Here is a 203,825-nt window from a genome sequence, read left to right on the forward strand (position 1 = left end):
TTATCTAGATTGCTACCCAATTTTTACTTCAAAGTGTCAGAGTGCTTCCAGCTTTAAGAAACATAAAAACAAGAAGCATAAAAACCCAACTCAATATGGTTTAAGAAATAAAGATTTATTACTTCACGTGTGAGACCCTCACAAAGCAAGACACTGTTGAGTGACGCTAGAGTTGATCACTCAGCAGCTCAACCAGGTCCTATCTTTCTGCTCTGCAATTCTCAGTCAGATTTGCCCTCAGGGCCCCAGCTCACCTCACAATCACAACATGGCTGCTGCAGTTCCAGACCTCACAGCCGGATTTGGTAGCATCCAGTGGGTAAAAAGGAAAGTCTCTTCTGTGATCTCTACCACTGAGGAAACCTAAACTAATCATTTAGCAAGGGCCATGGGGGTGCTATGATTATCTGAAGCATATAGCTGTGTGGAGATGGGTGGTTGGCCTGAACAAAGCTGGGGTTTTGGCAGCAAGAAAGAAAGGAGAGATGACAGGCTGACCACCCACAGTATCTGCCTCATCTGCGACACAGGTTTTGCTTTATTTTCTTAAGAGAAGAAAGGAGGTTAGTCTCTTTAAATAAATGAAAGGATTTTTAAGTTACTTCAGGTCAATTTAGAGAATTCTCAAGTGGTGCATATGAGAGAGGTTCTAAACGATACACTTATGTAGAGTGTATAAGGCAGTGTTAAATATTTAGATTATTTCTTAACAGCCATGTGCTATAGCTGCTGCTATTGTTCCATTTTACAGAAGGGAAAACTGAGGCATAGAGATGTTAAGTAACTTGCGGTTAATAGTCATGGAAGTGGTAGAGGCAGAGTATGAAGCCGGATGGCTGGGCCCCAGGCTGTTCTCTTAACCACAACTGTGGGATCTCCTCTCTCCTCCTGCCCTTCACATGTTAAGACCATCAGTGAATAACCGGAGCCTTCCTTTTCCTCGATCATTTGCTTAGCCGGCCAATCAGCCGGTCTCCCCGACCGTGGTCCCTCCTTGGGCCAATCCATGGGATACACAGACCAGCTTCCCATGCTTTTATTCTCATTGCTTTCTGCCCTGGTCCAGAGCTCCAACACCTCTCTGCCTGGATTTCCGCCATAGCCTCTCTGTCCCATCTTATGTTTCACTCCTCACTTCCACCACGTGGATCTTCCTCAGTGACGAGACTTCCCTGTTCTTGCCCGAGGATGGTGGCACCGGGAGGGCCAGGTGGTGGGAAGGATCTGGGCTCTACGGTGAGACTGATTTTTTGGTTTGTATTTTTATTTTTATTTTTTCCTATTTTGCCCATAGCCTACACTCTCCCTTCTGACAACCACCAGTTTGTTCTCTGTATTGATGTGTCTGTTTCTATTTTGTTTGTTTTGTGTCGATGTGTGTTGTGTGTGTGTGTGTTTTGTTTTTTAGATTTCACACAAAAGTGAAATCATATGGTATTTGTCTTTCTCTGACTTATTTCACTTAGCATCATACCTTCTAGGTCCATCCATGTTGTCACAAATGGCAGGATTTCATTCTTTTTAATGGCTGATCAGTATTCCATTGTGTATAAATACCACGTCTTCTTTATCCATTCATCCATACATCAATGAGCATTTTGGTTGTTTCCATATCTCGGCTATCGTAGATAACGCTGGAGTGAACATAGGGGTGCATACGTCTTTGGAATGAGCGTTTGGTTTTCTTTGGATAAATACTCAGAAGTGGGATTGCTGGGCCATTTGGTAGTTCGAGTTCTAATTGTTTGAGGAATCTCTATACTATTTTCCATAATGGCTGCACCAATTGACAACTCCCACAGTGCATGAGGGATTCCTTTTCCCCACATCCTTGCCAACATTTGTTTTTTCTTGTCTGTCTGACTTTAGCCATCCTGACAAGTGTGAGGTGGTATCTCATTGTGGTTTTGGTTTGCATTTCCCTGATGCTTAGTGATCTTGGGTACCTTTTCAGGTGTCGATTGGCTATCTGTATGTCTTCTTTGGAAAAATGTCTGTTCAGGTTCTCTGCCCATTTTTAATGGATGGTTTGCTTTTGAGTCAGCCTGGTGTTAGTTAGCTTTGGCACTGTGTGACTTTGGGCTCTAGGTTGCACTCTGGCAAATGTGGATAAAACCCGCTGCCCAGGGTTGCTTGGGGATTGAAAAGATTGCATGATGCATGCTACCCCTCCCTCCTCCTTCCTCCAGTGCAGACACTGGCACCTGCCTATCTTTCGAAATGCCAGGCTCGCTCCCCCCTTGGGACCTGTGGGTGTCTTCCTCCCAGATAGCTGCAGGACTTTCTCCCTCCTTCAGCTCTTCACTGAAATAAGGGCTTCCTTGGCCACCCACTTAAATTGCAATTAGAATCCCCAAACTATTTTACCTTCCTTTCTTTGTCTGCATACCATGTGTCACCCCTAACTCGCTATGTAATTTAGTATCTATCATGCTTGTCTATTGTCTTCTCCCTGTAGACTGTCAGCTCCAGGTGGGCATGTATTTGTGGCCTGTTTCCTTCACTGATGGATCTTTAACAGCTGGCTCATAGTAAACATTCAATAAATTGAACGAAGGAATGGGAGAGAATGGCTAAGAGAACTTTGATCATCATCTTAGGTTGAAAAAACCAGCTCTGCCGCGTCCTGTGTGACCTGACTTCCTTGTGCCTCAGTTTCCTTATGTGTAAAATTGCGTTAACAATGATACCTGAAAAAAAACGAAACAAAACAAAAGTTTGCTTTTGACCCATGGCACAAGCTCACTAACTGTGGCCCTGTTGCTTCGGAATGCCATTTTCCGGGCATAGCCAAAGACTGCCTCCTTCCAAGAAGTCCCCAACGAAGAGACCGTGTCCCAGGAAGCTGGCCTGATTCTTCAGGACCTGCCCTCGCCATTCCCCCACATAGTCTGCACCATGTGGACACCGACAGGCCACACCAGGGTATGCAATGCGTGTCCTCGACTGTTCAATGAGTGAAACATCTAGCTGGCTTCTCATGTACATGACAGACTTTGGGGGACCAGCAAGTGTATCCTAGCAGGTGCATACGAAGGAGTCTCCAAATATCTGATGTGAGAACAACTAAGCCAGCATTCGTTTACTTGAGAAATCAGGTTCTGAGGGACTCTCCAAGATGGCAGAGAAGTAGGGGGACCGGGACTTCCCTCGTCCCTCAAGCACAGCTGTATCGAGGTCAGAACACTTAGAACACCCAGAAACACGGTCTGTGGAGTGACAGAAAAATCACGGATTTAGGAGACAGCTTGGCGAGGCAGAGGTGAGTGTGAATTGGGAGAGAGAAAGCAGCCGGCAGCATAGGCACGGAGGGGAGGGGACCCCTTCTGTGGAGAGACAAAAGGAAGAGAGCGAGAGATCGGGAAGTGTGGGATTGTATGTGGGCAAGAGAGAAACCTCTCCGGACCGTGGGGAACCTTTCGACCACAGGAGAAAGAAAAGTACAGACAGAGACAGTTTCTACTTTGAGAACAGCCTTAAGAGCTGAAGATCAGAGTTATCAGGGATGCAGGACTTTCTCCAGACCGAAGCTGCTGCTCACCTAGCGGAGAGGGCAGCCAGCCCCAGGGCACAGCAGTGATCTCCGGGGGCACTCTGGGAGAGAGCAGTCCCCTCCCTTGAGTACTGTGGGGACAGGGTATATTGCTTCCCCCCAAGGAGAAAAGAGCCTGCAAGCGCCAGCCAGAGGCCTTTAACAGCTAGGCAGAGTGGCGCTACCCCAGAACTGGGTTCACATGGTGCGGGATCAGGGTTTGAATCCCAGCTGAGCATCTGGGACACACAGGAGACGGTGGAGCAGGGCAAGCCGCCCACCGATGCCGGCACTGCTCTGCCGGGGCAGCCTGAACAGCGTGGTTTGGGACACCTGATCCAGGGAGAAGAGATCGAAGTTTCACCATTTTTCTCCCCATCACCAACATGATGGGGCGTCAAGGAACAGGACAGAGGCCCCCCGGTGGAGGCAGGACTGCTTACACCAAACCCTGCCCCTCCATGCCTAGTAGCTGCTTATCTACCAGAGTGGGACTGACACAGACCAAACCAGGCAGCTTCTCCCCCAGGCACCAACAGACAGCTGTCCTGTGGTTTAGTATGTCAGTCTGTTTTTTTTCTCTTTTCTTTCCTTCTCTTTTCCCTTCTTTTTTCTTCCTTTCTATGCTCTGTTTGTTTGTTTAATCAGGCATTTTTACTGCACATATAACAAAGAATTAAAACATGTAAAAGACAGAAACCTAGCCAAAATGATGAAATGGAAGAATTCCCCTCAAAAGAAATTCCAGGAAGAAATGACAGCCAGAGAATTGCTCAAAACAGATATAAACAATATATCTGAACAAGAATTTAGAATTACAGTCATAAGACTATAATTATTAGTCATAATACTAATTAGTCATAAGACTAATAGCCAGACTTGAAAAAAGCATAGAAGACAACAGAAGAGGGGCGCCTGGGTGGCGCAGTCGGTTAAGCGTCCAACTTCAGCCAGGTCACGATCTCGCGGTCCGTGAGTTCGAGCCCCACGTCAGGCTCTGGGCTGATGGCTCAGAGCCTGGAGCCTGTTTCTGATTCTGTGTCTCCCTCTCTCTCTGCCCCTCCCCCGTTCATGCTCTGTCTCTCTCTGTCCCAAAAATAAAATTAAAAAAAAAAAAAAAAAAAAAGAAGACAACAGAAGATATTGCTGTAGAGATCAAAGACCTAAGAAATAGTCACCATGAATTAAGAAATGTTGTCAATGAGATGCAAAATAAACTAGATACAGTGACAGTAAGGATGGGAGAAGCAGAGGAGAGAATAGGTGAAATAGAAGATAGAATTATGGAAAATGGTGAAGCTGATAAAAAGAGGGACAGGAAATTACTAGACCATGAGGGGCAAATTAGAGACCTAAGTGATTCAATGAAATGAAATAATATCCATATCATAGGAGTTCCAGAAGAAGAAGAAGAGAGACATAAAGGGGCATAAGGTTTATTTGAACAAATTAGAGCTGAGAACTTCCCAAATCTGGGGAAGGAAACAAACATCCAAGTCCAGGAGGCACAGAGAACTCCCTTCAGCATCAACAAAAACAGGTCAACATCACAACATATCATAGTAAAGCTGGCAAAATACAAAGATAAAGAGAGAACTCTTTATCTGGGGATAAATGGATCTTAACCTACCAGGTAGACACATAAGGGTAGTAGCAGACCAATCCACTGAAACTTGGCAAGCCAGAGGGGAGTGGCAGGAAATCTTCAGTGTGCTGACTAGGAGAAATATGTAGCCAAGAATCCTTTATCTGGCAAGACTGTCATTCAGAATAGAAGGATAGAAAGGCTTTCCCAAACAAAAACTAAAGGAGTTCATGACCACTAAACCAGCCATGCAGGAGATCCTAAGGGGGACTCTGTGAGTGGAAAGCGGCAAAGACTACAAAGCACCAGAGACATCACCACAAGCACTAAACCTACAGGTAACACAATGACACTAAATCCCTATCTTTCAATAATCACTCTGAATGTAAATGGACTAAATGGCCCAATCAAAAGACATAGCGTATCAGAATGGATTAAAAAAACACAATCCATCTATATGCTGCCTACAAAAGACTCATTTTAGACCTGAGGACACCTTCACATTGAAAGTGAGGGGATGGAGAACCATCTATCATGCACCTGGATGTCAGAAGAAAGCTGGAGTAGCCATACTTTTATCAGACAAACTAGGTTTTAAAACAAAGACTGTAATAAGAGGTGAAGAAGGGGATTATATCATAATTACACGTGCTAACCATCGAGAAGAGCTAACAATTGTAAATGTTTATGCCCCCACTGTGGAAGCATGCAATATATAAATCAATTAATCACAAACATAAGCAAACTTATTGAGAATAATACTGTAATTATAGGTGACTTTAATGCTCCACTTACAACAATGAACAGACCATCTAGGCAGAAAATCAATAAGGAAACAATGGCTCTGAATGACACATTGGACCAGAGGGACTTAACAGGTATATTCAGAACTTTTCATCCAAAAGCAGCAGAATACACATTCTTCTCAAGTGCACATGGAACATTCTCCAAAATAGATCACATACTGGGTCACAAAACAGCCCTCAACAAGTACAAAAAGATAGAGATCATACCATGCATATTTTCAGATCACACCGCTCTGAAACATGAAGTCAACCACAAGAAAAAATTTGGAAAGCCCCCAAATACATGGGGGTTAAAGAACATCCTACTAAAGAATGAATGGGTCAACCAGGAAATTAAAGGATTAATTAAAAAATATATGGGAGCAAATGAAAATGAAAACATGACAGTCCAAAACCCTTTGGGATGCACCAAAGTTAGACCTAAGAGAAAATACATTGCAATCCAGGTCTATCTCAAGAAGCAAGAAAGGTCCCAAATACAGAACCTAACCTCACACCTACAGGAACTAGAAATACAGCAGCAAAGAAAGCCCAATGCCAGAAAAGAAGAGAAATAATAGAGATTAGAGCAGAAATAAACAATATCGAATCAAAAAAACCAACAGAACAGATCAATGAATCTAAGAGCTGTTTTTTTGGAAGAATAAACAAAATTGAAAAACCCCTACCCAGACTTCTCAAAAAGAAAACAGAGAGGACCCAAATAGATTAAATCATGAGTGAAAGGAGTGGGTAGCTCAGTTGTTTAATCGTCTGACTTCAGCACACGTCACGATCTCAGGTTCCTGAGTTTAAGCCCTGTGTGGGGCCCTTTGCTGGGACCTCGGAACCTAGAGCCTGCTTGGGATTCTGTGTCTCCCTCTCTCTCTCTGTCCTTCCCCCACTTGTGCTCTGTCTCTCTCTCTCTCAAAAATATATAAACATTAAAAAATTTTTTAAGATAAAATTACTAATGAAAGAGGAGAGATCACAACCAATACCACAAAAATACAAACAATTATTAGATAATACTATGAAAAATTATGTGCCAACAAACTGGACAACCTGGAAGAAATGGACAAATTCCTAGACACTCACACACTACCAAAAATCAAAAGGGAAGAAATAGAAAATTTGAACGGACCCATAACCAGCAAAGAAATTAAATCAGTTACCAAAAATCTCCCAACAAATAAGAGTCCTGGGCCAGACGGCTTCCCAGTGGAATTCTACCAGACATTTAAAGCAGAGTTAATACCTATTCTTCTCAAGCTGTTCCAAAAAAAATAGAGATTGAAGGAAAGCTTCCAGACTCATTCTATAAAACCAGCATTACCTTGATTCCCAAACCAGACAAAGACCCTACTAAAAAGGAGAATTACAGGCCAATATCCCTGATGAACATAGATGCAAAAATTCTCAACAAGATACTAGCAAATAAAATTCAACAGTATATTAAAAGAATTATTCACCATGATCAAGTGGGATTCATTCCTGGGCTGCAGTCCTGGTTCAATATTTGCAGATCAACGTGGCACATCACATTAATAGAAGAAAGGATAAGAACCATATGATCCTGTCAATAGATGCAGAAAAAGCATTTGACAGAATATAGCATCGTTTCTTAATAAAAACTCTCAAGAAAGTCAGGATAGAAGGAACATATGTGAACATCATAAAAGCCATATATGAAAGACCCACTGCTAATATCATCCTCAGTGGGGAAAAACTGAGAGCTTTCCCCCTGAGATCAGGAACACAACAGGGATGTCCACACTCACCGCTGTTGTTCGACATAGTGTTGGAAGTCCTAGCATCAGCAATCAGACAACAAAAGGAAATAAAAGGTATCCAAACTGGCAAAGAAGAAGTCAAACTCTCACTTTTCACAGATGATATGATACTCTACATGGAAAACCTGAAAGACTCCACCAAAAAACTGTTAGAAATGGTAGATAAATTCAACAAAGTCACAGGATATAAAATCAATGCACAGAAATCAGTTGCATTTCTATACACCAATAATGAAGCAACAGAAAGAGATATCAAGGAATCGATCTCATTTACAATTGCACCAAGAACCATAAAATACCTAGGAATAAACCTAACCAAAGAGGTGAAAGATCTATATGCTGAAAACTATAGAAAGCTCATGAAAGAAATTGAAGATGTGAAACAATTAAAAAACATTCCAAGCTCATGGATTGTCAAAACAATATTGTTAAAGTGTCGATTCTACCCAAAGCAATCTACACATTCAATGCAATCCCAGTTAAAATTGCACCAGCATTCTTCTCAGAGCTAGAACAAACAATCCTAAAATTTGTATGGAACCACAAAAGACCCTGAATCGCCAAAATAATGTTGAAAAAGAAAACCAAGCTGGAGACATCACAATCCCAGACTTTAGCCTGTCTTACAAAGCTGTAATCATCAAGACAGTATGATATTGGCACAAAAACACATAGACCAGTGGAATAGAACAGAGAGCCCAGAAATGGACCCACAAATATATGGCCAACTAATCTTCGACAAAGCAGGAAAGAGTATCCAATGAAAAAAGACAATCTCTTTAGCAAATGGTGCTGGGAGAACTGGACAGCAACATGCAGAAGAATGGAACTGGACCACTTTCTTACACCATACACAAAAATAAATTCCAAAGGGATGAAAGACCTAAATATGAGACAGGAAACCATCAAAATCCTACAGGAGAAAGCAGGCAGCATTCTCTTTGACCTCGGCCACAGCAACTTCTTACTTGACATGTCTCCGAAGGCAAGGGAAATAAAAGCAGACATGAACTATTGGGACCTCATCAAGATAAAAAGCTTCTGCACAGCAAAGGAAACAGTCAACAAAACTAAAAGGCAACCAATGGAATGGGAGAAGCTATTTGCAAATGACATATTGGATAAAGGATTGTATCAAAAATCTATAAAGAACTTACCAAACTCGACACCTGAAAAAAAAAATCCAGTGAAGAAATGGGCAGAAGACACAAATAGGCACTTTTCCAAAGAAGATATCCAGATGGCTAACTGACACATCAAAAGATGCTCAACATCACTCATCATCAAGGAAATACAAATTAAAACTACAATCACCTCACACTGGTCCGAGTGGCTAAAATTAACAACCCAGGAAACAACACATGTTGGCAATCATATGAAGAAAGGGGAACCCTCTTGCACTGTTGGTGGGAACGCAAACTGAACCAGCCACTCTGGAAAACAATGTGGAGGTTCCTCAAAAAATTAAAAATAGAACTACCCTACGACCCAGCAATAGCACTACTGGGAATTTATCCAAAGGATACAGGAGGGTTGATTCACAGGGACACATGTAACCAGATGTTTATAGCAGCACTTTCAACAATAGCCAAATTATGGAAAGAGCCCAAATGTCCATCAACTGATGAATGGATAAAGAAGATGTGGTATACCTGTATACGATGGAATACCACTCAGCGATGAAAAAGAATGAAATCTTGCCATTTGCAACAACGTGGATGGAACTGGAGGGTATTATGCTAAGTGAAATAAGGCAGTCAGAGAAAGAAGGACATCATATGATTTCACTCATATGTGGAATTTGAGAACTTAACAGAAGACCATAGGGCAAGGGAAGGAAAAATAAGTTGCAAACAGAAAGGGAGGCAAATCATAAGAGACTCTTAAAATACGGAGGACAAACTGAGGGTTGATGGGGGTGGGGGGTTGAGGGCATTGAGGAGGGCACTTGTTGGGATAGGCACTGGGTGCTGTGTGTAAGTGATGAATCACTGGACTCTACTCCTGAAGCCAAGACTAACTACACTGTATGTTAGCTAGCTCAACAATAAATTTTTAAAAAATCATGTTTTCAGTTTGCTCATTCACTCAACATATATTTCTTAAGCTTTACTATCTAACAGCCAACTATTCTAGGACATTAACAACTCAGCACTGAACAACAAAGTCCCTGCCCTGTGGAGCTTACACATTCATGGGGCCACTAGTCACAAATCAGCCAAAGAATGGCTGTAGGTGCCAGGAAAGTGCTGTGGGACCGGGAAGGGGGAAGGAGTGTGGGAAGAGGCGTGCAGGGGCAAGATCGGGAGCCCTCACTGAGGAAGGGAGAGCACAAACCAGGGGGCCTGGGGAGTTTCCAGGTGCAGGAAGGGCTGCAATGAGCCAAGCCCTGAGGTGGGAACTTGCGTGGAGTGTCCGGGCCAGGGTGGCTGGGAAGGAGAGGATTGGGTGATGTGCCCAAGTGCTCAGAGGAAGAGCAGAAATCCAGATCTCTGGGGGCCTTCAATGCCGTTTTAAAGACTTTGTTTATTAACTCAGAGTGTAATGGGAAATCAACCCATGATATAAACTCCTTTTGTCTGTTTCTAAAAACAAATCAGCGTTGTCTAACTTAGTTTACTGTAGGTTCCAAAAACACTTTGTTTTAATGTTTATTTATTTTCAGAGAGGGAGAGGGAGAACGTAAGCAAGGGAGGGACAGAGAGAGAGGAAGATAGAGAGAATCCCAACAGGCTCCGTGCTGTCAGTGCAGAGCCCCACGTGGGACTTGAACTCACGAACTATGAGATAATGCCCTGAGCCAAAATCAAGAATCAGATGCTTAACCGACTGAGCCACCCAGGTGCCCCCGAAAACACTTTTAAAATTTTAATTGCTATTAGCCCATCGATTGGAGTGTTCTGAATGGCAGGGTGGTAAGAGCTGCTTTCCAGCTGTTGCACGATCACTCTATCAGTCTGGCGGTTAACAGGTGAACAGACTAGAGTGAGCATGGGGCCAGGTAACTGCAGGAAGAACAAGATGATGGTGGAGGGGAGCAAAGGGACAAGGATAAGGGGTCGGACCTCAGACATACAGTAAAGGCAGAGACAATAGGATTTGCAGAGACAAGATATGGGGTTAGTTATTTTCAAAGATATATTTTATTATTAGGTATGGTGAGGCCAACACACCAGGAGACAAGTGCCAGTGAAAGACAGTTGGCTATTCACAGTTCCCAAAAGTAGAGCGCACACCAGGACGGAGCCCCGGCCAGGGGCAAGCCACAGGGAAGCATCAATGCCAGTGAGAAGAGAGCAGGGGAAAAGGTGGGCAAGGACCTCCATTATAATTTGGGAAAAAGGAACAGGTGAGGCAGGGTAAGCAGGTTTAGATTGACTACTTTGAATAATTTCAACAGCTGTCTGGAGTCTGGCCCTGGGGTGATAGCGGCCCAGCGTGCGAGAGCCTGTAAGAGCCGAGTATAAAGAAGTTGGTTGCGGTGTGGGCCCTGCAGTGGTGTCTGGGCATGTGAAAAGCATGACTTGTTTGCCGTCTCTTGGACTTGGTAGCCCAGGGTCAGCAAGGCCCCAGATGTCAAAGTAACAGAATAAAAGGATATGCTTAATACCTTGGGAAGTTAGAAGTCAAGGCTAACTCTGAATTTTGATATAAGCAACTGCAAGAATGGGGTAATTACTCGTGGAATGACTTCTGCCTCCATTACTCATACTGGTCTCACCCCAAATCACATGCGCTCTCCGTTTTTAAGTTCCAAAGCAACCCATTAATTCTTCATGGTCCAGCTCCCTCTTGTGGTAAGAATTTGATACTGTTTCTGACATGAAGATGGAAAGCAAAAAGAACTTCAGCAAAAGGATGATTTAACACGTTTCAAAGACAAACCTTGTGCTGATGTACATTCCCATCATCAGGTTGAACTTAGACTCACCAAATGAAGACACCACTTCCAGAGCTTTTTTTCTTTTTAAATCAGCCCAAATTTCAAAAGAGCTCAGAACACATTTGAAACCTGCAGTAAACTAAGTTGAACAGAACGTGTTTATTTTTTAAAACAAACAAAAGTGTTTTATGGCATATAGCTCTTTAAAATCTCTATCTGGGTAGAACACAGTTTTCTGCAAAACATGGGTTATAAGGGGCGCCTGGGTGGCTCAGTCGGTTAAGCGGCCAACTTCGGCTCAGGTCATGACCTCGCGGTCTGTGAGTTCGAGCCCCGAGTCAGACTCTGTGCTGACAGCTCAGAGCCTGGAGCCTGTTTCAGATTCTGTGTCTCCCTCTCTCTGACCCTCCCCCGTTCATGCTCTCTCTCTGTCTCAAAAATAGATAAACGTTAAAAAAAATTTTTTTTTAAATTGCTGCAGCCTTTGGATTAGGAAGGGCAGCCTTTAAAAAAAAAATGGGTTATAAATTCATTAGGCCTGAATTAATCGAATCTTGTACTTCCCTAACCTATCATATTTCTTTTCTTTTTTTTTTTTTTTTTTTAATGAGTTAGCCATGAGTTGTGAGAGTCATGGATCACCAGGGGACATTGCCTTCTGGTTAACCATATGCAGAAACTATGCAGAACTGAATGAAAGTGCTTAAGATACCTTCACCAATGAGCAGCTTCCTGAGTTTCTTCTAGACTCTAAAATCTAGCTCTTAGCTGAGGCAGAGGAATATAGTTTCCCCAAAACAAGAGAATCTTAAGTAGCTTAAATAAAAAACTGAGTCATATTCAAGCTTGCTATGAGAGCGGGATATGCACTGGGGGTAATTGTGTTCATCCCATACCTACTAAAATTGATCCCCAAAAGGAAAATAATTTATCCCAATAGAATGGGGATATTAGAGAAATTTCTCAAAATTTCTTTACACAGTGGAGCTATTCAAAATTTAGCAATTGGTGTGGGTGTGGGTGTATACTGGAATGCCACTTATGTAGGTAAGACTTACAGCCCCATGGCCATGTGGAACACAGCCAGAAACCTGAAAGCAAGTGACTTCTGAGCAGCCAATAGCTATTTCAAAGTTCATGCCCTTTGTTCTGTAGAACTTCCCTGACACAGACACTGAGGAACGTCACCATTACAGCCCAGAGCCTCTGACCAGTGAGATGTGGGAGGCAGCAAGAGAGAGGGGAGAGAGAAGCATTAGAAAGTGTGGCTGGTTTTCTAAAAGTCTCTTTTACAGTTTTTCAGCACCTTGGCTTAAAAAAACCACGTACTGGGGCACCTGGGTGGCTCACTCGGTTAAGCGTCAGACTCTTGGTTTCAGCTCAGGTCAAGATCTCATGGTTCATGAGTTCAAGCCCTGCTTCCGGCTCTGTGCTGACAGCGTGGAGCCTGCTTGGGATTCTCTCTCTCTCCCTGTCTCTCTGCCCCTCCCCATCTCATGCTGTCTCTGTCTCTCTCAAAATAAATAAATGAACTAAAAAACAAAAACCAAAAAACCCTGTGTACTTTAACAACCTGTCACAAAATACTCAACCACTGCTTTTCCAACTCAGCGAGCAGGGTCACCTGGGAATTTGTTAATTGTGTAGACTCTTGGGCCCCAATCCCAGAGATCCTGTATGTGGGTCAGGTCCCCGGGCAGTACACAGAAAGCCTGGCATTTCTGCTTCACAGTGTAGTCTTGTCAGGGATCTGAGAATGAGGCTCCTGCGTGATTAAGGAAAGATAAAAGTAAGTGGAATGTACTCTGCCTAATGATGATGGTAATTGTTGTCAAAACATAGGCTTCCTCCAAGAACTCAAAAACGGCTCTTTGGGAGCCATTTTAAGATCAGAGCATAGATATCTAAAGTCACCAGAGAAAGAAAAAAAAATGGCTGCCAAACCAGCAGGACTTGATTTGATAAAATATCTTAAGAAACGATCCGGATTTGGGAATTTACTTCAAATTCCAGTACAAGAGGTGAAGAAAGTAGACGGGGTTGTAAATAAAGCCAGACTGACCTTGTGTGAATAATGACTAAAGTGGGTGATGGGTACATGGTGGGGAGGGAGGTCATTCTCTAATACTGTGCATTTTTATGTGTTTCCAAATCTCCACAATAAAAAGTGAAAGGAAAAAATAAAATTTCAAAAGGGAAAGTTGACTATAAACATATCAAAAAACAAGTGTCCCGAAGGCAACCATTACTCATCCTAATTCTGTCCAAGTAATTGCCTTCCTTGAATTTCCTGGTCCCACTGGCAAAATAATCCCTGTTGTGAGTGGGTCTATCAGATAGCATTAAGCGTTACATGTATATAAGTGAAAACTCCCTTTGTTCTCATTCCTTGCTCACCAAAGCAATCTTCTGATTGTCAATCTGCCTTCAGGGAGAAAATGCTCTGATCATGCTGGAATGGATGTGACAGTCATATTCTTCATTACTTGTGACTAAGATTCTGGTTATCCATTAGTTGTCTAATTAGTTATCCATTAGTTATGTCACTTAGTTTTCACAATAGAAAACATGGGGCTCCGTTATTACTTGGGAAAGATTACCATCCTAACCGGTTAAAAGGGAAACAAAATACAAAAGAATGCACGAAAAAGACTGTTCATTAACCTGGAAAAACGCACCTATGTTAGATATTCATTTCATATCATCCATAATGCCTTGTGAAGATATATATCTATATATATGATTAATAGCCATTGTTTTCCTAAGTAGAATTTCATTGACAGTCCCAATCTCATCACAAAGAATTGTAGTTTACCATTTAAGATAATATTGCTAGTAAATCCCCTTAAGCAGGCACTTGTAAACACATATTGCCACAATCCACTGAAAGGGAATGGATTCTGAGGGTGCTTCTGTGCCTGTCTGACATCCAGTGTCAATTCATGTATTAAATACTAGCAATGCTAAACCTCTAAGTCTATATCATCTATTGCCATGCAAACACAAGGTTTCAATGTCCTTCTCCCACTCCAATGGATTGTCTTCCGCACCCCCCAGGATGTTTCTACCTCATCCTTCTGTTTGGTGGAACAGCATTTCCTGCTATAACCAAAGATACTATTTTTTATTTTATGTGTTTTCTTTCCATTTTTAAAAGCTTCTTTCCATTCCAAAGTCTGATCTGATAACCTGGCATCCCCCCATTGCTGTCCATTCAGCCGTGAGAATTGCTCAGGTACACTGGCCGTTGAACAGAGTTGGAAGAATGGTTCATCCATAGACACAGCAGGACATGTATGACCAGGGTCAGCCTTTTGCAGAGCCCAGAAAGAGGAAAGGTAGTGAGAAAAGCACATTGAATTTGATGTCAAAAGAGCAGGACTCAAGCCCTATGAGCTTTGTATGCTTTAACACTGTTTCCCCTTTATAAATGAGCCCAGTGCCCCACTACTTCACAGGTTTAAGTATAATGCAGATGACCCCAGTGACAGACACTGGATTGGCTACCCAAGAGCCATTCACAAACCATTTTTCCCTTTGCCTTCCTGTGCCTAAAATATTCACCTTTCAAGGATCTCTTGCAGACTGACCACCTGACCCGGTTCTGGCCAATGAGATGTTAGAGGAGTGTGGGGGCTCACTGAGGGGAGCCTCCAGGAAAGCCATGTAAAAGAGAGACACTCCACAGGCATGTTGCCTTCATCTCTTATTCCCCCACCCGCCTTTCACCCAGCGACCAGAGTGCTATTTTAAAATAGTAAAGCTGGGGCGCCTGGGTGGCGCAGTCGGTTAAGCGTCCGACTTCAGCCAGGTCACGATCTCGCGGTCCGTGAGTTCGAGCCCCGCATCAGGCTCTGGGCTGATGGCTCAGAGCCTGGAGCCTGTTTCCGATTCTGTGTCTCCCTCTCTCTCTGCCCCTCCCCCGTTCATGCTCTGTCTCTCTCTGTCCCAAAAATAAATAAACGTTGAAAAAAAAAAATTAAAATAGTAAAGCAGATCATGTCATTGCCCTGCTGAAACCCCTCAATGACTTTACACTGTACTTAGAATAAACACAAACTATTTGCAATGGCCTGGCCCACCTCCCTCTCAGTGTCACTTAGTCCATTCTCCCTTTCACTGTACTCCAGCCAGACCTTCTGTTTCTCAAACTTGCCAAGCATTTTCCTGGCACCAGGGCTTTCCACCTGCTGATTTCTTCTGCCCAGTGTCCTCCTCCCACTCTTTGTATGACTTGCTCTCTCTTTCAACAGTCAGCTCTTAAGCCATACAGTTCATGTTAAAGGTGCCTTCCCTGACCATTCCGTCTTGGTAATCCTGCCCATTTATCCTCTAATTCATTGCCCAATTTTTTTCATTGTTATCCCTTAGCCCAATTCACAGTTATGTTGTGTATTTGTTTGCTTTTTCATTGTTTGTATTCCATCACTAAACCATGAGCCTCACTGGGGTGCAGCCTCTGTCATTCTTGTTTATGGCTATACCCTTAGCCTCTTGCATGGTTCCTGAGACATAGAAGGCCCTCAATCAACATTTGCTACACAAATGAATGAGTCTTCCCTGTGGATCTCCATTTCCTATATTTTGCTTCTTCATCAAAGGAAATGCGAGGCTAAACAAGAGTTTGCAGCAGGAGTGACAAGGGCTTAACACAGGACATGTATGACGGTGAGATATGGCTTCCAGGAAGGGGTGATCGGGGGGCCAACTTGGTAGCAAAAACAAAACAGAAGTAAGGGAGCAATTGTGATTGGTTTGAGAGCAGCCCCCATTACCCCATAATTATCTGGATTGCCATGGCTGTAGGCATTTGAGTGAATCTTGAGAGAAGATGTTTGGGTGTGAGGGCGACCCAGCCAATCAAGGGGAAATGCCTGCTTTCCGCAAATCCGGCATCTCACGCCAGGTGAGGCGGCTCTCACTGTCCATTTAAATTCCCATTTCTCTTTACTTCCTCTCCTCACAGGCCTCCTCTGTTCAAATCAGCTGCTCTGATTCATCTCCACAGTGTTCCCTATACTGGATGGGTTTCAACCCGAGGATTAGACGGCAAAGATTTCTGGGGAAAGCAGAACCCGCAAAGTTAGACTATCCTTGGGGTGCCTGGGTGGCTCAGTCGGTTGAGCGTCCGACTTCGGCTCAGGTCATGATCTCGTCGTTTGTGAGTTCAAGCCCCGTGTCGGGCTCTGCGCTGACAGCTCAGAGATTGGAACCTGCTTCAGATTCTGTGTCTCCTCTCTCTGTCCCTCCCCTACTCGTGTTCTGTCTCTCTCTCTCTCTCTCTCTCTCTCTCTCTCTCAAAAATAAATAAAACAGCTCCATCTCTTTCTAGCAGTATTACTTTAGAAAAGTGTCTTAACTTCTCTGGGAGAATCAATAATACCTACTTCATAAGGGATATTGTGAAGAGTAAATGAGATCATATGTAAGGCAACCGGCCCAGTACAGAAGAGATTAATAAAGTTATAACTTTAAAACAAGGAGGGTGAACTTGGAGGGAATTTAATGAGGAAAGGGTGTGTGTGTGTGTGTGATATTGTGGTTTATAATAAGAAATATATATCTGGTCTTCAGCCACAGTTCTGGCTCAAGCTCCCCAAACTCTTGGAATTTCCAAAGTAATAGGAACAAAAGGAGCATCTTGTGTAATAATACCTGATCTTTTGCCCTTAGCTCAGAGCAGTAAAGGTGAAGTGGGGGTCTTGTTATTAATAACAGCCTCTTTCAACCACCCCTCCTGAGGCTAATGAGGCTACTTTTGGAAAATGCCTAGGAAACCCAAGGATGGAAGCTTGTCACCCACAGAACCAACCAGGTGATTAGACGGTTGAAACTTTCCATCCCATTGCCCGATGTCTAGGGAGGACAGAGGGGCTGGAGATTGCATTCCAGCACCAAAGGTCAATGACTTAATCAATTGTGTGATAATTTAATAAAGCCTCCATAAAAATCCCTGACCTATGCGGTATTCTCATTCAAGGTTGGTGACTGAGAATGTGAGTGTGACTCACTCACATGTGACTGAGAATGTGAAAATATCCACGTGCCCAGAGGGTGGCCCACCCCAAACTCCACAGGGACAGAAGCCCCTGTGTTCAGGACCCTTCCGGACCTCATTCTGTGTATACCTCTTTATCCAGCTGTTCAGTCTATCCTTTAATATGCTATGTAATAAACTTGTATCTTTTAATATCCTACGTAATCAGGTGAGTAAACTGGTTTTCCCGAGTTCTGTGAGCTGCTCTAGCAAATTAATTAAACCCAAGGGAGATGTGGTGGGAACTCCAAGTTATAGTCAGTGACAACACGGACTTGTGCTCAGCATCTGAAGTGGGAGCAGTCTGACAGGACTGAGCCCCAAACCTGTGGCATCTGATGCTATCTCTAGATAGGTGGTGTCAGCATTGAGTTCGATTTGTGGGACACCTTGGCGACTGGCTGGCTCAGCTGGTGGAGCATGTTGACTCTTGATCTCAGGGTTGTGGGCTCAAGCCCCACGTTGGGTGTAGAGATGACTTAAAAAAAAATAAAAGAAAATCTTAAAAAAAAAATTTCTGGGACACTCTGCCAGCATCTGCTGAGAATTAGAGAACTGCTTGCTGGTGTTAGAAAACACATGTCAGAGGGGCGCCTGGGTGGCTCAGTTGGTTAAGCATCCGACTTTGGCTCAGGTCATGATCTCGCGGTCTGTGAGTTCGAGCCCCGTGTTGGGCTCTGTGCTGACGGCTCAGAGCCTGGAGCCTGTTTCGGGTTCTGTGTCTCCCTCTCTCTGATCCTCCCCCATTCATGCTCTGTCTCTCTCTGTCTCAAAAATAAATAAAAACGTTAAAAAAAATTAAAAAAAAAAAAGAAAATACATGTCAGAAAAGATATCTGTGAAAAAATCTACAGCAGACCTCATATTTACCAGTATGAGTAAACATTTTAGCAGTAAAATGTCAAAAGCATTCTTTAAGACCAGGAACAAGATATGTACGTCAGCTTCACCTCCCTTATTTAATGTTGTGTTGAACATCTTGACCCGGGCAATAAAACAAGATAAAGGTAAAAAACTATATAGGAATTAGAAGTAATTTTTTTAAAAAGTGTTCTTATTTGCAGGTGATCGATTACTTATGTAGAACACCAAAAAGAATCTACAAATAAATAATTAGAATTAATAAAGATTTCACTTGGTTCCTAGGTAAAACCAACATGCAAAAAATCAGTTGTATTTCTATACATTAGCAACAAGAAATTAAAAAGTGAAGATTTAAAGATATCTTTAAAAAGCAACAAAAGGAAATTCCTAGAAATAAATCAAGTCCTTTAAGAAGATAATTGTAAAACTTTATTCAAAGACATAAAAGAATACCTAAACAAACAGAAAGATTTACCATATTCTTGGACATGAAGAGTCAACATTGTTAATATGGCAATTCCCCTACATTGATTGATAACTTCAAAGCATCTCAGTTAAGATTCCAACAGGATTTTTCATAGAATTTGACAAGTTAAATCTAAAGCTTAGGTAGAAAAACAAAGGCCCAGGAATAAATGAGGCTCTGGCTAAAGAGTAAGGTGAAAGACTGAGCCTATTAAATATCAAGACATAAAACCTCTAGAAACTAAGGATGTGTAGCATCAGCCCAGGAACAGACACATAAATGGTGTCTTTATTGATAAAGAGTCATCACCACAGGTCAGAAGGAAAAGGGTGGGCTACTTAACTAAATGGTGCCCAAACAATAAGATATTCATACAGAAAGAAAAAAAATGCAAAATTGGATCCTTAGCTCATACTATATAAAACTCAATTCTAGGTGGATTAAAAACTTCAACATGCAAAACACAACCATAAAACATCTAGAATAACATAAATGGAGCATCTCTTTTTTTGCTTCAGGATAAGAAAAAATATTTTTACCCAAGACACCAAAACACACTGTAAATAAAATGACTGATAAACCAGCTATATTAAAACTAAGAACACCTGTTCTTTGAAAGACACATAAAAAGACTGAAAAGAGAATCCATAAATACAGAGAACATATTTGATTCACATATAATGGGCAAAGGAGTCATATTCAGAATGTATTAATAATTCCTACAAATCAATACGAAAAAGACAAAGAACCCAAGAGAAAACTAGGCAAAAGGCTTGACAAGACTTTCACAGAAAATGAAGTACACATAGAAAATAAATACATGAGAGCGCCGAATCCTAACCACTAGACCACCAGGGAGCGGCAGAAAATAAATACATGAAAAGTTGCTTCTTATGAGCGGATTAATACAAATCATGAGGGCCTATTTCATTCTCACCAGATTAACAATAACAAAAATTTAGCTGGACGGGATCCAGTGCTATTAAGTCCTGCCTCAGGGCCTTTGTGTATATGGCTTTCCCCCTGTGCCTGGAATACTTTTCCTTCAAATCTTCATAAGGTTCCTCCTCCTTTCCCCCATATAGTTGTCACTATCTTGCAGAACATTTTGAAAGCAAGTTGCTGACATCAGGACACTTCATCCCTAAATATTTCCATAAGTGTCTCCTAAGATTCTCCCACTAAACCTTAATACCATTCACATAACTAAGGAAATGAACAACCTTTGCCTAATACCACCTAGCACATAGTCTGTATTCTAATTTCCAAGCATTCAGTCTTTTGAAGGTCTCATTACACATCATATCAAAAATGTGAAAATGTACACCTAGTACTGCTTTTCTAAAAACTTTTAAAAATGATTTAGCTCCGAGTAAACAATTTAATGTGTCATCAGTTTCTCAGCAAACATGGTACATGGGCCTTTTAAAGGGAAATAATCTAATGTCCTAATTGTTTTCAAATATAATTTTACTATTTTATGAATATTAACATTTATCAATTAATAATATAAGTATAATTTTTAGTTTGTAGACATTTAATTAAATGTTTCTTAATTTTATTTTTATGTTTTGAGGTCAATCCTCTTTTTTTTTTTTTTTTTTAAGGTCTCAGTAATGTTTGTAGGTTTTGGGGAAGTTCCTTAGTCCTCGGCATGGTGGGAATGCTGCCCAATGGATAAAGAGAGCTTGCTGGGGGCAGGATAGGAGAGGGTGACTCAGCAGGCAGCCTCCAAGATAGAAACAGACTTAAGCCCAGAACCTCCTCCTCCCTGAGGCAGCTACTGTTGTCCAAGTTCCAAAAACTGGACTGACGTGAGAAGTCCTGAGGCTCAGAGAGGAAGCAAGGGTGGGAAAGAAAAGCTGCTTCTAAGAGACATCGGTTTCCTGCCTATGGAGCCCGGCGTTAATGGGTCTCCTCGGAGGGAAAAAATCTTTAAGAAATAACAAGAGGTAGTCTGAGCAAGCTTCTTCTTTTTTTAATGTTTATTTTATTTTTGAGGGACAGAGAGAGAGAAAAAAAACACAAGAGGGGGAGGGGCAGCGAAAGGGGTATAGAGGATCCGAAGCGGACGTCACACTGAGAGCCCGATGTGGGGCTTGAACTCACAAACCACGAGATCATGATCTGAGCCAAAATCTGATGCTCCACAGACTGACCCACCCACGCGCCCCAGAGGTAGTCTGCGCAAGCTTCTGCACTCTGTTCAGAGACTCCAGATGGGGGCCCATGGTTTAGAAGAGTTCAGCGGTTTTTTGAGTGTTTTGTTTCTTGGAGGATATCTGAAATCAAGGGTATCTAATTTGAATTCAGTTCATAAGGCCAAAAAAAGATTCTGGGTGTAGGAAATTTGGATATGAAGGGAGACATGAGGCAAGATAGAAGTTTGGATTAGAAACTGCTTTGTCAGATGCAGAATGAAGTCCCACTGATGCTAAGTAGATTTCATTAGTATAAGTCAATCTAATAATAACTGTTTTAAGGCATAAAGGGGGCAGGTTTTACTGATCCTGTTTTGCAGATTGGGAAACTGAATCCGAGCAGTGTAACATGGCTTGTAGGAGTCTTGCCAAGATTCAGCTGGAACTGGAACTTCCTTGCCATCAGGATACAAGAGAGGAAAATGAGGACTTCTACTTTGAGTTCATTATCATCTTTAAATTAAGAAATGCTGCTTTGTTTTGTTAAGCTTAGCAAAGGAGTTAAAAGCAGAGTGACTTCATTTTTACTTCCATGTAACAAAACTCCCAGAAGACACATGTCCTCCGCAAAGTCTTAATGTAATGTTACTACAGCGCGTGCTGGGAATGAATTGCTCATTTTCACCAAGCATGACTCAACCATCACATCAGGAAATTTTTTCCTCTTGAAAGCCCTTGGAGCCAAATTATTATAGAATCAAGAGGAATCACTTAAGAATATGAGTGATTTCTAAATGGCGAACACTTTGGGAACGAGGGTGATTGTGGAGGAAACAAATGACAGTCAAATACTAGATACTGTGAAGATGTGGAGACAATACGTAATCAAGGCTGCTATAAGCAGAATTAATGAAAAACTTGTTCCTCCTCCTTCCAGGAGGGAGGGACGGAACAGAGCACGCTCACCAGGGACCCTGAAGCAGGGCCTCCTGACTCCGCCCCTTTCCACGCAGTAAAGGCTCGTAGCCACAAAGCCGAGAAGCTGGAGACACCGTGCGGCGCCGTCTGGGCAGGTCGTTTTCCAACCCGCTGGCAGAGTGTTCACGTCAGTGGTTTTCCAACTCTGGAGACCCTACAGCCTTATCAGGAAAAGCATGTGAGCCAGCGCTTCCAATGCACGTTTACTGGTTCACCTAAAATTATAATCACAGACTGTACTGATAGCAAGAAACGTACACAAAACAGAAACTTAAGGGATGAAGTGAAACAAAGAATGTTTTTAAAGAATTATTTTACAGGTGCCTGGATGGCTCAGTGGGTTGAGCCGCCAACTTCGGCTCAGGTCATGATCTCCCAGTTTGTGAGCTGGAGCCCCACATCTGGCTCTCTGCTGTCAGCCCAGATCCTGCTCTGAATCCTCTGTCCACCTCCCCCCACTTGCACTCTCTCTCTCTCAAAAATAAACATTTAAAAAAATCTTTAAAAAAAAAAGAAGTATTTGATTTCACTTAACCACACAAAACCTTTTTATTCTCTGTCACCCACATACAAAGGCCTATTTTGCTAATAATAAATATGCTTTATTATTTTGAAGATCTTTGTCTAATACTTCCTGATTAAGCAAGGCAAAGATCTATTTCTAAATCCAGTTTATGTTGATACTTGCAATGACTATCGGAGACAAAAAGAAAAAAGGGAAAAAAAAAACAACCTCACAAAGATTCTTGGGTCCAAATAGAAGGACATCATGACCAGGCTTATTAAACCCTGCTGCCGAGTTTTCAATTCCATCTGTCAACTATGCAAAGGTTTTTACCGAAATTCATTTGCTAGATTTCCATCTCCCCATTTTGTTCTTGCAAACTAACTGGATGTTGCATTTATATTTTTAACGAATGGATCCATAGCCCAGGGTAAGTCCTAGTTTGGAGGATTCGTAAACAGAATGCGAAATTCTAGCTTTTAAAATTGTTACTGGGCAGGGCACCTGGGTAGCTCAGTCGTGAAGCATCTGACTTTGGCTCAGGTCCTGATCTAATGGTTTGTTAGTTTGGGTCCCACATTGGGTGAAATCAAACCCCACTTGGGGTGAGCTTTTGCCCCACTTGGGGTGAGCTGGAGCCTCTCTTGAGGTGAGCATGAGCCCTGCATCCGGTGAGCACAAGTCCTGCTTCCGAAACAATAGCCCTGCTTCCGGTGAGCTCTTCTCTCTCTCTCTCTCTCTCTCTCTCTCTCTCTCTCCCCCCCTCTGCCCCCCTCCCCATTCTCTCTCTGCTCCTCTCTCACTTGTGCCCCCTCTCTCTCCCTCTTAAAATAGAATAGAATAAATAAAGTTACTGGACAGAGGACCAGGTCCAAATTTAGTGACTGCTGGCCACTTGAAAGCCAATACTAAAGAAGATGACAGACTAACATCCCAAAGACCATCTTCTCAGTCCAGGTGAAGCAGAGGGCTTTTAATTTTTTTTTTATACGTTTATTTATTTTTGAGAGAGAGAGAGAGAGAGAGAGAGAGAGAGAGAGAGAGAAAGAAGGGGAGGGGCAGAGAGGGAGGGAGACACAGAATCCAAAGCAGGTTCTGGGCTCTGAACCGTCAGCACAGAAACCAATGTGGGGCTCAAACTCTTGAACTGAACCTGAAGTCAGACGCTCAACCAACTGAGCCACCCAGGCACCCCAAGCAGGGGGCTTTTAAGGGGAAAGTAACAGGAAATGGTGAGGGGGCTACTTGCAAGAGAAACTAGTGCTCCACAGTTAATCATTTGTACTTGACAAGGCTTCCAGATTACTCTGCTCTGCCAGTAATCAAGGCTCCCAGGTGTTTCAGTAAAGGATACTTCTGCAGCCCAATAAACAGCCTCCTGGTGAGGCAGTCCAGACTCCCCACCCTCTCCACTTCCATGCAAGAATCAAGGCTCCCAGGTGTCTTTTATTGAGGATACCATGGCCAGTGGCAGCTGTTTTAAAGTGCGTCAGACCTTAACTTCCAGAAAGTCTGGCTCTTTGTTCCTCAAGGCCAGCGTCTGTGGGATCTCAAGGGAAGTAGATTACTTCTGCTACAAACTACCGGGTTTAGGTCAGCAAGCAAGGAATGTGTAAGCTTAACCCTCCAGACCAGTTGGAACAAAATGTTGAGATAGCATTTTTACAGGTGACAAAGACTTTAGAAACAAAAGCACACCAGATGGAAACATTTCCAAACAGCAATTAGGAAGAGAGATTAAGGGTGTTGGTGTTCCTAAAAATAACTATTAAGTAGGAAATGTATTTCTTGGTATGAAATACATTCAGACGCTTGTACTATAGAAGTGATCAACAATTTGATCACGTCTCTTTGTGAAAGAAAAATGTGTGGTGCGTCTTTCACTTTGATAAGTCTTTTAATTACTGTGTCGTGAGATAACCACTGAATCATCCAAATAGCATAAAACATTTTTATGGTCACTCACTGTGATTTTTTTTTTTTTTTTTAAAGTCCACAAGCTTAACAGGCCTCCATGCACACTCAGAGTTTATATCTCCTCCCCTTAAGCCCAGGCAGGTTTTTGTGACTAGGGCAGGACTTCTGAGCTAAGTTAGAAACCCCCTAGGGCTTCTGCAGGTTTGTCTTGGGCCACTTAGTCTGGGTGTCCTTGGCCACCGTATAAGAAGCCTGGCTCCCTTGAGGCCACCATGCAGAGATTCCAGAGAGAGAGAGAGTGATGCCAGATGAGCACCAGCTGTGCCAGCCCAAGTGTGGGCCTAGGGTCCCCCCTGCTCTGCCTTGAGAAAGACCCAAGCCAGAACTGCCTGGCTGGACCACTGTCTATTCCTGACCCACCACAACAGTGAGAGACAACAAGTGATTGTGGTTTTATCTACTAAGTCTTGGACAACATTGTTTTGTAACAATAGATATCACACAGTAGTAACCCATTTCATTCACACAGTGGCCATCTTGTTATTGTCAGCCCCCTTTTGAAAAACGTTTTTTAATGTTTATTTATTTTTGAGAGGGGTGGGGAGGGGCAGAGACAGAGAATCCCAAGCAGGCTTTTCACTGTCAGAACAAGACTAGATGCACTCAAACCAACGAATGTGAGATCATCACCTGAGCCGAAGTTGGATGCTGAACTGACTGAACCACCCAGGGGCCCCTGTCAGCCCCTTTTAAAGATGAGGGGACATGGAGGCAGTGACAGATTTCACCATTAGAATATCTGGGGTTCAATCCCCATGTGGTGGGACCGCGGGGTCTACCTGCGATGTGTCTCGGAAAGAAGAGAAAAAACACAAGGGTAAAAGGCAGTGCAAACAACAGATCTGGGTGGGAGACTAGATGTGGGAGATGAAGGAAAGGGGAGCCTCAGGTAGAACCTGGAGGTTTGGAGGAAACAAAGGAGAAAATATAAGTTTGTGGGAGGAGGTTTATGCATTTGGATTTGGCCATGTTTATTGGGTGTGTCACTGGTACCTCTAAAAGAATTCAGGGGCAGTCAAGGCCCTGCAAAGCAGGTTTGGGTAATCAAGTGCCTTCTGAAGAGGAGATCATAAAGGGAAAGACTGTTCAGCCAGGAAAAACAAAAACAGAGGAATAAGGGCAAAGGCTTAAAGAGTGCCTCTTGTCTGGTTTATGACACTACAAAGACAGGAAAAACAGCAGCCAAGAGAAATGCCCAGGTGTTGTGGCAGAGACTCTTAAATACGGGGAACGGAGGGTTGCTGGAGGGGTTGTGGGAGGGGAATGGGCTAAATGGGTAAGGGGCTTAAGGAATCTACTCCTGAAATTATTATTGCCCCATGTGCTAACTTGGATGTAAATTATAAAAAATAAATAAATTATAGAAAGTAAAAAATAACTAAATAAATAAATAAATTTTAAAGATTAAAAAAAAATAAACCTCTCAAGAGATGAGGAATAGCAGTATGAAAAAAATCCCTAATTGCTCCAGAGGGATACAAAACAACAGTGGAACAAATGGGAAGACCCAACATGACCTTGAACAGGAAGGCTCAAAGCATAAAGATAGCAATTCTCTTTAACCTCAAAGTTGAACATAGATTTAATAAAAAACACTAGCAGGATTTTCTTGTTGTTTTGGCTTTCAATCTTAAACTAATTCTGAGTTGGAAAAATAAGCAACAACCATGAAAACTTTGGAAAAAGATAATAAAAGCAGAACTAATCCTACCAGATTTTAAAATAATATCCTATAATTATTAAAACAAATGGCACATGAATAAGTAGATGAATGGAACAACAGGGAAGATCCAGCAATAAGCCCAAATACATACAGAATTTAGGAAATAACCAAGTTGGCACCTCAAGTTCAAGGGGAAAGGATAGATTATTCAAAACACAGTGTTAGACCGAGTAGGTGTCATCTAAAAAGAAAAAGTTGGATTCACATCTCGTATGTTTCACTGAAATAAATTTCAAATGGATCAAACATTTATACGTGGAAAAAAAAAAAAACTATAAAAGTACTACAAGAAACCATGTGAAAGAAGACCAAAGCAGGAGGCATCACAATCCCAGACTTTAGCCTCTACTACAAAGCTGTCATCATCAAGACAGCATGGTATTGGCACAAAAACAGACACATAGACCAATGGAATAGAATAGAAACCCCAGAACTAGACCCACAAACGTATGGCCAACTCATCTTTGACAAAGCAGGAAAGAACATCCAATGGAAAAAAGACAGTCTCTTTAACAAATGGTGCTGGGAGAACTGGACAGCAACATGCAGAAGGTTGAAACTAGACCACTTTCTCACACCATTCACAAAAATAAACTCAAAATGGATAAAGGACCTGAATGTGAGACAGGAAACCATCAAAACCTTAGAGGAGAAAGCAGGAAAAGAACTCTCTGACCTCAGCCGTAGCAATCTCTTACTCGACACATCCCCAAAGGCAAGGGAATTAAAAGCAAAAGTGAATTACTGGGACCTTATGAAGATAAAAAACTTCTGCACAGCAAAGGAAACAACCAACAAAACTAAAAGGCAACCAACGGAATGGGAAAAGATATTTGCAAATGACATATCGGACAAAGGGCTAGTATCCAAAATCTATAAAGAGCTCACCAAACTCCACACCCGAAAAACAAATAACCCAGTGAAGAAATGGGCAGAAAACATGAATAGACACTTCTCTAAAGAAGACATCCAGATGGCCAACAGGCACATGAAAAGATGTTCAACGTCGCTCCTTATCAGGGAAATACAAATCAAAACCACACTCAGATATCACCTCACGCCAGTCAGAGTGGCCAAAATGAACAAATCAGGAGACTATAGATGCTGGAGAGGATGTGGAGAAACGGGAACCCTCTTGCACTGTTGGTGGGAATGCAAATTGGTGCAGCCGCTCTGGAAAGCAGTGTGGAGGTTCCTCAGAAAATTAAAAATAGACCTACCCTATGACCCAGCAATAGCACTGCTAGGAATTTATCCAAGGGATACAGGAGTACTGATGCATAGGGGCACTTGTACCCCAATGTTTATAGCAGCACTCTCAACAATAGCCAAATTATGGAAAGAACCTAAATGTCCATCAACTGATGAATGGATAAAGAAAATGTGGTTTATATACACAATGGAATACTACGTGGCAATGAGAAAAAATGAAATATGGCCTTTTGTAGCAACGTGGATGGAACTGGAGAGTGTGATGCTAAGTGAAATAAGCCATACAGAGAAAGACAGATACCATATGGTTTCACTCTTATGTGGATCCTGAGAAACTTAACAGGAACCCATGGGGGAGGGGAAGGAAAAAAAAAAAAAAAGAGGTTAGAGTGGGAGAGAGCCAAAGCATATAAGACTGTTAAAAACTGAGAACAAACTGAGGATTGATGGGGGGTGGGAGGGAGGGGAGGGTGGGTGATGGGTATTGAGGAGGGCACCTTTTGGGATGAGCACTAGGTGTTGTATGGAAACCAATTTGACAATAAATTTCATATATTAAAAAAAAAAAAAGAAAAGAAACCATGTGAGAATTCTTATCCCGAAACACAGGTTTTTCTAATTGGGACACAAAACTAAAATCATAAAAAAGACTGTTAGGTTTGACAAATTAAAATTATTATATTCATGCCAAAACCATTATAAACATTCAATTGGCAAAGAGCACACTAGAAAAAAAGATTTAAAACACCTATCACAAAAAAGTTAATTTCCCCAATATATAAAGTATTCCTACAAATCAGTAAAAAGAAAAAAAAAAAAGGACAAAGGATATGAACAGACAATTCAACAGAAAAGGAAATATAAATGACTATTAAAAAGATGTTCAACCCTATTCACAATAAGAGAAATGCAAATTTTCACTATCGATCTGCAAAGATCAAAAACTTTGAGAACAGACTGCGTTGGTGAGAGTGTAAGGAAACAATGACTCTTCTCATTGCCAGTGCAACCTCTGAGGAGGGTAATTAGAAATTCCACCGGCGGGGTGTCTGGGTAGGTCAGTCGATCAAGCGTCTGACTTCAGCTCAGGTCATGATCTCACGGTTCGTGAGTTGGAGCCCCACATCAAGCTCACTGCTGTCAGCATGGAGCCTGCTTTGGATCCTCTGCCTCCTCTCTCTGCCCATCCCCCACTCAGGCTCGCTCTCTCCCTCTCTCTCTCAAAAATGAATAAATATTAAAAAATTCAAAAAAAGGAAATCCCACCCACAAATGCATAGACCTTTCATCTAGCAATGCCACTTCTAGGAATTTGCCCTTCAGATATATTCACACTTATACAAAGTGATTTATGTAAAAGATTACTCATCTCAATGTTGTCTGTAATAGCAAAAGACTGGAAACAACCTAAATGTCCACCAATAGAGAGGGCTGTCTAAATAAATTGTGGCTAAAAGAATTCCATGAGGCCTAAGTGAGAATGATGCCTATATATTTTAATATGAACTCATCTTCAGGATATTTTGTTGTTATGTAAACCAACAACAAATTTATGATCCTGGTTATTTGTGATGGAAGAACCAGGGGGCTGAGAGGAGTGGGAAGGAGACTTCACTGTTTACTTGTTTGTACATGGTCCAAATCCTGAACCATGTGAATGTACTGTCTGTGGAAAATCTAATCAAAAAGAAGCCCTTGCCATATTTTATAGATAAATAAAACTCTCAAAGGATTGAGGAGCCAAGAGAAGTAATGAAATGCTTTTGTATATTCTGTTAATTCTATGGAATAAGTACCAAAATGAAAATTCAATGTTTGTTTTAGTACTTAAAGAATGCTCCAGGACTCCAAGAAAAATACACAAAATCTGCTGTAATTAATTAAAATTAAATTATTTCAAAGTGCCGGGGTGGTTGGGGTGACTCTGTCAGTTGAGTGTCCGACTCTTGGTTTCAGCTCAGGTCATGATCTCGCCGTTCATGAGTTTGAGCCTGGAGTAGGGCTCCACATTGACAGTGCAAAGCCTGCTTGGGATTCTCTCTCTCCCTCCCGCTCCCTCTCTCTCTCTCAAAATAAATAAGTAAACTTAAAAAAAATAAATACTTTTTAAAAAACTATAAACAACTAATAGCATCAGGGTATTAAGTTAATAATTTTAAATGAGAAGTTTCATCTGACTCAAAATTTTGAAAAATACATACAGAAATGACAGATCACAGGAATCAAACTTTTGATATAGGCAAAGTAAAGCAATACAATAATCCAAAAAATAAGGCTAAAAACATTCATTTTAAAAACATCTAGCTACATACATGAATGCAGTGTGTAGCTCTGGAGAAGAACCATACTAACAGCTTTGTGAAATTAAATTTATTACCTTAGCCTTAACAACTTATATTTAGTCTTCAACTCCTGGGGATTTTAACCCTGAAGCGTCTCCAATCTATATTCTTTTGCCAATGTCCCAGTGAAACCTCTTTTTTAGGTTCTTATGGTAAACTACCTGGCCACCATGGCTCCATTCCCACATACCCTTCCCATTGCTACTGGAATTTCTAGCATAAATCTGATGGTCCCACTCACCACTTTGCTTTAACACTTTAGTTATCCATTGCCTTTATAGTAAGGCTCAAATGTTTTCATGTGGCTATCCTTTTTTCCTTTCCTTCTCCAAATCCCCCCCCCGCCCCCGCCCCGCCAAATATCCAAATATGGAAATGATCTAGTTGATTTTTTTTTTTTTTTCTTTTAGGCTATTGGTCCTGGGCTGGGTATCTAACACTAGCCAGGCCAAAAACAGTCCATTCCAGAAATATCGACTCAGGACTGATAATCAGTTCATCTCTCTTTGAATGCCTGCAGCATACAAAAGTTCAGAAGCAATCAGTGTCCACATTTTCTGCCAACTGAACCAGGAAAGGGGAGAAATCCAGTTATAAAAGAGAGAGAATGAGGATGTGCAGAGAAGCTTGAGCCCAGAGTTAGGAAACTGAGTGCTCAATCCCAGCTTTTCTCTGAGTCCAGCTGCATCCCTGTCCTGGAGTCCAGTGGGACAAGTCAAACCCTTCTCAATAAATCCCCGCTACGAGGCTAGTTCAGAGTTTCTGATACCTGCACCAAAGTCAGTCCTCATCTACCCCCCTACCCAGTACATGAAAACATGGCGGCTCAACCACAACCTGTCTTGACAGCCTCGTTTCCCACTGTTCTCACCAGCCCTTCATTTAACTGCACTCACTCCCCTGCATCAAAGTCAAAACATGGCTCCATTCTCTGTGCTCATTGTCCTAAGTAGTTGTCTCCTTGATTACATTTACCATATTATCGTATAGAATTCCCGCTCATTTATATATTATTTTATAAGTTCAAGGACATAGTCTTACTCGTTTACATAGCTCAATGCCCAACACAACTGAAAAACATATGGCAAGTACTTAACAAATGTTTGATAAATCAGATTATTCAAATCAATTAGTTCTTGCTACATAGGCTCTGCAAATTTGCCCCCGAAAGACTTGACCAACTTACTGTTTTAATATCTGATTAAGAAAGCAGTCTTTCATGAAGAATGTAATTTTCTGTTTCAACAGAAGAATAACTTATGTGTGAAATAAACTGACCAGGTAAAGTAGTATCAACTTCAGAGACCCCAAGTCCCCATCTACACTCTCCTAAAGGGCCTGAATCAGTGACTTGAATGTAGAAATTGCAATCTTATACCTACAATGCACTTCCTTCTCTTTTTTCTCATATATTTTATAATTATTCATTCTGTTAAATTGTTCTGCCTCAAGATCTAGAGATGTTGATCACTCTTACAGTATCTGCTGTTTGCCCTGAAGTGTTCTTAAAATAAGTTGATTACTCAGCCATACAAAGTAGAAACCTACCCTATCAACCAATTTTAATATTTAGGGTTTTTACTGAAAAGTCTTTTATTTGTTTATTAATGTTTATTTATTTTTGAGAGAGTCAGACAGAGCTCAAGTGGGGGAGGGGCAGAGAGAGAGGGAGACATAGAATCCAAAGCAGACTCCAGGCTCTGAGCCATCAGCACAGAGCCCGACGTGGGGCTTGAACTCGTGCGTCATGAGATCATCACCTGAGCCGAAGTCGGATGTTTAACTGACTGAGCCACCCTAGTGCCCCTTTTTGAAAAGTTCTTTAACCCCAAATGTAGTTCCAAGTAGATTTCCAATAGGTTAGTTTTTGTTTCTAATGTATTATACTAACGTATAATTACCTGGAGGCCAGGGGGAAAAAACAAATTTTTTTGTTTTATTCTGCAATCATCCTAACAACCAAACAAAGGGAATAAAACACAATTTCTTTATGGCAAACCTGGTTTATTGAACTTCGTAAGGGAAACATTACAGTGACACTATTCCACAATGAAATTATTTAACTTTAGATTTCGTGAGGAAACATATTAGCAATATACTGTCAATAAAGCATCATCATTAATAGCTAACTACATTAGATTCTGGATTAGCTTCCTTCAGTGTTCTCAAATTAAGACTTTTCCAAAACATATCTGATGTTTTCAATTAAAGGTCACAGTTAAAATAAATTCACATAGGAGGTACAAAATGTGTGACTTGTGCTTTAAAAATTTGTAATTATTTGTTTGATAGCCACCATTCTGGAAGTGATTTCTCAACAATGAAATGTTTTATAAATATTTTGGAAAATAGCTAAAAGCTTTATCCCCCAACTGATAAGTATGCTCTTTTAAAAAATAAAAACACATGTAGAAAAAATTAAAACAGTAAATCATTACAAATGAGATACAAATATTTCAAAATTAATAAATATTAAAGTGAAAAACTAAGTCCTTTCACAGAACTGTAAAGGATACCTGTTACTAAGTTCTTAAAAAAAGAAATAAAGTTAAATAATTTTTTTTAACCATTATTAACAGCACTTAAAAACAGAAATGTGTGTGGAAAGTTTGTAAACTTTCTTCCCACACTTCAGAAAATGTTTTAAAAGCAATAAACAGATTCCCTTCTTTAAAAAACTGCTACACCCACCACAATTAGCACAGTTGTCATTGTTTTACTATAAAAATAGTTACAAAGCAACATTAAATTCAAACCATTTTTAATTCTAGCAAGATAAGAAAGTGGATTAATCTCCCTAGACACAGATAAAGCCAACCTGTTTTTCCTTAAGCTCTAATATTTAAAATTGAGTAATTATTTTCTAAAATTATTACTTTCAGTTATTTCATTTAATAGAATTATCTTGTTTTTCTAATTAGATTATCCAGTTAGGATCACCATAATGATTAAACAAAAATCCTAAACTACACTAGATAACATAGTTCATTGATTTACCACGTTCTGAAAATATTCTAAGTACAATCATCTTTTGGCTTAATTACCTCTAGAATTATCAAGGACGGCAATCTATCAGAATCAGTGAATGTACACCCTTCAAAGTTCATGGCTTACATTCCATTCATTTAATAGCTTTATATGCAAGCTTACTATTTTCAATGTGCAAAGTCTCAAACTCAAAATAAAAGTATTTAGGGTAAAAAAAAAACTTCTTGAACTATTCTTTCCACAACTGAGGGAGAGAGACAAGGTATTTTTCAATATTTAATTTATTTTTCATACTGAGGAGGAATAGTTTGTTGTGACCATAAAATTTAAAGATTTAAAAAACTGATATACTGTAACACAATACTATTACAGAAATATATGTAGACTCATAGCAATTAGAGGTATGCCTTCAGAGCTACACTCCAAATAGAAGTTGAGTTGTTAATTCAACCTTTGGTTATTAAATTAACTGACTGTGGAAGAGAACAAGAGATACTATGCCAGATATAGAGCCTGAAATTACGAAGAGCTAAGAATAGGTCTCCTGTGGTAGCCAGGAACCACGTTTAACTATTTTCCTCCCAAGTTACAACTCCTCAAATGTTTTCAATTGGTTTTTCACTAAAGATATCAAAATAAAATATAAAGCACCTTATTTTGTCACTTCATTTTCTTTTTTTTTTTTTATGTTTATTTTTGAGACAGAGAGAGACAGAGCATGAATGGGGGAGGGTCAGAGAGAGAGGGAGACACAGAATCTGAAACAGGCTCCAGGCTCTGAGCGGTCAGCACAGAGCCCGACATGGGGCTCGAACTCACGGACCGCAAGATCATGACCTGAGCTGAAGTCGGATGCTTAACCGACTGAGCCACCCAGGCGCCCCTCACTTCATTTTCATTAAAGTCAGACTTATTTTTGTGTATTTTAACAGAAATTAGTAAGAAAACAAATTATTCTTTTAAAAGTAACAATGACTTCTGTAGATATGATTGATACTGATTAGAAATATCAAGCATCTGGAATCATTGGAAAAGTCACTCTTTATGCACTGAGAACCAGAAAACATTCCATGCCTTCTCCTCCCACTGGAACGACATAAAGTCTTGGCTCTAAAATGTACCAATAATAATGCAATTAAATACATCAATAATACAAAGAAAGAACTATAGGCAGAGGCAAATACCAGGTTTATCCTATTGAGAACACTTCCTATTCAAAGGACACACCTAGGAAGTATGTCCTAAACCTTTAATTTTTTTTTCAATCCCATGAATACAGGATTGAACAATCACTTACTCCTAAAATACTATCATGCTCTCATCTGAAGCCTCCTTCTTTGGGTTCTCAATGGAAAAATGTTCTGATTCATTCTACATTTGCTTCATTTTCAACCTCACATGAAAACCAACTTTTTCCCTGTGTTGTCACAGTGACAAACTTAATTAAGTAGATACAAAATACAAAAATCAGCATGACAATGATAAATAGTAAAGTGTCAGGATGATCCATTATACTTGAGATTAAATCTTATGACTTATCACTGTCATACTTCAAAAGTATTTCTTTTGTCAAAATTAGATAGTATAATAAAGACTGTTACTTAGCACCAGCATGTCATTGCAGGCTTTGGTTCAGGCTTCAGAGTAATTCCGTTATCGGGGGGTTGACTAAGCATTAATGGTTTGTGGCTCTTAAGTTTATGAGCCAAGGTCATAAATATAGCTTCCACATGGTCATTATCATTGGGGTTTTTCGCAGAGGTTTCAAACAAAGGCATACTATGTGTGTCAGCAAATTTCTGTGCCAAGTCTGTAGGTACTTGAATGGCACTTCTCAAGTCACATTTATTTCCAACGAGAATCCGTGGTATGTCACTGGCTAGCAAATGTTGTTTGCATTCTTCTATCCAAGATGGTAGGCTATGAAAACTAGCCATGTTGGTCATATCATACACGAAGACAACAGCATGTACATTTCTGTAGTAGTGCTGTACCATGCTCTTTCTAAATCGTTCTTGTCCTGCTGTGTCCCATAACTGGATCTGAAAGTGAAAAAGGAGAGAAAACTGAACATTTCATCCCAATTATACATATTGAAAATTTTAATCAACTCTGCATGGTCTTTAGTACGTCTTCACTTACATTACTTTGTTCCCTTCCATAATGCCTTTTCAGTGTAACTTATGGGATCCAGATTTCATGTCACTAATTACCTCATAATTAATGCAAGTATCAGAACAAATATTTCAATTTAGCATTTAAATTTCAGTAAGTTAAATTTGTCTGGAGGAAATTTACCTCAAAAACTGATTCTAAAATATTAAATAAAAATATACCAGGTTTTAACAAACACGTTAACTGTCTAATCCCTGTAAATTTGGTTACCATATGCCCTTCTCTACCTTTCACCAGACTAACTTTAAAATAGACTTAGGGGGCGCCTGGGTGGCTCAGTCGGTTAAGCGTCCGACTTCAGCCAGGTCACGATCTCGCGGTCCGTGAGTTCGAGCCCCGCGTCAGGCTCTGGGCGGATGGCTCGGAGCCTGGAGCCTGTTTCCGATTCTGTGTCTCCCTCTCTCTCTGCCCCTCCCCCGTTCATGCTCTGTCTCTCTCTCTGTCCCAAAAATAAAAGTAAAAACGTTGAAAAAAAAAAAAAAAAAAAAAAAAAAAAGTGGAAGAGTTAAGGGGCGCCTAGGTGGCTCAGTCGGTTGAGCGGCCGACTTCAGCTCAGGTCATGATCTCGCGGTCCGTGAGTTCGAGCCCCGCGTCGGGCTCTGTGCTGACAGCTCAGAGCCTGGAGCCTGTTTCAGATTCTGTGTCTCCCTCTCTCTCTGACCCTCCCCCGTTCATGCTCTGTCTCTCTCTGTCTCAAAAATAAATAAACGTTAAAAAAAAAAAAATTAAAAAAAAAAAAATAGACTTAGGACAGATACTAAGAGTCATTAGGTCTAGTCCCCACACTATATATATGTGTGTGTGTGTGTGTGTATATATATATATATATATATACATGTATATATTATATATACAATTTATACATAATATAGATTGTATATATATATGTAATATAAATACAAAATCCTCCTTGAAAATTATAAAAGGCTAGAAAATCACTTATTTAACCTAAACATCTCAACCAACAAGACTATTCCAATATCTCCCAGTCCAAATATGGGGGAGTTGAGGAAAATAATATCTAAAGCTAAATATAAGTCATGTGTTATAATTATCTTAAAATACTGAATTACCTTACCTTTGTTTACTGCCTAAAGAAGTTAAATGATGAGGATACTGATCTCAGTGGAAAAGACTAGAGGTCAATTTGCTTAGATAACTTTCTTTTTAAATTTTTTAATGTTTGTTTTTTTATTTTTGAGAGTGAGAGAGGGACAGAGCATGAGTGGGGAAGGGGCAGAGAGAGAGGGAGACACAGAATGCAAAGCAGGCTCCAGGCTCTGAGCTGTAGGCACAGTCTGACACGGGGCCCAAACTTACGAACCGAGAGATCATGACCTGAGCCAACATCGACACTTAACCAACTGAGCCACCCAAGCACCCCTTTGCTTATTAGATGACTTTTGATCGACAGACTTGTACTATTTATAAATGTTCACGGTATGGACTGGAAGCCTAAACTGGTGATTTCTCACAAAGCAACACCAAAGTAGAGGAAAATGAGGAGATTCTGCAGATGGCCCAAAAAGTAAGTAGAATACAAGATACAAATTGCTCAGGATATGGCGACATATAGTAAGTGCTCAATTAAGATGTAATGAATGAATAAATACACCTTAAAAGTGTGATTAGGGATGAAAATATTGGTCACCAATCTCTTCCATGGTATCTTAATTTTCTTAAGTTGTTTTTTTTTTTTTTTAATCTCTGCACCCAATGTGGGGCTTGAACTCACAACCCTGAGATCAAGAGTCGTGTGCTCTTCTGGGTCAGCCATGCACTCCCATGCTACCCTAATTTTTATCAGGTTTTTTTTTTTTTTTTTTGGTAGTTAATTTTTCTTTTAAGTATTTGTTTATTTTGGGGAGAGTGCAAGCAGGGGAGAGGCAGAGAAAGGAGGACAGAGGATACAAAGCGGGCTCTGTGCTGACAGACTGACCGCAGCAGTCTGATGTGGGGCTCGAACTCACGAATTGAGAAATCATGACCTGAGCCAAAGTCAGACGCTCAACAGACTGAGCTCCCCAGGTGCCCCTAGCAGTTCTTTTTGAGACCAAATTTCTCCATTTCCTTAATATTCTCCCTTTCTAATTAACATAAACCAAATTTTGCTCTAGGCAGAAATATAAAGTACTCTACAAACTTGATTTCTCAGGCTCTTCTAGAACTAAGGGAGGCCAAATCACATAGTTCTAGCCAATAATTTGTAGACAGTCTTTCATTGGGATTTTCCAGGAAAACTACAGATGTGTGATTAAAAAAAAAAAAAAGATTGGGGCACCTGGGTGGCTCAGTCGGTTGAGCGTCCGACTTCGGCTCAGGTCACGATTTCACGGTCCGTGAGTTCGAGCCCCGCGTTGGGCTCTGGGCTGATGGCTCAGAGCCTGGAGCCTGCTTCTGATTCTGTGTCTCCCTCTCTCTCTGCCCCTCCCCTATTCATGCTCTGTCTCTCTCTGTCTCAAAAATAAATAAACGTTAAAAAAAAAAATTTAAAAAAAAAAAAGATAGGAGCACTGGGCACGTGCCTTTTGCACCTCTCTCACCATACCCTTTCTGCCTGGAATGGGATATAATGACTGGAGGTTCAGCAACTATTGTATGAGCCTCCGTGGAGAAGAAAGCCACACACAAGAATGGCGGAAGTCTACACAGACCTGGAATCACACAGTACCATCATACAGACTGCTGCCTCTGGTCTCCTTATTCCATGAGAAAAATAAAACCTTACACGGTTAAATCATTATAGCTGAACTTCTCTTATATGTAGCTAAATGGCATCGTAAAATTACTTACCATGTACACTCTTTAAAACCTTTACCCCTTACACTCAACGGGTAATTTACTCATCAAATCACAAGGTTTTGCCTCAATACATTCCTAGAGATGTCACAAAATAAATTATTATAAAATACCCCCTTCGTGATGTAAGCAACGTAACTGGCAGATAGGCCATGAAGACTTAGTGTCATATAAGTCAGAGATAGAAGCAAACAGTTGTCAGCAAAGCAAATTAATAACTACTAACAACTAAACTGTTTAAATCAACGATTATTTATTCAATGCCAACTATGTGCCAGTAGGTGACTATTTTACCTCTAGACCTTGGCTTCTTCAACGGTGAAAGCAAAGTTTAGTTTCAGACCTAAAAAAATAAGTATTAATAGACTAGCTACACTGTGTATGCAAAGAGCTAATAAAGTAAATGTATAATTCTTTAAAAATACAACTTTTCTTTTAAAAAAATACAACTTTTTTATCTCAACTAACAGGTTAAGAATAAAAACACTCAACAAACAATTAAAAATGCTTCAAACGATAGCTGTCAAAACTTATTAAACAAAGCTACAATAATAAAGACTTTGTGCTACTAGAGTAAGACTAGGCATATAGATCAACAGAACAAAACTGAGAGTCCAGAAATAAATCCATGTATCTGCGGTCAATTGATTTTCAACAAAAGTGCCAAGACAATTCAACAGGGGAAAGAATAGTTGTTTTAACAAATAGTGCTGGGACAACATACAAAAAATGAGGTTGGACCCCCAACCTCACACCATATATAAAAACTTATTCAAAATGGATAAAAAACCTAAATGTAAGAGCTGAAACTATAAAATTCTTAGAAGAAAACACAGGGATAAATATTTGTGACCACCAGGTTAGACAATGATATTTAAAGCACAAGCAATCAAAGAAAAAATAAATTGGACTTCATCAAAATTAAAAACGTTTGTGTTTCAAATTATATTATCAAGAAAGTGAAAAGACAACTTACAAAATGGGAGAAAATACCTGCAAATAATATGTGTGACAGGGGTCTACTATTCAGAATACTTAATATCTTTCACAACTCAATAATAAAAGGACAGGTAACCCAATTAAAAAATTAACAAAGAATCTGCACAGACATTTCTCCAAAGAAAATATACAAATGGCCAATAAGCACATAAAAAGATGTTCAACATCATTAGCAATCAAGGAAATGCAAATCAAAAACAAATGAAACACCATTTTACATTCACATTAAGATGGCCATTAAAAAACAACAACAACAAAAAATGGCCAATAACAAGTGTTGGAAGATGTAGAAAAATTGGAACCTTCATACATTGCTGGCGGGGATATAAAATAGAACAGCCACTTTAGAAAACAGTTTGGCCGTTCCTCAAAAAGTTGGACTATTACTTACCCATAAAAAGGAATAAAGTACTGATATTTGCTACAACAAAGGTGAACCTCCAGAATACACTAAGTGAAAGAGGCCAGACATATATTCTGTGGTTCCATTTATACAAAATTTCCCAAATAGAAAAATCCATAGAGATGGAACACAGACTTGGTGGTTGCCAGGGCTGGGAAATGGGGAGAAACTGTTCAGGGTGAGGGGTTTTACTTCAGAGTGATTGAAATATTTTGAAACTAGACAGAGGTGTGGTTATGCAACATTACCAATCTACTAAATGTCAATGAACTGTTTACTTTAAAATGGTTAATTTTTTATTTGAATTTCACTTTAATAAATTATTTTATTTTTTTATTTTTTTATTTTTTTTAATTTTTTTTTTCAACGTTTATTTATTTTTGGGACAGAGAGAGACAGAGCATGAACGGGGGAGGGGCAGAGAGAGAGGGAGACACAGAATCGGAAACAGGCTCCAGGCTCTGAGCCATCAGCCCAGAGCCCGACGCGGGGCTCGAACCCACAGACCGCGAGATCGTGACCTGGCTGAAGTCGGACGCTTAACCGACTGCGCCACCCAGGCGCCCCAAATAAATTATTTTAAAAAAGAGAGAGTTGCCATGTGACCCAGCACTTCCACTCCCATGTGTATATGAGAGAACTGAAAAGATATGCTCACATAAAAACTTGTACACAAATGTTCATAGCAGCAGTATTTGTAATAGCTAAAAGGTAGAACCAACCCAAATATCCATCAACTGATGAAAGAATAAACAAAATGTCCATATGATAGAATATTACTCAGCCATAAAAAGGAATAAAGTACTGAGACACCTGGGTGGCTCAGGCAGGTAAACATCCAACTTCGGCTCAGGTCATGATCTCATGGCTCGTTGGGTTCGAGCCCCGCGTTGGGCTCTGTGCTGACAGCTCAGAGCCTGCAGCCTGCTTTGGATTCTCTGTCTCCCTTTTTCTCTGCTCCTCCCCTACTCATGCTCTGTCTCTCTCTCAAAAATAAATACACATTAAAAAATTAAAATAAAGGAATGAAGTATTGATACATGCTACAACACGGATGAACCTTGAAAACACTATCCTAAGTGAAAGAAGCCAGACACCACAGGCCACATGTTATAAGATTCTCTTTATATGAAATGTCCAGTAGAGGCAAATCCACAGAGACAGAAAGTAGACTGGTGGTGAGGGTAGGGTAAGAATGGGGAATGACTGTTAAAATGAGTACAGGGTTTCTTTTTGGAGTTCTGGAAGCAGATAGTGATAATGGTTGCACAACCTTGTGAATATATTAAAAGCCAATAAACTGTATATTTTAACAGGGTAAATCTTATGGTACCTAAATTATATTTCAGTTTTTTAGAGTCATCAAAAAAAAACCCACACCAAACTGTATCTTTAACATTTAGAAAGGTATTTGGGGAATAATTTGGATGACCTATATAAAAGCTGTCCAAGGAAACTGCAGCTGACCTTTTCTCTTTTAACATTTCCTGTAGCTCAGGTATTCAAAAACCATTTCATCAATGAAGAATGACTTATAATGTTTTAAGCAGAGAATATTTATAAGTTTAAAGTAAATAAACGAAAAGCACACAAGGAAATATACCAACACATTAACCATAGCTGTCTTTAAGGCAACTTCCCCCTTTATTTCTACTTTTGTTTTTCATAACAAGCAACCACTTCTATAAAAACAAACTAAACACAAAAAATTAATGCTTACACAGAATTTAGACCTGCCTCAAAGAACTGCAAAAGCCCTCAATAAACGTGATGATGAGGATGTTTATTCCTAAGAAAACCGTTTGTTTGTTTTAGGATGGGCCTGCCTCAACAGTACTCTGCTTCCCATCAATCTTGTTCAAAAGCATGCATTCTACCATATCAAGACTTCCAGGAAACAAGGGGTCTGAAATAATAACTCTTCACACTTTACTGGAAAGCCATAAAAGTAATTTCTAAGTTAATGAGGCACTTACAAAGGATTATTTAAAAAGAAGCTTCAGAATTTCCTAACAGAATTGCTGACACAAGAGCTCAGGCAAAGGCACACTGCCACACGGTCTGCAGCCTGCAAGCCTGCATGGAACATGAGGCGAGGGCAAAGGGTCTGCGGGAAGAGCAGTCAGAGACTCAGAAAGGAAAGGACAGGACAGATGACAAACACTGTCAGCCATGAAGGGCAAAACAAAGTTTGACCTAAAGAGAGAGAAACCAACGGGGAGAGACTTGGTAGAGAACAAACCCCATGATAGCTTAGAAAAGTCTTGAGGTTAAGCTTTGAGTAGAGTGGTTCACAGTGTTTAACAAAGGAGAATAACACTTAGGAAACTAAAGAAGTGACACACTTTTGTCTGGTTTAATTAGGAAGTATTTTCAGAGCAATTTTTCCCAATTTAATAGTTAATATTTTAGGGGCATGTGGGTGGCTCAGTCGGTTAAGTATCCGGTTTTGGCTCAGGTCATGATCTTGCAGTTTGTGGGTTCGAGCCCCATGTCACACTCTGTGCTGACAGCTCAGATCCTGGGGCCTACTTTGGATTCTGTGTCTCCTTCACTCACTCACTCTCTCTCTCTCTCTCTCTGTCTCTCTCGGCCCTTCCCCCACTCATGCTGTCTCTCTCTCTCAAAAATAAACATTAAAAAAATAGTTAATGTTTTATGGAAAATGGCTAATGCATGCTCCCATAGATATTACTCCCATTTTAAACATTATATGAACATGAAACATATTTCAATAATATTTCAAAAATCTCTACTTTAAATTCCAATAGAAGTTCCAACAAAAATTTCAACCTTATTATTTGCAAAAAACTAACAGTAGATTCTTATTGTTGATGAAAGTTTTTTTAGTAGTATTATCACCAAAATGAAAGATGATCTGTCTAAACTGATTTAATACTGTTTTTGCCTGACTGAAAATGATAAAAGTATTAATCCAAATGATCTTCCTTCTTTGATCAGCTACCAAATTTCTATTAGTTTCCCTTATCACCTCAATTCTAGAGTTCCAGAGTAGCTTACCATCTGATCTCCTTGTTTCCATACATTCAACATGTATTCCCTGAGTATGCCATAGTTTAGAAACGGGGCTAGACATTCGAAAAAGTCTACGGCATTTCCAGACATGGATCCTGCTCTAAGACTGAGTAAGACTTAATAAAAGAGGAAGAAACACCTACATAATACAATGAGGAAAGAGATAATTTAAAGTCTCAGGTAAATTGCTAAAGGGAATTCATAGAAGGAAGAAATAGAATGGAGAAGGAGGGGTGTGATATTTTTGACAGACACACTGAGTTGAATAGGGAAGAATTACATGTGGTGAAATATGGGCAGAGGGAATGTTGCAGGCAAGCAGTGGGGCATGCAAGGGGAAAACATAGGGATCAGCAAACAAGTGGCTGGAATTTAGGGTACTTGAAGGAAATTAATGGGAAAAAAAGTCTGAAAGGCAGTCTGGAGCAAAAGGAAGGAAGTCCTACGTTAATTTTAAAAGTTGGAATTTTACAATATAGTGGAGAACTACCCAGGGCATCTGAGGCAGAGAACATTAATCTCCCTAGAGTGCAACGCTAATCTGGCATTTTGGCAACAATGTATAAAACAGGTTCACTGAAGACTGGCCATGGGAGATGAGTTGAGCTGCTGCAACAGACCAGAGGGATTTTTAAAACTAGGATTTTGAAGAAAGGATGGATTACAGAATCATGCATGTAGAGACCCAGCTGGATTTAGAGAGCAAAAGAAAGGGGACAAGGCTGCGAAGATGAGGAGGGACGCCATCATGACAACCTAGGTGATGTGGGGAGAAACAGGATAAACAGATTTGCCAGGGAAGATGAACTCACTTCAGACATTCTAGGCGAAGGAGAGATGATCCAAATAGCCATGTCTAGAAGACAGTAGGAAATGCACAGTAAGACAGGGAGAGAGGTGGGCTAGACAAAGATTTGGAAGTTATCTCCACGGATGTGACAGCTGACACTGAGAGACTACCAAGGGAGAGAATGTAGATAGAAAACCAGGTCAGGGGGCAAACTGTATCTTATTCTAGATTCACTCTCAATTGCTGCCACATTTATCTTCCTAAAACACCTGGACTTTTTGCTATGCATACAAAATAAAGTCTAGACTCTTTTTTTAAATAATTTTTTTAATGTTTATTAATTTTTGAGTCTGTGTGCACGCGTGAGTTTGGGTTAGGGGCAGTGGGGGGGGGGAGGGCGGTGGGGAGACAGAGGATCTGCAGGCTCTATGCTGACAGCAGAGAGCCCGATGCGGGGCTCAAACTCATAAACTTTGAAATCATGACCTGAGCCAAAGTTGGATGCTTACCCGATTGAGCCACCCAGGAGCACCTGAAGTTGACTCTTCAGCTTTCTTTTTCAAACTCTTCACAAACGTTGCTACCAATACCTGCATATTCTTCTCACTTGCCACCTTTCCACAAGAACCTCTGATCCCACGGGAGCATCCTGCTAATGGTCCTTATCAGAAAACCCACCCCCCCCCCCAGTGGGACTGCACCTAGCACCCCAAGCACAAAGGATTCCTCCACCCACACCCAAACAATAACTCGGCACTCATTCTTCACCTGGTTTTGCTGGTCACCTTTTTAGGTATATAAATCTTATCCTAATCTAGGACAGTAATTCATTTATGCACTATATCAGGGTTAGCAAACTCTTTCCGTAAAAGGTCAAAACAGTGAGTATCTTAGGTTGTGTGGGGCTAACATCTCTGTCACAACCACTCCTCTCTGCCACTAGAGCACAAAAGCAAGCCCAAAATGCAGACACGAGCATAGCTGTGTTGCAATACTTTGTTTACAAACTCTAAAATCAGAGTTTCACATAATTTTCACCTGTCATAAAACCATATTCTTATGATTTTTCCCCCCAACCATTTAAAAAAGTAAAAATCGGGGTTAAGCGTCCGACTCTTGATTTCAGCTCAGGTCATGATCTCATGGTTCATGGGTTCATGCTGCTGGGTTCTGGGCCAACAATGCAGAGTCTGCTTGGGATTCTCTCTCTCCTCTCTGCCCCTCCCCCGCTCTCAACATAAATTTAAAAACTTAAAAAATAATAAAATAAAAAAATAAAAAAAGTAAAAATCATTCTTAGCTTGCAGGCCACGTAAAAATAGGCAGCAGACCATATCTAGCCCTCAAGCATAATTTGCCAACCCCTACAGTGTATCATAATTCTTGTGACTAACAAAAATGTCATCTTTCATGCAATCACTCATTAAATGTTTGTTGTACCAATGGGGGAGAGGTACTGATTATTTTCCTTTAGTTAATATTAACATCTTGTATTTAACATGGCAAAATGTCATACCTCTGTAAAGGAAGCCATCCCAATGTTCAAATAGAAACTGCTGCCCCCTAGTGAGAAGATGGACCAAATGCAACATGAGGCTTTAATGATTCCGCTGGTGTCTCGCTGTAAAATGCTTGTATGAAAGGAACACAGCTAGGTATGATGGGGATACACATTACAAGGATGGAGCATAAGGATTAGGGTTGAGTCTTAATTTAAAAATCAAATGTATTTTTATTTAAGGAATTCGGTTTATAATTTTATTCAACTTCAAAAATTCTGCAAACAAGATTCTGCTCTTCCAACCATACATATATAGTACTTAGAAACAGATTAACAAATATAGACTTTGTTACATTTCACAAAACATTTTAACTGAAAGGGCACTGCCATAAGACACACTCTCTGAAAAACTTCTAGTCCGGAATTAGAAACATTCAACACAATACCTCACTTTTACCAAATAAAAATGTCTAGAATATCATTTTATCAGTAAAGTAACATAAAGCTTTCCAGCTTTCGATTGAAGATGAAAAATGAAAAGACATGTCATTTCAGATCAGGCTAAAAATTTTCCAAAGAGAAAATACGTATGAACATTTCAGCAGCACTTAAGATGTATTGCAGATTAACAAAGAAAAAGCAGGAGCAGCACATGACATAATTCTACATTCACTTCAGTTTTTTTTAAGACACTAAAAGTGTTTTTTAAAAAATGTCCAATATATAACATATGGCTGCGTTGCAATGTCTGTGTTTCTTAAAGCTTTGGGGAAAAAAATGTCCAATATAGTCCTATCCTTTTCTACTACAGAAATCTCAGAATATTTCTGTAAGGGGGGCACCTGGGTAGCTCAGTTGGTTGGGCGTCCGATTTCAGCTCAGATCATGATCTCAAGGTCTGTGAGTTCAAGCCCCACATTGGGCTCTGTGCTGACAGCTCAGAGCCTGGAGCCTGCTTCAGATTCTGTGTCTTCCTCCCTCTGCACTTCCCCTGCTCATGTTCTGTCTCTGTCTCTCTCTCTCTCAAAAATAAATAAACATTTCAAAAGCATTTTTAAAAAGAGTATTTCTGTAAGTGTCTTTTTCGACCACAAAAGAAATCTTTCAAGTCTTAAAAGTTGGAGGTACAAGTCAATGGCTAAGGCCTTAGAAAGAAGAAAAAGGAACTGTTTCCAGGCCTCTACCAACCAAACAGGTTAAGCTGAAGCTCAGGAGGAATAATCCCAGAAAAAAAAATGTTTTCTCCTTATTCCTCTTTTTTTTTCCTTTAATATCTTTTTTTTTTTTTAATATGCTTATTTACCCTTGAAAGAGAGAGCATGAGCAGGGAAGGGGCAGAGACAGAGGGGGACAGAGGATCCAAAGCTGGCTCTGTGCTGACAGCAGTGAGCCCCACGTGGGGCTTGAACTCACAAACCATGAGATCAAGAACTGTGAGAACCGTGAGCTGAAGTTGGACACTCAACCAACTGAGCCACCCAGGCACCCTATCATACTTCTCTTAACCAGAAGAATAAACTCTGGCTCTCAGATTCATCCATTTATGGTTCTGGTTCACTTATGACTGCCATCACTTACCCCAGTAGTTAAGTATTCAACTTAGACACTAGACATGTTTTGTATTTTTTCAATATAAATACCACTTAAATTTGCACCTGATTCATCTGAGATGTTAAAGTACAAATGGCAACCCAAAAGTAGGTAAGGAAGGAAATTCCCAACTCCTCTCCTGCCTCCATTCCCTCTACTTATTTCTTTAAAATCATGCTTTTGGGGGAATTTCTCTCACCTTTTGCATATGCCCTACTTTATCTGTGCTTCACACTCTGGATGCACAGCCACAAAAATGACTGTGCCAAAGAGGAACAATGATGTAAAGCCACCAGAGAAGAATCATCTTAAGATTATCAGCTGTAAATCAGGTGCTTCCTATATGTTCTCATCTAATCTCTTATGGCATTATCCCAATTTTTCAGAAGAGAAAATGGTCTCTGAAAGATTAAGCAACCTAAGGACTACAGTAACCAACCACCCCAGTTCGCCTGAGACTGAGGGGGTTCCTGGGATGTGAGACTTCATTTTAAAACTGGGACAGTCTTGAGCAAACACGGTCACCCTTCTGAGGACACATAGCCCATCCTTACCCTTTCATAGGTTCAGATCTGAGCCGAGCCAGTTGGGCTCCAAAGCCCATGCACTCTCTCCCAGGACTTCTGTTTTTCCCCAGCTAACCTCTCTCTAACTTCAGAAGCCCCAATATCTTCCACACCCCCAGGCTTCTGGGCCCAACCTAATTCTGATGAAAAATATTCAGTCTCTTCTTACCAGGTCTTTTCCTCTGTAATGCATACAGGTCTTTCTTAACTCCCTATTACAGTATACCCAAAGGACCACCACTGGCAACCTGAATGGGATGATAAAAAATTAAAGTAAAAACTAAAAGGCAAAAGGACCTATAGAAGGCTGATTTCTTTTCAATCCAATTTCTCCTTTACATCATTAGCATTTAAACCCCTTTGAGGATGGTGGGGAAGGGCAGTGGTTAGAGAACAAATAAATTGTTCTCGCCTCAAGGATGTGAGGGAAAGAATGAAGACATGAATCTATCCCCTCCCCCCCAGGGGGACCGAGGTAAAGATGAACATCTTAATTTAAAGCAAATAAGTAAATGCAATATACGGAAGGCAGAGCTTTTCCTGGGGTCTGAATTAAGAACTGGGAGAGGGTGGCACCAAGAATGCGTTTTTGGCAAACCAAGTAGGAACTGTCATGTATAGAATGTTTCTGCAGGAAAACAGATTCTTCTAAACAAGTCAATGTCATACAGAAACTTCTGTGGCAAAACTGCATGCAAGAGAATACCTAACTACTTCCTCAAGGGCAACAAGGTTTTACTTCCACAATGTCTAGGGCAGTGCTCAGATGCCTGTTTAATAAGTAATATTTATTAAACGACTTTTCCATGCTTGAGAAATTTCATTTTTTCCTTCGGTCTTACTTCACTGACTCCCAACACAGGAGACACTGCCAATGGATACCTTCTACACTCTTGCTTCTCAAGGTATGGTTCATGGACTAGTTGTATCTGCATCACTTGATTCCGTACCAAATTAGAATCTGCATTTTTAAAAAAAACACAAGTTGCCCAGGTAAATCGCGGGGCATTAAAGTTTGCGGAGCACTGCCTTATAAGTTTGTTATAGATAAATCCTTCCAATCCCCAACTCCAATCTCTACATCGGCTTGAGAAAAAACGGAGCGCACACCTCGCACACGGCCAGCGATTAACCCACAGTGGGGTTGGGAACTGTCACCCCAGGGCGTCCTTCCTCCCTGACAGTCCCCCATCCGCTCACCTTGATGCGCTCCCCATCAATCTCCACCGCTCGTTCTCGGAAATCCACCCCGATAGTAGCCTCGGTGCGGTCCGGGAAGCGGCCGGCGCAGAAGCGGTAGGTCAGGCACGTCTTGCCCACATTGGAGTCACCGATCACGATTATCTTGAAGATACGGGAGCGAGCCGGAGGCAGAAATACTGAAGCCCCTGACACCGCACCGCTGGACGTGAAGCTTGCCTCGAGAGACGACTCCATCTCCGAAGCCATTCTCCGGACCCGCCCCAAAGTGAGGCGGAGGAAAGGAGACGCAGAAAGGCTGAGAGATTACGCCACCGCGAGCGAGCGCGCCCAGCCGGCCGGCTCGGCTGCGCAGCGTCGCAGGAGCCACCGCCCTCCAGCCCGGCAACGCGCGTGCGCACCTTCCCGCCCCGGCCCCGCGCAGGTGTGGCGCCCACCAGCCCGGGCTCACTGCTCCTCCCACCTGGCCCGCGGCTCCACCCCGCCGTTACTCGGGCCGTCTACCTGGAAAGGCAGGGGACCGGCCGGGGGCTGGACGGCGGGTGCGGAGGGCCAGCCAAGCGGCCAAGTGAGCCGAGCGGCCAAGCAGAGCGCCCCAGGCCCGGCAGCCAGGCTGGCCCGGCCCCGCCACGTCTAAGGCTCCCGCCCTCCGGAGGAAGCCGCGCAATCACTCTGGGGGCGGGGAGAGAAAGACAGCTGAGGAAGGAGGTACCACCAGGCACTCTCTCGCGAGAGGGCCGAAGAGCCGCCTTCAACGGGTGCCTGGTGAGGGGCTGTGAAGTCTTCGGAAGGCTGGGATGGCGAGTTCGGCGTTGTAGTCGACGTCGTTGGGGATTCCCCGGACTTGGAGGTGGAAGCGAGTTCCCTTGGCTTGCAGCTGGGAGGTTGTGGTGTCAGCTGTACCCCCTGCCTCCTCCGGACTCTCTGGACCCCGCGAGTTGGGACAGCGATAAGGACTGGAGGGGGTGGGGCGTGAGGCGCCGCCAAGAGGCCGCCCGTCGCGAGATGCGCTTGGGGACGAGCTCCCGGTCGCTTGGGGTATTGCCGCCTTCCGTCGTGGCTGGCGCGTGTTTGCAGTGAGCAGGTGGGAGTTCGAAGCCGCCTGCCGCCTTGGCACAGAGGACACCCCTTAGGCCAAGTGAGGGTATCCACGGGACTCTGGTGCCCTGGGCTCGTTTGGCTAATGCCCCAGGTCCAGAAAGTAGAGCAGATCCCATGCGGGCCACTCGGGGGTATTGAACGGGGAGTCTTCACCAGACGCCCTCTCTAGCGAGAATAAAACCCATTGTGCCCTAGTTATGTCTTAGTGCCTGCATGTCGGTAAATATTACTGAGTGCACGTAGTTGTCTTCGGCACACTATTTAAGGAAAACATTATTAGACGGGACCACTCAACCTTAAAGAATCTTCTCTGGATTACTGTGAATTCTTCAGAGGAAACCTATCATACATTAACAAGCACAAAAGGCCCAAATGTGCGAACTCTACTTTTTGTGAAAAGTTGTGTTGTTTTGCAAAAACAAGACTGTATTTTTTTCTGTTTGAGGAAATGGTTATGTTGTTCTTGTAAAGTCAGGGGCTATGGAGAGGAGGACACAGCAGGATTTAAATAGAGTGAGAGGAATGGTAGAGCACTCCAGAGTTCTAGGAAAGGGGATAAACTGCTTATTCCATTAGATTACATGAAAATGTAGTCAGAAGAAATTAGAGGTAGAACCCGAGTGTGCCCAGAATTAACAGGAATTTGCAAAAGCCTTAATATATAGTAATTTCTGTTGCAGTAGAAAAACTATCCAGTCACTAATATGCCAAGCTATGTTAGCCAGGGAAAAAAGTTTACCCGTCTGCTTGAATGTGTATGCCAATTACATTTATTCACTTTCCTGCTAGAGAAACTTTCAGATTCGAATTGTTTATTTGTGAGGTTGTTATCACGAAAATTAATCATTTCCCAAACTATTAGAGGGCCTTGGAATATATTCCTCTCATTTACTCTACCTGTCCCATTCAAAGGAGAGAAGCTGAAGATGTAAGACAAAAAGCAGTTGAAGAATTCAAAGCTGTGGATAATCAGGTAATTTCAAAGGATGAGTAAAAAAAAAAAAAAAGTATCTTTGCACCCTAAGACCCTTGCTCTTTTATATTCAGACCTTTTCAGTTTAGCTCTCGCTAAACTATCAGAAATCCCTTTTCTTGTTTGTTTTTCCAAATCCTATTTCAAAAGTTTTATCTCTGTGAAGGTTTTCCTGATTCCTTTGGCTTAGAATGTTCTTTACTTTATTCTAAAACTAGTACACTTTGGGGGGTATTGCTCATTTGGTCTTTGAAACTTATTTTCACTGTTTAAGTTTTGTAATTATGTGTTGTGTCCTACCAGCCAGATTGTCAGCTCTTGACTACTGACGGAAAGCTCATTGTTATTCAGCAAATGATGAATAAGTTAGTGAAGTGAGAAATTTCTTGCGTGAAGTTTGTCAATTTGAGCCCTTTACCAATTATACACACTTCAATACTACTTAAACAGAAAAAAATACTATAGACACTTGACATTGTTATCAGGAGTTTTGCATTTTCAGCCTGCAGTTTGAGAGACTCTGTGTGACTGAGGTATATACCACTCTTAATTGAATAATCCCAGACCTTCCAGGTTTGATACTTGGAGATTCTACTATTGGGAAGAGTGGATGGATTTGCAGCCGTATTTTCTGAGAATTCATTTTGTCCTTGGAATTCTTCACTCCTTGCTGTCACGACCACCTGACCTCAAAGTAGAAGGATGTAACTTTTTCTTAATACTTTGCTACATAGCTGAGAAGAGACTAAACTTGAATCTTTAGCAGTCCAACTTCATCTTGAACATTATAAATGGTTTAGGGTATTTATTTTGATTTATAGATTTATAATTTATTTAGGGTATTTGTTTAGATATATATTTAAAAATACTTTTCGGGGCGCCTGGGTGGCGCAGTCGGTTAAGCGTCCGACTTCAGCCAGGTCACGATCTCGTGGTCTGTGAGTTCGAGCCCCGCGTCAGGCTCTGGGCTGATGGCTCGGAGCCTGGAGCCTGTTTCCGATGCTGTGTCTCCCTCTCTCTCTGCCCCTCCCCCGTTCATGCTCTGTTTCTCTCTGTCCCAAAAAAAATAAATAAAAAACGTTGAAAAAAAAATTTTTTTTAAATAAATAAATAAATAAAAATACTTTTCTAATAGAAAAAACTGAATGAGTATTAGAAACATAAAATAAGGGGAACCTGAGTGGCTCAGTGGGTTAAGCGTCCAACTCTTGATCTGAGCTCAGGTCTTGATCTCAAGATTGTGAGTTCAAGTCCCATGTTGGGCTCCATCCTGGGCGTGAAGACCTACTTAAAAAAAAAAAAAAAAAAAAAAAAGGACGACGAAGAAAAAGAAGAAACATAAAATAAGGGTAGTCTTCAGCATTGTTTTGTTTTGCTACAGAGATGTCACCTCCCTGTGGCAGAGGCCACTCTTAAACTGATCTTAACCAAGGAATAGCTCCTAGACAGTTCACTCTTCAGTTCAGGCCTGAGCACAGAGGACAAAGGATAGTTTTCTTGCTTGCCTAGTTAAGGGCATTCAGTCTTGGCACTGTTGACATTTTGAGCCAGGTAATTCTTTGTTATGGGAAGTTGACCTGTGCATTGTGGGATGTTTAGCAGCATCTCTGGCTAGTACCAACTACATGCCAGTGGTATTCCATTCCTAGTTGTAACAACCTAAATCTCTAGACATTACCAAAAGCCCTTGGGGGGCAAAATTGTGCCCCCTTCCCACTAATGGAAAAGCATGGCCTATATAAGGGCCCTTCTCACAATTCTGATTACCTGTACATCCTGACTGATAGTATGAGTCATCACTCTCTTAAAGACAGAACTCTAATTCCCCAGAGAAGCACAGCATTGGTCTTATTGGCCTCCACCAGATTACCATGATATTTATGTAATATCATAAAAAAGATATTACAGTATAAGTAGCAGAATTTAACTTTAGTACCTAAATAGTAAATTGCCATTATAATTTTATAGGTTAGCTTACTGAGTTTTAGAATTAAATCCAGAAACACAAAACAGATCAAAAAAGGAAAGGGCTGGTTCTTCGCAATGATCAATAAAATAAATACGGCAAAATAAAAATAGCAAAGATTTTTAAACCAGAGAGAAGATGTTAGGGAGGAAAAAGGAATTAAACTCAGATTCAAAGGGAATTTTATTTTAAGTAAGCTCTACTCCCAATGTCGGGCTTGAACTCACAACCCAGAGATCAAGAGTCACATGCTCTGCTGACTGAGCCAGCCAGATGTCCCCAAAGGGAATTTTAAATATAAAAGAATACAATGTATAACTCCCATGTTCTCATAAAAATATTTTATTGAGCACCTACCACATGAGAGAAAGGTACTATATGAGTTGCAAAAGATACTATGGTTAACAAAAAGACCCAATTTGTGGAAATTATTTAACAGAGTACCAGAGAAGAAGGGGGTTGTCACCTCTAACCCTGCATTGTTCAACGTTCCACTGTATATCTTACATTATGTGTGTTGTAGTATGATAGTACTTGGAGGTAGATTGTGATAAATTAAAGATTCATATGGTAAAACTTAGAACAAAAGCTAAAATAATAAAACAAATAAGCATAGCTAAGTAGCCAGCAGAGAAATTAAAATGGAATACCACAGGGGCGCCTGGGTGGCTCAGTTGGTTGAGCGTCCAACTTCAGCTCAGATCATGATCTCATGGTTCATGAGTTTGAGCCCCATGTCAGGTTCTGTGCTGACAGCTAGGCGCCTGGAGCCTGCTTCAGGTTCTGTGTCTCCCTCTCTCTGCCCCTTCCCCACTCATGCTCTGTCTTTCTTTGTCTCTCAAAAATGAATAAACGTTAAAAAAAATTTTTTTTTAATTTTTTAAAAAATGGAATACCACAAATTAGTCCAAAAGAAGACAAAAGGAAAAATAAACAAAATGTAGATTGGACAAATAGAAAACAATATATCAAAAATTAAATTAATTGTAAATGGTCTAAACACTATGATTAAAAATAAATACAAAAGCAAGGCCTAATTATGTACTACTGACTACAGAAGAAAAAAGGCATCATCAACATAAAGACACAGATAAGTTCAAAGTAAAATGATGGAAAAAGATATACAAACAATAAAGCTGGAATATCTACACTAATACCAGATAAAGTTGAGTTCAGGAAAAGGAATTTGGCCCATCTTCAGGACGAGATAAAGAGGGACACTTCATAATATAAATCAATTCATCAAGAAGATACAGCAACAAAGCTTAAAATTACATGAACTAAAAACTGACAAGACGGAAAAGAGAAATAGACAAATCCACAATCATAGCTGGATTTCAACATTTCCTTCTCAGTATTTGATAAATGGGTAGATTTTAAAAATCAGTAATGATAAAGAGGACTTGAACAATATTATCAACCAATCTGACCTAACTGGTATTTAGAATTACATCAAACCATGGCAGAGTACACATTTATTTCAAAATGCACATGGAACATTCACCAAGGTAGGCCACAAACTGGGAGATTTTTTTTCTTTTAATTCACAATAAATTTTAAAAAAGATGAAAATTGTATTAGGGTTCAGTCAGGAAATAGAAACTACATAGTAATTTGGCCATGTGATGTTCAATAATTATTAACTGTGATGGGTTTGAGATAAGGGATTTAACTAGTAGAAGATAAAGAGAACTCTTAAATATTGTAGGGATATCAGATATAAGAAGTAGTTAACTACCCCTAGGGCTAAGATAGACTCCCCAAAGAACACATACACACCTGCTGATCCCAGCTCCAGGCTGAGATCTAGACCTTGTTACAGCGGAAAAGACCCTGGCTTAATGACCGTTAGAGAATTTGCTATGGTACTGTGCCAGTGAAACATGCTGGTAATCCACCCTTTGGAACTTGCTGAAAGTCCACCTGCTAGGGTGCCAGAGAAAGCTGTTCATGGGTAGGTATCTTGCAGAAGCCACTCTGCTACAAAACAGTCTGAAGGTGGGCCTGGGGAAGCTGCTGGGTACTGGACAAATTGCCCATACTGCAGGAGCCAGGCAAAGGATAGGGGGTGCCAGAGAAGCTATGTGTATTGCAAGTGCCAGCCAAGCAAGCAAGCAAGAACAAGGAAGGAAAATTCTTACCAGCACCCTCTACTGACATAGCTTAACACCGTGCCAGCTGGCAAAGGAAAAATGTTTAAAGAGCTTAGTTCCAGTTTTAGAGCAAGCAATGAATCTAGGAGATAGAACAATGCTTAATAAACAGCTTAGAGAAGAAAAATCTGTCATTGTCTTTACAGATGCCAAAAAGATATCTGATCTAAAGTTTAACATCCATATCCAATTTAAAAATCTTTGGTCAATTAAGAATTGAAGGATACTAGTAAAGAATATCAGACATTTTCTAGAAGTATGGCTAGTAAGGTTCTTTGAGGGACCCTCCTGCCAAACAGCTATAATCTGCATGAGAATGCTCTATGAGGCATTACTGGTCCCCAAGAGATTGAGAATATACTAAGGAATTCCCACTCTTATCACATACACACAAACCCTTAGCCCAGGCTGATCAGCAAGCAGATAGGAGAACATGTGTCTATAACAACTGGAATCCAGATACAGAGTCCTAAACTAGCTACCAAGTGGAAAAGCCATACATAGGAGGTGCTCATTTTGAATTAATTTGAAGTCTGGCTTCAAATTTTCTGGCTATGGGCAGAAAAAGAAACAAAACCTCTCTGGAAGAAAACATCCCAACTTAGGTCAAGAAGACTTTCAAAATTAAGGTGAAGCAATAAGCTCACAATCAAAGAACTCCAAGCACCAAGAAGCCAAACTATTATGAGTATCTGCAGGAATAACATTCAGTAGATATGTAACTCCAAGGCCATAGATGGTGGAATTGACAGAGTACAGAATATCTATGTTCCAAATGTTTCAAAAAGTATAAGATGTAATCACAAAGATGAGCAAGAGACTACCAAGAATGAACAGGTATGCTGGGAGGCAGGTAGGAGAGGAGAGACTTTCTAGACATTAAAAATACAGTTGTCAAAATGACAAAACTCAATAGAAAGATTAGAGAGCAAATTAGATACAGATAAAGAGAGAATTAATAAATGAGAAGATATACCCGAAGAAATAATCCAGAATATACTATAGAGAGACAAGGAACTAAAAATACGGAAGAGATATTTAAAAAAACGGAAACTTGGATGAGAGAGTCTATGACATAACTAATTGGAATCTAAGGAGGATAGAATAAAAGACAAACAATATTTTCCCCCCAAATTCTGTAAAACTTCAAACATACAGAAAAGTGGAGAAATTGTACAGCAAATATTTATATCCAGCATCTACATTCTAGAATTAACATTTTGTCTCATAAACGACATCATTTACCCATTCTCCTACCCATCCATCAATGCATTATATATATATGTTTATTTTTGAGAGAAAGAGAGTGCAAGCAGGGGAGAGGCAGAGTGAGAGGGAGACACAGAATCTGAAGCAGGCTCCAGGCTCTGAGCTCCTGATGCAGGACTTGAACCCAGGAACCGTGAGATCATGACCTGAGCTAAAGTCCGGGGCTAAACTGACTGAGCCACCCAGGCCCCCCCATGCATTATATTTTTTTATCCATTTTAGGTAAGTTGGCAGATGTCATACTTAAAGATTTCACTATGTTTACCATTAACTAGTGTTCAAATTGCTTTATAGGTTTTTTCCCCTAGGTAAAATTTATTTATTTGTTTGTTTATTTTTAATTTGAGAGAGGGGAAGAAGGGCAGAGGGAGAGAGAGAAAGAATCTCAAACAGGCTCTGCACTCAGTGCAGAGCTGGATGCAAGGCTTGATCTCACAACCTTAGGATCATGACCTGAGCCAAAATCAAGGTTCAGATGCTCAGCCAAGTAAGCCACCCAGACGCCCCTCCCCAGGTACAATTTATGTACAATAAAATGTACAAACCTTAAATGCACCATTCACTGAGTTTTTACAAGTGCATATGCTGGTGTAACACAAACTCCTATCAAAAAATACAATATATCCATCACCCCAGAAAGTTCTCTCCTGTTCCTTGTCAGTCAAGCCCTGTCCCCTACCTCCCACTGGTAACCACTGTTATATGAGGCAATATTTAAAGAAATAGTACCATGACTTTTGCAGTAATGATGAAAAACATGTACCTAGGGGTTCAAGAATCACAACATAACCAAAACAGGATAAATAAAAAGAAATACATAACACACTGTAAAGAAATTGAAAAACTCACACACACACAAAAAATATCTTAAAAGCAGCCAGAGAGAAAGCCACATGCCAAAAAAACCCAGCAATTAAAATCACAGGGGCGCCTGGATGGCTTAGTCAGTTAAGCATCTGACTCTTGGTTTTCAACTCAGGTTATGATCTCATGGTTTGTGAGTTCAAGCCCCACATCAGGCTCTACACTGACATTGCAGAGTCTCTCTCTTCGTCTCTCTCTCTCTGCCTCTCCTGCTCTTGCATGCTGTCTCTCTTACTGTCTCTCTGTCTCTCTCAAAATAAATAAACTAAAAAAGAAAAAAGAACAATGAGGGGCGCCTGGGTGGCTCAGTTGGTTAAGTGACTGACTTTGCTCAGGTCATGATCTCATGGTTCTTGGGTTCGAGACCTGCATGAGGCTCCTCCACACTGACAGTGCAGAGCCTGCTTGGGATTCTCTCTCTCCCTCTCTGTCCCTCCTCACTCCCTACCCTTCTCTCTCAAAATAATACATAGACTTTAAAAAAAGAAAAAAGAAAAATATTTTTTTTAAAAAGAAATGGAAAGGATCATTAATTTTTTTTAAAAAAAAGGTTTCATTCACCAGGAAGATAAAATAATTCCTTATTTTTTTATTTTTTCATTTTGTTAAAAAAAATTTTTTTAACGTTTTTTGAGAGACAGAGAGAGAGCACGAGCAAGGGAGGGCAGAGAGAGAGGGAGTCACAAAATCCAAAGCAGGCTCCAGGCTCTGAACTGTAAACACAGAGCCCAACATAGGGCTCGAACCCATGAACATGAGCTCATGACCTGAGCTGAAATCAAACACTCAACTGACTGAGCCACCTAGGCACCCCTATTTTTTTATTTTAGAGAGAGAGAGAGTACGCTGAAACTGGGAGAGGGGCAGAGAGAGAGAGAGAGAGAGAGGGAATCTCAACCAACTCAAGCAGGATCCACACTCAGCATGGAGCCCGATGCAAGGCTTGATCCCATGACCCCAGGATCATGACCCAAGCTGAAATCAAGAGTCAGACACTTAACCAACTGAGTCACCCATGCACCCTAAGATAAAATAATTCTAAACCTGTTCGTAACTAATAAAAATGGGCTTGGAATACGTACAGAAAAAAAAACAAAAAAAACAAAAAAAACAAACCTACAGAGGGTGGCGAATTTCCATGCAACCTTCTCAGTTTTGGTAGGTTAAGCAAATGAAAAACCAGTACACTGGCCTAGGCACTGAGTATACTGAAGACAGTGAGGCAAACCATTGCCTTCATGGAAAACCTGTATGCTAGAGGAAGAGAGAAACATTTTAACAAGAATATAGTACAATTTTGGTTAATGATAAATGAAAGACGAAAAATAAAGCAAGATAAGAAGTGACAAGCATGCCTGGAAGAGGTAGTTATCTTATATGGGTGGTAAGGGAAGACTTCTTTGAGAAACTGGTATCTAAGCAGAGACACAAATGAGGTGAGGTAGCAAGTGATGTGTATATATGGGGTAATGGTTTTGCAGGCAAAGGGAACCACAAAGACCCTGAGGCAAAAACAAAGTTCGAGGAATGCAAATACATGTATTTAAAATTTTAAAACCTACTTAGAATCAATACATATATTTTTACATTTCAAGTGAAATGTAGAATTTTTACATTTCAAGAGGCCCACACACCCTCTCCTCTTTATGTTAGAGTTGTCATCAATTACACGGACATGTGTGGAAAACTCCCTGAAACACTGTTGTAGCTTTCGCTTTCAATGTCAAACATATTTTCAAGAACTCAGGAGGAGAATTCTCTACTGTACTTCTACAGGCAATTTACCATTTCTGGTGCTCTTCCTTCATTGCTGGTGTTTCAAGTTTCCTTCCAGGATACTTATCTTCTGTCTGAAGAATTTCCCGTAGCAATTTTTTTAGAACAGGTCTACTGGCAATGAATTCTTTTAGTTTTCTGCATCTAAGAATGCTATTATTTCCCCTGAATTTCTGGAAGATATTTTCACTGGATTATGCTGTTACGTGTTGACCATTATTTTCTTTCAGCACTTTAAAAATGTTGTGCCACTTTCTGCTGGATTGCATGGTTCCTGATAAGCAATCTGTAGTCAAATTGTTACCCTGCAGATAATACATTGTTCTTCTCTGGCTGCTTTCAAGACCTTGTCTTTATTTTTCAGCATTTCAATTACCATATATTTGGGCAGAGATTTCTTTGTGATCATCGTGTTTGGGCTTTGTTGAACTTCTTGAATCTATATTTATGTCTTTTGTCAAATCTGAATATTTATTCAAAAATTTTCAGCACCTTTTATTATTGTCCCACAAGTCCCTCAGATTCTATTCACTGTTTAGCCAATATTTTTTTCTCTCTGTTGTTCAGATTGGATAATTTCTATTGCTTTATTTGCAAGTTCACTGATGCTTTTCTCTGTCATCTCCACTGTGCTAATGAGAGTATCCATTGAATTCTTAAATTTTTGGCTACTATAGTTTTCAATTCTAAAATAACCACTTGGCTTTTCATTGTATTTTCCATTTCTTTGCTGATACTTTCTATTTTTCCACTGGTTTCAAAAGTGCATTTGATTGCTTATAAGAGAATTTTTTATAATAGTCAAGAACTTTGAAGGTCTGAGGTTTTACCTTAATTCGCAAATTAATAAGTTAAGCCACGATAGTTTCATGGATAACGGCAGAAGACATGAGTCTCCTGGGTCAGAAACAAAGAAGAATCTATTAGCCACAGTAGTAGCAGGAAGCAGAATTTCAACATTTATGCTAGATTCCTAAGTCCCAGTTCCCACAGAGGACAAGGTGATCCTGTACATGAAGTGAGTTGTGTTATAAGAAAGGAACTCTATGGGAAACTCCAGCCTGTAATAAGAGGCTAGCAAACCTATCCGACTGTGCCATGAAAAGAGATGATCTTTTTTATCCTGGACAGCAAACAAATTCACCCTTGTCCTCACAGGAAGATATTATCTCTGTCTTCCAAGGATGTTTAAAGTACAAGCATCCCTGAAAAGATAATCCAGGAAAAAACCTGTTCATGCCTTTGCCCAAAAGACATGTGGAAATACAAGAGATGAATGGAAAATCATCTCCCAACAAATAACTGCTTTAAGGCCTTTTCTCACATAATTCTATCATCTCTCAATCCTCTCAATGTTGGCGTCTTTTTTCCCCATGTAAATTGTGATTTTTCTGGTTCTTAGTATGCATAATAATTGTGGATTGTATCCTGGACATTTTGAATATGCTGTTTTGAGACTCAAGGTCTTGTTTAAATTCTGTCAAGAATATTGATGTTTTTGTATTAGCAGACAATCAACCTGGGTAGGTTTAGAGTAGCAGTCTGTGGGTAGGAAAGGGCATACTAATATAAATACCTACCAAAAAGAAACAAAAAAACAAAACACCCCACAGTGTTTATTACATTCCAGAATAATAAATCTAGAAATGCCTTTCTCTTCTCCTCTAGAGGGAATTTGCTTACATTTCAAGATAGTGAGTAATCTCTCCTGAGGGAGGAATGATCCAGTAACCAGCAGCCTTGAGAAAAGCTTAAAGACTCCCAAATTCAGAATTATTCTCCTGTAATGCAACTCACTGCATGTACGTCTGGCCCTCATCCTATCACCTGCGGGAATTGGGGCATGAAGAATTGACACAAGATATTGCTATAAATGCTGTTTGCTGTGAATAACTAATCTTCTATGCCCCTAGCCCAGGAGTTTGGTGACTTCTGTCAGTAAATATGTATGAAACTATGGCAGGCTAACCTGCTAGCTCGCTAGAAGAATACACTCTCAGACACTCCCGTTTCTGTCTTAAGAGTGGTAGAATCAAGTTAAAGTAGGCAGAGGCCAGATCATGTAGGGCCATAGATCAGGTACTGGATGGACTGTTGATGTCAAGAATAATGACAGGAGGAGCAGTGAAGAGAAGGACAGGACATCACATGTTGAACTCTTTTGTGATAAGAGGGAAGGACTACCAGGGCAGTAGATGACTGAAGAAGGGAGAATGAATGATGTAGAATAATGGTACATGCCTAAGGGTACAGGATTTTAGAAAGGAAGAGAGAAGGTGTGGAATTGCCAATAGGGAGAAAGCAAGACACCTCGCTCATCTGTAGGCTCTTTGTTTAGGGGAGTGAGGGACTAAAACCCACACACAACTTGAAAGTATTGCAGAGGAAGCCATGTTTTCAGGAAATGGCTGAGTTTTTGGTTAGAGTAAGAGGATAAAGGGAATGTTTTAAAAAATGTTAAAGATATAGGGAATTTGATCTCAGCACAATGGAAGAATCAAATAGATTAAAAGAAATGGGAAGTTAGGCTAGATTAGAGCAAAGCATTGTGGGATTGAGAATCTGTATGTGGGGACCCCTGGGTGGGTCAGTTGCTTAGGACACTGACTTTTGATTTCAGCTCAGGTCATGATCTCGCAATTCGGGGGTTCGGGCCCCACATTGGGCTCTGTGCTGAGAGTACAGAGCCTGCTTGGGGTTCTCTCTCTCTCTACCCCTCCCCTGCTCTCTCTCTCTCTCTCAAAAAAAAAAAAAAAAACTTAAAAAGAAAAAAGAATCTGTATATGAACTTGACCTGTTAAAAGAGGCAAATAGGGGGTGCCTGGGTGCTCAGTCGGTTAAGCGTCTGACTCTTGATTTCGGCTCCAGTCATGATCTCAACGTTTGGTGGGATTGAGCCCCATGTTGGGCTCTGTGCTGTGACAATGCAGATCCTGCTTGGGATTCTCTCTCTCCTCTCCCTTCCCCCACCTCAAAATAAAGAAATAAAACTTTAAAAAAGAGGTAAATAGACATATGAGATATGATGGGGCTATATCTCATTTTTTTAAGGGAGGTATAATTACAGCTTGTTGAGATTGTTCTTTAAGCAGTTTGTAGATGTAATTTAGTCCCTTGGGATTGTTCTCTTAGGCAGTTTATACTGATAAAGTAGGAAGACGTGATGGGGTGGCGGGAGTGTGGAGGGAGCAGACTTACCAGGAGCACACTGAAGTCTGTGCCTCTAAAATCCAGTTGGGATTTTGGCTGAAAGGATCTGTGGAGCCATTATTTAAATCCAGGAACTTTGGGAACCTTGGAGGCTCCCTTTCTAGACTAAATCTTTGGTCTTGCTGCTGGACAATCCTCCAGGGACATGGAAATCCTACTGTAGATGAGAAAGAGCATGATGATATAAAATATCTACCTGCAAAACCCAAGAAAAGCAACATCATTTTAGGTCTTTCCTCAGACTTGAACTTCTCAGAGGGTGCTTATTTGAACACATTATCTGAAATAGTATTTTTCACGGTCACTTTCTATCCCTTATTAAGCTTCCCCCAACTTCTTAGCACTTATCACCCTGTCATATGTTTATTTGTTTAGTATTTCCTCTCGGGAAATACTTTTTTCTTTTTTAACTTTTTTAATGTTTTATTTATTTTTGACAGAGATAGAGCATGACATGGGGAGGTGCAGAGAGAGAGGGGGACAGAATCCAGGCCCTGAGCCCACACAGAGCCCGACATGGGGCTCGAACCCATGAACCACGAGATCATGACCTGAGCCGAAGTCAGATGCTCAACCGACTGAGCCACCCAGGCGCCCCTATAAAGATCTTAAGAACAGATTTTTTTACTTATTTCCAGGACCCAGAATAGTGCCTGGCACACTGTAAGTACCCAATAAATATTTATAGAATGAGTGAATGGATACATTGAAGAATATTAGGACAATCAAATGAGTTCAGTAATGAGACCAATTATAAAACCACAATAGTATTTCTACAGATAGCAAAAGCCATTTGAAAAATACAGAAAAAGATCATAATTATAAATAACAAAAAAATATAAGATATCCAAAACTAAATAACATTCAAATTTTACTGACAAAAGAACTGAATAAATAAAGAAGTATACCATGTTGTTGAATGGAAAAACATATTGTAAGAATTCCCCCTAAGTTAATCTATGAAGTTAACACAGTATCAATCAAAACCCTAAAGTTTTAGGGGAAAGGGGGAAGAAGACTTGACAAAAAGATTTTAAATGTCATCAGGAAGAATAAATGCTGTAGAACAGTGAATTAAATTCTGAAGAAAGGTACTGATAAGGGACCTTGCTCTACCAGACACAAAAACGTAGGAAAAGACAAATTGGTGGTATATATCCAAAGCTTTAAAAAAAAAAAAAAAAAGGATATACCCTTTAGCCCAGATGTACCATTGCTAGAATTTTTTCCTGAGAAATAGACAATACGGCAAAACTGTTTATTAAAGCAGTGTCTGTAATGCCAAAACAACAGGAACAATCGGTGTTTCACAAGTAGAGAATGGTTCAAACCAATCATGGCTTAAACAAATACCTGTGGAATACCATGGAAGCTTTGAGAATTATGTAGAACTACATTAATTGCTATGGGAGGTATTCACCATATATTTCTATGTTTGTTTTTTTTTAAAGCTGATTATAAAACAGTGTATCTAGCAGTGTCCTCATTTATGTAAAATTTTTAAATAATAATTTACATATATAGGTGGAGAAATAACCTGGATGGAAGGTTATACATCAAAATATTAACAGTAGCTCCCTTGAAATAAGAATTAAGGATTATTAAACAGGTTTTTGTTTGTTTTTTTGAGTTGTATACTGAAAAACTAGTTTAATTTTCCCCCAAAATGGGATGACAGTTAAATTCTTCACTGTTGCCACCTGGTGGCTACCACAGAGAAGTTTCTTATTTCTTTGCTATCACCTTAAGAAATAATACATGCAACATCATAATTCTAAAATTGTAAAGAAATCTATAGTATCATCTAGTTCTATTCATCATTTTATAGCTAAGGAAATAAAAGCAAAAAATTTAAGCCACTTGACTGAAGTCACACTGTTGGTAAAACTTATTAATAGTAACAAACATTTGTTGAGCCCTTTTTTCTAAGTACTTTATATGGATTATCTCATCTTATTCTCATAGGAACCTATGAGGTAGATCCTGTTTTTACTCTCTTTTATCCCCATCTAACATATGAGGATCCTGAAGCTCAGAGAAGGTAAGTGACTTACCCAAGTTTGCACAGGCAGGGCAGAGCCAGGCATTGCGAGGTCCACCTCCCTCTCCTGAACCTTCTCTGTTGTGCCATCGTACTATATGCCAACCCCTCTTCCTTCACTGCTTTTGGTGACAATTCTTGGCATATCCCCAATGTCATGTTCCTCATGGTTGGGAAAAAAGTATAAACATTTACTGAAAGGGAAGCGAAATAACTTTACCCCCCATGTCTTGTAAGAATCCTGTCCAGGTAAAAACAGACTTACTTTGAGTTGTTCCAGGGTCCAGATAGTAGAGACTCTTCTGTCAGAGACTTGGGACTAGGGATAGGTTTACTTGGGTTCCCCTGCTCCAGTTTTATGCTATGCTCCCTGCTTAAGTTTTTTGATCCCAGAGCTTAGAGTTAACATCACTACATGCGCTTATTCATGAACTACCCCCACCCCCCTCTCTCTCTTAGCTCTTGCCCAAATTCTCGGGACAATAGTCTCTGACTTTGCATCTCTATCCTTGTGCCTCAAAACCAAATGGTGTAAGTGCTAATAAATGTAAATCCTGTGCTAGGGGTAAATCTATTGGAAGTGAAATTAGAAATCTGAAACAACTAGTGGCTTTACCCTCTGAAACCCTTTGGAAACCCAGGAAGTCTTTCAGAATTGCTCCCAAGATGAGGGCGTATCTTTGAATTATCATCTAATTAAAGCTTTTTCTCAGGTACCATCTTGCTTGAAAATAAATTTTAAAATGTATACAAAGGGGCAGCTGGGTGACTCAGTCGTTTAAGCATCCTGCTTCAGCTCAGGTCTCATGATCTCACGGTCTGTGAGTTCGAGCCCCATGTCGGGCTGACAGCTCAGAACCTGGAGCCTGCTTCAGATTCTGTGTCTCCCTCTCTCTCTGCCCCTCCCCTGCTCATGCTCTGTCTCTCTCTGTTTCAAAAATAAATAAAAACATTTTTTTAAATGTATACAAATACTGTAAAAGTATTATTTTCTTTATTTTCCAGCTTTATATTTTTAGAGGACAGTGCAAGCATGAAAATACCTTAGGTGCTAGACAGTCTTGAGTTAAAATTCACATATTAGCTATCACACATTAGGTATGACTTGAGTAAATTATTAAATTACATTTTCATTTAAACTTTTTCTTATCTCTAAAATTAAGGATCATAACATCTGCTTCTAGAGTCTTCCTTTCCCCTCTTCCTCCCTTTAAGAAGAAGAGATGATGATTTTTCCTGTCTGAGATTGTCTCCCATATGTCCTGCCTCCTTAAAGGTCTTGACTTAGCCTTTACATAAGTCTCTCCCATTTTAAATAAAACTGAAAAGAAGAAAAAAATTCCTCTGTCTGCATCTCGAGTCAGCTGCCCATCTCTCCTGCTTTTTAAAGTCAAACTTTCTGAAATACAGTAAAACCTTGGTTTGCAAATATAATTTGTTCCGGAAACATGCTTGTAATCCAAAGGACTCCTATATCAAAGCGAATTTCAAGAACCATTGGCTCAGTTGTGATCATGTGACATTCGGTGTCATGTACTACTTGTATTGCAAGACATTGCTCATTTATCAAGTTAAAATTTATTAGAAATGTTTGCTCGTTTTGTGGAACACTCACAGAACAAGTTACTCGTGATCCAAGGTTTTACTGTACTTCTTTACCATCTTTGCATTGCATCACCTCTCATTCATTCTAGTTTCTCCAAAAGTCCTTAGAAACACCTTACTCCTGCTTTGGTAATTTTCTTCCCTAAATTTTTCCAAGACGTACTTCTTTTATTGTTTTTCTCCTACTTCCCTGATTGCTACCCTTCTTGTCCCTTCCCTTAAAGTTTGTGTAACTCACTTTCTGATCTGGGTTCTTCTTATTCTACAAAATCTCCCTTGGCGATCTTTCCCATGTCCATAGCTTCAATTACCACCCAAATCCGTGCGCCCAGCCCACATCCCCTCTGCTGGACTCACAGATTACATGACCTCGTGCTTGCTTGATTCCCACTTGGATTTCTATAAGTGCCCCAAAATAAAGATGTCATCTTCCTTCTCCAAACTTATTTCTCCTCCAGTGTTACTTATTTTTTAGTGAATGGTGCCATCACTTAACCAGGTGTTCATGGGTTTTTTTCTTGGTTTCTCCTCCTTCAGCTCCTCCCACTCCCAGTCCAGCTAATCATCACGTCCCATTAATTCTACTATATTGGATTAAATTGTGTCCCTCCCTCAAAAAATATATCTAAGTCCTAACCCCCTGGTAACTATGACCTTATTTGCAAATAGGATCTTTGCAATGTGATTAAGTTAAGGATCTCAGACAAGATCATATGACTGGTATCCTTATACGAGAAAGAAGAGGTGGAAGGAAAGGGAGAATTGAGACCCAGACAGAGGGGGAAAGGCCTTGTGCAGGGCCCTGTGATGGTGCAGGGAGCTCCTGGAGTGATGCTGCTCCAGTCCAAGGAACACCAAGGACTGCCAGCCCTATCAACACCTTGACTGCAGCCTCTGGCCCCTGAAACTTTGAAAGAACAAATTTCTGTTGTTTTGAACGTATAAGAGTGTGGTAATTTGTTATGTAGTCCTGGGAAAACTAACATAGCTACCTTCTAAATATCTCTTGAGATCCATCCATGTTTCTCCATCTTCACTGCCCCTATCTTATTCAGGCCACAATTAAATCAATCTTCTGCCTTGTCTCCCTGCTGCTAGTCTCAGCCCATCATTTGCAAAGGCATGAAATCTCCCTTACTATTGACAATCTGTGAGTGGTTTGCCAATGACTCCTGGATTGAGTCTAAATGCCTGGTGTCATAGCTTACAGGACTTCCACTTTGGTTTCTGCTTACTTGTGTAGCCTTATTTCTCACCCACCCTCAATTCTATGCTCTAGACACGGTAATAATTTCTGATATTTATGGGACACTTATTCTGTGCCAGACACAGCTAAATCTCACAACCACTCCACAAGACAGGAACAAGCTTCTTTCAGTGTCTCAGCCTTTTTTTCTCTTGTCTCTGGGACTTTGCACATGCTGTTCTCTGCCTAAAATAATCTTACTTCCTCTTCCCTTGTTCTTTGTCCCCCTCCTCATCTAGCTAATTCACACTTACACCTTAGGTCTCAGCTTATCCAGCACCCCCTCCATGAGGGATTCCCAGACCTTCCTAAATCTGGGTTATATGTCCCACCCCAATTGCCCATATTTGCATTACACCCTGCACTTCTCCTATCATCATATACAATATAATTGTCTTATATTTCTTTTTTTTCTTAGTCCATTTGGGCTACCATAAAACATCGCAGACTGGGCGGGGGGAGAGGGACCAGTGGGTATAAACAACAGACATTGATTCCTAACAGTTCTGGAGCCTGGAAGTCTGATGTCAGACTTCCAGTGCCGGGGGTGGGTGATGGCCCTCTTTGGGGTTGCAGCCTTCTCTTTGGAACCCCACATGGTGAAAAGGGTAAGCAAGTTCTCTCTTCAGCCTCTCTTGTAAAAGCACTAATCCCATTCATGAGGCCTCTACTCTCATGAGCTAATAACCTCTCAAAGGTTTCTCTTCGTAATCTATCAGCCTTGAGGGTTAGGATTTCAACATATGAATTCACATAGAACACATTCAGACCACAGCAACGGGCCTATATCTCACATTGTGTTTTATGCTTCCTGTGGACTGAGGCCATACCCATGTCTTGTAACACCATCCCTGGAGTCTAGCACAGTGGCTGGCACATAAGAGATGCTCAATCAATACATGTTGAGTAAATGAAAGAAACTTGAATAAAGATTGCTAATAGCATTATGTCTCTAACACCAGCTAGGGTGGAAAGGAATGTACCTCCAGACCAAGTTGCCAACCGTTTCCTTCCTCAAAATCCTGATGCCTCCTAGGCCTTTGCTTGGGCCAGTTCTCAAACCTCATTGCAAAGGATTTCCCTGAGACCTGTAGGGCCAGTGAATCCTCACTTCCCTATCATGCTCAGCCCCTCTTCAATACAAGACTCTCCAGGTGGTCGTCCTCTCCCATTCTGCTCTGCAATCCTACCAGACCCTTCTTGCTCTTTTTCCCTGGGCCCTCTGGCACTCCAGCCTATTTGAAACAAACTCACCTATATTCTCATCCTTGTAACAAAATACTCCTTCTACCTCCTGGCTTTAAACAGAAAGCCTTCTGCTTTCCCTTGAGAAGACTACCTTTTCTACCACCACCTGGGGTGGTTATGTTAACCATACTGGATTGATTATTCTTTTGGAACGCTAGGCTGTAATTCATCGGGTTCCTGAGATTTGAATTTAGTTTCGACCGTTTCCAAGTATTGGCTATTACATAATAGAAGAATTAGAGTTTCTAAAAGGATTTGAAAACAGCAGTAAAGATGTTTATTTTGGAAAGATCCTATAACCATGAATTGCTTTAAAAATGTCACTGAACTTAACCATAGACTCTGAATTTGTCTCACAACTCCCAAATTCAAAATGAAAGTACAAAACAAGTGGCACCTGTACCTTGGAGACCTCAGAAACACTACATACGCTACCGATACGGCTTCTTAGCAAACACCGGGTTTCCTCTAGGCTGTAAGATCCATTGCCCATGAGATACAGCTGCTGCAGGTAGGGGTGGGGTCTTATCAATTAAATGTCTGACCTAGAGCAGTACTCATATCTTGATTTAATTTCTAATGGCTCAGGACTTTGTGGCAAATGATAAAAATCATTAGCTTTTTCTTTTATAATTTATCTAAGTTCTAACCTGATGCAAACTGTTAGACTTTCCAGCTGTTAGGCTCCAGCAGTAAGGCTCCTATAGTCCAAAATGCAAATTGAAATACCTGGTGATTTTTATTGAGCACTTTCTGGTCTCTTACTCTGGCTCACTGAGACATCTTCTGACCTAAGACTTGTTTAAAGAGGATTAGTCACTCTGTATGATGACCTTTCTTGTGGTAAGTTAATACATTTAAGCCGGCAGTCTAATTTATTCAGACATTTGTGTGAACTAATCTCCCCTAGCTTTATTACCAGTGGATAAACTTCTAAAACAGAGTTCCTGAACCTGCATTTTAGCCACATTGTTCCTGTTGTCTAACATAATATACTATTACTTGAAGCAATCCATTAGCTGGTCATATGTAAAAATCATGTCAAGTCATAAGGAAATACAAATTCTTTGTTACCTTACAGGCTGATTTTGATTATGGAAATTATCCACCTTGTGCTAATCAAATTAAGGGCATATATAAAGTGTTCATAACATATTTCTAGTTGAGATAAAACTCATTCATTTAATAAATATTCAGTGAGGGTCACCTGGTTGGTTCAGTCAGTTAAGCATTCCACCTTCGGCTCAGGCCATGATCTCAGGTTCATGAGTTTCACACATGAGGGGTGTGAGGTGTTCACGAGCCCCACATTGAGCTCTCTGCTGTCTGCGCAGAGCCCACTTCAGATCCTCTTTCTCCCTCTCTCTCTGCCCCTCTCCTGCTTGCACTCTGTCTCAAAAATAAATAAACATCAAAAATAAATGAATAAATAGATAAATATTCAGTGAGCTTTCCTTTGTGCAAGGCTTTATGGTCAGGGTAGTGAAAGATATAAGAAAAATACATGGTCCCAGGTCCCGACCCAGTTTGGGAGCAAAGATCTCTATAAAGAAAAATGCCAAGTAAATCAAGAATTAAAAACAAATTTGAGTTGTCACAAACATCAGATGTTCTCATGTGAATAGTAAGATAGGAGTTGAACTTCTAGGAAGGGGGCATCAATCACTGTGGCAAGGGGTGCTTCACAAAGAAAGTGAAAAATATGTTGGGCTATGGAAAGGAATGGGAATTATAGGGTGAATTCCATGCTACATTAATGAAATGAGCAAAAGCTTAGATTTTACAGGTTGGTCTATGAGTCAGTTTGGCTGGAAGAGAGTTTTGTCTAGAGGAATTGTGGGAAATCGGATTGCAGAGGTAAGACGAGGCTAGACTGTGCCACTAATGTCAGATGTGTGTGCCAAGCATGAAGATCCATTTCATGTTGGATGAGTTTCTTTTATCCTACATGCCCCTCACATATCAAAAGCGCCCATTCTCATGTTTAGACTACAAGCCTAGAACATGGTAGAGCACAGAATCATGGTAACAATCCTGATTTCTAATTTTGGTGGGGCCATGTGTAAAGCTCGCATGGCTCCAAACGTATTTAAGTGTTCGATGAATGCTCCCTTTGAAATCTTAACACTATTCTCAAGTAGTCAAATCATGGAACTACTTACAATTTTCCTGCTTCTTACCGGTAGATTCATTCACTCATGCAACAAATATTTCTTAAGTACCGACTATGTACAAGGCATTTAGTATGCACCATGGCGGGTGTATTTAAAGACGAATAAACTTGACTTCTAACCTTAAAAAGCTTCTCACCTTGAACAACATGGAGGTTAGGAGTGCCAGCCCCCACACAGTCGAAACTCCAGATGTAACTTTTGACTCCCCCAAAACATAACTACTAATAGCCTACAATGTTGACAGGAAGCCTTAATGAGAACATAGTTTGTTAACATATATTTTGTATGTCATGGATTATATGCTGTATTCTAACAGTAAAGTAAGCTAGAGAAAAGAAGAAAATCAGGAGGAAGAGAAAATACGTTTACACTCCTGTACTATAAAAAATCTGTAGGGGTGACTGGGTGGCTCAATCAGTTAAACGTCTGACTCATGATTTTGGCTCAGGTCATGCCCTCACTGTTCGTGGGTTTGAGCCAAGTGCTCACATCTGTGCTGACATCTCAGAGCCTGGAACCTGCCTCGGATTCTGTGTCTCCCTCTCTCTCTGCTCCTCCCCCACTTGTGCTCTGTCTCTCTCTCTCTCAAAAATAAAATAAACATTTAAAAAAATTTTTTAAATTTTGCATATAAGTGGACATGCACAGTTCAAACCTGTGTTTGTTCAAGGCTCAACTGTAACAGTAAAAACAATAAGGTAAATATTCAAAGTTTAAGATAACACACATATAAAAATGGCTACAAGAAAGATGGAATGTGCTATGAAAGATCAGAGAAAAAAGAAATTCTACTTAGGTGAGAAAAATCTTAAAAAATGGGCAGAACTGGCTTAGTCGGTAATAGAGGAAAGAATATTTCAGAAGAATAGGAAGTATGAGAAAAGGCTTGACATGGGAAAGCATAGGAATGTTTATAGAATGGTGAAAATCTTTTATTTGTTTGTGCATAGATAAATGTAAAAGTTTTCCAGCTTTTTTTTAATGCATCATTTCATTTTATTATTTGCCTTTTCAAAATTTTTTTCTAAGTAGGTTTCACGCCCAGCATGGAGTCCCTCTGGTAATAATCAGTTTGTTCTCTATAGTTAAGAGTCTGTTTCTTGGTTAGTCTTTTTTCCCTTTGCTCATTTATTTCTTAAATTCCACATATGGATGAAATCATATTGTATTTGTCTTTCTCTGACAGACTTATTTCTCTTAGTATTATACTCTCTAGCTCCATCCATGCTGTTGCAAATGGCAAGATTTTGCTCTTTTTCGTGGTTGAATAATATTCCATATATATATATATATATACACTTACCACAGCTTCTTTATCCATTCATCAACCAATGGACACTGGGACTGCTTTTATAACTTGCTATTGTAAATAATGCTACTATAAACATAGGAATGCATGTATCCCTTTGAATTAGTGTTTTTGAATTTTTGGGGTAGACACCCGGTAGTGTGATTACTGGATCATAAGGTACTTCTATTTTTATCTTTTTGAGGAACCTCCATACTCTTTTCTACAGTGGCTGCACCACTTTGCATTTCCACCAATTCAAGAGGATTCCTTTTTCTCCACACCCTTGCCAATGCTTGTTGTTTCTTGTGTTATTGATTTTAGCCATTCTCACAGGTGTGATATCTCATTATAGTTTTGATTTGTATTTCCCTGATGATGAGGGTTATTGAGCATGTTTCCATGTGTCTGTTAGCCATGTATTCTTTGGGGAAATATCTGTTCATGCCTTCTGCCCATTTTTTAATTGGATTATTTGTTTTTTGGGTGTTAAGTTGTATTAGTTCTTTGTATGTTTTGGATACTAAACCTTTATTGGATATGTTGTTTGAAAAAATCTTTTCCCATTCAGTAAGTTGCCTTTTACTTTTGTCTGTTTCCTTCACTGTGCAGAAGCTTTTTATTTTGATGTAGTCTCAATAGTTTATTTTTGTTTTTATTTCCTCTGTCTCAGGAGACATATCCAGAAAAATGATGCTATGGCTGAGGTCAGACAAATTACTGTTTATGCTGTCTTCTAGGATTTTTATGGTTTCAGGTCTTTTATCCATTTTGAGTTTATTTTTGTGTATGGTGTTAGAAAGTGGTCCAGCTTCATTCTTCTGCATGTTGCTGCCTAGTTTTCCCAACATTCTTTAATGAAGACTGTCTTTTTCCCATTGGATACCCTTTGCTGCTTTGTTAAAGATTAATTGATCATGTAGATTTCCAGCTTTTTAATTATGATGTGCCAATATTCTATTTGAGAAAGACTTTGTACAACAAGAAAGGAATGCAGCCCTTTCCTTTGTCTTTCAAAGGTCGTGTTTTCAGTAAGCAGCCAATGTGGTCCTCTTGACCACATAGTCTGTAAAGTTAACCGAATGTTCATGAGCAATAATGAAAGAGTACCCAAGGCACAACATTAATACAGACTAGTAACCTTATTTGGTCAGAAAGGTTCATTTAACTGTTTAAAAGAAGTCCAAATGCTTCATAATAATTTCTTATCTAACAGGAGAAAGCTCAACATTGGTTTTTCTACAGCATCTCTAAAGGGATAGTACTCAAAATATAAAGGAATTAACCATTGATATATGCAACAAAAGTGACTCTCAAAATAATTATGCTGAGTGAAAGAAATCAGATTTTAAAAAGTAAATACTGTATGATGTCACTTATAAACCTCTAGAAAATTCAAACTAATCTATAGCTATAGAAAGCTTTAGTTGGAAGCTGGAAAGGGTAGGAGAGAGGGATTACAGAAAAGCATAAGGAAACTTCCTGGAGTGATGAAAATGCTTACTACTTGGTGCTGACAATTTCATGGGTGTGTACATGTACCCATTGTACATTTTAAATATGCAATTATTTTCTCTTAAATACAGAGAAAAACTGAAGGTTGATGGTGGGAGGGGTAGGGGGCAGGGAAAATGGGTGATGTGCATTGAAGAGAGCACTTGTTGGGATAAGCACTGGGTGTTGTATGTAAGTGATGAATCATGGGAATCTACTCCCAAAGCCAAGAGGACACTGTATACTCTATGTTAGCTAACTTGACAAAAAAAATTATGTTAAAAAAAAAACACTTCCCAGGGGTGGGACCTGGGTGGGTCAGTCGGTTAAGCGACCAACTCTTGATTTTGGCTTAGGTCATGATCTCATGGTTCTTGAGATTGAGCCCCACATTGGGCTCTGTGCCAAGCCTGCTTGGGACTCTCTCTCTCCCTCTCTCTCTCAAAATAGATAAATAAATAAACTTAAAAAAATGCACTTCCCTTTGAGGACCAACTTCATCCTTTATACCATTTTATGCCAAATCTGAGTAAAAGATTAGTGTAAAGTTTTAATAAGATCTGTGTGTGTGTGTGTGTGTGTGTGTGTGTGTGTGTTTTAATTTCTGGACCATATAAGGTAATCATGATGATAAAGACAAAAGAACTTGTATAATTAGTTATACACTATTATAGTTAAAAGAGTAAGTACCTTGCATAAGGTAAAATGGCCCACAATATCTTATTCTATAGATTGAAATTACTTAACTTTATTAGAGAACAAATATTAGGGAATATTTAAATTCAGAGTATAAGTAGTTAATGGAATAAATAGTCCTGTTACTACCTCATGTAATAATATAAAAACGGGCCATTCATTGACAGAGAAAGTTTAATTTTAAACAACATCTTCCTTTAGATGTAAACTATAGAGACAACATTGCTACCTGGTTTTTGAATACTGAGTATATTGTTAAAACATTCTGGGAGCACCTGGTTAAGTGTCTGACTCTCAATTTTGGCTTGGGTCATGATCTCACAGTTCATGAGTTCGAGCCCTGTGTCAGGCTCTCTCTGTCCCTCCCCCACACTCTGCCTCTCTCCAAATAGATAAATAAACTGAAAAATAAATAAAATAATCTGGATGGTGTTTAATTTCTTTTTAAAAATTTTTTAATGGTCATTTATTTTTGAGAGATAGAGACAAGTGCAAGCAGGGGAGGGGCAGAGAGAGTGAGACACGGTATCCACAGCAGGCTCCAGGCTCTGAGCTGTCAGCACGGAACCCGATGCAGGACTCGAACCCACGAACCTGGAGATCATGACCTGACCCAAAGTTGGACGCTTAACTGACTGAGCCATGCAGGCACCCCTAATTTCTCTTTTATGGACCTATTCAAAGAACATATAGAAGGCCCAAATCAGTTACATTACAGCCTCAATCACAGGCAGGTGATTGTGTATCCTATGACCACTTCATCTTAAAGGCTCCCCTGTATTTTTTTAAAAAATTTTTTTTTTCAACGTTTATTTATTTTTGGGACAGAGAGAGACAGAGCATGAACGGGGGAGGGGCAGAGAGAGAGGGAGACACAGAATCAGAAACAGGCTCCAGGCTCTGAGCCATCAGCCCAGAGCCCGACGCGGGGCTCGAACTCACGGACCGCGAGATCGTGACCTGGCTGAAGTCGGACGCTTAACCGACTGCGCCACCCAGGCGCCCCAAAGGCTCCCCTGTATTACACACACACACACACACACACACACGGAAAACAAAAATAAAACAACTTGGTCTCTGCCCTGAGGAGATTATTCTAGTCAGGGAAACAAACAACTAGGCATTTTAATACACTGTACTGGGTGCTCTGGGGGCAGGGGTACAGAAATGATGTAAGCTCAGAAGAGCAGTGGAGCAGCTGGGGTTTAGGGAACACCAGTGGAAGCAAGTTTATCTGGTGGAAACATTAAGTAAGAGGATGACAGTGATGAAATGATGAGGTTGGAAGTAAGGCAACATGAGACTGCAGTGCCCTGCCAACTATTTTATTCTAGAAGCAATGGGAAGCTTCTGAAGGATTTTAAGCCAAAGAATGAAATAATTAGATTTGTATTTTAGAAATAATATTCTGGTTGCAGTATGGAGAATAGATTAAAAGGAGATAAGATTAGAGGCAAGGAGACCAAATAAAAGTTGTTGGAGTAATTCAGGAAGAGATGATATTAAACTAGGGCTATAAACATGGAAGTGGAGAGAAGTAGGTGCACTTGAAAGATGTCTTGCAGATATAATTAATGTGACTTGCTGAACACTAACTGTGGAGAATTAGGAAGAGCAAAACAATAAAGATGTTGCTGAGTTGACAACTGAGTGGATGGCGGCACCCAAAAAATGCAGGAGCAGGTTTTGAGGAAAAGATTATAAAATTCAATTTTAGCTCCTGCTGAGCTGGAGGACTCACAGTATACCCAAGAATATATATGCATTTGGCAACTGGATATATGGGGTGTGTTCAGTAGAGAGACCTGGAACTCTTCAGTACTGATATCATGGGAGTAAACAAAAGCACACTTGGATATATTTCAGGAAATGGGCATAGAATGGAAATAGACATCCACATAGAGTGGAAGGAAAATAAACAGAGAAAACAGAAGAAACAGCCAGGAAGGCTCCCTGCCTTCTCAATCCACCTCAGGCAGGCAGCCTGCTAATGATTGCTCCCTTGGGCTGCCACTGTTTTCCATCTATGCATCTATCAAGGCACTCCTCATCTGTCATTGAGTATATTTATCTTTGTCTCACTTTTTACTGAACTGTAAGGATCTTTTTTGTTTCAAGTTTTTATTTAAATTCTAGTTAGGGGCACCTGAGTGGCTCAGTCGGTTGAGCGTCCGACTTCCACTCAGGTCATGATCTTGCGGTTCATGGGTTTGAGCCTTGCGTCAGGCTCTGTGCCAACAGCTCAGAGCCTGGAGCCTGCTTCGGATTCTGTGTCTCCCTCTCTGTCTCTGTCCCTCTCCCACTCAGTCTCTGTCTCTCCCTCCCTCCCTCAAAATAAACAAACATTAACAATTTTTTAAAAATTGTAGCTAGTTACCATATAGTACAATATTGGTTTCAGGAGTAGAATTTAGTGACTCACCACTTACGTATAACACCCAGTGCTCAACACAAGTGTCTTCCTTAATACCTATTACCCATTTAGCCCATCCCCTGCCCACCTCCCTCCACCAACTGTTTGTTCTCTATAGTTAAGAGTCTCATATAGTTTGCTTCCTTTTTTTTCTTTCCCTTATGTTCATCTATTTTGTTTCTCAAATTCCATATATAAGTGAAATCATATGGTATTTGTCTTTCTCAGATTTATTTTGCTTAGCATAAAAAATATGGAAGCTTCATGAATTTTCATGTCATCCTTATGCAGAGGCCATGCTAATCTTCCCTGTATCGCTCTGATTTTAGTATATGTGCTGCCAAAGTGAGCACTGAACTGTAAAGATCCTTTTTCTCTTTTTCTTAATATTTATTTATTTTGGGAGGGAGGGAGGGAGGGACAGAGAGAGAGAGAGAGAGAGAGAGAGAGAGAGAGAATGAGAATGAATCCCAAGCAGGCTCCACGCTATTAACACAGAGCCCCACATGGGGATCAATGTCACAAACCATGAGATCATGACCTGAGCCGAAAGCAAGAGTTGGACGCTTAATGGGCTGTGAACCACCCAGATGCCCCTGAACTGTAAGGATCTTTAATTTTTTTTTAATGTTTATGTATTTTTCAGAGAGAGAAAGAGAGACATAGTGTGAGCGGGGAAGGGGCAGAGAGCGAGGGAGACACAGAATCTGAAGCAGGCTCCAGGCCTGCCAACAAAGAGCCCGATGCAGGGCTCAAACCCATGGACCGCAAGATCATGACCTGACCCAAAGTCGGACGCTTAACTGACTGAGCCACCCAGGCACCCCATGAACTGTAAGGATCTTAAGACAGGGATCATGTCATATTCATCATTAGATTTCCAGGACTTAGTACAGTGGTGGGGTCTTTAATAAGACTTTTATGAAATAATTAATGGGAAAAATTTTATTGAGTACTTTTTGCCTTAGGTACTTTATATACAAAGTCTATTATTAAAATAACCATGATGTATTAAGACTCAAAAGTTAAATAAATTGCCCAATAAGCTTCCAGGATTCAGAACCAAGTCTGTAACAGGCCATGCTTTTTCCACTGTATCATACTCTCCAAAAGACTGATAGAATGAAAGCTATATTTTTGCAAAAACAGAAAAGAAGGGATTGCATCTTATGTGAAGCACAAACACTGGCCCTTACACTAAAGAAGCGCAGTGCTATGGAGAAAAGTCCTCGCGCTCTGTCTTCTGGGATGCCTGCTGCATGCCATGCCTGCCAGAGAGTGGCAAATCAATAGCTGCATGTCTTAAACCATAAGGAAGTCAGGCAGAGATTAGACCATACACTACCACACTCAGCATTTTGCACAGCAGTTCTGGAAGGATCCAGCAATTACCGCCACACCATGAATCTAGAAACATTCCTACAAAGATAAGTTCAGACATTGCCTGGGACCACCAATTTATCAGTTCTGTTTAAAACAACAGGGCCAAAAGCTGAGAAACTATAGCTCCATCCAAACTTCATCCCTGTTCACTGTTCAGAAGACAACCCTCTCACCGATCCATCACCTTCCTCTCATTTCTTGTCTCCCAACTGCTGTGTACCTGACAGCATTCCCTCTTGAGGCCTCACCCTCACCTTTCCCACAATACCCTCCTTCAACCCTATCCAGGGTGGGCTTTGGCAACATATTTCACTATAAACAAACTCACCTATACCCTCAGCTTTTTGAATGAACGTGTCTTCTATTTCCTTGATCTCTTTCTCAAAGATCTTGCTTCCTTTGCTGTTTCCTCAAATTCTACATATCATAAGGCTCAGAATTGGTATTGGTATTTTGTCCCATAGTCCCTTTTAAAACATTTCACTTTCCTGTAAAAACCTTCATTCCTTTCAAGTTCATTCCATCCAATTTTGCCACCTTTTACCTTCTTGTCCCTAATATCCCTTAACCCCCAGGTCATTCCCCCACAATAACATTATACCTGGATCATGTTAAGCCTTTATTTATTTATTTTTTTTTGATTGAATGTAAGTTTATTTTTTTTTATTTTTATTTTTTTATGAAATTTATTGACAACTTGGTTTCCATACAACACCCAGTGCTCATCCCAAAAGGTGCCCTCCTCAATACCCATCACCCACCCTCCCCTCCCTCCCACCCCCCATCAACCCTCAGTTTGTTCTCAGTTTTTAACAGTCTCTTATGCTTTGGCTCTCTCCCACTCTAACCTCTTTTTTTTTTTTCCTTCCCCTCCCCCATGGGTTCCTGTTAAGTTTCTCAGGATCCACATAAGAGTGAAACCATATGGTATCTGTCTTTCTCTGTATGGCTTATTTCACTTAGCATTACACTCTCCAGTTCCATCCACGTTGCTACAAAGGGCCATATTTCATTTTTTCTCATTGCCACATAGTATTCCATTGTGTATATAAACCACAATTTCTTTATCCATTCATCAGTTGATGGACATTTAGGCTCTTTCCATAATTTGGCTATTGTTGAGAGTGCTGCTATGAACATTGGGGTACAAGTGCCCCTATGCATCAGTACTCCTGTATCCCTTGGATAAATTCCTAGCAGTGCTATTGCTGGGTCATAGGGTAGGTCTATTTTTAATTTTCTGAGGAACCTCCACACTGCTTTCCAGAGCGGCTGCGCCAATTTGCATTCCCACCAACAGTGCAAGAGGGTTCCCGTTTCTCCACATCCTCTCCAGCATCTATAGTCTCCTGATTTGTTCATTTTGGCCACTCTGACTGGCGTGAGGTGATACCTGAGTGTGCTTTTGATTTGTATCTCCCTGATAAGGAGCGACGCTGAACATCTTTTCATGTGCCTGTTGGCCATCTGGATGTCTTCTTTAGAGAAGTGTCTATTCATGTTTTCTGCCCATTTCTTCACTGGGTTATTTGTTTTTCGGGTGTGGAGTTTGGTGAGCTCTTTATAGATTTTAGATACTAGCCCTTTGTCCGATATGTCATTTGCAAATATCTTTTCCCATTCCGTTGGTTGCCTTTTAGTTTTGTTGGTTGTTTCCTTTGCTGTGCAGAAGCTTTTTATCTTCATAAGGTCCCAGTAATTCACTTTTGCTTTTAATTCCCTTGCCTTTGGGGATGTGTCGAGTAAGAGATTGCTACGGCTGAGGTCAGAGAGGTCTTTTCCTGCTTTCTCCTCTAAGGTTTTGATGGTTTCCTGTCTCACATTTAGGTCCTTTATCCATTTTGAGTTTATTTTTGTAAATGGTGTGAGAAAGTGGTCTAGTTTCAACCTTCTGCATGTTGCTGTCCAGTTCTCCCAGCACCATTTGTTAAAGAGGCTGTCTTTTTTCCATTGGATGTTCTTTCCTGCTTTGTCAAAGATGAGTTGGCCATACGTTTGTGGGTCTAGTTCTGGGGTTTCTATTCTATTCCATTGGTCTGTGTGTCTGTTTTTGTGCCAATACCATGCTGTCTTGATGATTACAGCTTTGTAGTAGAGGCTAAAGTCTGGGACATGTTAAGCCTTTAAATCTCAATTTACTTCCTCATTTCCTAAGGTATTTCAACATTCCTGTGGATGGTCTGTCAAACACTCAAGAATCACAGTTCCAAGGCCACTTCAACCCATTCCCTTGGCCATGCTCTCTACTTTGTTATAGAGTAGCTCTGACTGATTGCAATACCCTTCTCTTTCCATTCATATTACCTCCAGTACGCCCAATCCAGAATCTCATCGAGAGCTCTATTCCTGTAAGACTGCTTTTTCTTCCAATTTATTCTTGGTCCCATTTCCATATCTGGCCTAAATCTCTTAATTGGTCACATGACCTACTCTCTCACCAATGTTTTCAATCCCCTTCCATTTTTTTTTTTTTTTCCTTTCCTGGTATTTCTTCCAAATCACATTCCTAGAACAGTGGTATATTCTGCCTGGCATCAGTGCCCTCAATCCCCTTCATCCTTGTCTTTCTCCTCTGTCATCCAACTCACAATTCTGGATCAGTCCTATAATATGCCTGGCCTATAAGCCATTCAGCTGAGATGCTAGAAATAATGATAAAGCCACTATACTTTCATGATTTCCAAACTCAGTTTGGTGGTTAACACCACGATTAATGCCTTTGTTTTTAATCTACTGTCTATTCCAGACTGTCTCCATTCCCTTCAAATCCCTTTTTTACTCCCTCCTACTCCACAAATTACATCAGCTATTTTCCTACTTCACAAAAAATATTGAAGCCAGATAGTAAAAAACCTCTCCTCTCACAGCTATAAATTTATTTATAACTATTCCCTTATTCCCTTAGTTTCTGAGAAAAGGTATTTTTTTTCAAGGCCCACCTTTTCTGTCTCCTTTGGGGCCTGGTCTGGCTCCATCAATTTTCCCTCTCCTTCTCTACAAGTTCTTTTTCATTCAAATTACAATCATGCTCAGATCTGTCAACTGTCATGACCCTTTGTTTTACCCTTATTTCCTTCTGGTTTCTGCCTTCCATCTCTCCTTTCCACCTTAATCTCCAAAGCATCTTGAAAAAGTGACATTCTCTTGAAGTCTAGGTCTTGATCTCCCATTTGTTTAACTTGTTCCCTGGCTTTAATTCCCACTGCTCTGTGGAAACTGTTATTACCAAGTTGATGAAGGACCTCCTCATGGCAAAATCTAACAAATGTTACAATTTGTGGGTTTATAATAGTTTTCAAGAATGGTAATGTTTTCCCTCATTTTACTTAGGAGAACTCACTCTGGCCTAAAGTAGAATATGGTGGTTTGGATGAATGGTAAGAACAGATAGACCCTACTTTCTTGGCTTCTAATTATAATACTTTAGCAAGAAAGCTTGGCAGTTTCTGATAATCAATACATCTATAACATACAGCTCTTGGCCACTTTACTACTGGCATCTTATCTTCTAGAGTAGTTTCTTTCGCAGGACGCTGTATTTCACTTAAGGGAGAGACGGATGATAGTTTCTAATTCATGGAATTGGTAAATGATCTTAGACACTTACCTTCACCATCTTAAAGATGTAGTTCCTCATTGCAAGAGGAAATCCCAATGCCAGCATAACAGGGGTTTATGGGGGAAAAAAAAAAAAGAACTGTCAGCTTAAAGTATGTTGTATATATCAAAAGGGATATACAAATACTGTATAAAAATGCATAGTTTAGAAAACATCCATAGTTCAACAATTCTTTCTTCTAAAATTCTACTTTTTTTTTTTTTTTTACGTTTATTTTTGAGACAGAGAGAGACAGAGCATGAACGGGGAGGGGCAGACAGAGAGGGAGACACAGAACCGGAAGCAGGCTCCAGACTCTGAGCCATCAGCCCAGAGCCCGACACGGGGCTCGAACTCACGGTCTGTGAGATCGTGACCTGAGCTGAAGTCGGACGCCCAACCGACTGAGCCACCCAGGCGCCCCCCTCTTCTAAAATTCTAAATAGCACAAAGCATTTAACTTCAGTAATAGTTCTCTGGGCAAAACAGTAGGGTCCAGGAACACAGCATAGTTTAGCCTGCCTTGAAACAAAAAACTTGGGTTCAAGTTCCCGCTCTAACATCTACAGGTCTGTAACCTGAACACCTAACTCATCGCTCACTACTACCAGCTGGGTGCCTTTAGCAAGTCATTTAACATCTCTGAGATATACCTTCATCTATAAAGAAGGGATTAATACCTACATACGAGCACTTTGGAAATTACAAAGGGTAGTAATGTTTTAGATATCATTGGAGCCACTTTTCCTCCTAAAAAGTTGTGTCACATATCCTGGTGGACTTCCCTTAATTCTCTCATCATTCTTGGTAAATCAGTAAAAATACCATGTCATTTTGGAGAGTATACAAACCCAAGAAAACCTTGTTTTAATTGTAGATGCATTTTTATCTAGCCATTTTTTTAGTAGGGTATAAAATATAATAGTTTATTATTTTAACTTTAAAAAAAAATCCTATATAGATCCAAAATTAACAAAGACATCAAATCTTAATTAACATTTTGCCACATTTAAGAATGTTTTTTAAGGGGCTCCTGAGTGGCTCAGTTGGTTAAGTGCCTGACTTCAGTTCAGGTCATGATCTCATGGTTTGTGAGTTCAAGCCCCACGTTGGGCTTTGTGCTGTCAGTACGGAGCCTGGAATCTGCTTCAGATTCTGTGTCTTCCTCTCTTTCTGCCCCTCCCCTGATCACACTCTGTCTCTGTCTCTCTCTCTCAAAAAATGAATAAACTTAAAAAAAATTTTTTTAATGTTTTTTAAGAAATAAAAATTATAGGCTACCAATGTGCCTCTCCCTCCTATAAAGAGAACCTCTGTCCTGAATTTTGTTTTTGTAATTCCCAAACCTGTTGTTTAAGGCTTTATTTATTTTTTAAGATTTTATTTTTAAAATCTTAAAATATACCCAACATAGGGCTTGAACTCCCAACCCCGATATTAAGAGTCACATGCTCCACTGGCTGAGCTTGCCAGGCACCCTTTGAAACCTTTACTTTAGGGCACGTGGGTGGCTCAGTTGGTTGAACGTCTGACTCCTGATTTTGGCTCAGGTCATGAGCTCACATTTCTTGGGGTCGAGCCCCACATCAGGCTCTGTGCTGACAGTACAGAGCCTACTTGGGATTCTCTCTCGCCCTCTACCCCTCCCCTGCTCTCTCTCTCTCTCTCTCTCTCTCTCTCAAAATAAATACACTTTAACAAACCCCTTTACTTTAAATAAATGTATCCATAAACCACACACTATTGTTTTACATCAAAAAATTTACATACAAGAAATGAGGCCATTTAACTTGCCTTTTTTTTTTTTTTTAAATAACCACCATTTTGGAGGGTAATTTGATTCACTTAATGCTGGCTTATTCATTTTAACTGTACAGCGTTCCATTAAATGAATATAGCACAACTTAACCATTCTTATGTCACAGACACTTTATTTCCAAATTTTATTATTATAAACAATACTGTGATGAACATTCTTGCATGTCTCTCTGGCAAATATGAAGGAATGTTTACAGGGCATATATATTTGTGTATATATATATATCCTAGTGGAATTGCTGGTTCATAAGGCTATGCACGTTTAATTTTAGTAAATAAATACTACCAACTGCCCTCATAAGTTATACCAATTTATATTCCTGAAGACAGTGCCTGAGAGTTCCTATGTTGTTTTCCAACCTCCTTGCCAACATTTGATATTCAGACCTTCTAAAATGTTACCACCTTGACGCAGTGTCTTGATTTTGACCCTGTTGATCCTCCTCTTTGAAAAACTTTGATTCCCCAACAGCATTATTTTCTAGTTTTTTCTTTTAACTAATACTATTTCTTGGTCTCTTTTGCTAGCTTCTCTTCCTCTACACGCTTCTCTTGGCATTTGTGAGTTATCACCTTTGTTTTTTTCCTGTGAGTCTTGTCTAGGCCACACCACTCACAACTAACTCTTCAAGATCGACAAAAGCTCTCTTCTAAACATCAGACCCATCTGCCTAGCTGCCTACTAATCTTCTGGGATTTACATGTCCTATAAACGCCTATAATTCATTGTGAAAAGACCTTTTTCCCTCAATTTCTTTTTTCCAACTCTGTTTAATGATGCTGTCCAAGGCAAAGTGTTTTACGTCCAAACTCCGGACGGACATCATGAACTTTTACTTTTCCTTGCATTGCCTTCTGCCTTCCAACAAATCAGCTGACCTATGTCCTACCTTCTTAACATCTCTTGTATCCTTGCTCTCCTCCCCATACTTAATGTTGTTGTCCTTACTACTTTTTGCCAAAGGTTACATTCATCAGAAGCAAGCACTTTGGAGTTAGACACACCTGGGCTTGAATGCAGATCTTTGTCACTAATAACCTATGTGACCGTAAGCAACTATGATCAAGTTTTCTGTTAAATGGGAATGATCTCTTCAAGAATTATATCAGCTAACAAATGCAAAGTGCTTACTACATTGCCTGGCACATAGCAAAAGCTCAATGATGGCTATTATTAGCTCAGCTTGAGTCATATTACTAGTTCTGATGATTGGAAGCAAGCTTCCAATCTTGTTCCCCATCCTTATCATATTAATAGAATTCTCTCACTTATCCTTCCCTATTTCTTCAATAACTCTCCTTTGCTTATACAAAGCCAAATCCAATCTTTTAGTAAGTCATCTAACACTCTTATTCTGATCCCCAGCCTCATTTCCCTGATTCTATTCACACTAGTTTACATGGTCCCTGAATACATGTTTCATGTTTCTGTGCCTTTAGGTACATGCTACCTTCTATCTGTCTAGGAAACTGGTTTTTCTCTTTCCAAACTCAAGTGAGCATTCTGTTAAACTTATCTTAGTCCATCCAAACAGAAATGTGTACCAACTCCTAGGAGGGTTATAAACCACTGCTGCACTCATTTCTTGATTTGTCTGTCTCCTTTACTAGCCCATAAAAAATGTGATAGGCATTCATTAACTACCAGATGGATGGAAGGAAGGACACTGGGACTGGCCTAATATCACATCTCCTACATAGCTTTAAACAGCAAGCATCAATCTGCCAACTTTGCTAACACTAGTAAAAGTCAAAATGATCATGGAGGATGGAGGTATTACAGGTGTTTTTCTCTACTATGAGAAAAGGGAAAACAATGTAAAGTTCTCACAAGTGTAAAGTAAAATACTAGGGGAAAAAATTGAGCTGTTAGTACCTAGGAAAAGATGATCAACGATTTTCCTGTACTTTAGTCAACAAATAAGGATAACCAAGTTGAATATTGACAAACAGGAAAGAACATCCTTTTGCAAATGCTGGTATTTGTAATGAACACTTACTATGTGTCAGGTCTTGTGGTAATCACTTTCTATACAGTATATGCATTACTTAATCCAACAACTATGAACTAAAAATTCTTATTAACTTTCCTCAGGCACCTGTCCTTGGGAAAAGCTTATGTTTTCAACTACATCACGCTACTGTCGTTACCAAGCTACAATGGATTTATGCCAGAAATTTGGCACTTAGTCACAAGGGTCAGAGGAAAGTAACCATAAAGCATTAAGGCCAGGCTTCTGTGGGAAGAAGCTAAAACAATTTAGACTTCATAGTTTGCAAAGGTGAGGGAAGATCATCCATCTCTACGCAATCAAGAATGACAATGAACAGTATCAAAACAACCAGATTCATTTATCAAATCCTCTAACCAGCCAAGAACAAGCTAGACAGAACTGATGATTGTCTGTAAAACAATTCCTATTCTATTAAAGAAAAATATTGGATTAGAAAGATTTGGGATATCTACACAGATGTTATTTCAGATCTCACAGAGCAAGTTTTGGTTTGACACAGGATTGTGTAATATGTAAATCTCCTTTCCAGGTTCTACACTAACAGGCCAACATTTAGCTTTGAATTCTGTCTGTCCTAGAATCATGGCTCCTTTTACATCTGAGATATGTAATTCACTTGTTTATGTAAAATTAGGGAGAAAAAAAACATATGTATTTGATTGCAGGGTAGGCATGTGTGGCTTTCCAGGGAGTAATACCTCGCACCCATTCTTATTTAAAACCCTGCCAAGTCCATGTTTGCTTTGGTACTCATCCACTCAAAAACTCAAGCATCTATCTATCCATGGCAATTATATTTTAAAAGTTGCTTCAGTGGAGACAAGTTACCATGACATCCAATAAAACCATGACTTTTTTCTCTTTGAATACCAGCATCTCAGGTAGTAGAACAGCAGCATGATTTAAGCAAAGAATGGACTTTGAAAACAATCAGAAAGCTCTGGACAGAAAGTTCAAGAAGTTTTCTCCTTAATGTAAGATGGGGAAAAGTTCATCTTTTTGCACTTACATAGTTGCTTCCCTCTTCAATTTGAGGAAAAAACTCAATACTATAAAATGTTTTAAATTTCATCAAGGACAGTGGGCCCCTTAATGTAAGATGGGGAAAAGTTCATCTTTTTTGCACTTACATAGTTGCTTCCCTCTTCGATCTGAGGAAAAAACTCAATACTATAAAATACTTTAAATTTCATCAAGGACAGTGGGCCTTAACTTTGGATGCACCCCAACCAGGATGCACCTGGGGATGGGGGGTGGTCGGAAGAGAAGCCGACCAGACCATCAGCACCTGGCCCGACACCAGATCATTCAAATCTGAATGGCCCCGCCATTGAGAAGGTTGTCTTTCAAATAGCTCTCCTGGGATTCTAATAAACAGGGTTAAATTTATGTCTTGAAAGGATTCCATTGCCTGTCCTAAATAAAGATCAACTGTGGACCACAGCTGTTGGCTGTGAACACTGGCTGTAGGTCATGTGTCTAAAAATAACCATTGCAGATCCTAACCCAGTGTCTCCTTAGTTGTAAGGATTAAAAGTGGAGATACTAGGCTGTAGACAACAGAGCCTTGTAGGTAGGTGGTTGGTGTGTGTGTCATCTGTCTCCTCATACTATTTGAAAGATGAAAAGCAACTACTGAATGACAATCTCTGTAGTGACTTAATTCCACTGATGTGATGTTTAGGTGGGTGGCTGGTTGCTAAAGACACAAGGATGTGAGTAGATTTACTCGCAACTTATGCAACAATGACCAGGCAACTGAAAAAGTTAGAGAATGGTCCCACTCATCTTGCTTCCTACAAGGCCAGTCACAACCATTCCACTGACAAACTATAGGAAAAAAGCAAAAATTAGATGTGAGAGCTGTATTCAACCGAAGTAAAAACGTAATGGACCTGTGGTATTTTGAGGAAATTCCTGAGACCAACAGAGAGGCACAGGGGGAAGGATGAATGAGAATACTCTTAAGTCACAGGTACGGGATAAAAAATTTGTGAGCCTTTGTAGGTGACCTGAAAGTTAACAGTACTTTATTGCTGTTTTCTACAATCTGTAGGGCAATATTAATATTCACAGCAAATTTAACAAGGATTTGAATACCTACTATGTACTGTCCTAGTTATTATACCCCCACACTAAAATGTACCCAGTGTAAATCCTTAAGATTTCATACATTAGAAATGGATTTACATGAGTCTGAACAAAGCATTAGTCATTTAACTTCATACTGTATTTAGATATCTCTCAAGTAAAAAGCATCCTAGCAGGTGAATGAAAAATGCTAAGTGCAATGGAATGCTTGAAATAACAAGTAGGCTCTTGAAATAAAACTTTTAAGTTCTAAACAAAAATCACAAGTTAAACAGGTGGCTTCTGAGGTCCTCCTCAGTGAACATCTAAACAAATTATGCTAACAGTAAACAATGCTAGCTGAATACAGGTTTCTGAATACTTCTATTACTGTTATTAATATACAGTAAATTTTTTTATTAAGTTAATGAAAGGAAGAATTAGTATTTCACATTCCAGAGTTCAGAACTTAAAGGATCTGGGAGATATTTACTATTTACTTCTTAAATGGCTCCATTCTCATTTTTAAAGATATCAACCAGCAGTTTGACTACTGGAAAACAAATAAGTAGTTTGAAAGAAAGATGAAAAGTGGTGGCCAATTTAATTATTCATCATTAACGAAGAAAACACCAAAGTTTTGGAAGAGCACTTTAGAAAACCTAGTGCCTATCTCAAGTGTGATGAAGCATCAAGCACCGGTATATGGACCCGATAAACCTACAGATGAAAGTAAACAAGGGCAAGTTCATGATACCCCTTCAGGAAACTATAGTAGACTGGAAAGATATCACAGAATGGTATGGCGAAAGGCTTCTTGTTTGTTAAGACAACGCACAAGTAACTAGATATAGAAGGGAAATGTAATTATCAGCTGAAAGCAAGCTATGGACCCAAGTCATATTCCAGAAATCCCTTTGCTCCTATGTTGTTTCCAAACAAGAGGATCATTTGTACTTCTTGAGGCCAAGCTGATTTAGCAAAAGCAGAATCTTAACATACACGAAACTTTTCATCACATATTCATCAAGGTCAATTATTTAAGAACTGTACCACTTGTGTGAAATAATAGACTGTTAAAATAGACACAAAGGTCTAATATAAAAGCTGTAACAACTACTTTCCAGTCTTGTCGGATTGCCAAGTATCAACTTCACTTTCACTAAAGCCACCTCGAAACCAAGTCTATACTGTTTTTGGCGCATAGAACTCTATAAAGAGCACTGAACATTTAAGATATTAAGCTTGTCTATAGTTGACAATTTCATACAAGTTCTAATTTAAACTACCATTTTTTTCTTCTGGTTTCAATCCCAAGATGGTGTCCTTTCAAAGACAACTGGATAAACGGAGAGGCTGGAAACTTTAAGACCTGCTTTCCTACCACATACTGCTCCCTTTCCTCCTGCCCATCTTTATGTTATCATAAAAGAAGCAGGTCTTGAGGGGAGGTAGCAATGTTACATCAGCTGTATAACCTACAGTACACAACAAATACTCTCCTCCTTTACTGAAATATGAACATTTTCTCCAGAATCTCCTGCACACTACCAATCCTTTTGACATCCACCCTGTAGGTTGCATACTAAAAGGTAAAAAAAAAAGTACACTTCAATAAATAACCTTTTGCAAAAATGTCTTATTGCTATAAATAGTGAGATTTCTAATCTTCCAAATTGGAACAAAACTTAAGGTTTCAGCTCCCTGTGGGGCAACACAGCCATTTCATGCGACTGTTTTTAATGTAGGTTTGGCAGTGGATTGAATGGCATCAAGAAACCTTGCCTGTAACTTAAAAGGAGTGTAGCATGAGCTGAACAGGAAGCCTACCTTCCACTGGACAGGTTGGTCTTTCTTTCCATTCTCTTAGTAAGAGTTATTTCAAAATTTAAGGCTAGTAATTAGTAAGACGTGTGTGTGTGTGTGTGTGTGTGTGTGTGTGTGTGTGTGTGTCTTGTAGGAAAATTCAACACTTCACTTTTTTACCTGTCCCAAACAGATGCTACACATGGCAACTGAAATATTCCTACAAACTGTGCAGGGCAGAGACTTCCCTGAATTTATCGTCACCTACCTGAAACTAGACCATGCTTGTCTGGCCTCTTACAATCATAGCCTTCGTCTCACAGCCCTAACAGCAGCACACCGTGGAGTACAAACACCCCTGAAAGACAAAGGCCTCATAAAACCCACAGAAAAGCTATTCACTAATACTGGGACTACTTTTAGCCATGCTAGTAGAGATCACGCTTTATTTTTGTGCATCGTAAATACAGAAAAATGTTGAAAACGTAGGACTCAACTATCTAATTAAAGCTGAGTAAACTAACCTGGTCAGATCTTAATTTTTAAATGAGAAATGACAAGAGTAGTAAATATAAAGAAAAACAAAAATAACTTTACTTTCCTATGTTAATACAGGTCAAGGGACCCTTTCTTCTGAAAAGGGTTGTTAACACCAGTTCTCAGCAATAAACATAAGGCACTTGTTTAGAATACAACATCACTGCATTTTTTTCCCACTTGTTTTTCTAACCCTGTTTCCCCCCACAGTATCATTTGGAATTAATAGAGTGAATGAGGCAAATGTGGGATGATCCAGTCGATACTACTCAGAGCAAGACAGTACAGTACAATGTTTCGGGGGTGCTGTCTGGACATAAAACGAACCCTGTCAAGGTCCTCTGACACCAGACAATGTATCCACTATCAAGTAAACCTGAAAGAAAATAAAATATTTATTCAATAGTTCCAGTAAAATTGGGTCGGAGTACAATATACATGTTAGGAATTTTAGCTCCTCACGGGTGGAATCTGCATCAAGAGTTCTGAGTATTTACGAATTTTCATTCTAAGACAGTCTACATCAGTTGAACATTGTCAAGACAAATATATGAACTTCATTTCAATATACAGTAGAGTTGAAACATAATTCACACATAAACACCCCCTATCGTATGGCTGGTGCCTCCTCCCAACACCTCAGTAGTGGCAGAGGTAGCACTAGTGTTCTTTCCCAACAATGAGAACTTCGGTTGCCACTCATAGGAGAAGTTGAAAAAAAGTTTGTGGTGGTGGTGGGGTTTTTTTTGTTTGTTGTTTGCCATCTGTGAAGATGTTCCTGAGACAGGGCCAGTTAATAAAACGGAACAAAGCACTGGAGTTCGGCTTGTACTTCTCTTTACATCACTAAATCGTTAGACCGGGACGCAGAATGCAGGCCACGTACTATGAAAGGTTGAGTTTAGCACAACTGTTCAATCAGTAGAAGGATCAGGTCTCCTGAAAATTCCCTTTAGAATATATGCCCTAGAAACTAAAAGTACCACAAAAAGATCAATCATATATACAATTGATTCATTTTACTTAATCTTATTTGCTCAGATCTTGCAAACGCAACGAGGATATTGAGCCTGAGGCCAGTTCTCAGTATACAGGTTTATCATCGTAAGGCTCAGTCTCTCCATCAAAATCGCAGTTCTCAGTTTCCTTTCAAATTAGGAAATTAGGAATTACATTCATAGTACCTGCCACCATCCTCGCCCTCAAGGAAAGGTTCATGCAGGAGCAGCACTACACCTGCATTAAGGAGTCCCCTGACACCAGCACTCAGCCCGCAGCGAACGCAACCATCTGCGCTCATTTTACAGCACGTTACATTGCCTCTGGCTTGCACCTCTGTTTCCACCTGTGTATTTTCACAGAAGCCCAACACAGATTAGTTGAAATATTCACACAACTGTTTTTCAAAACAATTTATTGCATCATATTTGGTACCTTATGTTTGACAACAAAAAGGAAATTACATCTGTAACTGCAGGAAAAAGAAGCTGGTCTGTTATTGAAAAAAAAAAATCTTGGGCCCTTTAAAAATTACAAAGTCTTGGGCTTGCCTGAAACAACTGAGCAAGAAATATATTCTTAGAAATGTAGGGCTTCAAGTATTACAAACCTGTGACACTGTGGAAAAATTCCAGAGGTATCTAAACTGCAGCACTTTTTTTCTGCATATCGTGAACAAGGCCTGCTGAGGTTTTTAACTATTAGTCTCTTGATCAGTCATAGAATGGTAGTCAGGAGTTCTGCTCTTTAACTTCAAGCCATGGTAGATTTTCTTTTTTCACTCTTGGGTGAAAAAATTCATGCGTGCTAATTAGTTGGTGCCACATCACAGTGCATTTGGTTCTTGCATTACAGTTTTAACAAGTTTGGCCAAAACAATGCTGAAAGGTTTGCATTGCTATTTTAGTTCTTCAAGTTTTAGTTAAAATTGAGATTGTTCCAACTGGTTCCTTCAGTTAAAAACTGTGGTACAAGAACACCAAACTGATCATGTACAGTGAATTTTGGAAACACAACAAGCATATTGAACACCCTCTAGGTTTCTTAGAAATTCTGCTTGGTATCTATATGTCCCAGCTTCTACAACATCAAGCATCTGTTGTAGGTTTCTCTGTAAATAGTGATTCACATTGCATACTTCCTATGGTCAGAATCAACCCCGTAACAAAATCAGTCAGATGCTAAAGCCCCAACAACTCTTTGTGCTCAGTGAAAGAATCCAGTGCTAAAACAGCATTTATGCTGTCTGAGATATAGTAAAATCTCACAAGACAAATTTTAAAGTAATATTTCTGCCACACACCTGCTTTGTTAGCTGTAACAGCCTCCAGATTTTATATAAATTAGTTAAAAAACATGGGTGGGTAGGTAGGAATAGAATAAGGTATCTTTTTTTTAATCCCTCAATTTTAGCAGCTTTTAATTTTTTAAGAAACTGAACCTATATCCTGTAATACGTTAGATATTTTATATATACTTTTTCAGCAGGATAAAAAACGTAAAACACTATTTGAAGGCAAGAACATTTACTCTTCTCATTCTGTGTAAGTTAGAGCAATGCAGCAGGTGCGTGACAAAAATATTATACACTAGATATGGTCCAAAGTCATTCCATTTGCTTGTTTAATGATGTTCAGATTTCATTGGCCAGTTCTTCAGTTTCTGCAGAACTATCTCCATTAACTGTGATCTTCATATCCTCTTCATATCCAGGAGGCATGAAAGCCAAAGCATAAGGGAAAAGCTTATGACAATTTGCTCTATAAACTTCAGCAGCTTCTTTACAGTCTCCTAGGCTACCATCACACAAGGCTTCTAATACCTCCATACATGTCTAAAGAAAGAGAAAAGGTAATATTATAACTTGTCCAAAAACAAAAAGAAAGTTTTTTACTGTGAATTTATTAGACATTTCACTATCAACACATTTTCTAAGCAAAAGGCAAATGTACATATTGAAGACACAGAAAGCATTCTATCTCCGCATATTCAATCCCTAAGAAATAGTTTCTTCAGAATCGCAGGGCTTATACAAAGGACGAATTTATAAACAGGGCCAGGACTAATGTGGGGCAAGCAAGATATGCAGCAGCTACATTTATTAAAGACACACTCACTCTCAGCAAGTGCTTGACCCCAGGTGGCAACTTTGCCTCAACCCAGGCAGGCTCTGTGTATAAATGTCAACTTTTCCATGCTAATGTCAGGTATTGAACTTAAGCTCTTCAGTTTTGTTTTTTTTTTCTTTAAGAGGCTTAGAGACAGCTGGTGGTATCAAACATTGCTTTTCAGCTCTGTATTAATTAAAGGTTTGTCCACTGAGAGGAAAGGGAGGGTCTCAAACCAAAGGGCATATATGCAAGAAAAATTTGTTCATGAAAATTGGTAACTGTTTGAACCAAACCCCTTGGTAGATATTCTTAGATTTTAAAATGATGCATGTTAACTTACATTCCTCATGTTTTCTTTATCTTTTCACTTGGAAAACATGTAGTTTGCAGATATATAGTATCCAACAAACTTTGCCAGTCTAGAAATGTTATAATCTAAATGATGTATTAATTAGCAATCAATAAGTCAAATGTTTCTTAAAAGTGTTCCTTCATTTGCTATTAAAGGACTATATCAAATGCTTTATCTGGCCAATTATCATAGGAAGTAGCGCTATGTCCTTTGTTTTTAGGCTAAACTAAAATCAGTATCTTGCAAAAAATATCCATGTATCTTTTATATTTCAAGGTACACTACAAGTTATAAAATGAGTGTTTTGATTTGATCCCTGGTATGTACATCTTAAATATGTCAGAATCTTCACGGAGACTACTGCTTGGTCAGAAATGTAGAGACAGGAATGAACCAAAGTCTAAAATTAACTATGGAATATATATATATATAATTTTACTAAAACAGATTCCTAGAAAAAGTATTTTAAATAAAGATGTGGAACTAGTTCTTGAAGGCCAAGTAGCCTACTGTGCATGTGCACACACAGACAATCCTAAATAAATTTAAGATCGGGTTAGTTTCTGATGTGGATTCATAACGGCTTGGTGAATAATATGCATAATTAACAAAAAAACAATTTGGTAAATGTATTCTCTTTGTGAAAAGAGAAACAAAGTAGTGAGGTATTCTTCAGAGAGATTATGAAAAACTTTACCTGGAGGTTTCTGTTAGTGAGGGATTCATCAAGTGTTGTTGCCAACTCTATAGCTCGCTTCTGACTAGAAGGATCTAAATAATATACCATTTTGGCAGCTAAATGAGAAGAAAAAAGAAAAATTTTTTTATTTTAAAGTACAACCAGCATCTTATCCTCTATTCATTCAAATATCAAATATAACATATATGTGCACACACAGTGTGGCACTTTATTAGAAAAGTGGGAAAAGCCATTTGAAATAAACCAAAAATATCATGAGAGGATAGATCAGAAATAGCTTAACTGTCTAAACTAGGAGAATGATTAAGGTAAAAAACTATGAAGAAATACAAATATTCTAATGATCGTTGTTTTTGTGTAGTGGGAACATGGATTTTTCCTCTTTCTAAACTGAACAGGGGTGCCTGGGTGGCTCAGTTGTTTGAGTGTCCCCCCCCCTTTTTTTTTTTTGAGAGAGAGACAGAGAAATAATGTGGGAGAGGCAGAGAGATAGGGAGCCAGAAGCAGGCTCTAGGCTCTGAGCTGTCAGCACAGAGTCTGACATGGGGCTCGAACCCACGGACAGCGAGATCATAACCTGAGCCAAAGTTGGACACTTAAGTGACTGAGCCACCCAGGTGCCCCAAGTGTCCCACTCTTGATTTCAGCTCAGGTCATGATCCCAGAGTTGTGGGATTGAGCCTTGTGTCGGGCTCTGCACTAAGCCTGGAGACTCTCAGGATTCTCTCTCTTGCTCTCTCTCCCTCTGCCCCTCTCCTCACTTGCACTCTCTCGAAACAAACAAACAAACCCCATAATTTGGGGCTGTGGTGAATACTCCATTTAATGTGTGTAGGAGTGGGGGGCCTGGGGGGTTGGGGGTGCGGGAACATGGGAGGACAGAGATACTCAAACTTGATGGCATGAGCCAAAAATCTGAATTCAGAATTCTACAAAGGCATACAAAGCTGCTGGCCTTCTTAGCCAGGTATTCTAAAAGCATCCTACTAAAGCACTACCCATACGATCCCATCAAGTCCAGATTTTGGACTGCTAGCACAGACCTTTGCCTATGAAATGATTTTAGGTGTTTTGCACTGTCCAATTTAATATCTTATAAGCATGAAAAATAGAAGCTGATGGTCACATCCAAGTGAATCTTAAGAGCATGTTGAAGGAGGAGAAAGAAAAAACAAAGAAAGCCCCTCCCCCTCCTTCCTTATATGTAATATATAGTTAAATGAAGTTATATTGCTTCTTTGTAAAAAGCCTATGCTGAACCAGAAGAAACTACTGACCTTGATTCACAGTAATAATTTTAGGAAATTTAAAAATTTATAGGAAGCATATTTAAGCTGCCTGTGTTCTTACGATTAAAATGTGACATACACACAATGCCTCTTCCATGTGAGAAATGTGTAACCTTGCCATGAATCCATTAAAATAAAAACTAAAATTATTTTAGAAGGCTAAGATAAAAAAAGTGATTACCTGATAATCTGTGTGGCAATGAATCAGAATTCCTTTTCAGAAAAGTTTCATTAAAATTCTTTGGATTTGTTGCTCCAAAAAGACGATTCATTTCTTGTTTTAATACTGTCCTAACTGTATCAGGTAAATCTTTACTTTCACACACTGCTGAACAAATTAAAAACAAAATTCTATTAGCAGTCAGATACTCTGATATGATTTGCAGAAGTAAAGAAATTACTTGATGAGGCCAATGAAACAAAGCAATTACATGTAAAGATTAAATGAACCTACTTATAATTCAACATGTAAAGAGCTTACCATATAAATGTAAAAAAATGTGTATCAGGAAAATAATAATTTTTCTAACAGCATTCAAAGACATTTCACTGATAAATGATTCATTTCCAGAAAAACAAAACAAAACAAAACAAATGCAAAACAAATAACAAAAGATGTAGTTCCATAGTCTTCTAAGCTCTTAGGGGCTGGCCCCCTCAACTTTAAAACAAATTTATAAAGTAGGGCTCTGATGGCACCCATCTGATAAATAATGTCACAGCAATTATGCAGTGCGGAAGACAAGAGGATTTTCTTCACCTTGTCCATATTCTATACCCAAGTAAGGCATTACAAAATTTATTAATTTTATTTTATTTTATTTTTTTTTTTAATTTTTTTTTTCAACGTTTATTTATTTTTGGGACAGAGCGAGACAGAGCATGAACAGGGGAGGGGCAGAGAGAGAGGGAGACACAGAATCGGAAACAGGCTCCAGGCTCCGAGCCATCAGCCCAGAGCCCGACGCGGGGCTCGAACTCACGGACCGCGAGATCGTGACCTGGCTGAAGTCGGACGCTTAACCGACTGCGCCACCCAGGCGCCCCTGAAATTTATTAATTTTAAAAGAAAACATGACTGACTTCATTGACCTTTATTTTGCAAGGGCTACATAAATTTAGTTATCACTATATAATAAACTCCAAAGGACCACCGAAGTATTTTCCTATAATGAATACACTCTAATAATCATATTCCCAGGCCTTGGGATTCAGAGATGGAAAAGCTGAACCCCTAACCTCTCTGACTGAATGTTAGTATGCTTTTTTCATTACTATTTTGGTATAGACAGACAGTTTGAAGCTTTGAGCCAGAAAGACCTGGGTATGGATCTAGGCTTGAACAAGTCACAACCTCTCTGAACTTATTTCTTGATCCGTAAAACTGAGGAGCTATCTAACCTAAAAGGATCACAGTAAGGAAAAGTTACCTTTTAAAAAAAAAAATTGTTTTAACGTTTATTTATTATTGAGAGACAGACAGACACAGAGCGTGAGCAGGGGAGGGGCAGACACAGAATCCGAAGCAGGCTCCAGGCTCTCAGCTGTCAGCACAGAGCACAACGCGGGGCTAGAACTCACAAATTGCAAGATCATGACCTGAGCCGAAGTCTGTCACCTAACCAACCAACTGAGCCACCCAGGTGCCCCAGAAAAGTTACATTTTTTAAAGTTAACTATATAATAGCTAAATATATAATTCAATAAAGCACAGTTATTATTTTTGTTATAGATTGAAAATATATTTTCCTCATGGTTAGGAACTATGGTGGTCGCTTAAAATGTGGACAACAACCATTTGTACTGCTGAATATGTATCCTATATACATAAATTACTATGTGAAGCAAAAGTTTCATGGAATACTAACCTTAATTTTGTGCCATGCATTCTGGTATTTTCTACTCTATTCTTTTTTTAAGAGTGAGAGAGAGTGAGAGAGCGTTGAGTGGGCGGGGGAAAGGGGCAGAGGGGTAGTGGGGGGGAGGGAGGGAGGGAAGGGGGGAGGGGGAGAGAGAGAGAGAGAGAGAAAGAGAGAGAGAGAGGGAGGGAGGGAGGGAGAGAGGGAGAATCTCAGGCAGGCTGCACCCTCAGTGCAGAGCCCAACTGGGGGCTTGATCCCAAGACCCTGGGATCATGATCTGAGCTGAAATCAAAAGTCCAACACTCAACCAACTGAGCCACCCAGGTGCCCCTCTGCTCTATAGTATATTTCTATATTAGGCTTTCAAATGGTAGTAATGGCCCATTTATTGTCTAATGGATCACTACACCAAGTTTAAACACACTGAATTCTTGAGTGGTTAACATCTCTGAAATATTCTACACATAATTAGTAACTGAATAAATGATCGATGTGTCCTTTGTTAGTTAAATAGCATTTCTTCTATCATTCTATTGAATTGGGTGGTTCGAATAAATGAGTTATTAAGGAATTTTGCTTAATCTCCATTATGGCTGTACTTGTAACTTGATTTTGGCAACTTATCAACAGATTTCAAGGAGCGCGGGAGTGCAAACAGAAAGAAAAGTTGGTAAAACAGATTATAGCCAATCACAATGACTATTATATCAAAAAACACAGGTCTTCTAAAAAATTGTTATATCCATGGGCCTTACTGGTTTGAATGAAGTGCTTTCGGGACACTATATGCAGATGGGAAAGTAACTGTATAGTTACATTATAGTTGGTTGTAAGTGGACGCTACGCTTTTCATGTTTTTTATTACCTTCATTAATTTGTTTTCCTCAGATTAAAATAATCCCCCAGAAAAATCGAAACTGCTTTAAGAAAAAAAAAAAAAAAAGCCCACACAATTAAAAACAAATATATATATTCAGGATGTATAAAGAAGAAATATTTATATAACTCCAAACTTCCACTAATAGCTATTTCCAAAAACATTTCCTCCCCAAGTCACAAAATGTTTGAGGCTGATTGTTAGCTCCCCTACACTATGTAGATTGACACTATAATTTCCAGGAAGATACTAATTAAAAAAAAAAAATTCAACTGCAGTAAGACTCAAAGTTGTATGAATTCTGTGTAATGCAATATTACCTATGTCTTTCAGGAAAGGGGCAACCTCATGCATCACAGGTCTACTACGTAAGCTTTTATTACTAAAGATTAGTAGGGGATGAACCAATCTAAAAGTCCTTTGAAAGTGACTAAAATGAACAAAAAAATATTGAGGTCTCAGGAAAATAAAACATCTGAGACTACTGAATTAGCTTCCTTGTTACCTTATGATACAATAGTAAGTCTTGTGAATCAAGGAAAAATAATAATTGAGGGAAGGGGAATAAAACTTTCTATGAGAGGCTTCTGAATCCTCTGACATCCTAAAATTAAAATAATGTTTGGTTCATGCTCTGAGCTTATTAGCAGACTGGATTAATTTAGTAATTGTCAATGGTTAAAAGTCGCACTGAAAAAGGGGTAGATTCTTAGCCAAAAGAATTTCTCTGGGTTCCTAGGCTAGCTCCCTGTTTTGTTAATAATTTGGGTAGAAAATGCTCATATTCTGTGCAAGATAATGACTACTCACTACCAGGCTCTAAAGCACAACCTACTAAGTGATTACCATTCAAAAGGGTAAAATAGGTTAAATAAGAGGATCAACAAAGCTTTTAGGGGAGAAATACATAAGCACAGAAGAAAAATAATCTGCAGATAAAAGGAAGAAATGGGTTTGTACAAATGAGAGAAGAAAAGATGTAAGATTCACTGTAGATCAAGGTGACCAAACAGTGATTTTTTTTAAAAGTATGTAAGGGAATAATAAACAACTGAATCCCTAAACTCCTTTTACTTAGTACCAAGCATAAATGTAGTTTAAATTGCTTTAAGTCCTACAACTTTAAGAAAAAGTGAAAAACTTGAAAAGGGCACATACCAAATCATTCTCATAATTAAAAAGGGGAGAGGAAGATTGACGTATATGGTAAATTAGTTTAGGCAGCAGATACTAATTACACTGGTAGTATAACAACATTCTGAAGATTTGGAAGGGTATTCATAACCAGGGTAAAATGAATATTTACTTAGAGAAGTTTCTATAATAAAATAGGTGTCAAGGCACCGTTTTTTCCCCATATTCCCCAAGAAGGTGTTGTAAGGGTTTCTTTGTAAAGAAGCAGTTAGTAAAATATAACTTGACATGACAAATGTGTTCTTGAAAAATTACTTCAAAGTTAAATCTTATTTTAAAACTACCAAAGCTATCAGTTTTATTAAAGGAAACTTGTGGGGTATATCAAAGATGCCCCTACTCTGGGTGTCTGTGGTTGCACAAATACTTTTACATACTACACAACTGTACCCAAATTCTTGAAGGCCTTTTAAAGACAGTGCATCTTTATCACTCCAAATTATCACTGCTTTAATGCCTAAATTTAGTCAAAATAAGGATTACTTTGTTACTCTTCCAGACAATGTCTGGAAGCTACGGATACAGCTCACAGCTAACTAAATAATTCTAACTCTTACATCAGGACCATTCTGCCTTTCTTTGTTCTTCTGAAGCATTTTAGTTCCTAATATAACTGTTCTAAGACAACAGTCATATGTTCATCAATCCACATACTTACTATAAGCAAATACATTTAAATATGCCACTTTTAATTCATATTTCAGAGGGAAGTCTCCAAATCCATAAGACTTCTATATATTATTTTACTACTACCTTTTAGGAAAGAGTTGATTATACAAGAACAAAGTGTTCATGTTAATTTTGAGAACAATTTAAGTGCACTCCATCCTAAGCAAGAATGGATTTAAGACCATTATTCCTGGCCTTAATTTTCGGACTCATGACTTCAAACAAATTTTAATATGAAAACACTAGAAAGAAATTTCTCTATTTTCTCTAAGAATAGCAATTCCTTCTTCTATTTTATGAGGTAGTTATGTTATTTTTTACTTTCAGAATTAAAAACACTAAAAAACAGTTCAGTGTCTATAACAGGAATCATTTTTTTTTGACAGGCATAAATATACTTTAAATAAGGATTTACTTTTTCTTAGAAGTCAAAACAAGGTTTGTTTGTGTTTTTATTTTTTTAATGTTTATTAATTTTTGAGAGGGAGAGAGACAGAGAACGAGCAGAGGAGGGGCAGAGAAAGAGGGAGAGACAGAATCCGAAGCAGGCTCCAGGCTCTGAGCTGTCAGCAGAGTCTGACGTGTGGCTCAAACCCACGGACCACAAGATTATGACCTGAGCCAAAGTTGGACTCTTAACTGACTGAGCCACCCAGGCACCCCCAAAACAACTTTCTTCATCGGGAGGACAATTAAACATTTTTCAAAAGACTGACTGGGATGCCTGGTTTAATCTCATTATTTCTAGGTATGTATGGATTCATATGTGGCTGAGTATTTAGCAATGAGACAGGTAACTTAATAGTATCTGCAGACTGTTCTATTAAAAATTCAATTTCCCTTCTCTATTCACTTAAAAATCAAACCACCCTCACCACTTGACTACAGGAGTACTTTACACTCTAAATTTCAAGCTCTTGTGGTAGTAGAAAGAACAATATGAAAACCTGAGCTCTCATCCCTGCTTCATTACTAATTATTTATGTTACCTTGAATAAGTCATTTAATCTTTTAGGGTCCCATATTTCTCAACTATTATTAAAATGAAAGACAATTAGAATAACATTCTACGTTTTACTCTCTAAAATTCTATAGTTCTACTTTATGTTAGAAGTAGTATATGGATCTTATTGTGAAAATATCTGAAAAGTACAATGATTGTCTTAAAGTTCTTTTAAACCTGTATTTATTAACAAAAATTTTATGACAAAGAATTCTGAAGACAGATAAATAAGGAGACAGCTAGTCAATTTCAAAGAGATTCTTCAATTTTAGAACAATTTACTAAAAGCTTTACATAACGAATATGATTCACAATTTCAACTTACGTGTTAACTTTTTAGAAACAGAAACAAAGGTGATTCTCAAATATCTGGACTAAACAATTCTATTATCAAAATCAAGTAACATTTCTAGCCTTAAAATAAATAGCTTCATCACAAAGAAAAGAACCCTGCTTTTCCCCTTAGCTAATTTAATACCCAACAGCTTTAAAATGATTAAGTTTATGACAAGCTTATATAGATCACTTATACAGTCACTATCAACTACTATAACCAAATACTTAAGTAATGGAAAACAAAAACATACCAGTACTAAAGAGTCGAATCATACACTCATGAAGCCAGGGATGACTAGAATCAATAGCAAATGCCCTCTTTACTGATTGTAGCATCAAAAGAAATTTTTCTATAAAAAGAAAAAGTAAGATATATTTTGATCATCTGATAAAATAAGATGCCCTCCTTTGGAAGATTAAGATCTTACAAAAAGAGAAACTAATTTAGAGTCAATCACATTTGAACTGCAACGTAAGTGAAGCAAATGATTTCCTCAGATTAGCAACATTAGCTAATGATTTCCACACAATATTCTTTTAAGAAAAAAGGTTTTATGAAGTACAAAAAAAATTAGATAGCATTCAATATTTGAACTAATGCCATAGGAACAAAATTTGAAGCCATTTCACTTCTTAACCTCCTTTAATCAGAATAAAGGGATCTTCTGCACTACTTATAAATCTTGATGGTTTATACTTGAATCTCCTTTCTTGGGTTTTGTGACATGTGAAATGGTTTCCCTCCTATCTGACTGTCCTCTCCTATCAATCCTTGGCTCCTGTTTCTCCTCAAAAAGTACAGTATTTACCAAGGTTATTATTTTCAGTGATTTCTAAGCTCTCTCTATACTATCCCCATACTCACACCCCCATGTTTCCCCAGCTTTAGTAGTGTTTCCACCTGTTCCATGGAAATTTCACCTGAATACTTACTGAACTTCCAAGTCTCATCTATAACTACCTCCTCTTTGTTACAACTTCCCTAATTTGGTACCGTTCTCCAAATAACAAAATTGAAACCTCCAGGCTCCTCTGACATTTTTCTCTTACCCAACACTCAAAAAGCTAAAAACACTGCCATACCCTTTACTACCCATTTCACACAACAATGAAATCCAACAGCTGAAGAGCCCTTCAGAGGTCTTTAGAACACAACCAAGAAGCCAACTGAATGGAATTTAGATTCCCCTTCCTCACTTCAAGCAGAACAACTTTTTTATACTTCGGTATTCCATTTAAGAATATTTGTTAAAAAGGAAGTTATAATTAACTGTTCTTTAAAAGTTTCTAAATTACTTGACTATTTACTAAAGTTTATTTTCTAAATTTTGGAAAACAGAATTATAACAAAACACTGTAATCACTCAATCCATCAAGAGACCTTCTGTTATTTTTTTTTATCTATTTCTTCCTGGCCTTTTTTCTGTAATACATATTCATGTAAATATCCTAATAAAAATTAAAATCAAACTATAGCTTTTTGTCCTATTTTCAAGCAATGCTATATGAGAACCTTTCCCCATTATTAATTACCTTTGATAAACATGATTTTTAAATGGAAACTCTATAGGGGCACCATTTTCCATCTCCTTAAGTAGAACGTAAGTTACACTGCTTGGAACAACAACCTTCTGTCAGAGCTTATTAACCAAGTTCTGTTCTCTTCCCTTAATGATATACTTAGTTTTTTTTCAATGAACCACTTGGATTACAGCAATTCAATTCCACAAAATCAGTATCTATATGTAGTTGAGGCATTCTAAACAAGACAACCAAGACCCTTCATTTATTTTCTATCTGGTTTGGGCAATACAGAAACCTCTACATTATTTACACATACTTGTGTTTTCTTAAAGCATCCTCTTCCTTTCTATCCAGCTCTTCTTTTAGAAATGATTCATCCTTCAAGATACACCTTAAGCGCCACATCTTGTAACAATAGCTAATAAAAACCAACATTTATTCAATGCTTACTGTGTATCAGGCACTAATCTAAGCTTTATGTCATTAACTTTATTCACACAAGTACACGGCAATTACTACATATGACCTTAATCCTAGTTATGGATGCTCATCTATTGTTGATTTTAATGTCCTAGAAGAGATAATAGTATCATTATACCTCCCCACAACATCTTGCACATGTAGCACGCATTTCTGTGAGGAAGCTGCATTGGCAAAAAATCCTACACTGGTAAAGCTACTGGACTTGGGTGACTATATCTAAGAAATACAGTGATCAATTTTATCAGGGCCACTATCCCCTAATTGCCTACCTTTCCTAAAGTAAATCTCAAAGGCAAAAAGATGCGTTTCTATCTTGTTCTTCACCAAGTTCTTCAACGGTGTTAAAAATTTAATAGCTTCTTCCAATGGAGTTTCAACCTAACAAAAATAAAAGATATTATACAAATGGAAGCAAGATGGAGGGGTATGATGTTATTCTCTCCATTAAAAACACTTTCTGGTTTTTTATTGTTGTTGTTTTGGTAAAAATCACTTACCCATTACCCAGAAATACTGTCATATTTTAACCTCCCACAGTCTAAAGGAAGGGGATTTTGAACTCTAGAACTCTTCGCTGGTTTTTAACCACAGATATTACATTATCTCTAAATAGAAACTATCCAACAAGTAAAGATGAAGATAAAACAGAACCAGGGAAAGAAAGACAGTGAGATAAACAAGTAAGGTAATTGGGGTGGGGTTGGGGGGATGGGAATCGAGGAGAGATGTTAAATAGGATGAAGAGGGGTAAGAATGAGAGGTGGAGAATATTACAGAATGAGTCAACGTTCTTTTTAAACTCAAAGTGAAGTACAATCAAGCTATTTAAAAAAAAAAAAGATTCCATTTTGCATTGTTCTAATAATACAAATTCTATAGAATTCATATTTATTCTAATGCCATGCTAATGGTGAGATGGCATGTGAAAATATTTATACTTATAGAACTCTGTCTCTACCACCCTTTAGTAATTATATAAATGTCATATTAATTACATACTTGTAATCATTACTGGGCAGGTATAATGTTTACTACATAATTGTGCTATTGTTACACTTCTAGACTGAGTATTTATTTATTTATTTATTTTTTTTTTTTTCAACGTTTATTTATTTTTGGGACAGAGAGAGACAGAGCATGAATGGGGGAGGGGCAGAGAGAGAGGGAGACACAGAATCGGAAACAGGCTCCAGGCTCCGAGCCATCAGCCCAGAGCCCGACGCGGGGCTCGAACTCCCGGACCGCGAGATCGTGACCTGGCTGAAGTCGGACGCTTAACCGACTGCGCCACCCAGGCGCCCCTAGACTGAGTATTTAGACAAGATTCTTCTCTGTAGACTGAGGTGTGGGTGGGGAACAATACCACATTTATCAGAAAGGCACTGAATATCTGTGCTGTGCCTGTTTGTCTTGTCTCATGACAGAGGCAGTGACAATTTATCCTTGATGGAATCTGGATTTGCCATACCTGTCTAACATGCCTCTTCTAATTTGGTAATTGTGTTTCACCAACACAGTTTCTGGCTAAGGAAACGATTTCACAGTATTAAAAAGGAAAAAAAAGTTGAACAAAAAAGTGATGTCTATGAGATTTGCTGTATACTACTAGCATGTAAAGCAGCTGGCATTATTCTGAAAGATATGTGCTCTGAACAAGAAATCAATAAATGACACTGTCACTCTAATAGCTGTAGATACCAGGAGACAGAGGGGGAAAGAGGGGCCCTCAGAAGTATGTCTTTCTCACACATTTTTAATATTTTGCTTATCTTATTCCCATGATTCTATGTCCTATTGAGTTGGAATTTGTGATATACAGGGAAGAAATGTCTACCAAGGAAGGTAAAAAACTGGAAACTGAAATTGTAATGGAGCTGTATCAAGCTTGAAATGAAGACTGCTGTACTGATCAGGGTAATTTATCACCAGGGAGATATGGCTGCTGTTAACAAAATGGATACAAGGAATATAGGGCAGCTGAGTCATACAAACATTATACTTACTGAAATCAAGTTTTTGAACTTGGAAAAAGAAAAGGGAAATTCTGCCTGCATTTCTAGTAAGTGAGAATACATGCCTCCACAGGAGATCTGGATCTGAAATTTCTACATGTTTCCTTGTGCCTTACTTGCATAGGGAAGATTTTGTTAGGCTAAATCTGAGTGCTTAAACATATGTCCATAACCACAATAAAGCTAACTACATTCTACATTCATATATACAAAATGAAGTATAGGGTTATATACACAAAAGCCTATCAACAGGGATGAATTCTAAAATCAGTGCTTAAGATCAGGAGAAAAAAAAAAAAAAATCAACAGAACTACCCTTGAAAATTCCTAAAGTTGTAAAGACATATATATATATATATATATATATATATATATATATATACACATATATATATATATATATATCATTAATTTGCATTATATGTATGAAAACCATATATTAGGTACCAAAATCCTAATCCCTGTAGCAAAATGTTCTCACTAGGAGAAGATGCACACAGAAACTGACAGGGACTAAACAAATGGTAGTTATACTTCTATCATACTTAGTTAGAGTTCTATGTTCACTGAGTGGAATACTGGATGAAATTGCTAGAATTATGCATACTCATTTGTTTCTCAAAAAAAAATTACATCCAGTACCTGCTCTGGCAGCACATATATTAAATAAAACTACAACGAGTCATGAAGATTTGAATTTACTTAAGTTAAGGAAATGTACACTGGGATTGCATTGTGTTGATGGGCAATATAAGAGATCTGCAAGGGTGGTTTGATCACATGCAATTTTTAAATTTATAAACTGATGTGAGGTCTAATCCATGTTACACTACGTTATATAGGAGTACGTCTCCCTATGCTCCCAGCATAGCAACAAAAAGCTTGAAACTATTATACCTTATACAGCCAGAATATTAAGGACACACTGATAAAGAACATGTGTGTATACAGAAGGAAAAAATAGTCCGGCTGAGGTAAGTACTGACTGAAGGTGAGGAGGGACACAAGATGGGTGGCACATGAGGGAACTCAAAAATAACAATTTATTGCCTCATGATACACTGGAGAAACTTCAGGTTTATACTCAGTTAACTTAATATTAAACTCACTCACTAAACCTTTTCCTATTTTCCTTTTTCCTTACCTGGAATTACCGCTAACTTAACGATGCTTCTACTTCATATTATATATATAAAATCCTGAATGACACTAAATATACCACTTATCACATGAAGAATGATAAAATATAGGATCACAAAAAATCACAATCTATAGATTGTAGATCCAGACTTGGCAGGCAGCATTTAAAAGAGCCTACAATGCCATACCTTATTATGATGGCTTGGTATAATCTGGTGCTGCCACCACACTGGGGATATACGTAAGTGTGGATGCTATTAGAAGGGGGCATCCTGGCGGCAGTTATCCTAGGAAGAGAAGGGTCTTATGTGCCCAACAAGCAAGAGAAGTATATATTAAACAGCACCCCAGATCAGGGTGCCTCCCACTGGGCTCCTTCCAAATAAAGCACTTTCTGTAGGAATTATTTTCTTCTGAGACTCTACAACCCTATATAGGTATTAATAATTAGACTATAACTTGACATCTGGTCCAAAAGCAGCCATGATAAGCTAGACACAAGAAAAACTCAAGTCAAAAATAAAAGGAAAACCCAGTAAGGAGGCCTGGTATGCTAGCATAAGAATTCTGCTCTGTGGGATTACCCTTTATTAGACAAGGACTAAACAAGCCAGACAGATCCTCTCTTTAAAAAGTATAATGTGAGATATGAAGTGTTACAAAGAAAAAAGTCATTAAGGAAAGTCAAGGGAAAGAATGGTGCTGGCAGACAAGTTAGTGGTGGTAGTACTAAAGAAAGCTGAGGTATAAAGATGGAGGGCCCTTAAAGTTGATATTATCCCTGAATAACTGCAATTCTCCATGAGGCCTAAAAGGTCCATTTTCTGTGCTTCCTCCCTATTCTGTATATTTTTCCAATAAGCACCCAACAATAAAAAGTAGTATCTTTGTTCCTAAAATAGTTACACAATTATTTGTGAAAAGATGTCAATATATCCTTTGAAATCCAAGCCAGATTTCTCTATGGTTCTTAAATAGCAACACTGCTATGAGATATTACTGTCCATCTGCTCTGGTATAATCCTAAAACTATTTTCCAACTCTATTTACTAAGTATTATAATTTTTCTTCATTATAGAGCAGTTGATTTTGGTTTTTTAGTTACTAGTGAGGCTAATACTGAACTCTAGGGCAATGTGCTCACTATATTTACTGCTTTAACATAATAAATTATGCAATTATTTTCACATGGAGTAGGTGAATGTCAAGAGCCCGGAGTACACAGGTACGTTACTAATCAAAATGGTTTGTGTGACAGTGAATACCTTGGTTTCAGCTTAATGATTAAAAATGGCACATGTGATTTTGGCCTGGGGGAAAATATTCAGGAACTTTAAAGACATTAGGTTCGAATAGCAAAATTAATAAATAAGGACTGTAAACTGACACATGGATGAGAAATATACATATACACTCACTTTTTAACAAGCTCAATTTGGTCTCTGGATATAAAAAGTTGCATGTTACCACTTGTAACAGATGCTACATTCTTTACACATATAGTTCCTTTCTTTAATCCTAACATCTCTGCCTAGTAGGGATTTTTACTAGTCCCATTTTATAGATGAGAAAATCATCAGAGAGGTTAGACAAAGTGTCCAAACACACAATGAAGTGTACATGCTGATATGTGGACCCAGATCAGAATGACTCAAAAGCCAAAACTTTCCACTATACCATACAAGATTACTCTGGATCATGATCATTACTACAAGTTTTAAATGTGAAGTATGATCAGAGACAGAGAGAGAGAGAGAGAGAGAGAGAGAGAGAGAGAGAGAGAGAGGAGACTAAAAATTAAAAATTTTCACTCAAATAATAATCAAATTGGTTGAATAAGACCATATTAAATGATAATAGCTGTCATGAAATTTCACTAAATTGTGCTAAACCCTTTATTAAGTACCTTGGCCAGTTTCTCAGGGATAAGTTCTTCTTTGGGACCTCCAATTTCTTCATCATCATCATCCTTTTTCTTTTTCTGATTTCTCTGCTGCTTTTCTTTTTCTGCATTTTTTTTCTCTTCTTCTATCTGGGCTTTCTTTTGAGCTCTTCTTTGTTTATTACGTAGCTTCTTTAGCTCTTTGTCAGACATGTTTGCTGTAGGCAATAAGTGTTAATTAATTAAAAGCATATAAATCAGGTTAGTAATGATCAATCACTAATTTAATATTCTCACTAAAACTCTCATAAAAAATATTACATGTTAGGGGGGCCTGGGTGGCTCAGTCAGTTAAGCCTCTGCCTTCAGCTCAGGTCATGATCTCACAGATCATGAGTTCGAGCCCTGTATCAGGCTCTGTGCTGACAGCTCAGAGCCTGGAGCTTGCTTCAGATTCTGAGTCCCTCTCTCTCTTTGCCCCTCCCCACTCACACTCTGTCTCGCTCTCAAAAATAAATATTAAAATTTTTTAAAAAATATTAAATGTTATATGTGTTCATATGCCTATGTGTATCTAGCCCTTTAACAGTTCCACACACGTAGAGAATACTGTAACCTCTTTAAAACTTTTTTTTGAAAACAGGTGGAGACCTGGTGCTGCAACCATGGCAAAACATAAAAAAGTATACAAGTTCATCCAACAATATTAAACTAGTTGCAATTCTAGAAATGTTCATATTTCTATGGCTTTGGACTATGCTTTTTCTTAGTTATGCCCCTATAACCTTGTCAGTTATTCATTCTCTACTCTGTGCTGCCACTATGACATATATTTTGCTTGTAACAATACTTTGTTTATACAGGTGTTTCTCTTTTAGACTGTGAACTCCTTGGTGGAAGAGACTTTGTCTTCCTCATAATCTTTGTATTCTCAGGGCCTAGCAGAATATACAGAAAACACTCAAGTATTTGTTGACGGAACAATGAATAACTATAAGATAAATTAAAAATTTGACACTGAAAATTAACAATAGCTCTTGAGTATAAACTATGGATGTCTCAAAAGACAGCCTGGAAATCACTGATAAATATGTAATAATGAAGTAAAAACTCTATACTATTTAGTCTTCAAGCAGTAAATCTGAATGCTACATGTACAATTGGTATTTATTTGGTAATACTTGTTGATACCAAGAAATGAAAAAAGTCATTCTAAAATATACCACCACTGTGGTGACTTTAAAATATGCCCCATAAATTGGAGCGCCTGGGTGGCTCAGTCGGTTAAGCAGCCAACTTCGGCTCAGGTCATGATCTTGCGGTCCGTAAGTTCGAGCCCCGCGTCAGGATCTGTGCTGACAGCTCAGAGCCTGGAGCCTGTTTTGGATTCTGTGTCTCCCTCTCTCTGACTCTCCCCCGTTCATGCTCTGTCTCTGTCTCAAAAATAAATAAATGTTAAAAAAAAAATTTTTTTTTAAATATGCCCATAAATTCTTTCCTTCAAAAGGCAGAACCTATTTCCCCGCTTCCTTTAATTGTGGGCTATGCTTACTGACTCACTTCTAACACATGGAATGTGCTAGAAATCAAAGTATATGACATCCAAGATCAGAACATAAAAGCACTGTGGATTGCTCCTTGCTTTCTCTTGGACAACTCAGAAGAAACCAACTGCCATGTTGTGAAGATAGCCAAACAACTTTATGGAAAGACCCATGTGGCCAAAAAAAGGCTTCTGGGTATGAGACGAAGCCATCTTGGAAGCAGATTCTCCAACTCAAGTCAACCTCTCAGATGCCCTGGCTGTCTTGACTTCAACCTCCTGAAAGACCCCTACATCTTTCAAAATCATACAGCTAAGTGACTTCTGAATTCCTGAGCCACAGTAACTCTGATATAATAAATGTTTGTTATTTAAAGCTATGTGTAAGCAATAGCAGCAACAGATAACCAAGACAGATTTTGGTACCTGGAAGGGGGGTGCTGCTGCAATAAAAACCTAAAATGTAGAACTGGTTTTGGTTCCAGAGAGTGGCAAAAGGTGGAAAGACTTGGAGAAAAGCATTAATGGAAGCTCAAAGAACCCTACCTAGACTATTAACAGAGTCGATTTTGAAGACATGTTATAGTCATGTAGAGGCAGAAAGTTAAGTAACATTTATAAAATCTATCAAATGAACTGGGTGATCTAGTTAGGGGTATTTCCAGACAAAAAAAAAAAAAAAAAAAAAAAAAGGTAGTTAAGGGGGCATCTGATTCCTCTTTCAGCTTGTAATAAAAATGCAAGAAAAAGAAACAAATGGAAGAAGGATTTAACGGCTCTGAAAATTCTCAGCCTCTCCAGAAATGGCTGCTGAGCAAAGATCAAATTCAGAGAACTGCCAAGAAAGCATGTCAACAGGGAAAGTTGAGTTTGGCTTTAAAATCTTTTAAGACTCAGGGGTGCCTAGGTGGCTCAGTTGGTTAAGCATCCAACTATTAATCTTGGTTCAGGTCCTATGTTGGGCTCCATGCTGGGTATGGAGCCTACTAAAGACAAGGAAGGGAGGGAGATTCCTTTAAGGCTTAGAACTCAGAAAGATGGTGCCTCAGTTACTAGTCACCCCAAAATTTTAAGGGTATGAGTCACAGATCCTCTCAAACAACAGGGCTTCTAAGAAACTTAAGGGTGGTGTCCTCTTAGTGCTCAAGGTAGACAAAGATATTTGTGCATGTGGATTCTAATAAGACTCACAAAAGATCCCTAAAAGTTTTAAGAGAATTAGATGGGTAGAAACAGCAAATCTGGACTGAAAGGAATGGAGATAGTATAAAATGAAAAGACCTCCCAAATTTTGGAAGCAGACTGAAAAACTACTAAGGTGCAAACAAATGTTAACTATCAATTAATTAATTAATTTTTAAAAAGTAATCTATACACCCAACGTGGGGCTTGAACCCATGATTCCAAGATCAAGAGTCACAAGCTTTTCCAACTGAGCCAACCAGGCATCCTGCAAATGCTATCTTTTAAGAACAAGAAAAGATGATACAGAAGGTGGAACCAAGAACCCAGAACATAGAACCAAGAGCCATAAGAGAATTATTCCTACACTGTGAGTCCTAATCCTGTACCCAACTGGACTTGAGAACTGCCATGAACCAGTCACTCTTGTGTACCTCTCATTCCTCCATCACCCCTTTCTGAATAAGAATATCAACAGTGGGTACCCTATGCCTCTGCCATCAATTTATACTGAATATGTGGTTGATACAGGATTTCATGTCAAGAACTATACCTGAAGAGCTATAATAACTATACTAAAGAACCATATTCAAGAACCCTTATCAGCACCTGCGCCTCATTTATATGTAACATTCTGGACCCTGAGCCAATGCTGTAATGGAATGAGACTTTTGAAGGCCTTGGGAGGGGCAAGTGTATTTTGCATTTAAGAATAATATAAATCTGTGTCCTGATTGTAGAACATGGCAGTTAAAAATATATCTACAAATTGTTTCATTCTTCTCCCACTCAAATATATTTATACTCGGTAATTCACTGCTACCAATTAGAATGTGAAGGAAGTAATGGAATGTTGTGTCAAGAGAACAGAACATTAAAAATGTTGTGGCTTCTTCCTTGCTCTCTCATGGCTAGCTTGATGAACTCAAGAAATCTAGAGAGACTGACATATTATGGCCACCTGCCAAAAGCCATGCAAGTGAGCCATCTAGGAAATGAATCTTCTAGTCTTAGTTAAGCTTTCGGATGACTGTAGCCCCAGCCAACATCTCAACTACAACTTTATAAGAGACCCTAAGCTGGGCCCACCTAGAGGCTACTACATTCCTAAACTATAGAAATAATTATTTTAAGCTGCTAAATTTAGGAATATTATGTGGCAATAGATAACCACCATCAGAACAAATACAGACTTGTTTCTCTTTTCCCTAGTAAAGAAGCCCCACTACTGAAAGAGAAAATTTCAAACAAGGATGAAAACTTACATTCTGGAAACAAAAGACTATAAATGAGTAGCTACAAAAATGCTGACCTTTTAATGACTGTACGATAATTGCTACCACTTGCATCCTTACTACACACTAGATACCATCCCTACGTTATTTTATTTAATGTCCTTAATAATCTCATGGATTAGAGTATATTATTTTATGTATGAGAAAACTGAGGTTTCAGAGGAAAAACAATAACTCAAGTAATAATAAAAGGCACAGCAAGGATTTAAATCCACTTCACTCTCATCCAAATTCTGGGCTGTTTCTTTCCATTATGCTATACTGGGGGTCAGCAATCATTTTCTATAATGAGCCAGATACTAAATATTTTCGGATCTCTGGTGCAACTAAACTCAGCTCTTGTAGCACAAAATTAGCCATAGATAATATGTAAATGAATAGGCTCAGCTGTGTCCCAATAAAACTTCATTTATCAAATCAAACTGCAGTATGGATCTGCCCACTGGCTAGTTTGTGACCTTATTCTATATTATCTGCCACTGCCTTGAAAGGACCCATGTAGTTAATAATAGAGTTGCCATACAAAAATAGGAAAGGAATAACTACATAAGAAATTAATATAGAAATTAATTCAAATCCTATTTCACTTAATGTAGCACTAACTTATCTGGATAAGCACTGTCTAAATTTTGCAAGAATTACCTATGACTTATGTTAACATAAAAGAGGCTCAGAATTTCAGCTCAAGAGAAACCAGAGAAGAATTCTCCTATGCTAGAATATTGCACTATCCCTTAAATAAAACTGTGTGTAGGGGCACCTCAGTGGCTCAGTGAGTTAAGCATCATGGTCTGTGAGTTCGAGCCCCATGTCGGGCTCTGTGCTGATAGCTCGGAGCCTGGAGCCAGCTTCCAATTCTATATTTCCCTTTCTCTTTGCCCCTCCCCTGCTCTCTGTCCCACTGCCTCTCTCTCTCAAAAATAAACATTAAAGGGGCGCCTGGGTGGCGCAGTCGGTTAAGCGTCCGACTTCAGCCAGGTCACGATCTCGCGGTCCGTGAGTTCGAGCCCCACGTCGGGATCTGGGCTGATGGCTCAGAGCCTGGAGCCTGTTTCCGATTCTGTGTCTCCCTCTCTCTCTGCCCCTCCCCCGTTCATGCTCTGTCTCTCTCTGTCCCAAAAATAAATAAACGTTGAAAAAAAAATTTTTTTAAAAAAATAAACATTAAAAAAAAACTATTTAAAAAATTGTGCGCAAGTATGTGTGTGCACACATACACATGAATGCATAGCAAATAACATCTGAACCTAGAGTATCCAGCCAAATCAACATTCACACAAGAAAGCAAAATAAAAGAAATCTGGCCACACAAAGACTGTAGGTTTACTGAAAAGATAAAACATAAAAAGTGAAAAATAACTTCTCAACCAAATAAAGGGTAACTACCACATATCTGTTACAAATAGCAAGCTTTACGATGGATGGACCATGAGAAACATTATGTCTAAAGATAAAGAAGGCAGCAAGCACACTACTGTTTCTGTTAGCAGTTTCTGCCACCCTCACCAGTGCAGTAAAGCATGGAAAAGAGAGGAATAAATTCTGAAAGAAACCAAGCTACTAATGTTTACAGATTAACATAATAGCTTACATAGAAAATTTTTTAAAAATCAACTGAAAAAACAACTAAACCTAATATCAGAGTTCAATAAGGATACCAACTTGACAAAAATTATAATAATATTCATTTAGAATACTGTTAAAAGATGGGGTGCCTGGGTGGCTCAGTTGGTTGAGCTTCCAACTTCGGCTCAGGTCATGATCTTGTGGTTCATGACTTCGAGCCCCACATTGGGTTCACTGTTCTCAGTGTGGAACCCGTTTCAGATCCTCTCTCCCCCTTTCTCTGCCCCTACCCTGCTTGTACTCTCAAAAATAAATAAACATTAAAAAAATTTTCAGAATACTGTAATGGAAAACAAGACATGTAGAGATAATGCTAGTAACAAATTCACCAAAGTTATCGGACAATAGAAGATACAATGCATTCTAGTATGCAAAGACTTAATAGTAATTGTTTAAGATCCCCACCCCAAACAGTAATCTAGATCTTAAATGCGATTCAAATTAAAAATTCCAAAAGAAACTTTCTGGCATCAAGCTAATCATACAGTTCATATATAAGCAAAAATTTGCATGTAAAGGCAAGAAAATTCTAAAGACATAGTATTAGATTAAGAGACAAACAGATAAGAACAGAAAACTGAATACTGATGTCAATATCACAATCTTACCATCTGTATAGTAAGTTTTGATGTTGTGTTAGAACCAGACACCATATCCACAATTCACTACATCACAGTTTAGTATTTTGTTTGTTTATTTGTTTATTTATTTATTTGAAGGAGAGGTTGGGGGTGGGGGAAGAGGGAGGGAGGGGGAGGGAGGGAGGGAGGGAGGGGGAGGGAGAGGGAGAGGGAGAGGGAGAGGGAGAGGGAGAGGGAGAGGGAGAGGGAGAGGGAGAGGGAGAGGGAGAGGGAGAGGGAGAGAGAGAGAATGAATCTTAAGCAGGCTCCATGCTCAGCACAGAGACATCGCAGGTGGGCCTCGATCCCATGACTCTGATATCATGACCTGAGGTGAAATCAACAGCCAGACACTGAACTCACTGAGCCACCCACGCGCCACTTTATTTAGTTTCAAAGATTTTATTTTTAAGTAATCTCTACACCCAACGTGGGGCTCGAACTCACAACCCCAAGATCAAGAGTCGCATGCTCCACAAACTGAGCAGCCAGGGTCACCTAAAGATGGCATTTTAAATAAGCAGGGAATATGACAACTTATCAATAAATATTGTTGAGGAATCAGCACTCTACTTGCAGGTAATAAGCTACCTTCTACCTCACATCAGTATATAAAAATTAACTCCAGGTGATTAACAAATTGTAAACATAACAGAACAATTGTTATAAGGAAACACAGAAGATATTTATGAATATACTTTAAATTCTGAAGTAGAAAAGCCTTTTTATGCAAGACCTAGAAGTCATAAAAGATTAAAGAAATCTTATCTCATAAAAACTAACACTTTTACATAATAAAAGATGCCCACCATAAAGACCTAAATAAAACAGGAAGAAAATTTCTGCAATATATAAATAAGAATTAAAGTCCTGACTACGTAGAAAACTCCTATAAGCCAAGAAGTTGAAAACTAAAATGGGAAAAGATAATCCAAAAACCAAATAATCCAATGAAGAAATGGGCAAAAGACATGTATAGACACTTCTCCAAACAAGACATCCAGATGACTAACAGACACATGAAAAAATGCTCAACATCACTCATCATCAGGGAAATACAAATCAAAAACCACAATGAGATACCACCTCACACCAGTCAGAATGGCTAAAATTAACAACTCAGGCAACAACAGATGTTCGCAAGGATGCAGAGAAAGAGAATCTCTTTAGCACTGTTCGTAGGAATGCAAACTGGTGCAGCCACTCTGGAAAATAGTATGGAGGTTCCTCAAAAAACTAAAAAATAGAACTACCCTACGACCCAGCTATTGCACTACTAGGCATTTATCCATGGGATACAGCTGTGCTGTTTCGAAGAGACACATGCACCTCCATGTTTATAGCAGGACTATCAACAACAGCCAAAGTATGGAAAGAGCCCAAATGTCTATTGATGGATGAATGGATAAAGAAGAGGTGGTGTGTGTGTGTGTGTGTGTGTGTGTGTGTGTGTACACACACACACACACACACACACACACACACACACACACAATGGAGTATTACTCAGTAATCAAAAAGAATGAAATCTTGCCATTTGCAACTACGTGGATGGAGCTAGAGGGTATTATGCTAAGCAAAATTAGAGAAAGACATGTATCATATGACTTCACTCATATGAGGATTTTAAGATATAAAAACAGGGAGGGGGACAAAACATAAGAGACTCTTAAATATAGAGAACAGAGTGTTACTGGAGGGATTGTGTGGCGGGGGGGCGGCTAAATGGGTAAAGGGCATTAAGGAAGACACTTGTGATGAGCACTGGGTGTTATACATAGGGGATCAATCACTGAAATCACTGTTGCACTATATGCTAACTTGGATGTAAATTAAAAAATAAATTTAAAAAAAGGGAAAAAGATATGAACAGGCAATTCATACAAGAAACCCAAAGGCCACATGAAAACATAGACAGCTGTTCCCCTCTTAAAAATTTAGGAATTATAAAGCAGGTATTTTCCCAAAAATAACAAAAATGTAAAGAATGGATAATTTTCTGTGTTAGCAATAAAATAAAAGATAATCTCACAATACAGTGTTTATGGCAATAAAAACTGACAACCTCTTAAGAAAGGCAATTTGACACTATTTCAAATTTTCATACTCTTTAACTGAGTAATTTCCACTTCTAACAATCCATGCTAAATAAACATGTGCAAAATGATGTACAAGGATTTACTATAGCACTGTAATAGTGGGGGGAAAAAACACACAAAGGTTCCCACATAGCCCTTAAATGACTGATAATTGTAGTAAGTTTATGCCCAGACATGGAGCAACACTATGAAAAATAAAGTCTAAGTTGCAGAATACCAGGGATAATATGACTCATTTGTGAAGCTAAAAAAATAAAACAAATGAAACCAAACAATCTCAAAGAACTGCTCTGAAACGTGTGTGTAGAGTTTATGTACACATAAATGTAATTGTGCACAAAGGAAACTGAATGTTTTATATGGATAATCTTTAAAAGAAGATGACCTACAGGTAAGAGAACAGTGAAAGGAAATTTTCATATTTCTTAGTACATTTCTGAACTATTTTAACTTTGTATAATTAGAGTTAATTGTATATTATTTGTATAATTTGAAGAGAAAGGCAGGAGGAGTGAACAGAAAGAAGTCAGTGAACAAAAGAAGTCAGAGGACAGTAACTCTCAGATTCAACAGTAAACTGTTCCATAGATTCTTACTGGCATTTTCTAGTTGAAGCAACAAGTAGAGAGAGAGTCAAGTGAAATCTGTACAAGGGTTTCAATGTGTGATTTTAGAAAGTTCTTAAGGGTTCCTAGGCAATAGGAAGTAAAATTTAACAACAAATTAACAAAATGATTCTCCTTAGCAGGAAGAAGGATACAGAAAACAACCAACCATAACTTCAGAAGAATAAACTCAGGTCTGAATAACAACATGGTGACACACTTCTTACACCCCATCTCCTGTAACATTTTTGCCACAAATTAAGTCACAAAATATCTGGATGTATAATTAATTTATATCCTTCTACATGCCTCTTTCATTTTTATTGAAATTCTTCCCCAAATAATTATCTAAGGAATACTATACATCTGACATCATGGTAGAAAAATAGCACTTTTTTTTTTTTTTTAATTTTTTTTTTTTCAACGTTTATTTATTTTTGGGACAGAGAGAGACAGAGCATGAACGGGGGAGGGGCAGAGAGAGAGGGAGACACAGAATCGGAAACAGGCTCCAGGCTCCGAGCCATCAGCCCAGAGCCTGACGCGGGGCTCGAACTCACGGACCGCGAGATCGTGACCTGGTGAAGTCGGACGCTTAACCGACTGCGCCACCCAGGCGCCCCGAAAAATAGCACTTTAAAAACTGGCCAAATGATAAATCACTAGGCAATTTTACTAGTTTAATTCCAAGCTGGCTTTTAATATTGTTTTTCGTTTGTTTGTTTGTTTTTGAGAGACAGCAAGCAAGCATGCACATGCACTCACAAGTGCACAAGCAGGGAAGGGGCAGAGAGGAAGAGAGAATCTTAAGCAGGCTCCAAGCCCGCACAGAGCCCAATGCAGGGCTCTATCCTATGACCATGAGATCATGACCCAAGCAGAAATCAAGGGATGCTTAACTGACTGAGCCACCTAGGTGCCCCATCCAAGCTGGCTTTTAATGTTCAAGCAATATTTGCCTCTCAGTAGGTTAATTATAAATAACTATTAAAAAGAAGAACTAGATATACTGACAGGCAACACTAATGATACAGTTAGCAATTTATAGTATCATAGTTAGCAATTTACAGTACTGGCTAAACCAGTTATTAAATGTTAAACTCATGAGATTCAACTTCTTAAAAGCTAATGACCAGTTACAAATTAAATTCTTGCTTTTCAAAGTATAAACAGTATTTTTCTTTCGTTGCTTAGAGAAATTCACAAACGTCCATCATCATTTTCTAAGCATGTATAACATCTTCCCACAGGTGCTTAATAAAAAGCTCAAGAAAAATCTAAACTACACAAAAATATAAATATACATACACATATCATAGCAAACAATAAGAAATCTTTGAATATTATACCTGTATCAGCTTCATGTTCTTTATTCTCATCTGTTAGGGGGTTGTCATGAAGCTTCAAATAGATCTCTATAGCAATTCTTGCTGCTTTGAAGTAAAATGGATGCTGTCGAAGTACATCTTCTAGTTTTAATAAGTCCACATATGATCTAAGGGTAATCTTCCTCATACAGTAAGTATGAAAGTCAAACTGGTCGTCAGTGATTTCTATAAAATGCTAACAAAATCATCTTTTTTATTATATTGAAGTATAACAATGTTAAAAAAAGCTATAGAAATGAAACTTTTAGATTTACTGGTTTCCTATGCATGAAAAAATTAATAAATTAAAAAATATTACATATTACAATCATCCAGTATAAATACTTTCCATATCAAATAAGCAAATACAAGTGACCATCCCCTAGCACATTATATGGCAAACACCGGGCAATGAATTATTTAAATGAAAAGGAAGCACAATCATTTGAAACATATATACTTATTCCTTCTTTAACCATACTTAAATAAAGCTAGCATGACAAATCAAACATTATTAGTATACATAATGATTCAATAGATTTACACAGTAAACATTGTTTTCATATTCAGAATGATCTGCAAAGATTATAGTATACAGTATTTGGTAATTTTTCTGAAAATACAAATCTGAGTCCTACGTAATATTACATTGGTATGCGAGAGAGAAATCAATTAGTGAAGTTAAGTCGAGCAACCACAACCTAGCTCATTTCAACTAAGTTCTGGGGTTCTCTACTTGGTAAGAGAAAAAGCATGAAATTATACAAATTGTCTTTATCTGTGAAAAACACAAAAAAGGAAAGCCAACCACTAGTGATACAAATGAATCAGAAGTGAAGAGGACTAAGAAAACAATGAATTTATCAAAAAAATGAGGAATTACATAGGCTACAAAAATACCGTAAAAAGACTTCAAAACTTGTACGAGTATCAAGAGTATATTGCATCACCAATCAACCCCCAGTTTCGAGGATACCTTAATGAGCTTTGTATTACTGAAGATACAGCAGCAATTTGAAAGAAACATTCAAAAATCAATAAGAACATAACAAGATGCAAATTCTCCAAATTTTTTACATGAATTCTTGCAGGCAGAGTAGACAATGGGGAAGTCTGCTCATAATATAGTCAGCAACATTTTTATTGAAAAACTGTAAACACTGATATTTAGAATTCACAAGCTGTGAATTATAAAGAGGAAGAAAAGAAAAAACAGTTGCCCCAAACCTTCAACATATAACAGAATAAAATAAGAAACTCACATATATAGGGTACTTACTCTTTCAATCTCATGACATTTCTTAAGTGCTTCACCAAATTTATTCATTGCCTTATAAGCCTGGGCACATTCTGTCTGGAACCACATGCACTGCATTTCATTCAAATTCTCTACTGCTGATGTTCCTTCCTATATAAAAATTATATGCATTCAAGACCATGTCTTACCAAATACACTATTTCACCATAGAATTTAAGAAGGAAAGTATGGTCTATTGACTTTAATTCTTTCAAAATCACTTTCTATATTAACCATTTTCAGAATGAGGGAACAGTTATTATAAGAAATTGAAATTATATTTCTAATCACTGGGAAAAAAATGTACCTTTGTAAATAATCAAAAGATCTACATAACTGGGGTTGGAGAGTAACATAAGATACAGAACACTAGTACACAGCAGGTATTCAACTAATATTAGTTCCTTTCACTCCTAAAAAATTTCATCTGAACACATCTCAATGTAAATCAGAGTTTAAAAACACACTGTACAATAAATAAATAAAAAATAAAAAAGCATTGCACAACCACCTAAAAAGAAAAATGTTTTATACTATTACTGATGTCAGTATTAGTATCAAAGGGAATTTAATTAAAATCCTATTTTGATATTAAAAATATTAGAAAAAAAATTTGAAACATAAGCAAGGTATACAAGTATAGACTGTTTATTCATAAGAACAGTAGCTGTACAAACCCTTGTAAACTTTGAGCACATTTCTTCAGCCTCTTTTATCAGATTGGCTTTTAGCATGTACTTTGCACACTTAGAATTGATAAATCTGTCTGCTGTGTCCAAGGCCTGGGCTTCATCCATCCACCTTGCAGCTTCTCTAATATTTCCAGCATGCTTATAGGGTAGAAAAGCAAAATAAACCAATCAGTATGCTAATTTTACTAGGCACGTAATTAGTTACCTATTGACAGGTAACTAAAACACAAGTGAAAAAAAAGGTATTCTTCTGACTGATCTTAGAACCTTAACCAATATACATGCATACATTTCGATACTTTTCTGGCTACACAGAATATAGGCTCCCTGCTAGTAAAAACTTGTTTTATTGTTTACTGTTATACCTCATTGCTTACAACAGTGCCTGGCACATAATGAATACTCAGCAACAATGGTTAAATTTAAGAATAAATAATAGTCAAAATCTTTAAGTCAGAACAATATAAAGGTCAAAAAAGGTATCATGGTTGAGTATCAGAGAAATTCAGTTAACATATAAGAATACTTATTTAAAAAAATTATTCATCAACACTGAAAAGTAAAAGAAAAAAAAAAAGAAGAAGAAAAAATAGACAAAGGTGTGGCCAAATTTGTACCCTAAAGGAAACATGGACACATTAACTATTACTGGGCATTCCCAGATGCATTCTAATTCACGTAACTAGTCCATTTGTCAAAGACACAAAACTAATGAGGATAATAACCTGGTTTTGAGAAGTGCTTTTAAAACATCACTTAATTTCATTATTTTTTGGTAAATAAATTGTGAGTTTATAATCTCTTCCCTAAGAGATTTTATTACTAATTTGTATTTGTATTAAGAAAGAGAAGAGCCAATTTTATTTTAAGATAATGCTAAAACAGGGGCGCCTGGGTGGCGCAGTCGGTTAAGCGTCCGACTTCAGCCAGGTCACGATCTCACGGTCCGTGAGTTCGAGCCCCGCGTCGGGCTCTGGGCTGATGGCTCAGAGCCTGGAGCCTGTTTCTGATTCTGTGTCTCCCTCTCTCTCTGCCCCTCCCCCGTTCATGCTCTGTCTCTCTCTGTCCCAAAAATAAATAAACGTTGAAAAAAAAAATAAATTAAAAAAAAAAAAAAAAAAAAGATAATGTGCTAAAACATAGGACCGGAGATTCTCAAGAAGGACCAAGAAGTTAAGAAGACATGTAAAACTATAAAATTTTCAGTTTCATTTCAGATACTGATCATGATCATACTCAAATGTTAATAGAAACAAACATTTCACAGCAAATTAATAACGTTTGAGTATCTATACTCTTACAACTTAAAACCAACAAAATAATTAGATATGCATATGTGTAAATACATGAAAATATATAATATGAATAACCACATATCTGAATAGCCACATGCATGTATGTACATCTGTGTGTATATATAGACATAAATAAAGTAGCATGACCATGACAAATCTAAAAGTAATCACACTGAGGAATGCACTATATTCATTCCAGGTTTTACAAGCCATCAAATATATCATTTTTGTTATATCTTTTAGAATTTACAAACTATAGAAAAAATTCTTTCTAAGACACATTACCTTATAAAAAGGGGGGGGGGATTTTTACCTTATAGATTTTAGCTTTCACAAGAAAGAGTTCTATCAATGTAGGTGTACTTTCAATAGCGGTATTTATGTATTCCAAAGCAATCGATGGCTGACCAATTTTGTCATAATGTTGTGCCAAGTAGTACTGGACCCAAAGTAATGTAGTTGGTGGTTCCTCTTTTCCATCATCTTTAAAAAGTGGGGAAGTGGGTGGGAGAGGAAATAAACCAAGATTAGTCATTAATGTATAGTAAGCGAGTACCCACCTCCAAATGGCTTTATCTTTGTTAATAAGGAAAAATACCTTGAACCATTTATTTACTATCTAGCTATAAAACTATCCTTAAATTTGTAAGATCTTTGAAAGGGACCATGCTTTCTATTCTGTATCATTTCAGCCCCTAGCACAATGCCTTGAATTTAGTAAGAATTTTATATCATAAATATGGCAGGTAAACAAGATCAAAGATACAAAAAAAATTACCTAAAAAAAGAAACTAAAAGGAGTCAGGGGAGACAATCAGGGCTAGAACTATGAATGTGTATGGACTAGGAAGTTATTTATGAGAGATGGGAAAAAGGTATCAAAAGAAATTTTTCATTAATGTGAGGCTAAAAAAAACGGGCCTGACTGCTTAATATTTCTAGCTAATATACTAAACTCTACATAAGTATACCTATGATGTGGTTGAGTTTTGGTGATTATGATATTTTTAATATATGTTAATATTATGCTGATATGCAACGATGCATAATTTAGGTTGAATAAAAACTATACCCAAAAGATGAGGTAAGAAAAAATGCTTACTCTACATTTTAGTTCGTAATTCGACTTCTATATATTCACAAGAAAATGTGTAAGTTAAATATACAACCCACACATTAAAAAATGCTTTTTTATTTCATACCAATATCTAAAATCTAAGAACTGTTATTTGCTTTCAAAGAAAGCAACAGATTGCTTATTTTTATCCTAGTAAAAGCAGGATGGCTCAGTGGACAAACAATAGGAGTGGAACTCACCAACTCCCGATCTGATAGATCTGCAACTAAAGTGCTGCATATTCTTGGGCATGTCATTGAACCTCTTCCACATTTGTAAAATATGTAGGAAAATGCTGATAATCAAAGGAACATCATGATGATTAACCAATGAAACCATGGTAACGTCTTTTAAAAAGTATTATTAAAATTAATCTGAGACCTAGAAACAATAATCAACCCAATAGCAACAAGCATCCCAGGTCCTATACTGGGCTTTCCCACTGTAAGAACCAGGGTTCCTTTGGAAAAACTATTGATTCCAGGTCTGCTATGGACAGTGTGCCAGATGAACTGGAATATCTTGTCACACCAAACTGCAAAAAAGCTATCAACTACTACCATGGTATGTGAAGGCTGGAACCATTTGAAACTGCAATGACTTAAAACATCAAGTATATTTAAACCCATGAATTCATCATACTTTTAAAATGTGCACTGGCATCTTTGAAGGATGCTACTAAATGAATTCATTATTTTGAAAACTGGGAAACAATAACAAAAAGTAGGAGAGGTAGGGGGGAAAAGCAGAATTCATCTTGATTTTCCTACATAAATACTAGATAAACAGGTAACAGATGAAGGGAAATTTCTCTTGTAAGATAACAGAAAATGAATGACAGAATATCACCAGTTTGTAATTCCTGACAATTGCTAACATACAAAATAAACACTAAATGCTTCCTGATGGAAGAACATTCCACCACCCATGAAATAATCTTGTTCACCCTTTAAATTTAAAAGGAAATGGGTGCCTGGGTGGCTCAGTCAGTTAAGTGTCTGGCTTTGGCTCAGGTCATGAGCTCATGGCTTCTGAGTTCAAGCCCCACTTGGGGCTCTCTGCTCTGTCAGCAGAGAGCCTGCTTTGAATCCTCTGTCCCCCTCTCTCTCTGCACCCCCCACCGTTCTCTCACGAGCACGCTCTCTCTCAAATAAACATTTAAAAAAAAAAAAAAAAGAAACTTGGGGCGCCTGTGTGGCTCAGTCGGTTGAACGTCCAGCTCCTGCTCAGGTCACGATCTCACGGTTTGTGAGTTCGAGCCCCATGTTGGGTTCTGTGCTGACAGCTCAGAGCCTGGAGCCTGTTTCCGATTCTGTGTCTCCCTCTCTCTCTCAAAAGTAAATATACATTAAAAAAATTTTTTTTTTTAACTTAAATGAAAGGAAACAAAAAACAACGAACCAAAAAATAAATAAATAAATAAAAGAAAGAAAAACATGACACACACACACCCCCCAAAAACCTAAATCTCATTAAGCCTGTCTGTTAGAAGCTTTTGCAATGATGGAAATGTTCTGTATTTTCCCTGGGCAATATGGTAGTAGGCACTGGTTTTACATGGTACTGACCAGCACCTGAAATGTGGCTACTGCAACTCAGGAACTGAATTTTTAATTTTACCGAATTAAAAAAATTTTAATAGTCAAGAACTATCATACTAGACAGTACAGCTCTACATCCAACTACCAATTTACAACAAATTCAGAGGACAGAGGAATAACATGTTAAGTAACACCATGGGAGTTCAGTCAACAAAATATGGACTGTAGAAAAACTTGAGAAAATATCAAACTTGTATAGATTTCATATGGATCCTCATTCAAACAAACTCCAAAACCAAAAAGGAAAAAAAAAAATTTCTAAGATAACTAGAAATGTAAGCATGGACTTTTTTGGTATTAAAAAAGTATTAATGTTCAAGTGTGGTGACGATATTATGGTTTTGATCATTAGAATGCTGAAATATTCATCCATAAAATGATGTGATGTTCGGGATTTGCTTCAGAATAATACGGGAATACAGAGAGGGAAGTAGGTTAAGAATATAGATGAAATATGTTTTCCCAGGAGTTAAAAGTTATTGAAACAGGATGGCTAATAAATGATGGAGGATCATTATATGACCAGGACTAGTTTTGTAGAAGTTTGAAATTTTACATTTTTTTCAGTAAGATAATTAACCAAATATTTTCACATAATGTGCAAATTAATGCATCTCTATCTTAAAAAGGAAAAAGTTTAAAATATTAAGCTTACTGTCTAAATTATGAATACTGACCTTCTGATTAAGAATTTCACAATACCTTAAAATTTTTAAGATGTTTGTAAAATATAAAAGCTGAGCACTTACCATTAGGGTTAAATAACCGGCAGCTTTTTAAAGAGGTTTCATAACCTACTACTAATTCTTCTATGATCGCCACCTAGAGTACAAACACACAAGCACACTTTAATAAAATACCTAAGTGCAGTTACTATTCTTGTACAAAACATGTTATTTACTATTAAAGGGCTAAATCAACATTCCAAATTATGCACACACACCTATGTACACACCCTTTTACAAATCTCTTAACTTTTGGATAAAAATTTAAAAGCAAGTAAACTGTACATTTTTGGAGGTGTTATTTTTTTGAAGGTATTAAGATGTAACTTTCTAAAAACTTAATGGCAACTCCTTTCCCTGCTAGCAAATAATGCATCAAGCTGAGTTAGAAATCAAGAAAAGGTTGGACAAAAAGAGGTAATATTGTAGATGACTTATCTTGGTTCATTTTTATCTCAATTCACATAAATAACACTCAAAATTAACATTTGCCCTTCAGGAATCAAGAATTAAAAACTACATGAAAAGAGAAATTCCAAAAGTTTATGATAGCATCAACTCTCAATTTTATAATCTAAGGGAAAGTATCAATAAAAGTGAAACATGGAACAATAGGTGAGATTCTGAAATCCAGGAGAATGAGTGGCTTTCCAGGTCTGGTTTCTCCTGAGTCATGACTATACCACTTGCTCCTGGCTTTGTAACAGATCTGTGAATACTTTTAATTTATTCATTCCCTCCTTCGCTTAATCTATCTATAATGGATTTCTGTTACTACAGAAGCTGTCCTAAGTGACCTCAATTTAACCGACTCAACAGATTAACACCAGCTCTCTCCATTACCTCAGAAAATTTTGAGGACTGAATGGTCACAGCTAGGTTACTCTGGTGTGCCTATGTTCTTCTGCTCCCACAAGGTGAGCTATATGCTAAGAGTTCTGTTCTCCCAAACCTGTTTGAATCAGTTGCATTTATTATCATTACAGAATTTAATTCAATATTATGTAAATTTAAGAAACAAGAACAAAAGAAAAAACTGTTTCAAGCTGAATGGAAAGATTCAAGGATAAATTAGATACTTTTAACCAATTTAAAAGGTTTAAATGACACAACCATAATGGGGAAAATCATCAAAATATATAGGTTTCTACAATTAAGACTGCTTCACAAGCATCAAGTTTTCACTCTAATGAAACTGAAGACAACAGACCACGTTATTAATGTGATTTATGCCATTTTTTTAAAAAAGTGAAAGTCATCAAAAAAGCCCATACCTTGGGCCTCTCAATAAAAGACTGGAAAATACGGGCACCTTCCATGCTTTAAGATTAAAGTGTTTATAAAAAAAAAAAAAAATTAAAGTGTTTAGCATGTTTAATTTGTCCCATCTTTCTGATTCTTCAACTGTAACTGATTTCTTTTTATCCAACCAACATGTCTTGATGCCACTGTACTTGCAAGCAATATAATCTAAATGAAGATTAAAACATCCTCTTAACAAGCAATTTGAATATTATTATACATAGCTAAAAAAGTAAGTTAACGTACTGGGACAGCAAACTCTCCTGACAGATTTTTCTACCAAATAAAAAAGGAGAAAGACTACGAAGCTAAACCTTAGTTTAAAAAACCATTTCTGATTTTTACCGTGAAGAGGGATTACAGAAAATACTGAAGAAATCACTACCTTAGCAACTTTTCACACTTATGCTGACTCAAAGTATATAGCAGAAATAAAAGTCAAAATAAGCAAACAGTAAATCACTTGACTAAGAAAAGGATGAAAAGTAAGAGGCACAGCAGCATTTAAACTGGATAGGAAAACAGACACCAGATTAACAAAATGTGGACTATTGTCAATCAAGAATCAACTATTCCAAATACTGAGCAAAGAAATGATAGTGAAAAGAAAATGGTATTTTGCTTTACCTTCTCTTTATCTTTGTATAATGACCTCAAAGTATTGAAGACTGGTGGACAACCCTTGCTGAAATTCATCCTTAGAAATTTATCCAAACATTCTTTAAACTTCTCACCTTGAAAGAAAAAAATTCTGTTGACTTGCATTTACCCAGACAACTCTAAAATGCATACTTTAATTTTAATATGCATACTCATGTATCTAAAACCAAAGAAATTGTAATTCCTAACATCGTTTTCATTCCTTTGCAATTATTCTCACCAGATAAAAAGTTTAATGGCAGTCTTCTTGGCACCAGTCCCCTGGGGTATTTAGTCCAGGCCTCCTCATAAATTTTTAGTCGTTCTAACATATTAGCTGCAAATTAAAAAAAAAATTATTTTTATAGAAGATTTTAACTGGTTATATTTTTTCTAGTAAATTATAAATTTCTCAAAGTATAAATTCTTACTAAGCAGAAAATTTGAAGGTGAAAAGAAAATTATTTATAATCTAACCACCTAAATATACCGAAAATGATTTTAGAATATTTCTACTATTTTCATATTTTAAATCCCTATAATCACCTAAAATATAGTTTTCTTTATCCTGTTCTGCTTTAGGTACCTTTCAAAATCTGAGGACTTCTTTACTTTAGTTCTGAGAAAGGCTTGATTATTGTGTTTCCATGGCTTCTCCACTATTCTCTTCAGGTTCTCCTTTATTTTGGAACTTTGGGATCTACCCCTAATCTTCCATTTCTCCATATTTCTTTTTTTTGTTTTTAAGGTTTTTCTTTCTTTTTTTAAGTAGGCTCCATGCCCAAAGCGGGGCTTGAACTCACAACCCTGAGATGAAGAGTCAGATGCTCCACCGACAGTCAGCCAGGAGCCCCTCTATATTTCTTTCATTCTGAGAGCTCTCCTCTGTTCAAATCTTCCAGTTCACTAATTTCTCCTCAGCTGTGGCCTCTCTTCCATTCAATCTACTAAGATTTTTTTATGTCAATTCCCTCTTTTCATCTTAGATTCTTCCATTACTACCTTTTGCTGGCACGAATGATAACCATTCCTGTGATGGTTTTCCAGAGTAGTACAATATTCTTTGTTATAAGGTTCCTTGCATATATCAATGTATCAGTAATGACTCACTACCGGTCTTAAGGGAAACGGCCTCAAATCAGATTATCTTGGCTAAAGACCCCATTTGTAGAGGACATGTTTCTAGGCTTATCGTCACAAGTGGGTCCCATCCGGGAGAGGCTGATGGGAGTGTTGTGGGGAGAGTCTCTGGATCCAAGTTCATTTCTAATGATGGAAATTTAGTCCCTCTTCCCACACAGGAAACAGTGCCGCTCTTTCAGCATGGCTACATTCATGTGCCCTTGGGAGGCCATGGTGCTGTGACCACAGAAGTTATGCATGCTTCTTCCCTTTAGGGTGACATCTCTAAGTAAGGAGATGTTTCTGTCAGTAGAAATTTCCCTTTCAATTTCTTGATGCTGCCATGCCATTTATGAATTTTTAAGTTGTTTCTGAATTTTTCTCAACTACTTCTATAAATCTGTAGAAGAGAGGTTTCAGAAAATGCTCAGTCTGCCATATTAAGTCAAAGTCTGCAACTGTAATTTTGTATTTAAATTCTGAATCAATTCATAACCACTATTTTTCTAGTTATGCTTTTCAGTGAGTTAATATTTATCAACAAAGGAAGCAATTAAAACAAAAAGGAAGTTTTAGGGGCGCCTGAGTGGCTTAGTCGGTTGAGTGACTTTGGCTCAGGTCATGATCTCACGCTTCATGGGTTCCAGTCCCATGTTGAGCTTTGTGCTGACAGTGTGGAGGCTGCTTCGGATTCTCTGTCTCCCTCTCTCTCTCTGCTCTTTCCCTGCTTGTGCTCTCTCTCCCTCAAAAATAAATAAACGTCACAAAAAAAATTTTTTTTAAAGAAAAAGAAAAGGAAGCTTTTTTGAACAATAGTACCTGGTTTGAGAGCCTTTTCCAGGCCCTTGTAATAGGCCCAGTTTTCAGGATTTCTCTCCTGTAATCCTCTATAAACATCGGCTGCATCTTCCAAACGACCTAACTGCAACAGAAGTTCCCCTGATGAAAAACAAATTAAATTAACTAAATGTCTTCGGATTATAACTTTAATCTTCCCTTAAACTTTCTCTTAAAACCTCCTCAATGCTGGGAAATGGATTTGGTGTCCTAAGTTTCCAATTTCCTTCAACAAGACTACCATGTTATTTTGTCTCTTTTTCTGAAGTTCATATTTAGAAATGCCATCCTGTCCACATCCTCAATTTATTCAGGTATTCGTCTAACTCCAAGCTACTTCCCCAAATTCACTGAACACAATCACCAAGACACCATCTACTACTTAATTATTCCTGACATTATACAGACAATTTCAACATCTGAACTCATTAGTTCAATCCAAAACTCTAACCTTATGCCCCCTAATCAATTATAAAAGGATTCTGCTCTATCAGCCCAGTCATGGCCACATTCAAAACTCGCTTTTTTTTCATCTCCTCCAACTACCAGACAGGGTACCTATCCTACTCTAAGCTGAACGGTCTTGTCGGGTTTAGTCTTGCCTCACTAATCCTAGCCTTCAATCTTAAAGAAAAGCCATTCCTTTTTCTTTAGACCTTTCAATGACTCATAGACTCATTGCTTGTTTTCTCTGGGCTGCATAGCAATCTCATCCCTAAATGACACTAGCAGCCCCAAGTATCAAAATCAGTCTCAAAACTAAGGCTCCCTTATTTACCAATTAAGTCCTGGATCATCCCAAATGTTTGTTTGCTGCACACCTTCTCACAAAAGGAAGCAGGTCATTAGATGAAGGGACACAGCACTGGTTTCACTAGAAATCTATGAACCCTGAAATTCTTATCATTAATGGGCCTCCATCCACCAAAGGTTATTATTTTCAAGTCACAACTTCACCCTTGCATTCTCTGCTCTCATCAGACAATAAAAATGAACACTTACTCAGTGTTCACTGTGTGCCAGTGACTTAAATGTTTCACGTGAATTGGATAATTCAATTCTCAAAACTCTATGAAATAGGTTAGTATTATTTTCACTATTTTAAAGCAGAAAGAAGTAAATTTGCTTATGGTCTTTCAGATAGTTAATTGTTGGAATCAGGATTTGAATCCAAGTAATTTGGCTAAAAGAGCCCATATTCTTTACATCTGTATCAGTGGCTCTCAGCCAAGGGCACTTTTGCCACCCAGAAGACATTTGGTAATATCTGTAGATATTTTTTGGTTACCACAATAAGTGGTGCTACTGGTATTCTGGTAAGTAGAAGCTAGGGATGCTGCTAAACTTTCTGCAACATACAGGATGTTGGTCTCGCTATAGTGCCAAGGTTGACAACTGCTCTACACTAACCAAAAACCTACTTCACTAAGAACAACAACAACAAAAAAAAATTCCTGCAACTTTTCTTCCCTACACAATATCCATCCAACATTTCCTTTCCTTAATTTTCTCCCACTTTTTCTTTGCACAGGAACTGGTGGTGTAAGAATTAACAAGGAGACTTTCTGCATAACTATGCCCACTCATCCAATGCAGGAAGTTCCCAAATTATCCAGACCACTAACACAATGTTTTTGTTACTGGAATTTCCAAAAATTAATGTTCTACTCTCGGTTCCTTTCTATTCTCTTTATATACCCTGTCCCCAACATTTGACTCATTGTAAGTATTCAATACATACTTTCCTGGAATGAAATAATGGCTGTTTCCTATTTCACTTAGGAAAATGGAAACAATTAGAGAACTCCCAAATGTCCACTATATCTGTATACCTACTTCCCTATACACTGTCTTTTCTTGTTACTGTGAACTATTCATGTTGTTATCTAAAGCTAATCCTTCAGTTTACCCACTAGATCGCTCCTCTCTGCTGTATCAAATATTCTGCCTCTACTGGATTATTCTCCCGTGAGCACAAGCACATGCTATAAAAACAAACAAACAAAAACTTCCTTTGATCCTGTATTCCATTTCATCTAGCACCACCCCACTTTTGTTTCCCTAGAAAACAAAACTCCTTTTATGAGTCATCAATGCATGCTATCTTCAATTTCTTGACTTCCAATGTCATTTAATTCTACTTGATTTGTGTGGGGTTTTACCACTCTCCTTCCAAATGTTCAGAGAGTGCTTTTGTTAAGATCACCAATGACTTCCAAATTCCTAAAATCCATTGATCAATTCCGAGTCCTCATCTAACTTGATCTGTCATTCATTCTTTCCCACTACCACAGTTATCAAAAGGATCAAAATTAAATAATGTACTTAAGAGTATTTTGAAAACTATCCTGTATTTCAATGATGAAACAAAGGGCCCAGCCTTGCACTTACTTGGTCATATAGCTAGTTAGAAGCCAACGAAGGAACCCAAACTAGTTTTTTCCAATCTTGTGATCTTTCCAGAAATCAGAAATCCCCTCTTTTTATAACTAATAAATGGCTAAGGGATGATCAACTCAAATGAAAGATGGCTGTCCTGGATCTGTAGTTCACAAATGAGCTCCAGCAACCTTAGACTTCCATTTTTTCTTGCCAATAGCATTATCCTCTGTTGAAAGTTCATCTGGCAAATAATGGTTATATCTACTATACACAAAAGTATCACTTTTTTAGTGTTCAACTTCAAAAGGAGCCAAAGGAATGTGAAAACAGCACACATCAAGGGCAAAGTGACATTTCAGATGGTAATTCTTAGAAAAGTACTTCTATTTTCAGTTACTTGTTATTCTTTCATTTTCCATAATCTTCCTCAACTTTTAAAACTCTGAGACTCCTTTTGCTCAGTCCTCTAATAAAAGGCAGCGTTGGAGATCTTTACTTGGGGATGCCCCCTCCAATCACAATCCACACACATAAAGTTAAACCTCTGGTTTCAATTCATACTCTATGTCCAGAAAGACATTCAGATAAACCATGAAGACTCCGTGACTGCCCCATATGTACTTTAGTAAAGACTGACTTGCCAATAAATATTACAGTCAATAACACATTAAGTTTTGCTAATAAGCTGTTCCTAAGAAACTTATTCCTCTGTCTTACAAAATTAAGCAATTACCTGTGTTTTGAGCAAGACCTATTAATATTTTCAAGTAAAAAACATTTTATTTAAAGAAAAATATTGAGCCATTTCATGTAATCATTGTTTTTCACAATTATTTTTTCCAATATCAATAATATCTACTGTTTAAATGTGTATTTTCCCACATTACAAATTACTCAAAGTTCTGAGTAAGACATAGATTTTCTATCAAAAAGTTGAATTATATGCAATTATCAGCAGCAACTAGATTTTTAGCCTTGCTCTTTGTTGTAATTAAATACTAGAATAAGTGTATTCTTTAAAAAAAAAAAATACCTTTGGTTTCTTCTACAGCAAGTTTATCACAAATCTGCTTTTCATAGGTACAAAGATGTTCCAGGGCTTCTCTATATAGACCTGCTTCCCGAAGAACTTGGTTCTGATATAAAAGGAGTTCACTATATTCATAATCCACTTTATCAGGGGATGTCTATATATGGATATAAGCAATACTAACAGTAAGAATTTTGTTTGCATATTAGAAAATAGTTTATACACTCAAAATACATATAAGAAGTCAAAGGATAATATCTGATTGCTAAAATTCATTTTTTAAAAATCACTAAGTATCTGTCTAGAGAGCAACTAAGTAAATAATGAAATATTAACTTACAACCCACTGAATAAAGAATCCCTAAGTCCTTATGTATAATAAAAAACAAAAACAAAAACAGGGGAGACAGGAAGGCTCTTAACAGTACAATGTCAAATATTTAATAAATCTAGAAAAAATAAGAAAATCTCCACTTTGCAACTATCATAAAACAGTTGATTCAGGCAAGAATCAATGAATGTTATAACTACTGGTGAAAGTTTGATGAGGAACAGGCTATTTATAAAATCTCAAACTGTTTACTAAATACAAAGAGGAAAAAAAATAATTTTTTATAGGTGGCAGACACCATCTTAACGAAGTAATTAAATGGAACAAACAGGGGCGCCTGGGTGGCTCTGGCGGTTAGGCATCCGACTTTGGCTCAGGTCATGATCTCGCAGTTTGTGGGTTCAAGCCCCGTGTTGAGCTCTGTGCTGACAGCTTAGAACGTGGAGCCTGCTTTGGATTCTGTGTCTCCCTCTCTGCCCCTCTGCCCCCACTCACATTCTGTCTCTCTCTCTTTCAAAAATAAACAAACATTAAAAAAAATAAACAAACATTAAAAAAATAATAATAAATAAATGGAACAAATAGACATTATGCGCCTCTCAATGTGATGAACTGAGAAGGGCTAAACATCACTTCTGTGGTTTCCTGCCAAAAATGCTTAAATATAACTATAATGAGGAAACATCAAACAAATCCAAGTTGATAGACATTCTACAAAAGCACCTGCTCTACTTCTTCAAAAATATCAAGGTCATGAAATACAAAGAAAGTCTTCAAAACTTCCAGATTAAATCAGACTAAAGAGAAATGACAACTAAGTGATTCGAGTAACGGGGAGAGAAAATCTTAGGATCTAAAAAGGACAATTAATATATTTTGAATATGGGCTGTGGATTAGATAATAATAGTCTATGTTAAATTTCCTAATTTTTTGGAAATCTATATAGTAGTATGTATACAGTTGGTAACTACAGACTTATTCTTAGGAAATATCACAGTGACGGATTTATGAGTAAAGATCATGGTGTCTGCATTACTCTCAAATGTTTCAGGAAAAAAATTTAAATAGTTAAGTAAATATGGAGATTGTAAACGTGTCAAATATTAACAATCTGATAATGTGAGTGAACTCCCATATGGAGTTCTTTGTACTATTGTTGTAACTTTTCTGTAACTTTGAAACTATTTCAAAATAAAAAGTCAGCAAGTCTACGTACACTTCTTTTTATAATTAGAATCAGACCCAGTTTACTAGGTCTGGCTTCTGGTTGTTACCTGTTGAGTTTTCCTAAATTCTTCTAAAATCTTTGCTGCCATTTCATAATCTTCTAATAAATGGTAAGCAATAGCATAACCAATCCACGATGCTCTCTGTGCAGGACGCAGCTGAAGTAACTGATATCTCGTTTCCTTTAAGGGGGAAAAGAAACACCACTTTTTCTTAAGTTTACACTGAAAACGAATTCTTCTTAAAAGGTCATATTAATTTACCCGACAATGCAGAGCGATTTGCAACACAATACTGGAAATAATCATGGAAAATAGCTTTAGACATTCATATTGTGTAGCTTTATAGCTGTAAAAAAATATTTGGTAAGCGGTACAATGAAGCCTCCAAGACAATCTTGTAACTTTTAAAAGTCAAGACCAGATATGTTTTATTATTTCCTGAATTACTTTAAAAGAAAGGGACAGAATGGAAAAGCTAGTACAAAAGAAAAACTTTTTAAAAACTACAGGCCCCACCTACTGAGATCCACAGAAAACAACTGAGCAGGTACTACAAAGACTAAACAGATCTGAATTAATAGACTGATTTAAGGGTTAAAATATAGGTACAAAGACAGAATACTCCTCTCAATGGAGGTAGAAGAAACAAATAAATACACTTTTCAGACAAATGTGAGAACTAAAGGTTGTGGTTACATGTTAATAGGAGACAAAGGCATTGCCTACTTGAGGAACATCAATGTTAATTTTCACTGAATTAACTCCATTCTACACAGTAATCCAACTCTGCCTCAGAGTAAAATAATTTATTGTAAAAATCTGATTAGTCCAATCAGAACATATACACAATCACTACTGGGAGGAGATGGGTACGACTCAATTAAATTGTTTAAGAACAGAAAATTTTGTTTTCAGGAAGTACTCAAAAGTTTTAAATATTTTAACACCACTTTCCCTTTAAAAGAAAAAAAAAATTCCTACTTTACTTACCCTGTAACCCTCAAGATCTCTCATTTGAATCTGTAGTAAAGAAAGGTCCCTTAAGATTTGAAGATTGTCTTTATCCCATTTTAATGCATTTCTGTAACACTTAATAGCTTCATCATATTTCTTGTCTGACCTCTGGAGAAGGCCATATACATGCCAACCTAAAGGATTTAGTTAAGGATACATCCCACAAGTCAAGAAGTAATATTACTCCAATAATATTCCTCAAGAAACTCAGAAAACTATGGCTATTTATAAAATTACAAGCTTTAAAAATAGGAGAGAATATAAAGATAGTAGTTTAATAGAATGGAAAACAACATAGCTTTTTGAGCCAGAGAAAACATTGGCTGTGATCTTGAACAAGTTATTTAGTCTCGTTATGTTTCTTCAATTATAAAATGTAAATAGAAAGTCTATACAGCATAGTTTTGCAACTAAATGGAAAAGACTGGTACAAAATAAATGCTCAATATACGCTAGGGATTATCTTTATTTTTAAAAGAAAAAAGAGGAAATGGGTATACACATAATTATTTTACATCATGTATATTTTCTTTAGCTAACAAGATCCTTAGTATAGAATGCTTAGTGGAGTACAAAGTTCCTAAAAGTCAACACATAGAAGATAAAAGCCACATAGAAGTTAAAATTCATTTAGCAAGTAATTATTAAAATATCTTAATAAGTAGGGTGTGGGTGACCAAAATAGACTGTCCCCTGCATTCAAAACATGTAAAGTCTAGGGGCGCCTAGATGATTCAGTCAGTTAAGCATCTGACTCTTGATTTTGGCTCGGGTCACTATCTCACAGTTTGTGGGTTTGAGCCCTGCATCAGCCTCTGTGCGCAAACAGTGCAGAACCTGCTTCAGAGCTTCCATCCACCTCGCTCTCTGCCCCTTCCCCACTTGCTCTCACTTGCTCTCTCTCAAAATAAATAAACATTAAAAAAAAAAGAATAAATTTTAAAAATTTAAAGTCTAATAAGGGCACAGATAAGTAAACGGAGTTACAACAGGTTGTAAAAAAAAAATGCCATAAAAGGGGGAAAATACATAAATAATTCCATTCCCCTCATACAGGTCTTTTTCACTTTAGATTTTGATTACTGCAGTCACCCATCCTACCTTCAGTCTCTCTGTTTTTATTCTCTATCAGAGTAACCTTTCTAAAAGCCATATAACCCAAAGAGAAGAATTCACTTCCCTTTCCAGAAACTTGTAATGTTTCCTTCCCAAATGAAATTCAAATTTTTCAATCGAACAACTTTAATGCCAGGGATCCTCAACAGAGTCAGTAAAATACATAATGTCTAGGATGGCACAAGTAACTGAAAATACATATTTAATATCATAAATTTTATTTGCAAAATCCTTGCTTTCATAATATAAATGACAAAGTAAAGCTTAACACAATCTTCTCAGTTGGTTGGAACATGTTTTTAAAAGCCTAAGACACACCCCTTCATAATCTGGCCCCTATTACCTATTATTTCAGGACTTGATCACCTCTCTTAAGCATTATAGCAATCTCTTAACTGCCTCTAAACCTCACCCCCTAAAAATTTATACCTAAGGAGTTTAACGTTATTAAAAATTTAAAGAAACGTATGGCTGTCAACAGGAACACAAATAAGGGGCACGTGGGTGGCTCAGTTGGTTAAGCGTCCAACTCCTGATACTGGCTCAGGTAGTGATCTCATGGTAGGTAGTGAGATCAAGGCCTAGGTCGATGGAGCCTGCTTGGGATTCTCTCTCTCTCCCTTGCTCTCTGCCCCTCCTTTGCTTGCTTTCTCTCAAAATAAATAAACTTAAAAAAAAAAAAAAGAGGAACACAAATAAATCATAAGTAAATACATACAGAACACTATGTAGTCATTAAAAATGATGAAAGATCTATGACAGTTATTAACTAATCCTTTGATTACCCTTTGAGTTTCTGCTTACTCCTGCTTTACTCGATTACTGATAATTTTTGAACAAGCTGTAACGCTTTATGTAATACTCGAACATGTTTCTGTATATGCTGCTAATAAGTTCCTTTCTTCACGGGACTATAAATTCCTTGAGCAAAACCTCTATCTTTTCTTCATCTGTAGTATGCCAGATGCCTAGTAACACTTGAGATTTTGTTAAGTGTCTCAGCACTTAAAATTATGTCAGCTTATAAAGAGATAAAGAAATATCTATTAAAAAACTATTTTAAAAAAGAGCAACCCACAGTTTTTTCTCTATCTTCTCTCAGACATTTGTACTTGCTCCTAACTTCACACTTCTCTTAAATTTATCTGGTATAGTATCTTAGCATTATCAGGGACTATGTTAAACATAGAATATATCTCATCATGAAATCTTTACAACACCACAATGAAGTAGGTATGGTTATCCTCATTTTACACAAGAGAAAACTAAGCCCTAAGATCACAGAAAGAAACTGAGGTGAAATTCAAATCCAAGAGAAGCATACTCCAAAGCCTGTGCTATTAATCAGTATACTACAGTGCCTCTATTTTCTCTTAATTTATAATGATGATGAAATCTGCAGGGTACTTCTTTATTTGTAGGTATGGGAAGAGCTTTCATAAAAACAGTCTCCCCTTATCTGTGGGGGATATGTTTTAAGAACCCCAGTAAATGCCTAAAACAACAGATAGTACTGAAACCTATCTATACTATGTTTTTGCCTATACACAAATACCTACAATAAAGCTTAATTTACAAATTAGGCATGGTAAGAGATTAACAACAGTAACTAATAACAAAATAGAACAGAGCTAAAACAATATACCATAATAAAAGTTATGTGAGTGTGGTCTCTCTTGCAAATATTTTACTGTACCATACTTACCCTTTTTCTTGTGATGTAAGATGGTAAAATGCCTACATGAGATGAAGTGAGGTGAATGACGCAGGCATTGTGATGCCACTACTGACCTGATAGTGCATCAGAACGATAGTGTGCTTCCAGACCACAGCTGACCTCGGGTAACTGAAACTGCAGAAAGGAAAAATGACCATGGCGGGGGGGGGGGGCACTATAGTATTTTAAAAGGCAAGTCCAATCTACCTGAACAGAACTAATGTTAGAAAAAAGGTAGGTACATAAAAATGTTCCATGAAGACAACTGTGGTTATTCAATGTGAAAAAGAAATCATCTCCTCCGTAGTTACACAATGAGAGGAATCTAAAATTTCTGATTCCCAAATTGCTATCTTAACTCATGATACCCCAATCCAATTTTTAAACATATCTCAAAAAGGATACACACATGACTCCTCAAGTCATTTCTCAAACCTCTACGAACCAATTCATAAGCTTCTTCTTTTTTCCCCAAACAGTTCAATGTTAATCCTTTCATAGCCAGGGTTTCTATTGAAGGAAGGAAGGAAGGAAGGAAGGAAGGAAGGAAGGAAGGAAGGAAGGAAGGAGAAAATAAAGAATAATTAAACACGAAGAATAACTAACAAAAAAAGTAATCATAATCTCAAAAACAAATGTTACATTACCCTGAGAATTTAAACCTTCAAGGAGATTGTTTAGAAACTTTCCAGATTTGTACATAATTAAAATATTTAAAAAATTGACAAACCAAGTAAACACATTTCTATTGTCGAGGCATCCCTAGAATTTTTTTTTTAGACTAAAAGATACACAAATGCAGGAACATGTGGAAATTCGTGTGCTAACAAGATACCATGACTCTACTGTTCTTCAAGGGAATTCCATGGGGTCACCTCACATAATCATTCAAGTACAGAAAACTTTACCTTAAAACAGACTTTATTTCTGTGAACCCAAGTTACATTAAGATTAAATTCACTGTCCAATGATTAAAACGTACACACAAACTGTCTACATTTCTCATTTTCATAAATTTATTTTTAATTGACTCTGGAACACATAAGAAAAATGTCAGACATCTGTCACTCACTATCAAAAAGATTAACAGAGAGTTGAGGGAAATAACTAAGTTTTCAGACAAAGAAAAGAAAAAAAGATACCTAATTTTATAATGTCTGTGTCATGAAGCATACAGGAATAAAAAATATTCGTTATAATTTACCAAACATTTAGGACTGAAATTTGTAACTTATAGAAAAATTAATTAGAAATAAAATGTAAAAATTAAAAGTATTACCCCAAGAAAAAGTCAACATTTATAGAAAAACAAAGATAAAGAAATAGAAGAGGGGGGGGAAACTATGTACAAATCATTAATCATGCATAACTTTCAAGGAAAAGGAAGCAAACAAAATATATTTGGCAAGTAGCCAATTAACAAGATACTGCATAAGAAATTCTTTGTTGTCAAATATGTAAAGTCTGTTCATACAAGTTTACCAAACATCTTAAAGTGCCTTAATTAATGAAACTCTGGGCTGCCATTAAGTCTTAGACAAACCATCATTTTATGTACTGTTAAAACACTTTCAATTAAATTATGACACCTTATATGCAATCTGATTTCAGATTCATTAACATACAAGGGGAAACTGCATTTTAGAAACAATAAAATTTGGCATTCTCCTGTGTTGAAACTCTATCATGACTATAGTACTGAAAGTTACTTTACCAGTATGCATACTTTAGAAAGGTATATGAAACAATGTACTATCCATCTAACAAAAAAACATTTATTTTTTAACAAGGACAAAGAGATATATTAGGTACTTTTATTTCTACTGCTTTCCACCTCCAAACAATTTTATTATAGTAAAAGTATGCAGGAGTAAAGAGAGCCAACTGTACAAATCTGGCCAATGAAAGCTTAGTTTTCTTTTGCATCTTCACAAGTTAAGCCATGCACTTTTCTCTTACCCTACAAACACCTCACTGTCCAATCTTCTATCCTCCCATAGGCAAAAGCTATGTAAATTTTCAGAACGTTCCAATATACAAATATGTCATAATACAAGACAGTTTTGAAAAATTAACATACAATGCTAAATAAAAAGATGCTGGCTCGTGAGCAATGGACAAAATGGGCACTTTCTGAATAAGCTTACTGTAAGAAATCAAATTTTTCCAACTCAAAAGTTCTAAAGCAAATTTTTTCTAATAACATCTTAAATAAACTTATTTATTAAACTTACGCATATTTTTCCTACTAATTTCCTCAGCCTTTTCTACAGCACTAATCTTCAAAACAGGAATAAACCAGAAATCAAGTAGACTGTGTAAATTTTTATGACATTAAATTCAAACTATGGTATTAAACATCTTACAAAAGTCAAGGATAAGGTCCATTCTCTCCAAAAAACTAGTTAAGGCAGCTGAGTAATAGAACCCAAAAACATGAAGCCACACAAGTTAGCAAAGCCCTATTTACTTACACTTACAAACACAGGGTATTTATACTTACCTCCATGCTCTGCAAATTTGGGATTAGAGAGGATTTGTTTACAAAACTTCAACCCATTTCGATACTGTTTATGTTCATAACATCTCTGTCAAAACAAAAAAGAAAAATTTGAATTTAGCAAGAAGTGCAAACAATTTTAAACTCAATCCTAAAATTTTGATTGCTAAATACAACAGAATCATCAAATGTTAACTTCCATATTCTCCTAAATCCCACTAAAATGCCAGTTAAAACAAAAACAAAAAAACCCCTGAAGATTCAAATAAATAAAGTAAAACCAAGACAAGGAGACACCATATAGATTAGGAAAAATAAGAAATCATCAGCTCACAAAGGCACCTGGGTGGCTCAGCTGGCTAAGCATCTGACTCCTAATTTTGGTTCAGTCACGATTTCAGGGTTCATGGGATTGAGCCCCGTGTCAGTTCTGTGCTGGGTGTGAAGCCTGCTTCAGATTCTCTCTCTGTCCCTCCCCCCCAAAATAAACATTTTAAAAAAATTTATTAAAAAACCATCAACTCACTCTAAAAAGCCCAAATGTTACAGAAAATGAAAACTGAAAAAAAAATAAAGGTATGGAAATTATATTTTAAAGCAATATTTTCATTTTACTGAAGGAAAGAAGTTTCTCATCATAATAAAGTTTCAAAGCCTTGAAAACAAAGAAAAGGTCCTTAAAAACTTCCAGAGTGGGGAAAAAATATCACATAAAAGGATCTGTAATTAGAACGGCACTGAGCTTTTATTCCAAAATAATAATGGAATACTGCTAAAAGCTAGAAAACATCTATACAGTCTTCAAAATTCAGAGTGAAATCCAGTTCCAGTCTAGAATTCTATGCCCAACCAAATTATCAATCAAGTTTATGAGTAAAATGACATTTAAAGGCTTCTCAGAAAACTAAAATTTTACCTCTACACACTCTTCCTTAGGAAGCCATTAAGAGGAATCAAAACAAACAAAAGACAACATGGTACTAGTAAATAAATCTAATGCAGGGGAAAAAAAAAAATTAGAGAATGACCGCTCCAAAATAAAACAGGAAGCCAAAGTCCACCATGGACTAGGCTTCCAGTAAGGGCAAAAATGGAACTTGTATACTTCATAATATGGAAATTATGATTTATTAGCACATGACAAAAATTCAGGCACATTTGGGGAAAATGAGCAATACATCCACAGAAAACCAGGCAACTGAATAAATCAGACAGGTTTAATTCTAGTAGAAATAAAGGCTTGTCTAAAAGAGAAAGTATGATCTTATTGTAATATTTGGCTTAACAGTAAATAATACATACGTAATTATAAAAACATATTCAGAACTAGTTATCAAAATACTATGATACAACTATGATGGGGTAATGATAAAAAGTGGACAAATGTGTGAATGATGAAGTTCTAAGTCCTTCTTTCTATAACCAGAAGTCAACAAATGTCTAAAGGTCATGTAACTATAAACAGTGGTGTATTATAAAGCAACAAGAAAGCAAATATCAGAGAAAATGGCTAGGAGGGTGCTTGGGAAGGCAGGGTGGGGGGGGGGAGAGGACATATTTTTTTCACCATAAATGTTTTAGTATTTTAGTGTTATTTGACTTTCAGGTGTATCAATACGTGGTTTCACTAGTAATTTTTTAAACCACTGTATTGCTGCAGGAAAAAACTGCATGTAAAAGGTCAGGTAATATATGCCAGAATTCATGGTTATACATTTAAGCAAATTTTACTCACAACTTTTGAAACCGTATTTACAAAATATGGGAGAAAGACTTAATGCAAATGATGACAAAATCACAGCAGAAAAAATGCGTAAAAACAATGAAAATGTAAAACTTTACATTTGGCATCAAAGATATCAATTACTCACTTCTCCAAAGATGACATCCAGATGGCCAACCGACACATGAAAAAATGCTCAACATCACTCACCATCAGGGAAATATGAATCAAAACCACAATGAGATACCACCTCACACCTGTCAGAATGGCTAAAATTAACAACTCAGGCAACAACAGATGTTGGCAAGGATGCAGAGAAAGAGGATCTCCTTTGCATTGCTGGTGGTAATGCAAGCTGGTGCAGCCACTCTGAAAACAGTATGGAGGTTCCTCAAAAAATTAAAAATAGAACTACCCTACAACCCAGGAGTTGCACTACTAGGTATTTATCCAAGGGATACGGGTATGCTGTTTCGAAGGGGCACATGCACCCCCATGTTTATAGCAGCACTATCCACAATAGCCAAAGTATGGCAAGAGCCCAAATGTCCACTGATGGATGAATGGATAAAGAAGATGTGGTGTATATATATATATACAATGGAGTATTACTCGGCAATCAAAAAGAATGAAATCTTGCCATTGGCAACTCGTGGATGGAACTAGAGGGTATTAATAGCTAAGCAAAATTAGTCAGAGAAAGACAATTATATGACTTCATTCATATGAGGAATTTAAGATACAAGACAGATGAACATAAGGGAAAGGAAGCAAAAATAATATAAAAACAGGGAGGGGGACAAAAACATAAGAGATTCTTAACTATGGAGAACAAACGAGTGCTGCTGGAGGGGTTGTGGGAGGGGGGATGGGCTAAATGGGCAAGGAAATTACTCCTGAAATCACTGTCACGCTGTATGCTAACTAACTTGGATATATATTTTAAAAATTAATTAAGTAGGGGTGCCTGGGTGGCTTAGTCAGTTAAGCGTCCGACTTCAGCTCGGGTCATGATCTTGCAGCTCGTGAGTCCAAGCCCCACGTCCAGCTCTGTGCTAACAAGCTCAGAGCCTTCATCAGCCTGCTTCTGATTCTGTGTCTTTCTCTCTCTCTGCCCCTCCTCCACTCACACTGTCTCTGTCTCTCAAAAAATGAATGTCAAAAAAAATTTTTTTAAATAAAAAAAATAAAAATTAAGAAAAAAACAATTAAGCTCGATTACAGAATTACTCTATAACTATGTATTCACCATCCCTGCTTTGCTGCTTTTCATCTCAAACCTAATCCATCCAAAACACAACTAAATTTTTCCCCCAGAATCAGTTCTGCATCAAGTCTTCATCATCTCAGTAGATGCTTTCCCCTCAACTCACCCAACCAGATATGAAGCAAAACAAAACAAAACAAAACCCTATTTATCTTTGGTGCTTTCTTTTTCTTATACCTCCAACCTGCAGTAGGTACCATTAGTTCCAATTTCTCTGCAATATCTTCCTAACTGTCTGGCCCTCCCCACAATCAACTATACACTCAGCAGACAGTGATCTGGGGGATAAGAAGGAGAGGAAAGAAGAAGCAGTAACTTAAGGCTATCACTAACCTTAAGTAGTCAAAGAAACATAACTAAGAAAATAAATTTAGCGTTCCTATTTATCCTGCAGAAAGCCTAAAAGTATTTGGTTTTCTTACAATAATTACAGTTACAGTAAAAAGCTTTAGGGGCGCCTGGGTGGCGCAGTCGGTTAAGCGTCCGACTTCAGCCAGGTCACGATCTCACGCTCCGTGAGTTCGAGCCCCGCGTCAGGCTCTGGGCTGATGGCTCAGAGCCTGGAGCCTGCTTCCGATTCTGTGTCTCCCTCTCTCTCTCTGCCCCTCTCCCGTTCATGCTCTGTCTCTCTCTGTCCCAAAAAATAAATAAACGTTGAAAAAAAAAAAAAAAAGCTTTAAAGTAAGCTATGATATAAAGACTAGTTAAAAGGGACACTCCTGACTTGTCAACGTTTTCCAGGAACCACATACGTACAAAGAATAGTTTAAAGTGCATTGTTCTTAACCCTCAATTAGCTTTCTGAAAATTTATTTCTGTAAAAATACAGTAACTACTTTTGGCCATGATGGAATAAGTGAGGATGAACTTGCCCTTCTACTAAAAACAAGAAAAGTGGACAAAACATATGAAATAACTTGTCAGACACTGAACAACAGGCAGTGCAGCGTTGCGAACCACAAGAGGGGGGGAGAAAACATGACAAACATAGAAACGCCACTGCTTTATAGATCACAGCACATGGAGAAACGATCACAAGCAGAGCACAACAGTACACACAGAACTGAAGACAATGAATGAAATTCAATGAGGCCAAGCAGATAGTAAAGCAAACACTGATGGAACTATTCAGAGAAACAGATTAAAAACGTGCATGGGATCCCTATGCATTGGTTGCTGAAAATTATTAAGTGCTAAGTCTTGAACATGTAGAGTGAAACTTCATGAGGTAAATAATGACTAGGAAGTAGAAAGTTCAAGAATTTTCAGGGCTCACATGGTACTGAGAATTCCAAGTCACCAGAATGGAGTCTCCTTCAATGAACAAGCTGCACAATTCAGTAAACACTGCAAAAAATCTACTCAGCAGGAGACAAAAACTAGCCCTAGAGTAAGTGTTCTATAGACCCACCCAACAAAGCCCTAGACTTATATACAAGCACCTACACTGCCTGCTATTAACAAAGTCCTACACTCTGTAAAGACAATTAATTCCAATAAAACAATGTAAAATTCATAATACCCAACACCCAATAAAATATTATTAGATAAACTGAGAAGCAGGAAAACGTGACCTATAACCTGGAGAAATAAAAGAGAGAAATGATGAAATTATGAGGTAAAGATATCAAGCCAATGATCACAAATAGGATCAAGAATTTTTAAAAAATGTAAACATGTGAAAACAGAAACAGAACACATTAAAAAAAGAACCAAACAGCACTTCTAGAGGTGAAAAATACATATAATGAACACTTACATTAAAGCAATTATGACAATGCAGAAGAAAATAATCAGTGAAATAGAAGACACAGCAATAGAACTACCTAAACTGAAGGATAAATAAGATTAAAAAATAAATTAGTAGAGCCGCCATGCATCTGTTCCTAAAAATTGTTGAGTACTAAGTCTTAAGTATGTAGGGTGAAACTTCATGAGGCCAATGACCCTTCTGTACAAAAGAAAAATAAACTGTGAAAACATCACAAATCTAAACGAAAAAGGTGTAACAATAAAACTTCTAAAAAAAAAATATTTTATGTTCAGTTAGCAATCTCCCTTATCCCTCAAACAGGAAAGCTTAAATGTTTGAAGTAGCATTAAAACAACAACAACAACAACAACAACAACAACAACAACAACAACAAAACGCAGGCCAAAGACATATGCAATGCACAGCAAAGATCTTACACCCAGAAAATATAAAGAACTGTAACTCAGTATCAGTAAGAGATAGCTCATTAAAAAATTGGGCAAGGGTCCTGAAGAAAATGCTCTCAAAAGAGGTTATCCTAACAGCCAATAAACACTTGAGATTCTTAATTACATCAAAAACATGTGCCATGCCTTTAAGTTAAATGTGATTAAAATGTTAGATGATATTAACTGATGAATGTATGGAGCAACTGGAACTCTCATAGATTTCTGGTAAGAGAGAAAACTGATTAATTGGTTCAACTGTTTGGCAGAAGGAGTTTTATGGTATAAAAATTATATCTCAATAAAACCAGATTTTAAAAAACACTGGCAATATCTAATCATACAATCACACAACAATTCCAATTTGAGATTCATACTTAACAGAAACAAAAACATGATACTCACCAAAAGAGAGGGAAAATGTGAACATAACTTATTAGTAGCTGAGATTACAAAAATATATGTGAGAGCAACAAAAAATAATGACCTATCTGAAATAATGGCAAAAAAAAATAATAGTCTCTTTTAATTTACTTTGTATTAAAAACTGCTTTTACACCTAAGGTTTATATGTACCAAAGCCAACTTAATAAATATGGTACAAAAAGAGGCTAGGTCTTCTCTGCTAAAGTAAACAAATCATAAAGTGTCACCGTGTCATAATCCTAGCATTATATTCATAGGTAACTTTTACATACTAGTTACAATGTGAATGGAAAATTTTACATCAAGGAATTAGTCAAATAATGAAAAGAGCAGTCTTTGGAATCAAATAGTTCTGGTTTTAAACACTGACTTCAGGGATGCCTGGGTGGTTTGGTCGCTTAAGAGTCTGACTCTTGATTTTGGCTCAGGTCATGGTCTCATAGTTTGTGAGTTCGAGTCTGAGTTGGGCTCTGAGCTGGCAGCAAGAAGCCTGCTTGGGATTCTCTCTCTCCCCCCCTCCCTCTTCTCTCTGCTCCTGCCACTTGAGCATGTGTACTCTGTCTCAAAATAAATAAACATTAAAAAAAATTAAAATATAATTAAAAAAATAAACACTGACTTCAGACAATAAAGCTACTTATTGCAATGAGTGCTTAAATCATGGAGATAACTTGTCAGAAAAAGACACATAAAACAAATAGTACTATAGCTAACATTTACTGAGCATTTGCTGTGTGCCAGGCACTGTGCTAAATGCTTTACAGGGAAAACTCATTTAATCTTAACAATGGTATGAAGTAGGTATTCTTTTTAACCTCATTTTAGATGAGATATCTGAGATCCAGAGAGATTACATAATTTGACTAAGGTCACACGACTACTAAGTGATGGAAAAAAAGATTGAAACCCAGACAATCTGGATTCAGAGCCATTACACCTAGCCATTACAACTACTTTTCTAGGGGCACTTGGGTGGCTCAGTTGGTTAAGCATCTGACTTTGGCTTGGGTCATTATCTCACCATTCTTGAGTTCAAGGCCCATATTGGGATCCACACTGACAGTGTGGAGCCTGCTTGGGACTCTCTCTCTCTCCCTCTCTCTGCCTTATCCTCTCTCTCTCTCTCAAAATAAATTTAAAAAAATAAAAATAAAAAATATACATATATATATATCTACCTTTCTACTACCCTTCAATAGTGTAGAACAGAAAAAAAAAATAAGAAAAAAGAGGGGCACCTGGGTGGCTCAATCGGTTAAGCTTCGGCCTTCTGCTCAGGTCATGGTCTTGTGGTTTGTGGGTTTGAACCCTGCAAACCCCACGTCAGGCTCTGTGCTGACAGTGGAGAGCCTGGACCCTGCTTCAGATTCTGTGTCTCCCCCTCTCTCTGCCCCTCCCCCTGCTTGCACTCTATCTCTCTCTCAAAAAATAAACATTATAAACAATTTAAAAAGAGAAAAGGTTTTTTTAAAAAGGAAACCACTAACACAAGTAATACAAAGCCATTATAGAGAGCAGTCAGAAGGAGAGGAAAAAAAAAGAAAAAATTAAGCTATATTTCCCATTACAGAGGAAATTGCTAGAAACATTCTGATTTTTTTTAAATGATTATTCTGGCACCTGGGTGGCTCAGTCAGTTAAGTGTCCGACTTTGGCTCAGGTCATGATCTCACCGCTCATGGGTGAGCCTACTTCAGATTCTGTGTCTCCCTCTCTCTCTGCCCCCTCCCCCACTTGCACTCTCTTTCTCTCAAAAATAAACATTAATAACATTTTATTTATTATTTTAATTTTTTTAACGTTTATTTATTTTTTTTTTTTGAGACAGAGAGAGAACATGAATGGGAGAGGGTTAAAGAGACAGAGACACACAGAATCCGAAACAGGCTCCAGGCTCTGAGCTGTCGGCACAGAGCCCGACGTGGGGCTCAAACTCACTAACCATGAGATCATGACCTGAGCCGAAGTTGGACACTCAACCAACGGAGCCACCGAGGCGCCCCAATAACATTTTAAATGATTATTTATTTTTGAGAAAGAGAGAGAGAGTGCATGGGGGGAGGGTCAGAGAGGAGGGAGAGAGAGAATCCCAAGTAGGCTCCCCCACATGGGGCCTGATCTCATGAGTCAGCTGCTTAACTGAGCCACCTAGGCGCCCCAAAATTCTGATTTTTTAATGAGAAGTTTTAATCCAAAACTACAGAACATTCTACTATCCCACAGTATAAATGGGAAGTGTATAAACAATTCATAACAAGCATATAAAAATCACTGAAGTTTATATTCTTACTTGACATGTACAGTGTGACTTTTTTTTTTAATTTTCTTAAAGTTTATTTATTTATTTCAAGACAGACAGAGACAGTATGACGGGAGGGGCATAGAGAAAGGGGGGAGAGAATCCCAAACAGGCTCTGCGCTGTGCGCACAGAGCCTGATAAGTGGCTCAAACCCACGAAACCATGAGATCATGACCTGAGCCAAAACCAAGAGTTGGAAGCTTAACCGAATGAGCCACCCAGGGGCCCCCAATGTGACTTTACTTTGTATAGCTGAACTTAAAATACTCAGAATTAGAGTTTTTTTCCCCTTGGTCTTACTGGAAATACCTTACATTGTTTACAGCACCACATTTTTCAAAGGGATTTCACACTAACGTATAATTTTCATGATACTCCTGCAAACTAAGCATAAAAGGTTCAATCCTTATTTTACAAGTAAGATTAAGAAAACAAGCAATTTCGAGGTGCCTGGGTAGCTCAGTCAGTTAAGTGTTTGACTCGTGATCTGGGCTCAGGTCATGATCTCACAGTTCATGAGTTTGAGCCCTGCATCAGGCTCCGTGCTGACAGCTGGGAGCCTACTTGAGATTCTCTCTCCTCTCTCTGCCCCTCCCTCACTCATGGAAGGAAACACACGCACATGCATGCTCCCTCTCAAATTAAGTCAACTTTAAAAAGAGAACAAGCAATTTACCTAGTTAGTGGCAAAATTTAGACTACATCCTAGACCCTCTAAAGCTCTGAGAGCTCTTTCCATCATACACAGTAACTTTATTAAATTTTATTAACATAAATGTTATCAAAGCCTATATTTTTAATCTTTTACAGATCTTTTTAATAAGTTCATTTATTTATTTTGAGAGAGAGAGTGCATGCACATGCACAAGCAGGGGAGGGACAGAGAAAGGGAGAGAAAGAGAATCCCAATAAGGCTCTACACTGTCAGTGCAGGCAGGGCTCGGCTTGAACTCACAAACTGTGTGAGACAATAACCTGAGCTGAAATCAAGGGACACTCAACTGACTGTGCCAACCAGGCACCCCAAATCTTTTAACAGATCTTCTAATCAACAAATTCAAATGTTACCTCACCTTTTGTTTCTTTGCTTACTTATTATTATAGTCAAATGGGCAATAAAAATGCCAAAAATAGGTAAGAAAAATGAATGCAACACAGAATAATTAACTAATTGGAGAATTCCCCCAAATAATGGAGTTTACCAATGAAAATTAAAAACCAAACTCCACGGGTGCCTGAGTGGTTCAGTAGGTTTAGCGTCCAACTTCAGTTCAGGTCATGACCTGAACTGGTCATGGTCAGGTCTGTGAGTTCAAGCCCCAAGTCAGGTTCTGTGCTAACAGCTCAGACCCTGGAGCCTGCTTCTGATTCTGTGTCTCCCTCTCTCTGCCCCTCCCTCCCCAAATAAACAAACATTAGAAAGAAAAAAAAAAACAATAACCAAACTCCACTTTCTTTACATGTGATAATACTATACTACCTAGTTTTTTTATTTTATCACATTTCAGGCCAGTAATTAAGTTTCAACTAATTCTCGATTAATGAAATTTGGCAGTCTTCCATCTTAAAATTATACTCAATGTCATTAAATCAATTTTCTCCTGTCAATGTGACCTGTAAAAATAATTAGAATGGCATACTCTTCCAAAAAACTAAGAATTCATTTCTTCCCACTCAAGAATCAGTGTGTGTTTAAGGAAATGGATCCCAAACTCTTTTTTTTCCTAACAGCCCTACTTCTCCAACAGATCACTCATTACAAATGAGAACAGTATTCCTAGTCTAAGGGAAAAAGTAACAACAAATATTCAATTTAGTTTATACTATAAATTTTCTGCTCTTGCCCAAAGATAAACTGTAGTGACAAACAGTTTTAATAAGAAAAATAGGAAGTAGTGTATATTTCATTGAACAATTTCCCTCCAAACATATAAGGCCAAATACATATATAACTCAGCTTTAACACACATTTTTGTCTAATTAAGATGGGGGCACCTGGGTGGCTCAGTCAGTTAAACATCCGATTTTGGTTCAGGTCATGATCTTATGGTTCCTGAGTTTGAGCCCCACATTGGGCTCTCTGCTGTCAGCACACAAAGCCTGCTTCAGATCCTCTGTTCCCACCCCTCTCTCTTCCTCCCCCACTTGTTTTCTCTCTCTGTCTCAAAAATAAATTAACATTTAAAAAAATTCAGGGGCGCCTGGGTGGCTCAGATGGATAACCATCCAACTTCGGCTCAAGTCATGATCTCGCAGTTTGTGGGTTCAAGCCCCCACACAGGGCTCTGGGCTGACAGCTCAGAGCCTGAAGCCTGCTTCGGATTCTGTGTCTCCTTCTTTCTCTGCCCTTACCCCGCTAGTGTTCTGTCTCTGTCTCTCAAAATTGAATAAAAATGTAAAAAAAATATATATATATATGAAAGATGATACTTCTGCCAAGCATAAAGCTAATAAGTAAATATGAAGTAACTATTTTCATCTGTTGGATGAGAGCCAACACAGGACTAAGATCTCAGAAGGGAAACAAGGTAAACCCCCAAAAAATCCTCTTCTCTGCCTAGAGGCATTTTCCAGACTGTAGAATAGGGAAGGGGAAGCCAAACAGAACATGGCAGTCTCACTGATTTAAGCACAAATTTGAGTTAGAAACTGCTCAAACAGCTGGAATTTATGGGGTTGAGTCCCAGAGAGAACTGTACAAAGATGAAGCTTCAGAAATCTGCACAAATATCTTTAGTCAAATATTAAGCCCAATGAGTGGGCTCATTGCAAGATTCTACTGAAGTTAAGCAAAAGACAACTATCAAGTATCATGAGCTGAACAACTACTGGTACTCATACATGGGTGGGAGTAGGTATTAGAGCTCCTAACATCAATTTAGAAACTTTATTAAATACTCAAAGATTCAGTAGAGACCCAGAAAGACCACACCTTAGGAATAGGCTAATCTAGACCCACTTTTATCAAAGCCTCAAAACAAGCCCTGGAGAAAAGCTGATGCACAAGCAAATTAATGGTCTATCTAAACAAAACTCTTCAGAAGGACAATAGGATCCAGACATTTAATATCCTAGTGTCTATAATTTCCAGTATTATGAGAAACAAAAATTATTAGAAATTTAAAGCTGAAAATTATGATCCATGACCTATAGGAAATAAAAAATCAACAACTACTCAAAAATAATGACGATGTAGCAGCAAACACGTTAAAACACTATTAGCTATTAGGTAATATTAAGGGATTGAAAGGAAAACATGGACACAATCAAAAAACAAAAACTGGAAAATGGAAACTTAAAGGAAGGCACATGGCTGGCTTAGCTAGTATACCATATGACTTTTTAAAAAAAATTTGTTAATGTTTATTTATTTATGAGAGAATGTGCATCTGAGCAGGGGGAGGGGCAGAGAGAGAGGGAGAGAGAGAGAATCCCAAGCAGGCTCTGCACTGTCAGCACAGAGCCTTACACTTAACCAACTGAACCACCCAGGCACCCCAAGCATGCAACTCATGATCTCAGGGCTGTGAGTTCAAACCCCACAGTGGGGGAAGAATTTACTGAAAAAAAAAAATGGGGTGTCTGGGTGGCTCAGTTTGGTAAGCATTCAACTCTTGATTTCAGCTCAGGTCATGCTGTCAGGATTCATGAAAACAAGCCCCAACCTGGGCTCTGCACTCAGTGTGGAGGCTGCTTGGGATTCTCTTTCCCTCTCTCTCTTCTCCTTCCCTCCCCTGCTCTTACTCATTCGAAATAAATTAACTTTTTAAAAAATTAAATAAAAAAGAAAAAGAAAAGAGAGGCATCTGGCTAGCACAGCTGGCAGAGCATGCGACTCGTGCTCTTGGGGTTGTGGGTTCAAGCCCTATGTTGGATATGGAGATTACGAAGATAAAAAAGCTAAAAATATACATATATTAAAAAAGAAAAGAAAAATGGACACTTAAAAAATATGGACATTGTATGGGCACTTGGGTGTCTCAGTTGGTTAAGCATCTAACCCGTGATTTCAGCTAGGGTCATGAGAGCTCAGGTTCATGAGAACGAGCCTTGTCTTGGGCTCTGTGCTGGGCATGCAGCCTGCTCAAGATTCTCCTCCCTCTGCCTCACCTGCACAGGCACGAGTGCTCTCTCTCTTAAAAGGGGGAGGGGGAGCACTGTTGAATAAAAATACCAAAAAATTAAAAGTTAATCATATGAGCTTAAAATATTAGACAATACAGTGAATTTCAAAGCCAGTGCAGTGAACATAAAACCACTGAGAGAACTTAAAGTGACTGCAATGAACCTGAACATCTGTAACACAAATGGTCCAAAATGGAAAATGATGGGGTGGGGGGAGCAGGGAGAAAAAAAAGAGAAACTCAATGACCTGTAGTCTAATAGTCTAACACATACATGTAACAGGAGTTTCAAAAGGGGATAAAAAGAGTAAAGGGGGGAAAACATAAAAAACTACAAATTAGATGAAAACTCTAAATCCACAGATCCAAGAATCTCAACAAACCCAAATAAGATAAGCTGAAAAAAAGATGGGAAGAGGGGAACAGAGAGGCATATCACCGTCCAACTGCTGAGAAGTAACAACCAAAGAGAAAGTTACACAACTAGTTAGAAAAAAGCCTGCATTATAAAAGGTCTCCAATTATCTCAGCTTCTACCTTAAGAAATTAGAAAAATAAGAGCAAATTAAACTCAAAGTAAACAAAAAGGAAGTAAAAAAGGTTAAGAGAAGAATCAATGAAACAGAAAAAACAAAAAATAGACAAAATAAGTGAGACCAAAAGCTAGTTCTTTGAGATCAATGAAGTTGATAAAGCTCTAGCCAATCAAAGGCATAATCACAAAAGTGCATAGTACAATGAAACAACTAGAACCCCAGCTTTCTAGACAGAAGGTGAAAAGGCTCAGGGAAATAAAATATCAAGAATATCACAGAGGAGGAACTGGGAGAAGGCAACTCCATAAAGTTAGTTATGAACTCCATGGTTCATAACCCCTAAACTGCACATGCATGGGTCTGATCCTATTCACAATACCAAAGACTGAGAAGTGAATTAATAGATACACTGTCCAGGACCCAGACTAGTTATGGGGTGAAACATCAGCAAGACAGATCCAAAAATGACTACAAAGATTTTAAAATCTGAACTCATATTAGAACCCCAGCTGAAACAGTTGGGACTTGCAGCCTGAACCTAACCAGATTTGCTAAAATAAAATTAACATTCTCCATAGGATTTCAGCAAGACCCACAGCCTGACAAGCTGATATTCAAAACGTTCAGGATAAAATCCAAACTTATGTGGCATGTGAAGAAACAGGAAAAATCTCAACTTGCAAGGATAAAGACAATCTGCAGATACCAATGTAGAAAGGAGACATTTAAGATTTTAAATTAGCTACTATAAAAATACCAGAGGTAGGGCACCTGGGTGGCTCAGTAGGTTGAATGACCGACTTGATTTCAGCTCAGGTTTATCCCAGGGTCATGGGATCGAGCCCAGCACTGAGCTCCATGCTCAGCATGGAGCCTGCTAAGACTGTCTCTCTAAAAATAATAATAAAGAATAATAAATAAGTATACCAGAGGAAGCAATTACTGAACACCGTACAACACATTTTTTGGTAGGAGGAAAAAAACTCATCATGGGAGCTCAATAACAGAATGGAGACAACAGGAAAGATTCAGTGTACTGGTAAACGAATCAATAAAATTTATCCCATCTCAAGAACAGAGAGAAGAAATTTAAAAAAAAACGAACACAGCCTTAGGCAACTGTGCCAGAGGAATCCCAGAAGTGGATCCTCTCTGGCCCAGCACAGTTGATCAGCACCATGCCTGAGGTGAGGCACTATGGTACCATGAGATCATAGAAATGAAACCGACAATGTTAAGAAACAGAACTTTTGTTCTAATACTGAAAATTATTCCATTACTCTGCCTAGAAAAATGATCTCTAACTTCACTGATAAGAATATGAAGGAGGTTAAGAAATCTCCAAAAGAGCTGGCTGTTTATATAACTATGTAAGGTTATCTACTGCAGAAAGAAACTTCATCTTTTTCCAAATCCTTGTTACAGAAAAAAACAGTTCCTTAGAAGTGGGAACTACAACAGAGCAAATTAAGAAACTAGGCAAATACTGTACATATAATTTAGATTTGGCATTAAGATTACATGATGTTCTTTGGTACTCTCTCTCTCTCTCTATATATATATCCTTCCATTACTTTCCTTCAGCTAATCCAAGAAACCTTTCATTCTTTGAAATTGATTAAAAAGAATGAATCCTCAAATTAAGCTAAATGATAAAAGCCAAATCTGGCTTTAAAAGTCAACCATGTTGAAATGATGCCTGGTATTTTTTCAGAATAATCCAGGGGATGGGGGTCACAGATGAAAAAGAATGAACCAAAAGTTGGTAACTGTCAAAATTAGGACATAGGTTATTATATTTTATTTTCATATGTGTGAAATTTTTCACAATTAAAAAGTTAAAAAGAAAATGAGTCTTATGTATGCCAAAATCAAATCAAGAAGCATTTATTAACTTACCAGGAGGCTGACCAGCACTTAGTACCAGTGTACTGGAGCTACTTTAGAAGTTCGACTTCCGTCGAGCAGAAAGGTATAGAGAAAGAGCACATAAAGCCTTAAGAGTCAGAGGTTAAAGTTGTAGCCATTTAACATTTCAGTTAATCAATACTAAATAAAAATTAAAATTCTTCAGTAAAGCTCCTCAGTCACAATATCAACACCTCAAGTGTTCAACAGCCACACGTGAATAGTGGAACATCCTGGAAACTCAGATACAGAACATTTCCATCATCACCAAAAATTCTATTGGACAACACTGGTTTAGAGTTCAAATCTTAGCAACCACTTAATAAACAGCTTTGTATCACTGGCCTAACTATAGCCTCAACGAAATCATCAACCATCCTGCAGGGTGCAGGTGAGAGTTAAACGCAAACATATGGGGCAACTGTGTGGCTCAGTCAGTTAAGCCTCCGACTGCAGTTCAGGTCATGATCTCGTAGTCCATGGGCTCAAGCCCCACTTGGGGCTCTGTACCGACAGCTCAGAACCTGGAGCCTGCTTCAGATTCTACGTCTCCCTCGCTCTCTGCCCCTCCCCCACTCACACTCTCTCTCTCTCTCAAAAATAAACATTAAAAAAAATTTTAATGCAAATATATATAAAGAACCTGAGTAAGCATTCAATAAAAATATTTAAAAAGGGGCACCTAGCTGGCTCAGTCAGTGGAGCATGTGACCCTTGATCTTGGGGTTGTGGGTTCAAGCCCCATGGTGGGGGTAGAATTGACTTAAAAAAAAATTGGGGCTGGGGGCACCTGGGTGGCTCAGTCATCTGACTTGATTTCACCTCAGGTCACGATCTCATGGTTCCTGGGATCAAGCCCCTGCATCTGCTGTCAGCGCAGAGCCTGCCTGTGATCCACTCTCCCTCTCTCTCTCTGCCCCTCCTCCACTTGCTCGCATTCTCTCCCTCTCAAAACAAATAAACTTAAAAAACAGATTTTCTTTTAAAGTTAAATAAAGCACTATGATATCAGTTACAGCTTACAATATTTAGACCCAACCCAGCTTCACTGAATGCAGAGAAATATGAAAGCAGAAACTGAATTAAACTGTTTAATCAAGGGGATCAAAGGGTCTTTCTGAGATGATGGAAATGTTCTACATCTTGAAAGGGGCTTGGGTTTCAAGGGTATATGCATTTGTCAAAACGAGCAGAAAAGTACCCTCAAGACACCTAAAAGAACAGTACACTCAAGACCCGGGCATTTTACTGCAAATTATATTTTAATTAAAAAAAATTTTTTTTAGGGGTGCGTGGGTGGCTCAGTCGGTTAAGAGTCTGACTTCAGCTCAGGTCATGATCTCCTGGTTCGTGAGTTCGAGCCCCACATTGGGCTCTATGCTGACAGCTCAGAGCCTGGAACCTGCTTCAGATTCTAGGTCTCCCTCTCTCTCTCTGCCCCTCCCCTGCTCACCATCTGTCTGTCTGTCTGTCTGTCTCTCTCTCTCTCAAAAATAAACATTAAAAATTAAAAAGAAAACATTTTTTAAAAAATTTTTAAAGGAAACCCAGAATCTCTACTTTTATCCTCCATTTCCTAAAATTATTTTAGTTGGAACTTCAATTTGTAGACAATATGTCGTCCTTCATATATCATATAATTTCTGGACAACTACAACAACCATGAAAACAAATTCTAAGGATAACCTTTCTCCTCCTAGTTTTATACTGTTTTTTTTAAAATGTTTCTCTTACTTATACAAAAAAACAAAAACAAGATCCACTGAGATAAGACTCAATAAGTCAAGGCTATTTTATAGTCTCTTAGTTGGAAGAGACCTTAAACATCATCTGGTGTGAATGGTCACACAGCTCATGTCTACTGCCAACTCACTCTTTATTAAAATGTTTTTAGATATACCAAGGCAAACACTAGCTCCTTCTAACTTCTGTTTATTCATTTTAGGTCTGTAAGAATTCAGTTTTCCCTTTCAAGCTAAACATCTTTGTTCTTTTAGCTGTTCCTTACCTGAAAGTTTTAAGTACTTTAACAATCAGGGCCACTCTGTGAGGTTGATAAAATACCATTTCCATACTTATATATTTTTTCAAAACCAGCAAAATTTCAAAAACAAAAATTGGATAATTTAAATGAGGTTGCTAAATTTTATTTTTTCTCAGTAAACCATTTTTAAAAATCTGTCTCTAATATTTCACCAAACAAAAGGTATTTCAGTATTTTAAAAGTAACAAGTACATAGTCTCAAAATAAAACAAAGAAAGGTCTGTGGGAATTTTATACCAATATTCTTATGGCATATCAACCTGAGGGAGTCACTGGTCCGTATCTTTTGGACCCAGAATTTAAATTAAATATGGTCTTACTAGCAGAATTCAATGTGACCATCACCATCTGCTTTCTGGACACTACACCACTGTTAATGCACTGTAAAATGTTTTTTTATCTTTTTTTTTTTTTGAGCATTAAATGATGTCACTTGAGGAAAAAAAAAGTTGAAGGAAGACTAAGGATTCCTGCTTAATATGAGGACCTCTGATAAAGAAATGCTATAAGCTATGAACTCTAATGCTAAGGATAGAAAAAAATTTAATAAAACTTAAGATATACATGCACATATATATATGATAATCAGTTATATAATAGAACCTTGTAATTACTTCAATGATAAATATTCCCAGAAGAGTTTGAAAAAAACAATGGAGTGGCTATGAGAACACAGAAACAAATATAACCAATTATTCAATTATAAAACACAAGTTGCAAATTTTTTTAAAGCACCATTATCAAGCATAGCACGTAAAACCAAAAATTAACTCTTTATAGAATGTCTGCTCCCTAATTTCTAAACATTCCAAAAATCCTCATAAAAACCATACAGGCGATGGGGCGCCTGGGTGGCGCAGTCGGTTAAGCGTCCGACTTCAGCCAGGTCACGATCTCGCGGTCTGTGAGTTCGAGCCCCGCGTCGGGCTCTGTGCTGCCTGCTCAGAGCCTGGAGCCTGTTTCCGATTCTGTGTCTCCCTCTCTCTCTGACCCTCCCCCGTTCATGCTCTGTCTCTCTCTGTCTCAAAAATAAATAAACATTAAAAAAAATTAAAAAAAAAAAAAAACCATACAGGCGAACAAACAGCAAACAAAATCATCCAAAGCCAGCACTATAAGATGAAACAACTAAAAAATTTCAATTTACATATAAGCGCATAAACATCCGATACAAGAAGTTCCAATGGGAACTGTCCAAAAGATTAATACCACAGGGTCTAAGTGGTGACTGAATATCTGTAATATTAACTAGGATTCACCCTCAGAAGGTGGCCCCATCCTGAAGGGAAGTATTTAGAGACATAACGGATGAAGAGCAATGGCTACTGGGAGTCAAAAGAAGAGACTTAAGAGAGTCTGTTAAGACCATCTCTTTGACTATGGTGTTGGGAAAAATGGAGAGCAACATGCAAAAGCTTCTGCACAGCAAAGGAAACTCAACAAAACTAAAAGGCAAACTACTGAGTGGGAGAAGATATTTGGAAATGACATAATCCGATAAAGGGTTAGTACTTATCTAAAGAACTTACAAAATATATAAAGAACTTACAAAACTCAACACCCAAAACACAAATAATCCAATTAAAAAATGGGCAGAAGACATGAACAGACATTTTTCCAAAGAAGATATACATATGGCCAGCAGACACATAAAAAGATGCTCATCATCGCTTACCATCAGGGAAATGCAAATCAAAACTACAATGAGGTATCACCTTACAACAGTCAGATCAGCTAAAACCAACACAACACAAGAAACAACAGGTGTTGGCAAGGATGCGGAGAAAGGGAAACCCTTTTGCACTTACGGTAGGAATGCAAACTGGTACAGCCACTGTGGAACACAATCTGGAGCTTCCTCAAAAAGTTAAAAATAGGGGTGGCCTGGCTAGCTCAGTTGGTAAAGCATGCGACTCTTGATCTCAGGGTTGTGGGGTCGAGCCCCACACTGGGTATAAAATTATTTAAAAATAAAATCTTAAAAAAAAAAAAAAAGTTACAAATAGAATTACCTTACAACCCAGCAATTGCACTACTAGGTATTTATCCAAAGAATACAAAAATACTAATTCAAAGGGATACATGCACCCTGATGCAGTGTATCTATGATAGCCAAATTATGGAAACAGCCCAAGTGCCCATCAATTGATGAGTGGATAAAGGATATGTGATATATACACACAATGGGATATTGCTCAGCCATAAAAAAGAATCAATCTTGCCATTTGCAATGACATGGATGGAGCTAGAGAGGTTTTTTGTTTTTGTTTTGTTTTGTTTTTGAGAGAGAAGCAGGGGGCACAAGTAAGCAAGTGGCAGAGAGAGAGAAGGAGAATCCCACGGGGGGGCAGAGACAGAGAAGGAGGGCTCATACTAACCCAAAGCCGGGCACAAGCTCACCTGAAGCAGGGCTCGAACTCACAAACTGTGAGATCATGACTGGAGCCGAAGTCAGTCAGCCTACAGACTGAGCCATCCTGAGCCATCCAGGAGCCCCTGAGGGCTAGCTAGAGAGTATTATTATGCTAAGCAAAAAAAGTCAGTAAGAAAAAGACAAATACTATATTATTTCACTCATATGTGGACTTTAAGAAACAAAACAGAGGGGAAAAAGAGAAGAGAGAGGCAAACCAAGAAACAGAATCTTAACTATAGAGAACAAACCGATGGCTATCAGAAGGAAGGTGAGTAGGGAGATGGGATAAACAGCTGGTGGGGATTAAGGAGTGCACTTGCTGTGATGAGCACTGACTGGGTGATATATCCAAGTGTTGAATCATTATACTGTACAACCAAAACTAATTTACATTGTATTTAAAAAAATTTTTTTAATGTTTATTTAACTTTCAGAGACAGAGAGAGACAGAACATGAGTGGGAGAGGAGCAGAGAGAGAGGGACACACAGAATCCAAAGCAGGCTTCTGGCTCTGAGCTGTCAGCACAGAGCCCGACACAGCGCTCGAACCCACGATCCATGAGATCATGACCTGAGCCGAAGTCGGACACCTAACCAACTGAGCCACCCAGGCGCCTCTTACATTGTATTTTAACTAACAGGAATTTAAATAAAAACTTAAAAAACAAAAAAGACCAAAGTAGCAGTTTAAGCAAGGCATGGCTTTCAAAGAGAAGGAGCCACCTTAGAAGGAATTGACATTTGAAGGTTTGATAGAGAAAGAAAAGAAGCCACTGAAGATGAGGACCCTACTAAAATATTGATAGAACAACTGGAAAGGGCAGGGGAGAGACATATTTATTTAAAAAACAATTCACTGGAGCAACAAGAGGGTGCTCTCTTGAACTAAGAGATTGAGAAGTCACACAAACCTCACTCCAAAAGTAAAACTATGTATACTATTGTCCTAGTAAAATCCATCACAAATAACCTGAACAGAAAAAAAGAACCCAGCACTTATACCAAGTTACGTATACAGAATAAAAAAAGTAAAAAACCCTCTGGCAGATGAAAACACACCAAAAAGCCTAGTGATTAAAAAAAAGGAAACATGTAATATAAGATTCCATGGCAAATTAAAAATAAATAATACTGTACATCTTACAGCATAATTAAATATGCCAGATGAAAATATAAAAGAACACCTCAAATCAGATGTTCAAATTTTTAAATAATGGACAAACAGGAAAATATAAAACAGGTACAGACTGATCTAAAGAAACAGGAAAAACACAACCACATCTCAGAAATGAAGACTAAACTTCAAGATATATGATCTAGGGGTACCTGGGTGGCTCAGTCGGTTAAGTGTCTGACTTTAGCTCAAGTCATGATCTCGCAGTTCTTGAGTTTGAACCCCACATCGGTCCCATTGCTGTCAGCCTGTCAGCACAGAACCTACTTCGAATCCTCTGGCCTTCTCTCTCTGCCCCTCTCTTGCTTGTGCTCTCCCAACCTGAAACCATGTACCAGGGAAAATATATCCAGAAGAGTCAACACAGGGACATAATCCAAGTAAAATGATTCAATTTTACAGATAAAGAAAAACCACTCAGGTCTCTAAAAAGAAAGGCTAAATCATCTACAAAGAAATTATGGTGGTACCAGCAACATACAAGAAAGATAAGAGCAGGGCAATATTTTCAAAAAACCAAAGATGATGTGTGCCAAAGAATTTAAATCCAGCCAAACTGCCCTTCAAATATCAAGGCTAGAGAAAAAGTTTATGTAAGAACGTAAGAGATTTCCACAAGCACTGCTCAGGAATTTCTAGTGTATATAAGCTTCATCCAATCAATAGATGATTGAGAAAACTTCAACTAAAGGTCTGCTGGTGAATATAAACTATATTTAATCATATAACTAAATCTAAAACAAAGGTATTGATGAGGGTGAAAGAACAGTACATAAAATGACATACTCTCACCAAGCAAAAATAACTTTAAAATGTCAAAGGGAAAAGAGACATGAAAAAAAACCAGTAAAGTAGAATAAGCTCATTCACTGTCTCACACATAAGAAAATAAGACTCAACAGATTCATTTTTTTTTTCAAGTCCTATTACTTTTTTTTTTAAAGATTTTACTTTTAAGTCATCTCTACACCTAACGTGGGGCTTGAACTTACAACCCTGAGATCAAGAATCACACACTTTACTGAATTAGCCAGCTAGACTCCCCTCAATGGATTTAATTTAAAGCTAACAAAACAGGGGCTCCTGGGTGGCTCAGTGGGTTGTGCATCCAACTTTGGCTCAGGTCATGATCTCACAGTTTGAGAGTTTGAGCCCCACATCAGGCTTGCTGCTGTCAGTGTAGAGCCTGCTTTAAATCTCTCTGTCCCTCCCCTGCTCATGCTTGCTCTCTCAAAAATACATAAACGTTAAAAAAATAATAATGAAAATAAAAATAAAGCTAACAAATCAAATAGTAGAAGCCTAATAAGTAAGACAAAAAGAAAAAAGAGGACAAGGGGAATCTTCAAAGGTATAAATATAAAGTTAACTGACCAGAACAAAAATATAAAACTTCCTAAATACCAAAAAAATATACAAAATAAAAACATCAAACAGTTTATAAGACACATGATAAGGACAACATAAAACAAAGATGAAATAAATGAAAAAACAGAAGTTCTTAATAGACTAAACCTACAACAAAGCAAGTACTAATTCACATGCTTTACTGCCTGCCAGGTACTTTTATATGTATCTCACTACCTGACCAGTGAGGTATGTCAGAAAAGTACTGTTCTATCTTTTTACTCAGATTTGCAAACTGAGTCTTAAAAAGGGTAAGGGATAAAACAGAGCCAGGATTCAAACCCAGAATCTTTCTATTGTTTTTTCCACACCAGGCTCCCTCCACTGAATATCAAAATTGTTTCAAACACAAATTGAAGGGGCGTGTGGGTGGCTCAGTCTGTTGAGCATCCCACTTTGGCTCAGGTCACGGGTTCGAGCCCTGTGTTGGGCTCTGTGCTGACAGCTCAGAGCCTGGAGCCTGTTTCAGATTCTGTGTCTCCCTCTCTCTCTGCCCCTTCCTGCTCATGCTGTCCCCCTCTCTCTCAAAAATAAACATTTTTAAAAAATTTAAAAAACACACACAAATTGAAAAAATGTGTAATATTTTATTTCCTGTTTTTAAAATATTGGGATATTTAAAAATCCCTGGGTGCCTCAGCTGAGCTTCTGACTTCAGCTCAGGTCATGATTTTGCAGTTCCCAAGTTCAAGCCCCACACAGAGGTCTGCTGACATCTTCAGAGCCTGGAGCCTGCTTTGGATTCTGTCTCCCTCTCTACCTGCCCCTCCCTCGCTCAAGCTTTTTCTCTCTCTCTCAAAAATAAATAAACATAGGGGCGCCTGGGTGGCTCAGTCGGCTAAGCATCCGACCTCAGCCCAGGTAACGATCTCACAGTTCCTGAGTTCAAGCCCCAAGTCAGGCTCTGTGCTGTCAGTTCGGAGCCTGGAGGCTGCTTCGGATTCTGTGTCTCCCTCTCTCTCTGCCCCTCCCCCCCTCAAAAAATGAACAAACTTTAAAAAAATTTTTGAATAAACATAAAAAAATTTTAATAAATAATATCGTCTCCCCCCAAAAAATCTTGAAAATGAATTAGCCTGGGGTGCCTGGTTGGTTCAGTCAGTTAAGCACACGACTCGATTTCAACTCAGGTCAGGATCTCACGGTTAGTGAGACGGAACCCCTCATCCAGCTGGGCGCTGACAGCAGAACCTGCTTGGGATTCTCCCTCTCTCTCCCTCTGCCCCTCCCCCACTCATGCTTGCAAGCTCACTCTCTCCAATTAAATAAATACAGTAAAACCTTGGATTAAGAGTAACTTGTTCTGCGAGTGTTCTGCAAGACGAGCAAACATTTCTAATAAATTTTAACTTGATAAATGAGCGATGTCTTGCAATACGAGCAGGCGATGCCAAATGTCACATGATCACAACTGAACCAACAGTCCCCTTTCTCCCTCTCCCTTTCATTGTAGGATTGTGGGTGATCGTCTACCATGCTTGGATACTTGGTCTCAGGCCAAGATGTTCAGCAGAAATCAGTGATTTTTCAGAATGTTGGAAGGTGCCCACAACAGGCACTAGTGTAGTTTTTGTCACTTCAAAGCACCTATGGACAGTCCTTTGCTTTCCCATAAAAGAATAAGCTTGGGAGTGCTTTGCTTCATTCTAGGTCAGGCTGTCGGCAGATATAGACCCTTTCCTCTAGTGCCTTATTGCCAGTTACATTAAACACAGTATAACAGTATATGACGAGAGTTTATTAAAACTATACCGTAGTCAACATGTGTGCAAGCATATACAATGGCCCCCATGCAGAAAAAGATTCCATTGACCCAAGATATAGCAGTGATTCCATTAGTGATGGCAGTGAAAGTTGTCCTACACAACAGCCCTCCTGTTTCGTGTCTCCCTCACACTAGTTACATAAGTTTTCAAAGGTTAAGTGCAGGTTAATTTATTTTTCTTTGCATTTTGCATTTTATTATTTTGTATTATATTACAGTATTGTAATAATTTTTATAGGAATATTTTGGGGTTGTGGAACAAATCATCTAAGTTTCCATTATTTCTTATGGGGAAATGCACTTTGATATGCAAGTGCTTTTGGATTACAAGCATGCTTCCGGAATAATTTATGCTTGCAAACCAAGGTTTTACTGTAAACACTTTTTAAAAATAAAATGAATTAGCCTGAAACTTTTGATAATCTGGAACAAAGCTTCTCCTTAACAAAGAAAATACTGAAGTAAGTTTGTCTTCTTAGTGGCAACTAAGATGGCAAAGAATGTGACACTAGCTCAGATACTAAATGCAAGAAGTTCTTGCTTATTAGTAAACAGTCACATGCCAGAGGGAAAGAAGTTACCCAAACTTAGGCTGTGTGATCACTGTAGCACTAGGTTAGACAATGTATACAGTCAGTTCTGCTATAATGCTTGCTATGAAAATACATGTTTGTTACAACATGATTAACATATTAAGGAATATTTTGAACATACTACATTTCAAATTTCATGACTGTTTCGGTGGGATTTTGTCTACCAGGAGTACTAGGTGAACAAAGAAAACTGCACCCAGCTGAAATAAGCCACACAGGCATGTACAGGACAGACATACACCTTAAACATCTGCCAGCTACAACAGTTCTGGCTGTTATGCACACACATCCATATCTGGTATTACAACTTTCCCTCAGACTGCAGACAACTTTCCTTCCATTACTTCAAAATAATTCATAAGCTGCAATCCTTCTTTTTAACATTTTTTTAAGTTTATTGATTTGAGAGCAAGTCGGGGGGGGGGGGGGAGAGAGAGAGAGAGAAGAGAGAGAGAATCCCAAGCAGGCTATATACACTCACAGTGCTGGCTTGAACTCACGAACCTCGACATCATGAGCCAAACCAAAAGGAAGCTTAACTGACTGAGCTACCCAGGCACCTCTACAATCCTGACACTTCCCAAAAAACAAACTTCTGGTCTTTTCCAAGACAAAGGGCAGCAATTACTCTATATTATTTATGTATTTGTTAACTATTTAACATACAAAAATTGTGCTATCATTTAAATTCAGTTCTATTTGTTTTCACTAATGAAAAAAACTTTTTAAGTTTATTATTCATTTTTGAGAGAGAGAGGAGGAGCAGAGAGAGAGAGAGGCAGAGCCTAACACAGAGCTCAATCTCACAGATCTCACAAACCATGAGATCAAGACCTGAGCTGAAACCAAGAGTTGGACGCCCAACCAACTGAGCCCCCAGACACTCCTTCACTAATGAAATTTTCGACTGTTGTGCTAACCTCATTTCCCATAAGCTCTGTGGTTTTTATTGCATGATTTTGCATAGTGCAGTGACTTTTAGGAACCCATTTGTCCTGATACAGCACAAATAACTGTATATAAAGCAATTGAAATCTACTTTTAACAATGTAATTATAAGTATTGTCTAAACTACAATTTCCTCAAAGGAGAGATGCAACATTTGTATCAACTAATGTGTAAGAAAAGCCTAGTATAAAATGTGGCTCAAAATAGATATTCAATAGGGACCCCTGGGTAGTTCAGTTGGTTGAGTGTCCAACTCTTGATTTCAGCTCAGGTCATGGTCCCAGGGTCGTGGGATCAAGTCCGCTGCAGTCTGTGCTGAGTATAGGGCCTGCTTGGGATTCTCTGTCTCCCTCTGCCCCTCTCCCCCCTGCTCATGCCTGCGCTTGCTCTTGCGGGCTCGCTCTCTCTCTAAAATTAAAAAAAATTCAATAATGCTAGTTTACTTCATTTCCCCTCTTGAAGATTCTGACTCTGTTCCAAAGCACTGATAATCAAAGACAATCTTGTAATCTCCAATGAGATCTCTCTGAAAAATAGAGTACCATATTAAGTGGAAGCCATTATAATAAGGAAAAAAAATTTTTTTTAACTGGAACAACCAACCTTAAAAGCTTTTTCCTAGGTCTATACTTTCAAAGCAAACTTTCATTTCTCCTTCTATATACAAGATCTAGATAAAACAACTCTTACAGATGACACACAAGAATGTCTAAATAATCTCCTACATGATGAAATCAAATGGAATCTTCTTCTTTTTTTTTTTTTTAAAGTTTATTTTGAGAGAGCAGGGAGGGACAAAGAGAGGGGGAGAGAGAGAATCCCAAGCAGGCTTCCACCAACAGCCTGCAGTCCTGCAGGGAGTCCTGCAGGGCCCCACGAACCGAACCGTGAGATTATGACTGGAGCCAAAGAATTGGATGCTCTACCTACCGAGCCACCCAGGCGCCCCTCAAATGGAATCTTTATAAATATCACTGGCTAGGGGCCCCTGGCTGGCTCAGTGGGTAGAGCATGTTACTCTTGATCTCAGGGTCGTTGAGTTCAAGACCTAGAGCTACTTTAAAAGTAGCTAGTTGGACCTAGAGCTTACTTTAAAAAAATAAAAAAATAAAAAATCACTGGCTTGAAATAAAATTATGATGTTACAATTTCCCCAGTGGGCTTTGGTAGAAATTTCAAATTATCTCAAATGAAATGTGTTCCTATTATATAAAGCAAGGAAATTTTCAGTGGAATACAGCATAACAGGTAACAAAAACATTAACCTCTCCATCACTTATTTCTTTTTTTTTTTTTTAATTTTTTTTTTCAACGTTTATTTATTTTTAGGACAGAGAGAGACAGAGCATGAACGGGGGAGGGGCAGAGAGAGAGGGAGACACAGAATCGGAAACAGGCTCCAGGCTCTGAGCCATCAGTCCAGATCCCGACGCGGGGCTCGAACTCATGGACCTCGAGATCGTGACCTGGCTGAAGTCGGACGCTTAACCGACTGCGCCACCCAGGCGCCCCTCCATCACTTATTTCTACACTACAATTTTTATTTTACTTTAAATAGCCCAAAAAGATTGCCTTTATTAAATTAAAATCTTGAGGAATTATTTTAATTCCAAATTAAGTAGTAAACAGTGTAATTCCTATCTTACCTAAGGGGAGAAAAACATATGCAACAAGTTAAACTAGTTTTTTGAAACCAGTTTTTTGAAAGTTACAACTTCAATAAAAGTTTGTACAGTATGCATTGTAAAACAGCTTAGGAGTTAGGTGTAAAGCTGACATTACAGGGAAATTCTCAAAAGACTTCAATCACAACATAAAATTCCCTCCTCTCCAAACCCTAGTATTTATATTCAAAACATCACTCTTTTAAACCTCTTCAGTTGCTTTTCTTACCATCAGTGCTGACAACTGACATTTTTTTCAGAACTATTTTTCACTAAGAATCTTAAATTTTTCTCTCTATAAATAGACAACAAAGTTGTATTTACATGTGAATACTGATGGTTGCCTAGGCTCAATGATTACTTATGTGGCTTGCTCTGCCATACCAGCTTCCCAGCATACCTTTCCAATTCCAAAAATTCAACCTGATCTTTTACATTTTCTGAAAAACACAAAGCAACTCTAAAACTCTAAACTACAAAATTTTTCCTTCTAACATTTTATATATCCCTGTTTTATAATATCATATGCACTGGTCCTCACCCCCAAATCTGTGTTGGGATCAGTTGTAGAGTTTTATGAAACTACAGATGACTGAGCCTTACTATCTGATTCAGCAGGCTCCTCACGACAAACATCCTCATTTAATCCAGATGCCATTTTTCCTCCAATGCTAAAACAACCAAAAGAAAAACAATAAAATTTCCTCTTATTATGTTTCTGTGACTGGAGAAAGGACATGTAAACAAACTAATAGTATGATTCATTCGTAAATGAAACTTCTAAGGTCTTACCGGGTAATACAGGTTCTGCCTGATATCCTACCATTACCTCATGTAACAACGTATTCTACAATGCCAAGGCCCAGTAACTCCCTTTCTCAAAAATCTTTATGTAAGAACACAATCCAAAGAGGTTTCTCTCTTGTCACTGTTTTAACATTCATTTTGTGCAACAAATACTAATTCAATATCTACTTTGGTACATTACTCAAACAAATGGGGGTATGGTAATTAACAGAAAAAAGTCCCTATCAACATAGAACCTACATTTTAATTACAGAAGACATATGACAGGGGTACCTGGGTGGCTCAACTGGTTAAGTGTCTAACTCTTGATTTCGGCTCAGATCACGATCTCAGTTTGTGAGTTCAAGCCCTGCGTCGGGCTCTGCACTGACAGGGTGAAGCCTGCTTGGGGTTATCTCTCTCTACCCCTCCCCACTCTCTCAAAATACATAAATAAACATTAAAAAAAAAAAAGACATGATAAAACAAATTACCTGCACGTATGCCATAGGTGAGAAAGTGATATAGACAGAAGTAAGGAAGAAAATAAGATTGAGTTGAGAAGGACTTCTGGGTAAGGAAGGCCTCTACACAACATTTAGAGAACATCTGAACAGAATTCTAAGAGAAGAATTGTGCCATGCAGGTATATAGGAAAGAAAATTCTGAACAAACAGTCCTTTGCATATGATCCCTTATATAACCTAGCTTTTTATGTCCAAAAACACTTTTATGAACAAAGAAGATATATTTGAATCAATGTCTGTGAGAACTACATTGTCAGAAGCACAAGTATTAAAGGAAATAATGCACACTAAACAAAGAGATCCCTACAGCTAAAACAGGTTGGCCAGTAGTTCTCCAGTCCTCCAACCACACAGGGCACCATGTCTACCTCTGTGGAAACTGTCTTTTAACCAGTACTTCAAAGTAATAGTTGGCATAGCAATTCTACTATCATCAAATAACTCAGTTATTGTAATCCCCAGTAATGACCCAGGTCGGCAAGCCTTCAAAATACCTACAGAATCGAACATTCAATTCAGTTCCCTATTAAGCTTTTGTATGTTTTTCTGAACATGTAGAGTTGTCTACTAGCATTAAAAACTAAACTGGGGTCAATGCTTTTTTTTTCTTTAAGTTTATTTCTTTATTTTGAAGGGGGAGGGGGCATGTGCAGGGGAGGGGCAGAGAGAGGGGGAGAGAATCCAAGCAGGCTCCACGCTGTCAGCAAGGAAGAGCCCAACTTAGGGCTCGACTTCAGGAACCTGAGCCACCAGAGGCGCCCCAATCTTTTTTTGTTTCAAACCACAGTACTCTATTCTCCAAGTACTACAAGCACTTTAACCCACTCTCTTAACCCCCCCCCCCCAAAAATCGCTTTGAGACATTTCAGGTTTCTCACGCAATAAACCATTTAAAAAAATATATGCTTTGTCAACTTAAATAAAAACATACCTTTATCTGTTTACTCATACTACATTCTATTCCAGAAAGGATTTAGGGCAGAAATATAAAGGAAAACAAAGCACTGAGTTTGCTACATTACCAAAGGTTTTTTCCTAAGATTTTTAGACTTTTTAAAAAGTATTTTGTGTATTTTATAAGAGCATAGTATATTTACATTATAGCAAAATTGCATTTCCTTTTCTAGCACACTTTCAAGGGGAAATTTATTCCAGCTTAAACATCTGATTACCTACTGTGTACAAAAGAAAAAGGACTTCTTAGGAGGTAAAACTTTATTTCCATTTCTTTGTTTTTTGTTTGTTACATTCTGAACACATGCAGTACAGGCAAAAGCATATTAAAACCAATTTCAAGGTGACTGTCCACATCCGGTTGCAAAACTAGAACTGTTATGTAGAAAAATTAAGTCAACTGACCTTCCATGTACATATGGAAATTTACTTAATTCCTAATCTTAATTTTATCTGCAACTAAATCCAACCTAAGTGTCATTAAGTTATGTAAAAAGAGCACTTTTTTAAAGGCAATAAATCATATGAAATAATTTACCTACGATGTGTGGGTATCTACAATATATCTAGCCACTTATGACAATGATTACAAAACCTTTATTAACAAACTCTCTTTCCCTACACAACCCCACCCCCAACAAATAGATAAACAATAGGCAGGTAGGTATGTGTATAAAAGCCCTAAGATAACAAACAGATTCTTGAATCTAACACTAAACTGTTAATCTTAATCTCAGCCTGCTTCCTTAATAAAAACCGACCCACCTTGAGAAGTTTTGAGAATAAAGAAGGACCCACAGAGTGCACTATCCAAAATGGTAACCATATACCACCACATATGGCTATTTGAACTTAAACTTAAGTTAATTACATTTAAAATTTCAGTTCCTCAATCGCACTAGCCATATTTCAAGTGTACAATAGCCACATGTGGCTGATGGCTATCATATTGGACACAGCAGATACAGAACATTTCCATCATCACAGAAAGTTCTATTGTGCAGTACAAATGGTAAGTTTTCAGTAAATCACAAATAATATCACCATGCTATACTGACTTCTCTTACCACTTTTCTAGGGAAGAAAAATTCTTTCTCTAGACTTTTACCTAACAACATAAATCATTCAGGCAAAATCCAAAAATAGATTAAGGATGTACAATATTTTAAGTACCCCAAACTTAGGTTTTTTGCCCTTACAGCTCACATTAACATCTGAAGAGAGGAAAGCAGCAGCAACAGTCACCAACCTGGCCCACACTTGATTGCAAGGTATTAGGGTATATTCAATTTGTCCAAACGGGCTAAAATCCAAAAAGGTGTAGGGGCACCCGGATGGCTCAGTCAGTTGAGCCTCGGACTTCAGCTCAGATGGTGATCTCATGGTTTGTGAGTTGGAGCCCTACATCAGGCTCACTCCTGTCAGGCTGTCAGCACAGAGCCCACTTCAGATCCTGTCTCCCTCTCTCTGCCCCTCCCCCACTTGCGCTAACCTAAAAATAAATATTTAAAATAATAAAATAAAAATAAAAACGTGTGAATTTCATCCCACCCTGGCAACCTCATTTTTCCTACCCTTAACCTAGATCCTACAAGAGTGGTGTAAAGATCTGGTAACACCCCCAAACTATTTAGATAAACAGCATCAAGAGGGGGCAAAGTCACAATTTTCTAACGACTTTCAAGTTTTCCAGATTGTTAATACAGTGTAGAATTACAACAACAAAAAATTCACACACACAAAAATACAAACACAGAAACACCAGTTTTTTCTGGTAAACACAAAACACTCTTCTTTAACCTCTTACAGGGGCACCTGGGTGGCTCAGTCAGCTGAGCATCTGACTCTTGGTTTCAGCTCAGGTCATGATCTCAGGGTTCATGAGATCAAGCTCTGAGTCTGAGTCAGGCTCCACGGTGAGCACCAAGCTTGCTTGGGATTCTCTTTCTTGTTTACTCTTCCCCCCCACGCACCCCCCTTTCTGTGTGTACTCTCTAAATAAATAAATAAATTTCAAAAAAAAAAACTAAACTCCAACATAATATAGATCCCATTAAATCCACTCCCTGACCTTTCTCCAAATTATAGACAAGACACATTTGCAGACATTGACCAACTTATGACAATTCTTTAGCAGAAAACAGTTAAGTAATATATGAAAAAAAGGGGCCAAATATGCAACAAAACTGAATTTTAGAGATCAACTAAACTAGAACAAGCCAGGCAAATCTATTACAGAAACTTTTTGCAAACTGATGTGTATAAGAAGTTTCCTTTGAAAAATTGAGGCAAAAACATACTTCATTATTTTGAAATTGAGTTTTCAAATATTTAAAAACTAACTTCATTTTCTACACAAATTTACTATGAGCAAGTATGGTACAACTAACAAAGTAGCAGCTCAAAAACTGAATACTGGTGGAATGATTTAACAATTACCAACCTAGCAACACTTATTGCAGGCATTAGAGTATGCCCAACTTTTCAGACGGGGGTGGGGGGGAGAGGGGAGCTTAAAATCAAAAGAGCTAACACACCATAAAAACCGAGGAAGCAAAAGCAGTTTTGAAAGAGCGAATACTAACTATACTTTTGTTTAGTAATGTTTTCTTCATTCCTAATGTAATAGAATAAGGACATTATATACCCTTTTCTTTAGTAATTTTCACATTTCTTCTGCATATACCTTATCACAATAAATCCTTTAGCACTTTGATTTTAGCAATGAACTTAAAGGTTTTGCCCAACTATCCCAACCAGAAAAAAACCTGTAAAATGCTTAATCAAAAATTGCTGTTCTATGAATGGTTAAACTGTGGTACATCTATATCACAGAATTCTACTCAACAAAAAGGAACAGACTAGTATGGATACATCCAACAACTTGGATGAACCTCAAGGGAATTATGTTGCATTAGAAAAAAGGCTAATCCGGGGCGCCTGGGTGGCGCAGTCGGTTAAGCGTCCGACTTCAGCCAGGTCACGATCTCGCGGTCCGTGAGTTCGAGCCCCGCGTCGGGCTCTGGGCTGATGGCTCAGAGCCTGGAGCCTGTTTCCGATTCTGTGTCTCCCTCCCTCTCTGCCCCTCCCCCGTTCATGCTCTGTCTCTCTCTGTCCCAAAAATAAATAAACGTTGAAAAAAAAAAATTAAAAAAAAAAAAAAAAAAAAAAAAAGAAAAAAGGCTAATCCTAAAAAGTTATATATTGTATGATTCTTTTCAGTAAGTGTTCTTCAAATGACTAAACTATAGAAATAGAGAACAGTAGTGGTTGCCAGAGTCTGGGGGTAGAGGGGATGGGAAGGAGGTGGAGGATGTGGTTCTAAAAGGGCAACAAGGATCCTTGTGCAGATGAACTGTTGTTCTGCATATTGACTGTAGTGGTGGTTATGTAATTACACTGTGATAACATTGCACATAACTAAATACAACGCACAAATTAGTACTAGTAAACTGGAGAAATCTGAATAAGACTGGTAGAGTGTATCAATGTTACCATATTGAACTACAATTTTGTAAGACATTAGCACTGGGGAAACTGGGGAAAGGGTACAAGGGATCTTTGTGTTATGCCTTCGACTACATGTGAATCTAGTTATATCAAAATTAAAAGTTTGCTTTTGTAAAAACTGCTACCCTAACAGCTAGGATAATTTGAATATAAACTGTACATTCCACAGTATTAGGGAATGGTTGTTAACAGTATTATGGTTATTCAGGGCAATGTCCTTATTCTCAAAAAAATCTTGCTGGAGCATTTAGGGATGAAATATATCTGCAACTTACTTTGGGAAGAGAGAAAAAGCACATCTGGCAAAATGTTACACATTAAGTTTAAGTAAAGAGTTTATGACTATTCCTTGTATTCTCTAAACTTTTCTTCTTGAGTTTTTTTTTTCAAAAACAGGTTTGAGGAGAAAGATTTGAGACAAACTTTTATCCTAAAACTGTTACAGTCGAACCTACACACCAGTTAGTCTTTTAAAAAATGTAAAAGTAAATAGTTTTGTTAAAACTATGTTATAGTCCCATCTACACTCATTATTCGTTAAAAAAAAATGGCAATAAGGATTTCGAGGTAAAAGTTATGTGGTATTGGATATAACTTTCTGATAAATGTTTCAACAAAAATTGACTAACTCCATAAGGTATACGCATATTTTTGTAAAATCTAAAGTTAGTTCAGGACGCCTGGGTGGCTCAGTCGGTTAAACATCCAACTTCAGCTCAGGTCATGATCTCACAGTTTGTGAGTTCAAGCCCCATATCGGGCTCTGTGATGACAGCTCAGAGCCTGGAGCCTGCCTGCTTTGGATTCTATGTCTCCCTCTCTCACTGCCCTGCCCCTCCCCCGCTCACGCTGTGTGTGTGTGTGTGTGTGTGTGTGTGTGTGTGTGTGTGTCTCAAAAAAAAATCATTAAAAAAAATAAAATAAAAGATCAAAGTTAGTTCAACATGGATTACTCCTATTTCTAGAAAACTAGATCCCCAGAGTTCTATTTTTCAAACAAGTGATGTAAACTGAAATTGCAGGAAAAAAAAGCTAACACTTTAATGCACACTGTTTTAAATTTTGCAAACAGTTAATCCTTTCACAAACAAAAGTCTGCATGAAGGGGCAACCCACACACTACATGCCAAACAAAAAATGTGCCACAATGTATTAATTATAGCGCCAAGGCTACAAGATATATTTTACAATGTAAACAGTCCTTCCAAACATAACTGCATTTTAAAGGTATCAAAAAAAGAAACTGCACACATTTGAAATATAGGGAATAAGTGAATTCGAACTACCGTCAAAAAGATCCATCTCAAAAGCTCTTATGTTGTCTTTGCTAAAATTTTGCATCAGTGTTAATACACTTCAGTCCCTAAAAAAAGCCGCGTCTAGAACATCTGAACTAAAAAGTGCATAAACTTTTCACTTCCAGCTGGACCGCCCCCCTCGCATTGGGCCCCACCTCCCGAGTAGGGTACGGGGTGGGGCTGTTTCCCGCTCGGAAACTAAGAAATAAATGCCCCTTCCCAGCTCCATCCAGAAAGGAGGGAAAAAGAGAGGCCGAGAATCTGCAAACTCAAGTATGAAACTGACTACAAGAAGGGAGTCGTTTAGAAAGCTTCCTTTCCTTTGCTGAACCTCTTCCTTCCCACCTTCCAGGTCATTCAGTGACCCCGGGCCGGGCGGGGACAGGTGAATATCAAGAGAGGAAGAGGGAGGGACGGACGATGGAGAGAGAGCCGCGCTTGGGCAATGAATGAGCTGTGCCGCATCCGCACCACCTGTTCCTTCCAAGGGAGCCACCCTGATCTGCCGGCAGCGTTCCCGCACCACCACCACCCCCCCCCCCCCCCCCCGCCCCGGCCGCGACTCCTGCCTGTGTTGCCCGCTTCCCTGCTAAAGACCGGGCCTGTCCTCCCTTCACTTGGGGCGGGTGAAAACCTGCAGTCTAGAAGCTAGGAGAACAGGGCCTAGTCCGGAACCACAGCCTCCGAAGCGTGGAAACAGGAGGAGGAAGCCCGTGGCCGGGGGCGCGCGGGGTGAAGTGGGAACCACAGGGAAGGGACGAGGGGGTGCATTCGGCTTGACTACGAGTACGAAGGCGGGGTTCCTGGCGGAGGTGGCTCGGTGCCCGCCGGGCCGAGGTTAGGGGTGACAGGCCCGTGTACCGGCTAAATCCTCCCCACTGCTTGCCCGGAGTCCCACACTTACCAAAATCCGCTTGAAGAGCGCGTTCTCCTTGGGCGGGAGGCTCACGGCCGGCATCGTTCCGGCTCCTCCCGCTGCTCCCGCCACCGCCCGGCTCGGTCAGTCTGTTTGTCCGACCGCCGCCGCCGCCGCCGTCCCTTGGCTGCTTCAGCCTTAACTGCCCTGATCCACCGCCGCCACCAGGCCTCGAATGTCACCGCGTCGCCCAACCCGACACCCCCTTCCCCTCGTTGTCTTTTTTTCCTTTCTCACTTAATGCTGCCGCCGCCTGCCCCCCCCCCCACGGGTCTCCGTCGGCGGTTCACGTGGTAACTGAACAGACCGACAGAGGTAGCCAAAATGGCGGACGCGGAGGGCTTTCCCACCCGGGTCACATCTCCTAGCACGCAGGCGCGATGACCTCCTTTCCCCACCTCCTCTGTCCTAGAGATTGCTGGGAAACCTGGAGGCCGGTCGGTGGGCGGAGGCCGCGAGGGTCGCCGCAGGTCCCGCCCATCCCTTCCCTCAGAATGTCTTGGAGGCGCAGAGGGCAGTTTGGCTACGTTTTACGGCCGCTTCCAACTCAGAAATAGCCTTTCTGTTCTTTCTTGCTAGAGTGGTCCTTCATTCACTGGGTAGATTTTCCCAGCCTGTATGATCACATTTTGAGCATGAAGTGCTAAAATGCAGGCGTTCAAGAAGTTCTGCGTTTGATCGTGAAGTGCCTAATTAAGAAGCAGAGGCGGAAAGGAAAGAAGGCTTCACCCCTGGGGGACTTAGAAACAGATACGGAAAGGAGGGGCTTAATGGTGTGTGAAAACCGTGAGAGAGCTTTACCAATTAAATGGGCATGGCTGGAGTATCGGTGATTTAGTTTATTACTTAAGGTGAGCCTGGAAAGATAGCTATATCCGAAGCGCCATATTTGTGCTGCCAAAGAAGCATCTGAAAGTTAAAGTGTTTTATTTAGTTGGTGAATCCATACAGTAAAGAGTTAATGACTGGGTCTCCTTGGGGTAGGGAGAGTTCAGGGACATTGACTCCACTGGAGCTGGCTTAAAGCTAGTGCTTAATACTGTGTTCAATTCCCCATCACCAGAAATCTTTAAATCTTGAAAACCGGAATATCAGGCAAGGATACTAGAGAACTGCTGCAGTAGGCAAGATCGGACTAGATACCGAACGTGGCCTGTTCCGCTTAAGTGTATATAAGTGAGGAGGAGGAGGAGGAGGATGGTTAGTTCGTTCATCTTACCTTAAGTATTTGCATATCGCTATTGCCAAAGTGCCTCTTCACAAAAAAATTAGCCATAAATAAATAAATAGCCTCCCAGTTTTAATACTACGAAAGGGATATGTAGAGTGAAAATTCTCCCACTTCATATACTTAAGATGTTCTCTATTGACACTTGTATGTCTTAATCATTAAGTGTTTGAAATTTATAGAAATACAACATTGGGGTGCCTGGGTGGCTCAGTGGGTTGAGCGTCCGACTTCGGCTCAGGTCATGATCTCACGGTCCGTGAGTTCGAACCCCGCGTCAGGCTCTGTGCTGACAGCTCAGAGCCTGGAGCCTGCTTCGGATTCTGTGTCTCCCTCTCTCTGCCCCTCCCCTGCTCATGCTCTGTCTCTGTCTCAAAATAAATAAAAAGCATTAAAAAAATTAAAAAAATACATTTAAAAAGTCTATATATTTGTCACTCAGATTTAACAAATGTTAACATTTTGTCATTGCTTCTGATTGTTTTTTAAATAAAAATTCACAGGTACATCAGGAACCACATCCCTCTCCAGATCCTAAATTTGTTGTATAATATTCTCACGCATGGGGGCGCCTAGGTGGCTCAGTTGATTAAGCATCCAACTCTTGGTTTTGGTTCAGGTCATGATCTCACAGTTCCTGAGTTGGAGCCCCAATCAGGCTCTGTGCTGACAGTGCAGAGCCTGCTTGGGATTCTCTCTGCCCCTCCCCTGCCAAAAGTAAACAAAAAAATATTCTCATGCATCATAAATCAATAAACATATATGTAGTGATCTTCTATTTTATATTGTTTTCAACTCCTGCTCTTCTTTAACCCTCCTTGGGAATAAGAAGTGTGAGTCGAGTAAGATGTTGTCCAGAGGAAAAATCTGGGACTAGAACATTGTTTTTCTAGCTGCTAACTCAAATCCTGTCACCTTTTTCCTGGGTCATAAATAAGGCTTTAGCATTCGAGTTCCGGAAATTCTTACATGGATTTCATGTAGCAGCTTCTACCAAAATATCATAGCTACTAGCTCCTGGCTGGAATTGCTTCATCAGGATTTTTCTCAAGATGGAGTTTCACCTACCGCTGCCTACTCCAAGTGTAGGGTTCCATCAGCTCTAACATGCTGAGAGGAATGTGCTTATACTTCATCACTTTCCCAAAATATACACTAGTAAAAGGATACAGGGACTAAAAGAACAAAACGGCCTTTTTCCAACAGCAGTACTGAAATTAGTAATTTGCTTACTGGGTTCTGTATGCTCTGACTAAACATAACTTCTGTTTCAACTTGTTGGATACTAGCAAAACCTGTGTCCGGACAAGCTTCCAAGGGATGATGTAGAAAGAATACCACTGTCAGGTTGCTGAGTGGACAAGAAGTTGAGAACCAACAACTGACTCAGCATATTAGTTGGGTGGTTTGCTTACTTGAGCATGAGTCCAGGAGGCTCAAACTAGGTTACAAACTATAATGTGACTCACAGATTAGCAATCTAGTTAGCCATCAGTTACATGTAAAAAAGAACCTAAAAGCATAGTACAATTATTTTACTCTTTGGTCAATAATTTTTGGTTAAATGTTCCCCCCAATAACATTGCTAAAGAAAATATACAGAGATGGGGCACCTGGCTGGCTCAGTCAATAACCAGCATGTAGTTAGTAAATAAGAGCACGTGGCTCTTGATCTCAGGGTGGTGATTTCAAGCCCCACGTTGGGCATAGAGCTTACTTTAAAAAAGGGAGGAAAAAAAGAAAAAGAGATTTGCTGACATTCATTGTGCTTTTAGATGGCCTTAAGTTTAAAGGATTAAAGTGTTAAAATTTATTATTTCTTTTACCTACATACATATTTTTCACAGTCTTTTAGACATCAGATTGAATTGACAATTGAATGCACAAAATCTGGCTCAATCGTGAAAGATATTTGTTGTCAATACAATGTCTTTGGTAGCCAAAAACAAGTTGTTTACAACTACCAAACACTTTCTAAGCTTCTCAAGGACCCTATAGGTTTTATGTTATAGCTGTAAAACTCAGGCATGCAGATATTAAGTAATTTGCCTAAAAATCAACAGCTACAATATGGTCTACAGGAATGGCAATTTGAACTTGACACTATGAACACCGTTCTACAGCTCATGGCCCCAGGAGACTATCCAAGCCTGTTAAGGTGGGCTAAGGAGGCTCACTAGATCTGGGGTCTGAAGACCTTAGTCTGAATCCCAACCTCCTGTGGCGGTGGGATCCTGAGCCTGAGCCAATCAGGGCACTTCCAAAATAGGAAGGTTCTCCCCACAGCGTTGTGAAGCTTTACTACGACAGTGTGTGTGAACAGACTTTTAGGAACTGTTGAGAGGTCTTTTCAAATATATTTCACCTTGGATGAGTAGCTTGCCTTCCTCGAGCTTCATCTGTAAACTGAGGATAATAAGGCATATCAAGCGGTCATTGTGAAGATGAAATGAGACAATGCATGTAAACCATATGATGCATAATGCAGTGTCTGGAACACAGAATTCAATCAAAGTGCCAGTTATTACTCAACATGACACTTCATTTTCAGTTTTCTGGCTCATGTAGCAAGATTTTAGTAAATCTCTTGAGTATCCCTGGGACAGGGGCCTGAAATAAACTCTCAAAGGACAGAGAAGTGGATAAACTTCCCTTTCCCCCCTTTTCATCATTTCCTCTCTAACCTCATTTTACAGACAGAGTGCTAGAGTACTTGGCTACCCCGCGGTTCTCCAGAGTCAACACCTCGACGCAGCCTTGCGGCGCGGTGAGTCCCGCACTTTGTTCCGCCAGGTGGCGCTCGGCCAGGCGCCGACTCCGGGGGAGACGGGACGCGGGGAAGGCGGAGCCCGGCCCGGCAAGATGGCGCCGCTCGCGTTGTTGCGCCCGTTTTCCAAGCTGCTGGCTCCGGCCAGGATCCCAAGTGGCTGTGAGTGTCCATCCTCGCTCAGGCCGACCCGACCCCCCCCCTCCCGCCCCCGTCTGCCACTCCCAGAGTGAACCCAGCCCGCAGGAGCAGGGGGCGGCTGCGGTCTGGACTCGTCCCGCAGTGACCTTCGCCGGCCTGCGTCCTGGATCTCAGCCCTGACTGAGGCTCCCCATCACCCGCCGCCTACCCTCCTCTTAATGCCACTCGACAACTCTGAACCTATTTCCTGGGCTGTTCAAGGGGGGGAAGGTAGTAGTGAAGGGAGAATTAAAAGCAATAAAACGTAAATGTTAGGGTTTTTACTACAAGGCAATACGTTATAGATTTACAGACTCTGACCCCTTTCAGCTTCAGCGCGATCAAAATTCTACGTGCGGGAACCGGCACATGACGGACCTGACTGGCTGAAAGTTGGACTGACCTTGGGCACCTCCGTCTTCTTGTGGATCTATGTGAGTTTTTACTCCCTTAATGTCACGAGACCTCAACACAGTGGGGAGGAGAAATGTCACTGTGAGATTGTTGCCGAGCAAATCTCCCATCCAGTAGGATGTTTATATAATTGCTAATTACATATTTCTTCATAAGGGAAGTCCCAAAGACTTAAAAGAAATATTAAAGATTTCAGCGGTATTGAGAAAATATGATAAAGCCGAAACTTCTGTCATTCATCCTTAAGTAGCATGATTTTGTGATGAATGGTAGTTTTACTAAATATTAATTGCACTTTATTTCCTAACGAGAATGGAGGCTGGTTGGGTTTTATGAAGGCACTTTTTTTCAGATGCCATAGGGACAAATCATCAATGAATAAGCTATACAAATTAAATCCCACTAGTCTTCCCAAACATAAGATTTTAATCGATATTTGCATAAGTACATTGTTGGAAATTGTATTTAGTGTGTTGCAGCTCCACCCCCCCCCCCCATGCCTTTACATGTAAAAACTCATTTAATCTTTACAGCAACACTACGTGGTAGGTAGTTTGCTGAACCCTGGTTCTCCCTGACTTAAGAGTCACACTATAGACCAAGGTGAGATACTGCCTCTCTGTAATTTTTTTAAAGTTGACTCAAAGTATCTGTGCTACATCAGTATTTAAAATGTTTTATTTTGTAGCTAATGAGTTTCTGGCTTCTTCCATTGCTTTCCACCTCCAACTCTTAGGTCTCTTAATTTGGGTTTTCTCATTAAAATGGCTTGTTAAGGGTCGCCTGGGTGTCTCACTCAGTTAAGCATCCGACTCTTGATATCAGCTTAGGTCTTGATCTCAGAGTCGTGCGTTCAAGCCCTGCATTGGGCTCTGGAGCCAACTTAAAAAAAAAAATTATATATATATATATATATATATATATATAATGGTTTGTTGACATGGGAAGGAGTAAGAGATGTTGAAAGTCATTTACAACTTAACAACAACAGTAACTAATCCTTTTTACAATAATATTTGTTACAATGAAATTTTAAAGTTTTCCCCAAAAAGCTTGATTGCTGCTGAGAACTCTGATTGAAATTGGATCTTTGACTGCAACAAATGTCACCCTGTATCAACCATTGTTTTGATATTATGTCACATTCTGTTAGACAGTGGTTTTAAGAAAGTGTCTATCTCCTGTGACATCTAATTAATACACATATAGTTGAGGGATGGAGTTGATCATTCACTGAAGTATCAAACTTCTACGGTTAGAAGTATAACACACCCACCAACCAACCTGGACCTCATTTAAGAACTCAGTTCTGGTTGGTTGTGTTGGTTTAGCTCCTCTATGGTAAGTTATTTATTATATTAATTACCCCCTGAATGAAATAACTTATTTGGCAGAAGTTGAATTTAAGCTTGTAAGGGCTGCTGTCTTCAAATTTAGCATGCTAGATTGAAGTCAACAAGTATATGCCATTCATAGTTTTTGGGCTTTTGTATCTCTTAGTCTTTCATTTTTAACTAGAATAGTTGTAATTCTTTTTTGGTTTTCCAACCTGTGTAGAAAAACAAATCCAGGCCCCAGTGCCCCATGCCTTCCCCAAACCCTAGAATAGTTGTAAATTCTTTTAACCTATTCTTATTTCTCTTGTATACCTCTTATATACCAAATATAAGTATCATTAATTAGCCTCTTCTTTTAAGTTGCCAAGAAGATTACATTTCTAATTTTAATTGTTACCTACTCTAGCTCATCAAACAACATAATGAAGATGTTTTAGAGTATAAAAGAAGAAATGGGTTGGAATAAACTATTGAAATACTAATACAGTAAGTATGCAATTTTATAGGATTAATAAATTACGCAAGTTAATTTGGCCTCTTTTTAAATAGTGTATTTTGGTTGTTTTTTAATTGGGTTGATACATTTTTTTAAGTATTTAAGATTTTTTTTAATGTTTGTTTTGAGAGAGAGAGTGTGCACATGCATGAGAGAGCAAGGGAGAGAGAGAATCCCAAGTAGGCTCTGTGCTGTCAACACAGAACCCGATGCAGAGCTGTCTCACAAACTGTGAGATCATGACCTGAGCCAAAATCAAGAGTCAGGTACTTGACCAACTGAGCCACCCAGGTGCCCCTATTCTTTTTTGTTTATTTTATTTTAGCAATCTCTACACCCAAGGTGAGGCTCGAACTCACAACCCCAAGATCAAGGGTCAGATCCTCCTCTAACTGGGCCAGCCAGGTGTCCCTGTTGGGTTTGCATTTTTTAGCACCTATATTCCTGTCTGTGACAAATTTTTGAATTTTAATACCTTACCTCAAGTGTCTCTCAGCATAATCATTTTTAATCATTATGCTTTGACTATGTTCAAAGAACATTGTGTTAGAGAATGAAACCAAAATCATATTTTTTATTACATCATAGTCCTAAAGACACAAGTTACCACTATTCTTGTATATATTTCTTTTTTTTTTTTAATTTTTATTTATTTTGAGAGAGAACAGGCATGCAAGTAGGGGAGGGACAGAGAGAGGGGGAAGAGAGAGAATCCCAAGGAGGCTCTGCATTGTCAGTGCAGAGCCTGATGCGGGGCTTGATCTCATGAACCGTGAGATCATGATGTGAGCCCTAATCAAGAATCTGACACTTAACTAACTGAGCCACCCAGGTGCCCCTTGTGTACATCTTATCTATTTATCATATACAACACTTGAGTGTAAATTCCATGAGAACGGAAACCTTGTCTATTTTATTAATCATGATGTACTCAGCAAATTGCCCAGTGCCTGGGCCTACTGGGAATTTAATATTTGTAGAATGGATGAATATATATGGGCAGTAGACTGGTGAATCTTTTACCATATGACCATTTCATTATGATTGTCATTACAACTAACACCCAATTGGACAGTTCCTGATAAAATCTATCTATGAACAAGATACTATACTCTGCATGCTCTGTGATTTAAAAAAAAAGGGGGTGAGTTTATTTTATATGTCAATATATATATGTATATACATAGTATATTTCTGAAAATCCTTTTAAAGAAATTCTGTATTAATCCTTTTATAAAATGAAAACACAAATCTCAACTTTCATGGATTAGGTTGATCAAAGTAAGTAACATATTCACTTGATAATAAAATAGTAAATACTAGCATATACTTTTTAAAAATATTTAACAACTCTCAAACTCAGCTCTTTAGGGTTTGATAATCCAAATTTTTCACTTTTTTTCCTATTGGTATCACCTTGCTGTCACTACTTTAGTCAGCCAATCAAGAGATAAGAATAAAATAGATATTTAAATCAAGATGCTTTTGCTACTTTCTTATAGGTCACATAAAATATTTTTTGCTAGGGGCGCCTGGGTGGCTCAGTCAGTTAAGCGTCTGACTTTGGCTCAGGTCATGATATCATGGTTTGTGAGTTTGAGCCCCTCATTGGGCTCTGTGTTGACAGCTCGGAGCCTGGAGCCTGCTTCTGATTCTGTGTCTCCCTCTCTCTCTGGCCCTTCCCCTCTCGAGCTCTGTCTCTCTCTCTCAAAAATAAATAAACATTAAAAATATATATATATTTTGCTAAAACTTAAGTAAAATGAAGGGTTGATACTCTTTGTGGATTTGTTTTCTAGACTTTCCAAGATGCTCTAAGGTGAATTATTCAGAATGGTCTAATTTTAATATTATTTCTGCTGGTTAATGCTATAGTTTTCATTTTTTTCTCTTCATTATAGGTATGCTTCATATAGTGATTATACCAGTTCCTTTGGATTCACCAATCTGTTGAGTTGTAAACGTGAGAGAAAAAGTTATATGTGAATGTATGTCAAATCAGCATTTGTTTGCATCATTAAATGAAAAAAATAAAAAAACTTCTGTGTTCTTCAGATTATATATGTTGTAACAATATGTCGAAAATGTCAGTTCTAGGGTATGTTATTAGAAATATTTTTATGTGGAAAGTACCATCTGATAACAGGGCCAGTGGTAATTAAGAACACATTGGTAAGAAAACTTACTTATTAAGGAGATAGATTAAAAAATCACTGCTGAAGGATTTATTCCTTATATCAACTTTTTAAAAAATAATGTGTATTTATTTTTGAGAGGGAGAGAGAGACAGACAGAGAATCTGAAGTAGGCTCCAGGCTCCGAGCTGTCAGCACAGAGCCCAATGTGGGGCTTGAATCCCCGAACCGTGAGATCATGACCTGAACTGAAGTCTGGCACTTAATCGACTGAGCCACCCAGGCACCCTTCCTTGTATCAACTTTTAATTTCAAAAATTCTTAAGTGTCAGGGTGATAGAACTACTTTATTACTCAATACAGAAGAGCCCAAATACTGTTTTCTTCTGGAAGAGCCATTCTGGTAGGGTTTGTTCTGACTCTCTTTCCTTAAATTTGAATGATTGTCATTTGGGTGACTTCTGTACTCTCCAGTTATGACAATGCAGTTTGTTGTCCCTTTTTATAATATGACTTAGCAAACTCCTGACTGTTTAAGCAAAGGAGGAAGGGGAGGGAGATTTATTAGGCACAAAATAAGATACATTTCATTTATCTTACATCAAAACCCTTTCTTGTGGGAAAAACAAAAACAAAAAACACCTTTCTTGTGTATCAGTTAATGATTTATCAGTTGAAATTTATATATATGCCACTTCATTAACTTGTGATTTAAACAGTGTACCATTGGGGCGCCTGGGTGGCGCAGTCGGTTAAGCGTCCGACTTCAGCCAGGTCACGATCTCGCGGTCCATGAGTTCGAGCCCCGCGTCAGGCTCTGGGCTGATGGCTCAGAGCCTGGAGCCTGTTTCCGATTCTGTGTCTCCCTCCCTCTCTGCCCCTCCCCCGTTCATGCTCTGTCTCTCTCTGTCCCAAAAATAAATAAACGTTGAAAAAAAAAATTAAAAAAAAAAAATAGTGTACCATACATTTAAAAATTCATTTTTCATGTCTCTATATTGATGTTAAATGGAGAGACTTACTGTGTTATAATTACTTTTGTGTATGTTTTGAGCTGTTGCCAACATTTATTCTTGGGAATTCATGGCCTAATATCTTTGGAAATCACTTCTGAACATAAATTCAGAGTTAACATTATTTCAGATTAGTTACTTGATGCAATCAGTAAAAGACCAGATACAATAGTTACTATCAACTTTTGGTAGTTTGGAGTCCTAGCTGATAGAGCTGGAAAGGACCTTTAGGGGTTATATAGACAAATCTCGTAATTTTACAGATGCAGACACCAGAGGTAAAGAGAGATATATTCAATGGCACTGTAGCAGATAGAATAATGGATCCCCAAAGATAGACTATTGCCTACTCTTTGGAATCTGTATTAATGTAAGATTATATGGCAAAGAGGAATTAAGATTACAGATGGAATTAAGTTTGCTAATCAGCTGACACTTAGGGAAATTATCCTGGATTAGTTGGTTGGGCCCAATGAAATCACAAGGTTCCTTATAAGCGGGGCAGGGGCAGGGGGGCGGCGGGGGGGGGGGGGGGAGAAGGCACAGGAATGTGTAATTGATGTGATATGAGAAAGACTCAGCTGACCATTCCTAGCTTTGAGGGTGAAAGTCCTAGACTTTGGGTCTAAGAGCCAAAGAATGGAAAAGTCAAACAAATTCACCCCTGAAGCCTCCAGAAAGGAACACAGTCCTGCTGACACCATGATTTTTAGCCCAGTGAGAGCTGTGTTGGGTTTCTCACCTGAAAAAACTATAAGATAATAAATTTGTGTTGTTTTAAAACACTTTGTTATAGCAGCAGTAGGGAACTAACATTGTCACATGGTAATAGAAACCACGTTCAGGTATCAGGGAACGTTCCACTAAAAGAAACGCTTAAAAATTCACCCCCCAAAAGGGAATAGAAGACTTTAAGACACTTGAAATTCCAGAAACTGATGACCTTAGTTGGAAATAATAAACAATATCAACCATATGTCAGGCCTTGCAAATCTGGCTACTTTGTGTGGACTTTCACCTTGACTATGCCTGTATGACTCCAGGGGGAGCCATTCCTGAAGACTAGGGCTAACCCAGAGAATTTTTCTGTATTGATGGAAATGTTCTGTCTGCTATCCAATATAGTAGCCACTAGTCCCATGTGACTATTGAGCATCTGGAATGCAATTAATGTGACTGAATTTTAAATATTTAATTTTCATTAATTTAAATAGCCACATGAGGCTGGTGGCTGCTTTATTGGATAGCACAGATGTAAATTATTCTTTGGCTAACCTAGAGTTGTGCACATAGTGATACTGGTGAAAATGCTTTCTAAGTTAAATATTGAAACCTAACTCAAACTATGTTAAACTAAAAAAAGGTTATGAAGATACAGAGTGACTCAGACACCAAGAACAGGAATGCACCTGGGCCAGGAATAATGGATCTGGAACTCAGATGTTATCAAGACTCTTGTTCTTAGCCCTGCTGTCTGTGTGTCTGTTTTCTTTGCACAATTTTGTTTTCTAACTCAATCCACATTGTAAGGGGCCATAGTCAATAGTTCCTAGATTTACATCTTAGTTCAAGAGTGTAGCTGGATTGAACAAGAATAATTCTGATTCTAAATTCCTAAGAGGATCTTTGGTCAAATGATGGTTTCTTTAGTAATGATGTAAGAGATCCATTAAAAAAAAACAAAAAGGGGCGCCTGGGTGGCGCAGTCGGTTAAGCGTCCGACTTCAGCCAGGTCACGATCTCGCGGTCCGTGAGTTCGAGCCCCGCGTCAGGCTCTGGGCTGATGGCTCGGAGCCTGGAGCCTGTTTCCGATTCTGTGTCTCCCTCTCTCTCTGCCCCTCCCCCGTTCATGCTCTGTCTCTCTCTGTCCCAAAAATTAAAAAAAAAAAAAAAAAAAAAAAAAAAAGTTGAAAAAAAAAAAAACAAAAAAAGATGCAGGGGTGCCTGGGTAGCTCAGTCAGTTAAGCATCTGACTCTTGATTTCAGATCAGGTAAGGATCTCACAGTTCATGAGATTGAACCTATGTCAGGCTCCAGGCACTGTGCAGTGATAGTGTGGAACCTGTTTGGGATTCTCTCTCCTCCTCTCTCTCTGCCCCTCCCCTGTTTGGCTCCCTCTCTCAAAAACAAAACAAAACAACAAACAAACAAAAAAAACCCAGACAAAATCCTTTGTCAAATACCATCAAGTTTTTTATTAGGTCAATATCAGGTAGACATTTTCTCAGATTTAGTATCTGTGGGGTAGTTATTCACTTATTCATTTATTATTATTTTTTTTAGTTTTTTTAATGTTTATTTATTTTGAGAGAGAGAGAGAAGGAGAGGGAGAGCATGAGGAGAGGAGGGGCAGAGGGAGAGAGAGAATCCCAAGTAGACTCTGTGCTGTCAGTGCAGAGCCTGATGTGGGGCTTGAATTCACAAGCCATGAGATCACTACCTGAGCCAAAATCAAGAGTTGGATGTTCAACCTACTGAGCCACCCAGGTGATCCGCATTCATTTATTTTTAAGTAAGCTCTACACCCAATGTGGGGCTCGAACTCACAACCCCAAGATCAAGAGTTGCATGCTCTTCTAACTGAGCCAGCAGGTGCACCTAAATTCTTTGTTTAAGTTGCCATGGAAAGAACAGGCTATATAAATTTAGTTGCAAGTATAGGAAATTATAGGTTAAATTGTGTCCCCCCTAAAAGATATGTTGTAGTCCTAACCCTCAGTATATCAGAATGTGACCTTATTTGGAAATAAGGTGGTTGCAGCTGTAATTAGTTATGATCTTCATACAGGAGTGGACCCTTAATCCAATATGACTGCTATATCTATGAAAAGAGACACAGACACCGGGGTGCCTGGCCGGCTCAGTTGGAAGAGCATATGACTCTTGATCTCAGGGTTGTGAGTTCAAGCCCCACATTGGATGTAGAGATTACTTAAAAATAAAATCTTAAAAAAAAAAAAAAAGGAAGAAGAGACACAGATACACAGGGAAAAAACAGCCATGTAGTGATGGAGGCAGAGATTAGAATCATGCATCTATAAGCCAAGGATTATCAGCAAACTCAGAAGCTAGAAAAGGCAAGGAAGTCTTCTCCCCTACAGGTTTCAGAGGGTGTGTGACCCTACTGACACCTTGATTTCAGACTTGGAGTGCACCAAACTGTGAAAGAATCTATTTTTGTTGATTTAAGCCATCCAAATTTGTAGTAACCTGTTTCAGTAACCTAAAGAAAATTACACAGAAGTGTGAGGGAATCTCATGTTTATTTTACCACAGATGAGAGAGTGAGTAGACGGGGAGTGTACTGAGTGACCTCCAAGAATAATTTAAGTATTTACTACCTTGATTACCTTTCCCTTTCATTTCATCTAAATGTTTTAGGCCATCAAAAGGGTGTTTATCTGCCAATTTGTCTCCCTAGATATTCTTATAAATTGTTTCACTTTATATTGATCTGTTGAAAGTACAGATTATAGCCTAAGAATTTGGTGTTCAGAAAAGCAAAGGTGTGGGGTGCCTGGGTTGCTCAGTCAGTTATGCGTCCACTTGATTTCCACTCAGGTCATGATCTCAGGTGCGTGGGATCGAGCCCCTTCAGCTGTTTCTAACTTTTGGTGGAGCCCAGGAAATCACTCAGTCTTTGAAGATTGCTTTTTAATTTCTAACACTTAGGCCTTGAATAAGTATGATTAATATTCCAGTAGACGACCCTTAACAGAATGTTTTCAAGACTAGTATCTTCTTTGTCAACAGTCACAATTAGATGGAGTCCATATAATTACAATTAATTATAGGAAGTCATGGAGTCTCACAATTGGACTCCATCTAATTGTGATTAGATAGTAAGCCAAATTATCCCTGACCCTTGATTCTTGTTTTCCCAGCCAGACCAAGAAAAATGTCAAGGATGTGCTCAAGGGCAGCATTATAAACAGTGTGACTTAACAGCTGGGAAATTATTGTCTGAGCATTTCAGAGTGTTCTATAGTGAAGACCTGTGTTAAAATTCTCTTGCATTTGGGAGGAACAGCTTGCCACAGAATAAATTTGACAACCCATGCACATGTCCTCTCCAGGGAAATGTTTCATCATGATGTGAAAAGAGTTTGCCACCAAAATGGAAAGCCACGTATTCTGCAGGAGCAGTAGAGTGAGTAGAAAATTCCCTTCGATCCAAGAGGCATTGAGCTTGGGGCACCTGGCTGGTTTAGTCAGTGGAGTATGCTGCTTTTAATCTCGGGGTTGTGAGTTTGAGCCCCACTTCAGGGCACAGTGCTTACTTGAAAAAAAAAAAAAGAGAGGAAACAAGAGGCACTGAGATTTTAGCTAAGATGGATAAGGATCTGGAGAGTGGCATGGTTTATCTACAGCTCCTGCCTTTCCCAGCTGGGATGGCCACATCTAACCTAAAGAACACGATAATCTCCCCACTAGATCTTGCCAAATAATAAGAGAGTGGTATACAATAGATCCTGTCGTGTGTGCATTGAAAGACAGCAGAATATGGTAAAGGTAAAGGAAGCCTTGAGCTCTAACTTGGGCTAGAACTCAGAATCTACCACTGCTCCTCCCAAATAGCTGAGTATGTTTCGTACCTAATGTGCATTAGAGCTCACATCAACCCTATGAATAAAGGAACTGTCCACATTTTACTCAAATCAGGAAAACACCAGGTATCTGGCTCCCAAACTCATGCTCTTTTTTTTTTAATTTAATTTTTTATTTTTTTAAATTTACATCCAAATTAGTTAGCATATAGTGCAACAATGATTTCAGGAATAGATTCCTTAGTGCCCCTTACCCACTTAGCCCATCCCCCCTCTACAATCCCTCTAGTAACCCTGTTTGTTCTCCATATTTATGAATCTCTTCTGTTTTGTCCCTCTCCCTGTTTTTATATTATTTTTGTTTCCCTTCCCTTATGTTCATCTGTTTTGTCTCTTAAAGTCCTCATATGAATGAAGTCATATGATTTTTGTCTTTTCTCTAATTTCACTAAGCATAATACCCTACAGTTCCATCCACGTAGTTGCAAATGGCAAGATATCATTCTTTTTGATTGCTGAGAAATACACCATTTTATATATGTATATATACCACATTTTCTGTATCCATTCATCCATTGATGGACATTTGGGCTCTTTCCATACTTTGGCTATTGTTGATAGTCCTGCTATAAACATGGGGGTGCATGTGTCCCTTCGAAACAGCACACCTCTATCCCATGGATAAATGCCTAGTAGTGCAATTGCTGGGTCGTAGGGTAGTTCTATTTTTAGTTTTTTGAGGAACGTCCATACTGTTTTCCAGAGTGGCTGCACCAGCTTGCATTCCCACCAAACTCATGCTCTTAACCACAGTATTATACTACCTCAGTTTTTTCTCACAGGTGATAAAAGGATAATCAACATTATCCCAATATCCTTTGGGACTGTTAGGATGAACTACAAAAGTAGATGTGACAATACTTTGGGAAAAGCTTCAAAAGTCCTATATATGTGTGTTATTCTTACATTGTTTAAACCAGTTGGTTTGCATTGTTAAAACTAGTTTGGTTTTAACAAACCCCTTAATTACATTTATTATTAATATCTGATCAGAGATTTCTGTGCCATCATTGGCCCCATTGATAGTGGACTTGGTAGCTACATCTAAGAAAAGATGCTGGTTCTGTGTCTCATTTATCTGCAACTAAAACATCTATGTGACAGCATAAATTTTATCTTATTCATTGGATAATGCCTTGGAACAGTGCCTTGTGAAATAAATTATAACCAATCTCCAGCATCTAGCATAGTCCCTAGCATCTTGTAAGCACTTTGACAGACACTTACAGTTTGACTGAGATTGGATGGATACTATGCAACCTGGGGGTGATGCAGAAGACCTCAGACTATACCCAGACTCTGAGTATACAACTGGATTCTGAAGAGGAGCCTGGAACAGTGTCCTGAGAACCACCATCATTTATAGTTGATGAAAGAATCCTTTTTCAGGGGAGCCTCCAACACATTAAATGACAGTGCAATGCATGCATGAATTCATTTAGATAGCTAACCCCCAGTTGCCAGAGAATGTGTACTTGATGCTGGTCAAGGTAGTAAGTGCACTCACCAGCATTTTGCTACTTTCAGGACTACCAATTTTTTGGTGGAGTCCTAGCCTCTTCTTGTGCTGCTTGGAAATCTAAATTTGATCTCTCAACTACAGGTTACCTAATTGCTCTTATTAAGTGTTTAATCACTAGGGATAGCTAGCTGCTCTGAGTATCAAAAACCCAGTTCTGACTTTGTATTCTTCAAGTGAGAGTATGTTAAATATTACTAGAGTTGGGTGCAGAAGTAGAGTCTCTGAGGAGTGTTTATTCAAATAGCAAATGAGCACATGTGCCTGTAACATGCAAAAGAACTTGAAACTAGAAGAACTACGATCATGTCCTTTATTTTTTAATTCATGACCATCAGTCCCTGGACATTCCTCCCTACCACCAAGCCATTTGCTAAAGGTAATAATTACCATCTTCCTCAGAGGGTTGAAATGAGAATTAAAGGAGATAGTATATGTGCAAGTGCTTTATAAACTATCAAGTGCCAAACATATATTAGGGAACATTATAAATATCTTTTTTAAATGTTCATTTATTTATTTTTAAGAGAGAGCGAGCAAGAGCAAGGGAGGGGCAGAGGGATAGGGAGAGAGAGAATCCCAAGCAGGTTCTGTGCTGTCAGCAAGGAGGCCATTGTGGGGCTGGATTTCATAAACCTTGAGATCCTGACCTGAGCTGAAATCAAGAGCCGAATGGATGCTTAACCGACTGAGCCACCCAGTGATCCAATGAGGGATTATTATAGTAGGAAACATGTCTTCACAAAATTAATCATTTAGAAAATTCTATAAGCATAAATTACTGGTTTACATATTCAAATCATGACAAATTCTTGTAGCCACAATGAGGCAAGAAATTGAAATCTGGGGCAAGAAACTAATAGTTCAGCGTTTTTGGTTCACATGGAAATACAAATTTCACATCCAAGAGAGGAATATACAGCATTTTTGGACTTTGTATTTAAGGTCTCTGTAACAGTGAATTGCCTGGAGATTCAACTATTGCCTGGGAATTTTCTTGGGATTCTGAACATCACCCACTGCACTGATGGAAGGCTGAGGCTACTCCTCGCTCCGTCTCCAGGAAACTTCCCGCTAGCCTTTCCACTCCTGGGGAAAGCTAACGGACTGTGTGACTTAAAATGGGCTCAGATATCACCCCGCATGATAAACCAGATCCATCTTACGACGCGAATCCCTAAACATTTCCAGCCTGTTCTGTGGAGTTCCACTCATTGGAACAATACGGGGTAGGCAGGTGATGGTGACTTCCCGGTTTCCGATCCCTTGTCTAAGAAGGCGTGACCAGCTAGCTTCCGAGACCCGGGAGAAAGCAACAGTCTGGAGGTTGGGTTGGGGGAGGAAGAAGCGCCCGACCAGCCGCTCCCCAGCTCCCCGGGCCCGCGCGGAGGCGCTGGGAGGGGGGTCTGCGCTCCTCCCCGGGGCGGGGCTCGCCGGGGCTCCCGCGCCTGGCACCGCGCGCTAGTGTGCAGAGTCTGCAGCGCGGCGGGCAGTGGGCGCGATGTATCTCCGCAGGGCGGTCTCCAAGACCCTGGCGCTGCCTCTGAGGGCGCCCCCCGGCCCCGCGCCGCTCCGGAAGGACGGTGAGTGCCGCGCCGGCCCGGGCGTCCAAGCTTGCAGAGGACAGGCGCGCGGATTTTGAGGCGCCCGCGTACCCGCCGGCACCCAGTGGGCCCAAAGAGGCTCGAGCTGCAGAAGCCAGGGGTTGAGGAAAGGGGGGAGGAATTGAGGAAAGGCGCGGGGAAGACGCCCCGAAGCGCTTGAAGACTTTGGGAGTAGGGGGCCTTCCCAGAGCGGCTTCTGAATGCGGAGTAGGCTTCCTGGGTTCGAAATCTTTATCTTGGGCAAGTGATTTAATCTCACTTTCCTCATCTCTAAATGGGGACAATAATGGTTGTGAGTTTTAATGAGTTAGTATGTGGTTAAAAGCGCTTCGAGACGTGCCTGGCTGACGTACGCATAGCTTGCTCTTTTTGTTAGAATAGGGACCAGTGCGCTCTCCACCTACGTGAGGAAGCGGAGGAACGGCTGGGTAGATGGACGCTCCTCTGCGAGCCCCGCGGGGCGGGGCGGGGGTTGGGGAGTGCGGGCGCAGTAAATGTTGGGTAAATGCTCCTGAGTAAGTAAACTCAAGGCTTGTCCGGGGCTCGGCAGCCTGAACCCCGAGAGCCTTCGAAGCGCTTTCCTTCGGGGCGGCACGGACACCTGGAGCTATCCAGCTGCTCGGCTCTGTCGCTGCAGTGTCCGTCACCTTTAGATCTGGGGACGCTGGGGAAGAGGGAGCGTCTTCAGAAATTTCCTAAAGGGGACGTTTAGGCGTGAGCTGGAAGCTTCTTAACTAAAACTTGACTTACACGAGAGCGCCTATTCTAGTGCCTGGAACGTTGTAGGTGCTTACTGAGTGTGAGCATGCGTGTTTTCCCTCCTGCAGCCCGCGGCCCCCGGCCCGGCTTTGCGCTCCGGCGCAGCTCAGCGCCCGCGGCTCTTCCCGCACCTCCTCCGTCTCCCGTCTCCTTCCCGTCCCGCATAGCCCGGCGGCTTTTAGATAACCTCTTGGGAAGTTCTTACTTCCCCCTGCACTTCGCCTCACTTCCTGAGGCTTGTCAGGTAGTTTTAGCCCAGAGCGCGCATTGGTGCCCGAGAAAGAGAGAAACACTCCTACGGAAAATTCCATGGGCCGATTCCCCTCCCTCCCCTGGTTAGGCCCGAGGTGGTGATGGTGGTCGTGGGAAGGGAGGAAGGTCTGTCCAGCTAGCTTTATTTTTCTCTTAAAATACTGCTGGGAAGAAGCTGCATCACAAGTCACAGAAATAAGGCATCTTCGTTTTCCTTGATCTTTATACCAAAATACAGCAATTTTTTGTCACTGACGAAATAGAATCCATTAATTTTAAGCTTCTGAAGATAAGGAGGCCGTTGTGACCGGGAGGTGGGGTGGGGTGGTGTGGGGAGGGAGAGGAGTCCCCTGACGGTGGCCTTCTTCGGCGTTATCTCCCTCACCCACCACCGTCATCAGGCACAAACATACGCACCTCTTTTGTTAGCTGCGCGTTTCGAATAATTTCCGCCTCAACTTGGGGTAAGGGAAAAAGGTTAAAAATTCTAAATCGGTAGTTAGCAATACTGGTTGTAGCAGCACTGATCTTATTCTAATTTTCATCTCATTCCTTTTTGTGTAGCACTGATTTGTTTATGTATTTTAAGAAATATTATTGACTGGAAATTTGGCTTTAGTCACGGACATTGACCTTTTATTGGTACTTTCTGTTTTGTTGAAAAATAAAACTTTCAGTTTTATCGAAGGGTCGAATTTTAGCGTGCCTCATCAAATTTTGTTGTCTGGCTTTTGCTTTTAAAACATGTAACTCTTAATGAATTAATAATTTGGGTTTGTAAAAGATCATTGGAAGGAACACAGAAAGGCAAAAGAGAAGTCATCTGTAATCCAACCACTCAGTGAATACCACCATTTAAGTTTTAGTATATATAATGCTCCAGACTTTTCTTCCCCTTACATTTTTTTTTTCTTACCCACATTGCTTCTAGGAACTGAGATATATACGAACTGTATAGATTATTCTGTTATAACTTTTCATTTCATATGTTGTAAATATTTTCTCATGTAAGTAAATATTCTTCTGCAAAACTTCTAATATCTTTCACATTGTATGGATATGCTCAAATTTAATCTTTATTAAATATTTATTTCATATTTCATTGCTCTTTTATTATTTTTAAAATTTATTTTGAGAGAGAGAGAGCAAGCAGGTGAGGGGCAAAGAGGAGAGACAGAATCCCAAGCAGGCTCCACACCATCAGCACGGAGCCTGATGCAGGGCTCGAACTCACAAACCATGAGTTCATGACCCGAGCTGAAATCAAGAGTTGGATGCTTAGCAGACTGAGCCACCCAGGAGCCCCATTGCTCTTTTAAAGAGCTGTCATAATTGTATTTGTGTTTAAGTCTTTTCTCAAATCTCTGATTTTCTTTTTGCTTCATATTTAAAATGATTTTTTGATATATTTTCCAATTACTTATTTTTATTTATGTAATCTCTACACCCAACGTAGGGCTCAGATTCACCACCCGGAGATCAAGAGTTGCATGCTCTTCCAACTGAACCAACCAGGCGTCCCTAATCTTCTTAATATGTCGTCTGTCTGGTTGTCAGCTATGGAAGCTACATATTCCCTACTTAATAACAGATGTATGTTTAAACCAACAAAAGCCCCACTACAAGTCAAAGCCATAATCTCTTATGATAACCTCCTTGGGTACATTTTTGTGGAAAAAATATTTTTTCCAGGAGAAGGTCATTTATATCTAAACTAAAAATACACATACAAAATCTTTCCAATACTGCTACTACAAAAGTTGATAATCAGTGCAAATGTCTTAAGACTTGCCCTCTGCAAATCAAAACTTCTTACTAGTCCTCATACTCTATGTCAGGCCACTTCCAGTTACTTTGCACTTTCCCAGTCATACAACTCTCCTGCTTTTGCACGCCGTGCGGTGCCTTCTGCCTCCAGTGCAGTTTTCTCTTCCCTTATTTATCTGACCATCTCCTCTACTTTCCTTCAAAGTCCAGGTCATCTCTTTTCAACTGTGACAGCTACCTTGAGCCACCTAGCTGAGGTTTTTCACTGAGTTTTCATGCTGTGGTTGCAACTTCTACTTACATCTGTTCTAGCAGTTGTCATATTGCATCGCAATTATTTGTCTGTACGTTTGTTCCCTCCGTGTACACTGTGAGCTACTTGAGGCTAGGGACCTTGTAGATCTTGTTCACAGTTATATCCTTAACGACGCTAACAATGCCAAAGACATAGGAGGTGCTCGCTGTATTTGTTGAATGAATACATGTCTCTACTTTTTTATCTTTAAGGAATTTGAGCTATATGAACCTTAAGCTCTTTCTAGCTTTGAGTCTATTATAAACATTTTAATTCCAGAGCATATGGCATATACAAGTTTTAGCACTACAGAGTAAGTATTTTTAAACATAATAATACAGGAACTTTATCTATTTCTATTAGTTTGTACAGAATTGTAGTTTCATTTCAAACATGACCTTTTTGCAACATTTGTCTTAAAAAGCTTATATCTGCCCATCTTTAAAGGCTTTACGTTGGAAAAATTAAGATTTTTTTCCTACCTATACATTTGTATTACAGATTTATAGAAATGTGTTGGATTTCAACATGTTTTACTTAGCATGTAAATTTTAAGTACAAATATATTTAATTCGTTTTTTTGGAAGAATGATCTTTTCCAATGAATCCTGTGGTGGAGTACATACAGCAAATGAATTTCTTTTGCATCTTGTTTGTTAAAATCAGTCAGTGCTTTTGTCACTTCTCCTTACCCACGCCTGCACTCCTTCCAAGAAAAGCATGATGCTAAGCATAAAGCTGACAGGTTTCATAAGTACTTAATCAAATTAGATTGGGAAAATGTCAAATGGAATTACTACCCTACCTTGTAATACTGTATTCCCTTAAGCTAAAGTCACTTGATGTTAGTAGATTCTAAGTTCACTGAAGGGGAAAAATTTTTTTAAGATATAATTATTTTAAATAGTTTTGCGTACCTGGTGGAGCTAACTGTGTTTAAACTTGTTTTCCTAGCATCTCTTCGCTTGATGTCGTCTAACAAATTGCCTGGATCATCTGGATCAAATATGATCTATTATCTGGTTGTAGGTGTCACAGTCAGTGCTGGTGGATATTATGTAAGTGTTTAAATAAACAAAATATTCAGGAATTCATACATTTTACAACCTGTGGTAAAACTCAAAGCATTGTCAAGGTCAGGGCACGGGATTAATTAAATATATAAGATTATGAAGATTTTTTTAAGTATGAAATCACCATTTCTTAATACTGCCAAGTATAGGTGACTTTCTGTAAAAATGATGTTATAAATACTAATAAGGGGCGCCTGGGTGGCTCAGTAGGTTAGGTGTCCGACTTTGGCTCAGGTCATGATCGCACAGTTTGTGAGTTCGAGCCCCACATCATGCTCTGTGCTGACAACTCAGAGCCTGGAGCTTCCTTCAGATTCTGTGTCTCCCTCTCTCTCTGACCCTCCCCCACTCACATTCCATGTCTCTCTCTCTCTCTCTCTCTCTCTCTCTCTGTCAAAAATAAACATTAAAAAATTTATAAATACTAATAATAAGAAAGGATATTTGAGTGTTTATCATATGACAGACTCAAGGCCCATTTAGTAATTAGTGATTCTATAAGGTAGGTACTACTGTTACATTTAACAAGAACTATTTTGAAAGATTAACTTAAAACAAATAGACTATTTTTTAGAGCATTTTAGGTTCACAGGAAAATGAACAGAAAGTACAGAGTTCTCATACCTCCGCCCAGCCCTCCTCCCATCAACAATCTCACATTAGTGTGGTACATTCGTTACAACTGCTGAGTCAATATCAAAACATTACTGTTAACTAAAGTGTTTTGTATACATTAGGGTTCACTCTTGGTATCGTACATTCTTTGAGCTTGGACAAATGTATCATGATATATATCCACCACTAATGGTATCATACAGAGTAGTTTCACTGCCCTAAACATCCCCTGGGTTCACCTATTCATCCTTTCCTCCCCCAATCTTTTTTACTGTCGCCATAGTTTTTATTAATTTTATATATCTTTATACACTTTCATTATTTTTAAAAAAATATTTATTCATACATTTTTATTAACATTTTTTTACATTTATTTATTTTTGTGAGACAAAGAAAGAGTGTGAGTGGGGGAGGGGCAGAGAGAGAAGGAGACACAGAATCTGAAGCAGGTTCCAGGCTCAGCTGTGAGCACAGACCCCAACGTGGGGGCTTGAACCCAGGAACCATGAGATCGTGACCTGAGCTGAAGTCAGACATTCAACCAACAGAGCCACCCAAGCACCCCACATTCATACATTTTTTTTTAAGATTCCAAATAGGGGTACCTGGGTGGCTCAGTCGGTTAAGCATCCGACTCTCGATTTTAGCTCAGGTCACCATCTCATGGTCTGTGAGCTTCAGGCCCATGTTGGGCTCCGCACTGACATTGCGGAGTCTGCTTGGGATTCTCTTTCTCTCTGTCTCTCTGTCTCTCAATCTCTGTGCCCCTTCTCTGCTGCTGCACGCTATCTCTCTCAATAAATAAATTAAATAAATAAATAAATAAATAAATAAATAAATAAATATTTAAAATAGACAATGTAAAATTAAAAAAAAAAATGTTTTCCTCCCAGGGAACCACTGTGAAACAAAGCTTTTAATAGTGTGACTTTGGAGCTAAAATGATGGAATAATTGTGCATTAAATAAGATAAATCTGTATGAATCATTTTGCCATAAATTTTCTAAATCAAAATTTAATCTTCATTTTGAATAAAAGTAAAATAAATATAAATTCTTCAGAAATTCTAAGAGTACACAATCACTACATTTTGGTTTGACCCTACAGAAATATGCATAAAGGGATTTTTAGTCATAACTAGGAGCAGTTTGAAGGATTATGTAAACGGCCAAACCAAAATACTTCCTCTAATCTTCAGAATTTTGAGAGCCTCGAGAAACCAGGAAACTTCAAACATGCACTTATATTATTGTCCTCCACTGCTCTATCAGCTTTCACTCGTACCCAGATTCCTTTCCTTCCACTATCTTTCTACTGCTTAATGTTGAATTCGCTGCCCAGGGCTACTATCATTGGATGTAGGCCACTGGAGAAACAGAGATTAGACTAGGCCATGTGATTATGTAAGGAGCTGGAAGACGGAATTTCATCGGAGCTCACTCTACACATGACTATATTTATTAGTGCCAGACATGAACCTCTCCAGTCCATCAAATCTTTCTTTACAAAAGCAGCCTTACGCTGGAAGGTTATAAGCAGGCCGCTCCTGTGAGCCCTCTCTGGCCTTGTTCTCTCACGATGGGAGTGGAAGTTGGACAAGGTGATGATCTCCAACTCTCTTTCCACCTCTAAGAATATGTGTTTGTTTTTTAAATAAATAAAAACAGTTTTTATATTTATTTATTTTTGGGAGAGCGCAAGTTGGGGAGGTGCAGAGAGAGGGGGACAGAGGATCCAAAGTGAGCTCCACACTGACAGACTGACAGCATGTGGGGCTCAAACTCAGGAACCAGGAGATCATGACCTGAGCCAAAGTCGGACGCACAACTGACTGAGCCACCCAGGTGCCCCTTTTTAAAATAACTTTTAATTTTTTTTTTTTTAACTCTATTTATTTATTTTGAGAGAGAGTGTGAGAGAGTGTGAGCATGAGTGGGGGGAGGGGCAGAGAGACTCCCAAGCAGGCTCCACACTGTCAGGACAGAGCTCCATGCAGGGCTCGAACTCATGAACTGCTAGATCGTGTGACCTGAGCCGAAGTCAAGAGTTGGACATTTAACTGACTGAGCCACCTAGGCCCCCCAAGAATATGTGGTTTTACTCTGGAATGTTGGAAGAGTTAACTCCCAAGAACCTTAGGCTATTGTCAGGAGGAAATACAGAATGTGAGGCCCTTGAAAACCTATATTGAAGTCCTCCTTCCCTTCTTTGTCCTGTACTAAAACAAATTCTGTATTAGATTGATCTGAATTGAATCCAGAGTTGCTCCGTAGCCGGTTTTTTATTTCCAAGTAAAATCTTCTATTACGAGGGCCTCTTGGAATCTGAGAGAGGCCCAGGTCACTTCAGTTTTTTCAGGGTCTGAGATATTTGTGGGATATTTTAAATGCTTATATTTAATATATAATATCACTTGGAAATAACTTTGAAAGTCTAGATTTGAGGCTTTCCAAAGGCCTCTTCCGATAGGCCTTTCTTCTACTCTGTGTTTCACCGTGTTAGATTTGGAAAAGCTAGATTCTCTTGGCCACACGTGAGTATGAATCATTCTAATACCATGGTCTCTTTGATTCTGCCTACACTAGTCTTTTTTCTCACCTTGTATTGTAGGCTAATGTTCCCTGGGATGTTGCTGCTGGGATGGTCATTTCAGGGATGAACTGTGAACTTCCGCACAGGCTCAGCTTTAGGGTAGTGAGAACTGAGGGCGGAGGGTGCTGACTCAGCACAGTGGTATTATAGCTTTCAGGAGCTTCCACCCTACTAGGAAAGTATTCCCTGCTTTTATTTGGAAATGGTGGTGGGCATTCCTGCTGGCCCTGTTTGCTCTGTATGTTTCAAACCCAGATGAAGTCTGAACTCACCAAACTCGAAGGGGTTTGTTAGGGCTGCTTAGGTATCATTTCCACCCTCGAGGTCATAGATTTTCCATTTTTAGAGCCTAATTTTAAAATCTTATAAAATGGCCTGTAATTTGCAAAGTACAATTTTTAAAGAAAAATTTTTTAATGTTTATTTATTTTTGAGAGAGAGAGAGAGAGACAGAGCATGAGCAGGGGAAGGGCAGAGAGAGAGGGAGACACAGAATCCAAAGCAGGCTCCAGGCTCTGAGCTGTCGGCACAGAGCCTGACATGGGGCTCGAACCCACGAACTGTGAGATCATGACCTGAGCCAAAGTCAGGTGCTCAACCAACTGAGCTACCCAGGCGCCCCGCAAAGTACAATTTTTAATAATATGCTTGGTTTATGACTATTAAAATTTTGGGAATACTATATATAAATATACAAATCTAAAAAAATCTGTAATCCTACCATTAAGCGATAAAACACTACCTACACCTTTTAAAATGTGAGATAATATAAACAATATTATCTAACTAGTGAGATTTTCATCTTTAGAATTTCATTGGCTAATATGAGTACAGGTCAGAGATGACTCTACTTGAATGAAAGGAAGCCTGCACGTTGTATCTATGATTAAGATAACCTTTGTTCCTAATTCTGTTTCTCACATAACCCATAGTCAGGTCATAGAGCTGCTTATAAGGAATAACCCTAGCTTATTTAAGAAATATTCATTAGGGTCTACAAAAATGCCATTTTGGAAGATTTTTTAAAAACTTTTTATTTGGAGATGATTGCGTTTCACGTGTAGTTATAAGAGCTAATATCAAGAGATATAATATGGTCTTTGCCTCATTTCCCCCTGTGATCAATATCTTTTCATAGCTATAATTCAATATCACAACCAGGAAGTGGACATTGATAATATCCATTGACCTTATTCAGATTTCACCACTTTCACATGCACGTGTGTCTGTGTGTGTATTTACTTCTGGGCAGTTCTGTCACATGCATAGATTCATACATTCACCACCACCGTCAAGATACAGGATCCCTTGTGTAGCCCTTTTATAATTGCACTCACTTTCTTTTGCCCTCCCATTCCTTCTTCCTGTCCCTGGCAACCACTAATCTCTTCTCTGTTTCTAGAACTTTTCTTTTTTATTTTATTTTATTTTTTTTATGTTTATTCACTTCTGAGAGACAGAGAGAGACAGAGCATGAGCAGGGGTGGGAGGTAGAGAGAGAGACACGCACACACACAGAATCTGAAACAGGCTCCAGGCTCTGAGCTGTCAGCACAGAGCCTGACGTGGGGCTCAAATTCATGAACCGCGAGATCATGACCTGAGCTGAAGTTGGACGCCCAACCGACTGAGCCACCCAGGCTCCCCATGTTTCTATAACTTTTCATTTCAAGAATGTTACATGAATGGAATCATAAGCTGTATAACCTTTTGAGACTGGCTTTTTTTTCCACTCAGCATAATTACCTGGAGATTCATCCAAGTTGTTACACCTGTATGTACAGTTCATTCCTCTTTGTTGCTGAGTAGTGTTCCATGCTATGAATGTACCACAGTTTGTTTAGCCATTCAACTGTTGTAGGGCATCCAGACTGATTACAACTTTTGGCTATTACAGATAAAGCAACCGTGAACATTTGCGTGCAGGTTTTTGTGTGCACATAAGTTTCCATTTCCCTGGAATAAATACTAGAGAATATTTATAAATGCCTGTCAGAATGTTTGGTTCTAACATAATTTATTTTTTCCTCTTTGTCTTCATCTTTCTATCTACTGTGTGTTTTCTGTTATCTTTGACTCCTGTTAGATTTGTTTTTTTCCTGTTTAAAGTATTCTACTTAATAACAAAAGTTTCCAAAGGAGAAACAAAATAGTAGATGGTGACATTGGTTTCTCATCTTTGAATTGTATATACTTTTGGGGGCACCTGGGTGGCTCAGTCAGTTAAGTGTCTGACTCTTTTTTTTTTTTTTTTTTTAGCATTTATTTATTTCTGAGAGAGAGACAGACAGAACATGAGCCGGGGAGGATCAGATAGAGAGGGAGACATAGAACCTGAAGCAGGCTCCAGGCTCTGAGCTGTCAGCACAGAGCCTGACGCAGGGCTCAAATTCATGAACCGCGAAATCATGACCTGAGCTGAAGTTGGACGCCCCTGTCTGACTCTTGATTTTGACTCAGGTCATGATCTCACGGTTTGTGAGATCGAGCCCTGTGTCAGGGTCTGCGTTGACAGCTCGGAAACTGCTTGGGACTCAATCTCTCTCTCCATCCCTTCACTGCTCATTTTTTTTTCCTTTCTCTCTCAAAATAAATAAATATTTGAATTGTATATACCTTTGAACTTGGCATGATGAATCTTAGAGCTCAAGAAATAAACTTCAGCACACATTTACTTTCAGACTTACAAGACAGTCACATCAGAGCAAGCCAAACACACGGAACATGTAACAAATTTGAAAGAAAAAACCAGAGCAGAGTTACATCCACTCGAAGGTAAAGTGAACTTACTATTTTTTTTCCCCTGAGGCACTGATTTCCATTATCTTAGTCTAGCAATGAACATTATTTGCTTGTGGCTTCTTTCCTAACCTGACAGAATGGCTCTGGGCAGGAGTTCACTCGGAAAGGGAAAGCCCAACCAAAACCTAAAGAATATTGTTACACGTTTTGAATGAGTGCATTAGATAAATGAAAACGTTTTACATTTGTACTGCTGACCAGTGGCTTTGAATTCTTTGTGTGGTAATATTACTTTCCCCCTACTCAGGCTTCCATTCATGCAGGCATAATTTTAGTATCTGTCTCTGTCAGCAACTTAACCTTTCATTTCCCTTATTATTATTTTTAAATCCTGAAACTAACTTTTGTTTCAGTTTTGTCTAAGATCACCCTTGTGTCTTTGCCTACAGTCCACTTGACATTAGTACACTCAGTCATGTCTCTGACGTCCCTCAGTTGATCTGATTGAGAAAATGGGAGCTACTAGAGCAGAAGCTTTACATTTTCACTCTAATGTATATTTCTTGCCTTAAACTGCTTGCTTTAAATGCTTTTTTCCATCTCAGTTATAATGCCATTATTATCAATTACTATGATCACTATTTAGGGACAGAGATAATAGCTGCTGATGAACCAATGTTAACCTTTTAGTCATGACAACAGTAAGCAATGGAATATCATCAATAAACATTATTGACTATAATCATGAGAAGGCTGATGGTAATAATAATAAAATACAGCATTTCCATAGCACTTTTGGTTTTAAACCCCTCTTCATGCACATTATTTTAATCAAACCTTACAATAGCTCTGTGAGGTAGGTATTATCGTTATCCCCATTTTACAGGTGATAAAACTGAGGTTCAGAGAGAATTAGTGATTGCTCAGTCATCAACTAGTAAGTTGGCTGCTTTCCCATGCTATTTCACATGACATGTTAGCTGTTTATTTTCATGTTCTTTGTATATAAATAAATAATATATGTAAATTATTTTTTTTAAGTTTAGCAGATTCAAAAGGGGTTATGAAAAAGCAGATCCACATTTTCCCTTCCCAGAGGCAACCAATAATACCAGTTTCTTTGTATCCTCCTAGAGAGAGTCTTTGCAAATAAAAACTATCTAGGTGTATCTTACCCTCCTTTTGTCCTAAGATAAATAGTACCCTGTGGTCTACATTGCTCTTTTCCTTGCTTTTTTCACATAACAGTCTACCTTAAGGACCACTTCTATCAGTATATACAGATTTGTCTCATTTTTAAACATGGCTGCACAGTGTTCTACTGTATTCTCGTGCTCTTTAAATTAATACTTTCTTCATGGGCTACATCTTAAAGGTGAAAAAGAGAACCGTGTGGAAGCTGAGAAAGCAAGTTCAGAAGTCCCTGAAGCATCTTTAGTGGAAGTACAGGAGGCAGATGCAGAAGATACCCCGGATGCTACAGGTGCAGCCACGAGAGAGGCTTCAGCCCGTCCAGGTGATTTGGAGGACGCTCTGGTGGAGACAGACACGGTCGGTGCTGAAGCTGGGGCAGAGGTTACAAATGCAGCACCCAGCACAGTGGCAGAAATCAGCACTGAAATGCCCTCAGAGGTTCAGAATGCAGCTTTGGATGAAGCTGTTGCCATCAGTAATGATAAAGGGAGAACAGAGAAGGAACGCTCTGGTGAAACTGCTGAACTGGAAGAAGAGAGTCCTCCAGCTGAGTCAGAATCCTCTGCTGGGGATGATTTACAGGAGGAAGCCAGTGTTGGTTTTGAGGCGGCCTCTGCTCAAGGCTGATCTCATGCTGAGTGACACCTCAGTGAAAAAGGCCATAGAGTATCTGATAGGTGCTTTTGTAGTTTCAGTAATCTTAGTTTTAAAATAGGCTTCTTTTCTAGAAATCTTTAATGTGCCTTGAAGATTTTTGGCATCTACTGGTAGATTTCAGGATTGAGAGATTTGAGACTTTACATGTCTGAATAGTTTCCTACTCTCTGAGTTCAGAACATGACATTGCAGTAAACAGCTTAAAGAGTTCCATCTCTGAATTTAAGTTTTACATCATAGCAGTAGAGCTACCTGCATTCACTTTAATTTTGCTAGACCTGTACCTTATTTTAATGTTTGTGATTCTAGATTCTTGAGTTTTGATTTGAACTCATTTAAATAAAATTGGAAAATCTTCAGTGCTTCTATTTTTATTTGCTAATATTTATATGTATAAATAATGTATAATATATAATATCAAAGAACTATGTGTAATATAGCATTACATGAACAATCGAAGAAAACATATAATCTATGGAGAACTCTACATATAACAATATATATATCCATTCTCCCATCTATATTACATGGGGGATTGTGCCAAGGTTTTCATTTCAGTTTATTTCAGTTCAAACAATGGCTTTTTTATAGTTTTTTATAAGTTTATTTATTTATTCTGAGAGAGGGAGAGAGAGAGCATGCACAGGGTAGGGGCAGAGAGAGAGAGAGAGAGAGAGGGAAAGAATCCCAAGTAGGCTCTGTGCTGTCAGCACAAAGCCCAATTTGGACTTGATCTCACAAACCATGAGATGGTGACCGGAG

General features: G+C 38.7%; 4 protein-coding genes and 3 non-coding genes across 8 annotated transcripts; 2 read left to right on the forward strand and 5 right to left on the reverse strand.

The window, feature by feature from the left end:
• Positions 1–33,704: 33,704 nt before the first annotated feature.
• RAB33B (RAB33B, member RAS oncogene family) lies at positions 33,705–48,210 on the reverse strand. The gene is made up of 2 exons (XM_030313037.1): positions 47,871–48,210; positions 33,705–34,853 (listed from the first exon to the last, which is right to left on the reverse strand). The coding sequence occupies exons 1-2, from the start codon at positions 48,117–48,119 to the stop codon at positions 34,413–34,415; spliced, it is 690 nt and encodes a 229-aa protein (XP_030168897.1). The 5' UTR covers positions 48,120–48,210; the 3' UTR covers positions 33,705–34,412.
• A 13,480-nt stretch (positions 48,211–61,690) lies between these two features.
• On the reverse strand, positions 61,691–61,775 carry TRNAR-UCG. The gene has a single exon. It is a non-coding gene; the product is annotated as a tRNA-Arg (tRNA).
• Positions 61,776–75,633: 13,858 nt separating this feature from the next.
• LOC115513136 lies at positions 75,634–75,740 on the reverse strand. The gene has a single exon (XR_003968562.1). It is a non-coding gene; the product is annotated as a U6 spliceosomal RNA (small nuclear RNA).
• Positions 75,741–88,647: 12,907 nt separating this feature from the next.
• Positions 88,648–174,182, reverse strand: NAA15 (N-alpha-acetyltransferase 15, NatA auxiliary subunit). Of its 2 annotated transcripts, none has more exons than XM_030313036.2 (20): positions 173,806–174,182; positions 139,335–139,419; positions 137,237–137,341; positions 133,975–134,132; positions 133,030–133,164; positions 131,427–131,580; positions 127,994–128,113; positions 126,294–126,389; positions 126,041–126,147; positions 124,136–124,208; positions 120,982–121,151; positions 119,359–119,511; positions 118,664–118,792; positions 117,367–117,580; positions 107,072–107,265; positions 102,283–102,391; positions 100,258–100,356; positions 94,247–94,390; positions 92,774–92,871; positions 88,648–91,447 (listed from the first exon to the last, which is right to left on the reverse strand). In XM_030313036.2, exons 1-20 carry the CDS (start codon positions 173,857–173,859, stop codon positions 91,247–91,249), a joined length of 2,598 nt encoding a protein of 865 aa, XP_030168896.1. In that variant the 5' UTR covers positions 173,860–174,182; the 3' UTR covers positions 88,648–91,246. The 2 variants fall into 2 exon arrangements, with proteins under 2 accessions (XP_030168896.1, XP_030168895.1); XM_030313035.2 differs by having other exon boundaries at positions 94,247–94,393.
• A 3,680-nt stretch (positions 174,183–177,862) lies between these two features.
• Positions 177,863–182,298, forward strand: NDUFC1 (NADH:ubiquinone oxidoreductase subunit C1). The gene is made up of 4 exons (XM_030313038.1): positions 177,863–177,974; positions 178,323–178,426; positions 180,150–180,229; positions 182,141–182,298. The coding sequence occupies exons 1-3, from the start codon at positions 177,908–177,910 to the stop codon at positions 180,207–180,209; spliced, it is 231 nt and encodes a 76-aa protein (XP_030168898.1). The 5' UTR covers positions 177,863–177,907; the 3' UTR covers positions 180,210–180,229; positions 182,141–182,298.
• An 8,707-nt stretch (positions 182,299–191,005) lies between these two features.
• On the forward strand, positions 191,006–203,422 carry LOC115512238 (mitochondria localized glutamic acid rich protein). Its single transcript, XM_030313039.1, has 4 exons — positions 191,006–191,096; positions 195,145–195,248; positions 201,152–201,245; positions 202,588–203,422. Exons 1-4 carry the CDS (start codon positions 191,015–191,017, stop codon positions 203,031–203,033), a joined length of 726 nt encoding a protein of 241 aa, XP_030168899.1. The 5' UTR covers positions 191,006–191,014; the 3' UTR covers positions 203,034–203,422.
• TRNAQ-UUG lies at positions 199,003–199,087 on the reverse strand. Its single transcript has one exon. It is a non-coding gene; the product is annotated as a tRNA-Gln (tRNA).
• Positions 203,423–203,825: the final 403 nt, after the last annotated feature.

Source organism: Lynx canadensis, chromosome B1 (genome assembly GCF_007474595.2).
Source record: "Lynx canadensis isolate LIC74 chromosome B1, mLynCan4.pri.v2, whole genome shotgun sequence".
Classification (NCBI taxonomy): Eukaryota; Metazoa; Chordata; class Mammalia; order Carnivora; family Felidae; genus Lynx; species Lynx canadensis.

Excerpts from the sequence above, each read along its gene's own strand:
- NDUFC1 (XM_030313038.1), top strand. The coding sequence starts at position 177,908 with ATGGCGCCGCTCGCGTTGTTGCGCCCGTTTTCCAAGCTGCTGGCTCCG. Across the intron at positions 177,975-178,322 it reads GGCCAGGATCCCAAGTGGCT|CTTCAGCGCGATCAAAATTC; the intron begins GTGAGTGTCCAT and ends GACCCCTTTCAG. Across the intron at positions 178,427-180,149 it reads CCGTCTTCTTGTGGATCTAT|CTCATCAAACAACATAATGA; the intron begins GTGAGTTTTTAC and ends TACCTACTCTAG.
- RAB33B (XM_030313037.1), bottom strand. The coding sequence starts at position 48,119 with ATGGCTTCGGAGATGGAGTCGTCTCTCGAGGCAAGCTTCACGTCCAGC. Across the intron at positions 34,854-47,870 it reads TTGATGGGGAGCGCATCAAG|ATCCAGTTATGGGACACAGC; the intron begins GTGAGCGGATGG and ends TTTCACTTTCAG.
- NAA15 (XM_030313035.2), bottom strand. The coding sequence starts at position 173,859 with ATGCCGGCCGTGAGCCTCCCGCCCAAGGAGAACGCGCTCTTCAAGCGG. Across the intron at positions 133,165-133,974 it reads GAGATCTTGAGGGTTACAGG|GAAACGAGATATCAGTTACT; the intron begins GTAAGTAAAGTA and ends TCCCCCTTAAAG. Across the intron at positions 92,872-94,246 it reads ATTGCCACACAGATTATCAG|CTGCCAAAATGGTATATTAT; the intron begins GTAATCACTTTT and ends CTTCTCATTTAG.
- LOC115512238 (XM_030313039.1), top strand. The coding sequence starts at position 191,015 with ATGTATCTCCGCAGGGCGGTCTCCAAGACCCTGGCGCTGCCTCTGAGG. Across the intron at positions 191,097-195,144 it reads CGCGCCGCTCCGGAAGGACG|CATCTCTTCGCTTGATGTCG; the intron begins GTGAGTGCCGCG and ends TTGTTTTCCTAG. Across the intron at positions 201,246-202,587 it reads AGAGTTACATCCACTCGAAG|GTGAAAAAGAGAACCGTGTG; the intron begins GTAAAGTGAACT and ends TACATCTTAAAG.